We start from the raw sequence: 229,817 nt of genomic DNA, 5'->3' as shown, positions 1-229,817 counted from the left end.
GAGGTAGCTGATGATCTTTTTATTTACTTATTTTTTTCAATTATATTCTCTCTCTTGCTTCAGCCTGAATAATTTCTAATGAATTCAAGTTCACTGAATCTTTCTTCTGTTGTATCAACCTGATGTTAAATGTACCCAGTGAATTTTAAATTTATGTATACATATCTATATCTATATCTATATAGATAGATATACATAGAATAAAATTTAAATAGAATTTCCATTTGGTTTTTTAAAGGTTTCTATTTCCCTTTTGAAACACACATCTCTTCATATATATAACATATATATATATATATATATATATATATATATATATATATTATATGTTTGTGTCAATCTTTTAACATATTTATCATAGTTTTTTTTTAAGTTCTTGTTTGCTAATTCCAATAATGAGTTATCTGTGGATCTGCTTCTATTGACTATCCTTTCTATTGATTATGGGTCATATTTTCTTTTTTCTTCATGTGCATCCTTTTTGTTTGTTTTATTCTTTACATAGTGCAAAAAAGAACAGTGGAGACTAAAGTATAGATTTTGTGTTTGTATTTAGTTTATTTCCAAAAAAAAAAAAAATACAAGTAATTTCCTTTGTCTGGTACTTAAGGTGGGGAACTGATCATTTATAATTCTCATAGAGCTGGATTGAGTTGGTGTTGGGCCACAACTTCAATTAGACTGAGCTTATGTGTGATTGTCTTAGCCCTAATATTCTATATAGCAGTTACCTTTTTGATATTCTCAGCCTTTCATATGGAAGGAGTTGGACTGCAACTTTAGGGTTTTTTTTTAATTTTTGTTTTGTTTTGTGTTTTAGAAAGAGAGAGAGAGAGAGAGAACACAAGTAGGGGAGAGGGGCAGAAAGGGAGAGAGAGAATCTTAAGCAGTCTCCAACTCAGCATGGAGCCCAACATGGGGCTTGATCCCACCACCCTGGGATCATGACCTGAGCTGAAATTGGATTCTCAATTGACTGAGTCACCCAATGACTTTAGGTTTTTTTTGTTGTTGTTGTTGTTTATCTATTTAGGGGTTTTTTTTATGTTTATTTATTTTTGAGAGAGAGAGAGACAGAGAGAGACAAAGCTCCAGTTGGGGAAGGGCAGAGAGAGAGGCAAACAGAATCTGAAGCAGGCTGCAGGCTCTGAGCTGTCAGCACAGACCCCAAGGCAGGGCTCAATCTCACAAACCGTGAGATCATGACCTGAGCTGAAGTTGGACACTTAACCGACTGAGCCACCCAGGTGCAACTTTAGGTATTTTTGATTCACCTTTGGATTAGATTCCATCAGGATATCAGAATCCAAAAGCTCTGAGGAATGCACGGGACTATTTGATTATTCTCTGCTTACCAGCTCCTCTTCCACTACCCCTTTTCAAAATGTGGAGGCAAGATGGGGGATTATTCAGCCAAGTGTTTTTGCATGGGCATTTGCTTTGTACTTCTAGATTCTAATCAATCCTGCTAATCCTCACTTTCATCTAAGGCTTAGCCAGTCCCTCCTCTTTAAGTCTTAATTGATTGCAGGCTTGTTACTCCTGCCCATTCGTGCTTGCCTCCAGATATGAAAGCTGGTGCAACTCTATTCACCTGTAAAGGTCTCCTGTGGGAAATAGGTTTAAGAATTCTCTAGCTTACACCAACGGGTTAATAAGGTTTAGGGCAGAAAACTACAGCAGGGTGAAAGCACCCAAGTCTAGTCATTAAGTAAAATAAATCATAGGGCAGAAAGCCGCCACAAGGCTGGGCAGAAAGCTGCCATAGGGCAGGGCGAAAGAGTCTAAGGTTAGCTAGCAAGAGTGACTATAGGTTGTTATCCTTAAAGCTGCATGCTCCATCAATCTTAAACTTTAGAGATGCAAAAAAACATTACCATCTGGCACCAGTGTATCATTGTGCTTTGTTCACAACATCAGACCCCACTTCCCCCCCACACTCTTTCCTTCTTACACAAACAAGTTAATGGCTACTATCTGATCGTTTTCTTCTGCAAGTTCATCAAATATGTAAGATCTTGAGAGCTCAATAAATATGGAGAGAAACCCCTGTTCGGGGCTCTTAGCCTCTCTCATTTTCATTTTTGCATCCTCTCTCTTGCTGGACAAGAGAGAAATCCAAACTCAAGGTGCGACAGTTTCCTTTCTCTTTAAATTCATTTAATTGAAGCTTATTTCCCCCACTATTTATTAGGTCTATAGAAATGTATGATTATTATTTTATTCAGGTTTTTCTTGTTATTATGAGAGGGAAGAATTTTCATTCTCACATCCTAACGGGAATCAGACTTTAGGATATCTTAAATTTCCTTGATTCTTATCTTTACTCCTCATACCCAACTTCTCTGCAAATTCTGACAGCTACATCAGCAATACGAATTCTGAATCCATCCACTATGCTGTCTCCAGTGATTCTACTGAAGTTAGCATCACTCATGTGCGTTACTGGAGTAGCCTACTAACTCATCTCCATGCTGTATTCTTGATAACCTCTATATTCCATTCTCCAAAGAGAAACCAGAATGCTCATTTAAATGAAAAATCAGATTCTCTTTCTCAAAATCAATCAGTTGTTTTTATTTTATCTGGACTAAAATCCAAATTCCTTATCACCACCCACAGTTCTCTACAACATGTGAATATTGCTTACTTCTTGCATCTCATACCACACTTTTTCTTACTGACCAAACATCCACCCACACTGATTTCCTTACTTTCCTATCACACCCCAAGATCTGTTTTTCTTTTTGCTTCCCACTTACTGGCCTTTGCATTGTTATTACTTGCCAGGAAAGTTCTCACAACTTTTGGCTGTCAGATATGCTCTTCACTGATCCTGTCTGCATTGCATGGTACCCAAATCTGCAAACACATTTCCTGAGATCCCCTTGCCTACTAGGTTTTGGCTAGGTTCCACCAAAGAAAGGCACTACCAGAGGTTAAACAGTAGCAGGAGGGGAGTGATTATGGCATTCCCCTCACCTCTCTGTGAAGAAATATCTTCAGTAGTGATTGCATCTTCTCTGTGGTTCCAGCTCTGCCTGGCAGCTCCTGCCATGGTTATGGTAACACTACCTCCTTTGTATTACTTCCATAGTACTAGGAGTGGATTCCCTTCCTGCTCATCTCTGGGTTGTCTTACCACATCCTTATTTTTTTTTTTTAAGTTTATTTATTCATTTTGAGAGAGAGAGAGAGAGAGAGAGAGAGAGAGAGAGAGAGAGAGAACAAGCAGGGGAAGAGCAGAGAAAGAAGGAGAGGGAGGGTCCCAAGCAGGCCTGTCAGCACGGAGCCTGACTCAGCAGCAGGGCCAATCCCAGAACTGTGAGATCATGACTTGAGTGAAAACAGTGGGATGCTTAACTGACCTAACCACTCAGATGCCCCACCACACCTTGTAGACTTAAGTCTTCCAACACCCATATTAAGTGACTTGTATTTAGCTACCTGTTGTAATTGTTTTGTTTTGGTTTTATTTCTGATGTAATTTGGCTGATGTGTTTAGCTATATGTTATCACTCAATTCTGAGCTCACATAATATCTCTTCAAAAAACTATTCCCTGACAATCCTATGTATAATAGTATCCTAGTAACTCTCATAATATCACCCTTTTTACTTCATTGCCCGTCTTCTCCCAATAGAACACAGACTTTAAGAGAGTACAGACCTCATTAGTCTTATTTAGTTCTGTCTCCCTGTGTCTAGAATGGTGTCTAAAACACAGTAGCACCTCAATAAATATTTGTGGAATAAATGAAAAACAATTTCTAGTACCTTTACAATTTTAAACTTCATGTTTACATTTTAATTCATCTTAAATTTATTTTTGTATGATGTATAGATATAATTTTTGTGTTATATAGCCATTAGCATAAACCCATTTATTAAAAAAGTATTCCTTTGGGGTGCCTGGGTGGCTCAGTCGATTAAGCACCCAACTCTTGATGTCAGCTCAGGTCTTGATCTCAGGGTCCTGATCTCAGGGTTGTGAGTTCAAGCCCTGCATTGGACTCCATGCTGAGTGTGGAGCCTACTTTAAAAAAAAAAAAAAAAAAAGCCCCATATTGAAAAACTATACCTTCTGCCCTGTTTCATACTGTATTACCCTTTATATACTGTATCTTTATATATATTGCGCTTATATGTGTTACTAGACTTTCTAATCTGTTTCATTGTTCAACCCATGAAAGCAATACAATATTTAATATATTGTAATACATTGTAGTAACTGGTGGGCCAAAATCTCCCCTCTTTCTAAAAAAATTGTAGCAAAAATATATCATTTTTATTGATCTAGATGTACTTGAATATAAAATTTAGAGGCCCACAAACATCTTACTGGTGTTTGTTGAAACTGTTTTAAATATATGGATTATTCTGAGGGAAAAATGACTTTATAGTATTGACTCTTCCCATATAGAAAAACAGTATTTCTTGCCATTTTTTTTCAAATCACTTATGTATAGTAGAGCACTTTAGTGAAATTTTAGAATTCTTCTTATATAAATCCTGCATAATTTTTCTTCTTAATATTAACAGCAAATATTTATTGAGCTCTGACCATGTGTCAGGAACTGTTTTAACTACTTTAAATGTATTAATATAATTTAATGTGCATAATCATATAGATATTTACATCTACTACCATTATTCCTAAATAATTTATATTTTTGTTTTTATGTTGAATGGAATGATTTTCTTTTGCATTTTCTAACACTTTATCTCTGTCTGTCTGTCTATCTCTCTCTCCCTATATATATATATATATATATATATATATATATATATATATATACATGAAAGCTATTGATTTTTATAGATATATTTTGTAACTGGGGCATGTCTGGTTTTTTAAAAAAAGAGTTAAAGAAATTACCAGTTTAACATGCACTTGAGAATGCTGCTCTATGATAGATAACATATGATTATGCACATCCACATTCACATAAAAATTTTATTATACTTTATTTAAATATTTGTCATTAATTATATTTAACAATTAGAATTACTACCATCTAAGAAGATCCCATTCTGTGACAAACACTATGCTTGACACTTTATATATATGATCTCTTTGAATCCTTGGCACAACATTCTATAGTAGGAATTATTATACCCATTTTACAGATGAGAAAACTGAGGCTCAGAGAAAATAAATAGTTTCCCCAAGTTCACATATTTTTATTTGCTGCTTTAAATAAATAAACAGTTGTTATAACAACTGTTTTCATTTTTATTTTTTATTTTTATTTACATGTTTATTTTTTAAATATTATTTTATTTTTGAGAAAGAAAGAAACAGTGTGAGTGGAGGAGAGGGGCAGAGGAAGAGAGAGAGAGAGATAAAGAGAGAGAGAGAGAGAGAGAGAAAGAATCCCAAACAGGCTCCACATTCAATGAGGAGCTTGGCAGTGGGGCTCAATCCATGACCTTGGAATCATGACCTGAGCAGAAATCAAGAGTTGGATGCCCAACCAACTGAGCCACTCAGGCATCCTTGTTTACATTTTAAAAAGTGAATTATATAAAAGTATAATTAGATTTTGTAGTAAAAGATGAAAATAAATGAGAAGAGTAAAAAATGGTATAAATTTCAGTAGCACTGCGCTCTTAAATTTTTTATTTTGGAGTGAGGGTCTTTATCTCTTTGTGTAATTTTACTATAGTTTGAGGCATGGAGGTGTGATATTGTCTGATTCTATACCCCTATGAATGTTTTGTTTGATTCTCAAAAAGCTTTAATTTCTCAGTGTAGTGAGAAAAAAAATTTCAAAAGAAAATTATGTATAATAAAGATACCTAGAAGTACTGAACCAAAGAGGGGAAAGACCTGTACTCTGAAACTATAAAACATTGATGAAAGAAATTGAAAATGACACAAAGAAATGGAAATATATTCCATACTCATGGATTGGAAGAACAAATATTATTAAAATGTCCATATTAGCAAGGCAATCTGCAGATTTAATAAATCCCTATCAAAATACCAACCTCATTTTTCACAGAACTAGAACAAAACATCCTGATATTTATATGGAGCCACAAAAGACCCCAAATAGCCAAAGCAACTTTGAAAAAGAAAAACAAAGCTGGAAGTATCACAACTCCAGACTTCAAGTTTTACTAGGAAGCTGTAGTAAACAAAACAGTATGGTGCTGGTACAAAAATAGATAATAGATCAATAGAACCAAATAGGGAGCCCAGAAATAAACCCTCAATTATATGCAATTAATCTTCTACAAAGGAGGAAAGAATATCCAATGGGAAAAAGACAAGCAAATGGTGTTGGGAAAACTAGTCAGCTACATGCAAAAGAATGAAACTGGACCACTTTCTTACACCATACACAAAAATATACTCAAAATAGGTTAAAGACCAGGGTACCTGGGTGGCTCAGTTGGTTCAGCCATGGACTCTTGATTTCGGTTTAGGTCATGATCTCACGGTTTGTGAGTTCAAGCCTGCCATTAGGCTCTTTGCTGTTAGCATGGAAGCTGCTTGGGATTCTCTCTCCCTCCCTCTCTCTCTGTCCCTCCCCCATGTACGCACACTCTTTTCCTCTCTCTCTCTAAATAAATAAATGTTATCTAACTAACTAAATAAATAGGTAAAGACCTAAAACCATAAAAATCAGGAAGAGAGCACAAGCAATAATTTATCTGATATGGGCCACAGAAACATTTTTCTAGGTATGTCTCCTGAGGCAAGGGAAATAGAAGCAAAAATAAATTATTGAGCCCACATCAAAATAAGAAGCTTCTGTACAGTGAAGGAATCAACAAAACTGAAAGGAATCCGGAATGGGAGAAGATATTTGCAAATGACATATCTGATAAAGGGTTAGTATCTAAAATATATAAAGAACTTATAAAACTCAAGATCCAAAAAAAACAAATAATCTAATTTAAAAGTGGGCAGAAGACATGAACAGACATTTCTCCAAAAGAGACATAAAGATGGCCAATAGACACATGAAAAGATGTTCGACATCAGGGAAATGCAAATCAAAACCATGAGATATCACCTCACACCTGTTAGAATGGCTAAAATTTAAAAAAGACAAGAAACAACAAATGTTAGTGAGGCTATTGAGGAAAAGGAACCCTCTTGTACTGTTGGTGGAAATATGAACTGATGCAGCCTCTGTGGAAAACAGTATGAAGATTCTTCAAAAAGTTAAAAATAGAACTACCCTACAATCCAGTAATCACACTACTGGGTATTTACTCAAACAATACAAAAACACTGATTCAAAAAGATATATGCACCTCTACATTTATAGCAACATTACTTACAATAGCCAAATTATGAAAGCAGCCCAAGTGTTCATTGACAGATGCACAAAGAAGATGTGTTATACATCTATAACAGAATATTACTCAACCATAAAAAAGACTGAAATCCTGCCATTTGCAACAACATGGATGGAACTACAGAGTATTATGCTTAGTGAAATAAGTCAGTCAAAGGGAGACAAATACCATATGATTTCACTCATATGTGGAATTTAAGAAAAAAACAAATGAGCAAAGGGTTAAAAGAGAGAGAGAGGCAAATCAAGAAACCCAGACTCTTAACCATAGAGAACAAACTAATGGTTACCAGAGGGGAAGTGGGGTGGGGGTGGGGGGGGAGGGTGTTAAATAGATGATGGGGATTAAAGGATGCACTTGTGATGAGCACCAAGTGATGTATGGAAGTGTTGAATCACTATATTTTACACCTGATACTAATATAACACTGTATGTTAACTATACTGGAATTTAAAATTAAATTTAGTTTTAAACAAGAAAGAAAATTATGTGGATCACTCCCCAGCCCCCAAAGTATTTGCCCTTACTTTTAAGGTCTACTTTAAGCTGCACAAAGGCTTTACTTCAAGCTATCTCATACACTTTACCTTTCTCCTTAATTTATTTTGCTCAATTTGAATTAACTCACTAAAACCATTATCAATGCCACCATTAAGTTCTGCTACTCTCTTGAACCTGTCAACACTCAGACTGAAATTATGACAATGCTGTGAGGTTATTCTGTTTCTGGTACACATTGCTTGGTGTTTCTCTTTCTCTCTCCATCTAATCCAACACTTGTAGAAATTTTCATTTCTTTCTTGCTTATAATGGAATATCTAACTCCCATTTTTCATTGCATGCCAGGCATGTAACTAAAAAAATGTCTTTTTCCTTCTGCTTGGAAATTATAATCTCTTATGATTTACATACCTTTATGATAGTCTCAACTCAAAATTGCCCTTATATTAGAAAGAAGCATAACACTACTAATCGCCAAGGAAATGCAGATCATAACTATAATGAGACATTATCTCAAACCATTAGGGTGGTTATTATATTAAAAAACAGAAAACAAGTATTAGCAACGATGTGGAGAAATTGGAACACTTTTGCACTGTTGGTGGCAATGTAATATGGTATAGCTACTATGGGAAACAGTATGGAGGTTTCTCCTCAGAAAATTAAAAATAATATTACCATATGACCCAGAAATTCCACTTCTGGGTATATACTTACAAGAATCAAAAGCAGGGTCTTGAATAGGTATTTGTGCACCCGTATTCATAGCAGCATTATCCCCAACACTAAAACATGGAAGCACCCCAAGTGCCCATCAACCAATGAATGGATTATCAAAATGTGGCAAACTCACACAAGTAATATTATTCAGTCTTAAGGAAGGAAATTCTGCAATATGCTATAATATGGATGAATCTGGAGGACATAACACTGAGTGAAATAAGCCAGTCACAAAGAGTCAAATACTGTATAATTCCACTTGCATGAAATACCTAAGCAGTCAAAATAAAAAAGACAGAAGGTGTAATTGTGGTTGCCAGGGTCTGGGGAGGAGGGGAGAATGGGCAGTTGTTGTTTAATGGGTATAGAGTTTCAGATTTACAAGATGAAAAGAGTATGGGGTTGGACAGTGGTGATAGCTGCAGAAGAATATGAATGTATTTAAAACCACTGAATTATTACCTTAAAAATGGTTAAGATAAGCAAGCAGAGTGTGGCAGTCGAAGCACACTGGGCCCATAACCTAGAGGTTGATGGATCAAAAAACAGTTAAGATGGTAAATGTTGTTATGTATATTTTAAAACAATAGAAATTAAAAAAAAAAAGAATTAGAGTCCATCAGTATATGACTGAGTTAAAAGTTAAAGTTATTTGACTTTATGTAGATACATAGCAAAGGTTGATTTTACTGAATTCAGGCAGGCCATTTGGTATGAATAGAAAACCTGAATCTAGTCAATGATATTTCCAATATACCTTTGTTGATGTGAGAAATAGTCCATCAATCCAATCAAAAGAGGGATGCAGAGACTCTGAGCACAGTGAAGTGAGACTTTAATCAATGTTCTTGAAAGAGTGGGTGTCTGATGGACAGGCACACTTGAGGGCAGTTACAGTGGACAATTTATCTCCTAGTGTGCAAGTCCCTCTCCTGGTTCCTTATTGGCTGGGTAGTACAGATGTTACAGCCTTACCTGGATGTCGCCTATGCCCATGTAAGGCCAAAAAGTAGTCTGATTGGAACAAATTACATTCCCTGAGGTGATGCAGAGAATTTCAGTCCCTCCTCCCTTTGTTCTTTGGCACAGGCTCATTGGAAATCCTGTGAAAATAAGCCTGCAAAATGGAGAGAGAAAGAAGAACCAGGAAGTGAAGTGTCTAAAGGTTTGGAACTCTATTGTGTGTGTGTGGGGGGGGGGGGGGGGGATCGTATGTATTTCCAATAGGTTGTAAACCTACTGTTAACTAGACAGCACAGCTTTTATTTGGTATTTCTGAAAATGCATCATCTCCTTTACTTCTCACAGTTGAGAAAGAGTTAATAGCCTTCAGCATGATAAATGCTTGTAAAATTTATTAGGTTCAGATAAATAACTTTTAACTCCTTGGTTTTGGAAATTCACACACACATTATTAATAGAGAGAAAGGACAATGCCTATGGTTTTGTAAAATGTTACATTAATGAATCATTATTAGAAAAAAGAATCATTATTTTATTAATTTACTGGCTTTTCATAAAAGCTCCTGAGATCACTCAGACTCCTTCATAATGAAAGAGGTGTTGTGTCCCTCATTCCCACTTGCAAGCGTTGTGCCAAACTAAATGTTAAGAAGAACCGTAAAGAAAAGTTTCACTGCCAAACCACAAACTGCGCTCTGAAAGTGCAAAACAGCAAAGAAGTAAAAAGTCAAACAAAAACAAACAAGCCTGGGGCTCTATGAAGCCAGAATAAACCGCAAACCAAAGAAAAACACTTTCCTTTCCATGGCCTCAGTATCACCATAGTGGAGGAGTGTCGTGAGCAGGGATGTTTGGGTGGAGGCAGCTGCCATCCTGAGGCCTCAACCCCATCATTTCCCCTCTCAGTGGATGCTAAATGAGGACAGAGTATATGCATGGTTTTGAGTGGTCTCTGTTGCCTCTCCTCTCCACATTGGCACCCAGAGAGTCTTCCTGTTGGCTGCAGCGATCTTTGTATTGTCGAGAAAGATCATCCAAAGTAACTAACTCCTCAAGCAACTTTGCCAAATCACATTCATGAGGCACTTGATGCATAACAAGCTTATTATTTTCCAAGTGGGTAGCATTGATTAGGAAAGGAGGAAGAGACTCCATTTGTACCATCAACTTGCCCCTTTTAGACTAATCTCTTAAACATTTTAACAGCAAAATAGGCAGGTATTTACCAAAAAGCTCCTATAAGCACGTGAAATTCCAAATTTTAGCTGCTTAAGAAAAATATATTTAACCACGGGACACTTCCATGAAAATATAAATATTTTGTTTTAATGACTAGTTTGCATCATGGAAAGGAATGAAGTTTGGCATTAAACAGCTTGGGATCATATTCAAAGATCTATAATAAATTTTCCTCTAATGAGAAACAGTTTGTCAACAGCTTAGTAAAGAAGCATTCATTGAAAAAAACACACATCTAGAAAATAAATTTTAAAAAATTCTGATTCATTATTCAGGAAATATAAACTGTTCTTTTAGCTACAGTAGGGTCTGAGTAACTCAAAAAGTAATAGGGACCTAAATGAGATCTCAAGAAACATCACACAGTCTAGAAAACAGGTGGGATATTTCAACTGTAGTCGAGAACAAACTTCCAGGTGTTTGGTGAAATATTTATCAACTATTTAAAACATTTATCAAATATTTCAATCAAATGTTTACCAAATATTTCATACATTCATATCAAATATTTATAAAATATTTTAAACATATTTATCAAACATTTGGCATGCCTACTTGGATTAAAGCACCTTACTCAATCAAATTTATCGTTTTACTGCCCTAATGGTCCAATGTCCATAGTCATATCTTCACTCATCCCTCAAAAGTGATAGATGAGGTCATGGTGGGGCCGGGTCAATGCAAACCCATGTCCAAGGGCAGAGAAGTAACAGAAGTCGTTCCCACTGTTCAGACAAGTGGTCCATTCAATTACATTTGCATATGCACAGCAATATTGTTATTGAAAACTGCTAAATTGCTAGCATTCTATTCTCTTTTGTGGAAAGAAGATAAATAAAAGCCTTGTCTTTCTCTTAAATTGCGGATGGTCTGGCATCAAGTAAATCAAACACATATGAAACAACATGAGGAGAAACTACAGATCAATGTAGAAACAACTGGCAAATAATAGAATGGAAATTCAGGAGGATCATAAATCTTTTTTTTTTTTTTTTTTTTTAATTTTTTTTTTTCAACGTTTTTTATTTATTTTTGGGACAGAGAGAGACAGAGCATGAACGGGGGAGGGGCAGAGAGAGAGGGAGACACAGAATCGGAAACAGGCTCCAGTCTCCGAGCCATCAGCCCAGAGCCTGACGCGGGGCTCGAACTCACAGACCGCGAGATCGTGACCTGGCTGAAGTCGGACGCTTAACCGACTGCGCCACCCAGGCGCCCCGATCATAAATCTTTAGAATGAGAAAATAGATGGTCCAGTTGCTTTATTTTGCAGGAAAGCCAACTGAGACCCAGAAAGGGCCAACATGTAACAGCCAGATCTCAAATTCCTAGAGATACATAAATGGATGCAACAAGGTGGAAGAACAAGTTATTTAAAAAAAATTTTTTTTCGGGGCGCCTGGGTGGCTCAGTTGGCTGAGCATCTGACTTTGGCTCAGGTCATGATCTCACAGTTTGTGAGTTGGAGCCCTGTGTCAGGCTATGTGCTGTTAGCTCAGAGCCTGGAGCCTGCTTCATATTCTGTGTCTTCCTCCCTCTCTCTGCCCCTCCCCCACTCGTGCCATGTCTCTGTCTCTCAAAAATAAATAAACATTAAAAAATTTAAAAAAAATTTTTTTTTAATGTTTATTTATTTTTTAGAGAGAGAAAGAGTGTGAGCAAGGGAGGGGCACAGTGAGAGGGAAACACATAATCTGAAGCCAGCCTTGGGCTCAGAGCCCTACATGGGGCTTGATCTCGCAACTGTGAGATCATGACCTCAGCTGAGGTTGGATGCTTAAATGACTGATCCACCCAGGCGCCCCACGGAGTAACAAGTTATTTTGACAGATAGTGTCACCAGCTAGACCCCAAGACCAGCCCTTTAGCGCCTGGCTGCTTATACCCACTGACCTTTGTCCCACATTTTTCCTTAAACTCTTTTTCTAGTTTATCTCTTAACTCAGGCAAAAGACCCAAAGGGCATAACTTCCGGTGGTGGAAACTGAAACTACTCCTCAAACAATAACAACTGCCCACATGAAGAGCTCTGGTGGCCCAGACCACCCAGACCAATTTGAATTCAACCCCCGACTCATGCCTGTGTGGACCATGGACTGACCAATTTATAATATTAAATTCTTCACCCAAGGAGGAACCTCAGCCTCAGTTACATAATATACTGTGTATGTATAGGCATGTTTCCTTCAGGTGCATGCGTGATCTATGCCCACCCTTACATAAGGTGACAAGGTTTCCCTATCTAAATATTCATCCTAATTCTAAATAAAAGGAACCCATTCACTCTCTCTGAGGGAGTCAGAGCTTTGGAAATCATTGCCTTTGATCTCCTTATTTGCTGCAAATAAAGTTTTCTTTATGGGACAGCTCAACGTACTGTAATTTCTATCTGTGACTCACCAACAAGCAAACTCTTGTTAGTTTGGTTACAGTAACACCAAGAAGTCTTTGGGTAACAGTGAGACCTAAACACATGGTCTACAGGAGGGAGGAGAACAAAGTAGTTAGATGGTCTCTCTAAGAAGTGAACAGGAATTTCACAAACAAAACTTTAATTTTAGAATAGTTTTAGATTTGCAAAATAATTGGGAGGATAGTGCAAAAAGTTCCCACGTACCACATACCCAGCTTTTCCTCTATTATCAATATCCTACATTTGTATTGTGCATTTGTCACAACTAATGAGCCAATATTGACCCATTATTATTAGGGTCCATACTTTACTCAGATTTCTTCAGTTTCATTAAAAAAAAAAAATTCAACTGAGTGAACTCTGAAAATCTTATTGGCTTTATTCAGTGATTTACGAATCAGGCACTGTCCCACCTCGAAGACAGAAAGGAGATCAGAAGAGCTGAACAAAATGGAGACTACTATAGACAGAAGGGGGCAGGGGCAAGGAAGAAGATTACCTCATGTTTCTTTGGGGGTCAAAAATGGTCTGTCAGATGGGTTACCTCACTAGTACTGATCAAGTGATTCCAGATTGACTGCTTACAGGTTACATTCCTGGGAAAGGTTGAAACTGTAATTAGGTCAGATATTAAGTCTTGGTTTGCTGATGTGGGGTTTAGCACAAGCGATTCCATTTTGGGCCTATTGTATCTTTTTTTAAATAACAACTTTTATCTATTATCATTTTTCCTATCCAGGAAACTACATTCCATTTGGTCCTCATGTCTCCTTAGGTTCCTTGGCTGTGAAAATTTCTCAGAGTTTATGTGCTTTTGATGATCTTAACAGTTTTGAGGGATACTTATCAGGTATTCTGTAGAATATCCCTCTGGAGGTTTATCTGACATATTTCTCATGAGTAGACTGGGGTTATGTGTTGGGTGGGGAGGGAAGACCACAGAGACCGTCTTATCACATCATAACAAGGCAACATGCTGTCAACGTGACTTATCATTGTTGATGTTGACTTTGATCACCTGGCTGAGGCCCTGTTTGTCAGGGTTTTCTGCTATTTAATTACTCTTTTTCCTCCTGGATATACGTACTCTTTAAAGAAGTCACCATGTACAACCCACAGTTAAGGATTGGAAAGTGATGCTCCACCTTCACCTACATACATTATGTGGAATTCTGCATGGGAGGGCTGTCTATTCTTTCTCATTTATTTTTCAATTGTTTATTTTTGTTTGTTTGTTTTGAGAGAGAGTGAGAGAGTGAGCATGAGTGGGGGAGGGGCAGAGGGAGAGAGAATCTCATTGGGCTTGATCTCATGACCATGGGATCATAATCTGAGCCATAATCAAGAGTCAGGTGCTTGGGGCACCTGGGTGGCTCTGTTGGTTAAGCATCTGACTTCCGCTCAGGTCGTAATCTCACAGTTTGTGAGTTCAAGCCCCACATCGGCTCTCTGCTGTCAGCACAGAGCCTGCTCAGGATCCTCTGTTCCCTTCTCTCTCTGCCCTTACCCCGTTTGGTGCTCTCTCTCTCAATCTCTCTCAAAAATAAATAAGCATTAAAAAAGAAATGCTTAACAGACTGAGCCACCCAGGTGCCCCCAATTGTTTATTAATATTGGTTTAGATGCATGGATTTTATACTTTGGGTTATAATCTAATACTACTTTATTTGCTTAGTTGCTCAAATTGTTCCAGTGTTGGCCATGGGAGTTCTTTCACTTAGCTATTGTGTCCTTTAAACTGATACTAGAAACCAAGATGTGCATACTATATGTGCTTATTGCTACTGGGCAGTTGTTGCCCCCACGTGACAGAACAAGGAAATATATGTCTGTTTGCTAATATCTAGAAATATTTCTATGTGTAACCATTTGTACCTATATTAAACTAACAAGGACTTCATACTGGTGTCTCCAACTCTAATTCATTATCATATGGATCATTGTAGCTTTTCTCTTTTTCTTATCTGTGACCTCCTATGTCAATGGTGAGAAACCTGTTTACCCCCATATATCATGCATTTACTAAATTGTTCAATATAAGTGTAGCAGTTTCAGAATTGTTAACCCCTACCCCTTGAAAGGAATTAAAAAAAATTTTTTTTAACATTTATTCATTTTTGAGAGACAGAGAGAGACAGAGCATGAGTGGGGAAGGGGCAGGGAAGAGACGCAGAATCTGAAACAGGCTCCAGGCTCTGAGCTGTCAGAACAGAGCCTGACGTGGGGCTCGAACTCACAAACTGCGAGATCCTGACCTGAGCCAAAGTCAGACACTCAACTGACTGCTCCACCCAGGTGCCCCGAAGGAATTTTGAGGTAGAGTAGAGCAACTAGAGAAAGGAGAGAAGGTTGGGAAAGACCCAAAGAGGCCATCAGTATGGTGGAAGTTGTAAGTGGGCAGTAAGGAACCAGAAAAAAATTTCTGGTGACAGAATGCCAGATTTATAAGAGAAAAGAGTTCTTTAACAAATGTGGAGAGTTGTACAATCTCACTTACAAATAGAGATATGTAGAGTTAAGCAATAAGGCCATTGTTATTTATCCCATGGGGAAAAATAAAAAACTTGATAATATCCCAGTATTGTCTGGTGACATGAGGATGCTGTTGGGGAAGTTGTGAACTGATAATCTGTCAGTGCTATCACTTACGGTTTACATGCTCTTTGACCCAGCAATTTCACAGTAATCTACTTTGCTGCCCTGTGTGTAATAGCAACAAACTGGAACTAAATGTCCATCAATAGGAGACTGGTTAAAAAGCCTGTCACATAGTAAATGCTCACTAAATGTTTATTGAATGAATGAATGCATATGCAAATTTATAAAATGAAACCCGTATAGCAGCATATTATATATATATATATATATATATATATATATATATATATACACACACATGCACACCTATATACATGTATATAAAGAGGGCCAAGATAAAATGATGAGTGAAAAAAGCAAATCACAAAATAATCTTATTTATAATAGGAGCCAATTTTTGGAAATAATGTTTGTATATGCATAACAAATTTCTGGGAGGATACATAAAAAACAATTCTGGCTATTTCTGGAGAGTAGAAATGGTAGAGGAGAAAGTGCTAAAGAACTATTTACCTTTGCCTTCATTGTTTGAATTTTTAAATGAGGAGTGTTTATTACATTTACAACAAAAAGAACAAATGATCTCATTTCTAGGTCACTTCCTTTGTGTTTATATGGCAATTTCTGTTGCTATTTAAACTGTTCATGTGAAGGTTTGACAAAGAACAGGTCCACTATTCAATTTTAAGTGGTATTTCTATGATGTAAATGTCCTCCATAACTCCAAACCTTCGTTAAACTTTGACACTCGTTTAAATGCTTTGTGTGTATTTATTTTAGGGAAATCAAAGAAAAAGGGTTATGATTTAATCAACATAGCAAAAGGAACACACCAAAGGAGTGGGTGTAAGAGAGGTTGAGAATCCAATGGAGCGAGAAACTTGGAAATAAGGTGACTAGAAGAAATGTTTGCTTCTGGGGAACACTGAGACATGTAGGAAGCTTCCAGGTTAGATGTATCAGCCATCCTAAAAGGGGTCTTTGTTGGAGCTATATTTTATTTACTTCTGAAAGAAAGAATGAGCCAAGTTGAGACTTAGGTTGCAAATTAAAAACCACATGCTGTGCTTTGGGCCACAGTAGAGATGTGCACCAAGGCTTCTGGGAGCACCCAGGAGTGTGCGGCTGGCACCTCTGTCCATATAGCTAGGAAAACTTCACAAAGGACAAGGTGTCAAGACTGAATCATATAAAGGGAATAAGGAAGTTTGGTAGAAGAAGGGGTGTTAGGGGAACACTTCAGGAATAGGAAAAATCACGTGGTGGTAGACATTAATAGTGCCCACTGACTTCTGGTGACTGTACTTCCTGGCAACCTTGTAGTTAACCAGTGGACCAATTCTGTCCAATGGGCCATGAAAGAAAGTGATGTGTGTCAGTTGCAGACTGAAGCAGTGAAAAGTCCCCGTAGGGCCCTCCAGCTTTCTCTTGTCTTGCTGAGGTTGCCTGGAAGCCGTGTATTGATGTGACAGAGCCACGGGATGTAAGTGGATGGAATTCCTGAGTCCCTACATGGGAAAGAGCTGTCCTGGAGAGCCGAGGAAGACTGAATAAGCAAAAAATATATACTGTAGTATTCATCCACGGATATTGCAGAGTTAAAGTGTGACTGCAGCATAACCCTGATTAATAGACATGTGCTATCTTTCCAGGCTTTGCCTCCTCATTGTATGATACACAGCCAAAGCTGCTTTGTGTGGATCAGACCACTCCTATGGTGTGATCTTTGCTACAGTTTCTGTTGCGTCCAAAGTTCTGTAGGTTCCCACCTATTTTCTAAGTCATATCCTCCAGCCTCCTGTTCATTCTGTGAGCCCCAATATCTCTCCAATAAATCTTCCCCATGTTTGAGATTGCAACAAAGAAATCTGATGGATATGTATATTAAATGTGGTAAAAACAAATTCACTGTATACCAGATTTTATTTACAGCAAGCAGTACTATTTTTCAGTTCCAGTGTAATAATAAAGGTATCGCTTTTGAATTAGTTTGGTTATTTGCTGGTATACCAAATCTCACTTCATCCCATAAGTAGTTTGGAAATAAAATGAAATCTCCTCACTTCATATGGATGTCAGAATGGAGCTCAGTAATTAGGAAGGCTTCTGGAAGATCAGAGGCTTCAACGAAGAGAGAGGTCCCAAATATTTTACAACATGAATATATGTACACCAATGACAGCAAGTACAATGCACGAGGTTGCTGGTAGACCTATTGATTTAGTTGTTAGTGGAGCAGCCAAGTAGGACAACAAACAAAGAAAGTTGCAGAGACACAGAGGTCAAAGGCAAGTGGAGGAGAATTCTTTTCCATGTGGCTTAGGACATAAGTAAGTACTAGGAAACCCAACAGATGGTGCTATTCAAAATCGGGCCTGAAGAAGAGAAATGGCAGGGGAAATAATTACTTGCAATAGCGTTACACTCCACAAAATACTGTCATCTAAGTTATCTGTATTTAATCTTCAAAGTAACCTTATGAGGTATGCATTTATCACGCCATTTTGAAAATGGGGAAGTAAGCCTCAGTCAAGGGAATGTATTCCTTTTTGTCTGGAAGGTCCAAAAAATAGACCCTAGGGCAAAGGCTAAGTCCTTTCTTTTATTAAGGACTGCACTTCTGACAAATAGTAGTATAGGCCCAGAGGAACCAAACAGGAGGAAGAGGAGTCAGTCTGAGATCATGGTTTTTGAGGTGGCACTGCTGAGTGCAGGCATGGTCTGTGGGACAGTCCTAGGAGCTACTGTACAGCTGACTGTAGGAACAGCCAGGGGAAGCAAATATTCACCAGTTCCTGTATCCTGTTGGATGGAACTTTACCTTACAGGGAGTTAACGCCCCATGCTTCCAATGCCCCATGCACTTCTGTGCATGTGTGAGCACTCTTTCCACGCCTCCTTATCAACTGAGAGCCCTGGGCAAGATGCAAGAGGGACAGACAAGGGCAAAGTGCTATAAGGGTGCATCTGCAGGAGCTCAGCTGGAACCATGTGCAGCTGATCCCTGCAGAGGCACCTGGAACCAGAGACAAGCATGTGGAGAAGACCAGAGGTGTCTGGCAGCTATTGAACTGGAGCTGAAGTTTGTTCCTGGTCTTCTGTAATGTGCAGAGAACGGGTGAGTATGCAAAAGTAAAGGAGGTGGCAGCTCAGTTAAATCCTAGGCCATAGATAGCTCAAGAAGGCTTGTTTAGCTCATGAGAATCCCAGGATTAGCTTTGGTATGATGCAGGACTTTCCATTAGTCTTGAAGTCACTGTCCTACAGTCAGAAACTGTATAAATTGTTTACATATATGAGTGCAAAAAAAAAATTTAGCATGAAATAATATACAAAGTTGACTTTCATTCATTTATGATTTGAACAAATACCACTTGCCAAATGTATTAATCATACCTTCTAGACAAAACTACAATGTAGGTACTATGAGTAATGAAAAACTTCAGCAGAAATTGCCTTCATGTTTCCCAGGGATGGGAAAATTGTTTCTAGGTGGGAGTTCCTGATTCCAAACCTCTTATCTGGAAGTAAACGTCCATGGAGGAGAAAAATATTCCTTCTCACTCCTATCTTCTACCCATAGTATAAATAGGGCTCCCACATTAAAAAACACTCTTGATGTAATGTGAGAAGTGGAATCAATATGCCAATGGATGAATCACAAAAATACATGTAGACTGAGGTTTATTTTTGAATTGAATTTCATTGCTATTGCAGATTATTCAATGGATATTGAGTTATTATTAGCAAGTTCTATCAGTTGCCTGGAAAACATCCATCACCAGGCAGAACAGCCACTAACCGGCAGAAATAGATGCTGTGCAGAAGAATCCATTACGTTCTCCCACATCACTGGAGAAAAATGACTATATGGTAATTCATTGCAAAGGCCTGCACTCTACAAGGACTTTATAAATAACAATGTCAGCATATCCATTCATCACATATAGTGGCCAATATGTATTTTTCATGCAATTTTCTAAGAATTAGAATTTACTCAGAAAAATATCTGTCATTTATTTTGGTTGGCATTCTAGTTCATAAGCATGAAAACCAATGACTTAATTTGAATTTACTTGCCCCTCTTACCATCACCTGAAGCATTATTAAATGAAACTAAATGATATGCTCCTCTTCATCTCTAAGTGGAACTTCACATTCAATTTATTTTAAAGCATTTAGCAAAGCAACATCACTTTCGGAAAACACTTAATAATTGCCTGGCAAGTTATTCTCTGATGGCCCAGTATTATTCTTGTCATAGTCAGGAGCATCTTGACGCAGGAAAACCTCAGGGGACTGAATAAGCAACGGCCTCCCTGCTGTAAGGTTGGGCCTGAGGGAAAGAAGCCCAGATTCCTAACTCTCTCCACAAACTGAGACATTAAATTAGCTCAGTCTAGCCATCCTGGCTCTCCATCTGCTCCCGTCTCTCTGCTCCACACAGAGCCTGTCCCTGCAGCATAGAAACAGGCACAGGGAGGCAGATGGGGAGCAGGGCACCAGCTGCAGGTGCATCCTGGGTTTCAGTATTGCCTGCAAACCTGTGCTCAGTGCGACATCCCTGGTTCTACACAGAGGCTGCTTGCACTTCTGCATCCCCAGCCTAGAGGAGATATTAAAAACATGGAAGGGCCAGGACAGCAAGGGCACTGACAAACAGAACAGATGTGCATCACCAGGCTGAACTGGGGCTTCCCAGCTAATGGTCAACCCTGCTCGAACCTGCAACATGCCTCCTTAGCCCTCCATTTGCCTGGCCCCCAGACGACGTTTCTAGGTACAACAGAGTACCAGAACACTTCAGAGGACATAGCCTTGGGAAAGAAATGTGAGAGCAGTGTTCTAATTTGGACAAATAACAAGGTTGGAAGAGCCTCAAGGAAGATGGCAGAAGAAAAAAGAAAGGACAGAGAAAGGAGACAAAAAAGAGACAAGGGGGCATCTGGATGGCTCAGTCAGTTGAGGGGCTGACTCTCGATTTCGACTCAGGTCATGATCCCAGAGCCCGATGCAGGGCTCCACACTGGGCATGGAGCCTACTCTCTCTCTCTCTCTCTCTCTCTCTCTCTCTCTCTCTCTCTCTCCCTCCCTCTCACTTTCTCCCCATCTGCCCCTCTCCTCTGCTCATGCTCTCTCTCTCTCTCAAATAAAATAAAATAAAATAAAATAAAATAAAATAAAATAAAAAAGACAAGGACACACACACACAGCCCACTGACACACACTGGTGGGACAGGCCCTCAGGGGGTCCCAGGATCTGGTTGAGGTCCTGCCAGGTAGCTGGGAGTTGGTCTCTGCCTCCCCTGGCCAGCAGTGACAGGCAGGAAGAGCTGGATTCTTCTGCACATCTGCAGCTGGCAGGCACAGTCTCTGGGAGTGGTCAGGAGGGGTGAAGAGGGGGTAAGACCCCCTCAGAGCATCCAAGGGTGTGCTTCCCATTCCTGACAACATTGTCTTCTGCGAGGGGGTTTTAGCTGGCAATAGCATGTCCCCAGGAGGATTCTGAGGAGAACCGTCACATCCAGCTGGGAGTACGCCACATTATTTCTTCCTCTGTGTAGACTTTTCAGTGTGGAAACGTTTCTGTGTCCTTTGCTTTTAGAGAAACCTAATGCCTTTTTACTTTGCATCTTTTTGTCAATTTTGTGTGTTGTGACACCAATACACATGTTTACACATTTGAAGGTAGATTCCAGAATAATGTAATCTACAGGCCATGACAGTACCCTACTCCATGCCAGAAAACACATTTTCTCCATCATTTCTTATTTCCTCCAGTTGGGAATCAGGCCTACTCACTGCCAGAGCTCTTGACAAAGGTTAGGATAAGATGTTTTCTGGCACTACAACCTTCTTATCACCTGCAGTTTCTTCTGCTGTTTTCCCCTACTTGATCCTGGGAAAGGAGGAGCAGTCTACAGAAAACTAATTAGTTTGGCTGATTAGTGAGGCTTACCCTTGGAGTGTGTACCTGGCAGAAAGCCAACTTCTACATGATTTTTGTTCAGAGGTCAGCAGTGCATGATGATGACTACTGAAAATGGAGCCCTGTGGCTAGTTGATTCACTAAAACAGTGTGATGTAGCCCTTGGCCATTCAGAGTGTGGCCCATGGGTCAGTATCAGTATCACCTGGATGCTCATCCATCCAAAATATAAAAACTTGGCCCCCACCAGACCTACTGAGTCAAAATCTGCATTTTAACAGACCCTCCAGGGTATGTAGATTCAAGTTTGACAAGCTCCTGTGTAGGTGTAAGGCCCTGGGCTTGGACTTGGAATTTTTTTTTAAATATTTTTTTTAATGTTTTATTTTTGAGAGAGAGAGAGACAGACAGACAGACAGACAGAGCTTGAGTGGGAAGGTGCAGAGAGAGAGGGAGACACAGAATCTGAAGCAGGCTCCGGGCTCTGAGCTGTCAGCACAGAGCCTGACCAGGGGCCTGAACCCACGAACCGCAAGATCATGACCTGAGCTGAAGTCAGATACTTAACCAACTGAGCCAACCAGGTGCCCCTAGACTTGGAAAATTTGACTTCTTGTGACAGCCCTAAGTTTTTCCAACTGTGTGGTCTCTGAGGCTAAGCTTCTTTATCCACAAACTGGGGATGATTGTCCTTTCCACTCAATAAAACTGGGGGAAATTAAATTGAATTTTAATTTTAAAAAATTCATAATAAAATAACATAAAAATGAGTTACCTCAAACATGGATTCAATTCCTGTGTTGATCTATTAGCTAGATCTGTGTGTTGTCACAGGCTTAAACAGTTGCCATGCAGACACGAGCCTCAATACCCCCCCAAAACAGGTATGAGAGTGAGCTGGTTTAGTACTACTGAATAGTTGACATATCCAGTGCCAATCTCAGTCTTGAAACTGCATTTGGAAAACCTGCAATGCTAGACTCTGTGTTACTGCCAGCCAACACTGCTCTCCCTACATCTCCTTCCTCCTATTCCCTTCCCTTATTAACCGGGGACAATCTGAAGGACAAGGAGTTAACAAAACAAATACACAGTGGAGATATTATTTTTGAGGTGTTCCTTATATATGTAGAATATTATAGCCATCCCCTCCTCCCACACTGGTCTTTTATACAGGGCACAGTATTTACTGGTGACTTGAAAAACTTGCCTAAAATAGAATATTGAATATAAGTATGAGAAATTTTATTTCAATTTTTTAAAGATTTTTTTTAAGTAATCTCTACAACCAGGGTGGGGCTTGAACTCACAACCCCCAGATCAGAAGTCGCAAGCTCTTCTGACTGAGCCAGCCAGGCACCCCCTGAGTATGAGAAATTTTAAAAGGAAAGCCTGATAGTGTCCTGAAGATGCCATAATCCATGCATGCGGTGTCAGTTACCATATTAATGGTTCTGCATTTGATCTCCTTTAGTTATTGGACTCTTCATGGTTCTATTAATAACTCTACTTTAGAGGTAAGAAAATGAGGTACACAAGCTATGAAGTGACTGGTAAAGTGATTAAACAAAGAGGCCATTAGACTGGGGTAACTCTAACGCCTTGGCAGCCCAAATAAAGAAACCAAAACCAAAGCCTGTGTCAATGTACTCTGATCCGAGAGAATGAAACTTCAGAAAAACCAATCACAGACAGACAACTGGCTTTCTCAAATAGGGCCACCTCTTAAGCTTCAGCCAATCAAATCGTTTCCTTGCTTTGCTTCAGTGTCTTCTCTGTAAAAACCTTTCCCTTGGCTCCTCCTGTGGAGCACTCATACCCCCATTGGCTTGGTGCTGCCACATTTAGATTCATGTACAAACTGCTGAAAATTTTAATGTGCCTCATTTTCTCTTTTAACATGACTCACCAAAGTTCATGTGGCAGGCAACTGTTTAAGCCACGTCAACACCAGGCAGTGCTGATTCCAAACCCTGCATGGTGAACCCAATTTTGCCCTCCAAAGAAAAAAAGGAAATAAGTACTAGTCAGTGGTCTCGACCTTGGTTGCATCTTGGAATCACACTAAGGTCACATAGACTAGGAAAAACTGTTCATGGTTTATTTATCTGACAAAAGCATTATATCCAGAATATACAAAGAATTCTCACAAATGAATAATAAAAAGACAAACAATCTAGTGTCTAAAAATAGTCAAAAGACTTGAACAGATGCTTTACAAAAGTAGACACATGAATGGCCAAAAAGCACATGGAAAGGTGTTCAACATCATTCGTAACAAAAGGATTGAAAATAAGATGACCATGAGATGCCCTTTCACACCCACCAGAGTGGCTACCATCAAAAAGAAAAAAACCAAATGTTGGCAAATATGTAGAGCAACTGAAACTCTCATGTGTAGCCGTTGATTGGGTGTGTAAACTAATACAACCACATCGAAGAGCTTTGGCAAAATGTGGAAATAAAGTAAAAAACACATTTACTCTTCAACCTAGCAATTCTATCTGACATAATGACAGAAATGGACAGAAATGAATGGTTTCCCAAAAAAGACTTCTCCAAGAATGCTCATTGTAGCATCATTCCAGTTATCCAGTATGACTAAAAAACCACCCCAAAGTTAATGGCATACAACCACCATTTTTCATACTCAGAATCTACGGTCAGGACTGAGGAAGGACACAGTAGAGAAGCTTCTTTCTGCCCCACCATGGCCATTTCCAGATGGCTTGTTCACTCATATCTCACCTCTGGGCTGGGATGGTTGAAGTCTGGACTTAGCTGGGACTTTCAGCAACAGTGTCTACAATAGCCTTTTAGCATGGTGAGCTCAGGGTAGTCAGACTTCTTCCACGGCAGCTCAGGGCTCTAAGGCAGGTATTTCCAGAGAACTTCCCAGCTTTGGGGAGTTGCATGGCCTTTTATATTATAGCCTCAGAAATAATGTAAAGTTTATATTAGTCTGCTAGGGTTGCCATAACCCTAGCGTTGCCAAATACCGCAGGCTTAAACAAGAGACATTTATTTTCTCATAGTTCTGGAGGCTGGAAAGTCTAAGATTAAGGGTTGGTGTTTGGTTAGGCCTCTCTTCCTGGCTTGCAGATGGCCACCTTCTCACTGTGTCCTCACATGGCCTTTCTTCTGTGTGTATGCAGGGAGAGAGAACCCTGGCCTCTTTTCCTTTTTTTTTTTTATTTTTTTAAATGTTTATTTATATTTGAGAGAGAGGCAGAGACAGAGAGAGGCAGAGACAGAGTGAGCAGGGGAGGGGCAGAAAGAGAGGGAGACACAGAATCTGAAGCAGGTTCCAGGCTCTGAGCTGTCAGCACAGAGCCTGATGCAGGGCTCAAACTCACGTACCTGTGTGAGAACCATGTGAGATCATGACCTGAGCCACAGTGAGACACTTCACCAACTGAGCTACCCAGGTGCCTCCTCTTTTCCTGTTTTTACAGGGACACCAGCCCTATCAGGTTAGGGTCTTGGTCTTTTGAACTTATTTAACCTTAATTGCTCCCTACAGGCCCCATCTCCAAATTTAGTCATACTGGGGGGTTAGGGTTCAACATAGGACTTTTAGGGCCACAGTTCAGTCCAGAACAGTGTCTTTTACACTATTCCCTACTAGTTGAAGCAGTCACAAGCCTACACAGCTTTAGCAGCAAGAGGTAAGAAGACCATTTTCGATGAAGGAGTGGCAAAAATTTTGTTGCCATGTTTTAAAATCACTACGTAGCCTTACTCATAACAACCCACAACTGTAAACAACAGTAAAATCCAACAGCCTCCAAATGGATAAATTACAATATATTCATATAACCAAATACTAATCAGCAATAAAAAGTAATATACAAGCACATGGATGAATATCAAAAACGTTATTTTGAAGAAGCCAGACCCAGGCAAGTTCTGGCAAAAGTCACCTGTAGTAATAGAAGTCACAAAGTGGTTCCCTATTGGAGGTGGAGGGTGGTCAGAATTCACTGCAAAGGGGCATGTAACTTTCTCTTGCAGTAGAAATGTCTTGTATATTATTTTGGGCAGTGGTTACATAGGTATATACAACTGTGGAAACTCTTTGAACTGAACACCTAAGATATGGACATTTATTGTCATGTGGACTATTTCTCTAATAATAATAATAATAATAATGCTGTTTGGGTGCTACTCCCAGAGATTCTGATTCAATTATTCTGGGGTGTATCCTGGGTAAAAGGAGCTTCAAAAGGTTGCCACATGGGGCGTCTGGGTGGCCCAGTTGGTTAAGTGTCCAACTTTGGCTCAGGTCATTATCTCACAGTTCATGAGCTCAAGCCCCACATTGGGCTCTGTGCTGAGAGCTCAGAGCCTGGAGCCTGCTTTGGATTCTGTCTCCCTCTCTCTCTGCATCTCCCCCACTCACACTCTATCTCTCTCAAAAATAAGTAAACATTAAAAAAAAAAAAAGTTTTGCCATGTGATTCCAATATGAAGCATAGGTTGAGGCCCTCAGCACCAGGCCAAATTCCTTGGTGAGGGAAGAAGCCTATGTGATAATCAAGAACCCTGTGCTTGCTGTGTATATGTGTTCCTACTGCCGCTATAACAAATGACAACAAATTTAGTAGCTTAAAACAACCTGAGTTTACATCTCTTGCTGTTCTTGATGTCAGTAGGCTCAAAATGAGCCTTAAGAGGCTAAAATCTGGGCTATGCTCCTCCTGGAAGCTCCAGAAGGGACATGTCCCTTGCCCCTTGCAGCCTCTAGAGACTGTCCACATTCTTTGGCTTGAATCCTTTTCCCATCACATCACCTTTTCCTGTGACGCTGGTCCTCCTGCATCCCACCCACGTAATCCAGGGTCATCTCTGTCTCCTGACCCTTAACTTAATCACATATGCCCAGTTTCTTTACCATGTGAAGTAACCTATTCATGGGTCCCGGGGATTAAGATGTGGGCATATCTGGGGGGCACTGTTCAAAATGCGATTATTTAGGGGCACTTGGCTGGTTCAGCATGCAGTTCTTGATCTCGGGGTCATGAGTTTGAGTCCACATTGGGGATAGAGATTACTTAAAAATGTTTTTTTTCTTGGAGCACCTGGGTTGCTCAGTCAGTTAAGTGTCCAACTCTTAGTTTCAGCTCGGGTCATGGATCTCAGGGTTTCGTGGGTTTGAGCCCCACGTCAGGCTCTTCCGTGATGACAGTTCAGAGCCTGCTTGGGATTCTCTGTCTCCCCCTCTCTTGCCCCTCTGCCACTCACGCTGTCTCTCTCAAAATAAATGAATAGGGGCACCTGGGTGGCTCAGTCGGTTGAGCGTCCGACTTCGACTCAGGTCACGATCTCATGGTCTGTGGGTTCGAGCCCCGCGCCCGGCTCTGTGCTGACTGCTCAGAGCCTAGAGCCTGCTTCCGACCCTGTGTCTCCCTCTCTCTCTGCCTCTCCCCCCATTCTCACTTCGTCTCACTCTGTCTCTCAAAAATAAATAAATGTAAAAAATAAATAAACTTAAAAAAAATTTTTTTCTTTAAATGCAGTTTTTTCAGATGTCAGAGTGAGAACTAACTCCTCACCTAGAATGTTGGAACCCAAAGGGCTGAGGAACGTCCCACAGCCATCACAAACTACTTTTTCAAAGTGACCTGCAAAAATTTTCCTTTATCTCTCTTTGACTATATAGCATTGCATGGCAGCTGTCCCAGATAAGCAGGCCCTGGGGTAGTGATCGCATTAGCAGAAAACTCAATTTCCTTTCTCAGGTCCCAAGACAACAAGCCCCATTAAGATGTGAGAATGGGAACAAAAGAAGAGTAACTGCCCTCTATTGTGAAGGAAGAAGAAGTGCAAACATGAGTCAAAGTGCAGTGAGGAATATTTGTAGAGGCATATATTCCCGCCTATACTGTGATGGTAGGTTTGTAGAAAGCTGATTTTGAGAACCATGTATGATAGTAGAACCAATTGTGAGACATTGTCTCTCAATCTCTCTCTGTCTTTCTCTGTTTCCTCACAAATATTTTTGAGGGCTTGCCATGTGCCAGGTGACAAATGTTCCAAAAGAAGCTGTTCTTCCTTGCCTGCTTTCATTCTTCCAGTTTCCTCTGGAGGCATGAGCATTCCTAAGACACCACTCTTCTCTGCTGGTGGAGCACTCATAGCTCACTCCTGCCTAGAGGATGAAGACCAGGGTCTCTGTCTGGCACTTGGGGGCACTTGTCCTGCCTATGCAACATTCTCCCCAGCACTCACAAAATGAACTTTGCACTCCAGCAGAACCAACCTAAATAGAGATACTTAACTCTTTTTTTATTTTGTCACTCAAAGTCTTGACACAAAACATCATAAAGGATTCTTCCTGCATGTTTCAGTTGAGGATACTAAGGCTGCTGGATTCTGCCACAGTATCATGTGGCCGTTTCCAGACACCCACAGTGCATGGTGCCTAATCCCTCATCCTGCTCAAGGCCACTACCTCCCACCTGGTCACCCCAGCCATACCAGGCACACCAGACCAATCTCTCCTTGCCCAAACTCCTGAGACCTGTCTATTCTATTTGATCCCCAGTCAAAAGACAAACATCCAGGGGGTCAAACGTGTCATGTTAGGAGAGGGTTGGAGCACTGAAACCTATACATAAAGGCTTGACGAGTCCTAGGAGCTCAGTCAAGAAACTCTTAGAGGGGCACCTGGTGGCTCCGTCGGTTGAGCTTTTGACTCTTGATTTCAGCTCAGGGTATGGTCCCAGGGTCATGGGATCGAGGGTCCTGTACTTTTACTCCTAATTTTACTCTTGTCTTTTTAATATATGATATTAACTATGGTAGGAAGTACAGATCCCAGGGAAGTGACCATGGGAAATTTGTGCTTCCATTATACCTATGATCACAGGCATCCTTGCCCTGAAACACAGACCTTTGCTGGCAGTTCAATCCAACTGCCCTGTGAACCCTTTGAAGGAAAGAGATTGAATCCTTCATCCCAGCCTCAAATTGCTTGCACACTGGGAGATAGAGGCTAGAATAGCAAGGGTTTCTCTCTAAAACCTAACCAGTGTACCAGAAACAGTCTCCATTCTCACGAAGCCTTTGTTGGACCTACATAGGAAGGTGGCCCTCCTGGGCTCTTACCATCTTCCTCTGCCTTTCTTAGTGTGGCTCCTGCCTCTATTGGAGCTGCAAATGCATCACCTTTTCTCTCTTCTTCTGCCCAAATCAGAAAGGAAAATGTGTCCCCCGGCTCTCTGCATCTGGTTTAGATCAGCTCCCCGTTCCAAATGTCAGGAGCAAAGCACCAAAGATCTCTTCTCCATAACCCATTGGAGGGAGATAAGAGGGAGAATGCCACCTTCTCCAGTCCTCAGGAGGGGAACACCACGGAAGGCCACATACCCAGGCTGGTCTCCTTCCCTTCCAAGATCACAGTCTTTTACCCCTGAGGACCGACAACGGTGCTCAGAACCCATCTTCTCATTTCTAGAGGTGCACCTCTTTCTCCATCAAATCTTCCAGTGGAAAAGGACCTCCCTCACCCTCTGCAATCCTCCTTTCACAAGATGATTCTCCATGGGTCTCTCATTTTCTGCATGTCCTTCGAGCAAGGCACTGGCTTCTCTGCCCTGGATTATCTTTTCAAGAAAGTTTGTATGGCACACCTGGGTGGTTCAGTCAGTTAAGCATCTGACTCTTGGTTTCAGCTCAGGTCATGATCTCATGGTTTGTGAATTTGAGCCCCAAGTTGGACTCTGCAGCTGGCAGAGTGGAGCCTGCTAGGGATTCTCTCTCTCTCCCTCTTTCTCTGCTCCTACCCCACTAGCACCATCTGTCTCTCTCAAAATAAATAAATAAACTAAAAAAAAAAAAAAAAAAAAAAAAAAAAGAACATTTGTATAGTGAACAGACCTTCTCCAGAGCAAAGGCCAGTTTGCTTGCACCAGGAGTAGATAGAGTGTCTTCCTCAGGAACAAAAGGGTAGGTGGGTTTGCTGCCCATTACCACATATTCAGAGTCCTTACACTCAGAGGTCCTTCTGAATTGCAATCACTTTAGTGTGCTGGTGTCATCTGGGTTGGTCATGTTGGAGCTCAGGAAAATGGTGCAAACTAATGTGTGCTGGGGTATTTCTTTTGTCATGAGTAGTCCTGCCAGCCTCCACGAGACTGGGACAGCCTCACCTGTTTGCTTGCAAGTAGGGTGAAATCTCAGACCCGTTCCAGGTGTGGACACTTCCTAGTGTTGGATTCAGGGTAAATTGCCCCTCCACCCCAAACCCAGGCCTCTAGCCTATTCTGTCAAGGCCTCTGAGTCCTCAGCACTTCACATTGATTGAGTCAATTAGCACTGAATTTAAGAATGTAAAGATTTCATTTCTAGTTTTATGATATGTTGTCTTCTCTGTTATAGATGCTGGAAAATTTTGGACATTGCAGTTACAAGGCATTCCTAAATTCTATCTACGTAAGATGTTCTAGTGCCACCTACAGGCCACTGTCTAATGAGGAATTCTAGATCACACAAGTGGCCCAGTTCTGCAGTCTGTCCACAATGCCCACAATGGAGGGACCTATGCAAAGCAGAAATGAATCGCACAAATATAATGTGGAGCAAAAGAAGCTAGATAGAAGAAGGATGTATTGTGCCATTTATAGCAAGTGCAAAACCAAGTGAAACTAAGTGTGTCACAGTTTTCCAGAGAAACAGAACAAATAGAATATATATATTACTTAAATTCCTACAATCTCCCTTATACAAAATAATATATAATAATTTATATAAATTAAATCCATATATGTTCAGGGAGATGAGAGGGAGAATGCCAATATTTATATTTAGGGATTTATTTTGAGGAATTGGCTCATGTGATTGTGAGGGCTGGCAAGTCTGAAATCTGTAGGTCATGCTGGCAGGCTGGAAACTCAGGCAGGATTTCTGTGTTACAGTCTTAAGGCAGATTTTCTTCTTTTCCCCTGTGAAATCTCAGTCTTTGATGGTAAGCTTTTCAACTGAATAGATGAGATCCATCTCTATCATCAAGGGTAATTTTTACTTAAAGTCAAGTGATTATAGACATTAATCACATCTACAAAGTACCTTTATGGCAACATCTAGACTGGTATTTGACTGTACAACTAGATACTATAGTCTGGCCACATAAAATTAACCACTACAGTCAATGCCTTGTCAACTTGGTACCTATAATCATTTCCTTAAGCCATAACTATTTTCCAAATAAAGACAGTAACAAGGTCATAATTCTATCTAGCATGATACAACTATCCTGCATGCAACTGAAAAGTGCACCAATCCTTTCCCTGGGAGAGGATGCCAAGTCCTTGAGTGACGTTTACTTTTCTCCTTAAATATTGTGATATAAAAGTCTAAATACTATAATGTAAAGTTAATACATCTTATGTTACATAATAAGGGAATAAGAGGGGAAGAAGACAAAGATATTTTACCACGCACACACACACATACACACACTCACACACATTTGTAACAAAATAAGAAAAAAATATTTATTATAATCACCATCTCCATTTCTGTAACTGATCATGTGGTCATAGTTTTTATTTATAACTACCTTCTTCCACTGCTTATTCTGTATTTCCTTTGCCTTTAGCAAGCGTCTCAGTTGGTCATTATTCTTTACCTGGTGTGGTAACCCAAACCTTCATTCCTGCCATTAGTAGTCCTGCCTGAATTGGGTTGTTGAAATTTTCCATTGATCTAATGGATCTAATGTGATAATACTAAGAGACACCCAAAGGGATCTCCAGTATTCCAGACATGTTCTTCCTTACCTCCACTATAGAAGAGTAGCAGCCCAATTTCCCCTTAGTAGTCATGACCAATCACCCCAGTCAGCATAGTAACCCCTTCTCTGCTGAGTCAGAGACAAGAGGAGCCTACAGTGGCCAGATAATAGTTTTAATTTCCAATTCAATGGAGCCATTTTTGTGTCTGTGTGTGGAAGCACTCCTCCCTTTAAAACTAAGATTTCTAGATTAGAAGGAAATAAGCATTTTGCTAATGAGTCACTAGGCAAAAGCCAGTGGTACCCCTCTCATTCCCACTTCTGGATTCCTGGTTATGGGAAAAACAGCACCATATATTAGATACTGATTCAGAGCAATACAGCCTCCTAGACAACATGCCTCAGCCCTGCAAGGTATTGCTGTCGAGCTCACCACCTAGTCATTCACTGTAACTGAGTCTTCAAAGGCCATTCTACCATTCTATCATGACTACTGCGTCTGGATATTGGATATAGTAAGATCAGCTAATCCCATGAGCATAAGCTTATTGCCACACTTCATTCACTATTAAGTGAATTCCTTGATCAGAAGCAATGCTGTGTGAAGTATCATTATGATGAAGAAGACATTCTGTAAGTTCACAGATGGTAGTTTGGGCAGAAGCACTGCATGCAGGGAAGGCAAATCCATATCCAGAGTGTCTCTTCCAGTGAGAATGAAACACTGACTCTTCCATGATGGAAGTGGTCCATTGTAATCAGTTTATCACTAGATAGTTGGCTGATCACCCAGGGGAATGGTGCCAAACTGGGGGCTCAATGTTGGCCTCAGCTGTTGGCAGATTGGGCATTCAGCAGTGGCTATAGTCAGGTCAACCTTGGTGAGTGGAAATCCACATTGATGAGCCCCTACATAACCTCCATCCTGGCCACCATAGCCATATTCATGAGTCCACTGGGCAATAACAGGTTGGTTGAGACAAGAGGCTAACTGGTGTCCACAGAACATGCCATCCTATCCATAAGAATATTAAAATCCTTCTCTGCTGAGGTCACCCTTTGGTGAACATTCACATGGGACACAAATATCCTCATGATTTATTTTCCCACTCAGAAAGATCTATCCACACATCTCTTCCCTAAGTTTCCTTGTCACCAATTTTCCAATAATGTTCCTTCCAAATCCCTGACCATCAAGTCACAGATTATGAATTGTTATACAATTTTATTTCTGGCCATTTCTCTTTTCAAGCAAAATGAACAACCAGGTGTACTACTGAAATTTCTGCATACTGGGAGGATTTCCCTTCATCACTGCCCTTCAGGGATGTCCCAGAAAGGGGTGGTAGTGCTGTGGCAGTCTGCTTTTGGTTAGTGCCTGCATAATAGGCAAAACCTCTGTGTACATGATCCCAAGTTTTGTCTTCCTCAGTCAACTGGTTATAGGCAACTCTCCATGAGTCCATAGGTGGTAGTTGCAACAGAGAAGGTAGTATAGCAAGAGTGGGAGCCAAGGGCCCTACTCAAATGTAGTAACTTTTTGGGTCACTCAGTAAACAGGCCAGAGTAGCAGACCCAAATAAAGAATACATTGCCTCCAAAGTCCAAAAAGGCCCATTGCATGTTGTATCTCTTTTTTGGTTGTAGGAGGACATGGATGCAACAATGTATCCTTCACCTTATAAGAGAAAACTGCATATGTCTGACGCCACTGGACCCTATAAATTTCTCTAAGGTGCAAGTCCCCTGAATTTTTGTCATATTTATTTCCTATCCTCTGACACAAAATATCTTACCAATAAATCTAGAGTAGTTGCTGCTTCTCACGCACTAGGTCCAATCAACATAATGTCATCAATGTAATAGATGAATGTAGTATCTTATGGGAGAGAGAAGCAATCAAGATCCCTTGTGAACTGAAATTTTCCAAGATAAACATGTTTCCAACATCAGGAATCCTTCCTATGTAAATTTTGGCAAGACAGTTGAAACATAGTGCATATAGGAAATGTAGTTTGGTTAGGAAAATCTCAAAATAAGATATTTGGTTAGTTTTACTGCATTTTAATTGTTATAGCCAATAACTACAGATTATAATGAAGTTACTTTATTTAATTTTTTAATGTTTATTTATTTTTGAGAGAAAGAGATAGAGGGAGAGAGAGAGTGAACAGAGGAGGGGCAGAGAGAGAGGGAGACAAAGAATCTGAAGCAGGCTCCAGGCTCTGAGCTGTCAGCACAGAACCTGACATGGCGCTTGAACTCACCAAATGCGAGATTATGACCTGAGTGGAAGTCGGAGGCTTAACCGACGGAACCACCCAGGTGCCCCATAAAGTTACTTTACTTAAAAAAATATCTGTGGGGGCGCCTAGCTGGCTCAGTTCGTTAAGCCTCGGACTTCCGTTCAGGTAATGATCTCACAGTTTGTGGGTCCGAGCCCTGTCACCTTGATGGTGGCACTAATCTCTGCAATCCCAGGAATACAATATTGCTTTTGGTGTACTATTTCCCTACGTAGAGGCAGTTCTAGTGGCTTCCACTTATACTCCCTCTACTGGTCAGAAAACCTAAGTGAAGATTCTGCCAGTTGTTGAGTATGTCTATCCCAATTATGTATTCCAGAACTGAGGAAATAACCACAGGATGGGTTGGGGGACCCCACTGGACCCACTGTGAGATGAACTTTAGCTAAAACTCCTGTGGTCTACCTGATCTTCATAAGCCCCTACTCTAAATGGTAGACCACAGTGATATTTTGGGTCTCCTGGAATTGGTGTTAGTTCAGAGCTAGTGTTTAGTAATTCCTGAAAAGTCTAATTATTTCCTTTGCCCAACACATAAACACTATGGTCAAAGGCTCTAGGTCCCTGAGCAAGGCTGAGAGAAATAGTAACTGTACATATTTTTGACAGCCTAGCATAGTCCTTCCTCAAGTGGATCTGGCCTCCCCTTTAATTCAAGGGTTTTTGGGTCGGTAAACTGGGTCAAGTCAGGAATTCATTGAAAGATTGTGCCTCTTGGTTTTATGACACAAGTTAGGATTTTTTTGTGCGTGACCTAGGACTCTTCCATTTTTAGAGAACAAGTAAGAATTTGATAGACTGCCTATCTATTCTCTTCCAGAGACACCATGATCAACTAGCCAATCCCATAGGTCTCTGTCAATAAAACTATTCTGATTACTGCTTTGAATTTGTTGTCTGTTGTGGTAACTAATTCCACTTTGTCTTTGGCAATTATTCTGATATCCTAGAATTCAATTATTACCATTGCATTTAAGGATCCCAGTTTAGAGGCAGCAGTTCCTAATCTTCCTTCCTTCCTCTCTCCCTCCCTCCCTCCCATACTCCCTTCCTTCCTTCCTTCCTTTCTTTCTTTATTTTTTGTTTGAATTCCAGTTAGTTAATATACGTGTTATATTAGTTTCAAGTGTACAGTACACTTCCATACACTTCCATACACCACCCAGTGCTCATCACAAGTCACTCCTTAATACGCATCACCTATTTAACCCAACCCTCTGCTCTCCTCCCCTCTGGTAACCATCAGGTTGTTCTCAACAGTTAGGAGTGTGTGTTTCTTGGTTTGCCTCTCTCTTTTTTCCCTTATGATCGTTTGTTTTGTTTTTTAATTTCCACATAAAAGTAAAATCTTATGGTATTTGTCTTTCTCTGACTGACTTATTTTGCTTAGCATAATGCTCTCTAACCTCATCCATGTCATTGCAAATGGCAAGATTTCATTCATTTTGAGCTCTTCCCTTAAGTTGGCTATAGTTGATAATGCTGTTATAAATGCCAGGGTGCATGTATCCCTTTGAATTAGTATTTTTGTATCCTCTGGGTAAATACCTAGTAGTGCAATTGCTGGATCCTAGGGTAGTTCTATTTTTAACTTTTTGAGGAACCTTCATACTGTTTTCCAGAGTGGCTGCACCAGTTTGCATTCCCACCAGCAGTGCAAAAGAGATCCTCTTTCTCTGCATCCTCACCAACATCTGTTGTTGCCTGAGTTGTTAATTTTAGCCATTCTGACTAGTTTGAGGTGGTATCTCATTGTGGTTTTAATTTGATGAGTGATGTTGAGCATTTTTTTTCATGTAACTGTTAGCCATCTGGATGTCTTCTTTGAAGAAGTGTCTATTCATGTCTTTCGCCTATTTCTTCACTGGATTATTTGTTTTTTGGGTGTTGAGTTTGGTAAGTTCTTTACAGATTTTGGATACTAACCCTTTATCTGATATGTCGTTTGCAAATATCTTCTCCCATTATGTCGGTTGCCTTTTAGTTTTGCTGATTGTTTCCTTCGCTGTGCAGAAGATTTTTATTTTGATGAGGTCACAATAGTCCATTTTTGCTTTTGTTTCCCTTGCCTCTGGAGATGTGTTGAGTAAGAAATTGCTGCAGCCCAGGTCAAAGAGGTTTTTGCCTGCTTTCTCCTCTAGGATTTTGATGGCTTCCTGTCTTACATTGAGGTCCTTCATCCATTTTGAGTTTATTTTTGTGTATGGTGTAAGAAAGTGGTCCAGGTTCATTTTTCTGCATGTCGCTGTCCAATTTTTCCAGCACCATTTGCTGAAGGGACTGTCTTTATTCCATTGGATATTCTTTCCTGCTTTGTCAAAGATTAGTTGGCCATACATTTGTGGGCCCATTTCTGAGTTTTCTATTCTGTTCCATTGATCTGAGTGTCTGTTCTTGTGCCAGTACCATATTGTCTTGATGATTACAGCTTTGTAATACATCTTGAAGTCCGGGATTGTGATGCCTCCAGCTTTGGTTTTCTTTTTCAGGATTGTTTTGGCTATTCAGGGTCATTTCTGGTTCCATACAGATTTTAGGATTGTTTGTTCTAGCTCTGTGAAGAATGCTGGTGTTATTTTGATAGGGATTGCATTGAATATGTAGACTGATTTGGATAGTATCAACATTTTAACAATATATATTCTTCCAATCCAAGAGCATGGAATATTTTTCCTTTTTTTGTGTGTATCTTCTTCAATTTCTTTCATAAGCTTTCTATAGTTTTCAGTGTATAGATTTTTCACTTCTTTGGTTAGGTTTATTCCTAGGTATTTTATGGTTTTTGGTGCAGAGGGTAATTTCTTTTACTTTAATTCAAGTGATTACAGATGTTAATCACACCTACAAAATACCTTCACAGCAACATCCAGTGTTTGAACAAACAACTGGGCACCATAACTTAGGCAAGTTGACATATAAAGTTACCCATCACACTAACTTATGCCATTAGAAATGAGGATAGTGGTTACCATTGGGTCAGTGATATAATGCCCAGAAGGGTGCATAAGGAGGGCTTCTGCTGGTCTTGTACTGTTTCTTGATCCAATTATGGTTGCATGGATGTGTTCACTTTGGAAAATTCAGCAAGCTGTTCACTTACAATTATGTGTACATTTTGGAATGTATGTTTTACTTCATTAAAAAAGAGTAAAATGTTAAGAAAAAAAGAAATAAGATAAAAACAATGGAAACAAGAAAAAAAGCATTACATCAATTATGGAGCTTTTTTAATTATAAGAAATTACCAGATGTGGGACACCTGGGTGGCTCAGTCAGTCAAGTGTTGGATTCTTAATTTCGGCTCAGGTCATGATCTCCAGGTCATGAGATCAACCTCCATGTTGGGCTCCATGTGGAGCATGGAGCCTGCTTAAGATTCTTTCCCTCTTTCCTTCTACCAATCATGCTCTGTCTCTCTAAGGAAAATAAAATAAAAACTTAAAAAATTAAAAAAAATTTTTTAATTTAAAAAATTAAGAAATTACCAGATGTAATAAATATCTCAGTGAAATGATTGATTTTTAAAGAAAACTAATGATCAAAATTGACTTGGAAATGTGAAAAATCTAAAGACACAAATAGTTTTTTAAAAATGTAAGGCAATTGGGGAAGATGGCGGCGTAGGAGGACGCGGGGCTCACAGCGCGTCCTGCCGATCACTTAGATTCCACCTACACCTGCCTAAAGAACCCAGAAAACCGCCAGAGGATTAGCAGAAGGGAGTTTCCGGAGTCAAGCGCAGACTAGAGGCCCACGGAAGAGGGTAGGAAGGGCGGCGAGGCGGTGCGCGCTCCACGGACTGGTGGGAGGGAGCCGGGGCGGAGGGGCGGCTCGCCGGCCAAGCAGAGCCCCCGAGTCTGGCTGGCAAAAGCGGAGGGGCCGGATGGACTGTGTTCCGACAGCAAGCGCGACTTAGCGTCTGGGAGGTCATAAGTTAACAGCTCTGCTCGGAAAGCGGGAAGGCTGGAGGACAAAGGGAGGGAGAGCTGCTGAGCCCCCGGACGGCAGAGCTCAGCTTGGCGGGGAACAAAGGCGCCAGCGCCATCTCCCCCGCCCATCCCCCAGCCAAAATCCCAAAGGGAACCAGTTCCTGCCAGGGAACTTGCTCGCTCCGCACAAACACCCAACTCTGTGCTTCTGCGGAGCCAAACCTCCGGCAGCGGATCTGACTCCCTCCCGCTGCCACAGGGCCCCTCCTGAAGTGGATCACCTAAGGAGAAGCGAGCTAAGCCTGCCCCTCCAGCCCCCGTGCACCTTGCCTACCCACCCCAGCTAATACGCCAGATCCCCAGCAACACAAGCCTGGCAGTGTGCAAGTAGCCCAGACGGGACACGCCACCCCACAGTGAATCCCGCCCCTAGGAGAGGGGAAGAGAAGGCACACACCAGTCTGTGGCCCCAGCAGTGGGCTGGGGGCAGACATCGGGTCGGACTGCGGCCCCGCCCACTAACTCCAGTTATACACCACAGCACAGGGGAAGTGCACTGCAGGTCCTCACCACGCCAGGGACTCTCCAAAATGACCAAACGGAAGAATTCCCCTCAGAAGAATCTCCAGGAAATAACAACAGCTAATGAACTGATCAAAAAGGATTTAAATAATATAACAGAAAGTGAATTTAGAATAATAGTCATAAAATTAATCGCTGGGCTTGAAAACAGTATACAGGACAGCAGAGAATCTCTTGCCACAAAGATCGAGGGACTAAGGAACAGTCACGAGGAGTTGAAAAACGCTTTAAACGAATTGCAAAACAAAATGGAATCCACGATGGCTCGGCTTGAAGAGGCAGAGGAGAGAATAGGTGAACTAGAAGATAAAGTTATGGAGAAAGAGGAAGCTGAAAGAAAGAGAGATAAAAAAATCCAGGAGTATGAGGGGAAAATTAGAGAACTAAGTGATACACTAAAAAAAAATAATATACGCATAATTGGTATCCCAGAGGAGGAAGAGAGAGGGAAGGGTGCTGAAGGGGTACTTGAACAAATTATAGCTGAGAACTTCCCTGAACTGGGGAAGGAAAAAGGCATTGAAATCCAAGAGGCACAGAGAACTCCCTTCAGACGTAACTTGAATCGATCTTCTGCACGACATATCATAGTGAAACTGGCAAAATACAAGGATAAAGAGAAAATTCTGAAAGCAGCAAGGAATAAACGTGCCCTCACATAGGTCTCCCTTTGACCTATAAGACTCGTGACTGATCTCTCCTTTGAAACTTGGCAGGCCAGAAAGGCTTGGCACGATATCTACAGTGTGCTAAACAGAAAAAATATGTAGCCGAGAATCCTTTATCCAGCAAGTCTGTCATTTAGAATAGAAGGAGAGATAAAGGTCTTCCCAAACAAACAAAAACTGAAGGAATTTGTCACCACGAAACCAGCCCTACAAGAGATCCTAAGGGGGATCCTGTGAGACAAAGTACCAGAGACATCACTACAAGCATAAAACATACAGACATCACAATGACTCTAAACCCATATCTTTCTATAATAACACTGAATGTAAATGGATTAAATGCGCCAACCAAAAGACATAGGGTATCAGAATGGATAAAAAAACAAGACCCATCTATTTGCTGTCTACAAGAGACTCATTTTAGATCTGAGGACACCTTTAGATTGAGAGTGAGGGGATGGAGAACTATTTATCATGCTCCTGGAAGCCAAAAGAAAGCTGGAGTAGCCATACTTATATCAGACAAACTAGACTTTAAATTAAAGGCCGTAACAAGAGATGAAGAAGGGCATTATATAATAATCACAGGGTCTATCCACCAGGAAGAGCTAACTATTATAAATGTCTATGCGCCAAATACCCGAGCCCCCAGATATATAAAACAATTACTCATAAACATAAGCAACCTTATTGATAAGAATGTGGTCATTGCAGGGGACTTTAACACCCCACTTACAGAAATGGATAGATCATCTAGACACACAGTCAATAAAGAAACAAGGGCCCTGAATGATACATTGGATCAGATGGACTTGACAGATATATTTAGAACTCTGCATCCCAAAGCAACAGAATATACTTTCTTCTCGAGTGCACATGGAACATTCTCCAAGATAGATCATATACTGGGTCACAAAACAGCCCTTCATAAGTTTACAAGAATTGAAATGATACCATGCATACTTTCAGACCACAATGCTATGAAGCTTGAAATCAACCACAGGAAAAAGTCTGGAAAACCTCCAAAAGCATGGAGGTTAAAGAACACCCTACTAACGAATGAGTGGGTCAACCAGGCAATTAGAGAAGAAATTAAAACATATATGGAAACAAACGAAAATGAAAATACAACAATCCAAACGCTTTGGGATGCAGCGAAGGCAGTCCTGAGAGGAAAATACATTGCAATCCAGGCCTATCTCAAGAAACAAGAAAAATCCCAAATACAAAATCTAACAGCACACCTAAAGGAAATAGAAGCAGAACAGCAAAGGCAGCCTAAACCCAGCAGAAGAAGAGAAATAATAAAGATCAGAGCAGAAATAAACAATATAGAATCTAAAAAAACTGTAGAGCAGATCAACGAAACCAAGAGTTGGTTTTTTGAAAAAATAAACAAAATTGACAAACCTCTAGCCAGGCTTCTCAAAAAGAAAAGGGAGATGACCCAAATAGATAAAATCATGAATGAAAATGGAATGATTACAACCAATCCCTCAGAGATACAAACAATTATCAGGGAATACTATGAAAAATTATATGCCAGCAAATTGGACAACCTGGAAGAAATGGACAAATTTCTAAACACCCACACTCTTCCAAAACTCAATCAGGAGGAAATAGAAAGCTTGAACAGACCCATAACCAGCGAAGAAATTGAATCGGTTATCAAAAATCTCCCAACAAATAAGAGTCCAGGACCAGATGGCTTCCCAGGGGAGTTCTACCAGACATTTAAAGCAGAGATAATACCTATCCTTCTCAAGCTATTCCAAGAAATAGAAAGGGAAGGAAAACTTCCAGACTCATTCTATGAAGCCAGTATTACTTTGATTCCTAAACCAGACAGAGACCCAGTAAAAAAAGAGAACTACAGGCCAATATCCCTGATGAATATGGATGCAAAAATTCTTAATAAGATACTAGCAAATCGAATTCAACAGCATATAAAAAGAATTATTCACCATGATCAAGTGGGATTCATTCCTGGGATGCAGGGCTGGTTCAACATTCGCAAATCGATCAACGTGATACATCACATTAACAAAAAAAAAGAGAAGAACCATATGATCCTGTCAATCGATGCAGAAAAGGCCTTTGACAAAATCCAGCACCCTTTCTTAATAAAAACCCTTGAGAAAGTCGGGATAGAAGGAACATACTTAAAGATCATAAAGGCCATTTATGAAAAGCCCACAGCTAACATCATCCTCAACGGGGAAAAACTGAGAGCTTTTTCCCTGAGATCAGGAACACGACAGGGATGCCCACTGTCACCGCTGCTGTTTAATATAGTGCTGGAAGTTCTAGCATCAGCAATCAGACAACAAAAGGAAATCAAAGGCATCAAAATTGGCAAAGATGAAGTCAAGCTTTCGCTTTTTGCAGATGACATGATATTATACATGGAAAATCCGATAGACTCCACCAAAAGTCTGCTAGAACTGATACATGAATTCAGCAAAGTTGCAGGATACAAAATCAACGTGCAGAAATCAGTTGCATTCTTATACACTAACAATGAAGCAACAGAAAGACAAATGAAGAAACTGATCCCATTCACAATTGCACCAAGAAGCATAAAATACCTAGGAATAAATCTAACCAAAGATGTAAAAGATCTGTATGCTGAAAACTATAGAAAGCTTATGCAGGTAATTGAAGAAGATATAAAGAAATGGAAAGACATTCCCTGCTCATGGATTGGAAGAATAAATATTGTCAAAATGTCAATACTACCCAAAGCTATCTACACATTCAATGCAATCCCAATCAAAATTGCACCAGCATTCTTCTCGAAACTAGAACAAGCAATCCTAAAATTCATATGGAACCACAAAAGGCCCCGAATAGCCAAAGTAATTTTGAAGAAGAAGACCAAAGCAGGAGGCATCACAATCCCAGACTTTAGCCTCTACTACAAAGCTGTCATCATCAAGACAGCATGGTATTGGCATAAAAACAGACACATAGACCAATGGAATAGAATAGAAACCCCAGAACTAGACCCACAAACGTATGGCCAACTCATCTTTGACAAAGCAGGAAAGAACATCCAATGGAAAAAAGACAGTCTCTTTAACAAATGGTGCTGGGAGAACTGGACAGCAACATGCAGAAGGTTGAAACTAGACCACTTTCTCACACCATTCACAAAAATAAACTCAAAATGGATAAAGGACCTGAATGTGAGACAGGAAACCATCAAAACCTTAGAGGAGAAAGCAGGAAAAGACCTCTCTGACCTCAGCCGTAGCAATCTCTTACTCGGCACATCCCCAAAGGCAAGGGAATTAAAAGCAAAAGTGAATTACTGGGACCTTATGAAGATAAAAAGCTTCTGCACAGCAAACAACCAACAAAACTAAAAGGCAACCAACGGAATGGGAAAAGATATTTGCAAATGACACATCGGACAAAGGGCTAGTATCCAAAATCTATAAAGAGCTCATCAAACTCCACACCCAAAAAACAAATAACCCAGTGAAGAAATGGGCAGAAAACATGAATAGACACTTCTCTAAAGAAGACATCCGGATGGCCAACAGGCACATGAAAAGATGTTCAACGTCGCTCCTTATCAGGGAAATACAAATCAAAACCACACTCAGATACCACCTCACGCCAGTCAGAGTGGCCAAAATGAAGAAATCAGGAGACTATAGATGCTGGAGAGGATGTGGAGAAACAGGAACCCTCTTGCACTGTTGGTGGGAATGCAAATTGGTGCAGCCGCTCTGGAAAGCAGTGTGGAGGTTCCTCAGAAAATTAAAAATAGACCTACCCTATGACCCAGCAATAGCACTGCTAGGAATTTATCCAAGGGATACAGGAGTACTGATGCATAGGGGCACCTGTACCCCAATGTTTATAGCGGCACTCTCAACAATAGCCAAATTATGGAAAGAGCCTAAATGTCCATCAACTGATGAATGGATAAAGAAATTGTGGTTTATATACACAATGGAATACTATGTGGCAATGAGAAAAAATGAAATATGGCCTTTTGTAGCAACATGGATGGAACTGGAGAGTGTGATGCTAAGTGAAATAAGCCATACAGAGAAAGACAGATACCATATGGTTTCACTCTTATGTGGATCCTGAGAAACATAACAGAAACCCATGGGGGAGGGGAAGGAAAAAAAAAAAAAAAAAAAAAAAAAAAAAAGAGGTTAGAGTGGGAGAGAGCCAAAGCATTAGAGACTGTTAAAAACTGAGAACAAACTGAGGGTTGATGGGGGGTGGGAGGGAGGGCAGGGTGGGAGGGAGGGCAGGGTGGGTGATGGGTATTGAGGAGGGCACCTTTTGGGATGAGCACTGGGTGTTGTATGGAAACCAATTTGACAGTAAATTTCATATATTAAAAAAAAAAAAAAAAAATTTAAGGCAATTGGGGCGCCTGGGTGGCGCAGTCGGTTAAGCGTCCGACTTCAGCCAGGTCACGATCTCGCGGTCTGTGAGTTCGAGCCCCGCGTCGGGCTCTGGGCTGATGGCTCGGAGCCTGGAGCCTGTTTCTCGTTCTGTGTCTCCCTCTCTCTCTGCCCCTCCCCCGTTCGTGCTCTGTCTCTCTCTGTCCCAAAAATAAATAAAAAACGTTGAAAAAAAAATTTTTTTTAAAAAATTTAAGGCAATTAAAATCAACAGCTCCCTCACTACCAAAGGTATCAGGCCTGTACAATTTTGTGAGTGTCATCTATAAGACCTTTGTATAATAGTAATTCCTATGTTACTTTTTAAAAGTTTATTTATTTATATATTTTGAGAAGGGGGAGGTGTGAGCAGGGAGGGGAGGGGCAGAGAGAGAGAATTTCAAGCAGGTTCTGCACTGTCAGCATGGAGCCCAATGCGGGGCTTGAACTCATGAACTGCAAGATCATGACCTGAGCGAAACTAAGAGTCACATGCTTAACTGACTGAACCACCTAGGCATCCCAGTTCCTATGTTATTTAAACTAGTCCAGAGCAGAAAAATATGAAAGCTTCCTTATTGTTGGTTAATACAATTTAGAGACCATAAAAGGACAAGAACACCATGCATGTGTGCATGCAAAGTACACACAAACTATCTGCCTATATTCCTTTTAAATACAGAGTCAAAAATCCTAAATTAAATATTAGTGAATTACCAGCCATGCATTAGAAACATAATGGCTCGGCATTAGGAAATTTATCAATGTACTAATCAGAAAAGATGATAAAACACTAATTCCTAATGAAGATTCCTCAGAAGCTTGAAATAGAAATTCATTCTTTAAAGAAATTCTACCACATTAAGAACAGTTTCATTTACATTAGAAACAAGTTATGTATGACCATAGCTATTATTCAACAGTATGTTAGAATTAGCATTGGATTTATTATCCTATCCTTCTTTCTTTCCATAATACAGGAAACTGAAACCTCTGTTAGTTTCCCCAGACTCTTCACCAACTCTCCCTAGTCAGGTTCTTCCTACTAGAGACACTGGTAGGAGATTGGAATGCGAGAGAAAGGAAGAAGGCTTTTTTTCCTTTTCTGTGGAGGCATCTCAGATGCTTGCAGAAAAGGTACAAGATGGTGGCAAAGGGCAAGGGTGGCTTCCTGCTTAGGAGTGGGATTTTAACGGAAATAGTAGGAGCAGCACCCTGCTCTGGCTCCTGCAGTTGGGGCAGCGGCTCCAGGAACCTCTGCTGTGCAGGGCTTGTGGCCCTCGCTCCTTTGGCTGTGGCTACCGTTCGACACCTGCAGAGTCATCTGGAGAGTTAGCTCCAGGCTTCCTGCCTGTTGTTGATGTTCCAACATCAGCAGCCTGAGGGGCAGTGATGTCAGGCTCTATTTTCTCTTTCACTCTTCCTGCCCTATGGGTGGGATTAGATTCCTGCAGTTATTAATCTCTAGGTAACCACACGTTTTTCCTTTTTGCTCTTAATTTATGCTTCCAATGTATTTATAACCAGTTTTCTGTGTTGAATTCTCTGTTTCAAATAATTTGAATGGATACTGTTTTCGTGATTAAATACTTACTGACACAAAGTATCTATAACTCAATATTTGTAGCTGGTGTGATTTTTTTTTAACCTATATACCCAAGAGATTCAATGTAGAAGCTAAATGAGCTAAGAATGCAATAAGGGATCAAATGCAAAATAAACATACAAAATTTAATAGCTCTCTTATAAACAATATAGATAAAGAGTCTGCCCCCCCCCCCAAAGAGCCCATTCACAACAGTATAAGAAATTGTTAAAAGATTTAATAAACCTAACAAGAAATGCGTACAATTATATGAAGAAAATCTTTAGAACTATAGTGCAGCACATATAATTAAACTTATATGAATGAAGAAATAAAGCATGTCTATGGTGATCTTCACATGTTGGTACATTAGCAGGGGGATGGTTAAATAAACCACAATTCATCCATATTTTGGAATGCATAGGTTACAAGACTGAAGGAATGAACTGGGCCCATGTAGAAAGATATCCAAGACATATTGGATATTTTTTAAAAAGCAAAAATCGGTATAGTATTTGTAAATTTATTTTCAAAAACCCAAACAAACTTTCTCATGCTTGGTACTCATATATGTTTTATGTTCTGTAAATCCATAGAAAATGGGTAACACAGTAATAATCATATTCTTTGGGCAGGGAGATTAGACTGTGGGGTGAAAGGAAACTTTAACTTTTTATTCTATATATTCTTGTATTTTCAAACATTCTTACAGCAAATAGTCTTGATAATTATGTAACTTTAAGAAATGGCCAAGAGTAAGAAGATAAGTCACAAAATGGGAGAAAATATTTGCAAAAGACACATCTGATAAAGGATTGTTATCCAAACATACAAAGAACTTTAAAACTCAGAAATAAAACAAAAACCTGGTAAAAAAGAAGAGGGCAAAAGACTTGAGCAGACACCTCATCAAAGAGGATATCAAATGAACATAAGAAAAGATGCTCCATATCATATGCCATCAGGGAAATGGAAATTAAAAGAATAATGAGATACCACTACACACCTATTAAAATGATGAAATCCAAAACACAACACCAAATACTGGTGACGATGTGGAGTAACAGCAACTCTCACTCATTGCTCGTAGGAACACAAAATAGTACAGCCAGTCTGGAAGACAGTTTGGTGGTTTCTTACAAAACTAAACATACTCTTACCATATGATACCTAAATCACAGTATTTGGTGTATATATACCCAAAGAGTTGAAAATTTATGTCCACACAAAACCTGCACATGGATATTTATAGCAGCTTTATTCATAATTGCCAAAACTTGAAAGCAACCAAGATGTCCTTCAATAGGTGAATGGATTGATAAACTGTGGTACATCCAGACAATGGAATATTATTCAGTACTTCAACTATACTTCCAAAAGAAAAAAGTCATCTATACATCAATTAAAAAATATTATTCAGTGCTAAAAAAAAAAAAAAAAAAAAAAAAAAAAAGAGCTATCAAGCCCTGAAAAGACATGGAAGAATCTTAAATGTACATTACTAAGTGAAAAAAGCTGATCTGAAAAAGCTATATACTTAATGATTTCAACTTTATGACGTTCTGGAAAAGGCAAAAATTTGGTGACAGTTGAAAGATCAGTAGATGTCAGGGTTTGTGGAGAGGGTGGGATGAATTTGCAGAACAGTGAAACTCTTCTGTACAATACTATAATGGTGGGCATATGTCACTATTGCATTTGTCAAAACCCATAGAATGTGTAACACCCAGAGTGAACCCCAAGGTAAACTATGGACTTTGGTTGATAGTGGTGAGTCAACATAGGCTCATCAATTCTAATAATTGTACCACTGGGGGAGGTGGTGGGGGAGACTGTGTGTGGGGAGAGGAGGCATGTATATGAGAACTCTATGTATTTTCTGCTCAATTTTACCATGAACCTAAAACTGGTCTAATAAAAGTCCTGAAAAAGAAAATCCCCTGTACTTCACTTATGCAACTCTCCACCTGGATAATCTTGGCAAATATTGATCTGTTTAAAATGTTTTTTATTTATTTTCAACTTTTATTTATTTTTATTTTTTAATGTTTATTTTTGAGAGGATGCAGGTGCACATGTGCAAGTGGGGGAGGGGCAAGAAAGAGGGGGACAGAGGATCCGAGGTGGGGCAGCAGAAAACTCAATGTGGGGCTTGAACCCATATAATCCGAGATCATGACCTGAACCAAAGTCAGATGCTTAACTGAGTCACCCAGGCGCCCCTGTTTGAAATTTTTTAATTTAAAAAATATTGTTAAAAAGTTTTAGAGCTATTGGTGGCACCTGGCTTAGTTGGAAAAGCATACAACTCTTGATCTCAGGGCTGAGTTTTTTCTACCCATGTTTGGTGTAGAGATTACTTAAACCTTAAGAAAAAAGTTTTAGAGTTTTATAAATTGATTGGACTTTTATAGATAGTAGGTAATTTTTTAAAGAAATGAGTGTTTTCGACCTTAAAGCAGTTACATTTGTTATTAGTAATCATACCTGCAACTCACAGATGTGGAACCTATTAAAGTACCAGTAACATCTCAATTTGTAGTGGGGAAAAAAAGGCAAGTGAAGAAAAATCCAGAAAGGCTAAGTCATTTCTCCACCTGCCTCTGCATGTTTCTGTGCAATCCATCAGGGGACAGCTCGGATTAATTATTTTGAAAACTTTCTAGCTTTCTAATCACACCATGCCCTACATGCTTGTCAATTCTGGCCAGAATCAAAAATATAAACCATTTCTACAGGCTCATTTAAAAACATTTTTTTTTTCTCTTTTCATTCCCCCAACCTAATATTCTGGTTTCCCATCCTAACTTTACCACTAAGCCCTCTGGAATGCCTGATAAACAAAATACCTTAAATCAGTAAACTGAACACAGGTATCCTTTGCTTTTTGAAAGTTGATGTTACACCACTTTGCTTTTACGCAAGACCTACATTAGTACCCGCTTTTGCTAACAGAAAAAAAATCTAAAGTGGTTTTTCACTTTTCAGAAAGCGGTGAAGAGCAAAACTATCAGTGTTAATTTTGCAGCTGGCTGTTTTAGAAGTGGCATTAAAGGTGAGCATCAGTGGCGCTGCCAAGCTCCTTCCCTAGGAATTACACAGCATCTGAGCGTCAAGCAGCCAGACCTGTGAACTGTGCCTGTGAGCATTTGTGCCTTATGCTGACTTGTGTATCCATTAACAAGATGTGTGGTAAGGTATCAGAAAAGCCTATGTCACTTATTGAGTCTGGGAACTCTCAAAAAAAACCTTCCATGTACATTTATGGTAATTGGTTCTTCCCTTCATGCCATTTCAGCTTAGAAAAGGTTTCATTGGAATGCACTATTTTCAGCTAGGCAAGGGAAATTTGCATCCCTCTACTTCCTGGGTTTGACAGAATCTTTGATTTGAGGGCTCTTCTTCACTGGCCTCTTCTCAGGTTTTTTGTTGTTGTTGTTGTTGTTGTTGTTGTTGTTTTTTTTCTCTTGTTTGACTTATTTCTTTATTGGGAACTCTGGCTGCAGGTTCCCCAGTCTTTCAGTTCATTTCGGATCCTGCCATTCATTTTCCTAGATGACTTCAACTTTCTAGTTTCTTCATGAATATACATTCATGAAGAATTTTTTTTTTTTTTTTTTTGAGAGAGAGAGAGAGACAGGCAGAGAAAGAGACAGAATCCTAAGCAAGCTCCAAGTCCAGCCGGAACCCAATGGCCCAACTGTGGGGATCCATCCCACAACCCTGAGATCAGGACCTGAGCCAAAAGCAAGAGTCCAATGCTTACTCCACTGAGCCACCCAGGCTCCCCTCTTTATGAAGAACTTTCTAATTTCTAGTATCTCACTGCCCACATCTTGATTCTTGACACTACCAAGCCTGTTCTACCTGTGAAATCTTTAAACATTTTGACTTCGGATCCTTCCCTTTTCTGTCCCTCACACCTGCTCTTCCACCTCCATAACCCCCCAGTTTTTCCCTGTCAATCCCATTCCCCCGGTCTTTACTTTTCGGCTGAGCCTGTACTCCTCTGGTGACTCTCCACCCTTCATTGCTCCTTAGTTGTCCCAGCAAATTTCCTTTTCTTCTCCACTTCTTCCGAGCACTCAGCCCTTGTTTGAGGGCGGTGGGGAATGACGCTGACCAATACTGACTCAGGGCCCAGGACTGTAGATGGTGTTTCTAATTTTCTTACTTTTCCCAATTATTATACTTCAACAATGAATTCCTTTAATTTTCATTACAGCTAAGGAAAGGCCACTCTCTCCTAAGCCCTTGCCGCGGTTAGACTCTTTCAGGAAACGCAGGCGCAGTCGTCCTCGCCCTGGCCTCGCGGGGCATGACGGGCAAAGGGGTGGGGCACGGCGCTGGGGCGCGGGTGGCTCGCGCTGTGCGCGCCCCGGCGGCGGCGTGGTCCTGGTGGGCTGCGGTCCGCGCGCTGCCGCGGCCGCCCTCTTCGGAGGTGGGAGGGGCAGACGGAGCAGGCGCGGGCCCGGCGGAAGCCATGTTTGTGGCGCGCAGTATTGCGGCGGACCATAAGGATCTCATCCATGATGTCTCTTTCGACTTCCACGGGCGACGAATGGCTACCTGCTCCAGTGACCAGAGCGTCAAGGTGCGCGCGGAGCTTTTGGGTGGGGCCGAGCCCAGAAGGAGGGGGAGTGGGGACTTGCATGACCCGCTGTTAGAGCGGAGGGAACGGCGCGTGGAAAGGGGACTACCTCGGATTTTGAGGCACGCCGCTGGACACGAGGTCTGGAGCCCAAGGAGTGTGGGCGGCTGGGCTGCTCCGCCGTGCTTGCCCCAGTATTGTGGGGTCACAGACGCTCCCCCGCGCTCACTCTGCTCTGCGCTTGCGCGGGGGGGAGGGCGGGCAGGCGTCTTAGCCACGTGCGCGCTCCCGCCAGTGGGGCCCTGGGCATCACGCGGGTTCTAACTCCTGCAGGTTTGGGTCATTGTGGGCGAGAGCTAGAGATTCGGCTTAGTCTTCGAGAAGGGTTTGTCAGACTGCGCGGGTGGGGGAGTACTTGTCCTGTTACCACACCGGTTCAGCCAGAGGCCTTTGCCTCGCCACCTGTAATGCAGTCGGTTCAACGTGTTGTCTCAAGTGCTGTGATGAGCTTGTTGCTCATCTTGAGATTGTTCTCTCCTTGCGTTCATATGGGAAACAAATCCATTTATATCCAGTGAAGTTCTCTACTTGCTATTAAAGAAATGGAGTGCTTGTTTCATAAAGTTCATGTAAATGTCTGCACTACTTTGACCAGAATTTTCTGTGATAAGAGGATGGTCTTTGGGATTTAAGAACTTTAGAGATTATTATAGCGTTAACGACAATAGACTTGCAGATGAAAGCTGGAGTTCGGATTATTTGCATTTTCGACAACTCCAAAATAACTGAAAATCTGAAGGATAGTTTTTATTACTTGCCTTTCACATGAGTCAAGTTTGATACCAGTGATCCCTCAATGATGAATTACAGCTGGTGTTCCCTTTCGAAAAAGTGGTGTCACCAAATACATGGAATAACTATAGCGTTCTAATTCCTAAAAGGTTTAAAATCACTTAATTTTTTTTTTTTTTTTTTTTTTATTGTGGTAAGCTAACCATCTTTAGATCTACATTACAGTTCAGTGGCCTTAAGCATAACATTCATGTTGTGCAGCCGTCACCACTATACATCTCTGGAACTTTTTCATCATTCTAAAGTAAAAACTCTACTCAATAACTCCTTTTTCTACCCTGCCCCAGTCCCTGGTCACTTCTAATACTGTTCCTTTTTTTTTTTTTTTTTTGTTTAATGTTTACTTATTTATTTTGAGAGAGAGAACAAGTGGGAGAGGAGCAGAGAGAGAGAGAGAGAGAGAGAGAGAGAGAATCCCAAGTAGGCTCCATGCTCAGCATAGAACTGGACATGGGGATCGATCTCATGACCCCTGAGAGCATGACTTGGGCCGAAATTAAGAGTCAGAAGCCCAACTGCCTGAGCCACCCAGGTGCCCCTCTAATACTCTTTCTTTATAAATTTGACTATGCTGGGTATCTCATATAAATGTAACCATATAATATTTGCCCTTTTGTGTTTGGTTCATTTCACTTACCATGATGTTTTCAAGGTTCATCCATATTTGTAGTATGTATTGTAATTTCATTAAGATTGAATGATAATTTTGTTGTATGTGTACACATTTTCTTTAGACATTCATCTATCCACCTGTTGTTGAATATTGCAGTAATTAATGTCTGTTAACTGAATAGGTCATAGATTTTTTTTCCTCATCCACTTGTTACTGAATCTCTAAATCTTTCCGTTTGTAGGTTTTGTTTGTTGGAAGTAGTATTGCAATGGAAATCTTCATTACTTTAAGCTTTTTGTGTTTTGAATGATTTCCTTAGCCTAATTCAAGTAGAGAAATTAGTGAATATTTTAAAAGCTTTTGTGAATAATTGGCAGATTGTCTTTTTGAAGGTTATACAATTTTACAGTTAAAGTACTGATTTGATAGGATAATTGTCCATGTCAGGAATTACTAACATTTTTTCTCTAATTTTTAAAATTGTGGTAAGATACACGTAAAATTTACTGTCATAACCATATTTAAGTGTTTATAGTTCAGTGGTATTAAGTACATTCATATCTGTGCAATCATCACCACCATCTATCTACAGAACTTTTTCATTTTGCAAAATTGAAACTTTGTACCCATTAAATTATAACTTCCCATTCTCCCTGTCCTCACACCCTAGCTACTACCCCCATTGTACTTTCTGTCTATGAATTTGACTAGGTACCTCATATAAGTGGAGTCCTACAGTATTTGTCCTTTTTGTGACTGGATTATTTCACTTAGCATAGTGTCTTTGAAGTTTGCACATGTTGGAGCATGTGCTGGAATTTTCTTCCTTTTTAAGGTTGAATATTACATTATATGTATTGTAAATAACACATTTTGCTTAACATTTATCTGTCAGTGGACTTGGGTTGCTCCTATGTTTTTTGCTGTTGTGGATAATTCTGCTATAAATATGGGTATGCACATACCTCTTGGAGAACCTGCTTTCAACTCTTTTGGGTATATACCCAGAAATGGAATTGCTGGATCATGTGGTAATTCTATTTTTAGTTTTTTGAGGAGTTTATCATTTCATTTTTTAAGAGGTTAAAATGTTGTCTTGTTATAATCTATATTTTTTGTTGATAGTAAGATTAAGTATTTTGCTTTTGTTTGTTACATAAACAGTTGGTCCTCATTATTAGCCAATTGTGTATTTGTGAGTTCACCTACTCTTTACAATTTATTTGTGACCCCAAAATCAATATTCTCAGTTATTTGCTTGACATGAGCAGAGTAGCAAAAAATTGGAGTTGCCCGGTGTGCATGTTCCCAACTGAGGTTAAACAGGGTGACACTGCTTTCTATTTTATTTTGTTTTATTTTATTTACTTATTTTAAATTTATATCCAAGTTAGCATGTAGTGTAATAATGAATAATGATTTCAGGAGTAGATTCCAGTGATTCATCCCCTATGTATAACACCCAGTGCTCATCCCAACAAGTGTCTTCCTTAATGCCCCTTACCCATTTAGCCCATCCCCCCTCCCACAATCCCTCCAGCAACCGTGTTTGTTCCCTACATTTAAGAGTCTCTTATGTTTTGATCCCCTCCCTGTTTTTATGTTATTTTTGCTTCCCTTCCCTTCTGTTCATCTTAAATACCTCATATGTGTGAAGTCATATGATAGTTGTCTTTCTCTAATTTCACTTAGCATAATACCCTCTAGCTCCATCCACATAGTTGCAAATGGCAAGACTTCATTCTTTTTGATTTCCGTGTGGTACTCCATTGTGTGTGTGTGTGTGTGTGTGTGTGTGTGTGTGTGTGTGTGTGTATACACCACATCTTCTTTATCCATTCATCCATTGATGGACATTTGGGCTCTTTCCATACTTTGGCTATTGTTGATAACACTGCTGTAAACATTGGGGTGCATGTGCCTCTTTGAAACGGCATACCTGTATCCCTTGGATAAATACCTAGTAGTGTTATTGCTGGGTTGTAGGGTAGTTCCATTTTTTATTTTTGAGTAACCTCCATACTGTTTTCCAGAGTGGCTGCACCAGTTTGCATTCCCACCAGCAGTGCAAAAGAGATCCTCTTTCTTTGCATCCTTGCCAACATCTGATGTTGCCAGAGTTATTCATTTTAGTTATTCTGACTGGTGTGAGGTGGTATCTCATTGTGGTTTTAATTTGTATTTCCCTGATGATGAGCGATATTGAGTTTTTCATGTGTCTGTTAGTCATCTGGATGTCTTCTTTGAAGAAGTGTCTGTTCATGTCTTTTACCCATTTCTTCACTGGATTATTTGTTTTTTGGGTGTTGAGTTTGAGAAGTTCTTTATAAATTTTGGATACTAACCCTTTATCTGATATGTCGTTTGCAAATATCTTCTCCCATTCCGTCAGTTGCCTTTTAGTTTTGCTGATTGTTTCCTTTGCTGTGCAGAAGTTTTTATTTTGATGAGGTCCCAATAGTTCATTTTTGCTTTGGTTTCCCTTGCCTCTGGAGACATGTTGAATAAGAAGTTGCTGCAGTGACACTTTTATTTGGACTCTCATACTGTAAACAAGTCTTTTGTTTTTTTGAAAGAGAGAGAGGGAGAGAGAGAATCCCAAGCAGGCTCTGCACTGTCAGCGCAGAGCCTGATGTAGCACTTGAGCTTGTGAACTATGAGATCATAACCTGAGCCAAAATCCAGAGTTAGGAGGTTAACTGACTGAGCCACCCAGGGGCCCCACAAGTGTCCTTATCATTGTCTATTTTGTGCCACATTTTTCACATTTTTGTTTTTTTGTTGGTGATTTCACTGTCTAAAATTGTCCCCAAGTATATATAGTGCTGAAGGGGTGCCTAGTGATCTTAGGTGCAAGAAGGCTGTAATATGCCCTGCAGAGAAAATATGTGTGTTAGGAAAGTTTCACTCTGCCATGAGTTGCTGCTGGCTCTGATTTCAGTGTTAATGAATCAATAATATCCACTAAAGAAGTGTCTTTAAATAGATACATACATGAAACGAGATTATGTATTGATTAGTTGACAAATATTTCCCCTGAGAGCAGTGGTTTAGTATTTACTGGTTCAGTGTTCACAGCAACATTGTAGAACACAACTACTACGATAACAAGACTTGATTGTAACTGTAGTTGTCTCTGTTACCTATGAGAGCACAGATTCCTTGACCCCCTCCTGCTCAGCCTGGTGCCTGGCACTCTGCAGGTCCTTTTATTTTAATGTTTGTTTATTTAGAGAGAGAAAAAGAGAGAGAGAGCATGAGCAGGGGAGGAACAGAGAGAGGAGAGACAGAATCCCAAGCAGGCTCCTCACAGTCAGTGAAGAGCCAGATGTGGGGCTCGATCTGATGAACCGTGAGATCATGACCTGAGCCAAAATCAAGAGTTGGATGCTTAACTGACCGAGCCACCCAGGCGCCCCCCCCCCGCCCCCCTCTCAGGTTCTTAATAAACATCTGAATGAATGAATGAATGAATGAATGTTTACTTACTGGTTGTATTATTTTGTGAATTTATGTTCATTTCTTTTGCCTTAATACTGATTCACTCTTTATGTTTGTCATGTTTATAGGAATATTTTGCATAAAATATGTCTTATTTTCTTACAGGTCTGGGATAAAAGTGAAAATGGGGATTGGCATTGTACTGCTAGTTGGAAGGTTAGTATTTTTAGTGATTTTAAAAAAAAAAATTGAGATGGTTACTATTTATTTGGTAGCGTCAGTGACTTGCTATTCTTCTGGAGAGAATTATAAAATGTATACTTTTCCTAAAATATTTTGATTTTAACTGCTAAAGTATCAAAAATATACTTCAGAAAATTTGAGAGTAGGAAAACGTACAATTTCATAGCATTCTAACATAACTATTTTTAGTGTTTTAGTATTTATTACTTATCTGTTCTTTTGCATATTTTTAATAGTTGTGATATTTTGTACAATTTCTGTTTTCAGCTTTATTCAGGTAGAATTTTACATACCGCTAGAGTCATCAGTTTTAAATGTGTAGTTCAACGAATTTTAGTAAATTTCTATGTACACTTGCATGGCCCTGAAACTTCCCTTGTGGCTGTTTGGGGTCAATTCCCATTCTGTACCCAGGCCCTAGGCAACCACTGAAGTGTTTTCTGTCTCTGTAGTTTTACTTTTTCTAGACATTTCATATAAATGGAATTCTACAATATGTAGTTATTTGTGTCTAGCTACTTTCCCTTTTCTTTGAGGTTCATTCATGTTGTGAATTCAGTAGTTTGATCCTTCATACACAATACAACGGCGTTTACTACATTCACAATTTTGGTACAACTACCGCCTTTACCCATTTCCAAAACTATCACTCTAAAAAAGAAACCTCCATTTCTTGCCTTTTAATTTAACAACATATTTCATAAATATTTTGGTATGTTTTTAAAGCTTGTTTAAAAACATAAATGTAGCAGTAAAACATGAATATACCAATAAATATACCCTGTTTTTGTTCAACTTGTGATAGCTGGTATAAGTTGTTTCCTTTTTATTGTGATGAACATCTCTTTGTAATCTTTAGTTTTTAGGTAGGTTGTGCTTTACTGGCAATCTAATATTTAACAGAGTCTCACTGGTCTTGTGTATTCTTTAACTAGTAGCTTATATAAATAATAATTAAAAGTGAAACAAAAAAGACCAGACCAAAAAAAGGATAAAAAATAAGAGTGCAAAGTTTACCTTTGAATGACATATTTACCATGTGGAAGTTACACGATTATGAAAGTGTTCTGAGATTATTAAGTGTGAAAGTGTTAGATATACAGAAGCATGAAACAAATTTTATAAACATAATTGGTGGACTGATGCTTGTTGTTATACTGTATTTTTACTGGAAAGAACAAACAAAATTCTGTCCATGTGAAATTCTTTCTTTCTTTCTTTCTTTCTTTCTTTCTTTCTTTCTTTCTTTCAGAGAGAGAGAAAGAAAGAAGTGGGGCTCACCTGGGCTCGTGTTTTACCTGAAGTGGGGCTCAAGCTCACCTGATGTGGGACTTGAACTCATGAACCATGAGATCATGACCTGAGCCAAACAAAGTCAGATGCTTAATGACTGAGCCACCCAGGCCATAGGTTTTTTTTTTTTTTTTTTTTTTTTTTTTTTTTTTTTTAAGTTTATTTATTTATTGTGAGAGAGAGAGAAGAGAGGAGAGGAGAGAGTGGGGGAGGGGTAGAGAGAGAATCTCAGGCAGGCTCCATGCTGTCCTCCCAGCTCGATGTGGGCTTGATCTCATGAACCTCAAGATCCTGACCTGAGCTGAAATTAAGAGTTGGACACTTAAGAGACTGAGCCACCCAGGTGCTCCGATGTGAAATGCTTTGAGACCTTTCTGTTTTTTTCCTTTTGTCAACACGAGTGTTTAAGAATAGTAATTTGACATTTTTCAAATAATAAAGGTAACGCTACTGAGCTTTAAATTATTTTTTCAGAATACAAGGATTTGGGCTTCTCTGTATTTTATCACTCGTTGCCTCACTTCCTAGAATAGTCTACTTGTCTAACCAGGTATCAGAGTCATTTAAGCATTTTACTGCTGTAGTTTCTATATATTGTTAGGCTTTTGAAGCAGACAGTTTTGGTTAGTCTTATTTATTTTATTAGATGGCTGTTTCCTGTAGAGAGAATTTGCAAGTAAAAAAAATGGTGGACTGGTAGATCTTTTTTTTAAAGCTTGATAAGGCTAAACTCTGAAGCAGGTCTCTGTTAGTACTGGAAGAGGTCAACTTTATCCAGCTGGATTTTTCTTTATTAGTAAAATGTTAGAAGGACTTGACTCCAGAAGGGCCATAATCCTAAGTAGAGAATATCTTCTAAAAGTTAAAAATTTTCAGAACTTAATTTTTTATTTAAATGTAAAATTGAATAGCATTCTGCTCTTATTGAAGACATCTGTGTTGTTTCCTCAAGTAAAACTTTGTGTGAAATATGAGTAAAGTCAATTTTTGTTTTTTTTTTTTAAATAATTCCTCAGACACATAGTGGATCTGTGTGGCGTGTGACATGGGCCCATCCTGAATTTGGACAGGTTTTGGCTTCTTGTTCTTTTGACCGAACAGCTGCTGTGTGGGAAGAAATAGTAGGAGAATCAAATGATAAACTGCGAGGACAGAGTCATTGGGTGAGACATTTGTTGGTTTTGGGGGTTTTGGGGAGGAGGGTGCATGATCTCCAAGGAATATCAGTCTTTCCAAGAACACTTCAGGCACTTGATAAGATGTTATCACTCTTCTCTGTGTTTACCAGTTCTATTTTTCCTCTTCCATGTTTTTCTTCTACTTGTTTATTTAATTTTGTCTTGGGCCTGAAGTGGTACTCAGGAACACTCATGGCATTGTTTAATGATAACTTTCATGATAAATCTGCAGTATTTGCATTGTCCTAGAGTGAGTGCACTCTAAAAATCCATTAAAATATTGTTTTTTCTCCTTTGTGGTTACCTTTGCTTTCTTATAAAATATGCTCTTTATCTGGTTCTGCTATTCTCTGCTCTTCCCTGATTGGATGTTTGATTTTAAGAGTCTCATGCTCTACCGACTGAGCTAGCCGGGCATGGATGTTTGATTTTAAATAAGAGTATAATGTGTGTACTAGTCAAGTTCCATGTCTGTAAAGTGAGGGAATTGAAGTAGATTACCTTTAAGACCCATTCCAATGTTTTTTCTTTTTTTCTTTATTTCTTTAATAGATAATTAGGCACAAGGTATAAATGAATGTATACAGTGACAATTTCCTCCCCTTTAGTGACACAGTTGGCTCCCTAGAGTCAACCACTATCATGTTTTTTGTGTATTTTTCTGGATATATTCTCTGCCTTTATAAGGACATAAATAACAGTGTTTCCTTCTCTGTTTACCAGTCCTATCCACCTTCCTCTCAACATTAATGCTTGCATGTTATCAATACTACTCTTTTTTTCTGCTGCGTATTATAAATTGTGGTAGGGTATACGTAACAATATTTATCGTGGTAACTTAAGTGTACAATTCAGTGGCATTAATTGCATTCACAGTGCTGCGTACACATCACCAATATCTGTATATAAACTTAATTTTTCCCAACATAAGTCAGTACCATTGAATAGTACCTCCTCTTTCCATTCCCCAACCCCTGGTAACCTCTGTTCTACTTTCTGTCTCTAGGAATTTGACTGCTCTAGGTACCTCATATAAATGGAATCATAGAATATTTGTCCTTCTGTATCTGGCTTGATTCACTAAGCAGAAGGTCCATCCATATTGTTGCAAAGGTCAATTTCATTCCTGTTATGGCTGAATAACATTCCATTGTGTGTATATGACACATTTGGTGTATCCATTTATCTGTAGATTGATAGTTGGGTTGTTCCTACCTCTTAGCTATTGTAAAAAATGCTGTAACCAAACTCAAGGGATTTGCCACTTGGGGTGCATCAAATTCAACACAACCCAAGAAAGTGTTGAAAGCAAAAACCTGTTTATTATTTGTTACAAGGAGACAAAGAGAAAGCTCCCAAAGCACTGTCTCCTTGTGGAGTTAGGAAGGTTTTATCCAGTGTATTGGGGACAGGGGCAGGGAGCTTGCATAAACACTTGAGTTGCACATGCCTGGGATGTCAACATGCTAGTGTGTACATCAGTGTTCAAAAAATGGTGGAAATCTCCGCCCATAGGAGATCTTAATATAAGGAGCTAAAAGTAGCTTCAGGATAACTTGGGGGCTTCTTTGCTTGTCCTCAGGTCTAGTCCAGCTCACACTGGATCACGTAAGGGGCTATCAGTATCAGGTAAGACACCTAGTTGGGTGTCTCCTTGGTTAGAACTGTTGGTTCCCCAAAACAAAATATATTCCCTGCTTTTGTCCCTTTCTCTCTTCCCTTCTGCTGACAGCTTTCAGCCTTCTTACTTGATTAACTTCTTGTTGAAATTTGTTATGTAGATATTTGTCTGAAGTCTTGCCTTTAATATTTTTGAGTATGTGCCTAAGAGTAGAATTGCTGGCTCATGTGGTAGTTCTGTGTTTTAACTTTTGGAAACTGCTAAATTATTTTCAGAATGACTGTACCATTTTTCACTCCTACCAACAATGCAGGAGTGTTCCAGTTTTTCCACATCCTTGCCAATGTTTGCTATCTTTTTTATTTTTCCATTATAGCTATCCTAGTGGGTGTGAAATGGCATCTCCTTTTTTTTTTTTTTTTAATTTTATTTAATTCCAAGTTAGTTAAGATGTAGTCGAATAATGGTTTCAGGAGTAGAATTTAGTAATTCATCACTTACATGTAGCACCCACTGCTCATCCCCAAAAGTGCTCTCCTTAATGCCCATCACCCATTTAGCCCATCCCCCCATCCACCTCTCCTCCAGCAGCCCTCAGTTTGTTCTATGTATTTAAGAGTCTCTTACATTTGCTTTCTCTGTTTTTATCTTATTTTTCTTCCCTTTCCCTATGTTCATCTGTTTTGTTTATTAAATTCCATTTTTTTTTGCATTTCCCTAATGGTTAATGATGTTGAACACATTTTTATGTGTTAATTGGTTATTTGTATATCTTCTTGCAATGTCTTGATTTATAAGAAATTTATTTTTCATGTATATTTGGTTTTTCTAACTCAGTTCCTGAGTTACAACTCCCAGAACCCTTGGAATTTCCTAAGTGTACAGAGTGATAAAGGTATCTTTTATTATGTTAATGAGGTGACTTTGGGAAAGTGCCTAAGGTTGGGGTCTGGTTGCCAGTGAAGCCAACCTTGTGATTAGAGGGCTAGAACTTTCTGTGTCACCCTCAGCCTCTGGGGAGGTAAGAGAGGCTGGAAGTTGAATCGCTTGCCATTGGCTAATGTGTTAATCAGTCATGTCCTTGTAATGAATGAAATCTCCATAAAAACCCCAGAGAACATGGTTCAGAGAGTTTTGGGGTTGGTGAACTTGTGGAAATGTGGGGAGAGTGGTTAGCCTGGAGAGGGCATAGAAGCTTCTTACCCTTTCCCCATACCTTGCTCTATGCATCTCTCCCATCAGGCTGTTCCTGAGTTCTATCCTTTGATAATAAATTGGTAATCTATTAAGGGAAATGTCTGAGGTTTGAGAGCTGCTTAGGTGTCCGAAGTGGGGGCAGTCTTGCACGATTGAACTCTTAATCTATGGAATCTGATGCTGTTTCTGGGTAGATGGAGTCAGAATTGAGTTGAATTCTTGGACAGCTTTACTGCTGAGAATTGTGTGTGTGTGTTGGGGGGGGTTCTCCCCCAACCCCCGAACTGGAATTGTTACCAGAATTCTTTACTTCTTTAGGGAAATGTCTTTTCAAGTCCTTTGACCATTTAAAACAATTTTTTTTTTTTTCTGTTGAGTGGTAGTTCTTTATATTCTGGATATTAATCCCTTTTCAGATATATGATTTGCAAATATTTTCTCCCATTCTGTGAGTTGCCTTCTCTCTCTCGACAGTCACCTTTGATGTACAAAATGAAGTCCAGTTAATTTTTTTCTTTTGTTTGCTGTGTTTTTGTTTCTTGTGTCATATTCAAGAAATAATTGTCAAGTCCAATGCCATAAAGACTTTCCCCAAAGTTTTATATTAAGAGAATTATAATTTTTAGCTCTTACATTTAGTTCTTTTGTTCATTTTTACTTAAGTTTTGTATATGGTGTAAAGTAAGGGTACAACTTCATTCATTCTCTCCACCCCCCCCCCCCGCCCTTCTTTTTTAAAGTAATCTCTACCCCCAACGTGGGGCTCAAACTCATGACCCTGAGATCAAGAGTCACATGCTATACCAACTGAGCTTTCCAGGCTCCCCCAACTTCATTCTTTTATATGTTAATATCCAGTTTTCCCAGTATCTTTTATTGGAATGACTGCCCCATTGCCCTTTGTAGTGGCCTCTTTTAGACAACAGGCTTACGCAATGGATCGTAAAAAGCAAGGCAGAAGGGCCCACAGTAACCCCCTGGGTGAATATAAACAGGCCCATTAGGCAGCCTACCTCAAAGTGTTCATAGGCCCTAACTAACCAATGGGCCACTTACAACCAGGCACAGTTACCAAAAAAGGGAAAGTTCCATATGTCCCCATACCTCCTTTACCTTCCTCCTTTAAATGCAGCCCCCACCTGCTGCCTCATAGCAGACAGCCTGTGCTTTGCTCTCCTCTCCCTAACTCCCTTGTGTTCTATTCGATAAACTTCTATCTCCTTTGTTCTGCCTCAGGTGAATCCTTTCACTGCCCTTGCCTCCAGCTTCCACGCTTTAGGGTTGCCCCACATTTAGGGGCCCCCATCTGATCAGGAGAGACACCACACCCTTTCCCATTTGAGTGGTCTTGGCATCCTCATTGAAACTCAATTGACCATATATAGAGGGTTTATTTCTGGACTCTATTCTGTCCCATTGCTGTATGGGTTTCCTTAATGGCAATACCATAGTCTTCTAGTTACTCTAGATTTGTAGCTTGCATGCTATAAATTTTTTGAAAAAATTTATTTATTTAAGTAATTTCTATACCCAATGTGGCGCTTGAACTCATGACCCCAAGATTAAGAGTCACACACTCTACCAACTGAGCCAGCCAGGTGCCCCTACAGTTTTTTTTTTTCATTAAAAAATTTTTTTTTTAATGTTTTATTTATTTTTGAGAGAGAGAGAGACAGAGCATGCGCAGGGAAGGGCAGAAAGAGAGAGAGACACAGAATCTGAAGCAGGCTCCAGGCACTGAGCTGTAAGCACAGAGCCCCATGTGGGGCTCTAAACCCATAAACTCTGAGATCATGACCTGAACCGAAGTCAGACACAAAACTGACTGAGACACTCAGGTGTCCTGTTTTAAAATTTGTTTTGAAGTTTATTTTGAGAGACAGAGAGTGGGAGTGAGGGAGGGGGAGAGAGAGTGAGAGAGAGAATCCCAAGCAGGATCCTCACTGTCAGCATGTAGCCGGATGTAGGGCTCGAACTCATGAACTGTGAGATCATGACTTGAGCTGAGAGTCTGATGCTTAACCGACTGAGCCACCCAGGCGCCCCGCCCCTACAATTTTTTTTTTAATGTTAGGAGGGGCTGGTCTTATGTTTGGCCTAGGCCCTCCCTAAGGCAAACAACTGTTTAAGGGGAGGAGAGAAGAGAAATTTATACTAGGGATTTTTCTAGCAGTCAGTCTGAGATGGGTCAGTATCTGTGGTGGGTTGGCTTGAGGAGTAAGTAGTAGCATAGGGTTTTTACTTGAACTTAGTTAAAGATATAGGTTTCCCCTGTTATATGAAAGTAGAGCATTCTTAAGAGAACTTTTCTAAGCTGAAATGGCATAAAGTGGAGAAGCAGTTACCGCTAACTTACATGGAAAAAATTTTGAGCATTCCCAGAACCAAAAAATAACTTCTCTTAGGCTTTTCTGATACCTTAGGATACACTTTGCTAATGGATGCATAACATAAATTGAGATAAAGCACAGATGCTCAAAGACAGTTCAAAGCTATGTCAGTTTGATGGTGAGATACTATGTAGTTCCCAAGGAAGGAGCTGGTGGTGGTGCTATTGTTGAAGCTGAGGGTGCTTCAGGTAGTGGCTTGCAAAACAGATGTTGAAAGCTGTTTTCACTTTTTGCAAAAGCAAAAATGCTCTTCAGATTTCTTTTGGTTAGCGAGAAAAGGTACTAATTAGGTCTTTTGCAAAAGCAAAGTGGCATAACACAAACCTTTGAAGAGCAGGGGATATCTGTATACTCATTTGTATTTAGTTAAACAAATTGTAATACAAGTGTAAATTGTATTTAGTCATTGATCATTCACTATTTCAGCGGTTGTATTGGTATTGGTTATTCAGTGGTGTTTGTATACAAGAGTTTGCAAAGATACAATCTTTGGGGTTTATGTGATATTCTTTTAATATTGAGACTCCTTAAAATGTATTTTAGTAACCATAGACACTAAAGTGCTGATTTCTCCATTTTGTTGATATTGTCTGTCAGAAATCTAGATGTTAGAAAGTAGCTTGTACATACCATATTGGAATTCTGTAATTATCACAATGCCAGCTTTGTACCATTCCCTTGGTCTCTAATAAATGCCTTCTTTTAAAAGTGGATAGTGGTGATCCACACAGGGCTAACTGGCATTTATGCTTGAAAGATGGAAGTTGCAGGTCTTCCATCTTACTGTTAAAAAATCTTAATTCATTTAATTTACTGCTTGCAGCATACTTGGTGAGACAAAGCTACCTATGTGAAAATTTGAACATTTTCTGGTTCAGTGACTGGTCTGCTTAAGGGAGAGTACCTACTTTTAATAAAGTTAGACTTTCTAAGGTCAACTTTTTTCTACCTTAAAGGGAATAATTAAATTTTTTTTTATACATTAAAAAAATTTTGTTTTAATTTTTTTTTTTAATGTTTATTTTTGAGAGACAGAGAGAGAGGGTGTGAGTGGGGAAGGGGCAGAGAGAGAGGGAGACACAGCATCCAAGGCAGACTCCAGGCCCTGGGCTGTTAAGACAAAGCCCAGGGTAGGTCTTGAACCCATGAACCGTGAGATCATGACCTGAGCTGAAGTCAGACGCTTACTGACTGAGTCACCTAGGCATCCCCCCCCCCCCCCAATTTTTTTTAACGTTTATTTATTTTTGAGAGAGAGAGAGAGAGAGACAGAGCGTGAATGGGGGAGGGGCAGAAAGAGAGGGAAACACAGAATTTGAAGCAGGCTCCAGGCTTTGAGTTGTCACCACAGAGTCTGATGCGGGGCTCAGACTCACGAACTGTGAAATCATGACCTGAGTTGAAGTTGGATACTTAACTGGCTGAGCCACACAGGCACCCTGGCAATAATTAATTATAGGTCACTCTTACTGCTGGCTGTGTATGTGGTATTTTGCTGTGGAGGAAATTGAGGCCTAAGTGATTTTTAAATAACTTTTTCAAGGGTTACATACCTAGTAAAATAGTGTGATTTCAGAGTCTATGTTCTTTCCACTGTACGATCCTTTATTTTGTATATAAATAATTTTTTTTTTTCAGGTTAAGAGGACAACCCTAGTGGATAGCAGAACATCCGTTACCGATGTGAAATTTGCTCCTAAGCATATGGGTCTTATGTTAGCAACCTGTTCGGCAGATGGTATAGTAAGAATATATGAGGCACCAGATGTTATGAATCTCAGCCAGTGGTCTCTGCAGCATGAGATTTCATGTAAGCTAAGCTGTAGTTGTATTTCTTGGAACCCTTCAAGGTAAGCTTACACAGAAAACCTGATAATGTAATCCTAGTAAAACAAATTTCATAATTTTTAAACTAAGCATTTGATGGCTTAATTTCCTTAAAATGTTTTTCTTAAGTAGTTATGTTTATTATTAAAAAAAAAAATTGTGTAGAATAAAAATTCTCCCTAATCTACCCTGCACCCTTCATGTCTCTTGTCCCCTATTTTTATTCCACATAAGAAGCCAACCATTGTAAATATTTTGGTGTGTACCTTCTGGCTTTTCCCATGTAAATACACAGAAATATTTAATGTGTGTATAAACATACAAATATATGCCAGTATGCACATATCATGTAAAGGTAGATCCAAAACACACAGATACATATAGACATACATTCTGGTTACTTGAAATTTGCCTTTTTCATTTACAAATACATTGTGTCTGTTTTCCCATGTATTAGTATAATTAATCCTATCTTATTTATTTATTAATTTTTTAAATGTTTATTCACTTTTTATTTTTGAGAGAGTGAGCTAGAGAAAGACAGAGCATGAATGGGGTAGGAGCAGAGAGAGAGGGAGACATGGAATCAGAAGCACACTCCAGGCTCTGAGCTGTCAGCACAGAGCCTGATGTAGGGCTCGAACTCGTGAATTGTGAGATCATGACCTGAGCCAAAATCTGACACTTAACAGACTGAGTCGCCCAGGCACCCCAGTCCTACCTTATTTTTTTAATTGCTGTATAGAGCATGACTCTGACTAGATCATAGTTGGTTTTAATTAAACTATTTTTAAAAATTAAAAGAAAAACGAATCACTTGGTAAAGAAAAAATTTCAAATAATACAGAGGAGTATAAAATGAAAGGTAAAAAGTTCCTCTACCCTCTAAAAATGCTAATAGTTCTGATTTTATTTATTTATTTATTTATTAAGTAGGCCCCATGCTCAGCGTGGGGCTTGAACTCCCAACTCTGAGGTCAAGAGTCGGATGCCCTACTGACTGAGCTACGTGCCCCTAATAGTTCTTATTTTAGATTTTAATTCTGATAGTTGCTATTATATTTTTTTTAATTTTAAAATTTTTTAAAGGATTTTGTTTTTAAGTAATCTCTACACTCAACATGAGGCTCAAACCCCCAATCCTGAGATCAAGAGCTGCTTGCTCAACCAACTGAGCCAGCCAGGTGCCCCAGTTGCTATTATATTTTTAAATGATTTACTTATGCCTTTGATTCTGCTATGTTAGCTTTATACAGTATTTATAGTCACTGTATGAAAGATGAATTTATCATTTAGCACATTTATAAAGCTTTCCACTTCTCAAGGTATGACTAGAGAGAGATCTTTTTTTTTTTTTTTTAATGTTTTATTTTTGAGAGAGAGAGACAGAGTGTGAGCGGGAATGGGGCAGAGAGAGAGGGAGATACAGAATCTGAAGCAGGCTCCAGGCTCTGAGCTGTCAGCAGAGAGCCCTACTCGGGTCTTGAATTCATGAGCTGTGAGATCACGACCTGAGCTGAAGTTGGATGCTTAACTGACTGAGCCATCCAGGTGCCCCTGATAACCTTTTTGTTCTTTTAAGATTTTATTTTTCTACAGCTAGTGTGGGGCTCAAACTTAACAACCCTGAGACCAAGAGTCACATGTTCCACAGACTGAGCCAGCCGGGTGCCCCGATAGAGATCTTATTTGTGGAAATGTTGATGGTTTTTTAATTATGTTTGTAATTATCATAATTTCAAATGATATATATCCATTTTTCTACTGAGCGATTTATCAATTTTTAGATTGTATATGGACTCACATTTTTTTAAAAAGGAAATTAGCTTATTTTGTTTCTACCTCCCATTCACCTTTCTATTTTGTTACATTGCTTATAAAACTGGTAAAATGTACATTTATATTTACATTCTGTAAAAATTTAGTACATATACAAATATTTAAAAATAATTTTTTTTTAATGTTTATTTATTTTTGAGAGAGAGCGTGAGCAAGGGCGGGTGGGGGGGCATGGGGTGCAGAGACAGAGGGAGAGAACACAGAAGTGGGCTCCAGGCTCTATGCTGTTGGCACAGAGCCCTACTCAGGGCTTGAACTCACGAACTGTTGAGATCATGACCTGAGCTGAAGTCGGACGCTTAACTGACAGAGCCACCCAGGCACCCCAACATAAGTATTTGTCTTTCACCACAAGTTGATTCTAAAAGTTAAGTAACAGCCAAATTTACATTATTAGACTGTAAATATTCGTTATAGATGCAAATCTAATCTTTTTCTTGAAAATTATTGTTCATGCAGAATATCTGGTGTTAACTTTTGTTTTTTTTTTCTGATTTTACTTTTTATTTTTAAAAATTTACATCCAAATTAGCATATAGTGCAACAGTGATCTCAGGAGTAGATTCCTTAAGTGCCCCTTACCCATTTAGCCCATCCCCCCTTCCACAAACCCTCCGGTAACCCTCAGTTTGTTCTCCATATTTATGAGTCTTTCCTGTTTTGTCCCCCTCCCTGTTTTTATATTATTTTTGTTTCCCTTTCCTTGTGTTCATTTGTTTTGTCTCTTAAAGTCCTCATATGAGTGAAGTCATATGATTTTTGTCTTTCTCTAATTTCACTTAGCATAATACCCTCCAGTTCCATCCACGTAGTTGCAAATGGTAAGATTTCATTTGTTTTGATTGCCGAGTAATACTCCATTGTATATATATCCCACATCTTCTTTATCCATTCATCCATCGATGGACATTTAGGCTCTTTCCATACTTTGGCTATTGTTGATAGTGCTGCTATAAACATGGGGGTGCATATGTCCCTTCGAAACAGCTCCCCTGTGTCCTGTGGATAAATGCCTAGTAGTGCAATTGCTGGGTTGTAGGGTAGTTCTATTTTTAGTTTTTTGAGGAACCTCCATACTGTTTTCCAGAGTGGCTGCAGCAGCTTGTGGTGTTAACTTCTGATGGATGCTCTGTTTTCTTTCTTGAGTCTTCTGGGTTATACTTGGCTGTCACAATTTTCATATCACATGTTGTCTTTAGATTTTTTTTTTTATTTTGGTGACTGATACACCTCTTAAAGTATATTTTTTTTCATACGGATGGATGGCAAACTTCTTTGAATTCTGACATACCAGAAAACGTCTTAATTTTACCCCATGGTTAATTGTAGTTTGGCTAGTTTTAGAGTTCTAAGTTCAAAATGTAAGAATTTCGAAGATAGTGTCCTTGAGAATCTTTTTAATTTAAGTGTTAATGAGAAGTCTGAGGTCAGTCTAATGCTGGTTCTTTTGTAGGTAGCCTGTTCTTTCTGGAAGTTTTCAGGATTTTTGTCTTAACTACTTTGAGCTCTGTTGCATGTGTATTCTCCTAGTTTGTGGTTTGTCATTTTGACACTGTGATGACTTTTGATGGTAGGAAGTTCTGAATTTTATTGTATTATTATAAATTTTTGAGGCTTCTTTCTTTTGAGAGAGAGCGTAAATGGGAGAGAGGAGCAGAGGGAGAGAAAGAGAATCTTAATCAGGCTCTGCGCTCAGCATGTAGCCTGATGTAGTGCTTTGTCTCAATGACCATGAGATCATGACTTGAGCCGACATCAGGAGTTGAACATTTAACTGACTGAGCCACCCAGAAGCCCCTAGAGAGTTCTGAGTTTTAATGTAACCACGTGTATCAGTCTTTCCTTTATTGTTCTAGTGCTTTTTGTGTTTTACTTGAGGGATTTGTCACCACCTTAAGGTTTTCAAGTGTATTCTGAATGGATTTTGGTTTTGCTTTTCACATTTAGGTCATTATACCTCCTGGAATTGCATTGTGTGATTTGAGGTAGCAGAATTCTAAAATGTATCCAGGATGTTTCTAGGTATTTTTTTACAGTTTTTATTAGGCAAATTTTCATATCTACCAAAAATGATAATACAATGGGCAGACCCTTCACGTATTCATCACCCAGCTGCAATAACTCAAAGCTAGTCTTTTTTTCATCTGTATATGACTTCCCACTGTCCCTCTTCTCCCAATAAAAAACTGGATTATTTTGAAGTAAACCCAGACATATACTATTAGGTGTTGGTCTTTTTTGATTCATCCTGCTTGCCATTTAGTGCTGCCTTTCAAAATGAAGATTCTTGTCGAATTGGAAATTTCTTATGATTTTTAAAAAATTTCCTACGATTCTTTGATAATTTTCTTATGTTGTCTCTGTTCTGCCTTTACGGAACTCATCTTTGAATATTCTTGGATTTACTCTCCCATTTCTTTAAAATGGTTTGGAGATTTACTACTCTGTCATCAAGATCTCCTGCTAGTTCTCTGGGTATCCAGTCGGTTTTTGTTACATGGATATGATATTTCTTTGAGGGTTGTAATTAAAATTTGTGTTTCTTTCTTGAATTACAGTAGGTCTCCTTATTTGCAATAGTTATGTTCTGTAAAGCTCAGTGAACACTGAATGAACCGAACCGTTGCTCCTGTAACCAGAGCACTGTTGCATGTGTATTCTCCTAGTTTGTGGTTTGTCATTTTGACACTGTGATGACTTTTGACGGTAGGAAGTTCTGAATTTTATTTCATTATAAATAATAATAAATTTAGGGTTCTCAAATGGAACAGGTTCAGCCACTGGCTGCTAGTAAATCCAGAGGCAGAGAAATGAGTGGTGATGGAACAACAGAGTAATTTATATTAGTGAGGCCCACACCGGGAAGACAGTGGACTAGTGTCACAAAGGCTGTCTCCAAAATGCTGAAAATACTTCAGGTTTATATAAAGAAAATATGGGATAAAGGTCATTGGGTATGTTTAGCTGTTCAGTAAAGGTCAGGTTAGTCACTGTGTTGAGGTCATTCACTTTGGTCTTGCTGTAGCAGGGCAGCTGTTACTGCCTGAGGGGATAGTTTTGGTTCTCATTATACGATGCTTTTCAGGCTGGGTCTTTTGCCTGAGTTAAGAGATAAGTTGGAAAAAAAAAAAACCAGAAAGTACAGACTGAGGTCCAAATGGAGGCAGTTAAGAGGACAAGTGTGTCTTTCACTCCTTTGAGAGATATAGGATTGGTTTCCCATGAGCCTTTGATCACATTTTTGTCAAGTGATAAATACTTAACCTTGTTTTATGAGTGTTTGTGTTCAAAGATACCTTTTTAAGCATATGTTGCTGGTTTGTTAACATTGAAGTCCGCCAACAGCATTAAAACTCAGGCCTTGGGGCGCCTGGGTGGCTTGGTCGGTTAAGCGTCCGACTTCGGCTCAGGTCATGATCTCGCGGCCCGTGAGTTCGAGCCCCGCATCGGGCTCTGTGCTGACCGCTCCGAGCCTGGAGCCTGTTTCAGATTCTGTGTCTCCCTCTCTCTCTCTGCCCCTCCCCTGTTCATGTTCTGTCTCTCTCTGTCTCAAAAATAAATAAACGTTAAAAAAAAAACTCAGGCCTTAACAAAGCTTATCTAACACAGTATTTCCTCCATGAGGCACATTGTATAGTCTTCTTGCTAAGCATAGAAACTAGACTGCACTTCAGTACTACCCATGGGGGCCATTTTAAGTAGTGAAATCACCAACACAAAGCACAAAAATATGAAAAGCATGGTGGTGAATAGAAGGCAACACTTGTTTTCAGCATGAGAGCTGAAATAAGGAGGCAGAACCTTATCTTGTTCGGTCTCAGTATGGACTGCGTGGGTCAAATGACTCAAATTTTTTGCAGAGCTGCTCTAGGCATGTTTATGGGTGACCACGGAAGTCCCAAATGTTGAATTTGGGGGGGGGGTTACAAACAAATTTTAGTAAGTAGGCCAGTTTATAAATAAAGAACCTGCAAATAATGAGAATCAGCTATATCTACTTTCTCAAAGATCCATTTGTATATCTTGGTCTTTATTTTCATGCTTTTTGTTTTCCTTGTGTGTTAGTCTTTGCTTATCTATTTGTAGTTATGAACAAGAGACTATTATGCCTAGTAGAGAAAACAGGTATTGGTATTTTTCTTCTGCTAGGTGCTCTGTTTTCTTAGTAGGTCACTCTCTTACCTAGGGGTTGGCTGAGTTTCATCTTAGGTGGAGTGTGTTGGCAGGATTTCCTTGTAGGGAGTATAGGCCAAGGGAACTGAGGAAAACAGGCTGGGGTACCCCCAATTGCCAAAGTCAGGAGGACTTGACTTTTGGGATGGAGCACCTTAATGTGTTTTGTTCCTTCTGTTCCTCTCCCTGCCAGTTTTGGAGTGCTGTTTTATTTCAGGGTCTCTTTCCTGTTAAGTTTTGATCATCTCACTTATCCTTCCTCAGACTCTCTTTAGCTAGAGCCCAGTTGGCTGCCAGCTAAGGGGTCTTCTGATTGCAGTTCTTTAAATGAATCATTTCATGATTGTCTCCTTACTCATTCCTGTTCTTTGCATGTATTGAGGAGGGTGGAGTTTGTGGAATTTCTTCCTTACTGATACTGATAGAGCTCTTTTCTTGTCCCCCTTGCATGTCTTCTTTCTTTCTGCTTCCTGTCTTCCTGGAATTCCTTTAAATTTCTTGATTTCTGATGGCACATTGATATCTAGGACTATTATGATGGTGTTATTCTTTCATCATTTCCATGGAATCTTAGGAGGGAGGGGAAGGAGATGTAGGTGATCAATCTACTTTTTTTTTTAATTGCCACATTCTGTTTTCACCTTTATGAAGTTGGCAGATGACAGTGTCAAGGTCAGATGTTAAACAAGGGGTAATGTTCACAGAGATATTACTTAATTTGGGTGAGGGAGGAAAAGGAAATCAATATTGAGGTAATTAGGTATAGAAATGAAGAAAATAATGTAACCTGGAGTTTATTTCACTAGAGTTCATTATCTTATTACTTCTCTTGCCTTTTTAAAAATGAATCTAGAGAAGAGAATGACATGTGGGTAGCATGCTTTCTTGAGGTGTGGTCTTTTTCTACTTTTTCTCCTTTTATCAGGATTTCTTATTTATTTATTTATTTATTTATTTATTTATTTATTTATTTATTTATTTATAAGTTTATTTATTTTGAGAGAAAGGGCCTGTGCGGGGCTCTATCCCACAAACCTTGAGGTCATGACTTGAGCCTACTGAGCCATCTAGGAGTCCCCAGGGTTTCTTCTTTTTGTACAAAGCACTTAAAATCTTTTTGTCATGAATTGGTCACTGTAGGGTTGCTTTTTATTCCATAGTGAATGACCAAATCTTTCAGGAAGAAAAATTCTAAGACCTATTGGCTGTCGCCTTTTTAAAAAAAATTTTTTTGTTTGTTTTTTTGGCTTTTTTTTTTTTTTAATCTACTGAATGCTTGAAACCTTTTCTTTTGGGAAAAGAGCTACTTTTTCTGTCAGCAAGAGGGGCAGGAGGATGGTATTATCTGTCCCCACCTTGAGCATTCTCAAGGACACACCCTCCCAAGGTGTGACTGTGTCAGATACATGGTGGGGATCTAGTCACAGTAGTGGCATGCTTACATGTGGGTTGTAGAGCTACTTGATGCCAGGTTTTTCTAATTCTTTGAATTAGATGTATATTAACTTATGTAAAATAGTTTTTACTCTTCATTTCTAGCTCTCGTGCTCATTCCCCCATGATAGCTGTAGGAAGTGATGACAGTAGTCCAAATGCAATGGCCAAGGTTCAGATTTTTGAATATAATGAAAACACCAGGTTAGTACTATTTGGTCTTAATTATTGTTCTTAATTGCACTTTGATTTTTTAAAATGTTATTTCTTTATTCACTGAATTATGCATCATTCATTACATATTTACTAATTTCATAGGCTATGCCAAGTTCTGTGCCAGGCTACCATAATATAAAATTGAATGGTATAGAGGAAAAGGTGACTGATTTCATAATATGTACTATCTTGCAGAGAAACAAAAAGAGTAAAAAATGGTGATGAATTTTATCAACTGGGAGAATCAGGATGTTAAGGGCTTACTACACCTTGGGAGAGGGGGCCAGGAAGGTTCACTCCAGACAAAACTTACAGGATGAGTGAAAAGTAAAGTGTTAAAGAGGGGAAAACATTCCAAATGGAGAAAACTACATGTGATAAGGTACATGAACAAGAGAAAACCAGTATATTTTTATTGTAGTTGAAATGTAATAGGCAAAAGGGAGTGTGTGAGAAATATGCAAGGCTTATATCTGCACGACCTAGTGTTTTGTGTTTAGATTTTATGGGTGATATGAAGCCATTGAAAGAGTTTTAAGTTGGGGAATAATAGGGTTGGATGGTAGTTAAACTCTTCCATAGGTGTGAAAAGTATTTTAGAGGGCAACATGAGTGGATTCAGTGATTGGGTGCTGTTATAACAGTCTAGGTGGGAGATTATAGTGGCTTTGGCATAGAGTAGTGACAAATGGGGATGGAGAGAAGTGGACAGTGAGAATAATTTAAGAAATGGTATCAATAGAATCTGATGACTAGATTTAGAAGGTGAAGAAAGGGGGATCTGTTGAGATGATTTTCAAGGTTCTGGCTTAATAATTCAATGGGTGGTATGTAATTTCTTAAAATAAGGACATCTGGAAACAGGACACATTTGGGTAGAGTATAGCAGCATGTGAAGTAAAGTCTATTTTGGGTCATGTTGAGATACCTGCAGTACTTCTGAGAGCTGTAAGCTGTGTGTCAGAGGTGTTCTCAGATCTTGTAGGAGAAAAGAGCACCCATCAGTTGATCAGGTAGGCTTCACATGTGCTAGGTAACAAGCACATGGGTCTAAGAGTCAGATACTGGGTAGGGCCAGAAGTGGAAGAGAAGAAAGAACTACAGTTGTCCTCCTTATCCATAGGGGATACATTCTAAGACCCCTAGTAGCTGCCTAAAATCTCTAATAGTACCAAATTCTGTGTCATCTGTGTTTTTTTTCTATACATACATACTTACGATAAAGTTTATAAGTTAGAGTATTAGATTAACAATAGCTAATGATAAAATAGAAGAATTATAACAATACACTGTAATAAAAGTTCTGTGATTGCAGCCTCTCTCTTAAAATATCTTTTTGTGCTGTATTCACTTCCTGTGACCATGAGAGACGATAAAATGTGTATGTGATGAGATGAGATAAAATGCCTATGTGAGTGATGTAGGCATGCTGACCTTCTGACGGTAAATCAGGGGCATCATCTTCTGGATGTAAATTTGATTGTGGGTAACAAACCGTGGAAAGCGAGACTGTGGCTAGTAGGGGGACCAGTATATTTTAATTCCTGTGGGCTCTGAATTTCAGAATGTTACTAGGAGTTTTGAGGGGTTCTTACTCCAGCCCTCTACTTCCCAGATTCTTGATTTCTTCAGAGAGACTGTTTACAACAGTGCTGTCCAGTAGAACTTGCTGCACGGATGCAAATGCCCCGTACTTGTGCTAGCTAATGCAGTGGCCACCAGCCACATGCCACTGTTGAAGCTTGAATGTGGCTACTATAGCTGAAGAACTGCATTTGTTCATTTTTATTAATTTAAATTAAAATAGGCACATGTGGCTAGTGACTGGAGTATTGGCCAGCACAGTTCTAGAATATAGGAACCTTCCTTTAGAACTTTTTGAGGCTTTATAGCCTTGTAAGCTATTAAAGCTATGAACCACATCACTAGCACTTGTTAAAGAGGCTTTATGAAGAGTTAATACTGTTAAAGTGATTTCTTTCAACCTTAGCTGAACAGAATGAATTTGGAGGCATAAATCTAAAACTTTGAATGTGGGACCATTTCTAAAACGTAGGAGAATGAAACTACTTCATAAATAATATTTGAGTAAAGGGATAAATAACTTGCAAGTTAATTCTGAAAGAATATACAGGGCAGATAGAAAGTACCTAAAACTTAAAAGAATTCAGTGATAAAGATAATCCAAAGTTGTGTATAAGTCTCTTAGCAGAATAAATCTAGATTAGGGGCTGGATTCCCTGTATTTGCCCTGTAACAAGGAGCCTGGCAGTGGAACAGTTCCGGGGTTAAGTGGCTCACTTGGTGCAGTGATGACATCAGAGTTTTTGGTATTTTCCTTAGTCATCCTTAGTGTGTTGGTGACAGCTCCCTCTTAGGATCACAAGAGCATTTCCAGGTTTCACATGCAGATACAAAGAAGGGCATTGGCTTTTATGTATCTTTTTGTATGAGGGAGAGAAGAAAAAGTTTTCTCGAAGTACCTTAGCAAGCTTTTTCATTGGGTCCCACTGACCAGAATTGGGTCGCTCACTGTGCTTTAGCTGCAAGGGAGTAGACAGCAAGTGCCAGGCATTTTCTGCATCTAGAATGGCCAGGAAGTGGCATTGGGAAGGTAACTGTGTCTGTGTGTGAGTGTATGTGGGATTGATTTAGGAAGTTACCAGACCTTTTAAGATCAGCCATTTTGGGGATGGTCCTTGTCTGTTTCTTTGAAGTAAGAGTTGTTCAAAGGTTGTTATACAGATTGAACATGTTATGTAGAGGCTATGTGATAGTGGAGTATGTAGCATCCAATTATGAATACCTAACTGAGCTTTCTATAAGTGATAGTAGTAGTAATAGTAATAGTAGTAACAAATAGAAAACATTTGTCGAATTTACCAGCATTGGATATATTTATTTCTATTGGTGAATGAAAATATTAAGACAGACCTAGTCTAGATAATAGTACAAGTGCCTATATTTATACAGGTTATATGGAATTTTCACATACATTATAAAATTTGAATTCTAACAATCACCTTATGAGGAGGGTAGGTAGCTTTTATATTATCACCATTTTACGAATGAAGAAACAGATCAACAAAGTAAAATGACTTGTCTAGGATCCAACACAGGAGTTATGACCAGACAGTAGAAGCAGCAAGGGTGTGGATTAGATTACTCAGGATGATCATGTAGGGGAAGACGAGGTCAAGGAGCCTTGAGGCATGTGCTAGCTTGGAGACATTTGGGGAAAATGTTGGCATGAAAAGAAGGCCAAGCATAGATTTGTTGGGAACACCAGTATATTAGAGGAGGGTAGTGAAAAGGTAAGAGAGGTACCTCTCTCTAACTCCCTCTGTTACATACAGGGTTCTGTGCTTCATTTCTGTCCCTGATATTGAACTTACAATGGAGAAAAACAATAGAAAATTCTTATCTGTTGTCTCCTTCATTATCTTCTCCGTTTGCACATGTAGAAATAGAATTGTAAGGATGAAACAGATTTCAGTATAGTGCCCTTTATTACCATTAGAAGAACTCAGTTCCTCCTGTTACCAAATTCATTTTCCAATTTATACTCAAATACTTAGGAAATTCAATTACCCTTTTCTTGAAAATAGATATTAATGGCTAATAAATCAGCATCTCATTTTTTTTTTTAAGTTTATTTATTTTGAGAGAGAGAGAACGTGGGCAAGCAGGGGAGGGGCAGAGAGAGAGGAGAAATAATCCTAAGCAGGCTCCTCATTATCAGTGCAGAGCCCAATGTGGGGCTCAGTCTCACGAACTGCGAGATCATGACCTGAGCTGAGATTAAGAGCACCTTAACTGACTGAGCCACCCAGGTGCCCCAGCATCTCATTCTAATTAAAGTTTTGTTAAACTGTTCTAAGCTAAACTTACAAAATCAAAGAACAAAACCTGGGGGCTTTATATTAATTTTCCAGGGCTGCCATAACAAATCACTACAAACAAAACAATTTATTCTCACAGTTCTGGAGGCCAGAAATCTAAAGTCAAGGTGTGGTCAGCACCATGCTGCTTCCACAATTCTTCCTTGTTTCTTAAGGCTTCTAGTGGCTTCAGGAGGTCCTTGGTGTCTGGCTGCATAATTCCAATCTCTCCCTGTTTTCACATGGCTTTCTTCTCTGTATCTCCTTTTCTGTCTTTTATAAGGATGGTCCAGGATGATCTTGTCCTGAGATCCTTAGTTGTATACACAAAGACCCTTTTTCTAAATTAGGTCACATTCAGTTTCTGGGGGTTAGGCCTTGGTCATACTATATATATATATACTGCAGAGGTAAACACTGTTTCATTGTGAACAATGTAAAAAACATGTGGATTTTTAAAAATTTTAATTTCTGAAAATTTTAACATAAGTTGTTTTTTTATTAGGAAATATGCAAAAGCTGAAACCCTCATGACAGTCACAGATCCTGTCCATGATATTGCCTTTGCTCCAAACTTGGGAAGGTCTTTCCACATTCTAGCCATAGCAACCAAAGATGTGAGAATTTTTACATTAAAGCCTGTGAGGTGAGGTTTTGAAGCAATTACTGATTTAAAAATGGTCTTAACTCATGATTATTTTCATTTGTGGAAGAGAATGAAGAGGCAACTGTGATCTGAAGAATGGATTCTTTAATGAACATTTTATCTATAAATATATGAGTTTTGGGGATGGGGAATTGAATAAAGATAGGAGATTTATATTTTCTTAATTGCATTTTATTTAGGCTACTACGATGAATTGGATCCTCTGAATATAATTGGTACTGTGTAAATGTTTGAACAAATGCGAGGTGTCAGGTAACTTAGGGACAATTAAATTAGCTCAGAAATTCTTGTGAATAATGTATTCAGGCTTTAATTTTGGAATTGTGAATTTCAGTTCCTTTTTTTCTTCCTTCTCCCCTTCTATTCTTCCCTTCCTACTGCTTTCCTTTTAAAATTAATTGTTATGTATTTTATTCCTCAACTGTGTTTGGGTGAATAAAGCCTCTTTTGTTGTTCCTTTCTTCCATGAAATAATCACTGAATAATTTTTATGTGGTAGGATCATGCCAGGTGCTGGAGAATCAAATGAAAGTGACATGGCCCAGCTCTCAATGAGTTAAGGTGGGGGAGTATGGGAGGGAACGTGGTAGTTTTAGATATGAACATAATTATAAAATAATATGGTAAGTGTATGTATTTTTTTTATTTAGAACCATGTGTGTAAAATCTTTTCTCAGCATTTCTCAGGAAAATCTTTTTATTAATAGGAAAGAACTTACCTCCTCTGGTGGACCAACAAAATTTGAAATCCATATAGTGGCTCAGTTTGATAATCATAATTCCCAGGTCTGGCGAGTGAGTTGGAATATAACAGGAACAGTGTTAGCATCTTCAGGAGATGATGGCTGTGTAAGATTATGGAAAGGTAAGGTTTTAATGAACGGATTGTTGCTCTATGTTGCTACTTAAGAATTTTCATTTAGAAATGTAAACTCGGAAATATTTTGGAAAAAATGATCTTTCTACAGTTATTTTCAAATTAATGTCTTATATTTGTGTTATTTTGAACCTCTATCAGTTTACCTAGTTCATGGCAGTTAATGACACTTGAATTGTGTTTTAAGTTTCCATGTGGATCTCCTTTTAAAACTAAAAGTAATTGTAACAGAATATGCAGTATCTCCAAAAGGTACCGTTTGCTATGTGTGTAACTTGTGTGACTGCTCTACAAACACAGGATAGAGGTATAGACATCTCTTATTAAATAATTGCTCTAGCTAACCAGCCCTTAATAGGAGAAAATCCAGTATCATCTCCACCTCTTCTCTGCAACTCTCGAAAGTTGAAGAATCTTCTGGCCACTGATTCTGAAAGTTTCTTGTAAATGGCATGCTGAGTGAGAATTCGGTCTAGTAACTCGATGCTAGCTGTGGTTGCTGTAGCATGGTCTACATTTTTCCATGGACGTTTATCTACTGGGTGGAGGTGTCCTTGGTCCTTGTCCCACTCTAGTCAGTGGCATCCCATATAACCTATAGCTTAGCTCATGTACCCTGAGTAGTTACTGTTTCTCAAAATGCAATTTGGCTGAGTCTCCCATGGTCAGTTTTAGGCTGTGGCAGAACCGGCCCAGACCTCCCTTTTCCTCAGTATCATTTGCTGTCAAGGGCTTTGCTTCTCTTTCTTGCCCCTGGTCTTTAGTCAGGACCATCCAGCTTCACTCCAGCAGGCTCCCTAACTTGGGTTTCCTGGGCTAAGGGTCTCCAGTGACCTATTTTGTATTAGAAGAATTAGGCCATGTTGGGTTAGCTACTCAAACCCCAAAGGGGTCCGTCTCTGAGGACATTAAGTACCCACATGACTTACACTTGCATAACCAAGAAGACAGCTCCATAACCCTACATATACAAGTAATCGAAATTCATTATCATGAAATGAAAAATTTATTTTGATATTAAAGTTAATGTGGTAGCTTAGAGAATTGTCTCTGTTAATATTTGTCTTGTAAGGAAAGGAAATGGTAGAAACTTTGTTTTTTAAATTAGTAATTTTTCTAAAACTTTAAAAAATAATTGGTAAAATTGAGATACGTATTTCATTTAAAAGATGTCTTTAACATTTATCTTGAGAGATATGTAGTCCTCTTTTGTTTTTTTTCATTGTAGTTTAAGAATTTGAACACAGATTTGTGTCCTTGAACAAAGCTATTAGCCATGTTAATGTATTTGACCATTTTCCTTTCAGCTAATTATATGGACAATTGGAAGTGTACTGGTATTTTGAAAGGTAATGGGAGCCCTGTCACTGGGAATTCTCAGCAGGGAAACTCAAATCCTTCCCTAGGTTCAAATATCCCAAATCTTCAAAATTCATTAAATGGATCTTCTTCTGGCAGGTAGGCTGTTTTTGTGGGAAAACTAGAAATTATCTCCTTTTTAAAATCATTCTGATAGCCAGACTAAAGGTGTGTAATTTCATGGATTTTTAAGATTGAATAAAGAAATTCATACACAATTATAATACTAGAAAAAATTCACTTTGTTAGCTCTGTATTTAGCTTACATAGTCATAATATTTATTAGGTAGATTGTTAAGCCATTAAACAAACTAAATTATATTCTGAAATTTAGTGGTCCGTCAGAAATGTTTATAACTTAAAGATTTTACTTTGCTTCTCAAGTAAGATGAAGAGCAAATCTGGGATAATGCTGAGGATTTTAGTCCTAGATGAGCATTAGTATGTTAGTGGTAGTAGTGTAGCCTTTGAATTAGGTCAAGCTGAAATTTTCAATAAAATACATTAAGCCTTTGTAGATGAGAGTGAGTTAAATGTGTTTTGTGGGTGTTGGGTGTGTGTGTGGGTGTGTTTAAACCTTTAATGGAGATTGTAAGAGAAAATGGTAAATTGTGATTTCTTGATTTTTAGAATTTTTAATATATTTTAGATTCTTGTTTATCTTGACAAACAATGTGATCTGAAGAGTCATCCTTTGTTTTCATATTCAGATTTCAAATATGTGAATTTTTAAGATCAGCTTATTTTAATATGCCTTTGTGAATAATTTGGAATACGATTCAGGAAACTTCAAAGCATGGTCCTTATTAACAAACTGTCCTGTGGTTATTCTGTTGTCATCTTAGAATTCTATTTAAAATTTCTTCAACTATTTTTATAATGTTAAATTTTTATTTAAAAAGTCCTGTTCGATTTTGAGATTTAAGTATTTGCATGTAAACAATTTCAGGTTACCACAGAAGAGATCAGATTATAAAAATGATTTCATGAAACAAAGGATACTACTGTTAATTTAAAAAAAAAAATCTGATTTTTGGTTGCTGCCTGTACTGTGTATATTCTTTTGTAAAGAGCTTTGAAGTTTTGATCTGTATTCTTATTGTGCCAATAACCGTGTGTGTTAGATCTGTGATGCATTTTCCCTTCTCCATTTGTATTATGTCCTTTAACAGAAAGCACAGCTGAGTACCAGCTAACTGGAGTAACTTTGCTGTTTTGCTGCTTGTTGCATGCACACAGGAATGGAAAGCGAGCTCCTTTTCCCCTTCCCCAGCGCCGTTTGACCTCTCCCAAGATACACCAGCAGCCTGCTTACTACTAAACGCAATCCAAAAGGCCTTTAAAAATACCGTGTATATCATTTTTTTTTGTACTAGCCAGTTTATTGACACTATTTGAAACTTTTGAAATATAAATGGAGAGGCTTTTTGTTGAGACATTGTCACCAAAACAATTTTTTGAAATGTTCCCGAAACTAACATGGGTTTAAAATTAAAAGGATTGTTACTATCCTTGTAAGTAGTTGGGAGGAGGGAAAATACCACTTTATTCCATTTGGAGAATATAGGCTTATTTCTTTTGTTTTCTAAAACAGCGAAAATGATGAATTTTTATAATTTTAATTTGAAGATTGAATAAATATTTTTCATAAAGATTGTTTTGAGTGCTAATCTGTTTATTACCTTTTGTAGAATTGGCTTATACGTGATATTATTTAATACAACTCTGTCATTTCTTTGTAATATTTAAAAAATATTAGTAAAGGAGTGAGAGAAGTAGTAGTGAAATGAAAGTAATTTGACTGTACAGTTTGTGGCCAAATTAAACATATGGTATTGCTTCATTTATAATATGGTAGTAAAATGAAAACATCTTTGTAAGTTTTCAATTCATATTCACTAAAGAGCTAAATGTTTCTAATATGTGCTTGTATATTTTTTATGGTGTAATTCCATGGCTTAAGTTTTCCTTCAAGTCAAAATTTGGAAACATACTATAAGAGGAGCAGTTAAAAATTTGCTGAAATTGTGCATGCACATTAACCTCCACATTCCAAGCCTCAGGATTTTAATTTAGTTGGCTGCTTCATTTAGTTCATATTCTTTAGAACTTTGACCTTGATGACAAAGCTCTAAGTCTTTGTTTGCTAATGTGCTTAAGTATTACGGGTAAGTTATAAAATGGCAAAAGAATAACAATAGGACATATTCTTTGAGCTCTTTTACTTATCAAAATTTTGTACTATTTAAAGTTTTTGCAGAAAAGCAGCTAAGTGTTTTCAAAGATTGTATTTCTTCAGAAGTATATTGCAATAGCTGGCCATACTTTGTGAAAGTATATTTGGATTGGTTCTCAGTGTCCTGTATGCACTACAAAACATGTGCCTGCTGCTACTACAAACGAAGCATTGCTTAAAATAAAAAGCTTATTAGATTTGTAAATTTCCAGGATCGCATCAAATATGTTTCTGAAAGATTAGAAAATGTTTTAAATTATAAAATGTCTTTTTTTGTAACATTCATACTGATAATTTTTTTTAACATTTTAAGTTTAACAGATTGTATTTCTTTCTTTCAAGTTTCTATACTTGCTTAAGCAAGCTTGATTTGAGTAAGGGTCTTGATTTTTGCGATTATGTTCTGTTAGTTTTGGCATGAATATACTAAAGCTTTTTTTTTCCAGCATGTGTTTTCTCCTCTTTGGTTCTCTTTGTATTTACTACTTTTCTCTTTTTCTTCTGTTTTTTTTTTCTTTTTTTTTTTTTTTTCTGTTGTTTTTGTTTTGTTTTGGTGTTTTGTTCCTGTCTTCATTGTTTCAGGTATTTCTTTCCCCCTCTGGATTCCCCACGGGCTGGATCGAGATGGTCCAGTTATGCCCAGCTCCTTCCTCCTCCTCCTCCTCCTCCTCTGGTAGAGCACTCTTGCGATGCTGACACTGCCAACCTCCAGTATCCTCACCCTCGCAGACGATCTCTCTCTCGGCCTCTTAATCCCTTACCTGAGAATGAAGGGGTTTAAAACACTGATTTAACACTTAAAGGCCTTATTCAAGTGCTTGTAAATGCTTTCATTCCTGGCTGCTTTTTGTTTTTCTTCATTTTCTTTCAGAAGATTTTTCTAAGTTAGGGTCCGTCTTGCATGTATTACAACCAGAACACAGTGTTTGGAACCTAAATGTGTTTGTGCTTCTGCATCAAAGGAACATTTGCCTCACTGGTTGATAACCTTTGATGAAATGCGATAAGTACAAGTAACGTGAACTATGAGATTTACAGTAGCTGATTTCACTTTCAAAGTGCCTATTCGTTTTATCTTGAACTGTTATGGTGTTAATTTTCTTATGGTTTGTCATTCTGGTTAATGTGAAAGCATATCATAGAGTTCACTTTGCCTTTGAGACATATTAAGAAATGTTTTAAAATTTACAGTCTAATGTTGGATCTGACTAGTTTGTAAAATAAATCATTCCTGTGTATAAAGCAGCAAAACATAATAATGGACTCTGGTTTTTTTTTTTTTTGAAAGGAAATTGCCTTTTACTACTTGGAATTACTGTTTAAAGCTTTTGTAATTATTCTCCAAGTAGATTATTTAATAAAATATATTTTAAAAGATATGAATCTGTTGCCTTATGAAAACAGAATGAACAGCTGGCCCTTGAACAACATGGGTTTGAACTGCACTCATCCACTTATACATAGATTTTTTTCAGTAAATGCAGCATGGTACTATAAATGTAGTTTCTCTTCCTTATGATTTTCTTAATAGCATTTTTTTTCTCTAGCTTACTTTACATGTATAACATACAAAATAGGTGGTAATTGACTGCTTATGTTACTGGTAAAGCTTCTAGTCAACAGTAGGCTATTAAGTAGTCCAAGGTTAGAGTCAGATTTTTGACTGTGGGCACATTGGCACCATCTAACCCCTGAGTTGTTTAAGGGTCAACTATATTCTATTTGTTAGACGGTAAAGCTTATATCTCCTTATACAATGTTGAAAAAAAAATCCAAACAATCAAAAAATTGGAGGTAAGCATGACATTTATTTAAAAAGGTAGGACGTTAGTATGTAGACTAACACCTACAACTGACGGATGTTGACTTCCAATCTAATTGCACATTATTTTATTTTTTTTATTATTTTTTTTCAATATATGAAATTTATTGTCACATTGGTTTCCATACAACACCCAGTGCTCATCCCAAAAGGTGCCCTCCTCAATAGCCATCACCCACCCTCCCCTCCCTCCCACCCCCCATCAACCCTCAGTTTGTTCTCAGTTTTTAAGAGTCTCTTATGCTTTGGCTCTCTCCCACTCTAACCTCTTTTTTTTTTTTTTTCCTTCCCCTCCCCCATGGGTTTCTGTTAAGTTTCTCAGGATCCACATAAGAGTGAAAACATATGGTATCTGTCTTTCTCTGTATGGCTTATTTCACCTAGCATCACACTCTCCAGTTCCATCCACATTGCTACATAGGGCCATATTTCGTTCTTTCTCATCACCATGTAGTACTCCATTGTGTATATAAACCACAATTTCTTTATCCATTCATCAGTTGATGGACATTTAGGCTCTTTCCATAATTTGGCTATTGTTGAGAGTGCTGCTATAAACATTGGGGTACAAGTGCCCCTATGCATCAGTACTCCTGTATCCGTTGGGTAAATTCCTAGCAGTGCTATTGCTGGGTCATAGGGTAGGTCTATTTTTAATTTTCTGAGGAATCTCCACACTGTTTTCCAGAGCGGCTGCACCAATTTGCATTCCCACCAACAGTGCAAGAGGGTTCCCGTTTCTCCACATCCTCTCCAGCATCTATAGTCTCCTGATTTGTTCATTTTGGCCACTCTGACTGGCGTGAGGTGATATCTGAGTGTGGTTTTGATTTGTATTTCCCCGATAAGGAGCGACGTTGAGCATCTTTTCATGTGCCTGTTGGCCATCCGGATGTCTTCTTTAGAGAAGTGTCTATTCATGTTTTCTGCCCATTTGTTCACTGGGTTATTTGTTATTCGGGTGTGGAGTTTGGTGAGCTTTTTATAGATTTTGGATACTAGCCCTTTGTCCGATATGTCATTTGCAAATATCTTTTCCCATTCTGTTGGTTGCCTTTTAGTTTTGTTGGTTGTTTCCTTTGCTGTAATTGCACCTTATTTTAATGCTTTTAAAATTTGAAATCAGAAAGTACTTGACAATAATTATGGTAAAATGATTAAAACTATAGAACTAGTAATGTTTCTTTTGTTCAGTTTTCTCAAGAATTACCAAGTATTTAAGTCTCTTTAGGACTTGAGAAGGTTGTAATTTGAAAAGTATTTCATATGTGTCTCAATCACATATATAATTGTTAAAATCGTATAATTTATAACCTAATTTTCAAAGGCATCTTTCCTATGAGTAGCCTCATACATTTGATGCTTCTTAACCTGCAAAGGATAAAGAACTGATAAGAGATTAATTTTAACTTAAGGAACATTTGAACTTCCTTGTGACTAATCATTAAAATCTTTTGTCTGTCAAGTTAGCATTTTAGCATTCCAACGTATGAAGAAAAGTCTTTTCCAAATCTCAGAGGTCTTCTGTTAAAGGACTTGTTTTAGACTTGTTGGCTTGTTTAGGTTCAAAGCAAGGGGTCTCACTTAAGACTGAATCTAGCTCAGAATTAATAATCGACACCTTTGAGATTTTAATCATTGTAGAGGTGCTTAGGGTTAGAATGGGATAATGAAGTGAGATTATCCAATTTAGTGAATATTGAACATCTTCTCTGTGCAAGAGACTGTGCTATAAAACACTGGGGTATGTAAAAAATAGAGAAGGTATTTACAGAATTTACAGAAGGTAGTGAGGATTCAGTTTCATTATAAATGTTGAAACACAAAGTGATTTATTTGAGCTGGCCAGGTTTGGAAGCAATGTGGGATTTCAACAGATGGGGTAGTTGAAGCAGAGGAGGGTTGGATTTCCAAGGTGATGGCCCAGAGATGAAAGATGACAGGGCTGTGTTCGGGCAACAGGATATTAGTCTGATGTAAGGTTTATTTGGGGGAGCTGGTGGAAGATTAATCTAGAATCAAACTTTGTGGTAACATTGTAGGCGGCTTCAGATATCCGTGGCTGAGGTTTGCCACTTAAAGCAGTTGGTAAAGGGGATCTATGGGAGATGACTGCCTTTTCTTAACCGGGTAGATATCACGTCTCATTCCCTGGGAGGCATTCATCTCTAGCCCGGGACTTCTGCAAGCTCTACCCAATGTCTAAGAAGATTTGAAATTTACTGGGAGTTTTATGCCTCCTTTTCAGTTGGCAAGTAAGTTTGGCTAACACTAATGTTTTTTGAGTGCTTCCATGTGCCAGTGCTCTTCTAGATACTTTATGTGAATTTATTAATCCTTAGAACAAACCTCTGAGGGAAGTGCTCTAATTATCCCCATTTTACAGGTGAAGAAATAGGCAGATTAGAGCTATTTGCCCAAGGCTGCACAGCTAGGAAGTGAGAGCTAGGATTGAGATTTAGGTTATCTGGCATAAGTCTGTGTTCTCTCTCTTGCTTGCAGATACTTTGGATTATAGATCCTTGTCACTAGAGTCCCACTAGGTTGCTGGGTGTTGGGAGAGCTTGATCGCTTGATTTTTATGGAGGAAAAGGACATTTATGGAGTTGGGTACAAGGGGTGTAGGGTAAATGAATAGACATACATTCCAGCAGTTCACCTCCAGTTATGTGATCATGGTGTAGACAGTTCAGCTACTTTGTGAAACAAGGATGGCTCATTACACACTCAAGTAGCATCCTTTCAGCTCTAAAGCTAATAGGTTTATTTTTCAGGATTCAGAAAATTTCCTCCACTTATCTTTGTTCATTGAGTGTGGACAAGGGTAGAATAGGAGTAGTAATTACAGTTTGCAAATGCCAAGGCTTGAAGGTTTCAAGAAAAATGCCAGGAGAATTGCAGAGACATCAATTGAGTTTGACAGGAGGCTAGTTCTGATAAAATAAGTATGGGATAAATGACATTAAGGTGTGAAAGTGGAGGCAGTTTAAAGGTGGGAGAGGCAGAATGGTCTTAAGGTGATAAAACAATCCAGCAACAGGTGAGTTGGTTTTGGTTTTGGGTGGAGAGGGGCAGATTTCTAAAGGTAGAAAAGAACCAGTAGAGAAGGTATACGGGAATGTTAGTTGAGCAGTATTTTAAAGGACGTAGAAAAGTAAAGTGATCAAAGAAACATGTCATTCCCGAACAGGCTAAAATTAGGAGTAAGGATTGTTAAACTCAATTTTGTGTTTTTCATTCTCTACTCCCAAGTGTGCCGGTGCATCTTAAACATTCAGTAACTATTGCATGAATGAAGTTAAAGAGTTAGCTTTGGAAAAGCAGGACTCTTTCTCAGACTATGGAAGAAATTTTGAGGTAAAGGAAAGTGAAAGGCATGAAATCGAATTATCTCTATGGGTTCAGTAAAGTAGTAGTTAAAGCATTGGGCTAAGCAGAAGTCAGTGTGGCCCTAAGGAGAACAGGAAAACGTGGGAATTAGGGAGGAATTTTATCTCCCCTCTTTCCACCCCGGACCATCCTTACTCCGTCACAGAGAGGCGATTAGATGTAGCGAACTATCGTGAAGCTTGGATCCTGAGACATGATTTCGTAATGAAGCTTTATTGCAGTGTATAACATAAGGCAAATCACGACACATTTCAGCGTCTGCCAAGCAGTGATAGAAAAGATCTGCATCTGATCTTGTAAAGACCAAAAGTGACAACAGTACTGAACTCAAGATAGTATTAGCTAATTTGTTCACCAGAAATACTGCTTTGAGTGTAAGGTGATGGTGTTTTGGGGTCCCAGACTCCATACGGTAAGCTTTTTTTTCCCTCCAAGTTGGCCAAGACTCATCGCGTTGCTTTCGCTTCAGCTATAGCGGGAAGGACTTTCGCAACATTCCACTCCTCCGGACCTGCGGCGCGCGGCATCCTCGCTTCAAATTCAGGGACTAGTTGTACTCGCCCAATCACCGGCCTCTTGCTCGCCCCGTCCCTTCTCGCCGTCCAATCCAAGGCCGGCTCTGAGTCCCCGCCCCGTGGCTCGTGCCGCGAACGGACGTAAACCTGAGGGCGCGCTGTACGGCCAGTCCGGGCGGCCTCGGGTGCGGGGGGATATGCGCAGGCGCATTTGCAGTGCCACCGGGACGTCCCCTCCCTCTGGACCTTTCCGGCCAACTCTCGGCTCCCGACCCTGGAGTCGCGGGCTTGGTGAGGAGGGGTCCACTGTGTCTTGACTGTGGTTTGGCAGGGGGCAGATGAATCCACCTTCGGCAGGCATTTTGGTTGCCGAACTGATAGGGCAGTGTCGGTTGGGCCGGGGTAGGGCGCGGGGCTCAGGCTCCGGGCCCGGGACTACGGGGCGCTGGCTGGAGCCCGGCGGTCATGTTCCGTCGGCCCCTTTGCATTCAGCCCCGCCGCCACGCCGAATTCTGCTTAGTGAGTTTAATTGGGCGCCTCCGAGAGATTTGCCTTGAAAGAAACGGGTTTTGATTTTGGGGATCACATTTTTGTGTTCCCCACCTTCCACATGGTGACTTCCAGGGACCAATGCGCTTTGCTCTGGAGTTTCTTGTTGGAAAGTGCCCTTGACTGGAGGTGTTTGCTTCGTGTGTGTCGTGACCGGCGACTCTGTTTCTCCTTTTCATCCAAGACTGACCCACGAAGTAATGTTGTTAAGTAAATGTAGAGGTGTCCGCCAGTGTCACCCGATTTTTCACATTTTGTTTTGGTTTCTGCTAGGCCGCGTTCACATTTACTCCCAGTACCTTTCCTACATTCCTTGATCTGATTTCTGTATGAAGAAAAAAAAAACATGAAAGGAGACAGTGTTTAATATCCCTATACTTTTGATGTCTCTTAATTTCAGAGTCTGTTTAGTAAAACATGAGGTCCTTTTCAAGGCAGTCGTTTGGAGGACAGCTGTTTTTATGAAAGTATCTCCGTTTGCTGTTACCATTTTGAGGTCATTCGACTGGAGTTTTTACTGTTCCAAAAATCAATTTTTTCACCGAATTTCAGTTTTGTGATCAAAGTTTACGGTAAGCTTTGAAAAGTAATATATTAAATGCATACCTGATTACAGATTGTTTCTTAGAACACCAAGAAAAAATGATGAATGTTAGGGAAGCTTGACAGCATATGGTTTTGAATGTTTAAATTATACGTGTAGACTTCCAATTAATGATTTACGTAAATGAATTTTTATGTACCCAGAAATGTAATTAAAGCCATTAAATATTAGTAAACTGAAATGTGATACTCAAATGTGAAATTCCTGCTTTAAGGAAATAGCAAGAGAAATCCCAAAGATAGCTACATAGTTAAGATATAGTAAAAGGAAAAGTAATGTTATGTTGTGTTCACTTTTACGTGATGGAAGAGGGGTGGGTAATGCAATATAGAGGGAATTTAGGGAATTTTTCCTTCTGGGAAAATTTAGGTGTGTAGTATATCCATGGATGGTTTAGAACAGGTGTAATCCTTTCTGGAAACGAGAGACTAGATATTAGATTACATCTCAAGGAATCTTCCCCTGGCTTGTATTACCACTGCTCCCATAGCAAAGCTGTATCCCAGCACTTAACACTGTCATAATTAATAGGGATCATAGTTGATCATAATTGATAGGAACTGTCAGCTCCCTGAGGGGAGCAGCTTCATTTTTGCATTCCCAGTGATAAGTAGAGGGTGTTTCATTGTTTGCATTTGATAATGATTGTTGCATGAATGATCTTTGCTTAGTATCTGAATTTTGTTGGATTTGACTCTAAATAAGGATAAATCCTCAAAGAATTTGGTATATATTTTAATGTGGTTTACATATGTGTAAATGAATGAACAACAGTGATTACAAGGTTGGATGTGGGAAGGCTACTTGGAAGTCTTGTGCAATAGTTTAGATTAAAAGATGATAGGTGGCAGATGTTGGGAATATAGAAGTGGATCTTAGCTCCAGAGATCTATTTGGAGTTAGAAATCTATTTGGAGTTAGAAGCATTGGAGTTTTATAACTAATTGAGAGAACAAGAATAGGGATAATATAGGTAAAATTAAAGATAATAGGAAGAGTGGGTGGAGGAAAGGTAATGAGTTTGGTTTTATATTTGTTAACTTTGCAGCACTTAAGAGCCAGTTAGGGGTAAAGTAGATGTCAAAGAGCTATTTGGAAATAGGAGTTTAGAGCTCAGGATAGAGAGGTCTGGGCTGAAGGTGATTTCAAAATGAGGAAGATGGCATTAGTGCAGAGGAAAAGATTACTCTGGGGCAGACTTGCCTGGCTGTGAATCCTCTGATCCTACTTGTGCTTTGTGGCCTGGAAAATTCTCATAATTCCCTTTCTTGGCTTCAGTTTTTTCAGTAGTAGGAATAATGACTATGTTGCAGATTTGATGCAGGGATTAGAGAAATGTATATAAAGTAGTTGGTGCATTATCTGGTAATAGAGTAGACACTGTATGTCAGCTAGATAGCTAGGGGTTATAGATTATTTCTTTCAACTCATTTTTTGTTCCAGTTCATATTCCTAACTCTGTATAAGTTACTGAGTACATATGGGTGAATGAGATTGACGTGTCCCTAAGAAACTGATATCCTAAAATCAAAGATGTTATCAGTCATTCATTCATAAATATGTGCTAGGCATTATTATAGGTGTTAGGTAAGAGTGATGGACGGATAGGCAAGGTTCATGCTCTCAGGGAAAAATATTTTTAGTGGGGGAAGAAAAATACAAAAATAGTGATGAGTGCTGGAAGAAGTTAAAACAGTTGTGAGAGACTGTGGGGCTACACTTGATTAATGATGAGGGATCACTTCTCTTACAATGGGACATTTAAATTAAGGTGAATGTTAGGAAGGAGCTAGCTTGTGCAAAGATCTAGTGGAGTATTCTAGGCCCCAAGGCAGGGATGAGCTTGGGTGTTATAGCAACAGAGACACCAGTATGTGGTGAGTGAGCCTCAGGACTGGAGGGTGGGGTGGCTCCCTGAAAATTTCGATAGGGGTGTGGTACCTGGTTTGTATTTAATGGTCCCTTTGGTTGCCATGTGGAGACTTAGCTGTAGGGTGGTAAGAATAGAAGTGTGGAGACTGGTTGGGAGCCTTTTCAGTAGAGGAGAGTGGTGATAGCAGACATAGAAACATGTAGAAAGATATAGACCTGTTTTGCCCTCAGGAATGGGCTCCACCAGTGGATGTGTTTTATTTGGCAGCGGTGTTTCTTACCGAATTGAAATGTGTTCAAGTGGGGTCTGTAACTTCTAGTTGACCTCCACTTGGAGTCCTATTGTCTGATAGTATTTGTGCCTAAAAGCATTTGAGTTTGAGTTCCCTACCTAAGGGTCTAAGATGTACATTGCATAACCTAAGCTCTGAGATCGGAATTCTGGGTATCCCTACCATGTAAGAAACAGAGAAAGATGTCAAGTGACATACAGAAGTTGTAATTTGGATTCTTCTAAGACACTTGGCTGTGAAGAGGAGGTGAGAAGGTGGTGGCAGAAAGTACTAATATGGGATGGTTTTGCACATGTGTATAGAAATCAAAAAAAGAAAATAGAAATACTGAAGAAAGGAGAATACTCGGGCATGATCTGTGAGAATGGTGCTTATATAATAGTTGGTGATAAATTTGCTATGAATTGACATAGTATGAAGACATTCGTTCATTCAACAACTTTATTCAGGATCTACTCTAGGCAAGGCACTGCTTTAGATAGAAATTCAGTGGTAAAGTAGGCCAAGTCCTTGCCCTCATGGAGCTTACATTCTAATACGGAGAAAAAACAGTTAAACAGGTAAATTATATAGCATGCTGGATGGTGGTCAGCACCACAGAAAAAAGAAAGGAGGGCAAGACAATTGGCATTGATGAGGAAGATTGGTGAGGAAGACCAGGTAAGGTAAGTGGACTTTTACCCAAAGACTTGAAAGAAGTAAAGGAGCAAAATGTGAGGCCATCTAGGGTTTCATTGTGCTGGGTGGAGGTTAGAGCCAGGGCACAGGCCCTGAGGCTGGAGCCCTGGTGAATTGTTGGGACAGCAGGAAGGTTAGGATGGTGAGGATGGAGTGAGCAAGGGAGAAGAGTGGTAGGAGATGAGATAAGATTATTCAGCCCCTTGTTAGCCATTATAAATATTGATTTTTAGTCTGAATGAGTTGGGAAACCAGTGGAGGGTTTGAGTTAAGGAGTAACAGAATTTGACTTATTTTATATGGATAATTTTAGTGTGTGGGGAATAGACCAGGGGAGGAAGAGTGGAGGTGTGGAGATAGTTGGAAGGCTTTTGTATTATCTGGGCAGGAGGTGGTGGTGGTCTGACCAAGGTGGTGGCAGTGGGAGTAGTGAGAAATGATAGGTTCTGGTTAGGGATTTTTGCTTAGGGATTGCATTTAAGGTGGGGTGTGTGTGTGTGTGTGTGTGTGTGTGTGTGTGTGTGTGTTGGGGGCAGTGGTTAGTAATCCCTAAGATTTCTGATTTGAGCAACAGGAGAATGGAGTTGTAATTTTCTTTCTGGGGAAGCCTCAGAGCAGGCCTTCTTGAGGGGGCTGCAATGAGATGGAATCAAGATTCAGATGTAGGTGCCTTTAAGACTAGACAGTAGGTAGTTGCGTATCTGAGGTTCAGGGGAGAGGCCCGGCTGGAGATATAAATTTCATATTGTATTTAAAACTTTGAAACTGAGGGCAATCACCCAGAGAGGTTGGGTAGGTGGAAGATATCTAGGAGCAAGCCCTGGAGACTTCACTGTGTGGAAGTCCAGGAGATAAGGAGGAATCAGCCAAGGAGAAGGAAAAGCAGCTGGTTAGGTTGGAGAGCCCAGACAGCTATGTCTTGGAAGCCAGTGAAGAAAGTATTTCTATGAGGAAGGAGTACAATCCCATATTGGCAGGTCAAAGAAGACGGGACTGAAAATTGACCATGGGATTATTGGAGCTCGGTGGTGATGTTGACAAGCGTTTTGATGGGGTGAGCCAGTTTGCAGCGGGTTTAGGAAATGGCAAGGGTGAAATCGGATGCCAGTAATGATTCCTTTTGGAGGAGTATGTGGTAAAGGGAGTGCAGATGCAAGTGGTGGCAGCTGCAGGGGGACAATCAGGTATGAGGTAGGGGAAAGCTTTTTTAAAAGATGGGGAACTAACATGCTGGTGGGAACTGACAGAGAATATTTGATGATGTTTAGGAGGAGGTTTTTTAAAAGATGGGGATCTAACAGCATGCTGGTGGGAATCAACAGAATATTTGATGATGTTTAGGAGGCGGGCCAGTTGCTGGAGTGGTTGTCGCTGCATTGGTGATAGGGGTGGGATCAAGTGCAGGTGGTGGAGAGGTGAGCTTCCAACAGGAGCATGGATATTTCACAGTCAGATAAATTTTATACCTCTCTAATGAGTTATGAATGTTTTCTACTTTATAGAGTAGTTAAGTTAGCCCATATCACCTAAAAGCTATACTTTAATGTGTTTGTCATTGGCCCCAGCACAGTCCATCGTTATCTTCTATCTCACCAGTTGTGGTAGCTCTTTGAATATCCTTCCAGGCATTAAGCCCTCTGCCTTCCTCTGCCATAGGCTGCCAGGATCAGTCCTTCCCTGGGCTGCAGAATACATACCATACTTCCTAATACACCATTTAAGGCTTTCAGAGTCTGACTCCATGGTTTCATTCACCATGTTCTTTTGTACACCCATTCCCAAAACACATTGGAGCACTTGGCTATTGCCAACATACACTTAGAGTGGAATTTGGAGTCAGACCTGGGTTTGAATTTTACTAATTGTGCAACCTTGGGTAAATTTAGCTAATTTAGACTCATTGTGTTTTCTTCATTCATAAAATGGGATAAATGAGTTAAGGTAGTAGGTATGCAATAAATCTTAATTCTCTTTACCCATTGCTATTGTTTGTCATCTTTAAAAGCCCCCTCATCTCATACTTTGCCTATAAAAGTTCTGCTAATTCTTCAAGGTATAGGGCTAGTACTCTCGTTTATTGAGGCTTTCCTGATTTAATTTTTTACTGAATTCCTGCACCCCTTACATGATAAATACTCTGAACCATTTTTGAGATTAAATCTCCTGAGTACTGTGATCAGGGTCAAGTAGAACCAGTGGCCAATGTTGGTTGAAGGCTCTCAGTAGTACAGATTCTGTGCTAGTGTTTTCGAGTTAGTCCTTTGTAGACCACTTTCACCATTTTTGCCTTGTCCATGTGCGAGGTATACTTTATTTAACATATTTTTATTTGAATGGACTCCCTTTTTAAACTAACATTTCCTCATCCTTGATAATAATCTCTGAAATCAGGGGCTAGATTTTTCTGGTTCAATTTTTTTCTGTTCCATGTTAGAATCGATACTTAACCAGTAGACATGTAAGTACTCCTGAAATCATCTGTATGCTCCTGCAGGGTGTGTTTTCTTTGCTTCTTTACTAAATAAGTGTGGCAATTGATACTCCTTGTTATAGCAAATATGAGTAAATTAAGCTGTGTTGTATTTTGTTACTATGTTAATTATAAAAAGATAGTTTGACATTTATAGTCTCAGCTAGGAAGTAGCAAAGTACTCTGAGAATTACTTTACCTCCAAATGCTTGCTAATCATATCTCTTCGTGGTGTTCTAAACAAATGATTTTTTCCCTTAAGATTTATCAGCTTTCTAAGATTTATGAGACTTTTAGTCATTTCAAAAAGTTTTATAGTAGTATTTGATTTATAAAAATCTTTTATTATTGCAGTGAGATGGAAGATTTTCGAGGTATAGCTGAAGAGTCCTTTCCAAGCTTTTTAACCAATTCATTACTTGGTAATAGTGAGATTTTGGAAAATGTCACTCTTTCTTCAAATCTTGGCTTACCTGTTGCTGTTTCAACACTTGCTAGAAATAGATCCATGGCTGATAACAGGTAAGAATTGTTTGAAAAGACGATTTTTTGTTAAGGTTTAAAACGCCTGTAATATATTGATACTTCTGTAAAAATGTCTCAGCCATGCTTGAGCTTTTGCTTTATGTATACTATATATACATAAATATATCACATGTGTTTATATCTATTATATATATTCATATATATATAATTGTTATAAAAAATTTATTGTATGTTTCCCTAGACCATTGTGTTCATCACTAGTGGATGGGTGGATTTGGAACTGAGCACCAGGGACCTTTTGGTCTACTAATCCATTTTTCTGTTCATAGTGTTTTGGGTTTATATTAGTTCAGCCTTACTGGTAGCTGGTAATTTGAGTTGTATCTCCATATGTGCTGTGTACAGTTCATCCATCTTATAGGATGTGTAAAGTTTGCCCATGCTTAAATATCTTAACTACTTTCCTTAAACATTTGGAAAGAAGCATTGTCTTTACCTTTGGAATGAAGGGGTTGAGTTAACTCTCTAAAAACTTTAAGCTTTAAGATTTCGGTGACTCTTTTGTTTAGTACAGACAGACCTCATTGTTGATGCACAGATATTCAGAGCTTTTTATATGAGATGATGATTTTGAACACCAGAGGCCCTATTTGTTTTCATCCCCCCTCAGTTGGTTATAGTCATATAGCCCTATGTCATGGTGAATTTTAAATGTGCATAATTTAATTATTAACAAAAACATTTTGTGTGCATATAGGTATTCTGATATCCAGGCATCTTATTTAGCAGAAAGGAGGTTTTCAGTTCCATCGGAGTCATCTCCCAGTAGCCAGAGTGAAGCTGAATCAAGAGAGAAGTTACACCTTAGCTTCCAGGATGATGAGTAAGTTCATACCTTCATTTTGTTTTTTCCGTCCTAAAAGCAGGTCTCATTCTGTGTAAAATGAAAGTGTGCTCTGTCTCTGAGTAAGTCTTTAAGAGTTTTCTTTGTATAATTTTAATCACAAACATTTTTAGTCTTTCCAAACAACTTTTCTCATTCCAAAAGTAATATATGCTCATTAAAAAAAGTAGAAAATACAGAATTATAAGGAAGACAAAAAGTCTATAATCTTACTAACTAGACTGTTTTCTGTGCACCTATACATATGTATATTAAATTGTTTCACACATACAGGATTAAACTGTACATACTATTTTTAACTTTTAAAAATTAATATGCTCTTGTTTCAATTATAATTAATGTATGTATATGTCATGTTAATGGCTGCACCATGTGAGGCATTTAGATTATTGAGATTTTGCTATTATAAATTTACTGAATTTTATTTATACATTTGCACATCTAGTAGGTTATTTTATTCAGATAAATTCCTAGGATTGAAATTGCTGAGTTATTATTTAATTTAAAGACCGTTACAAATCACCACATTGCTCTTTAGAAGATTTGTACCACTTTATACTCCCACTAAAAGATGTACATGAGAATGCCTACTTCTCTGAGCCCTCTCCAACATTTGGTGGTATTATTTTTAATCCTTGATTTTAGAAGTAAAAAAATTTGTACACATGCATAAATGCATAGAAGAAAATCTGGAAGGCTATAAACCAAAATGTAAATGGTAGTTATCTCTTGATGGTGGTATTACAGGCATTCTTAAAGTTTGCTGTGTTTGAATTCATAATGGAGTATTTATGGAATTGAACATACTTTAATGTTTATTCATTACTTATATTTTTGTTGTGAATTGCCTCTTGGTAACATTTGGATATAAGTGCTTTCTATATATTAAAAATGTTAACTCTTTGTATACTTATTCATTCCATGTGTATTTTTGACCAAGTGCCTACTGTGTGTCAGGTACTTCTCTAAGTACTTAGGAAATACCAGTGAACAAAACTGACATTAAACAAAAAGACATTAAAATATACAGTTTTATAGTATATTTGAAGGGAAAAGTACTAGAAAAAAGTAGAACATGATAAGGAGTGTAATTGGGTAGGCTGAAGGGAGTGATCAGTGGCGGTCTCATTGAGGAGGTGTAAGATATGAGCAGAGACTTGAAGGGGGTAATTGGTCATGTAGACATCAGGAGGAAGAGGATTTCAGGTGGAGGCTGCATCAGTGTAAAGGCCCTAAGCTAGGAGCATACCTAGGTTCAGTCAGCAGGAAGGAAGCAGCTGTGGGGTGAGCAAGGGTTTTGAGAGAGATGGAAACCTTTAGAGGGTTTTGTTTTAAAAGGTTCACTCTGGCTACTGTGGGGTGAATACACTGTTTGGACGCAAGTCTGGAAGCAGGAAGACCACTTAGGAGGTTGGATTATCAAGGGCGTGAGGTAGATGAAGAGAAGAGCACCAGGGCCTCATGTCGGGGCACTTCAACGTTAAGGTGGAGAGAGGAGGAATAGACATGAAGACTAATAATTACTGGCCTGAGGTAGGAAGAAAGCAGTATCTCAGAAGTCACATAAAGAACATATGTGAAAGAAGCGAGAGGGGTCCAATTGTGTCCAAAAAACTGAGGACTAGGAAATGACCATTGGAATTAGCATAGGTTAGGTCGTAGGTAGCCCTGTCAGGTGGCTTCGGTGGAAACAGGAGGAGGCACACTAGTGTCAGAGGTTAGTTTTGGAGATGGTATGTTTTGCTGCAAAAGTCAGCCAAAATGCAGGGCTGTGATAGCTGGTGAGTATAGTAGGTCAAGAGAAGTTATTTCTCTTTTCTTTTTTATGGTGGGAGAAGTTATTGCAAGTTTACATGGAGATAGGAATGATCTGGAAAAGGAAAGTCTGATTATATAAAAAGAAAAGAGAATTACCAGAGCAATGCCTTTACATAAATAAGAGTGGACGGGATCTAACATGCCATGGAGGAAATGACGAGAGAGGTAGGACCGTGGATAGTTCCTCTGTATTACAGGTGGGAAAGCAGTATGTGTGGGTACATGTGGTGGTAGGAATTTGAATGTTGTCTTTTCGGTGCTTGGGGTCTCTTAGTGCAGGAGGAGGCATGGTCATCAACATAGGGTAGAGGAGGAGGAGTAGAGAGATGTAAACGGTCACAGGAGTGTGGGAGTGTGAACAGAGAGGGAAATAGTGGGATTGTCAGACAGCATCAGGAGTCCCACCAGGGTCATGGTAATGAATTTAATGTGATTGTGGTGTTTTCCCCAACCACATTCAGCTGCAGGGATGCTGGCAAAGTGTGAGGGGAGAGTTGGGTTTGACTAGGCTTGTAGTTTGATGAAAGCAGTGAAGGATAAGGAAGTTGAGGATGTGTGATGATTGGTTATGAGATTTAGGTTAAGGAAGAGGAAAGGATAGCAGAAGGGTGAGGGAGTGTGAGATGTGGTGGTATGAATGAATTGGGGGCTTGGGTTGTGTCAGAACATTATAGAGTTGAGGTCCTAAGGCAGATGACATGAGGGGTTGTAGGACTCCAGGCCTAGAGACTTCAGCAAAGTTGATCTGGAAGTTGTACCGAGAGGACATGTTGATGGAGACACACATTCCATCTCTACACCCAGTGATTCCAAGGCTGTGGGAGAGATGACAGTTCTCATTTGCCAGTGTTTAGGGCAGGCAGTGTCCTCACAGGACATCCATGTTTTCCCTAAAGCGTGAGGTGAAAGGGGTGTTCACAGGAGGAGTTCAGGAATAACAAGATTTGGCTGATCCAGCACTGTACCTTGAAGGTACAGTAGAAGGGTTTGTTGGGGAGGATTGGTGGGGGAGAATGTGCTTGTGGATCTTTGAATGAAGTTAGCCCCACTGAACTGATGTTGGTGATGAGATAGTGGATATGAGGAGAAGGGAGGAGAGTATCAGTAGTAGCCTCTTGATTCTTTGATGTGGGCCAGGAGATCTGGGAAGTGGTCTTGTTGATCCCTGTTAATGGAAGATAGGAGACCTGGTGAGATGGAGTTCTAGGTACAGTGTACTGGCCTCATTCTAGACTTTCGATGGGTGGAGGTGAGTGCTTTGGGGCTATTCCTTGCCTCCAGTGAGTAGTCTGAAGATCTGGGTTGTTGTCTGAGAGCCAGACTTCTATGTCTGCTGTGATGGTGCTCCACAGGCTGCAGAGCTATGCATTTCACCCATGTGAAGGATGGCTTCTGTGCCTCCTTCTGGGGGAGGGTGGAATTTATGTCTTAAAAATATCTTTATTCTAACTTTGGAATTAATGAATATTTTACCTGAGGATAAGATTTAAAGATGAAAATAACTTTTCATTTGGCAGTCATAATTTTGAGAGCTCTTTTTTCTGGTCTTCCCCCCCCACCCCCCTTTAAGTTTATTTATTTATTTTGAGAGAGAGTGAGAGAGAGAGAGCAGGAGAGGGGCAGAGAGAGATTCCCAAGCAGGCCTCGCGCTGCCAGTGAAGAGTCCAACATGGGGCTTGAACCAACAAGCCATGAGATCATGACCTGAGTGGAAATCCAGAGTCAGACGCTTTGCCCGCTGAGCCACCGAGGTGCCCTAGTCTTCCATTTTTTATAACTCCTTTTTGTGGATGTAATGGCTACTTGAACATTTTCTGAGAATACTAATTGGGATTTTTCAAAGTTCTATAAATTATTCCTTGTCTCTGAGGTTGTTTAGTTTGTTCATCTTTATTTTTATCTCTCAAGCTGCTCCTTCTCCTGAATCTGATTTATGGCTGCCTTCTTGATTGCTAGTATGGGCTAGTGGGTATCCAGGTCTCATTTCCGTTAGGTCTTCGTGCAAGCTAGGCAGTGCTCCTGGCTGGCTTCACTTTGGGGTGAGCAGGCCCCAAAGACTCAGGTGAGTCGTCCGTTTATGCCAGGTGTTTAACACTGCTGTCACCACTATAGTTTCATTCTGCACAGGCGTTTCATATGCCTTGTGTGGAGAAGTGCCATCCTAGGTGTGTGGTGTCATGTTGACACTGTTGTTTTGTTTGGTTGGGGAGCAGGAGTGGAAAACTGCCCAGCACAGGCATCTGGTAGACTTTCAGTCAACCCCTCCCTCCAGACTCCCTCCTGCCCTCCTTCCTCCTTCCTCCTGTAGTCAGGAAACATTTCTGCAGCTCTTCCTGGCAGATTTGTTTTCTGCTTCTGGGCCCTTTTGTTCTTGTTCTGGACCACAGCTTTCTTTCTCCTGCGTACCCCATCTGCTTTTCAGATTCGACAATCTGACGTAAGCTTGGGCTAAGACTGGTGGCTCTCATTCAGATTGCTTTACTTTTATAGATGTTCTTACTGTCGTTTTCATGCACTCCTAGAAGTTACTCTTGCCACTTTTACTTGAAACTTATTTGACTTAATTTGAAGAATTTTAATGGGCAAGTGATAGCCCATTAGTTTTGAGGAAGTAGATTTGGGGGGAGGTGGGTAACTGGCTCTGTTATAAAGTTCTAACGGTCACACTACATGACCCTTGAACTGCATGGGTCTACTTATATGCAGATTATTTTTTATAAATATAGTACTATACGTGTATTTTCTCTTCCTTATAATTTTCTAAATAACATTTTTTTCTCTAGCTTTATTATAAGAATACAATATATAATACATATACAAAGTATGTGTTAATTGACTGTGTATGTTTTTTCTACATCAACAATAGTAAGTAGTTAAGTTTTGGGGGAGGCAAAAGTTAGACACAGATTTTCAACTGTGCAGGAAGTTGGTGCCCCTAACCCTTATCTTGTTTAAGGGCCAAGTGTGTATGCTCTTCTTAGAGTGGGGGCCTTTAAAATATGAAATGAATCTGAATGTCATGACTTCTTTTTTATTTATTTCATGTAACCAACTTGCCTTCCCTACCACCTTTCTATTTTTAATTTTTTTTTAATTCTTGGGAAAATGAGAGCGTGAGCGAGGGAGGGGAAGAGAGATAGGGGGACAGAAGATCTGAAGTGGGCTCTATGCTGACAGCAGAGAGCCTGATGTGGGGCTTGAACTCACCAACTGTGAGATCATGACCTGAGCCAAGGTCAGATGCTTAACCAACTGAGCCTCCCAGGTGCCCCCACCTTTTTTTATTTTTAAAAAGTCACATAGAGATCTTTATTGTCTTTTTTCTCTTTCATATGCTCATTTTATTTATTTGAAATATAATTGACACATAACATTATATTAGGTGTACAATGTAATGATTAGATGTTTGTATGTGTTGTGAAACGATTACCACAATAAGTCTAGTTAATATCTATCACCTTACATAGTTACAGAAAATTTTTTTCTTGTGATGAGGACTTTTAAGATTTACTCTCTTAACAATTCCAGATATGCAATATAGTATTATTACTGATAATCACCATGCTATATGTTATATCTCCGTGACTTATTTTATATCTGGAAGTTTATACCTTTTGACTCCCTTCACCCATTTCTCCTACCCCCAGTCCCCACCTCTGGGATACATTAATCTGTTCTCTGTATCTATGAGCTTAGTTTTCTGTTTTCATTTTTATTTTCTACATATAAATGAGATTATGTGGTATTTGTCTTTCTGTGTCTTAATAACCATAACACCGTTAAAGTCCATCCATGTTGTTACAAATGGCAAGATTTCCTTTTTTATGGCTGAACAATATTCCATTATGTATATATTATCACTTTTTCTTTATTCACCCATGTGTTGATGTACACTTAGGTTGTTTCCATCTTGGCTGTTGTATATAATGCTGCATTGAACATGGGGATGCCATATATCTTTTTGAGTTAGTGTTTTAGTTTTCTTTGGATAAATACCCTGAAAGTGGGATTGCTGAATCATACGGTAGATCTATTTGTAATTTTTGAAGAACCTCTATACTGTTTTCCATATTGGGTGCACCAACTTACATTCCCAGTTTACATTCCTACTACCACTGTACATCTGCACCAATGCCTGTTATTTCTTGTTTTTTTTTTTTTTTTTTAATAATAGTTACTATAACAAGTGTTAGGTGATACCTCATTGTGGTTCTGATTTGCATTTCCCTGATGATTAGTTGATGTTAAACATCTTTTCATGTACCTGTTGGTCATCTGTGTGTCTTCTTTGGAAAATACTTTTTCAGATATGACCATTTTTTAATTGTATTGTTTGGGTTTTTGTTTTTTGTTTTTTGTGTTTTGTGGTTTTTTTTCTGTTGTTTGTTTTTTGTTATTGAGTTGTATGAGTTCTTTATACATTTTGGATATTAACCACTTATCAGATATGATTTGCAGATATTTTCTTCCATTCAGTAGATTGCCTTTTCATTCTGTTGGATTCCTTTGCTCTGCACCCCCACCTCTTTTTCTCTCTTCTATATCTTACAACTTTGTATCCATTTATAGTCTTTTCACCTACCCCTACCCTCTCTTTTACTCAGCTCCTGTTTGGGGTAAAACTTTCCTTTATCTACTTATGAATGCACTTTTGGATTGAACTAATGGTAATGGCTTTCTGTGTATTACAGCCTCAATAAAGAGATGGAACACCTGGGAGGTGAATTAGAGTTGGGAGTTGCGTCAGGCACAGGGGGTTAGCACTTGGAATAGAGAAGAACTATCTTCATTTCATCCATCCTGGCCAGATTATAGCCTGACCCTAAGATATCAGTTTGTCAGATGATGAATTTATTGCATTTAGAGGCCTTTTTCTAAAAAGTTCATTGCTACCCTTCCTCTTGCTGGTGGAAGGCTGTGGTGAATTGCATCGGACCCAAGAAGTTTTGTAGGAGATTGGGAGGAAAAAATTGCCTTTAAGGAAAAATACTGTCATCCATATATAAAACAATAGAAATACAAAGATGGGGACCAAGCCAGTGGCAGGGGCTAAAAGTAATGTAAAGCATTTAGTAATTCAGAGAATCAGTTTTTTGGCAAATATATCAGTATTGTTTAAGTCTGTCTTGTTTTTAGAAAGCTGAGTTTTTCTCTAGATGTGATAGATTCAGAGATATTTGAGAAAGAAAACACCCCCATTTTATAACGTGCAAGGCAGAATAGCAATAAGATGCTATATTTGATTTTGGTAGATTGTGTATCTCTGGACCCCAAATGGTGGTGCAGTCCCCAGGGCACCTACAGTGGAACCAGTAATAGTTTCTGGCTGGTCCTAGAAATTTTTCTTTTCACTGTATCCATTTTTTCATTTTGGGAGATTAAATACATAACTGATTAATGACTATTTTATTGATTTACCCAAGGTAACTAACATTTCATCATCATTCTGTTCCCTAATGAAAAAGTTGTATCTCTAAGAAAAAGAACCATATAGAAAGTCAGCATTTGTCAGATGCTGTTCTCGAAGAGTCTGATTTGCAGAGAAATATAGCAAGAACAGAAGAGGAGCAGGCTAAAACTGCAGAATCCTTTCAGAGCCAAAATCATTTTGATAGGATTTCACCACTGGAACAAGTGCAAGGTACTGAACATTTAGAAATTACTTCTTAACGTATGTATTTCAATTTCCTTTCTCATTTGTCTTATCTTTGGTATTTATCTTAAGCTGTGATACGGAAACTGAAAACACTTATGGCTTGGCGTTGACCTATTAATATTTTTATAGGAAAAGGTCTTTTAATCTCTTAATTATTGTTGCTGATTAAGCTGAAAGCTCCTTTCCTTAGGAAGTCATGCTGTCAGATGGTTGCAGCACCCTTTGTGCAAGACACACTTCACATTTCCTGCTCCAATTAATTAAAAAAAAATTTTTTTAACATTTATTTATTATTGAGAGACAGAGAGAGACAGACTGTGAGCAGGGGAGGGGCAGAGAGAGAGGGACACAGAATCTGAAGCAGGCTCTAGGCTCTGAGCTGTCAGCACAGAGCCCGACGTGGGGCTCGAACTCACGAACTCACGAATCATGACCTGAGCCAAAGTCGGACGCTTAACCGACTGAGCTACCCAGGCGCCCCTGCTCCAATTAATTTATATTTTTACCAGTAGTCATTTTTGTTCCTAAACTTATTTTTATATACATTGGTGAATTATAAATTCTAAAAGATTATTATTTCTTTTTTTTTTTTAATTTTTTTAAATGTTTTTATTTATTTTTGAGACAGAGAGAGGCAGAGCATGAGCAGGGAAGGGGCAGAGAGAGAGGGAGACACAGAATCTGAAGCAGGGTCCAGGCTCTGCGCTGTCAGCACAGAGCCCGACGCGGGGCTCGAACCCACGGACTGTGAGATCATGACCTGAGCCAAAGCCGGACGCTTAACTGACTGAGCCACCCAGGCGCCCCGAAAAGATTATTATTTCTAAGAAAACCAAGTTTAACACTTTGGAGTCATTTGAACAATTGTTTTCAAATTGAATCTGGGAAAGAAACTACAAAAATGTGGGGAAGATTGTAAAATAAATAACTTACAGACTGCTGCTTTCAGATTGCTTTTAAGTACTCTTTGTTCTCTTTCATCAGAGAAATTAAAGCTAGATATTTTAAACTATGTATTGTAGGCTTATGTAGTTAAGATAGCATGTAACTCCAAATGGTTCAGTACGTCAAAGGCCTTGCTTGAGCCTATATTTTACAATTGATGAATGAATGCATTTTTATGTTTGTGTTAAATTCTTTTTTTTTAATGTTTATTTTGTTATTTTTGAGAGGGTAGGGAAGAGGGGCAAAGAGAGGAAGACAGAGGATCCAAAGTGGGCTCTATGCTGGCATCAGAGAGCCTGGTACAGGGCTTGAACTCATGAACCATGAGATCATGACCTGAGTCGAAGTCAGATGTTTAACCAGTTGAGCCTCCCAGATGCCCCTGTTTATGTTAAAAATCTTGAGATGTTTGTATTTCCCTTGATGAAAAGTGTCAAATATTTATGAATGTAGTGAGAATGATATTAACTCCTCATACTCATACTCATAAGCAATAAAAGAGAAAATTAATAAATTGGACTTCATTGAAATTGAAACCTTTTGTGTCTCAAAAGACTTATTAAGACTGTGAAAAGGCAACACAAGGATGGAAGACAATGTTTGCAAATCATATATATGATAAGGGATATATAAATAAGTCTTACAATTCAATAAAAAAATAAACAACCCATACTGTAAAATGGGCAAAGGATTTCGATAGACATTTGTCTAAAGAAGTTGTACAAATGGCCAATAAACACATGAAAAGATGCATAACATCTTAGTCATCAGGTAAATGCAAATCAAAACCACAAGATAATTACTATGCACCTACTAGAATAGCTATAATCAAAAAGTTGGAAACAGCAAGTGTTGGTGAGGATATGGAGAAATTGAAACTCTCCGGAGGAGATCCTTTGCTAGTAGGTATGTAAAATGGTGCAGTTGCTGTGAAAGTAGTTTGACAGTTCTTTAAAACATTAAACATAGCACTACCGTATAAGCCAGCAGTTCCAGTCCTAGGTGTATACCTGAGAGAAATGAAAACATGTCCACGCAAAAGCTTGTACATGAATGTTCATAGCAGCATTAATGACAGTAGCCAAAAAGTAGAAACACCTCAAATCTCCATCAACTGCTGAATGGATAGACAAAATGTAGTGTGTCCATATAGTGAAGGGTTATTGAGCCATAAAAAGCAGTGAAGTATTGATATGTACTGTAACATGGATGAACTTTGAAAACATTAGGCTAAGTGAAGGAAGACAGATACAAAAGGCCACATGTTATAAGAGATTCTGTTCATCCACAGGTACATCTGTAGACACCAAATAGACAAATCGATAGAGACAGAAAGTTGATTAGTGGTTGCCAGGGCCAGGGAAGGGGAGAATGGGGAGTGAGTGCTACTGGTACAGTATTTGTTTCTGGAATGGTAAAAATATTATGGCATTAGAGAGTGCTAATGGTTGCACAGCCTTGTGAATATACTAAAAACTGCTGAATTGTACACTTTAGAAAGGTGATTTCATGGTGTGCAAATTTTATTTCTGTTAAAAAAATCTCCTATACTTATCCCACAATCTAGTATAAGATTTATTCATACTTGCTTTATTTCTTCTGTTTTTTTATTACCTTTTTTCCTGATATTTTAACATTCCAAATGTCATTTTTTTCCTACATATTTTAGTGTGCATCTCTCAAAATACAGATACTTTCTTATATAACCACAATGCTATTAACACTGCTAACAGACTTGACAGTTCTTTTATTATATAGTACTCTAGTCTATATTCATTTGCTAATTTTCCAGGTTGGTTTGCTTGAATTGGTGTCCAAGGAAGATTACCTTATGTTGTGGTATATTTGTTGTTGTGTCTCTTTAGTCAGTGCCTGTTGACTAGATCAGTCACCCTGTAGATTTTCCATATGCTTAGTCATGCTGTCATTTTTCTTGTTTCTCTGTTCCTGTATCCTCTGTAAAGCAAAAGTTTGCTTAAAAGGCTTGATTAGATTCATGCTCAAGTTTTTTTTTGGCATATGTATAATTTTTTATACTTCCCCACCCTGACAGTGTTTTAATTTAACTGATCAAATGATAAGTTCCTATACCATCATTTAAAAGTGCTCTATTCTCCTTAAAGGGAAAAAAATGTTTAGTTCATTAATTTGCTATGTTTAGGAATTGTTGGGTATTTAGTTGATAAAATAATTTGGTCTCAGTTATTTTTGTTTTCTCCAACAGACTCGCCTATTGATTTTTGTTTACAATCATGGATGAATAATAAGGAGAACAAGGTAATCGTTTACCATGTTATCAATTTTTGGAGTGTTACTGGGAGAGTAAAAGTTCCTATTTCACATGTGTAAGTGCTAAATAGTAGTGATATTAGAGGTCTCTTACTTGTAAGTAGTAGAAAGCCATGTTACTCCTTCAAGTAACTAGGAACTGAGTATTGCTGGTCCAGAGCCTCATGTGTTATCAGGATTTCACCTCTGCTCTACTTCACTCCTTGCTGGCTCTCTCTGCAATGATGGCTCTGGGAAGGTAAGGGTTTCTCTCTCTCTCTCTCTCTCTCTCAAGTTTATTCATTTAAATTTTGTTTTATTTTTGAGGCAGGAGGGTGGGAGGGATGGGCAGAGAGAGGGGGACAGAGGATCCGAAGCGGGTTCCACACTGCCAGCAGTGAGTCCAATGTGGGGCTCAAACTCACGAAGCATGAGATTATGACCTGAGCTGAAGTTGGACAGTCAACCAACTGAGCCATCCAAGCACCCCTCACTTTTTTTAAAATGAGCAAGAGCACAGGAGGGGCAGAGAGAGACAGGGACAGAGGATCCAAAGCAGGCTCTGCACTAATAGCAGCAAGTCTAGTGCAGGGCTCAAACTCATGAACCACGAGATCATGACCTGAGCTGAAGTTGGATGCTCAACCAACTGAGCCACACAGGCGCCCCAAGTTTATTTTTGAGAGACAGAGAGAGAGAGAGAGAGAGCGAGCGCACACACATGCACAAGCAGGGGAGAGACAGAGAGAGGGAGAGAGAATCCCAAGCAGGCTCTGCACTGTCAGCACAGAGCCTGATGTAGGGCTCAAACTCATGAACTGTGAGATCTTGACTTGAGCCAAAATCAAGAGTTGGACACTTAGGATCCGTAACCAACTGAGCCACCCAGATTCCACCCCCCCCCCCCGCCCCCCTGCTTCATTCTTAACATTCATGATCAAAAAAGACCATGATCTTTCTTTAAGGGTGAATTAAAAAAGAAAAAGACGAGTTCTAATGAGATCAATTGGGTCATATGTTCTCCTTTTTGTAAATCACTGTGCCAAGGGGTTAGATTGGAATAAAACACTCTGTTGAGCCTGGACTTATGTCCACTTCTGTGTGTGTGTGTATGTGTGTGTGTGTGTGTGTGTGTGTGTGCATGTGCATGCACACACACATATGTATGTACATATGCCTCAGTGTCTATATATATGCACAGAGTGGAGTGTGGCTGACTACCCCACCAGGTCCATGTGATGTAGAAAGAGATGCGCTCCTCAAAGGAAGGGGCACTAAGCAGAGAAACAGTTCCAAGTCCAACATAAATGGTTAGCAGGTATTTCGGGTTTGGAGTCTCATATTTATGAGTTTTTTTTTTTTAATATATAATATAAACAAAAAGTTCTAAAGAGTTACTTCTCTGTGCTATGTACGGGTTGGCAATCTGTGGCTTATTGTCCAAATCCAATCTGCCTGTTTCTGTAGTTTGTTGGAACACAGCCATGCCCATTTGTTTCTGTATTATTTAGGGCTGCTTTGTGCTACAACAGCTGAGTTGAGAAGTTGTGATAGAGACTGTAAGGCTGATAAAACCTGAAATACTTTGCTAGCTGACTCTTTACGGAAAATGTTTGTCAAACCCTGCTCTATATATTTGCTCCTTATATATAAATAACTACTAATAACTTTCAAATTTGAGAGATGCTTTTTTGAGGAAGTTCAGGTGTAGTCAAATTGAAATTAAGTCAGAAAGCATGATTTCCTGAACATTTAGAAGACATGGTTTCTAAAGGGAGAGACCATAACTTTTCTTTTCTTTCTTTTTTTTTTTTTTTTTTAATGTTTCTTTCTTTATTTTTTGAGAGAGAGAGATCGAGAGACACAGAATCTGAAGCAGGCTCCAGGCTCTGGGCTGTCTCAGCACAGAGCCCGACATGGGGCTTGAACTCATGAACTGTGAGATCATGAGCTGAGCCAAAATTGGACACTTAACTGACTGAGCCACTCAGGTGCCCCTATAACTTTTCTTTATGATAGGAAATTTATTATTTTTAGGATTGTTGAAGAATTGACTTCCTAAAAGTATTAGAAATCATTGATGGTAAGAGAAGGACCATAAAACTGGAAAGCAGCAAAACAAGTATAGAAACATAAGATACTTGCTAAAAAGGAGATGATGAAGTGAGAGCAGGAGGAAAATAAATATATTAGAAAATGTAGACCAGAGGGAACTACTAATACATTTGATTTGTGTGTGCGGGGGAGGGAGTGGTGAGAATAAGCTCCTTTTTATTTTTAATTGAAGTGTGGTTGATATACAGTGTTATATTAGTTTCAGGTATACAGCGTAGCAGTTCAACAATTCTGTGCCTATAAATGCTCCCCACCAGAAGTGTAGTTATCCTCTGTCACCATCCAAAGTTATAACAATATTATTGACTGTATTCTCTCTGTGGTACTCGTCATCTCTGTGACATATTTGTTTTATAAGTGGAATTTTGGACTGCTTACTCAACTGTTTCACTCATCCTTCTACTCTCTCCCCTCCAGGAACCACCAGTTTGTTCCTGTGTTTGAGTCTGTTTTTTGTTTGTTCATTTGTGTTGTTTTTAGATTCCACATCTTTAGATTTATATGAGCATAATTCAGCACTGTTCTCTGCAAGTATGCAATTGCACAGAGAGGCCAAGTTTTTATCTTAAAAATTGCTATGCATTTTGCAATCTAATTTTAAAGATGGTATTGTCTGATACATATTTAATATGATTGTGAAATAAAATTGATACTTAGAAGGCAACATCAACTTTTATTCTGGACTTTGAATGCCCTTAGCAAACTGCTGTGTGCCCTTAGGGTTATGTGGTTCTTGGGTTGAGGAACAGAAAAATCTGTGGTTCCAATGTAAGCTGTGGAATCCAAAGCAAGCCTTGTGTTCAAATTCATCTGGGTATTTGTATACTGACTAGAATATTAGGTCCTCGAGCATCGTTCACACAATTTAAGACGTTAAATTTTAACAGTGTCTCATTGGGTGGACCAGGGAAGGAAGGTGGCATGGGGGCAGGAAGAAAGTTATTGATTCATAATAAAACAGCTAGCCCTTATTACCTAAATTGTGAATTACACAGAGTGAGCACATTGGCGGTCTTTTTTGTAACCTTGTGCTGTGGTCTTCAAAGAAATGAGTTTGCTTCTCTTACTTGCATTTTATTTCTTACAGATTGTTGTTCCTCATGCTGGAAAGAAATTTGAAGACAAGAATCCAAACAATGACTTAAGCTACACTAGTTTATTAGAAAATGAGAAACTTATGTCACTGGCAAGCTTGGATGATTCTTCTGGTACTGTAAAGTGACTTGTGTTTTCCTAGTCCTTACCTTGCTGCTCCATGTCTTTCTACTTCTTTGTTTCAGTAGTCATTGCCAGCTTTTTGTTTCTTTGCCTTCTTCTTTATCTCCTCCATACCTATACTCAAATGGTCACTTCTGTTGAGTGATGGGATTTTTCAAAACTTATTTATTATGAATCCTGGTATGATTTACCTCATTCCTCAGTTTACTATCATTAGAGACCAGAGTATAAAGCACTATGTTAAGAAACTGGGGGAACAATGAAATATTTAGCCTCTGCTCTCTGAAAGTTTTGCCAAGTGAGAACAGATGCACAGCCAACCTCTGACTACATCAGATGTGTGTTAACAGTACAAATTGTACAGGAATTGTAGGAGGGTAACAAATTAGTTCTGATATTGAGGAAGGTAGCTGTGAAGCCTTATTAAAAGGGGATGTAGGTGGGGTGCCTGGGTGGCTCAGTCGGTTGAGCATCTGACTTTGGCTTAGGTCATGATCTCACAGTTCGTGAGTTTGAGCCCTGCTTTGGGCTCTGTGCTCACAGAGCTGAGCCTGGAGCCTGCTTTGGATTCTGTCTCCCTCTCTCTCTGCTGCACCCCTGTTCACACTCACTCTCTCTCCCTCTCAAAAATAAATAAACATTAAAAAATCAAAAAAAAGAAAAAAAAGAAAAAGATGCAGGGCGCTTGGGTGGCTCAGTCAGTTGAACGTCTGACTTGCACAGAGCCTGCATTGGATTTTCTGTCTCCCTCTCTTGCTGTCCCTTCCTTGTGCACGTGCATGCATACTCATTCTCTGTCTCAAAATAAAGAAACATTAAAAAAAGTTTTTTAAAAAGGGTGATGCAGTTTTTCCTCTTTCTTGAAAAGACCTGTGATAGGCCTAACATGGATCTGGGAAGAGAAGTATATTTCAGGAAGCTGGAATAGCTTCTTGTAAAGGCCCTAAGGTAGGGGCATTTTAGACCATGTTTGGAGACTAGCCAAACTCTTGTGATTTTGTGTGGCAGGTTTACAGCACTTGTAGGAGGCTAAATTGGGGAACAAACTCAGACAGGTAGGAAGGGACCAAATTATTCATGGCTTTGAAGGTCAGGCTGATGAACTAACTGATTGGGATAAATACAAATTATAAATTAAGGACAGGTTTTGCTGCCACAATTTTTAGATATTTTGGATTATGGAATTGTGAATAAGGAATCATAGATTGAATTTATATAGATCTTTGTTTTAGTAGGCTAGATTTTTATGTATGTATCTATTTATTTTTGATTTTTTCTTTTTCTTCTGTTTCAAGTTTTTATTTAAATTCTAGTTAGTTATCCTATAGTGTAATATTGGTTTCAGGAATAGAATTTAGTGGTTCATCACTAACACCCAGTGCTCATCCCAACAAGTACCCTCCTTAATGCCCATCACCCTAGCCCTTCTCCTCTCCCTCCATCAACGCTTAGTTCTCTATGGGTAAGAGTCTCTTATGGTTTGCTCCCCACTCTTTTTTCCCCCCTCTTCCCCTATGTTCATCTGTTCTGTTTTTTAAATTCCACATATGAATGAAATCATTTAGTATTTGTCTTTCTCTGATAGACTTGTTTCACTTAATATGATAGACTCTAGTTCCATCCACATCATTGTGAATGGCAAGATTTCATTCTTCTTAATGGCTGTGTAATATTCCTGTGTGTGTGAACTGCATCTTCTTTATCCATTCACCTATCCGTAGACACTTTGGCTGCTTCCATAATTTGGTTGTTGCAAATAATGAGGCAATAAACAGGGATGCATGTCTCCCTTTGGATTAGTGTTTTTGTATTTTTTGGGTAAATACCCAGTAGTGTGATTATTGGATCAGAGGGTAGTTCTGTTTTTAGTTTTTTGAGGAACCTGCATACTGTTTTCCACAGTGGCTGCAGTGCAGTTTGCACTGGGTTCTTTTCTCTCTATATCCTTGCCGACACTTGTTGTCTCTTGTGTGTTTGATTTTAGCCATTCTGACAAGTATGAGGTCATATATCTCATTGTGGTTTTGATTTGCATTTACCTGACGATGAATGATGTTGAGCATCTTTTCATGTGTCTGTTGACCATCTGTACGTCTTCTTTATAGAAATGTGTGTTCATGTCTTCTGCCCATTTTTAAAAATTGGATTGTTTTTTTGGTTGTGTATTACTTCTATATATATTTTGGATACCAACCCTTTTTCAGATATTTTGTTGATTGTTTCCTTTGCTGTTCAGAAGCCTTTTATGCTGATGTAGTCTCAATAGTTTATTTTTTATTTTATTTTCCTTGCCTGAGGAGACCACATCTAATAAGTTGTTATGGTCAGTGTCAGAGACATAACCCACCGTGCTCTCTTCTAGGATTTTTATGGTTTCAGGTCTCACATTTAGGACCCTGGTGTAAGAAAGTGGTCCAGTTTCATTGTTTTGCATGTTGCTGTCTAGTTTTCTTAACACCATTTATTGAAGAGACTTGTCTTTTTCCCATTGCATATTCTTGCCGCCTTTGTCGAAGATTAATTGACCATATAATTGTGGGTTTACTTCTGGGCTGTCTGTTCTTTTTTGTTTGCTTGTTTTTTAAGTTCATTTATTTTGAGAGAGAGAGAGCGAGCGAGCACATGAGCAGGGGAGAGGCAGAGAGGGAGAGAGTGAATCCTAAGCAGGCTCCATGCTGTCAGCACAGAGCCCTACATGCTCTAACCCATGAACTGTGAGATCATGAAGAGCTGAAATCAGGAGTTGGACATTTAACTGACTGAGCCACCCAGGTGCCCTCTGCGCTTTCTATTCTGTTCTCTTGATCTATGTGTTTGTTTTTGTGCCAGTACCATACTGTTTTGATTACTATAGCTTTGTTGTGAATCTTGAAACCTGGGATTGTGATACATCCAGTTTTATTGTATTTTTTAAGTAGGCTCCACACCCACTGTGGCCCTTGAACTTATTAGGACTCTGAGATAAAGAGTCATATGCTCTACCAACTAAGACAACCAGGTGCCCCCAGTTTTGTTATTCTTTTTCAAGATTGCTTTTGCTATTGAGGGGCTTTTGTGGTTCCATACAAATTTTAGGACTATTTTTTCTTGTTCTGTGAACAATAACTATTGGTATTTTGATAGGGATTACATTAAATCTGTAGATTGCTTTTGGTAGTATGCACATAGTATTTGTTCTTCTAGTCCATGAGTTTAGAAGATCTTTCCATTTGTGTCTTTAGTTTCTTTCACCAGTGTTTTACAGTTTTGAGAGTGCAAATCTTTCACCTCTTTGGCTAAGTTTATTCCCAGGTATTTTATTATTTTTGGTGCAGTTGTAAATGAGGTTATTAATTTCTCTTTTCGCTACTTCTTTATTAGCGTATAGAAATGCAATTGATTTCTGTATATCAGTTTTGTATTCTGTAGCCTTACTAAATTCATTTATCAGTTCTGATAGTTTTTTGGTGGGGTCTTTAGGGTATTCTACATATGATATCATGTCATCTGCAAATAGTGAAAGTTTTACTTCTTCCTTACCAATTTGGATTCCTTTTATTTCTTTTTGTTGTCCGATTGGTGTGGTTAGGACATCCAGTCATATGTTGAATAAAAGTGGTGAGAGTGGACATTTTGTCTTGTTCCTGACCTTAGAAGCTTTCATTAGTTTTCCCCCACTGAGTATGATGGTTGCTATGAGCTTCTCATATATGGCCTTCATTATGTTGAGGTATGTTCCCTGTAAACCTACATTGTGGAGGGTTTTTATCATAAATGGATACTGTACTTTATCAAATGCTTTTTCTGCATCTATTGAAATGATCATGTGGTTTTTATCCTTTCTTGTTAGTGTGATGTATCATGTTGATTGATTTATGAATATCAAACATCCTTGCATTCCAGGAATAAATTCCACTTGATTGTGGTGAAATATTGTTCTAAATATATTATTGGACCCAGTTTGCTAATATGAGGATTTTTGTGTCTCTGTTCATCAGAGATATTGGCCTGTAGTTCTCTCTCTCTTTTTTTTTTTTTTTTTTTTTATAGTGTCTTTATCTGATTTTGGTATCAGGGTAATGATAGAATGAATTTGGAAACTTTCTTTTTTCTTTTATTTTTTGGAGTAATTTGAGAAGAATAGATACTAACTATTCTTTAAATGTTTGATAGAATTCATAGCTGTCTGGTCCTAGACTTTGGTTGGGAGTTTTTTGATTACTGATTCAATTTCATTGCTGGTAATTGGTATGTTCAATATTTTTATTTTTTCCTCATTTACTTTTGGGAGGTTATATGTTTCTATGAGTTTATCCATTTCTTCTAGGTTGTCCAGTTTGTTGGCATATGACTTTTCATAATACTCTTTTATAATCCCTTATATTTCTGTGGTGTTGGTTGTTATTTTTCCTCTTTCATTCCTGATTTGTTTGAGTCCATTCTCTCTTTTTTTATGAGTCCTGCTAAAGATTTATCAATTTTGTTGATCTTTTCAAAGAACCAGCTCCTGGTTTCATCCATCTGTTCTATTTTTTTAGTTTCTCTTTTATTTATTCCTGCTCTAATCTTTATTACTTCCTTCCTTTTACTGGTTTTTGGGTTTTGCTCTTCTTTTTCTAGCTCCTTTATTTGTAAGGTTAAGTTGTTTATTTGAGATTTTTCATGCTTCTTCAGATAGGTCTGTATTGTTATAAACTTCCTTCTTAGAACAGCTTTTGCTGCATCCCAAAGATTTTGGAGTGTTGTATTCCCATTTTCATTTGTTAGTGTATTTTTGGATTTCTTCTTTGATATCTTTATTGAACCATTCATTGCTTAGTAGCATGTTATTTTTGTTATACATGTTATACATGTTATACATGTTATAACCTCCATGTATTTTTGTTCTTTCCAGATATTTTCTTATGTTTGATTTCTAGTTTCATAGCATGTGGTTAGAAAAGATGCATGGTATAACTTCAGTCTTTTTGAATTTGTTGAGACTTGTTTTGTGGTCTAATATGTAATCTGTTTTGGAGAATGTGTGCTTGCAAAGAATGTGTATTCTGCTGTTTTAGGGTGGAATGTTCCGAATATATCTATTAGATCATCTGGTCCAGTGTATCTTTTAGAGTCACTGTTTCTTTGGTGATTTTCTGTTGGATGATGTGCCCATTGCTGTAAGTGGTGTGTTAAAGTCCCCTACTATTATTGTGTTACTGTTGCTTGCTTCCTGTATGTTTATTTTCAGCTGCTTAATGTATTTGGGTCCTCCCATGGTAGATGCATATATATTTCTAATTGTTATATCTTCTTGTTGGGTTGTCCCCTTTATGTTTACATAGTGTCCTTCTTTTTCTCTTTTTACAGTCTTTGTTTTGTCCCAGGTAAGTATTGCCACCCTGGCTTTCTTTTCACTTCCATTTGCTTAAGAATTGCTTCTTCCCTTCACTTTCAATCTGCATGTTTCTTTAAGTCTGAAATGAGTCTCTTAAAGGCAGCATATAGATGGGTCTTACATTTTTTATCTACTCCATCACTTTTTGTGTCTTTTGGAATGTTTAGTCCATCTACATTCAAAGTAATTATTGATAGGTATGTACTTATTGCCATTTTGTTACTTGTTTTATGTCTGTTTATGTAGTTCTTCTCTGTTCTTTCTCTTGCTGTCTCCTCTCATGGTTTGCTGGCTTTCTTTAGTGATGTATTTGGATTCCTTTCTTTTCATTATTTCAATATCTATTATTGATTTTTGATTTGTGGTTACTATTAGGTTTGTATATAATATTTTCTGCATATAGCAATCTATTATTTTAATAGCCACTTAAGTTTTAACCCATTCTTTACTCCTTTTCCCTCCACATTTTAGGTATATGGTGTCCTGCTTTGCATCCTTTTGTTTTGTGAGTCACTTGACAAATTCTTATAGATACACTTATTTTTACTGCTTTTGTGCTACGTGCTTTTCTTACTCCTATATATAACTCTTTCCACTCAGAGTTACCTTTAACATTTCTCGTAGGGCTGGTTTACTGGTCTTGAGTTCCTTTAAGTTTTGTTTGGGAAACTGTATCTCTCTCTCTCTATTCTAAATGATAGCCTTGTTGGATAGAGTATTCTTGGCTGCACGTGTTTTCCTTTCAGCACACTGAATATATCATGCCAGTCCCTCTGGCCTGCAAAATCCTGCTGAAAAATCTGCTGATAGTTTTATAGGGTTTCTCTTGTATGGAACTGTATGGAACTTGTATGGAACTGTTTTCTTATCTCCTGCTGCTTTTAGAATTGTCTCTTTATCACTGCTTTTTGCCATTTTAGTTGCTCTGTGTCTTGGTGTGGACTTCCTTGAGTTGATTTTGTTGGGGGCTCTCTGTGCCTTCTGGATTTGGATTTCTGTTTTCTTCCCCAGATTCAGGATGTGTTGAGCCATTATGTCTTCAAATAAATTTTCTTCCCCCCTTTCTCTCTCTTTTCCTTCTCTCTCTTCTTTCTCTTCTCCTTCCCTATAATGCAAATGTCATTATGTTTGATGGTGTTGCTGAGTTCTATAAGTCTATTTTCACTTTATTATTATTATTTTTTCTCTCTTAACGTTCAGCTTGTTTTCCATCCCTTTGCCTTCCAGGTTGCTAATTTGTTCCTCTGCTTCACCTAGTCTATTTATTCCATCTAGTGTATTTTAAATTTTAGTTATTGAGTTGTTCATCTCTGAATGGTTCTTTTTTATGTTTTCTGTTTCCTTGTTAAGTGTCTCACTGATGTCCTCCACTCTTTTCCCTAGTCCTTTGTGTATCTTCTTTTTTTAAAGTTTCATTTATTTATTTTGCGAGAGGACAAGAGAAAACACGAGTGTGGGAGGGGCAGAGAGAGAGAATCCCAAGCAGGCTCCATGCTGTTAGTGCAGAGCCTGATGCAGGGCTCAAGCTCACAAACTGTGAGATATATGACCTGAGCTGAAATCAAGAGTTGGTCATTAAACCAACTGAGCCACCCAGATGCCCCTAGTGCATATATTTATGACCATTACTTTAAATTCTCAGTAGGAATATTACTTATCTCCCTTTTGCTTGGGTCTTTGCTGTGATTTCGTCCTGTTCTTTCACTTAGGACATATTACTCTGTCTTGTCATTTCATTTAACTCTCTGTGTCTGTTTCTATGTGGTTCAACAGTCAGCTACATCTCTTGCTCTTGAAAGTAGTGGCCTTATGAAGAAGAGGTCATTAGTGTGTTACAGTGCAGTGTCCCCTGTTCACCAGAACCTGCCACTTAGGGGCATCTCCTGTGTGTGTTGTGTGTATCCTGCTGTTGTGGTCAAGCCACTTTTGCCTTCAGTGCAGTCATCTGCAGAGTTTCTCTTTGTCTGTTTTGGGCGGGGTTTATTCCCCATATTGTAATGGGCCACTCTGCACTGCCTTGGGCTTGAGTTGAGTCAGAATAGGCATTTGCCAGAGCTGTGGTAGCATCAAACTGCAAGGTGCTTTCCCTGTATTGTCCTCTGAGAAGCTTTTGTTGGTGGGTAGGTCTGCAGTCAGATCAGCTGTCTGCCCTCAGCCCACTGTCAGGACCACAATCTGACTGGTGTGTGTGGTTTTCTTTCTCCTTTCCTGGGGCAGGAGTCACTTTGGAGTGGTGCTGGCCCCTATCAGGGCTGCTTGCATACTGCCAGACTTGTGGCACTACTTTGGGTGGGCTCTGGCAAAAGTGTATTGGAAGAGGTGTGTCCACAGGAGAATGCGGGGCGCACTGTTAGCATCTTCACCCCACTGGTCCCCACAGGTGTTTGTGTATTTAAGCTGTGGAGCAGGGAAGGGAAATGGCACCTGTCAGCTCCTTTTTTTTCTGGAGAAGTGTCCCAATGATCCCTGCCTGCCTAGCAAATGCACCGGAATTAGTTCCCACATTTCCCTCCACATACCGTTTCAAACTGCTGCTTCTGTGTTGTGTCTCTGCAGGGCTGTTTGTTGTGCTGTCACTTAAAAGGCAGGGACTCCGTTTCCTCTTGCCCTCCTGACTCTGCTAGAGCAGAGCCTGCTGATTTTTAAAGTTCCAGGTGTTATGCCCTAGTGATTGTTAAGAACCTGTGAAATCCCTCTGCACCCTTGGAGTCCCTCCCTTTTGCAGACTATCCCATGGGTTCATTTAGCTCCTGACCATGTCTCTGCCCTTCCTACCCTCTTTGATGTGGCTTCTTCTCCACATTTAGCTGTGGAGTGTTTGTTACGCCAGTCTTCGGATCCTTTTCTGGGTTATTCACACTGATGTGGGTGTTATCTAGTTGTATCCATGTAACTAGTTGAACTTAGGGTCCTCCTACTCTGCCTTCTTCCTCAGAAGTCTTTATCAACCTTTTTGATTAAATATTATTTATAGTTCAGTCAGTACCTTAAAAAATTTCCTATTTTTTTCCATTTTACCGATAGATGACGATATTGATGATGAAGAGTTTTATGATGAACATTTGGAGGCTTATTTTGAGCAACTGGCTATTCCAGGAATGATATATGAAGACCTAGAAGGACAAGAACGTCCAGAAAAAGATTTTAAATTACCTGCAAATGATCCATTTCAGGTATGTTCCAGTCTTACGGTTTTTCAGAAATTTGACTTTAGGAAACTGTTACGGGTCTCTTTAGATATTACTATAAAACACAAAATTTGGTTTTCTTTGGTTTCTGTTTTTCTGGATAGAAAGTTATGAGAAATACCTTGCCCATCCTTTCCTGCTTCTTACTTTTTCTTCATCTACAGAAAAATGGAAGAATATTACAATGAACATGTATGTGTATTCCCCTTATCCAGATCAACCAGTTGTTAACATTTGGCCATCTTTACATTTTCTTTATCCCTCCATGAATACTTTTTTCCTGTATCATTTGAGAGGCATGTACAGATATTTTGACATGGCACCCCAATACTTTGACATTTATCTCCTGCAAATAAAGATATTTTCCTGCATAATCTCAATTCTGTTATCTAATTTTGATACAGTAATACAAATGGATATATCATCCGTATTCATTTACATTTACCCAGTTGCCTCTAAAATGCCCTTTACTTTTATTGTTTTTGAATCAGGATTTAATCAACGATTACAGTTGCTTTTGGTTGTCATGTTTCTTTAGTATTTTGATTTGTAGTTCTTCCATGTCATTAAAGTTATGTAAAATCTAGGCCTTTTTTGTAAAATGACTCGTAAACTAGGTATGTCTGATTGCTTTTCCTCCTACTGATTAAACATTTTGACAATTCAAATTAAGCATGTTCATTGTGAACAGGTTAAGATTAAACATAAGGATATTGTGTGCTTCTCCTTGTATTACATCAGGAGACATGGGAGTCTCTTTGTCCAACTCTTAGTGATGTTGTGTTTGATAATCTTGGTTAATGTGGTGTTGGCTAGCTGTCTCTGTGTAAGTGCCTTTCTTTGCTCCTTTGTTATCAAGAAATAATCTGGGGATGACACATTGAGGCCCTGTGAGCTTTCTATTCCCCAAGAACCTTTTGCCAACTGGATTTAGTACTATTGCTGAGGCCTCCTAGAAACAATTATTCCTGTGGTGGTTATACTGGTGATGTTTCCAGTTCCTTCTATGTTATTAATTACCTGGCATCCTTTTGTCAAGAAGTCATTCTCTGCTTCTCATCTTTTTCCCCTAAAAAAGTTTTTTTTTAATTAAAAAAATAATACAACTAAGTTATTTGTTAAACAGGCAAATGAAAATGGTAGCTTGAACTATAAATCTCAATCAGAAAATAACAGCTCTCTGACTTCCCATGGCTCACACTCTTCAGGAAATTCTGAAACAATCCACAAAGAGTCTGAAGAAGGCCATGTTGTTTGTGTGCCTGGGATCAGTAAGTATTAAAATACAACTCCATTGTTCTTAAATTGTGTTTGACTTTGCCTTTTTTCCAAGGAATTCATTTCTTTGGTATAGTGTAACCTGTATTAATCATTGCATTCCTTCAGATTTTTAAATAGTCTAAAACTTTCAAAAAAGAGTTTTTAATAATACCTAAGTACATTAGTATTATTAGGAATACTGCAATATGAATTATGGAAAGAGCCTAAATTTCCATCAACTGATGAATGGATAAAGAAGATGTGATTTATATATTCAATGGAATACTACTTGGCAATGAGAAAGAATGAAATCCTGCCATTTGAAGCAATGTGGATAGAACTAGAGAGTATTATGCTAAGTGAAATAAGTCAGTCAGAGAAAGATACCATATGTTTTCATTCATATGTGGAACTTGAGAAACTTAACACCATGGGGGAAGGGAAGGGGAAAAAATAGTTACAAACAGAGAGGGAGGGAGGGAAACCATAAGAGACTTTTAAATACAGAGAACAAACAGGTGGGGGGCGGGGCAGAGGTGGGGGACAGGGGAAAATGAGTGATGGGCATTGAGGAGGGCACTTGGGGTGAGCACTGGGTGTTGTATGTGAGCAATGAATCACGGGAATCTACCCCCAAAACCGAGAGCTATATACACTGTATACACTGAATGCTAGCTAACTTGACAATAAATTATATTAAAAAAAAAAAAGGAAATACTGCAGTATGAAGGGCACCTGGGTGGCTCAGTTGGTTAAGTCTCTGACTCTTAATCTTGGCTCAGGTCATGATCTCATGGTTTGTGAGTTCGAGCCCCGTGTGAGACTCCATGCTGTTCGCGTGGAGCCTGCTTGGGATTCTCTCTCTCTCCCTCTCTCACTGCCCTTCCCCACTCGCATTCACACACGCTCCCTCACTCTCTCAAAATAAATAAATATAAAAAGGTACTGTAGTGTATATTGCTTGCATTGGTTCCTACAAATGAGTGTGTTTTATTCAAACATTTGAGAATTAGAAATGAATTCTCTGTGTGGTAGCAGTTTGTCATTTACTGTTGCCTTCTATTGATGGTTACCTTCTCTTATATGCAAATTGCTATATTTATCATATGATTTCTAAGTCCTGTGATTTGTCATATGGTTGCTAAGTGTTAGGTTTACATGAAATAATTTAAATAGCAAGAAGCAGTTATTATATTAGATTACTGAAACTTTGACCTTGCTCCATTAATTTCTTTTCTTGTTTTTCAGGTAAATTTATAGATACTGGAGATAGTAGAAGGCATGTAGATGGTGTGTTATCATTTTCTTCTAGTACTCAGAGAACTGAGCAAGAGAAAGAAAGGGCAGACAGTTTGAAGGGTATTATGTCACATCATGGCAGAGTAAGTTTATATGCATTTTCTTTAAGTTTTCTACGAAAGGGATAAAAAATCTTTTGTATGGTATCAATTTTTTTCAAAGCAACAACTGTTGACTTCTGGAAAATGTAGAAACAAGTATTAAAAAATTTCCCTGCTTGGGGCACCTGGGTGGCTCAGTTGGTTAAACGCCTGACTTTGGCTCAGATCATGATCTTGTAGTATGTGGGTTTGAGCCCTGCGTCGGGCTCTGTGCTGACAGCTACAGCTCAGAGCCTGGAGCCTGCTTTCCGATTCTATGTCTCCCTTTCTCTCTGACCCTTCCCTGCTAATGCGCTCTCTCTCTCTCTCTCTCTCTCTCAAAAGTAAACAATAAAGAAATTTAAAAAAATTTCCCTACTGATAATGTTTCTGTGTGTGTGTTTGTATGTATCTTTGAGATCACTAAGATTATGTTAAATGTACAATTACATACATTTTCTTAAATTTAAGTATCCATTGACTTGCATTTAGATCACTCATTTGAAAAGTTCTTTAGCTTGGTGTCAAAACAAAAAAGCAAACCATTCATCTTGCTCAAACATATTTGTTTTTCATTTTATTGTTTTCTGTTTGTTAATGGTAACCCATTACTCCTACACTTGAAATTTGGTAGTCATTTCTGGCTCTTAGCAATTCTTTGTCCCCTTTTTAATGTATGCCTCAGGATTGTTTGATGATTTTTAATTTGGAGGGAGTGTGTGTATTGATATATGTAGAGACAGTTATTTATCCTCATAGTAATCCTTTGACTGATTAAGGTGGTAAGTGATAATGGGATTGTTGTTTTTAAAGCTCAGAAAACCTAATTTCTGTCAGTGTGTTCTAAGGACTGTGTCTTAAGGTTTATTGTTTCTTATTTATTCTCTTTACCACTATTCAAATTCAAGATGCTTACTACCTCATGTCTGATTTATTGTGCCATCTATAGTATTTTTACTTTCTTTTATTAAATTAAAAAAATGTTCTTTTATGTTTATTTTGAGAGAGCGAGTGAGTGCACAAGTGGGGGAGGGGCAGAGAATGGGGGAAGAGAGAGAATCCTAAGCAGGCTCCACGCTGTCAGTGCAGGGCCTGAAGTGGGGCTTGATCTCATGACTGTGAGATCGTGACCTGAACTGAAATCAAGAGTTGGATGCTTAACCAATTAAGCCACCCAGGCGCCCTGCCATCTACAGTATTTTTCCCATTCCGTTACATTTGTCAATACCAGGTTAATCTTGTTACAAAGGTTTTTAATGTGTATGATTGTATGCATGTGTACATATGTACATATATATATGTATATATACTACATAAAATATTCTTTGTGTCTCAGTGTTTCAAATTAATAATCCTTAAAATGCTTTATAATCTGGCCCCATGTTAATCTTCTTTTCTCATGTATGTTTCTTCTATACATCTGTTCCTATTTTGTTTTCTCCCTTTCTTCCCTAATCCAGATAATGATCATCTTTCCAGTCTTTTAAGTTTTATTTTTTAAATATTTTTTTAATGTTTGAGAGAGAGAGAGCATGCGTGAGTGAGAGGTGAAGGGGCAGAAAGAGAGGGAGACAGAGAATCTGAAGCAGACTCTGCACACCCAGTGCAGAACCCAACGCAGGGCTCAAACCCATGAACCATGAGATCGTGACTGAGCCAAAGATGGAAGCTTAACAGACTGAGCCACCCAGGAGCCCCAGTCTTTCCAACCTTTTATGAAGTCCTTGGTTACTTTTCAGTAACTCTGGACTACATTTATTTTTCTGAATTCTCATTACAGTGATTGTATTGTACAATGTAGTGCTTTATTGTGTATAGGAACATTTTACTTATGCAGAATTTGCCTCTTCAGCAGCTTCAAGAATTTCTTACTCATCCAAGGAGTTAAGAACAGTTAACTGTACAGTTAAGTACAAACATGATAGAAAGCCCCTTGCCTCAGGTAACCCAGAACAAGTGTTCAGGATCAGTGGGTTTTCCTGCTATGGATGCTTTGTCATATGTATAGTCATCTGACAGTATGGAGTTATGATTCTAATATATCTGGTTAACAGTCCAGCTCTCATCTGATTAGAGGTAGCCAATGAAAAAAGGGAGAGAGCATCTATTCATCTTGATTTTGTCAAAAAGTGATATTTGATAAATTTTACGAGTATGTCTATCCATGCCATTTAATTGTAGGCTAAGGAACTTGTCCTGTTATAGTAAGTATTTCTCTTATTAGCAATTATTTGTCATTAAAAACAATATTTTTAGTTTTAATATTGTTGAATATTCACAAATTTCTTGGCAACAGGTATGGTGCTTGATGTTGTAGGTCATATAAAGATAATCTCCTTTCCTGAAACATAGTAGGAAAGTAAAGGAAATCCATGGATAACTATAAAATAAAGCAAAATCCTGGTTGTTGAATCTCATCATACCTTTGAAGAAAGTCCCCAAGTTCTCATTGAATTACATTCTAAAAGTTTTAAGTTTCAGAGTCTTTCTAAGTAAAAACATAGTTTCTGATACTCTATTTCCAATCCTTCTAAAAAGATTTAATCACTCTTGGTATATAGAACTGCAACTGATTTCTGTATATTGATTTTATATCCTGTGACTTTGCTGAATTCATGTATCAGTTCTAGTAGTTTTTTGGTGGAGTCTTTCCGGTTTTCCATGTAGAATATCAGGTCATCTGCAAAAAGTGAGTTTGACCTCTTTGCCAATTTGGATGCCTTTTATTCCTTTTTTGTCTGATTGCTGAGACTAGGACTTCCAACACTATGTTAAACAACAGTGGTGAGAGTGGACATCCCTGTCGTGTTTCTGATCTCAGGGGGAAGGCTCTCAGTTTTTTCCCATTGAGGCTGATATTAGCTGTGGGCCTTTCATATATGGATTTTATGATGTTAAGGTATGTTCCTTCTATCCCGACTTTCTTGAGGGTTTTTATTAAGAAAGGATGCTGTATTTTCTGCTTTTTCTGTATCTATTGATAGGATCATAGGATCATATGGTTCTTATCCTTCTACTGATGTTAGCTAACTTGGCAATAAATTATATTAAAAAAATAAATATTAAAAAAATATTAAAAAATAAAGGATTTAATCACAAGATAGCCAGATTCTGGTGGAGCATTCAGGTACTATGAATGTGAAGCCCTGAAGTCTTCAGTAGTGGTTTAAGGAGGGTGTTGAATGTAGAGAGATGGTGAGGGCTGGCCTCTGGTCACAGAGAATCCACTGTGGAATGAGCACTTCCATTAAAGCTTTGTTGCTTGGGAGCGCCTGGGTGGCTCAGTTGGTGAAGCATCTGGCTTCAGTTAAGCGTCTGGCTTTGGCTCAGGTTACAATCTCGTGGTTTGTGAGTCCGAGCCCTGCATCCGACTCTGTGCTGACAGCTTGGAGCTTGGAACCTGCTTCTGATTCTGTCTCCCTCTCTCTCTGTCCCTACCCCGCTCACGCTTGCTCTCTCTCTCTCTCTCAAAAATAAATAAACATTAAAAAAAAAAAAAAAACCTTTGTTGCTTGGATGGGGGGAGGGGGAATTCCTGCTTGTGGGTCAGTCATAAAGTGTGTTACATTATTTCATGAGATGTCTTCTTTTTCCCATGTCTTAAGGTCATGCAGTTTGTGTTACCATGAGGTGACCATTTTCTGTCCTTTTGAGGGCAAGATTAGCAGCCCATTTTCCTTAAAGGCATTTAAAGAGCTCATAAATACAAGCTACTATCTTAAGTAAATTTTTTCCCTTTTTGTTGTAATATTGCTGTATATAAGGAATAGACTTTGCCCCCCACTAAAGTATAGCTTGCCCTTGAACAATGTGGGGTTTTAAGGGCACCAACTCCCTGCACAGTAAAAAATACACATGATAACTTTTAAGGTCCCAAAATTTAAGTACTAATAGCTTACTATTGACTGGAAGCCTTACTGATAACATAAAGAGTGATAAACATATTTTGTATGTTACATATGTTATATACTGTATTTTTACAATAAAGGTAGAGAAAAAGTTATTAAGGAAATCATAAGAGAAAATACATTTACAGTTCTGTACTGTTTCAAAAAATCCACATGTAAGTGGTAAAAAAAACTTCTTCAGCTTTTGTTTATCTGGGAATGTCTTAAATTTTTCCTCATTTTTAAAGGACAGTTTTACCAAATGTAAGATTCTTGGTTGACAAGTTTTTTTTCCCCTCCCAGTACTTTGAATGTATCAGCCTATTGCCTTTTGGCCTGAAGGTTTTCTGATGGGAAATTTGCTGGTTATCTTACTGAAGAATCCTTGCATGTGACAAGTAGCTTCTCTTGCAGTTTTCCAGATTCTCTTTTTGACAGTTTGATTATAATGTCTTGGTATGGGTTTCTTCAGATTTATCCTACTCGGAGTTTGTTGAACTTTTTTCAGTGTTTATAATCCTGTCTTTAATCAAATGTCGGAAGTTTTCAGCTATAGTTTCTTGTTTTTCTCTTTCCTGTGCTTTTTTCAGAAAGTGCTGTTGGTCCCCAATGTGTTGATGGTATCCCATGGGTCCCTCAGACTCTGTTTACTTTTTCTGAAGCTTAGTAATTTCAGTTGTCCTATCTTCAGTTGTCCTCTCTACACATCTGCACAACCTCTCTAGTGAATTTTTCACTTTAGTTATTGTACCTTCCAGTTCCAGAATTTCTTTTTGGCTCCTCTGTATTATTATCTTTTTATTGATGTGCATTTTGTGTATAGATCATTTTCTTGTTTGTCCACATCTTCTTTAGCTCTTTGAGCATCTTCAAGACAGTTGTTTCAGTCTAGTCTGACATACAGGTTTTCTCATGCAAGTTCTCTGTTGATTTATTTTTCTCCTCTGAATGAACCATACTTTCCTGTTTATTTGTATGCTGTGTGATCTTTTTTTTGTTTGAAACTGTACATTTGAATCTTATGTGATAATGCTGGAAATCACATACTCTCTTTTCTCTATGGTTTGTTCTTTATTTAATTTTTATACAGTGTGTCTGTACTGGGATCAGTATATAGTGAAAGCTAGAGGTTTTACAGGTCTTTTCTGAGCCTGTATTTTTTCCTGGGCATGTGCAGCAGCTCTCTTAATTTTCTCCATATATGGTTGTTTTTGATAGTCAAAGAAATAGGTAGGACTCCTATAAATATACTGGTGTTCACTTTAGCTGGTGGGGGTTTAATCACTGGTGAGCGGGCTCTGTGCCTGCAGCTCTGCAGTAAGAAGCAGCAGTCTGCCATCAGAACACAGAAACCTGATAATTGGAGACAAAATCCTTATTGTTTATCTGGCTCCAGCAAACCATACTAAAAACAGGGGTTGCACTTCCCACAGTTGTCTGCCTTGGGGTTCAGGGTGGGTAGCCACAATCATTCTAAAGTCTGAAGTTACTGACATTATTTGCAGTTTACCAGCCAAGCTTTTCTCTGGTAGCTGTAATTGTTCAAATAGATTCCAGAATTCCACAATAGTTACTTCATTTTTTTTTCTTCAAAATAGTTACTTCTGAGGTTTTTGCCAGTCCAGTCCAGTCCTTGTCTAGGTGGAAAGACAGATTCCTGGTGCTTTCTCTTCTGCCATCTTTTTTGATGTTACTCTTCGTTCTTTCCTTTCCTTCCTTCCTTCCTTCCTTCCTTCCTTTCTTCTTTCTTTCTTTCAGAGCATGTGCACATGTGCATGCAGGGAAGGTGCAGAGGGAGAGAGAATCTTAAGCAGGCTCCACACATAGTGTGGAGCCTGATGCAGGGCTTGATCTCACGACCTTGAGATCATGACCTGAGCTGGAATCAAGAGACAGATGCTTAACCAACTGAGCCACCTAGTTGCCCCTTTATTTTTTTATTTCTAACTTTATGGGCTTTTATAATCAGTATTTGGTCTGAAAAATCTAACCTTTCTAAATGTTTTGGATAAAGGTATATTTATATGTGTATTTCATGGACATAAGAAAAATGAAAACTAAAAGCTCTTTTTTGAGGAATGTTTAGTTTTAAAAAGCTATTAGGCTATTTAGTGTATTAATCAGTTTCTCTATGATCACTTTTATTTTTATGTAGTAGATGTATCAATTCCAGAAAAGATAAATCAAAGTCTCCAATTTTAATTGAATTTTTTCCTTTATGTACTTCTCTCCAATATTTATTGCATATAAGATTATAGATTTTATAACCTATTATAACCTATTTGATAAGAGTGTACCTTTTTTAGTAATTCTGTCCTTTTATCCTGTTACTGCTTCTAATCTTAAATTGTCCTTTGTATATTAGTATTGATACCTTTGCTTTTTCTATATTTTGTGTATGCTTGTTATCTTTTCCATCCCTTTTACATTTTTCTTTATCGTTTGTTTAGAGAGCTTTTTATATATAGCATGTAGCTAGGTTTACTTTTTTAATGTACTCTGGCGGTCTTTTTTTTTTTTTAATTTTTTTTTTTTTAAGTTTATTTATTTTTGACAGAGACAGAGTGCCAGCATGAGCTGGGGAAGGGCAGAGAGAGAGGGAGACACAGAATCCGAAGCAGGTTCCAGGCTCTGAGCTGTCAGCACAGAGCCCAATGCAGGGCTTGAACTCATGAACCGTGAGATCATGACCTGGGCCGAAGTCGGATGCTTAACCAACTGAGCTACCCAGGTGCCCCAAAACTCTGGTAGTCTATCTTTTAATGAGCTAGTTAATCCTTTAATACTTACTGTAATTATTGATATTCTTGATTTTATTCTTACATTTACTTCATTTAATATTTATTTTATCATTTTCAAAAATTTTATTGCATTATTTATCCCTGCTCTCCCCTTCACTTCTTCCCATCTTTCCTCTTTATACATTTGGCCTTTCTTTGCATTTTCATTGATTCTCAGATCCACATTTTTCATATTTTAACACTTCTGAAATCAATATGTTTCTTACACTTACTAGTATGTCATAGCTTAGTGTTCTCTTTCTTAGTGGCACATACAGTAATGGTAAATCTTTAAATCAATGGTTAGATTCTATGAGGGATGCTGTTTTTCCCTTATTTGGAGGGCATTCATATATTTTTCAGCCATTATTTGAGATGATATCACCACCAGAGTGCTTTGTTGCCTGTTTGTTTCCCTTAGATGCCAATAAGGTAGGACTTTGAAATACTTTAATTACCTCCTTTCAAAACCCCACCTCCTAAGAGAACTTTGGATTGCTTTTACTTTTTCTTTTCTTGTCACATTTCCTAACTCTTAAGTTTTGCTGAGAGAGTTACGCTGTCAAAATATTAACAAAAACCAATTTTGTGTTTAGGTTTGAAAACTGTCAAAGCAGCTGCATTTGTGCTTGTATTGTTTATTATCAGATCACAGCAAGGGAGCTGTTCTGCTGCATAGGGAACTCTGACTTGGAAACAAGTCATTATGAAATAGTGTAGTACCAGGCATGTATGTGAGTTGACAGGGTGGCTGTCTGAGACCCCATGCCGCTGCCCTATTGAGCCCAGGCAGGATTCTGACATAGAGGCTGCCAGTCAAAATCCCACAGCCCAAGAAGCTACCTGGTCCCTGGCTCCGACCCCGTACTTTGGTCAGACTGCCTCTCTTCCCATCCAACCCTCTCTCCCCCCCACCCCAACCTCTCCTCAGAGCCCCACACCCTAGGTGAGTCCTAGGTCCCTTCTCACTTCACACACAATGCCTAGCTGCCACCTTTGCCCTGTTGGCTCCTCAGCCAAGCACAAAAAGGGTTCAGGTGCATTTCATCAGATGGTGCAGTGATTCTGGAGACTATCATTTGGCTGCGTTCCTACTTCAAGACTCTTTTAAGTAGCTTTCCTGAGGGGATAGGTAGTTTCCAACATTCTGACATTTCTTTTTTTTTTTCTTTTTTTAAAATTGAAGTAGAAATACAAGATTATATTGATTTCAGGTGTACAACATAGTGATTTGACAATTATATGTGTCGTGAAATGCTCACCTTATAAGTGTAGTTACCATCTGTCACCATACAAAGTTTTTACAATATTATTGACTGTATTTCCTATGTAGTACTTTTATCCCTGTGACTTATTTAATTACTGGAAGTCTGTATCTCTTATTTTAAAAAAAAAAATTTTTTTTTTCTTGACGTTTTATTTATTTTTGAGACAGGGAGAGACAGAGCATGAACAGGGGAGGGTCAGAGAGAGGGAGACACAGAATCTGAAACAGGCTCCAGGCTCTGAGCTGTCAGCACAGAGCCCGATGTGGGGCTCAAACTTCCAGAACACGAGATCATGACCTGAGCCGAAGTCGGCCGTTCAACCGACTGAGCCACCCAGGCGCCCCAAGGAAGTCTGTATCTCTTAAACCCCTTCACCTTTTTTACCCATCATCCCTCTACCCCTCTGGCAATTACCTGTTTTTTTTCTCTGTATTTATGAGTCTGTTTCTGTTTTGTTTATTCATTTGTTTTGTTTTTTAGACTCCACAAAGAAGTGAAATCATACAGTATTTGTTTTTTTCTGACTTATTTTACTTAGCATAGTGGTCTCTAGGTCCATTCATGTTGTCACAAATGGCAAAATCTTTTCTATAGCTGAGTGATATTCCTGTGTGTGTGTGTGTGTGTGTGTGTGTACTACATGTTCATTATCCATTTATCTATTGATGCACACCTAAGTTGCTTCTGTATCTTGGCTATTGTAAATAATGCTGCAGTAAACATGGAGGGTGCATGTATCTTTTTGAATTAGTATTTTCATTTTCTTTGAATAAATGCCCAACAGTGGGATTACCAGATCATATGGTATTTCTATTTTTAATTTTTTGAGGAACTTCCATACTATTTTCCATAGGGGCTATACCAATTTACATTCGCACCAACAGTGCACAACATCCACATCCTTGCCAACACTTGCTTCTTGTGTTTTATATTTTAGCCATTCTGACAGGTGTGAGGTGATATCTCCTCATGGTTTTGATCTGCATTTCCCTGATAATGAATCATGTTAAGCATCTTTTCATGTGTCTGTGGGCCATTTGTATGTCTTCTTTGTAGAAATATCTGTTCATGTCTTCTTCCCATTTTTCCATTGGATTGTTTGAGATTTTTTGAGTGTTGAGTTTTAGGAGTTCTTATATATTTTGGATATTAACCCCTAATTGGATATATGACTTATTTATATCTTCACCCATTCAGTAGGTTCCCTTTTCATTTTGTTGATTGTTTCCTTCACTGTGCAAAAGCTGTTTAGTGTCATGTAGTTCTAATTGCTTACTTTTCTTTTGATTCCTTTGCCTGAGGAAACAGATCCAGAAGAATATTGTGAAGGCTGATATCTAAGAGATTATTGCTTATGTTTTCCTCTAGATTTTATGGTTTCAGGTACATTTAGGTCTTCAATTCATTTTGAGTTTATTTTTGTATATAGTGAAAGAAAGTGGTCCAGTTTCATTCTTTTGCATGTAGCTGTCCAGTTTTTTCAACACTGTTTATTGAAGAGATTGTTGTTCTCCAATGTATATTCTTTCCTCTTTTGTCATAGATTAATTGACCATATAAGCATGGGCTTATTTGTAGACTCTGTTCTGTTCCACTGATCTCTGTGTCTGTTTTTGTGCCTGTACCATAACTTTTTTTTTTTTTTTTAGAGAACATGTGCATGTGAGCATGAGCAGGGAGGGAGGGGCAGAGGGAGAGAGAGAATCTTAAGCAAGCTCCACACCCAGCACAGAGCCCGAAATGGGGTCAGTCTCATGACTGTGAGATCATGACATGAGCCAAAATCAAGCATCAGATGCTTAACTGACTGAGCTGCCCCTTGTAACTATTTTTTTTTTTTTAGCATTAACTGTTTTGATTACTATAGCTTTGTAGTATAGTTTGAAATCTGGGATGGTGATACCTCCAGCTTTGTTCTTCTGTCTCAACATTGCTTTGGTTATTTGGGGACTTTTATGTTCCATACAAATTTTAGGATTATTTTTTCTAGTTCTGTAAAAAATATTATTGGTATTTTGATAGGTATTGCATTAAATGTGTAAATTGCTTTGAGTAGTATGGACATTTTAACAATATTCTTCCAGTCCATGAATATAGTTTACCTTCTATTTATTTATTTGGATCATCTTTCTTTTCTTTCTTTTTTCTTTTTTTTTTATTTTAGAGAGAAAGTGTGAGTGGGGGAGAAGGGCAGAGGGAAAGAGAGAGAGAGAGAGAGAGACTGAGAGCAAGAGAGAGAGAGAGAGGGAGGGAGAAAATCTTAAGCAGGCTTCATACCGAGCATGGAGCCTGATGCAGGACTTGATCCCATGACTCTGGGATCATGACCCGAACCAAAATCAAGAATTGGACATTCAGCTTACTGAGCTACCTGGCACCCCTCTTTCATTGGTATCTTATAAGTTTTCAAAGTATAGATCTTTCACTTCCTTGCTTAAATTTATTCCTAGATATTTTATTCTTTCTGATGATATTGTAAATAGGATTTTAAAAACTTTCTCTTTCTGCTACTTATCATTATTAGTACTGAAACAGAACCAATTTCTGTATATTAATTTTGTATCCTGCAACTTCACTAAATTTATTAGTTTTAATAGTTTTTGGTGGAATCCTTAGAGCTTTCTATCCATAGTATTATGTCATGTGAAAATAGTGACAGTTTTGTTTCCTTTTCAATCTGGATGCCTTTTGTTCCATTTCTTGTCTGATTACTGGGCTAGGACTTCTAATACTGTGTTGAATAAAAGTGGTAAGAGTGGACATCCTTGTCTTTTTCCTGATCTTTGAGGAAAAGCTTTAAGCTTTTCACTACTGAGTATGATTTAGTTGGGGGTTTATTATATATTATGTTCGAGTATGTTCCCTCTAAACCCACTTTGTTGAGAGTTTTTATCATGAGTAGATATTGAATTATGTCAAATACTTTTTCTGCATCTGTTGAGATAATTGTATGATTTTTATCCTTCATTCTGTTAATGTGGTGTATCATGTTGATTGATTTATGAATATTCAGCCATCCTTGCATACCTGGAATAAATTACATCTGATTGTAATAAATGTGTTGTTGAATTTGGCTTGCTAATATTTTGTTAAGGATTTTTGTATCTATGTTTATCAGGGATATGAGTCTACAGTTTTGGTGTCAGGTTAATGCTGGTTTTGTGGAATGAACTTGGAAGCATTCCTTCTTCTAGTTTTTGAAAGAGTTTGGGAAGAATGGGTGTTAACTCTTCTTTAAGAGAATTTATCAGTGAAGCTATCTAGTCCTAGATATTTGCTTGTGGGGAATTTTTTGATTACTGACTAATTTGTTGCTAGTAATCAGTCTGTTTAGATTTTCTATTTCTTCCTGATTCAGTTGGAAGATGTTTCTAGAAATTAATTCATTTCTTCCAGGTTGTCCAGTTTGTTGGATTATAATTTTTCATAGTATTCTCTTTTTTTTTTTTTTTTTTTTTTTTAATTTTTTTTTTCAACGTTTTTTATTTATTTTTGGGACAGAGAGAGACAGAGCATGAACGGGGGAGGGGCAGAGAGAGAGGGAGACACAGAATCGGAAACAGGCTCCAGGCTCCGAGCCATCAGCCCAGAGCCTGACGCGGGGCTCGAACTCACGGACCGCGAGATCGTGACCTGGCTGAAGTCGGACGCTTAACCGACTGCGCCACCCAGGCGCCCCATCTTATAATCCTTTGTATTTCTGTGGTGTCAGTTGTAACTGCTTTCATTTCTGATTTTATTTATTTGAGTTCTTTCTCTTTTATCTTGATAAGCCTGGCTAAAGGTTTATCAGTTTTCTTTATCTTTTGAGAACCAACTCAGTTTCATTGATACTATCTATTGTTTTTTTTAATTTCTGTTTCATTCTGGTTCTTTTTTACTCTTTGCTAGTATTCTATATGAAAAATAGTTATGTCTTTAAATGGCATTTCTTTGTCGTCTTTTTTTTTCTGTTGTAATATTCATATTTTAAGTATTGTTTTTATAAGCTTTCTATGTTAAAGAGATATTTTGATCCTTATGCATTTTATGTATTTATTTACTCATTTGCCAAACAATAGAAATTTATTTTCTCACATTTCTAGAGAATTCAGAGATTAAGGTTTCAGTGGGGTTGGTTTCTCCTTGTGCTTCTCTCCTTGCCTTATAGATGGACTTTTTCTCCCTGTGTCTTCAAGATGGTCTTCCCTCTCCCAGTCCTTATGCATTTTTAGACTTTTATGTTTGTATTAGTTTCCTAGGGCTGCTGGAACCTTAGCCTGCAACAAGAGAAATGTAGTCTCACATTCTAGAGGCCCAAAATTGGAAATCAGGGTATTGGAAGGGATAAGCTCCCTCCAAAGGCTCCTCTTCTTGCCTCTTCCAGCAGCTAATGGCTCCTGGTTTTCTTTGCTTGTGGCAGCATCACTTGAATATTTGCCTTCCTCTTTACATGGCCTTTCTCTCAGTGTCTCTGTATCCTGCTAAAATCTTTTTTCTCTTATAAGGACACCGCTCACTGGGTTAAAGGCCCATTCTAACTCCAGGATGGTCTTATTTCAAGATCCTTAATTTAACTTAATCTGCAAAGACCCAGATTCCAAATAAGGTTACAATTTACGGGACCTGGGGTTAAGGCTGGGAAATTTTTAACCCAGGAGAGTGTTATACTTAGATGTTATCCACTAAAGACTTTAAAACTATTCATCTCTATTTTCTCCTAGCACTTTTGCATCTAAATGTTTAAGCCGTCTGGAATTTATTTTGATATAAGGTAGGATGTAAGTTTATTTTTTGTAAGACATTTTTGGAAGATCACCCAGTTAGTAAGTGCTGGCAGTAGGATTTAAACCTATGACTTTATTTCAAAGTCAGCATCTTTTCTTTTATGTAGAACTACCTGCTTTTAGTATTTTAACTTCAAAAAACTTGTGAGGTTGTTTTTGTCATCATACATCTCATGACAGAAAAGACTGCTCTTACAGGTTTTATTGGCACTTGAAATTACAGTGGTAGCTGGATTTCTAAAAGTATTGTAGGCATTTGGGCTCTTTTTCAGCAGTTGTTATTCTAGGAAAGAATAAGAAATGCCATTTGGGAAAGTATGTCAGAGAGCATGGTTTTGAGGCGCTGGCTTAATTTGCCTTGTCTGATGCAGTTGTTATTTGGCACCTCATGGGCATCTGTAGTATATGCTATTTTACTCCTGTTAAAAGATATTAGTACACCTGTTTTCAAGGGATGTTACTCATATTAATTTTATGAGTCTGGTCACATTAATGGGCTTGCCATGCTTTTAGAGAGTTTTAGTGGTAATTATAAGAGTTGAAACTGATATTTCTAATGTCCTGTAATATAATGAACATGTTGAGCTCACTTTTGGTATCTGAATCTGTTGATAGACGTTTGCAATGACCACGGCATGAATTTTGGTTTTGGTATATTGCTTAAAATTGGTTCATACGTAGTCTAATAGAATACAGTGAACACTATATAGTCTGATGCTTTACATAATAACCATTTACATCTACTACGTAATTTTTTCCCATAAAGTTTGGAATGAGTCATGAAAAACAAAACTTATGGCTGCTTTGTTATTCATTTTTAAAGGAGAGCGTAAGAGAAGAAGTTCCTGTGAAGACTATCAGGGCTACTAATGCGAAATTTAACCCTGTTTATTTTCATGACACAAATGCCAGTGAAGGTGATTTTGATGTAATGGACCCTTTAAAGCTGGAGGCCAGGTCTCTTCATCAAAATAAGCACTTGGCATCTGGTTCAAAAACAGTTTTACCTATGGATAGATGTTTAGACACGGAGACTCCTAAAGTGTCCATTCAAAAATATACGGACAGAGCATCTTTGAAGCCTGTTAGTGACAATGAAATTAATTCCACTGATACTCTTCAGTCACCAACAAGTGAAAGAAGGACATGTGAATGTTACAAGTCCACTGAAAAGAGTAAAGAGCGTAAGTAGGTTTTATTTTTCTTCAAATTTTTATTTAAATTCTAGTTAGTTAACGTATAGTGTAGTAAGAAGGCTTAAAAAAATAAAGATGTATAAAATGTTTATACAATAGAGTATATTTTCAAGGGGAACTTGCCTAATCTTTCATATTAAAATATTTAAGTGTTTTATGGATTAAAAATTATATCTTTACTTACAGATCTGGTAGACATACACTATTTTAAGTCTTAGTTTTCTTTTTCTTTTTCCCTCATTCTCCATTATAGATTTCTCCTGGGGTTAAGGTCAGCTTTTCCACCATTGGAGGACTCTTGTGGGAATGGATTCTTTTTTTAAACTAGTTTTGGGTAGATTTCAATACTGTTGATACCTAAGATAAGTCAACTAAGTAAAATTATTTCAGAATATTGTATCATTTTGTTGCATATGTCATTGTATATTTTTGGATTTTTTAGAAATAGATCTGCCACAGAGTGTGGTCTATCAAAATGAAGAGGGCAGATGGGTCACTGACCTTGCATATTATACATCTTTTAATAAGGAACAAGTTTTAAATATGGCTCTAACTGATGAGATGAATGAAGACTTCAGATCTGGTTGTAAGTGTATTGATAACCACCTTATTATCCCATTTTCATTGTTTTTAATGGTGTTCTGAGATTACTCTGTATATATTGGTTGGCCACATCAAATCATTTTTGGACTATACATTTGAACCCTGAACAATGTGAGGAATAAGGGGTGCCAGCTCCTTGCGTCATTGAAAATCTGTGTATAACTTTTGACTTTCCAAAATCTTAACTACCAGCAGCCTACTGGTTACCAAAAGCCTTAAGTGATAACATTGTCTATTAACATATATTTTGTGTGTTACATGTATTATATACTGTTTTCTTATAATAAGATAAGCTAGAGAAAAGAAAATGTTAATAAGAAAATCATAAGAGGGCACCTGGGTGGCTCAGTCAGTTGAGCGTCCGACTTCCACTCAGGTCACGATCTCACGGTTCATGAGTTCGAGCCCCACAGTGGGCTAGCTGCTGTTAGCCTGTTAGTGTATAGCCCACTTTGGATCCTCCTTTCCCCTCTCTCTGTCCCTCCCCCACTTGCACGCTCTCAAAAATAAATAAACATTTTCAAAAGATATTTAAAAAAAAGAAAAAAAATCATAAGGAAAACACATTTATAGCACTGTACTTTCTATATTGAAAAAAAAAATCTGTGTGTAAGTGGACCTGTGCAGTTCAAACCTATGTTGTGCAATAGTCAACTGTAATACTGAGCTTTTCAGCTGTTTTTATAGGAACAAAGGCTTGAGTTAGTGCTAACCATTGCAGAATGAGCTGAGCCTTTTCTTTAAGCAAGGACAGTGAGTCAGACTATCATTCTTTTACATCAGTTTAGAACCTTCATATGACAGAGTTGGAAGGGACCTTAGGGTTACATTCTCACTTTTTTTTTTCCTTAAAGATTTTTTTAAGTAATCTCTACACTCAACATGGGGCTTGAACTTTTAACTCCCAGATCAAGAGTCATATGGTCTACCAAGTGAGTCAGCTGGGTGCCCCAGTTTACATTCTCACTTTTTTTATTTTTATTTTTAACGTTATTTGAGAGAGGGAGGGAGAGAGAGACAGGAAGAGAGAGAGAGAGAAAGAGAGAATCCCAAGCAGGCTCCATGCTGTCAGCACAGAGCTTGACTTGGGGTTTGAATTCATAAACCATGAGATCATGACCTAAACTGAAATTGAGAGTCAGATGCTTAACTGACTGAGCCACCCAGGCACCCCTACATTCTCACTTTTAAAATCCTGTCTTGAACAAAAATATTTTGATAAGTGAACAGTTGCAAAATCCATTTTAGAGTAAAACGTAAGAAATGTAGAAATGATGGGAGAAAGGTGACAGAAAAGATAAATCTCAAAGGATGAGAGCATTAGGAATATCAGCTAGGTTTCTTGATTAGCAGAATCTCTGACCATGCAAGGAAAAACCGAGTTAGGTCTGCAGTACATATGACACATGGCATTTTGAGCCTTAGGTTATGGAGATGCTCTGCCACTGAGGCCTCCAGTGCCTGAGCACCTCTAAACCTGCCATGAGGAAAGGCATTCAGTGGCCTGTCAAGCCTGTTCTTATATATTTATTTATCTATCTATCTATCCATCCATCCATCCATCCATACATACATAATACATACTTTAGAGTGTGCATGCATGAGCCCAGGAGAGAGGCAGAGGGAGAGTGAGAGAGAATCCCAAGCAGGCTCCACGCTCAGCACAGAGCCTGACGTAGTGACTTGATCCATGACCCTGGGATCATGACCTGAGCCAAAATCAAGAGTCAGATGCTCAACCAAATGAGTCACCTAGGCTCCCCAAGCCTAGTCTTATTTTTCATAGCCTCAGAACATGCCACAGGAAGAAGTTATTCTAACTGGTGCTTGTACTAAGCTCCTCTTAAACTTCTAATGATGGGAATGGTGGAGATAAATAAGGCATTTTTCCAGCCTTTAAGCAATTGTTCATCAGTCAAGAGGGATAAGACAAGAATGTAAAACAACAGTCAGTATCATAAGAAACACAAACTAAATGGTTTTGGAGTTTAGAGCAGAAAAAACTTTTGTGTGTGAGTGGGTGAGAGGGATTTCATATAGGAGGTGGCTTTTGAGGTAAGAGTTTGAAGAGGTAGATGTTTGAGGGCATGAGATATTCCAAATGGATAGAAAACCTAATGAAAGACAATGAAATGAGGAAGTCTGGGTATGTTTTGAGACTGGCAGATAGTCTAATGTAGCTAGCATTTATGACAAGATATAGGAAGGGGAGAGTAATAAAAGGTGAAGAGGTGAAGCTAGAAAGGTATAAAGTAGGGCCAGGGAGTGGGTTGAGCTTTGACTACCATGTTGGAGTTGAGGCTTGTGTGGTAAGCAGTAGGTAGCCACTGAAGACTTGATTATCCAACTACCTTTGTGAGTCATCTTCTGGTACTGATGGACAGTTGAGTGGGAGATTCCTTAGGATGTTGTAGAAATCTAGGTGTCACAGAATGAAAAGCAAACAGCTGGTGAAAGACCTGGCAATAAAATGGTTAGGATTTGGTGACTGGATTTCAGGAGATAGTAGGAAGGCAAGAAAAGATTGAAGTTTGTGGTCTGAGTTATTTGGGAAAATGGCAATACCATGAACTGAGATGGGAAAATCAGAAGAGATTGTAGAATTTTGGATAATTGTGGTTTGTGGTGGAGATATTCGGTAGTTGGAAGTATAAACCAGGAATTGGAAGTTAAGTTACAGCTAAAGCTTGCTCAATGACATCTTGATTTAGGAAGAACAAGGGGGTACAGACTGGATAGTGGATAGTTGTACAGCATGGAGCCCAGTGTGGGGCTAGAACTCACGAACTATGAGATCATGACCTGAGCCGAAATCAAGAGTTGGAGGCTTCACTGACTGAGCCACCCAGGCGCCCCTAAAATAAATTCTTTAATTCCAAGACATAGAAAAGCATATAAAATATTCTGACATTTGCATCACTTAGAAAGTGAGTGGTCATGGAATTCTCATGTGCAACTGGTGGGAATGTAAAGTGATAGAACCATTTCGGAAACTTGTCTAGCAGGAGCTTTTGGAGGTGAACTTTATGAACTTCATACTTGAGGACCCAGTAATTCTGCACCAGAGTTATATATCCAGTGTACAGGTATATGGTTAACCAAAAGATCTACACTGAAATATTCATAGCAGCATTATATGTTTATCTCCAAATTAGAAACTCCCTAATTCTCATTAATGATAGAATGGATTGTGTTTATTCATACATTGGAGTGCTATGTAGCAATGGGAATAAGTGATGTGTAGCTACTTGCAGCAACATGCATGAATTTCATATGTATGTAGGATGAAATAAGGCAGACTAAGGATACCTGCTATGTAGATCTATTTGTATATATTTTAAATGTACCCTGCCCTGTGGAGTAAGGATAGTAGTTACCCTTGGATGGGCATGTAGTGATGAGAAGGAAGCTCGAGGGGCCTTTTGGGGTGCTAGTAGAGTTCTCTTTCTTCGTCTGGGGTACTGATCTGGCTATACAGTTGTGTTTATTGAGTTGTACACTTATATATACTTTTCATATGTATATTGTGCTTTGGTGAATAGTTTTTAAAAATTAGTGATCAAACTGAGAAAAAATATTTGCTATTCATGTTACAGATTAAGGCCCATTTTCCTAGTAGTAAATAGTTCTAACAAACAATAAGAAAAAGACTAGCTACTCAATGTAGAATTGGGCAAAGGTTGTAAACAAAATTTATGGAAAATGAAATGAAAATGGTTGTTAAATATTCCAAAAAAGTTCACGGAATTTACTCATGGAAAGAAATGCAGAGTAAAACCACTCCGTGATACTATTTTTCAGTTATTTCATTGACAGTGATCTAAAAATTTGGTACTATAACTATGTTGGCAACAGTGTGAAGAAAACAGGTATTATAGTACTTTAATAGGCACAGCATGTAGGTAGAGCAGTATTACAGCATCTAACAAAGTTACAAATGTACATACCAAACAGTTCTTTTGGGAACTTATTCTTCAATTATACTTGCAGAAATGGTATGTGATGTATGTGCAAGGTTATTACTTATACATTGTTTATAATCACAAAAGGTTGGAAGCAATGTGGATGTACAAAACAGGACTAACTAAATAAGGTACATCCATATAAGGAAATACATTGTGGTCATTAAAAAAATGGAAAAGGGCTCTTTAGGTGCTAGTATGGAGTAATCACTAAAATAAATTCTTTTTTTTTTTTAAGTTTATTTATTTTTGAGGGAGCGAGCACGCACGGGGGTACAGAGACAGAGGGGGAGGTGGAATCCCAAGCAGGCTTTATCTACACTGTCAGCACGGAGCCCAGTGTGGGGCTAGAACTCTTGAACTATGAGATCATGACCTGAGCTGAAATCAAGAGTTAGCGCTTAACTGACTGGTGCCCCTAAAATAAATTCTTTAATTCCCAGACATAGAAAAGCACATAAAATATTCTGAAATTTGTGTAAAAAGGTGGAAGAAGGGAGGACACACATATTTGTAAATACATAAAATGGAAAGATTTTTTAAAAAGAAAGAAATGGATTGCAAGAATCCCTAGCTACTTGAACTCAAAAAGCAAATAGAGGGGCGTCTGGGTGGCTCAGTTGGTTAAGCGTCTGACTTCGGCTCAGGTCATGATCTCACGGTTCGTGAGTTCGAGCCCCACATCGGGCTCTGTGCTGACAGCTCAGAGCCTGGAGCCTGTTTTGGATTCTGTGTCTCCCTCTGTCTCTGCCCTTCCCCTGTTAATGCTCTGTCTCTCTCTGTCTCAAAAATAAATAAACGTTAAAAAAAAAAAAAAAAAGCAAATAGATTCAAATCAGGATATCAGGAGCATTTTATCTATTGATTGCTTCTGGAGGTGTGGGATATGGGGTCAGGGATGAGGGGGAGACTTTTCAGTGTTGTATTCCCTTTTATGTCTTTGGTTAACTTCTGAAAACTCTTGTACACATGTGTACCTTTGCATTTTGAACTGTGTGGGTACGTTACTATTAAAGGAAAACTAAAATAAAAGAGATGTTTAACGAAGCCATCCTTGTGGTTCGGGAATAAACAATAATGAGCAGGTTGGAAAGGATAAGTAGCATGGATGGTAAAGAAATGGAGAAAATGATTATGGAAAACTATGGAAAAAAGTTTGATGGAAGGGAAGAAAGGATGAACTGGGTCAGGAAATCAGGGTCAGGGGAGCTGAATGCAGTGGAAGCATTTTTATAAGAAAGAGGAAGGGAATTTTGAAAATGTAAGAGGAGATATAATTCAGAAGAGGAAGGTGGGACCAAGGCGTAATTTCATGTCAGAATCATTTGAAACGAAAATTTATCTACTTAACAAACTTTATTCAGGAAGTTTACTTAAGAGATACGACTCCCTCTGCCCCATTTCTGTCTTACCCCTCTCTGACAGCTCCATGTATCTGATTCACTACATCACTTCAGCTTATGGCCTAGGATTTAAACATGGCCTGAGGCCTGTGATATATGTGCTGCTTCAAATTTTAGCAACTAACGTATTCAGGAGATATTTGAAAGGACTGGTTGAGATTTGGCAAAGAATTGGGCATAGAGTCTTATAAAAAATGAAGTTTTTTCATAATTGCTGACTGATTTGTGATGAGCATTCAAGGTAATGGTACTGTAGATTTTTCTTTAATTGAAGAATCTCTTAAAGTACAGGGAAAAAGTACTTAGGGATATGATAAACAGCTTTTGGAACTGTTTACTTAATGATTTAAAGAACATTCAGTATTTACCTCATTGAAGTAAATTGTTTTTCTGGGTTACCTTCATTAGGCCTGATTTCCTACTTTCCCTTCTTTGGCTGTTACATTTGGTTGACTGATACTTTTATGTTTTAAGGCAATGGTTTTTAACTTATTTGGAGTCATGGGCCCTACAGAGAATCTTCATAGAAAAACTTTTATGTGAAAGATTATATTTTTCATGTGATTTTGAGAGTTTCATGGTTGTCTTCATACCCATTCATAGACTGATAAGTTAAGGATGTGTTTTATAAAAAATGATGGGCTCACAAGGTAAAGGATGAACACTGTCCTAACAAGTAAGGATCTGAGCTATCTCTCATGTTCTTCTTTTCCTGATTGGAAATATTCTCCTGTTTCTATTTTCATTTGGTCTCTCAAGGTATTAATGTTGAACTGTCGGGTTTCCAAAAGGGCAGTTTGGATCTGATTAGCCCCTGATAGATAATGAGAGAGGGGGACATCTCTGTTGTTTGGGCCATGGTGGACACTTCTGGATTGCATGCACCCTTCCCATTTCAGCCATTCTCCTGAAGTACCAGGCAGAGGCCCAGCCTGGGCAGCAGTCAGGCAGAGAGGTTTGAGGGCAGATGTTGGGTGACCACTTATTTCCAACTGTTCAGGCTGTGGGGTTTGCTGGGATGTGGAACTTTCCAGTCTAAAACTGAGACAGTCCTGGGCAAACAGGTGGTTGGGCACCCCAGCCCACCTCTTCACAATAAATTTAGAGAGTGGCTTGACGTCGTGATGGTTCAGATAAAATTTCACAGGTATTCATGGGCAGGTACCTTAAATCAGGTGTGTCAAAATCTTCAAAGGCTAAAGTTAATGTGAATCTTCTACAAATAAAAAGCTTACATTGTAAAGCCCCTTTGGTTAATTAAGTTAGGGCAAGTTAGTAACTGATAAAAACACTAATAGTAGAATGTTCATTACCAAAACTTAGAGAATCACAGACTTACATACTTAATACAGATGCATCAGTTGCATGATGAAAGCTTTCATATACTTTTTTTTCAAATTTATTTCTGTATTTCATCTTCCTAACTAGATAAGTTTTATTTATCTGTTGGTATTTAATTAGGCATTAGTATAATTTAATTATATAAACTGATTCTCTTTTAAGCTGAAGCATTGGATTTGATTGCACAAGATGAAGAGGAATTTAATAAAGAGCATCAATTTATGCAGGTTTGTATTTTATTGGCATTAACCAAAGTTTAAAATATACCTGTATTCTTTCTGGATAGATACATAGTTTTATAGAATTGTATCTTATTTGCTCATGTTTAGACAATTTCTGCTCTTTCCTTCATACCCTCAATTATTAATTGAAAAAGAACTGACATACTAAGTGTTTAATTCACTTAAAATCACCCTAATAGGCTTCAAAGATCTCTCTATAGTTTTTAACCATGTTTTTTTTAAAAAAATTTTTTTTTACATTTGTTTATTTTTGAGAGACAGAGACAGAACACAAGTGGGGGAGGGGCAGAGATAGAAGGAGACACAGAATCCGAAGCAGGCTCCAGGCTCTGAGCTGTCAGCACAGAGCACGATGTGGGGCTTGAACTCATGAACTGTGAGATCATGACCTGAGCTAAAGCTGGATGCTCAACCAACTGAGCCACCCAGGCGCCCCTTAACCATGTTTCAAAATGAAGTAATGCTATGTAAAGAAATTAAGCTGCTTTATTTATTAGCTGCTTGAGCTTGAGGTTTGTCCAAATTTTTAAAAAATTAAAATGCTTAAATTTTCTTAGTTAAATTTTTTTATTTTTGCATGTTAGAAAAACAGAAACCTTGCTGGGGAAATAAAATGAAACAATAACTTTCTCCCTAGGAAGAAAATATAGATGCCCAAAACACTTCAGCTGCACTAGGGGATACGTCTTGGGGAACTTCAATTAATTACAGTTTGTTGAGAAAATCACTTAGCACATCAGATTTGGACAAAGATGATGCCAGTTATTTACGCCTGTCTTTAGGAGAGTTCTTTGCTCAAAGATCTGAAGCTCTTGGTTGCCTTGGTGGTGGTTACAATGTGAAAAGAGTAAGTATGATACGTGCTACAAGTGGTTGAATTCACCAGACCTTATACTTGGAATGGTATGATGGTATTAGCTACAGCATAGTATCTTTACAGCAGGGATAGAATAGGGACATGTTAGGACTGTGGTAGATAGGTTAGGTTTTATAGTCGGTCAGACCCTGACTCCGGTCCTAGTTCTACCTTTTAACTAATTCTGTGACACGGAACAATTTATTTAACTCCTCTATGTCTTAATTTTCTAGTTTTTAAAATCCAGTGCTATTTTATAGGGTTTCATAAGAATTAAGTGTGATGGGACACACAAAGCAGTTAGCACCAAGATTAACTTGGAGTAAGTATTCAATACCTGGTAGTTGATGCTGCTATTGTTACATCATTAGTTGATGGGAAGAAATCGAGGATTGATATTTTCTTTAACCTCTTATCTGAAAACATGTTTTGAAATATAGGAATGTTTTTGTTTAATAAGTGGCAATACATGTAAAAATTTGAAAATGCAACAGTGGTAATTTCTATGAAGGATGCTAAGGAGAAGGAGTTGCTATAGCTGTGGTGGTCAGGGGTGGCCCCTGAGGAGATGTTACTGAGCTGGGACCTAAATGATGGGAAGGAGGCAGCTGCCAAAAGATATGGAGGCAGAGTGTTCCAAGCAAGGGGAGACCCTCTATGTGAAGGCTTGGAAGTAGGAACTAGAAGTGGCCTGTGGAGGATCAGAAAGCACAACAGTGGAGCTAATGTGAATGGGGGAGGGGGGTGGGGTGATTGAATGGTAGAAATTGGGCCAGATCATGTGGGATCCTTGTAGGACTTGGGTGCATCTGAAATGAACTGGGAAGAAGTGCTTAGAAGCAGGGAGCAACTTTGTCATGGTGCCAGCCTCATCTCCATGTGTGAAATGATGCTATTATATATGGAGCCTGGGTGGAGAGGGTCAGTGAACCAAAAAGGAGGAAGAGGCTTAGCACGTGGGAAGAGATACGGTGAAGGCCGGGGTCTAGAATGATAATAGGGACACAAAAAAATCAAGGATTCAAGATTTCTTTTGGAGGTAGAGTCAAAAGGCTTGATAAATTCCGTATAGGGAGTTGGGTTATTGGAAGGAGTGGTTATTAAAACTGGATTTCACTAACAGTATAATTTGAAATAATAGCCATGGTATTAGAACTCAAAGTTGAATTACAGAACTTAAATTTGAAACTGAACTGTGGGTCCTGTCTGTGTAGTGAATTAAAAAATGAAAATAAATGCTTTAGAGAGACAGGATTAACATCCTGCCTGGATCGATTTTTTACATTAGGGGAGAAGTTGAAGAGTTAATGAATTCCTTCTTACTAAATAAAGCACCAGGTCATGGAAAAATAGATCTATCATTTGGAGTTTCTGTTTTCATTTTAGTTATGAAATGTTACTTGCATTCAGGTTGTTGGATCAAGGGAAGAAATTCCCAGGTAAAGATCAGTGGAAAATTGAGTGCATTTAATGAATTTACATTTCAGTTCTATCACGTGAAAGTTCTATAATAAAGACAAGTGGGAATTCCCGGCTCATTAACTGCTAAGAACATACCTAATCTTAACAAAGATTTTCAAGGACGTAGTGTATAAAATAAATATCCTTATACTGTAAGTTCCAGGAAGGCAGGAAATTTTGTCTTTTTTTCTCATTGACATGTCACCCTATGATTAATAGTGCTTGACACAGTAGGTGCTCAATAATAATTACTGAAGGAACGAAATGTCATTTCTAGGTTGTTTGAAGTTGGATTTCTTAATAAGAGCGACTTATTTGACATATTAGTTTTGATGATTGAAGATGGCACTAAGGAAATAAAACTAGACTTTTAAATTTTATCTCTAGTAATTTAAGTTTAAATGAAAAGAACAGAATTATTTTGTTGAATTCATTTAGTTAGGTTACCCATAATAAAATAAAATAGTCTAGAATTTCTCAAAGTAGTTGAAATTAAGGAAATAATTCACATGTTTATTTTGTAGCCATCATTTGGTTATTTTATTAGATCACCAGAGAAGAGAGAACCTGTTGCTCTCTTAAGAAAATCTGATGTATCAAGAAGTAATTTGGAAAAAGAAACGGCTCATGTTAACCATGATGTATTTTCAGGTAATGGATTAAATGAAGGAGTTTTTAGTGACCTTTTTTTTTTTAACCTATAAATTAGTGGTTGTGTGATCATATTCTTTATGAGTGAAAATGTATACATCACCTTGGATTTTGTCACTATTAGTCACAGATTTTATCCTTCTATCACCCCACATTGCCTTTTTTATTTATTTTATTTATTTTGTTTAATGTGTGTTTATTTTTGAGAGACAGAGGCTGGAGAAGAGTAGAGTGAGGGAGACAGAGGATCTGAAGCAGGCTCTGCATTGACAGCAGAGAGCCTGATGCAGGACTCGACCCTACGAACTGCGAGATCATGACCTGAGCCAAAGTCAGACTCTCGATTGACTAAGCCACCCAGGTGCCCCCCCCCGCCACATTGCCATTTTAATCAAAAGTGAAAACAAGTCAGCCAAAACCCACCTAAACCCTTTTGTAAAAAACCCAAAGTAAATAAAATATAATCTGTTCAAATGGGCTAGTTAAATTGGCCTATTAAACTACTGAGTTAAAAAAAAAAAATGGGGGCGCCTGGGTGGCGCAGTCGGTTAAGCGTCCGACTTCAGCCAGGTCACGATCTCACGGTCCGTGAGTTCGAGCCCCGCGTCAGGCTCTGAGCTGATGGCTCGGAGCCTGGAGCCTGTTTCCGATTCTGTGTCTCCCTCTCTCTCTGCCCCTCCCCCGTTCATGCTCTGTCTCTCTCTGTCCCAAAAATAAAAAAACGTTGAAAAAAAAAAAAAAAAGAAAGAAAAAAAAATGAACTACTTAGTTAATGAACTGTAGCTATCATATTCAGGTAGACTTTTGGTTAAAAAGCTGTTTGAGATTTGGGGGTGCTTGGATGGCTCTGTCAGTTAAGTGTCTGACTTCAGCTCAGGTCATGATCTCACGGTTCCTGGGTTCTGGCCACATGTCGGGCTCTGTACCAACAGCTCAGAGCTTGGAGCCTGCTTTGGATTCTGTGTCTCCCTCTCTGCCCCTACCCCACTCACACTCTGTCTCTATCTCCCTCTCTCTCTCTCAAAAATAAATAAACATTAAAAAATTTTTTTTAAAAAGCTATTTGAGATTTGGACTATGATAGTCTCTAAGTATGATTAATATCCATGATATATATTTAAAATCAGACTTTCTTGGTTAACATACAATTATCGAACAGCTACTTTTTGCTAGGGTGGTGCCTGGTGCTAACATCATATAAAATTGTACAAAATACGCTCCAGTCCTTAAAGAGCCTGTCTTCCAATAGAGGAGTTGGGATAAAGAGGCTGTATATATAATTAGTTGATTTTCTATTATTGTAAGGAATACTCATTTTTAAATTCAGCTTATTATATATTTGTGAAATATTTAATTAATTGAAATATTAATTGAGTTTGTCAGTATTTGCAAAGGAGAGATTGAAATCCACGATCTTCAAAGTTTAAAGTTGGCAGAAGCAAATTAACAATGCCCTGGTCCTTTGTCTTAGCGACTATACATTTAAACAGTTTTTGTGAAGATGACTGATGTTGAGGTACAAAGACTTCTTCCTTGGCGGTTAATCATGTTGAGTGGTCCTTATCCCACAGATTATTTTTGTGAGATAGTATATAGATGTAAGTTGAATTATTGTGTATTTTCTACAGGAGACCTAAAAGCACAGCTAAGTGAAGAATCAGTTACACTTCAGGCTGAAGAACTGGAGAGTATTTCACAAGTGGATGAAAGTGATGTGACATTAATGGCCAGTAACAGCAAAATAGAGGTATCTTAAGCATTCCATGGAGGAAAACTAAAACCACATTGTCATAGTTCTTGTGTAAGATCAACATAAGGTCACATGAGAAAAATACATGCAGTACAACATGGTTGGGGTTTTTTGGATTCAGTTTTATTATAAATGTCCTTTGATGTTTAATAGCATTTTAATCAATGTATAATAAATATACATGCTACATACCTACATACCTACTAAACATAATAAACATACATAAATTTGTTTATAAAGCAAACTGAGAGTCAATGAGTTATCACAATTTACACACCTTTGTACATTCCAGATCAAAAAAAAGAACATTGCTAGTAGCCCAGAAACCATTTTTATGCCCCTTCTGAATGCTACTCCTCTTATCTTGACTCTAACACTGTATTAATTTTGCCTGTTTTTGAACTTTATGTACAAGAAATCATATAGCATGTATTCTTTTTCTTTGATTTTTTTTTTCACTTGTGTTTGCTAGATGCAACTATGTTGTTAAGTATTAATAGAAGCTTATTTTCATTACTATATAGTATTCAGTTGCTATGTTCATTAGACATGTCAGACATTTGGGGTCTATCTTATGTCAATATGATACTGTTAAAATACTGTGGCTTTATAAGTTTTGGATAAGTCCTCTCTTCTCTTACTTTTCTTTTAAAAGTATTTTGGCTGTTGGCCCTTTGCATTTCCATATATATTTTAAAATCAGATTGTCACCTTCAGTAGACCAACCAACCAGCAACACTATTGGACTTTTAATTATGGTTGTGTTTTATCTTAGAACAGTCCAATTTACATCTTTATAATATTAAATCTTCTAATTCATGAAAATTATATATTGTTCCACTTAGGTTTTAATTTTTCTCTGTATTTTATGACTTGTATGTGTGTGTGTGCGCAGAGATTTTTGCACATCTTTTGTTAAATTTCTTGCTAACTTATTGAAATAATACTTTTTTTGAAACAAACAATATTTTAATATTATCTTTCTTTTTTTTTTTTTAATATATGAAATTTATTGTCAAATTGGTTTCCATACAACACCCAGTGCTCATCCCAAAAGGTGCCCTCCTCAATACCCATCCCCCACCCTCCCCTCCCTCCCACCCCCCATCAACCCTCAGTTTGTTCTCAGTTTTTAACAGTCTCTTATGCTTTGGCTCTCTTCCACTCTAACCTCTTTTTTTTTTTTTTTCCCTTCCCCTCCCCCATGGGTTTCTGTTAAGTTTCTCAGGATCCACATAAGAGTGAAACCATATGGTATCTGTCTTTCTCTGTATGGCTTATTTTAATATTATCTTTCTTAACTCCATTCTTCCTTTTTGTAGCTAAACAGAAATACATGTTATGTATATATATAATTTTTTTTCTACGTATGCAGTTTTATCATCTAAGAATAACAACAATTTTGTTCCTTTCTGGTTTTGATACCTTCATTTCTTTGACTAGCTAACCTGACTACACCTCAAAATTGTGTTGAAGAGAAGTGCTGATGTTGGGGTTTCCTGACAGGGTGGGAAAGCTCTTCAGTATTTTATTTGTAAATTGGAAATGTGCTGTAGGGTCTTTTTTTTTTTTTTATCATTGATTTTTAAAATTCCCTTCTAATATTTGTCTCCTAGTTTGTTTTTAACTTGTAAAGAGGTTGAATCTTGTCAAATGCTTTTTTGTATCTATCAAGGTAAACATAAGCTTTTTTTTTTTCTGGTAATGTGGTGAATTACATTAAATAGTTTTTTAATATTATACCGTTCTTCTACACTTGGAATAAACTTTACTTGGGTTATGATCCACTGTCTTTTTTATAGATCACTTGGATTTGGTTGGCTAATGGTCTATTTAGAATTTTGCATCTGTGAGAGAATGCCTTTTTGGTTTTGGTATCAAGGTTTTGATGGTCTCATTTTTTCTCTTTTTCCAGAAGAGTGTAAGATTGATGCTATTAGATTTTGGTAGAATACATTGGTGAGATCCTCTGAGTCTGGAGTTTTCATTAATACTTTTTAATTGCTGATTCAATTTCTTTAATAGTTATAAGACTATTCTGATGTTTAAAACTTGTGTCCATTTCTGGGTGCATGGGTGGCTCGAGTTGGTTAAACGTCCAATTCTTTGTTTCAGCTCAGGTCATGATCTCACAGTTTGTGGGTTTGAGCCCTGCTTCGGGCTCCACTATGACAGCTGCTTGGGATTTTTCTCTCCCTCTCTCTGCTCCTCCCTGTTCTCATTCTCTCTCTCTCTCAAAATAAATAAACCTAAGAAAATTGTGTCCATTTTAATAAAATTTAGTTTCCTAGGAGTTTTAACCTTTCATCTAAACTTGAGAGGCACCTGGGTGGCTCAGTCAGTTAAGCGTCCGACTATTGGTTTCAGCTCAGGTCACGATCTCACATTTCTTGAGTTCGAGCCCCACATTGGGCTCCATGCTGATAGTGCTGAATCTGCTTGGGATTCTCTCTCTGTCTCTCTCTCTGCCCCTCCCCTGCTGTCTCTCTCTGTGTCTCTCTCAAAATGAATAAATTAAAAAAAAATTTTTTTAATTAAATAAATAAACTTGAAAATATATCACTCCATAATATCCTCTTGTGATTGTTTAATACGTTAGGTTCTTAAGTGATGTCTTCTTTGTTATATATTGGTTCTTTTGCCTCTCTCTTTTTTCCCTTAGTAATTCTTACCAGATATTTCTTGATTTTATTAACTCACTAATTTTATTCTCTTTCTGTTCATAGTTTTTGGTCTTTGTTTCCTTCCTCATATTCTCTGTGGATTTAATTTGTTGTTTTTTTAACTTCTGGAAATGAATACTTAGCCTAATTTTTCTGCTTTTCCTACATAAACATCTGATGATCTAAATTTCCCTGAAAGCTGGGATTTTGTTGCATCCCATTCTATTTTTTTTATCACGTTTTGATATGTCATACTGTCTTTATTAGTCCGTTTAATGTATTTTCTAATTTCTCTGGTCCACTGGTTTTTTCAAGTGTATCGCTTAGTTTCCAAACATTTGAGGATTTTCCTAATTTTAAAATATTGATTATAGGCCTGGTTGTACAGTAGTCAGAGAAATTTGGGTTTTAGTCCTTTGAAATTTATTGAGACATGTTCAATTTTTGAAAATACTTTCTATGCACATGACAGGAATGCCTGTGGTGTGATCTTTGGTTGCTCTCTTCTGTATATTTTATTTAGGTGAAATTTACAAAATCATGGTGATCAAATGTATCCTTAAAATTATTGTGCTTGTTCTTTCAGTTACTTAGATATTATAAAATCTCACCCTATTATTATGGATTTGTCTGTTATTCATTATGAATCTGGCAGTATTTGCTTGACAAATTTCGAGGCTATGTTTTTAGGTATGTACAAATTAGAATTGTTTCTGGTGAATCGAACCTTCTGTCATTGTGCATGACTGCCTTTGTCTTTAGTTATGCATTATGCTTTAAGCCTAATCTGATATTAATATAGGTAATACCAGCTTTCTTTCTTTAGTGTTTAATTATTTAGTGTTTGCATATTATATCTTTTTTATTTTGCTTTTTAACCTTCTATATCTTCATATTTTAGATGTGTCTCTTAAAAGTACATAGAATTGGGTTTTATTTTTCAACCAGTTTCACAGTCATTCTTTCTTTCTTACATTTAATGGAATTACCAATATATAGGCATTTAATTCTGGTCTTTTTATTCACTTTCATTCTTTTTTTTGGTATATTCTTGTGGATTTTTTAGAAGTACTTTTTATATTACTCCAGTTTCCTCCCTTTATTAAGTTGGTGATTGTATATTCTTTTCCTGTTATTTTAGTAATTACCTAAGAAATTATAACCTGTTTTCTTTGATTACTAATGTTTAATAAAAATTGAAATTTGTTCTTTTTCTTACCTCTTAGTTAACAGGACCAAAAAACACTGTTTATTCCACTTCAGTCTTACAAGTTACTATTGTTTTATATTTTAAATCTCTATATAAACCCTATAAGCCATTTGATGAAGGTTGTGGTGACTGCTGTTATATATAAAACCAATATGCATCTCTGACTTTCCATCTGAGATTTTATTTTGCTTGAAGAATATCCTTATAATTTCTTTTAATAAGGGTCTACTGGTAATGGATTCTGTTTTTATCTCTAAAAAATATCTTTATTTCACCTTTATTCTTAAAGCATATTTTTGTTTAGTATAGACTTCTATGTTAAAAGCAACTTTTAGCAATTTGAATATATTATTTCACATTTCATTCTTATTGCTAACTTTATTAAAGATAATATATCTTACCTCTGCCTTCTTTAAACATTTTTATCTTTGGTTTTTAATCTGTTTTGCTGGGATGTGCTTAGATACCTTTTGTTTTATCCTGTTTGGGGTTTGTAGGCCTTCTTGAATCTTGGGTTGTTGACTTTCATAAGTTTTAGAAAATTTGCAGCCAGTTTATCTTCAAATAAACTTTTTGTTCTATTTCTCTCCTTTTTCTTTTGAGAGTTCAGGTACAGGTATGTTAGACTTTCTCAGAGTATCCCTTTTTCCTGTTCTCTCTGTTCTATTGTGTATTTTCTGTTACTTTCTCTTTTATGGTTCATTCTGAATATTTTTTCAGACTTCTAAGTCTCATTCTTTTTTCACTTAAGTCCAAGTTGTTGTTAAATCTATCTACTGGTTTCTTAATTTGTTATTGTATTTTTCAACTATATAATCTAATGTGTATTTAGTTCTTTATAATTTCTAGTCCTCTGTGTTCTCAATATTGTCTTTTATTTCCTTAAGTATAATTTTAGATCTTATGTTTTAGATTTAGATGTGTTTTAGATTCTGATAACTCCATTTTCTGTATATCCCCCATGGGTCTGTGTCTCTGGGATTTGGGTCACTTTATCTTGGAACATCATGTGTCATTCATTGATGGAGGGGTGTATTTTTACAGGAAAAGTTATTGAAATAATTTGAGGCCATGGGAGTTATAATCTTCTAGACAGGGTTTATGTTTGCTTCTGACATGAATGAGGAATGCTAGCAATCTCAGATCATTTTAGTCTAGTTACTGAGATTGAACTGATTGGAGCCTGGCCCTCAGTCCTTATGAGAACCAGTCTAATTTTGGTTTCCCTTTTCTCTAGGGTGTAGTCATTTGTGGTCTCATACTAAAGCATGGATGTTTTACAGGGCTACACCCTCCCCCTCATTATTGGTCGACAGTGAACTCTTTTTATACCCTCACCACCATAAGAACAGCTTTGCTGAGCTGCTTCTTAAAGTCGTGTCCACAGCCTTTTCTTGAAACAGTAGATCCCCATAGGGAAGAGCGTCCTCATTACTGGCTTCACCTCTCTGGGATTGTTGCTTCTTTTGGATTCTGACCCCATCGTTTTTGTTTCTTTTTTAGCTCTCCAGTGCCTTCTAAGAGAAGCTTCTGGATATGCTCTCCAGTTCTAATTGTTCTCAGCCAGAGTTGGTTTCCATCATTTAGTCTGCCATTATTGGAGATAGAAGTCTTAACTTGCATTTTTGTATTAAATACATCTGTGTTTTTTGCTGTTAGTTCCATTTCCATTGTTTGCCCATGGTTCCTATTTGTGTCTTCTTAATAAGTAATTCCAATGGTTGAATGAAATTGCCAAGAATTATGCTTGGAATCACAATGGCTCAGTGATTTCTCAATCTCAGTATCTTAATTTTTTTGTTTTAAATTACTGTCTGGTTCAGTTTTAACATCTTTTTAGCATCTCTTTAACTCCTGAAGATTTTTTTTTTTTTTTTGGACAATTGATAATCTAATTTTGTGGGTAAACCAGGACTCCGTAAGTAAAGTTGATAGTAGCTGTCTTTTTAAGTTACGGTATTAATTGGTATTACCATTAATTTCTTGTTGCTATTAAATCTTATGTAATGTCTAAAGATTAAATTAATATGTACATGTTCATGGAAAGGAGGTAAATTTATCTGATGTGAATTTTCTCATTTCTAGGACACTTCCTTCATGAGTAGCAAACCCCAAAGATACAAAAGCAAGCCACCTACTGGTGGTGATTCTGTACTTAGGATAAGCACCATTGCTTCAGCCATTGCAGATGCATCAGTGAGTACTGATCCTTCCCAACTTGCTGCCATGATCAAGGCACTTTCAAATAAAACCAGAGAGAAGACTTTACAGGAAGACGATAAACAAAAGGACTATTCCATTGTGTCTCAGTTTGTGCCTAATGATACAGAAAAAAGTAATGGATCCAGCATGTTTGATATGGAGAAATACCTTAAAAAAACAGAAGTTAGTAGGTGTGAAGGTGGGCTGGAAAACTTTTCAAGAGCTGGTGTGTCTGATATTTGGGATTTATCTTTACCAAAAGAACAGACTACACAAGATATCCATACAGTGGACTTAGATGCTGCTAATATAAGGGAACCAGAAAAAAATACAGCATGTACTTTTTATGGTGAAAATGGAGAGCACAAGAATCAAGAATCATTTAGAGCAAGCTCTCCAAATTCAATTCTTACAAATAGAAAAGAGAGTGAAAGTGCAATAGTTGATGTGAAGACATACCCTATTGATAACAAATTACCAGATATTGGCAATCACAAAACAGCCACCTCAGTATGCACTCCAATACCTAATAATTATTCCTTAGTAAAGAACCCCAGAGTAGCATCCGTTTGGATGTCAGAAGAGTGTGAAGAAATACAAAATAATAGAGAAAATCAGAGCCAAAATGAGTATCTTAGCGAAGGAAGCAACAGTGAAAAACATGTGACTTTTGGAAAACATTCCATAATTGCGCCTAAAAATGTTGGTAAGTGTCGAAGTAATTGGTCACATTTCCAAAATTGCACACAAGTGGTGTATTTTGTTGTTGTTCTCATTGGAAAATAACACCTTTCTGGTAGATTTGAAAAATCACTCTCCTGAGCATGGTGAACACAGCTCAGAGGACGACCAGGAAAGCTTCAGACCTTCCTCCTCTCCACTGAGTCATTCTTCTCCTAGTGAAATATCTGGAACAAGTTTATCAGGGTAGGTGCTTACCTTTTGTTTTTCTTTTTCTTTAATAAAAATATATGTTCAGTATAAGAAAATTAGAAAAAGTGTGAAGAAGAAAAATAATCATTTATAGGTTCATTTCTCAGAGGTAAGTATTGTAAATACTTGTGAATTTGTTTCAAGCCATTTTTCTGTGTAAATTCTTATTCACTTATTATGATGATTCTTTGTATATTTAAGAGGAAATTAGTATGGATTGGATTAGGAATGGATTATTTGATGGCTCTGGTGGATAGTGGTAGATACTACAACATTTTACTGTGTTTTGCCAGTTAATTGTATTGTTTGTTTGCCATTTTAATGATACAGAGATGAACAACCTTGCCCTTGATTTTTTTTTTTTTTCTGTGTTTTGACTGATTTCTTAAGGATAGATCTCTAGAAGAGAAATTACCAGGTCAGGAAATTATTAGTGAATTATTTTCTGAATAGGTCTTAAAGACTTGCATTCTCACCATCAGTCATGGTAAGAGTATCCATTTCACTGTTTTCTTATCAGCATTAAAAATTTTTTTTTTTTAGTGTTTATTCATTTTTTGATAGAGCGCGAGTGGGGGAGGGGTAGAGAGAGAGGGAGACACAGAATCCAAAGCAAGCTCCAGGCTCTGAACTGTCAGCACAGAACCTGAGTGGGGCTCGAACTCACAGACCGTGAGATCATGACCTCAGCTGAAGTCAGACGCGCAACCAACTGAGCCACCCAGGTGCCCCTTATTATCAGCATTAAATAGCTTAAAGTTTTGGATATTTTTTTTTTTATCTTGTAGTGTTAATTTGATTTTTTAATACTAATGAGATTGGCAAATAATTTTTCAAGGGTTAGAAGAAGAATCATAGTATTTCATAGGTTTTAACTCAAGCCAATTTAACCATCAAGTTTTAAGAACATTTTGAAATGTAATTTTTTTAGGGGTGCCTGGGTGGCTCAGTTGGGTAAGCATCCAACTTTGGCTCAGGTCACGATCTCACAATTCATGGGTTCGAGCCCTGCATCTAGGCTCTGTACTGACAGGTCAGAGCCTGGAACCTGCTTCGGATTTTGTGTCTCCTTCTCTCTTTGCCCTCCCCTCTGCCGCCCCCACTTGTGCTCTGTCTGTCTGTCTGTCTGTCTGTCTCTCTCAAAACAAATAAACATTTAAAAAAATTTTTTTTAATAAATAAAATGCAATTTTTTTAAAGTGCCATAATTTGCATTATATACATATATAAGTATATGTGTATGTATAATTTTTGAAGAATGTAAATTTACTGCTTTGTGAAATGTATGTATATGTAGTTATGTGTAGATGCACTCCTGTGCCTCTGTATATTTCCCTTCATTACTGTGTTCCTTGTCTGCCTAGTTCCCCAATGCCTTCACCAGGGAGCTGCTGTTATTAGTTTCTTAGGTATCTAGAGTTTCTTTATGCATTCATAACCAAATATGAATATATATTCTTGTTGGCATCACTTTTTATACTCAATATAGGGTCCTTTACACACTCCTCAATGTTTTGCTATACAAGGTTACTTTTGTTATACAAGCCTCGTCTGTATTATAGTCATTTTGTTCATGTGAAATAGATACATGTGAAATAGATATATGTAGGATACATGCCCATAAATGAGATTATTGAATCAAAGAGTATTTGCATTCATGTTCATATTTAAATTAGTACAACCACTCCATAGAGATTGTATTGCTTTAATTTTCCCACCAACAGTTTGAGAGCCTGTTTTCCCACAGCCTCATCAGCAGAATGTTTATAAAACTTTTTGATGGTTGATATTTTGATAGGTGAAAAAAACAGTGTTTCAACATGACTTTAATTCATATGTTTTAGGAGTGATGGTGAGCATCTTTTCCTCTACATATGTGTTTCCATGAATAGATACTTTGTAGATACAAAGTATCTGATAGATACTGTAGATACAAAGTATCTCTTCATGTTTGTTGCTCATTTTTCTGATGATTTTTAGTCTTTTTTGTCTCCAATTGTAGGGGCCTTTGATGGTCCCTCCAATTAGGGGCCCTGTATTAGGGAGATGAATAGCCCTTTGTGATATTAGTTATAGTTCCTAGTCTTAAGAAGTTTTTTATTTCAGGGTGCTTGGGTGGCTCAGGTGGTTAAGCCTCTGACTCTTGGTTTCGGTTCAGGTCATGATCTCACAGTTCATGGGTTCGAGCCCCACATCAGGCTCTGTGCTGACAGCAAGGAGCCTGCTTGGGATTCTCTCTCTCCCTCTCTTTCTGGCCCTCCCACACTCATGCTAAAAAAAAAAAAAAAAAAAAAAAATACTTTTTTAAAAAAAGAAGGTTTTTTTTGTTTTGTTTTGTTTTTTTCACTTTGCTTGCATTTTCTGCCATATAGTAAGTTTACTATTAAATTTATACATTTTGCCTTTTATGGCTTTATGAAAGATCTTTTATATGTTTCTCTATGGAAGGATGTTAATAAACAGCAATTGAAAGATGTTAATAAACAGAAAAACTTGCCTAAACAGTAAAATTATAAAAATTTTCAATATTTAAAAAAATTTTTTTGAGTGTTTATTTACTTAGAGAGAGAGCAAGTAGGGCAGGAACAGAGAGAGGGAGACACAGAATCCGAAGCAGGCTCTGAGCTGTCAGCACAGAGACTGACATGGAGCTCGAACTCACGAGCCCTGAGATCATGACCTGAACCAAAGTTGGACACTCAGCTGACTGAGCCTCCCAGGCACCCCAGAAATTTTCAATATTTTGGAACAGGTTGAAATTGTATCTAATTTCAAAGTTAACTATTAAGTGTTTCTCTAACTGCCATTGAAGTTTTGCATACTCATCTGTAACGGTATGGGTAAGCTAGAGCTTAATATCAGTGGAGGGCTTAATAATTTCCAGTTTCAGTTATTCATATATAAGTTCATCTTGCAATACTTTTTCATATACACAGCCACCTCTTATTTAATGGTTCACATTTACAAAACATTAGAAGTCTCCAGCCCAACCATATTTGAAGGTCATCTGGCCCTGACTTGTCATGATTGATGTCATCCACCGATTTTTCTCCTACATCTCCTCCCTGATATTTGTAAAGTTATCGAGTATTTATCTTTGTATCATTAAATACGCTCTGCTTCTGACACTTGTTTTAACGGCTTTTAAATGATGTTCTTTGAGTTCCAGCTGTGTTAGTTTCCCATAGCTGCCATAACAGTGTCACCAACTGGGTGGTTTAACACAACACAAAGGTATTGTCTCATACTCTGTAGATGGGAATTTCAGGGCCATGTTGTCTCTGAAGCTTTTGGGGGAGGGGGGTGCTTGGCTGGCTCAGCTGGTATAGCGTACAACTCTTCTTATTTTTAGTTTTATTTTTAAAAAAATTTTTTTAATGTTTATTTATTGTTGACACAATGTGAGAGACAGGGAGGGGGGTGCTTGGCTGGCTCAGCTGGTGTAGTGTGCAACTCTTTATTTTGTTTTATTAAAAAAATTTTTTTTTAATGTTTATTTTTGAGACCATGTGAGAGAGTGCAAGCAGCAGAGGGGCAGACAGAGGGAGAAACAGAATCTGAAGTGGGTTCCAGGCTCTGAGCTGTCAGCCCAGAGCCTGATGTGGGGCTTGAACTCACAAACCGTGAGATCGTGACCTGAGCCGAAGACGGACGCTTAACCAGCTGAGCCACTCAGGCGCTCCATATAGTGTGCAACTCTTGATCTCGGGCTTGTGAATTCCAGCCCCACATTGGGTGTAGAGATTACTTAAAAATAAAGAAGTCCTTAAACTGAGGCTTTTAGGGGAGGATCCTTCCTTACCTCTTCCAGCTTAGGGTAGTCCTGGGTGTCCACTGGCTTGTAGATGAATTACTCTAATCTCTGCCTCTGTATTCACATGGCTGTCTTGTGTCTTTTTGTCCAGAGTTCTCTCTTACAAGGACACCATTCACATTGGATTGAGGGCCCAGCCTGCTCCACTATAACCTTATTTTAATTACTTACATCTGTAGTGCCCCCATTTCCAACCAAGGTCACATTCTGAAGTACTGGGTGTTAAGACTTTAACATACATTTTTTGGGGAAACAGCTCAACCCATAATAGTGTTTGTGACCAATGAGACAATTAGAGAATTTATTCTCATGTTCTTTCCCTTTCCACTTTTTTCTTTTTAGGTACGTAGTTTCTCTGTTGGCATTTCATTTACATTTTGATTCATCACTGTATCCTACACTTGTTTAGTTTTTATTCTGTATTTAAATATATTCATTTTTAGCCATTAGGTGTTTCCTCTCTTGACTGAAGTATGTTCTGTGGTAATTTGCTCAGAGGACGGAGGGAACAATACTCCCTAGGCTCTTTTATGTTCCATAGTTAAACCTGTGTCTTTTGTAATGGAAGCATGGTGTGGCTCTGTTTAAAATCTTTGGCTTATGCTTTCCTCCTTAAGATTTTTGTAGGGATTGCTTTACTGTCGATGTAGAATGTAGGAGGGAAATCTGAGTCATCCCAATTCTTTCTGTCTCAGAATTGACTTGATCTTTTTGTAAGCTTATGCCAAAGATGCCTTATCTTTCAAGTCTAGTTTAATTTTAGTAGGCTCTATATCTATGTTGACTCTTTGTGGTTACTTTGTCCCATCACACGGTATACCATTCAGTATGTGGATTCAAGCATTTAAGGAAGGGAAAATTTTTTTGAATTACTTGTTAAAGTACGATCCTGCTCCATCACCTTACTGCCCCCAGGGCTCTAGAGATTCCTGTGTGGGATCTATTTTGCTTGACATCTGCATTTATTTTCTCTTTAATCATTTGTTTAAGAACTTACTATTTTGGAAAAATTATAGATCCACAGGAGGTTACAAAGATACTGTAGAAGGATTCCCATGTCCCCTTCACCAAGTTTCCCCTAGTGGTTACATTTCTTATAATTATAGCATGGTGTCACCACCAGTGAATGTATGGGTAGAATTCAGTGTCATTTTATCACAGGTATGAATTCATGTAACAACCACCACCACAATGAAAGGTACAGAACTTCACCACCACCACCATGATCTGCCTGTTTCTTAATTTCTGTTTCATCTTGTTTGCATTTCACATGTTTGATCTCTGCATTCCTTACAATGTTTTCTGCAATGTCTCTTCCCTCTGTGTACTTTTCCAATTTCATCTTGTTTTCTGTGGTTTTGATATTTTTAAATTGTATGTGAAGGCATTTAATGAAAGCTATCAGTATAAAGACTTACATTTTTTCCTTCATAGTACCCTTGGTCAGACACAAAATGCTGGCTGGACCCACCCAATTTTTCTTGTGCTCCTAAAAAAATATACTTCTCTATTATGTGTAGGAAATATACTTAGGGAGATACTAAAGTTTTTCATGAAGTTGGTATATGTTCAGATATTTTGAATGAGGGTATCATGTTTACCTTTCTAAAGTGATCATGGAATTGGTAAGCTTACGCCACATGGGTAAGCTAGCCAGTTACCTGCACCCTCACCTGTTAGCCTGGGACAAAACAACAGGCCTTAATGAGAAAAGGCCAATTTAGAAGTGGGTGAATGCTCTGAATTAACATTGCTGGGGAAAATGCAAGGAGAGTGATGGTGTGTTGCTGAGTTGCTCAGCATACGTGTTTTGCTGCCATCGCCACCAAAGTAAATACTGGTTGAGATCTCTCGATCAGTCTGTGACATGAAATTAATCCATGAATCATTTTGGGTGCGGTTTAGCCTACTAACAAGCTTATTGTCCAAGTTTTGGCCCACTCCTAACCCAATTTTAGGATTTAACAGTATGCGTTGTTGTATTATATTTTTACTGATATATAATTAACATGTAGTAAAATACACAGATCATAAAGATTTCGGTCAGTGGATTTCTGACACTTACGTACACTTATTTAAATACCCCCTGCCCGCCGGAGTGCCTGAGTGGCTTAGTCGGTTGAGCGTCCAACTCTTGATTTCTGCTCTGGCCATGATCCCAGCGTTGTGGGATCAAGCCCTGTGTCAGATTCCGCGCTGAGCATGGTGCCTGCGTGGGATTCTCTCTCTCTCCCTCTGCCCCTCTCTCTTACTTGTGTGCTCGCTCTAATAAAAATTTAAAAAAAAATAAATACCACCTTCTAAAAGAGATAGCACATTTACATCCCCACCCCCCGCCCCCGCCCCATTAACAATCCTTTACCTTTTTCAAGTCAATTCTCCTCCTCCTTCCCTGGCCCCACCCTAGCATTCACTTTCTGTTCCATATTACCATAGTTTAGTTTTGTCTGTTCTTGCATTTTATTTCAGTGGAATCATACATTTTTCTGTGTCTAGCTTCCTCCGCTTAACATGTTTTTGAGATTGATCCTGTGGTTGCCTGTACCAGTAGCTCCTTGTGCTCATGGCTGCATAGCACTCCATCACATTACTATGACCGTGCCGTGTATCTGTTCCCCTGTTGCACAACATGTGTTTTTGTTCCAGCCTTGTTCCTAGCTCTGTTTTAGGTTCCTACTACAGCCTTCTTCTCTCTTTTTTCCCTCCTCAACTTCAAATGCCTATATCAGTCTCAGTTGATTTTCCTGGGTTATCCTAACCTCTGCATACATAATTCTTTCTTTCTTCGAGTTCTATTTTCTGTTACCTTTGATTGTTGATTGTGTTCCATCTATTCTCCTTCCTTTTGAGAACCCTGGTTTCCCATTAGTGGACACTGTCTTCTCTGGTCATCTATGACTGTTTTCTTTTTCCTAATTTTCATTGTTTTATACATTCACTCTGTATGATGGTGTAGCTGCTCAAGTGTTTACACTCTGCATCGTTGATTTTCTCTAGTATCAATTATGCTTTTTGTTCCTACATAGACTAATTTTGTGTACATTTACTTTTATTGAAGTCATCCTTTTCTATTATGATAAAATGAGTGTGATTTTTTTTTGAGTGGGATATTGTTATTCTTTTTCTCTAGTTTCTGCCATCTTGTATTCCTCTAAGTGTTTTTTTTTTTTTTAAACTCATGGTTTACTATTGGTCAAAATTTTCATCTGTCCAGTGGCAACATTTTTTTGGTGAGTGTACTTTTTCTGATAAGTTTTGCTATTCATTAGCATTCCTGTTAGCTGATCTTCCACCTACTTTCCAGCAGGTTCATAGGACTGATTTAGACCTTCTAATTCCAGAACCACCTTTGTGTCTCCATATGGCTAGCTCCTTGGCAGTTTTGGGATTCCTTTGAAGTTTGACATCTCAACTGAAATTTCTCTCTTTATTTCCATGCATTCTTACAGTTCACTTGTCATTACTTGAAGTAATACACCCAAAGTACATTTGTTCCTTTCCTTTTTTTAATAAGTTTTTAAAAATTTATTTATTTATTTTGAGAGAGAGCACACATGAACAAGTGCGTGAGCAGAGGGGAGACACAGAGAGAGAGAGGGAATCCAAGAAGGCTCCACAATGTCAGCACAGAGCCCCATGCAGGGCTCGAGCTCACAAACCATGATATCATGACGTGAGCTGAAATAAAGAGTTGGACACTTATCTGACTGAGCCACCCAAGCATCCCTCTAATCTTTTTTTTTTTTTAATGTAATGAACATCTTTCTGAGTCAAAGGATAGTACTCAACAGCATGATTTAAAATGGCTGCACAGTGTTTTATTGTGTGTTTGTGCCGTAATTTCTATAGCCTAATTTCTCCTATATGATTAGGATTTCTTGCTTTATTAAAGGATGACATACCCTTTTGACAAAGTCTTTATAAATAGCATTGATTTTTTTTCCTTAGGATTAATTCCTAGGTGTAGAATGTCTGAGTCAAAATGATATGCATTGCTTTTTTTTTGATATGCATTGCTTAATTGCTCAGCCAAAGGTTGTTTCACTTCATATTCCGCTCAGCGGTGGATACCATTTCTTTGCACTTATATATGTGATTCTTTTTTTCATCTGTACTCTTTGAGGGCAGGAATTTTTGAACACTCTGCTCCTTGCTTTATATCAGGTATTCAATAAATGTTTATCAAATAAATGACTAGCATTGTTCTGTGACTGTATATGAAGTTTGTTAATGAAAATGCCACAACCCTTTTTCTTACAATAGTTTACCAAGTACTTTATTCAATAGGGATATGATTTATAATTTTAGATAGTTAAGGTAAAAAAAAAAAAAAGAATCCATGATTGAGTTATTATATATGGCAGCTAGAGCAGAGACTATAGGTTAACAAACTTGTAGGCAAGCAGAAATGGCTTTTTGTCAGTCTAGATAATGTTAAATAAGGGAATGGAAAACTCTAATCATGAGATATTCTCCCTTTTAGGTGTGCTTCAGAGTCTTCTGGTTCAGCAGCTCATCAGAAGCTTCCCTGTGAGAGTGAGTTGTCTCAGTTGGTGTGTCCACAAGCTAGTGTGAGTAGGCTGACTTATGTGTCTGAACAAGAGAGCACCCGTCCCACTCTAGCCTCAGATCATTGCCTTGAGGACTGCAAGGTGGGCAGCATTTCTGTTATTTCTTCATTAAAGCTTATGCTTTAAAGTATTACTGATGTAGGAGTCAGACTGAAATTTAGGCCTATGTAATTTCTGTTGCTGTTTTACCTTTAGGGTGTGTGTGTGTGTGTGTGTGTGTGTGTGTGTGTGTGTGTGTGTGTGTGTGTTTTGATCAAACAGCTACTCATGTTGAGTAGGCACTAGATGTACACAAGTATTTTAGTATCTGCCCTCTAAAAGCTTCTAGTCTGTTGGGGGACACTTACCAGGTATACTGTAATGAAGTACACTGTGATCCACCTAGGTATGCTGTGGGATTCAGAAGGAGGTAACTACAAATCTGACTGGACTTGGTGATGGTTCAACAAAGGTTTATGGGAGGGATAAATAATGTATTGAAACCATATTTTGCAGAATTACTTGGCAGGGAGGAAGCAGACGAATGAGGGAAGATATGGAGTTGTACAATAGAAGGCTGCAGTGAGTCATTCATGGGGATGGGGAGAGGCCAAACCATGAAGAGTCTTGGATGTAAAATTTGGGAGTTTGAAGGCTCTTAAGCAGGACACCGACATGACCTGTATTAATTTTTTAAAAGCTCATTAGAACCAGGAGGATTTGACACCAGACTGCTGTAGTCACTCAGGCAAGAGACGCTGTGGGCTTGGATTAAGCTAGTGGCAGTGACGATAGGAGAGAAGCAGGTAGATCTGAGGGATTTATGTGGGAGAAACTAGATTTTATTATCTGTGTGTGTGTGTGTGTGTGTGTGTGTGTGTGTGTTGTGAATATGATAGTATTCAGTTTTTTAATGAGCTGAATGAATATAACTATTGCTTGCAATACAGTCCTCCTCCACTAACCCATTACTAAATATATCCACTAAAGTTACTATATATATGATGTCATGTCGGGCAAATCCTTGAAAGCTGTCATTTTGATGGTGCTGTTAAATGTTGGGTCTTTATGTACTTAGTATAATACAGGCTGAATTATGGAGTTAGATGGGCTCTCCTCTGCTACTTTCTGAGATAGACTGTAGCTTCCTCTTTCTTCATCTGTAAGGAGAGACAGTGATGTGAAAACAGGGCTTGGCACCAAGAAGTCACCACTGAATACATACTGGCTGTTATTTATTTTTATTGATTTGATTGGTTGATGATATCTGGCAAATAACCTGGTCTTTGTTTATTAATGTCTCTATCTGTTTGGTGTAAGAAAAATTTCCAAACCAAGTGCCAAGAATAGTCAGTGAGGGTTAAGTGCATCTTAACTTGTACGTAAATTCCAGTTGGTTGACCCTGCAGAGGTGTAGATGTCACTCCTATGGTGATGCATTATCATGAAATGAATATATGAACATTAACTGCGGCTGTTACTTCTTATTTAAGAAAACAGAACCACATAATCTTAGACATCAGAAAAGAGTGCTCATAGAAATCAGCATGGAGGTGCCTCGGTGGTTCAGTCTGTTCAGAGTCTGACTCTTGATTTCAGCTCAGGGTGTGATCTTGCAGTTCATGGGATTGAGCCCTGTGTTGGACTCTGCACTGACAGTGCTGAACTGAATATGCTTGGGGATTCTCTCTTCCTCTCTCTCTGCCCCTCCCCAGCTTGTGCATGCACACGCTCTCTCTCTGTCTTTCTCAATAAATAAAAAAGAGATTAGCATCTTCAAGCATAACAGCAGTATAGACAAACAATGGGGTGGGAGAGCCTGTGAGTTACATTGATTATTTCTGAACTCATGTCGATATCACTTGAAAGCTTGGTCACCCCCAACTCCTGTGTTATTAATTTACTTAGATTTTAATTGTACTTTTTATTGTAGTTCCAGGAAAACAATCCCTTAAATTTAACGAAAGTACTTGTCTCTGGTCCTTTATCTGTGTAAATTTGTCAGAGATGTAATTGGTATATATCTCTTTAGTCTCCTCATAATGATTTCTGTGAAACAACTGTACACTTTTCTAACTTTTAATCTTGCATTTCACAGCTGTAAAAAGTTGGCCTTTTTTTTTTCAGAGTTAATGTCATGTAGGTCTTTTTTATTTGAGATTATATCAGCATGGTTTGAATTTGTAACAGTTTGTGGATTATTTAACATTTTATTTGTCACACACAGAGTGATGTCACCAGTGAATTGAGTACCACAATTATTCAAGCCAGTCCAGTTCCATCAGAGGAACAGGCTGTGGAAAAACTGACAGAAAAAGGTTCATTTCAAAGTAGAAGTAAAGGAGCACTATCGTATATTATCCAAAAAGACTCCGATACAGGCAATGTGGCAGAAATGACTTCTCTGAGTAGCAAACCTGAAGATGCAAAACCTTACTTTAGGTTGAGTGAAGATCTTTCCTCCAAGAGTGGAGATCTATCGGAAGCCAGTGCAGTCGGGTTGACCTCTCACCCCACTGAATTGGACCAGATGGGCCTGGCTCTACTGAGCAAGACAGGTCTCGCCCGCCCAGCCATGTCAGCGATGCCACACCTCCCTGTGTCACGTCAGGCTTCTGTGAACGAAAGTGAAAGAGTATCCTCAGAAGATCCGCTAACTGCCAGCAATGCAGTAAGTGGCCAGATTCCTCATCGGATGGCCCCTGGAAACGAGGGCGCCCCTATTCCCAGCACCATGGCTCGTGGCTCTGCTCCTGAGATGCAGAACGTGCCCACTGCACTTCCTACACTCTTGACTCAACATTCTTTTACCACGGCTCCCTTTGCCCAGCACTATTTAGGAACACTGTCTTCAGCTGGAAATGTTGTTTTGCCTCAGTGCCATGCTGGCAGCGCCACTGTCTGTGGATTTTCGGGAAGCTGTCCTTATTCTGCTGTTGCAGGAGAGCATGTTCAGAACTCTGTGGCCATGGGAATTTGTCTAGGGCAAAATACCAGCTCTGGATTGATGGGTACCTCTTCCCTTTATAACCCATATTCTAATGCCTTAAATCAGAATCTTCTAAGTACGGCAAAACCTTTTCCCGTGCAGTCCGTTGGTACAAACTGTGGAATTGAACCATGGGATTCAGGAATGCTGTCAGGATTTGGTAAGATGTTTTTCCTCTGTTACTGCTAATTGTCGCTTGCTGTTATTGAAAAATTGTGTTTTCTCAAACGAGGCCACAAAACTAGTTTGTTTCAGGGAGATACTGGTTGGCCTGAATTTCTCTTAAGTTTTATTCTTTGTTTTCAATTGAAATCACAGACCATGATATATTTCTGTGCAAGGGTCTCCAACATGGCTTTAGAAAAGCATGAACACTTAATGCAGGTGAAACTCCTGATGTCTTTGTCTTCCTGTCTTTCTTGTGCTCTGCACTTGGATTTCTGTAATTGCTTCAACAAGGAACTGTCCAGTTCAGGATTGGCTCTCTGGAGGAGTGAGTCTCCTTCCACTTAAAAAAATTTTTTTTAATGTTTATTTATTTTTGACAGAGAGGGAGACAGAGTGTGAGTGGGGAGGGGCAGAGAGAGAGGGAGACACAGAATCCGAAGAAGGCTTCAGGCTCTGAACTGTCAGCACAGAGCCCCACGTGGGGTTTGAACTCACAAACCACGAGGTCATGACCTGAGCCAAAGTCAGACACCCAACTGACTGAGCTACCCAGGTGCCCCTCCTTCCACTTTTTAAAGTCTTTTGGGGGATAACAGTTGTGGTGAGAGACAGTATCCTTCCACTTTTGTCTGCAGTGGCTGAACTGCTCCTGGATTCTTTTGCTAGAGATGGTCACTCTAAGCAGAGTTGGGTGTTGTGTGTTCCCTGACATCATACACACGGCCACTGGAGTGCTGTCTTTTCTACCCCCCTGTTCTTCTCAAGGAAATTCCAAAGTTACTACATAAGGATAGTGAAAAGATTTGGTCTTATTAAAACTGAGAAGATGTATAAATCTTGAAAGTTCGAGCCCTGTGTTGTTTCTTACTAGGTTAGGTAGTGGCTTATATTTGTGGCAGAAAAAAGGAAGAGATTACTAATAGGCAGTACATTGAAGAGTTGATTCGCTGTAAATTGTGGGTTTGATCAGTTGTACTTGTTCTTCCTGAGCTGGATACAGCAAGCAAAAATTGTTGGCCTGGGCTGAGGCTTATACAATGTCAAGGACTCCTAAAGACCCAGTGCACTTCATCCTGTAGCTCTTAGGTGTAAATAGGTAGTCTTACATAAAAATTTCCATTTAACTAATTGTTCTTTTAATCAGATGTTTGATATCACTTGCATTTGACTACCCTCTATCTTTACCCAGGGAAAGTCAGAGTACCTGAGGAGTTGAAGTTTCCTCATGCTTGCTGTGTTGGCATTGCTTCCCAGACCCACCTTAGTGTACTTAACCCAACTGACCGCTGGCTACAGGTCAGCATTGGGGTTCTCACTGTTAGTGTTAATGGTGAAAAGGTAAGCTTTCTGTGTCTTTCTCCTGTCACTTAGCAATTGCATTTTGATTAATGTTAGATTTCTCCTTTCTCTAGTATTTCCTTTTATACTTGGGAGTCTGTCCTCCCCCACCTTGTATGCCTTCACAGAATCATTGAAATGGTATGTGAAAGAATAACATTGTGTCTTTTTCTTAGCACCTCCTTTTCTTGTAGTACTGCATTGAGAAGTGAAATGTGATTGTGGTTCTCTGTTTCTATCAGTTATTTATTTATCATTATATTTCATTGTTATTTATTCATAAAACCATGCGAATATGCTTTAAGTGCTATTTAAACCACCAAAAACTTGGATTTCTGCTATTTGTTGGTTTTGTTAAATGTGATTGAATATAAGTTACTATCATTTATCAAAAAACAAGTTATTCTTGGGACCTATATCTTCATTCAATAAGTGGAATCTTTTTGACTAATTTATCTGATCATTTTTTTTTTTTTAGAAACATTTTTACTGTTTATTTATTTATTTACTTTTTTGAGAGAGACAGAGTGTGAGTGGGAGAGGGCAGAGAGAGGCAGACACAGAATCTGGAGCAGGCTCTAGGCTCTGAGCTATCTGCCCAGAGCCCGACATGGGGCTCGAACCCGCGAACTGCGAGATCACGACCTGAGCCGAAGTCAGATGCTTAACCGACTGAGCCGCCCAGGCGCCCCTATCTGATCATGTTTTTACATGATCTTTTGAAATACCTGGAAATACAATTTTAACATTAACTCTTAACAGCAAGGGTCTCTCACATGATCAGTTAGAGGTGGTAAAGTACAATACTCTAAATCTCCTTTCATGATTACAATGATGTAGACATGATTGAGCAGGAAAGGTGGGAAATGTGGTCAGCAGCTCCTATTTTGGAATGCCCTGGTTTTGCGACTGACACTTGCAGATGAGCATTGGTGGATGAGTTTACTTTCTCTCTTACCTCCTGGTAAGATTTACCTGGCAAAATAAGATTGTGTCTAGGGGCGCCTGGGTGGCTCAGTCAGTTAAGTGTCTGACTTTGGCTCAGGTCATGATCTCATGATTCGTGGGTTTGAGCCCTGTGTTGGACTCTGTGCTGACAGCTCAGAGCCTGGAGCCTGCTTCTGATTCTGTGTTTCGCTCTCTCTCTGCCCCTCCCCTGCTCATGTGCGCGCTCTCTCTCTCTCTCTCTCTCTCTCAAAAATAAATACACATTGAAAAAAAAAAAAAGATTGTCTCTAGTCTCCCTCTTCCCTTTTCCTAGCCTTTCCCCTCTGATCCTGAGGTTGGATGGAAAGCATGTGATAGCAGGAAAGTGTTAAGGGTGGGAGGTAAGCTTGGAGGCCCTTTTAGGGGCATGTAGGAAGTAGTGTTGCCTCTGGATGCGGGAATAGAAAAGAATGCCCTCATGTATAGTGAGGAGGGAGAGTTTGGAATGAGTCATAATCATGGACTGAGTAGCCTGATCAGGACCTTGGAAGTCAGTCTAATGTCCCTGATCACACAAAAACCAGTCCTGGGTGATGTGCAGGGCACCAGAGTGCTGCCTTTTCCAGGGGCTCTTTCATTGGAAATGAGGGTATAGATAAGCTGTGTTTGCTTTAAAACAGACTAGGGGACACACAGTCAACTTATCTTCATAAGTCTTCATAATTTTGACTAATTGTACTTTATCGATAATGGGTTATAAGGCTTAGATATTTTGAAAGGTAAATTTCTAGATTTGGTAGTTTGAGAAGAAAAGGATCTTAAACTAGTTGATTTCTGATTCTTGATTTTCAATGTGAAACCATTTCTTAACGAACTGTGTGGCACTTTTTTTTAAAGGTGGATCTTTCAGCATATCCTTGTTTAGTTTTCAAGAATAAAGTCATCATGAGACCTCATGCCACAGAAGAGATAAAAGTACTTTTCATACCATCTGATCCTGGGATTTTCAGATGTATATTCAGTGTTGCTTGTTGGCCATTTTCAGCAGATGCTGAGACCATAGCACAAGCAGAAGCCTTGGCAAGCAGAGTCGTTCTCACAGCTGTTGCTGAGATGCCTGTGATTGAGGTAACTACTTGTAAGCAAGTCTTTGTCATGCCTGGCATTTGAATGAAGCCTGTTTAACCCTTAAGAGGTAATATTTGGGAGAAATGAATATGTGGGTAAATATGCCACAAAGTTACTTTCAAGCTACCATTAGTTCTTAATTAGCTTCTTACTTTAGAATTTAAAATTATTTCTGTTGGGGCTCCTGGGTGACTCAGTTGGTTGGGTGTCCAACTTTGGTTCAGGTCATGATCACACAGTTCGTGAGTTCAAGCCCTGTGTTGGGCTCTCTGCTGTCAGCATCTGCTTCAGATCCTCTCTCTCCCTCTCTCTCTGCCCCTCCCCTGCTTTCTTTCCTCTCTCTCACTCTCTCTCTCTCTCAAAAATAAACATTAATGGAGCATCTGGGTGGCTCAGTCGGTGAAGCGTTTGACTCTTGGTTTCGGCTCAGGTTATGAGTTCATGGCTTCGTGGGTTGTAACACTGCATCAGGCTCTGCACTGGCAGTGGGGAGCCTGCTTGGGATTCTATCTTCCCGTCTCTCTGCCCCTCCCCATTTGTGCTGTTTCTGTCTCTCAATATAAATAAATAACTTAAAAAAAAGTAAACATTAAAAAAAATTACTGGGGCACCCGGGTGGCTCAGTCGATTAAGTGTCCAACTTCTGCTTAGATCATGATCTCACGGTTCACGAGTTTGAGCCCTGCGTCAGGCTCTGTGCTGACAGCTCAGAGCCTGGAGCCTGCTTCAGATTCTGTGTCTCCCTCTCTCTCTGTCCCTCCCCTGCTTACATTCTGTCTCTCTTTCCTAAAAATAAACATTTAAAAAAATAAAAAAAAATAATTTCTATTGTTTTACGGAAATTCAGCTCTACTTGCTGGATGTGGGTGTTAGTTTGGGACGTTCTGAAAAGTCACCAGACATATTGGGTTGTTTGTTTTAAAAGCGACTAAGAAATGTAATGAGATCAGTGATTTTCCCTGGTGGTATGTAAACGTTGGATGTTATATATTAACCTTTTAAATACCACTTTAAGAAAGAATACAGGAAGTGGTTACGTAGGGGACATCTTGAATATATGTGTATAGGGAAAATAACTGCCTTATGTTACATGAATGAGTGTTTCAGCTTGGAATAACTTTCAGTAACCACATCACATACGGATTTAAAAAGTGTTTCAATATCAGTTTGGATGCACGTGAAGACTAGGCTTCATGGATGCTGGAAGACAGCTTAGACAGTGTCTCTAGTGATGAAGAAGCCACCAGTGTTGACGATCTTGCCAGTGTTTGAGTACAGTTGTTTTCTGCCTAGAATACTTCTCCCACACACCGCATACTCTCTCACTGTTGGTGGAATGGCAGTCCCCACCTATTCCCTCATCCCTGCATGCCCACCTCCCTTTGCCCACTTTACTTTTCTGCTTAGCATTTTTAGCATTGTCATACTAAATATTTACCTGTTTATTGTCTGATCCTCTTTGCTCCCACTAGAGTGTGAGCTCTGTGGGGGCCAGGACATGTGTCTCTTTTGTTCACTTCCAAAATAGTGCTTGGCATATAGTAAGGGCTCAAGTAATAGTTGTTTGAACTATCAATTCAAATAGAAAGTGGAAATAGCAATATTTCTAAATATATGTGGTTTCTGAAACATTGTATTACATTCGTGTCGACCAAAACCAATGACTATAGTCAGTTAGCTATTTCATCCATATCATTAAAGATTTATGTAGTAAGTCTGGCCAAGGAAGACTTTTTGATCTTGGAGAAATTGGATTGTTACGCATTTTAAAGTACATTTATAGTTTCCAAATGTTTTGGGAATGTTCCAGCAGCCTCTCCCCATTGCATGCCCCATGTTGGAGTCAGAATATGGGTTGGCGAGGGGAAGAAGGAAAGAGATTCTGTAGTTTAGCATGAGTTCAATCTATGTTAATGTTTCTTGTGTGCTTGAAAAGAATGACTCTAATTTCTCTTAGGTGCAGAATTCTTTTACATGTCCTTTAGCTCTACTTTGTTACTGTCTTCTGTATCGTTATTAACATTTCTGTGTGTTTAGTCTTTTTGTCTTTAAGAGAAGTTTTGTGGATTTGTCTGTTTCTCCTTATAATTCTATTGATTTTTGTCTTGGGTATTCTGAGCTCTGTTATGTGTGTTTAGACTCAAGATAATTTTATCTTCTAAGTGAAATTGTTTCTTTTTGAAGTTACAATTCTCTTGCATCTGCATTAGTTTGGAAGTTACACATTTCTGTTCCCTTCTTATTCAAATTGGTTACTGAAGTCTAAAATTAATCAGGAGCCCAAACAACACAAAAAGCTATAGTCATTTTAATGTTGATCTTTTCCTTCCGTCATATCTTTGACTACTATTTTAATCCCAAATGGTTTTAAAACCGTAACATTAAATGTTTTTTAACAGGTTGCTCATGCTATTTTACTTTTTATTTTTATTTTTTTTGCTCATCATTATTTCTTGAATCTTTTGTTTTTACCTTTTTCATGGACTCTATTATCTGTATTTAAAGTGTACTTATTTTATAGTTAATTTCAGATTATTTCTAGTTCTTCAGGTGCTAATTTTTCTGCTAGCTTTGCTAGGTCTCCCTGATTACTTTCTTCATGAGGTTTCTAATTTTTTTTTAATGTTTATATTTATTTTTGAGACAGAGTGAGACAGATGAGTGGGGGAGGGCAGAGAGAGAGGGAGACACAGAATCTGAAGCAGGCTCCAGGCCCTGAGCTGTCAGCACAGAGCCTGATGGAGGGCTCAAACTCATGACTCGGGAGATCATGACCTGACTCAAAGTTGGACGCTCAACTGACTGAGCCACCCAGGCTCCCCAAGGTTTTTAATTTTTTAATTGACTTAAAAAATTCTTTCAATGTGAGCTCACATCATTAAGGCTGCTCTTCGCTGTAGTAATTCCATGTGTCCTGGTTTTTGAGTGTCCATAGAGAGCACTTTGTACAACTGCTTGGGGCATGAAGGGTTGTACTGATTTTCAGCTTGGAGCTTTCATATCTAGTGTGGCATAGGCCTAGAGTTTTACTTTCTTGCAAATGGTCTTCTGACACCCACCCATTGCTGGACAAGCTTCCCTGTTACCTCCTCAGACATATAAACAGGTTTTCTAGTTTCCTTTTCATAAAAGGCACTTCTTTCAATTTCCGCACTTGATGCAGGGAGCTCAGATTCCATTCTAGCCTTGCCCTGCCCACAGCAAGCTCAGGGTCATACTTTCTGTGGTTAGGAGGGTGGTGAAGCTCAACCACCTTGGAAGTGGCTCGATCCCAGACCTTCATGGGCTACCATGGAAGTCAGTTCCCATTTGCCAGTCTGTTTTTGATTTCCCATTATATTTGGCCAGGCTGAAGAAATTTATGTGTGTGTTAAATATTATCCAGCATTTCTACATGTGTGTGTGTGAGAGGTCTGTGTTAAGTTGTTCTTAGGCACACATTTTAAACTTTTGATATGCCTATTTTGGTATCATTTTAAACATTTTTAGTTTTGCCCGAAATTGGACTAAATCTGAAAATTCCAACATATATTTTGAAGGGAAATAGAGTTCATAGTAACTCATTGAAGGGAGGCTTGTATCTTTTATAAAATTGTCAGTTTGTCTTAAGATCTAACAGTCTTTTCAAAGTAGCAACAGCAAACATACTACTTTATTCTGTAGTACATTTGCATACATAGACTACCTCAGAAAATGAATTTAACATTTATTTTTGTAGAAAATAGCAATTGTAAAATGGCCTGGGGATATTTAGGTAGGTTTACATTTAATGCTGACTATTTGTAACTGGAAAAAGCAGTGATATGAATGTAAGCTGTGATATTAATATATGACTTTTTATAAATTAGTCTTTTCTTTCATAATTAGGTAGAAACAGAAAAAAAAGATGTTCTTGATTTTGGTGACTTGACTTATGGAGGCTGGAAAGCTTTGCCATTAAAATTGATAAACAAGACTCATGCCACTGTGCCAATCAGACTTGTTATTAATGCTGTAAGTATTAATGTACAGTAAGAAACTTTACAGAACACATTGATTTGGAATTCTAGGTACCGCTAATATCATTCTTGGTTCATTTTTCTTATGGAAGTAAATTTTTTGGTAACGATTCGGTCAACAAATTTAACATCACATGAACATTGCACTGTTGGCTTTACTGAGACTGATTCTTCTATTTCTGAACAGAATGCCATAGCCTGGCGCTGCTTCACATTTTCCAAGGCACCCATCCATGCTTCTTTGAAAGCAGCTCCGTATGCTGACATGATTGCTCAGCTGGCAGCTCCTTCTGTGGTCAACCACATGATGCCTGCCAGTTATGACGGACAGGTAAGCTGGGTGGATTGAAGGAACTGGCTTCAAATTAAAGAGGGAGTTAAGTTTCCAAACCAATTATCTTTCATTAAGATTTACATCTTAATGCTAAATTAAATTTTATTTTATTTTACAGGATCCGGAATTTCTGATAATTTGGGTTCTTTTCCATAGTCCAAAGAAACGGATCACTTCTTCAGGTATTCATGTTTATGTTTTTGGGGGAATTGCTCTTCTCTGTAGCAAAATAAACTACAAAGTTGAGGCATGTTTCTTCTATCAGTGAATGTGAATACTTTGAGGAATTTGTGAAATATGTTATGTTGTTTTAAAAATGGGGCAGAGAGTGTGCTGTTTTGGCTCAAATCCATGTAATTGTGGTTAACCCCAGCAAGTACCACTGAAAACCTTTTGGGATCTTTTTTGTACACTGATTTTATCACATCTACCAGTTGGATGTTTTCTTTCTTTTTCTCTTTTCTCCTCCACTAATTTCTATTCCTCTTCAAAGAGGAATTCTTCAAAAAATCATTTTGCTGGGGCTCCTGGGTGGTTCAGTTGGTTAAGCATCTGACTCTTGGTTGCAGCTTAGGTCATGATCTCATGGTTTGTGAGTTTAGGCCCCACATCGGGCTCTGCACTGACTGCTTGGGATTCTCTGTCTCTGTCTCTGTCTCTGTCTCTCTCTCTCTCTCAAAATAAATAAACTTAAAAAAAATCATTTTGCTTAGGATTTCTTGGGATCCCTGAGGGCATAGTGTTGGACCACATACAACATTTAGACTTAAATAATTCTCTGGTGTCTGAACTAAAAGAATGAGCTTTTGTAGAGATTTTAGGCTCAGCAGAAGAGTTCTTGGCAAGAGTCGATATAGAAGTTGATAGCCCAAACCCTACCCCAGTCATTAAAAGTATTGGTCTTCAAGCAAGAACAGGAATAGCTAGGATACATGCTCCAAAAGACTTACAGGTACCCTAAATTCTTTTCTTTGCCATGATTTTATGTTCAGGTTGATTTCATTCTAATTGTGACATTATTTAAGATGTTGGTTTTACTCCATTCTCTAGACTATGCACCTGTTTGCCAGTTTGGCTTCCTCAGCAAAGCAGCACTTACCTTTGAAAAATGCAGGGAATATTGATGTTTACTTAGATATCAAGGTAAGAATTTGTGTAAGAGCACTATGACATAGTATTTCCTTAGTCTGTGAGACTCTGAGTATCTTCTGACATTGTGAACATGGCTGAGCTGCCCCAGAGATCAAACAGAGTGCTTAAAATCTGAGGATTATACCAGTAGGAAATAGATGATAGGACACTTTAACATCTGATGTTTTATATGTAAGAACCAAGTTCTAGATTAATTCCTGAAAAATGTGTATGTTATCCTGTGGATAGGTGGAATTGGAGGAGAGTGATCATATATGTAGACATTTCTGAGAGGTGTGGATGAGTAAGAGGGTGTTAGTGATAGGAAATAGGAATGGGAGTTTAACTTCTTTGTGGAAAGAGAAAGTGCCCTTTCCAAGAGAATAAGACAAAGTGGGATAGTGACAGACAAGGCAGAAGGGAAAAATAACCTGTCAGAGTAAATGAAAAATGAGAGTAACTGAGTAAAAGCCACATTTGCATAAGTCAGTATTTAGTTATAATTGTATAAATATTTAGATCCCAGACCAAGGAAGTCACTTTTCAGTGGATCCAGAGAATCTATTCCTTAAACCTGGAGAAGAACATGAAGTTATAGTTACATTTACTCCAAAGGATCCCAAAGCCTGTGAGGAAAGGTAATATAAAATTATTTATAATGACCAGTTTGTACTCTTTTCTGAAAATAGCCACTTATTTAGATGTGCTTCGTTCCACAGTCTGAATGATCTAGGACATGTTTCATCTCATCTGATAGATAGTATAGCTCTGTTTAACTTCTGTTAGCCTCAGATTTTCTTCTTTTTGTGTACTAAAACTCTCCTTTTAAACCAATTGACTAGAAATTAAGAAATGACTATTTTTAAATATATTCTGACAAAAGTAAATAATAAAATGTCAATCTTGATGTTTCTCATTAACTTTCTCTCTCTCTCCAAGGAAACCATCACCAGTTGTTGGTAGTTTAAGATGCTTCCCCCTGCTCCCACACCCCCTCCCCCATTTCTCCAGGCTTATGACTTTTTGGCACCTAAATCATAAGTGAATATTACCTGATAGTGGTCGGAGCATCATTGTCATTAGTATTTGAATTTGCTTGGTAAACAGAGCTTAGAAGCACACACTGCTGAGACACATGTGCCCTGTCCCCTGCCTGGGTTATGGAATGCCTTAGTGTGCTCAGTCTGCTACTGTGACCTTTCAGAGGAGAGCTGGCCTGCACAAATGTGAACACTTGTGCCTGGAACAGCTGCCCCCAACTTCATTGAGTTACCTCTTTCATCTGAGAAGCTTTCCTCAACTGTTCCCAAACTCCTCATAAATAGTAGTCGGTAGTATTCCCGTGACCCCATGAACTTCCCTTGTCCCATTGTGTAGATGGTATTGTGACAGTCTTTCCTTGTCGATATTCCTCTGGAATATAAGCTGTAAGTGTGGGAATGTCATTGTATCCTCAGCACCCAGTTCAGTCTCTTGGACAAAGGAAGCCTGTGGGAAATAGTTGCCAATAGAATTGTGGACATTCAACTTAGATGGTTTTCTTTGTTAGGATCTTGAAAATATTCGTGCAGCCATTTGGACCACAGTATGAAGTGATGTTAAAAGGTGAAGTAGTTTCTTCAGGAAATAAATCTCTAATACCTGGATCTTGCTGCTCAGATGTTCCATCAATTTTGTCCAACAAGCAGTTTCTGGCCTGGGGGGGTGTCCCTCTTGGTAGAATACAGTAAGTATGCATGTAGCAGCTCCTGAGCACAAAGATTCTGCTGTCATCACCTAGCATTGTTTTCCACTCTGATAATTATGACCATGTTAATATTTTTAGAGTTGAATAAAGTTATCCTATGTTCCGTAATCTTCCTATTATGAATTCCGATGTTTTAATTAAAATTTTCACCTCTGGGGCACCTGGGTGGCTTGGTCAGTTGGGCATCTGACTTCGGCCTTGCGGTTTGTAGGTTTGAACCTTGTGTCGGGCTCTGGGCTAACAGCTCAGAGCCTGGAGCCTGCTTCGGATTCTGTGTCTCCTCCTCTCTCTGCTCATGCTCATGCTCTGTCTGTCTGTGTCTTTCAATAATAAATAAACGTTAAAAAAAAAAAAAAGTGTTTTTTTTTTTTAAATTTCACCTCTGCAATCCAAAAAAAATAGGTTTCAATTTTCTTAAGCTCTTTGGTGGATTCTCTGCTGATTATCAGATTTAGGCACTTAAGAGTTTGTTTGTTCCTTCTCTGGAAAGCCCTATGGAAAGGTAGGAAGAAAAAATAATCAGAGACCTTGCATTCTTCAGGAGTTTACAAAGTAGTAGAATATGAATGCTTTGTACCATAAAGAGTAAAAGGGGTCTCTAATAGACCAGATCTGTTCTGTCATGGTTTAATGTGAATTATATCTTGAATCTTATTTTTATGTGCACTTTGATTATACACTATGAATATGAACTTTGAGTTAATTGGCATATAATATATAGTATAGTAATATTTTTCCTTTCATAAGCTTAGCAACATAGCTAAATACTTCTAATTAATAACCTAGGCAATTATTAAAGCTCAGTGTTTCTTCTTCCATATTTTGCATTTTTGTGTTTGACCTAAATGTTTTACCCACACATTTCTATGGTACCTGAGAGATAAGAAACTTCTGGCTGAATCTGTACTATAGGTGTGAAGAATTACTTTTTAAAATTATAGTTTTGTTAGTGCAAAAAAGATCTAATTGAACTTCCTTACTTTATAGAGTTCATACATCTGCTTAACCATCCAAGTAGTCAGTCATATGTACCTTGTCTTGTTGCAAAGGCAGCTTTCAAAAAGATATAGTAAGGTAAAAACTTGAGGGCCGACTGCTGTGGGATGATGAGATATGGTAATCATAAAGGTCATGCCCGAAGGCTCACCTGCAGAAGGCTCACGCTTTGCACTCGCCTTGATGTGGGTCTTATGCTTGGTTCTGACTCTAACCCCATCATCCTGAGATAAGTCACAGTGTTCAGAGGTTAAGAACAAACCAGTTACTGTGTGAGAGAGGATAGCTGTTCCTGCTGTAGACTTTAGACAGATGTTTCTTGCAGGGGTCCTTTCAAAGAGAAATCCATACAGCATGCCAAGTCTCAAAGTAAAACTACTTCATAGTAAATGCTCCCATCAGGATGCTCCCTCTTTGAGGTGCTTCATTCAGGTCTGGATGTGTCACACCTGAAGACCCAGCTGAAGATGTTTTCTGGGTGCTGAGGCAGGTGGTGGCTTGAATGAGACAGCTTAGGCACTTAGAAGAATGGTGGGCTGCATGTTCTTTAGGGAGCTCTCAGTAAAGATTCTCTCAGCTAGACTTTTGAAAAGTCCTGATTGGCAGGGAGTGTGAGGTATTGTGCCCTTTTCAGTAGCTCCTGTGTTGTTGGTTATGTCATCTGGTTTTTGCAGACAGCCGAGATGGAATACACGTTGAAAGGAAGGGCGGAACAAGGGCATGTGCCTGTATGGAAGAATTTTCTGGTTCTATACAGTTGAATCTGAACAGTGTATACCAGACTTTTCCTCAAAACATTAGTGGTCTGCTCCACTACACATACAAATAGTGATTTGAGATTTTGAAGTTCTGTGCCATGGAATGTGGTCAAAATAACATAGCTGTTCAGCTCAGCCATCAATGTCTAAGGTAAAAGGAAGATCACTTTCCAATATGCCCTAGCAATCATAGTCATTATTACAGTGCAGACTCTGGCAAGCGTCAGCTACTGAGTGTTCCTGTTGATACACCGCTTATTCTATAACTGCTCTTTCCTTTAAGACAAAGGCAGAAGAGAGCTCAGTAAGGGCCATCAGCATCCTTGTATTGTTCCTGACAGAATTCCCTGTCTTGTGATAAAATTTGCAACAGATGATTAATAGAGTAGAGATGGCTGCTCTTAAAATCTAGCTGTTCCAGATGCCATAACATCTTGAAATCTTAGAGCTCATCTGAAACAAAATTAATGTGTGTTAAACTTTTTTTTTAATCAGAAATTAGTTAAGTTGAAAATGGGGGTACTATCTTGTGCGTGCTTCAGTGGCATTTTTCCCTGGCCCTCGCCTAAGTGAAAGGCATTCAGGCCGTCCTCCTTTATTTCTTGCTTCACTTCTTCATGGAGATTCATGGAGTGCCTTCTGATCCAACAGATCTAAGTGTAAGCCCCATGCCAGTACAGGGAAGTGACCTGAAAACTGTTCTATCCCTGTTTATGGTTGGTTAGATATCTTAACTCAGCCTGGAGGAGCTCGCCACTTCTGTGAGAAGGACCTTAGTCTGTGGATGCTGTGACACATGATGTCTCGAAGTGGACTTGTTGAAAGCAATAGATCCGTAGGTACCATGCTAATGTATGTACAGTATTTAGCGCAGCGCCTGCCTAGGGAAACGATGGACTTCTGTTTCTGTAGTGCCCTTACTTCCATTGTAGTGTCCTACATAGATGATTTTTCCCACCCCAAATATCTCCTGCTACTCCTTTATAAGGATGTTGCAGCATGGTTAATGATACAGAGGTGTATTGTCTGCTTAGAAAGAGATCATCCTATTTTCTCTCCCTAAGAAATGTCCTAGGAGGCATTCAGAGGCTGTGACCCAGTGGGTGCTAGGAGAGGACCCAGAAACAGAGGGCAAGGGGATCCTGGTGTTCTTTTGATGTGGTACTTGCCTGCTGCCTGCCTTTGTGGAAGAAGGTGCTTGTTGCAAAAGGGAGATTTGAAGTGAGCTCTTCTTCCAGAGGAAAGAGGAAATAATTCATATATAATTTCAGGGAGAGTGTTCTCATTGAGTCATTGATTTTGCCTCAGTTACAGATAGAAATGATAGTTAATAAATTATATTTTCTAAGGGTAAAGTGGTCCAAAGTGGTATTTCATTCCAGATTGATGTTTTTTAATTTTTGAAGTTCTGCATTTTTCCATATATTCATTCATTTATTCTGATTTCTCTCTCATAAGTCTGCACATGTACTTTGGCTATTTGTTTGTTAGGATTTAGTGTTTCTTAATTATTATTTTGTGTGGACTGTATATAATAAAGGTGTTAACCCTTTTTACTTTGTATAGTTCTTTTTTGAAACTAGAAACTGAGCCCCCCTCCCTCTACTTGATTACTACTTGCAAATGATAGCTACATTTCCTTAAAAATAGATAAAAATAAAAGGTTTTAAAGATTTTTGTTGTTGTTGTTAGGTTTTCCCAGTGTTCTTTGAATGCTTTCCTCAGGTCTTAGATTTAAATTTTTAAAATATAGTTATTTATTTATTTTGAGAGAGAGAGCGCGTGCACGTGCATGAGCAGGGGAGGGGCAGAAAGAGAGAGAATCCCAAGCAGGCTCCACACTGTCAGCACAGAGCCTAATGCAGAGCTTGAATTCATGAACCATAACATCATGACCTGAACTGAAATCAGGAGTTGGCTGCTTAACCGCCTGAGCCACCCAGGCATCCCTAAAAATTGTTTTAATGTTTACTTATTTATTTTTAGAGAGATATTGAGCACGCAAGCAGTGGAGGGGCAGAGAGAGAGGGAAAGAGAGAATCCCCCGTTGCACGGGGCTCCATCTCACGAATCATGAGGTCATGACCTGAGCCGAAACCAAGGGTCAGATGCTTAACCAACTGAGCCACCCAAGCGCCCCTGTAGGTCTTGGATTTTAGTCTGAGGTTGAGCTCAGCAGCCTTTCCCCTTCATCCCAAGGTGGACAAGACATAGGCCACAGTTTAAATAATTTAACTGCCAATCTTCAAAATTTGAGTAAAATGGAGATGTACTCATGTGTTCACTGTTCTCCAATGAAGAGAAGATTTGTATATTTTCACAGATTAAAGGATTTTTTTTTAACCACCAGCTAGCTAGTATTCTTAAGTCTCTTCTACTTGCATATTGTAACTTTTTATTTATTTTTATTTTTTTGCATATTGTAACTTTTTAAAAATATGGTTAATTCAATATAGTGTTTAAATAACTAGTTTGTGCAAATGAGGTTCTTAGAGTGAAAAATCCAAGCAATGTGCCTGAGAGTGGTATTGACTTAGAAACTTAATTTGTTATCTGGCTTTTTGTTGTTTTATAAGACAGGTAAGACTTTATATGTATATGCATATGCATATGTATATATACATATATACACCCAGCATATATGTATATGCATATGCATATATATGTATATGTATATATACATATGCATATGTATATATATATACACACACACATACACACATACTATATATATAAATATAGTATAAATAATGAAGTTGGCTAGGCAGCTATAATAGGAGAGCATTTAAACCAAAAACTTGCTCTGACACGGTGAGTCTTGAATGTATGTTTTCAGAAATGGAGGAATGTGTGTTTTCAGGACTGTGGAGACACCTTTGCAGGCTACTAATAAAGTGGCATATGCAATCCAGTCCATCTCTAAACATTGCAGTTAGTTTTAATTGATTTTGTTTTCATGGTTGTAGCAACATCCATGGAGTAAAACCACATTTATAATGTGTTCTTGTTTCTAGGCTTCAGAAGCTAGCTTTAAGAAATAATTGTACATCTACAACCCAGCATCTGCGACTGCTCATTAGAGGACAAGACCAGGACTGCTTTCAGGTTTGTAGTGTGCATGATGCTATTTCATGTTCTTTCAAAGCACTTACATGTGCAGACCATTATGTGTGCTTCATCTTTGAAGCTTTGGTTTGGTGGTAGTTTTGTCTTCTTGCTTTTTTGTATGTGTGATTGTTTTTAAATTGTAGCTTCAGCACACTTTTGGTTCAGAAGAGCGACTGACCAGTAACTGTGAGATTAGAATGCGTCCAAAGGAAGACATTTACATCTCTGTGTTATTTGCTCCTACTCGATTATCTTGTATGTTGGCTAAACTAGAAATTAAACAACTGGGAATTCGATCACAACCAGGCATTAAGTTCACGGTAAGATGATTTTATTGCTTTTTGTCCTCCCATGGAGTTTCTGACATGTTGTAAATATTTGTTTAATATTGGTAATTATATATCCTCTGCTTTTTATAAGTCAAAATAGGGGATTGCCTTGCTTTACAAACAAGTTAGGGAGTAATTATGTACTTTGTACAAGTGTCATGTGATAAAAATAGCTTCCATAGTATTCTATAGGAAACATTCTCTTCTCACACCTTTAAGTTTCATTTCAGTTTGAGAATTTTGAAATGTACCCAGTTTTACAGGAACACATTTTTTTGGTAAATCTGGATCAAACTGTTTAAGATACTGACTTTCCAAGTAAATTGTATTCTTTCAATTCAGCAAAATACCTATTGATACCATTTACTAGATTCTGTTCCAGAACTAGGGCTAAAGACAAGAGCTTTTATTTTATTTATTTGTTTAATTTTCAGTTAGTTTACAGTGCAATATTGATTTTAGGAGTAGAATTCAGTGATTCATCACTTACATACAACACCCAGTGCTCGTCACACCCATTTTGCCCGTTTCCCACCCACCTCCCTCCATCAACCCATAGTTTTTTCTCTATCATTAAGAGTCTCTCGTGTTTTGTTTCCTTCTCTTCTGACAAGAGCTTTTATAGTTTTGTTTCTTCCCAACGTAATTTTTAAAAAGGATTTCAACTCATTTCTTTAGATATATTTAAAGCAGTAAGAGATAAAGGTCGTAAATCATTGAAAAAAGGAGAGGACAGGGTCGTCAGATGAACCCCAAGCTCCATAAAAGTGCACACCTTAAATCTTCACAGTTTTGGCTGTAATCCCACAGTTTGGGGACTAAAACTTTGGTCCATTTTCTATAATCAGAGGGAATGTGATGAGTTGCAAGATTAAAAATACCGAAACTTTTTTTTTAAACAATAGATATTTATGGCAAATTTAGCTTTTTTTTGATGCTGAAACTTGACATATTCTCTGTGGAGCTCTTTACTTGCCCACCACAATTTTGTGGTGGACAAAATTGTTTAAACATGTAAGTGATCGGGCGCCTGGCTGGCTCAGTCAGTAGAGCATGCAACTCCAGATCTCAGGGTTATGAGTTTTAGCCCCATGTTTTCAGGGTAGATTTTATTTAATTTAAAAAAAAAAAAAAAGAGATATAAGTGGTCATCTTTAGGAAAGAACATCCTTATATGTGAGCCCAGGACACAATGCCAAAGTACCACATATCCTGATGATCTGGCTTCAAGTTAGAATCAAATGGTTTGTGGAGAAGACTAAATGGGCTATATCTTTCAGACTATCCTGAACCTATTTCTTTTTTTTTTTTTTTTTTTTTTTTGAGAGAGTGTACGCACTTGCACATGAGTGGGGGAGGGGCAGAATCCCAAGCAGGCTCTGCACTGCCAGTGGGGCTTGAACCCATAAACTGCAAGATCAAGAATTGGACGCTTAACCAATGCGCCACCCAGGTGTCACCTTTTTTAAAAAAAAAAAAGTGTTTATTTATTTTGAGATAGATGGGCAGAAAGAGAGGGAGAGAGAATCCAAAGCGGGCTCTGTGATGCCAGAGCAGAGCCTGCCTTGGGGCTCAAACCCACAAACCATGAGGTCCTGACCTGAGCTGAAATCAAGAGGTGGACACTTAACTGAGTAAACCACCCAGGCACCCCTATCCTGAATATATTTCTATTAGTTTCAGGTTTACTAGCCAAGATGGTAAGGTTATTTTTAAGTAAGAATTTCTGGAGAGCTAGTAATTCCCTGGTGGTTTAGGGCAAGACCATTTGATTTGATAGTCACCAGCAGAAGTTCAAGCTGACCTTCTTGAGACAAAGTAGGATCCTAGTGGGAGTCCTGCCTATGTAGATGCCACTTGTCCTCTCAGAGGTGGGCTGAACAGGGACCAGAAGTGCACAGATATGGCCTTTATCTCACAGGAAGACTTTGCCTACTAGCACTGGTGTACATTTGTAGAGATAAGGAGCCTAGCACAGTGGTGGAAGAGCACTTAACTCTAGTGATGAGAGACTGGGAACAGCCACTGTTCTTCACACTCACCCTGGATCAGTCTCTACTCAACTTGTGCTTCACTCACTTACTGTCCTGGTTTGGTTCTGAGGAGCAAGTGAAATTATGCTTTGTGTACTATATATAGCACAGTGGGACTGCAATAAAAATATATTTATTGCATTCTGAGTATATGCCAGGCATTTCTCTCTCTCTCTCTCTCTCTCTCTCTCTCTCTCTCTCTCTTTTTTAACATTTATTTATTTTTGAAATAGAGAGGGAGACATAGCACGAGCAGGGGGAAGGGCAGAGAGAGAGGGAGACACAGAATCCAAAGCAGGCTCCAGGCTCCAAGCTCTCAGCACAAAGCCTGAGGTGGGGCTCAAACTCCTGGACCACAAGATCATGACCTGAACTGAAGTCGATCACTTAACAGACTGAGCTACCCAGGTGCCCCTGCCAAGCACTACTCTTAATCATCACCACACGAATTACCATACTTTATCTTCAAAACGACTGTCTGTCATACCATTCTTCATTTTACACATACGGAAACAGACCTAGAGAGATACTTGCCATGGTCATATTTCTTACATGGCAGTAAATCATCCAGGATGGGTTCAGATTCAGACTACTGGACTACAAAGCCCATTTTTATCTATTGTGCAGGCTCTAGGTGTGCATACTGCCTCTGTTTTCCAGTCCTGTAGAGCAGCAGTTCTCAACCAGAGGCTGTTTTACCCTCCAGGGGACTCTTGGCAATACTAGACACATTTTTGGTTGTCATTACTGGGGGTGGGAAAAGGGTGCTACTGGCATCTAGTGGGTGGAAGCCAGGGATGCAGCTGAACTCCCTGCAAGGCAAAGGACAGCCCCCACCACAAGGTATGATGTAGTTCAAGACATTGTAGTGCTGAGGTTAAGAAACCCTGCTCTAGAACAGTAGTTTTTCCTCTTGAATCTTTGGATCTGTTAGCATTGGTCAGATATAATTTTATTTCATCATTCTTTTTCTTTACCTTTTACTCAGCAGTTCTTTGTGATTCTTTAGGCTTAGAAAATACAGGAAGAATATTTATATTGAGTGTGTTCAAAAGCTAACTTTTTCCCTGTTTTCTAGTTTTGTATATAAAGTTTACTTGCAAATTTCTGTGGGAAGAGAAATTAGAAACACTTTTGGCTTTTGAAACTACCAAGAGATCACTCTGAGTGAGAAGGGATTTGTTTTGAAACTACCAGGAGTTCACTCTAAATGAGGAGGAATTTGTAGGAGCTTCACATCTGAAGCACTAATCCAGGGGCACCTGGGTGGTTCAGTTGGTTGAGCATCTGATTTTGGCTCAGGTCTTGATCTCACCCTTCATGAGTTTGAGCCCCGCATCAGGCTGTGTGCTGACAGCTCAGAGCCTGGAGCCTGCTTTGGATTCTGTGTCTCCCCCTCTCTCTGCCCCTGCCCCACTCTATCTCTCAAAAAAAAAACAACGACAAAAAACAAAAAACAAAACATTGACAATGCAAGCTGGTGCAGTCAGTCTGGAAAACAGTATGGAGGTTCCTCAGAAAGCTAAAAATAGAACTACCATACGACCCAGCAATTGCACTAGTAGGCATTTATCCATGGGATACAGGTGTGCTGTTTCGAAGGGACACATGCATCCCCATGTTTATAGCAGCACTCTCAACAATAGCCAAAGTATGGAAAGAGCCCAAATGTCCATTGATGGATGAACGGATAAAGATGTGGTATATATATATCCAATGGAGTATTACTTGGCAATCAAAAAGAATGAAATCTTGCCATTTGCAACTACGTGGATGGAACTGGAGGATATTATGCTAAGTGAAATTAGTCAGAGAAAGACAAAAATCATATGACTTCACTCATATGAGGACTTTAAGAGACAAAACAGATGAACATAAGGGAAGGGAAACAAAAATAATATAAAAACAGGGAGGGGGAACAAAACAGAAGAGACTCATAAATATGGAGAACAAACTGAGGGTTACTGGAGGGGTTGTGGGAGGGGGGATGGGCTAAATGGGTAAGGGGCATTAAGGAATCTACTCCTGAAATCATTGTTTCACTATATGCTAACTAATTTGGATGTAAATGTTTTAAAAAATTAAAATGTGAGCTAAAAAAACATTAAAAATTAAAAAAATTAAACACTACTAATCTGTACTCATTTTGGCAAGCCAGTACCAATTGATGAGGTCCCTAAATTTAATTTTTCAAAACGTTATTTTAAGTGCATAATACAACTCAAAATAAGCTATTGATGTTTTCAAGTTTGCAAGGTATTCTTTGGAACGTATTTTATTTTGTTTATTTTCTTATGTTTTTCGAGAGAGAGAGAGAGGAGGGCACAACTGAGCAAGGGGCAGAGAGAGAGAGAGAGAGAATGAGAATCCCAGGATGGGGGGGGGGGAGAGAGAGAGAGAGAGAGAGAGAGAGAGAGAGAAAAAGAAAGAAAGAGAAAGAGAGAGAAAGAGAGAGAGAAAAGCGGGACTCACTCGAAGCAGGGCTTATGCTTACCCGAAGTGGGACTCGAACTCACGAATTGTGAGATCATGACCTCAGCCGAAGTCAGATGCTTAATGACTGAGCGATCCAGGTGCCCTAGAACTATTTTAATAATTGGAAATGATAGGTCATTTTTAAAGGAGTGCATTTTTATAAGGTATGGGAAGTTTGTTTTCTAGCAGCATACCTGTTTTCCTACATTTTTATTTATAGACTTTATTCTGTGAATCCTTATTTCCTGGTAGTGCTAAGCCCTGTGGAAGCAGCCTGGCTTAGAGACAGCACCAGTTGGCACCTAAAGCCTGCCTCCATTCTGCACCCCAGCTACCAGGGGGGTCTGTCCTCTTGAGAATTGTTTGAGTTCTTGGCTTGTTTGGTCCCTTTGGCACACTTCTTTCTCACTCTGGTAGACCAAAGGCTAACAGGATTATAGAACAATAGATTTTTTTCACCAACACATTTCATTTTCAAAATTGAGAATTACTGGGAAGTTGGAAGAATTATATGGTGAGCTTTCACCCTACCACTTAGATTCCACAATTAAATGTTTTGCTATATTTATGTTATCACGTATCTAACCATCCATCAATTCATCTCTTTTTGTAATGCATTTCAAAGTAAATTATAAACATTATGTTCCACCCTAAACACTTGTTTTTTTGTTTTTTGTTTTTTGTTTTTAATGTTACTTTTGACAGAGAGAGACAGGGTGAGCAGGGGAGGGACAGAGAGAGAGAGAGAGAAAGGGAGACACAGAATCCAAAGAAGGGTCCAGACTGTCAGCACAAAGCCTGACATGGGGCTCTAACCCACAAACTGTGAGATCATAACCTGAGCTGAAGTTGGATGCTTAGCCAACTGAGCCACTCAGGTGCTCCCACCCTAGACACTTCTTAAACAAGTTTATTTATACTTATCTTTTATTCCTTTATTATCTAAGCTTGGCTTTTATAACAATGAAATAATTTAGCATATTGGAAGGTAAATAATTTTGCAACTCTTTGTTTTTCTCCTAAGAGAAGTTCTTCAGTATAGTGCGGGGCTGGAAGTGGGGTAACTACCAACCAAAGTACACAAAGAGTAATAATTTTTTTTTAATGTTTATTTATTTATTTTTGAGAGAGAGCATGATCAGGGGAGGGGCAGAGAGAGAGAGGGAGACAGAGAATTTTCACACTGTCAGCACAGAGCCCAACTCAGGGCTTGAACTCCTGAACTAGAGAAATCAAGAGTTGGACACTTAACCGACTGAGCCACCCAGGTGCCCCAAGAATAATAATTTTAATTGTATTCAATTGGTATGGGTTTTCTTTTCTGGCTTTAATTTAATCTTTTTACTTACATAAAAATAATTTTGGATTTATATATTTTCTCCTTTTAGATACCTTTGTCTGGATATGGAGGAACAAGTAATCTTATTTTGGAAGATGTTAAAAAGTTATCTGACAGTTACATGGTAACAGTGAATGACTTAATACCTGGAAAAGAAAGTAGAATTGTTTTTTCTGTTCATAACACTGGCTCTCGGGCAGCTTTTGTTAAAGCAGTAGGTTTTAAGGATTCTCAGAAAAAAATTTTGCTGGATCCTAAAGTATTAAGGATTTTTCCAGATAAATTTGTGCTCAAGGAAAAAACACAAGAAGTAAGTATGAGTCTGTGCACGAAAAATAGGAATTCATTTTTAGGTTAAGTTAATAATTAATGTATTTTATGAAGAAAAATTAATAGTTGAAAGTAATAACGAATGGAAGTACTTACCTTTTCAGAAATGCTATCATATACATCCATGTCTGTTGACTGTTTAGGTTCATATGATAGTTAATTCAGAATGAAATGACTTAAGAAAAATATTTAATATTTACTCCTGATTTGTTTTTCTTGGCATCAGGATGTTACTATAATATATAATCCTTCAGACAGAGAGAACAGTTCTACAACTATAACAGAAATGTCAACTGTATACTTCTTTGGTGGTGATGAAATCTCAAGGCAGCAGTATCGAAGGTAAGTTACTTATCATGTTGGGAACTATTCAGTAGAAATAATGAAGGCTTAAAAATGGTTTGGGACTTGAAATTTATAGAACATGCTCAGCTACTTCTTAGTGAACCGGTAGATGAAAAATCTTTGTAAAATTTGTGTGGCTGACAGTCCACCACATTGTGAGGAAAGAAATGCCTGTATGAAACCCATCTGCTGTGTTTGCAGTGTGCGTTCTTTACTAGGCATACCTATTGTGCCCCTTCTCTTTTATGCAAATAGGCACCTTAGTCTTCGTAACAGGATGCTCTTCCTAATGATGGTACGTCAAGTTTAGAAAAGATTTAAGAACTACTGAAAAAATATATTGTATATAAACACACCTGACTTATTTGTAGTATTTCTAGGAATGTTGTGAATTATTGGAAAGGATCAAGTTGTGTTTAGAAGGGTGTAGGATGTTAAAACACATGCTAGCTTAAAACATGTGCTTCTAGAAAATTTGGTACCTCTAAATATAGTTTAATATACAGAAATGTCAAATTTAGACATTTAGATTTAGATGTGATTTAAACATAGGTAACATTCTTGTATGTTGAATTCAGAATTCTTGTGTTATAAAAATCTGCTTCCTAGCCTAGAGGACTGAATATAAAATAAATGAAGCTCACGATATTTCATCTGTCAGTAGGAAATCATTAGCTCTCAGTGGGGGAGGGGTATATGCATATACCAATATTTCCTTCTTCCAACCCTTTGTGCTCTGCTATGTTCTATTTTGGTATGTAATTTAGGAAATTGTTTTATTATTTTTAATCTGTTGAGGATTATTGGAATGTTAAAAAAGAGATCTGAGGGGCTCCTGGGTGGCTCAATCGGGCGTCCGACTTCGGCTCAGGTCATGACCTTGCAGTCCGTGAGTTAGAGCCCCGCGTCCGGCTCTGTGCTGACAGCTCAGAGCCTGGAGCCTGTTTCAGATTCTGTGTTTCTCTCTCTCTCTGACCCTTCCCCGTTCATGCTCTGTCTCTCTCTGTCTCAAAAATAAATAAATGTTAAAAAAATTAAAAAAAAAAAAGATTTGAGTAATATGTTGCTACATGATGTTAGAATAGACTCAAGATCTCAACTTTGAACCTGGTTTTGTTTGTCAAGTATTTTAGATACAGAAACTGACATTTGGAGAAATTAGATTACTGGGTATTGGTTTTTATTTTTCCCTTTTCTCTACTGGGATATAACAATCAGCATATTGTTTTAGAGCCCCTCTTTGCTGCATGTGTACAGCATATAATTTCTTTTGTTTGTGAACATCACAGTATTACAGAGAAATTTACATTTCAATTCTCTCACCTCAGAGATTCTCTAGAAGAGGCCAGGTAAATATAGTTACATGGTAATTTAAATGTCCCTCTCTCATGTACTTAAATCATGTTCTTGGCCTATTCTTTTGGTTTTTTCTGAGACAGATTTCTAACTATGATCAAATTCTTACAAATAATGAAAATGTAAGACCTGAAGATAATCTAATTTTACTCTTTCTACTGTTACAGTTGGGAGTTCTCATTTTGATGTTAATATTTAACTGAAATTGATGACTACACTTCCATGTATAACTTTTAAGGGAACGTCCAAAACAGATTTTCTTTTAAAAATTACTTATATTAGGATTTAAGATATGAGATCTATATACTAATGAATCATTCATGCTGTTTGTGAGATTTGCCAAATACACTAATGAAAATTGAATTTATGTAAAATAGTTTTTGAGTAAAAATCTCTGTTGGCAGAGCCCTATTGCACAAACCAGGGATTATAGAACAAATACTTCCAGAACATAGTGTGCTGCAGAACATTGATTTTGCTGAAACGTTTCAGGATGAGTTACAAGTAACTGAAGGTAAGAATTTCATCATGACCCAAAAGATTTATCTAGGTCCAGTGATGTAATATAAGGAGAAAGAGTATTAGTTTAGATTGTGGAGTTAGGCTGAGTTTGAGCCACAATTCTGCTGTATGGCTTTCGATGTTACGTAGATTCAGTTTCCTTATTTGTAAAATGAGAGTAATAATATCTATCTTCTCATGCATACAGAATTGTGAAGATGAAATGAGAGAGCTTTGCTATATAAATGTTAGATGTTATGAATAATCTTATGACACCTACTTTATGGGTAGACTTGTAAACAGGAGAATGAATGGTCATTATTAAATCCAGAGTAATTACTATTTAAGATTTAATCATTGGCAAAACTTGAACTCATTTTGAGATTTGTGCCAGCTATGCAGTTTATGGAGGATGTGATGGTGGCAAAATCAATCAATCAATCAATCAATCAATCCAAAATAGACAGCGGTGGAATAGCTCCAACCTAGATATTTAGCTCTATTTGAGCTGAACCATTCAAGCATCTAATAGAGTTTATTACTGATACAAAAAAACATGTCTTGACACATACAAATTATGTGAAAATGGACAGATTTTTACCACAGTGTTGTTTATAATAGCAAGAAGTAACCTAAATGTCCAAGAATAAGGCATCGATTATGTAATAGAAAATGTTGATGCTATTAAAATAATGATATGATTTTATATTAAAGACATGAGAATGTCTTATTATTTTATTTTAAAATAACTTAATTATTTTAAAGTTGCATAATAAGGTCTTATTATGGTAAAAATAATTTAATGTGTCTATATACAGCTTCACAGGTAAAATCGCAGGATTTAGACACCAGATATTACCAGTGGTTATGTTCTGGTAGTAGAATTTCAGGTGGTCATGTTTTTTTCCTTTATTTTTGTTTTCTAGGTTTTATTTTTTTTTTAAAGTTTATTTTGAGAGACAGAGAAAGGAAAAGAGAAGGTGGGTGAGGGGCAAAGAGAGGGAGCCCCATGTTGAGCCCCAACATGGGTCTCAAACTCACAAACTGTGAGATCATGACCTGAGCCGAAATCAAGAATTGGACACTTAACTGACTGAGCCAACCAGGCACTCCTGTTTTCTAGGGTTTTTTTAATGGTAAAGTATATATTGCTTCTAAATTATGAAATGGTAAAAGGATATTTATGCCTATGTAGAGGTGATGCAGAATACTCATCTTTCCAGTAGTTAGGAGTCTAAGTCATCTGCTCAAAGGGAAGGTTGGGATGGATAGTTAAAAATAGTGAAAAGAGGGGCGCCTGGGTGGCTCAGCCAGTTAAGCGCCCAACTTTGGCTCAGGTCATGATCTCACGGTTCGTGAGTTCAATCCCTGCATTGGGCTCTGTGCGGACAGCTCAGGGCCTGGAGCCCGCTTTGGACTCTGTGTCTCCCTCTCTCTCTGCCTCTCCACCGCTCACACTCTGTCTCTCAAAAATAAATAAACATTAAAAAAATTTTTAAAAATAATGAAAAGATTTGAAATGAATCTTGTCAGCAGTGCGTTAAGGGTGCAGAGTATAGAACGAACCTTGGATTTGGAGCTGAAGCAATTCAAGACCATCTCTGCAACTTCATCTCCTCTGAGTTTTACCTTCCTTATCTCTTCATCATAAGAAAGATCCTAATCAGAGAGTTAAACTGAACTGTGCTTTGTAGATGGAAACACTTAGAATGGGGAGGAGTTGATAAGATGGAGAAGATGAGGACCAGAATGGGGAAGGATAGTCCAAGGAGAGGGAGTTGTGTGTACAGAAATTCAAGAAATGTGTTATATTAAGGGTCATGTTGACAAACCCAACCAAGAGCCCATGTAATCTGTCAAGACCACTCATCTAAGATGGGGAAGAGGTAGGACTTCAGGTAGGTGTTTGGGACACCAGAATACTGGGTTCCTTGAGGTGGTGTATTTATTGTCCAGAGGAAGGGAGGAAACAATCCCACTTTGTTTTGTGTTGGTTAGTTTTAGTAGATCACCTATGGGAGTGTTGCAGTTGAACTTTTTATGTGGTTATTTTGAATAACGTTTGTTTGAGTATATTACTATTATAGGTATTTATAATCTTGTTTTGTACAATGTGTGATTTATGGCAAATATTTTCACACTTGATATAAACTTTTGTAGTCCGATATCTTTGGTTATTACAAATTTCAACTTACACTTACTGTGTTCTTTTAAACACTTTTCATTTAAAAAGTGTCATTCTTAATGTCTAATTTAAATGTAGAATCCAGAATACATAATTCCTACTTCAAAGAGTTGCTGTGAAAGCTAACTAGAATAATATGTATGAAGGGATTAAAACGTTACCTGGCCCACAGTCAGCTTGATGCCATATGTAGCTTTAAACACATTCATACTTTAATGCTCATGACAACCCCTGAGATGGATCATAATTTTTTATATTATCCTTGAGGAGACGAAAGCTTGGAGAGGTTAGGTCACCAAATCCAAGGCCAGAGCCTGAGCTGCCTATAATTTCATCCTCGTCAATAGTTGTAAACGTCAAATGTCACCCACCCCAACCTGTTGCTGTAAATGTATAAATTTATCTGTTATATTTTTGTGGTGTGATTATGTGAAGATTCATATATTTCAAATATTATTTTCTATTTCAGTGTATGATCTTCCCCAACGGCCTAATGATATTCAGCTCTTTTATGGAAACATGCGTAAAATTATACTTTCAGTAATTGGAGAATTCAGAGATTCCGTGTCTAGCAGTGAATTCCTTCAGCCTTCTTCCAAAGCTAGCATAGAATCTAAAAGGTAAAACAGAGAAACAAAACATCTCTCATCATATTTCAAGAGAAGTTAATTCACAGTAGAGCTGATCTTTTCTCCATACTTTTTTGCCTCAAAATGTTTATTACATCTTTATATTTTGGTTTAAGTTGAAATAATTTTAAATTTACAGAAAAGTTTAAAAATAGTACATGTTAAACCTGCATTGAGATTCCCTGGTTGCTAACATTTTGCCACATTTACCTTATTATTGTTTATGTGTGTATAGCTTTTTTCTGTACCTTTTAAGAGTAAATTGCAGGCATAATGACCAGTTCATCCGGTTTCCTAAAAACGCAGACCCTCTCCTATATAGCTGTAGTAAACCCATCCAGATTAGGACCTTAGTGTTGTTACAGTACTAACATCTAATCCACAGATTTCATGCAGATTCCCCAGTTCCCCAGTAAAGTTCTTTATAGTTAAATCAAAGAAATAAGCAAAAACCTCCTCTTTTCTTTTCCTCTTTGGTCCAGAATCTAATCTGAGATCACATGTTACATTTAGCCTGTCTCTTTACCTCTTTGAATATAGAATACTTTTTCAGTCTGTCCTTCTCTTTCACGACGGAACGCAGAAGGTTGGATCATCAAATCAGAGCCACAGAATCAAAGATACTACCCAGAACTAAGCTTTAGTAACAATTTTAGATGAGACATGAGGAAATCAGGATTGCTAATTGTGTTTCCTAGGTCCTTCTTGCAACATGAATACTCCACTCTAGTTCACATTTAACATGAGGTCTCTAAGCTGTGCACGTGATACATTACTAACACGAAGGGGTGGCTGTTTCCATCATGGAAGCTCTCTTATTCTTGTGTAATTACATACCTTATGTGATAATTTTTTTCAAACAACTATGTTGAAAAAATTCATAAATTTTTATTTTCTTTACCTTAACCAATTCTAGACAGACCAGGAACATTCTTCATAAGTATTCTATAGAAAAGTAAATTAGTATGATTGCTGGGAGATGTCGTTAGGAAGATTACAAGGGGATTTGACTGAGTCATCTTTCTTTTTTTTTCCTGGGCTTTTCCTGCCTGGTAAAAAGGGGAAAATGGCACAGGCCAGCTGCTAACCCTTTTCTTACCAGTGAGTGACCTTGATGTTTTTGTAGAGCACAGACTAGTTACTTTGTAAAATGTCCCTCACATCACAGATACGATGCTGTTTGTTTCCTCAGCGCATCTCAGGTGCTAAACAATGCTGATTTGTCCCATTACTTGAAATATTTTTATCACTTAGTTAAAATGGTGCCTTCCAGGTTTCTTCATGGTAGTTAGTTAATAAATGTCTTAAAGGAGGATCCTTAGAGATGATGAGTTATCTTATTCCTTTTCAAACTTGTAGTACCCACTGATGATTATTGCTTGAATCATCTTAGTACTGTCTTATTTACCAAATGGTGATTTTCTAATTCTATCTTTTTACATTTACTAATTGTCTTTCCACTATGAGGAAGAGATTTACTTCACCCTCTTTTGTGTACTTACTTATATTTGGGCAGACTGGTGAATTCAGTATAAATTCTTTACTGTCCTCATTCGGTTGCTTAATCTGACTTTCTATTCACCGGCATGATGGTTATTTTAGGTTTGTCTTATGCATTTCCTGTCCCAGCCCTGGGATAGGGGTCCTGGTTCATTTTAGTAGAAAATGGTATTAGAAACTAGGATATGAGTAGTAAGTGTGCTATTGCTTTTCAGGTGTTAGTACTTCTAGGCTCCCTCCATGGACAGAGCTAGGAAATATATGCATTTTATATAAATCCACATGTATCCACATCTGTTTATAAATATGTTGAAATCATGAGTTTACACTGATAACTCCAATACTGAGAATCTGCCTTCATTATCCTCAGTATATTTGAATTTTACTCTATCCTCCTATTTTTAACCAATCTTCTCATCTTCTCCTTGGCACATCATTGCCAACTCATGTTGGCTGAGGGTTCTCTACAAGTCACAGCCACCAACTAATAGCTGACTCAGACCCACCCACCTGGAGCCTCCAGCTCATTTAACCTTGCCCTCTTTTCTCATACTTTTTAAAAGTTTTTATTAGAGTATAATTAACATACAATAATCCTATTCATTTGAGATGTACATCATAGTGATTTGATTTTTTTATACATTGTGAAATGAAATGATCCCACAATAAGTCTAGTTATCATCTGTCACCAAACTTATAATATTATTGACTGTATTTCCTATGCTATATATTCCATCCCCATAATTTATTTTATAAGTGAAAGTTTGTACCTCTTAATCTCCTTCACCTATTTCACTCACCCCTAACCCCTCTCCCTGCCTCCTGTAACCAGCAGTTTGTTTCCTGTGTCTAAGAGTCTGGTTTTTTTGGTCTGTTCATTCATTTTGTTTTTTAGATTCTACATATAGGTGAAGTCATTTAGTATTTGTTTTTCTCTGACTTATTTCACTTAGCATAATACCCTCTAGGTTCATGTTGTCACAAGTGGTTAGATTTCATTCTTTTTTTATGACTAATATTCCACTGGGTATATAAACCACATCTTTATCCATTCATCTGTCATGGACACAGGTTGCTTCTGTATCTTGGCTGTTTTAAATAATGATGCAGTGAACATAAGGATGCATATGTCTCTTCCAGTTGGATTTTCATTTTCTTTGGATGAATATTCAGAGTAGAATTGTTAGATCATATGGTAGCTTTATTTTTAATTTTTTGAGGAACCTCCATACTATTTTCCATTAGGGGCCACACCAGTTTACATTCCCACCAGGAGTGCACATGGGATTCCTTTGCTCTCCATCTTCACTAACATTTATTTGTTGTCTTTGATAATAGTCAGTTTGACAGGTGTGAGGTGATTTCTCATTGTGGTTTTGGTTACATTTCCCTGATGCTTAGTGATGTGGAGCATCTTTTCCTGTGCCTGTTGGTCATCTGTATGTCTTCTTTCGGAAAATGTCTATTCAGGTCCTCTGCCCATTTTTTTGATCAGGCTAGTTATTTTTTTGATACTGAGTTGTGTAAGTTCTTTATATAATTTGGATGGTAACCTCTTATCAGATAAATGATTTGCAAGTATCCTCTCCCTTTCAGTAGGTTGCCTTTTCATTTTGTTTTGATGACTTCCTGTTCAAAAAGCTAGTATCTATCCTTCTCAAATTATTCCAGAAAGCCGAAGAGGAAGGAAGTCTTCTAAACTCTCTTAATGTGACCAGCATTACCCTGATAATGAAACTAGGCAAAAACACCACAGAAAAAGAAAATTACAGGTCATTATCCTTGATGAATACAGATGTAAAAATCCTCAACAAAATAATAGCAAACTGAATTCAACAATATATTAAAAGGGTCCCTATACTTTTAATGATAATTTTTTCTAAAATACGTAATCAAATAATTAAAGATAGTAGTTACATTAAAAATTATTTTGAAATTCACTTAAATTGTGAGAAACAGGTTCTTAGGAAACTAAAAAGCCAAGGATCAGCTTTATAATTTTTAAAAAATTGTTTCTGACTTATTGGCTGGTGCCTCCATTATTTCTCTGGGCAGTAGAGGTCTGATTTCAAAAGGAGCAGGTGAGAGGGCAATGGGTAAGAGGCGAGGAGAGGATTCCCTCTGTCTGCTGAGTGTCTGCTTAAAATAAAGATGTAGCTCTGCTGTATGGTAAAAGAATTTGGGCACTGCCCCGTTGAACTTCAGGTAAATCATGTGCTACTGTGATTACAAAATTTATTCAAGTTACAATTTTTTGTAATCTAAGGCTTATTAGAAAACACTTTTAACACTTAAAAATCTTAAGCCTCATCAGCATTTCTCACCATAGTATTTTGCCTGGAAGACTATGTTTGGTGTTAGCATCATGAAAATAGTTATCACTGTACAGTTATAGATACATTAAGAGTTTTGTTGTTTTGGGGGGCGCCTGGGTGGCTCAGTTGGTTGAGCATTCGACTTCAGCTCAGGTCATAATCTCGCAGTTTGTGGATTTGAGCCCCGCGCTGGACTCTGTGCTGACAGCTCAGAGCCTGAAGTCTGCTTTGGATTCTGTGTCTTCCTCTCTCTCTGCCCCTACCCTGCTCGCATTCTGTCTCTCTCTCTCTCAAAAATAAACATTAAAAAAAAATTTGTTTTTAATGAAAAAAGTTTTGTTGTTTTTAAAAAATTCTTAATATTGGGTAGTTTTCTGGTAAACCTTTTAAGAGACTTCAGATAGCATGCTGAGGTCAAGACAGTAAAGAAATCATTGAGTATTCTAATTAAAGATTAGTATAATAATATTAGACCTATACTGTATTTTTTAAACATTAAGAATACACAGTGAAGAATTTTTATTCCATGAAAGATACACAATATATTACATAATGCACCTTTAGTTTTATCTAAATGGTTTTATTTTTTTTTTAATTTTTTTTTAACATTTAATCATTTTTGAGAGACAGTGTGAGCAGGAGAGGAGCAGAGAGAGAGGGAAACACAGAATCCAAAGCAGGCTCCAGCCTCTGAGCTGTCAGCACAGAACCTGACATGGGGCTTGAATTCACAGACTGCAAGATCATGACCTGAGCTGAAGTCAGACACTTAACTGATTGAACCACCCAGGCACCTCTAAATGTTTTTAGACTTAGGAAGAATTCGTATAAAAAGGTGACACAGTCTGGTTTTTTATCTTTTTTTTTTTTTTTTTTAAAGCAGAACATTATTAGATTTCTTTTTTTTTTTTTTTTTTTGAGAACATTATTATATTTCAATACACAACTTCTATTCAACCAAAAAGTAAAACATCACAGTAAAAATGTTGGTGAGAAAACATGGTATTTCATTTGCAGTGCATGGCAAATGGTTAACATTCTTAGTCATAAGCTTTTATTCATATTTTATTTTTTTCCTCTCCCCCTCTCTGTTTCTTTCTCTCTCTGTAGTGAATCTGACAGTTCTGGGAAACATGGTGGCAATGTTTCTTTGGATGTTTTGCCAGTTAAAGGTCCTCAAGGTTCTCCACTTCTTTCAGAAGCTGTTCTCCCACCTCAAGATAAATCATTCTCAAAGGAAATGTGGGCTGTCCAGCCTGAACACTTGATTTTGATAGCTCCTTCTCCTTGTGAGTATGTCAACAACAACACAACAGCAGTGAGCTCTGGAAACGAGGCCTATACTCATTCTGAGTCTGTGGCTCATCTAGTAATGTTCATGGACTGTATGCAAAGGTGACCAGTGGCTTACACACGTCCTCTTCTACGTAGGTCTCTTTGAGACCTACCTCACGCTCAACCAGAACATTGTCTGGCACAAGGCCATGGTCCTCATTCCAAGCTCCCAATTCCCCATATGGTAGGGCCACTCACCCATGGGCCCTTCATCCTACCACATCCCTTGCCCCAAGGTACTTGGCCTATTTTACTAAGTCTTAACATCGATATAGTTGGTTCAGAGTAGGAAAAAATATGGTACCAATGTATGTGCCCAAGATAAGACCAGGGGGTAACAATTCCAGATGTCCTTTTTTCTCTTTGTTCAGGGTGTTGAACTTTGTTCAGTATCTTTATAGTTTCCAAGAGTAAACAAATGGTCTTCTTTTACCAGGGATTTGAAATTCCTGTAAAGCAAAATAAGATGGTAGACTAATGTATTTAGGATTCATTTTTACCATTTATTAATTTTTTTTTCACTAATGCTAAATGTAAGTTATATCTTACTTATCTGATATAATAGGTGACCTGGCAAAAACTGCATGTTTCCAGATTTTAAATAATTCCATTAGGTTACTGAAATTTGAGTTGTACTGGCCAGCACATTGCCTTACAGTAACACCACAACATGGATTTATCCCACCAGAGTAAGTATGACTTCCTTTTCCTCCAGATTTTATTCAGGTATTAACATGGTGACTTTTTAAGGATCAAATAATACGCCATTTTAACTTATTCATTAGAATTTTGCCATATGCTCCCCGTACTGGGCTCCATTTGGTTTTGTGGGACCACAGTGAACTTCAGGATTCATGCTCTTTAGCAGAATAGAGACCATGTCCATAGCCAGTTATGGTGTACATAGCCTAAAAGGGTCAAGAGGTATGAGTGAGGTGGGAAGGATTTCCTGGAGTGGAAAACATCAGAATGTGTAGATGTGTTACTCTGCCTACCAAATTACAAAGCAAGGGATGCAGTTGGGCATACGATGAGAGGTGGTAGTCCCTAAAGCCCAGAGGGTTCTATCCTTGGTTATCTTAGGTCTGGCTCAATTTATTCTGCTGGTTTTGTCCAAAGGACATTTTACAGACAAAGCTTCCTGATATTTAATATGTCTGAGCCATAACCTAGCTTGCTGTTTTGCACAAAGACTAGTCTAAGACAGAAGGAAGTATTTGGGACCAAATGCTGATGAACAGCTGTCCACTGTGTGCAGCTTAGTTACTGATAGGAGGTAAAGCTGCAGTTCTACAGCTTTTCAGGAACGTTGTCTGGGTCAGCACAGAACATTCACGTCTGAAAGTCACTACCTGTTTGGGGATAGCAACTTTGCAGAAGAGCAGCATGAATTTATTAACTTTTGCAAAGTGATGGAGTATGCATTTTAGGAGAGTTTAGTGACTAGTATTGAGGTATGGTTAGGCATACTCCAGAGAAATATTCCTAGGACCAAAGCAATCAATTAAACATTTACTGATTAATGGTTGGAAAGTTAGGGAAATGAATTGTTCATGAATCACTTTTTCTGTCACCCTGTGTATTTAGCCATTAGGAATGGAAAATAATCTTGCTCTGCCATTTTTGATATGTATGCCAACGTATCCTTTGTAACTGGTCGTTTCTTCTAAGTCACAAATATGATTACATTGTCCACATTTAAAAGTCTTCTTTGACATTCCATAGCTCTTGAAGAGAACAGTGAGCACAAAATTTTAGCAACTGGGTAAATAGCAATATTGTTGGGGCACCTAGGTGGCTCAGTCGGTTAAGCGTCCGACTTCGGCTCAGGTCATGATCTCACGGTTCCTGGGTTCAAGCCCCGCATCAGGCCCTGTGCTGACAGCTCAGAGCCTGGAGCCTACTAAGGATTCTGTGTCTCCCTCTCTCTCTGCCCCCTGCCTGCACTCATGTTCTCTCTCTCTCTTTCTTAAAAATAAATAAAACATTTTTAAAAAATTAAAAAAAAAACCAATATTTATTTCCCATCCCCCCTTTTTCTTCCAGTTTCTTTCCCAGTTATTTAATTCCCTTTATACTGTGACTGTATCATTCTTTATTATGATAAGTTTTATGATAAAGTGCCTCAGAGCTTCTGTATTTTAGTCTTTTGCTCCAGAAGTTTTAATTTTGAATTGCTTTTTAAATGGTATTTCTATGGCCTGGTCTCTTTTCACATGAGTTTTGCCCTTCGGTTCATAGGTTTATGTCACTCAACTTTTTGTGAGCCACGGAGGTGGGGCTGATATAAAATCACATGTGGATGGGATCTTGCCTCTTCTCAGCTCCTTCTTGAGCAACAAGGAAAGAGTTGGTCATTGATGGAACAGTATTGATAACTCTGTGGTTATTGCTATTAAAGTATAGGATGTTCTTGCTTTTCATTATTAAATTCTTTCTTTTTAGGAGTAAGCTACAAATTCTTGTGAGTCCTAATTCCTCCTTATCCACAAAACAGTCAATGTTCCCATGGAGTGGTTTCATTTATATACACTGTGACAGTGGACAGAAGGTACTTTTAGTGTTTTTTAAGCAAATTTTTCCTGTTTTGCAGCTTAAGTGTCATGAGGCTTATTAGCTCTAACATCTCAGAAATGAAATGAAGGGGGCTATTCTTTCAGCTGAACTAGACTTATTCAGACAGAGCACTTAGCACATAGTTTTTCCATTAGCGATCTGAACAGTTCTCCTGAGTGGGGGCAGGAATGGAGAGTGGGGCCTAGAAACCATTACTAATTTGCAAAATCTACTTTGAAAAAGAAGGGAGTTGGGGAAGAGAGGGAGGAGTCAAAGATTCACATCGAGATCTGAATAAACTTTCTCATCCATCAGTGTTTTCCATTTGTTTGGCATTACTTTTCTCCACCGTGATTTAAAAATAGGAATTGTTTCTTTAAAATGATAGCTCCATTTGTGTCTTATCTCCTTTATTTGGCTCATTTCAGAAAATTGTGAAAGTTCAAATTCAAGAAGACTTGACCCAAAAAGAACTCCTCACTCGTTTGGCTTCCAGCCCATTTGGAATCCTTTCCCCAGGAACTGAGCCTTCAGTTTGTCATCTGGTAAAACCAATGACAAAACCACCTTCCACAAAAGTTGAGATAAGAAACAAGACTGTTACTTTTCCTGCAACAGAACCTGGTGAAACTTCAGGTGTGGTTCACAAGTTATGTAATTCAAATGGTCACTGATCTGTTGAGTCTAACACTGTTCTTAGTGAGCCATATTGTAATAACAGGGATAAAATTGTCCTCTATTTCAGGAGAGAGGTGGTCACTGGTAGTCATTTCAATGATGGGCAGGATTTGGGGGAGCTTTAAAATCCTAAAATGTTAAATCTAGGTGTTTAAGAACTATTTATATTCTGGGAGTCTCAGATTCTACCTGGTCAGAACCATCCCTTCTCAGTTCTCACTAGGTCTTTTACTAGACTGCTAATAAGTTAGCAGCTGAAGAAGAGAGGAAAGTGGGTAAAACCTGGTTCTGTCACTCACTAATGTGACTTTGAAGCACTACAGAGGTTAAATAGACTCAGTTTCCCCATATGTAAAATGACCATCATAATTGACTCCTCTCACAGAGGGCTTTGAGTAGTAAATGAAATAATATATGTAAAGCACTTGGCACAATGTTTGTCACCTAGTGGACACTTAGTACTGCTAATATTCTTCAAATGTCCTGAGAACACTGCTTTTGCTCTCCCCTCTCCCCTGCCCGTGATGGCTCAGTCTCAGTGAATGGGATTACATGTGGGACCTGTTGGAAAGGGTTTGGACCTTCTGTCACATGACCCTCCACTCCTTGCCTCTCTAACTGGCTTTGTCTCCTACTCATGCTCAGATTCTACTGCCCATCAAGACTGTCCCCCTCCGACCATCACCCATTGCTTCGCCCGTCTTCCCCACTCGTGTCCTCTGGGAGTTCCAGCAGCTCTGTGGCTTCATTCAGATGTTCAGGCCATTGGCCCTACTACCTTCTCACTCTCCACCACCCCAGCCTCGTCCACTTCTGCTTGAATTCTGTGGTCTGTCACTGCAGTTACTGCCTTAGGAATGTTTTTAACTGCCGTGTGTCCCTCCTTCTGCATTCCTGTCTGGCAAGATCCCAACCCTTGTTAGAGCCAGACTTCTCCCAGCCCTGTGTCTCTACTGTACTAGGCAGCACTTCTGGAGAAACCTGGGGCTGTGTCCACAGATTCATGGTCTCAGCTCTCAGATGCTCCTCAGTACCAGGCTTTCCTACCAGCCCTCCTTGGTGTGTGTCCTTTCCCATTTCTGGCCATCGTTTGACAGTTTCAGCTCTTCTCAGCATCCATCTGCTGCTCCTGCTCTCACTCTTTCTAGCTCTTAACTTTGCCTCACTCTTCACTGCCAATATAAAAGCCATTAGACTAAATGCAAGACTTCTGCTTCCATCCCAGATAAACTCTTCTGCTTGGAAGCCAGGCTCTTCTCAAGGCCTTACTCCACCTCTTCTTTCTCCTGTGTCATCAGTTTCTCCCTTTGTTGATGCCTTTCTGTTGGCACACAGGGCACCCTGCCGTCACATGTTTAAGGAATACCTTCTTTGGCCTCGTCTCCTTGCTGCTCTCCCTGCTTCCTCGGCATCCCTCCCTCATGGTGGGATTGTGCTGTCTGCCTTCCTTTTGTTAGTCTGTAGCAGAGCTGGTGCTGCCATCTTGCCCTGACCCCACTGCTATAGAGGTCACTGAAAAGGGAGCATCTCTTCTATGGGTCTTTTTTTTCAATTAGCAGTAATTGCACTTCTGATAAACTTCATTGGCTATGATACTGCCACTGTGCAAAGCTTATGGGTCTTTGTTAATTTGACCTCTCGACACTGGCGACCACTCCTTCCTTCTTGGACTACATACTTCTTGTGCCTCTCCTGGTCTTCCCTGCCTCACTTGCTCCTTCTCAGGTTCCACTGAGGGCTCTTCTTCCTGGGCCTGCTTATGTTCCCTTCTTTCTCTCTGCTCTCCCTGCACCCTGCTCAGCTTCTATGGGTGGGCATCTCACAAACAGAACTCTTATTTTACCCATGAAACCAGCTTCTCCAGCCTTAACCTGTGTCAGTGAGTGGCACCACTGTCTGCCCATTAAGCCAATTCCCTGGAAGTTGATTGCTTTTCCTCTCTCTCTCCTCATCCAGTCCACTAGCAAGTCCTTTGCAGTCTGTCTTCAGAATGGATCCCCTGTCTGCCCACTGCTTTTCCTCCCACTGCTGTGACTCAGGCCTGATACACACCACCCCATGCATCCTCGCTCAACTGCTGCTGTGGCGCCTTACCAGGACTCCTCATCTACTCTGACTCCCTAGCGGTCTCTCTTTCCCACAGCAGCCAGTAATTCTTTACACATGTAAATCATCTTATTGCTCTCTTGCTTAAGCCCTTCATTATACTTTGATTAAAAACCAAAACAAGACAGGGGCACCTGGGTGGCTCAGTTGGTGAAGCATCTGGCTTCGGCTCAGGTCATGATCTCACAGCTCATGGGTTTGAGCCTCGCGTCAGGCTCTGTGCTAACAGCTCCCAGTCTGGAGCCTGCTTCGGATTCTGTGTCTCCTCTCTCTGCCCCTCCCCTGCTCACGCTCTGTCTCTCTCAAAAATAAATAAACATTAAAAAAAATAAGGTACTTGTAAATCTTGATTTTGTTAGAAAATACTATAAATTCCTGTTGGGTTCCTCTGGGGATCTAATGATTGTATTTTTCCCCCTATGATGAGGTAATTAGTCATTGTTACACATTGTCACAGTAATCTGCTTGTTTACTTACCTCTGCAAGAATTGAGTTGTGATATGTGTGTTCCTTGTAGAAAATTTTCTGGAACTTGAGAATCATGGTAACACAGAAGTGAAGTGGCATCTGTCATCTTTAGCTCCACCTTATGTCAAGGTCAGTAGTAATGGCCTTAAATATATTCATTTTAATGTTTACACTTTATGCAGGGTGTTTTAAAACTGAGTTATGAGCATAGGTTGAGATTATTGTCTTTTTTAGTTCCACTAATTCACTTACTTGATTTTCTCTATAGATGTGGTTAATATATGCCCCATCTTTTTCACAAGGTGGTTTTGAGAGTCAAATTACAGAATGGATGTGAAAATATGGGCTTGCTCATTTAATGAACTACCTTCTACAGTCCTGATTTTTATCTGAAATAACTATTTTGAAAAATATATAAAAGCGTTATTATGAAACATTGTGTGTATGCGCGTGCACATGTGCGTTTTTCTCTCCCTTGTTCTGAGTGCTGTTTTGTGTTTTCAGCGGGTAGGAGCTAGTGCAGGAGACAGAAGTGAATGTTCTGTGTCAGTGTGTGCTAGCTACTGTATACTGCAAATAGTCTCTGCCAGTAGGTTCTGTCTGAATTAAGCATATTGTCATGTGTGTTGTTTACAACACTGTGGCCTTTTTGCCATGTGTTTTGTGTGACAGAAGCAGTTTTGAGCCACAATACCCACAACATACGTGCAAAAGATAGTGCTGGACCTACTGAAAAGAAATAAACAACTAGTTTTGCAGAGGTTATTAAAATGCACATTCAACAGGGTCTTCAGGGTTTTCGAGAAGGCAAATCCTTTGATATTATGCGTGTCATCCTACAGATGACTGTAGCCAGGAAGGAATGGTTGCTGATGGAGGGAGGAGAGGCAGCATGAGGTCTTGTGTGAGCTGAGTTTAGTAGCACTCCTGCTTCTAGGCAGGCTTTGAGCTCTCCTGTGCCCTACAAAACCGGTTTGTGTGTCCTTGGTAACTATAAAGATAACGGTCTCACTCTGAATTGATCTACTGACTTTTATATTTTTTCATTTGATTGCTTAAATGATTGTAGGGAGTCAATGACAGTGGAGATGTCTTTAGAGCTACCTATGCAGCATTCAGATGTTCTCCTATTTCTGGTATACTGGAAAGCCATGGAATTCAAAAGGTGAGTGTTGACATTTTTTTTTACAGCTTTTGGTAAGAAACTGGTGTTGATTGACCAGGAGTGCTTTTGTTTCCACCCAGAGTAGTTCCTTCATCTAGACTAGTGCTGCTAACAGCCAGGTTGCCATAGGAGAAGAGGTCTGCCTCAGTACAAGTCAGTGGAGTGCTTCCTGCAGCAGAGGTCTTGCTTTGTACATAGCTAAACAAAATGCCATACTTAGTGGTAGGATTGATTTACGTTTTGGTATAAGCACTTCATGTGCCTGCAGGCTGCCAGTACTTAGAACACACTTCGAGTAGCTCTAATCTAGGCGATAGTTTTGTCCACTAACCCTATGAGAAACATCTACCACTACTTAAAAACAAGTCAGTGTTCATATCATAGTCAACAATATATCTTCGTGGGTAAATGGTGATGGATCGTTTTAGTACCAAGACCCTCTTTTTATTTTTTTTATGTTTGTGTATTTATTTTTTAGAGAGAGCACAAGCAGGTGAGGGGCAGAGAGAATGGGAGAGAGAGAATCCCAAGCAGGCTCTGTGCTGTCAACACACATGGGGCTCAATCCCACAAACCATGAAAGCATGACCTGAGCCAAAATCAAGAGTCAGATGCTCAACTGACTGAGCCACCCAGGCGCCCCATAGTATCATGACCCTCTTAAGTTCTTTCTTTTTTTCTAAACTTTATTTATTTTTTAGAGAGAGAGAGACAGAGCGCAAGCAGGGGAGTAACAGAGAGAGGAGACCAGAATCCAAAGCAGGCTTCAGGCTCTGAGCTGTCAGCACAGAGCCTGACGTGGGGCTTGAAACCATGAACTGCAAGATCATGACCTGAGCTGAAGTCGGACGCTCAACCAACTGAGCCACCCAGGTGCCCTCATGACCCTCTTAAGCTCTAATTTGTTTGTAGACCTGACATAGTTTCTTCAGATATCTTAGTGACACTAGTCATTCACTTGGCCTCAGTAATACATTTTTTCATGCCAACAGCTGAAACTCAGTTAAACTGTACCATTTATATGACATTGGTCCATTTATTCAGGGAATTAGACTTGTAATCAGTTCTATGCTACAGTTGTAAACTCATTACTGACTATAAAAGAATCTTTGAGCAATGATCATCACAAACTGTGTACTTTAGTAGGTCTGTATAACAGGCTTCTAGAGCCTGGCTTTTTGGGAAGGATCTGCTATTCTACAAGCATAGTTTATTTTACTTCCCAGCCCACGATAGAGGCAAAGCAGCATAATAGGGTACAGACACATTGTTCAACAAAAGTTTAACATTTGGGGCAAAGGTGGTGGGAGGAGGGTTGGAAAGAAGAAAAAAAAAAAGCCAGCAGGAAAGGCATCCCATGTTCATGGATCAGAAGATCTAACATTACTAAAATTGCAGTACTTCCTAAATTGATCTCTAGATTCATTATAATCCAAATTGAAAATCCCAGTTGGTGTTTGGTTTTTTTGTTTGTTTTTTAAAGAAATTGACATGCTAGTCCTAAAATTCATATAGACATGCAAGGGAACCAGCATAATCAAAACAATCTTTTTTTTTTTTTTTAATATAATTTATTGTCAAATTGACTTGCATACAACACCCAGAACAAAGTTGGAGGATTCACACTTTCTACTTTCAAAACCTACAGTAATCAAAACTGTATTGTTGACATAAGGGTAGACATTTAGAATATGTGGAATAGAGTTGAGAGTCCCCAAATATACCCTAATATTTATAGTCAGTTGATTTTTTTCAATAAGGGTACTGAGACAATTCAATAGGGAAAGAGTATTTTCAACAAATGGTGCCCAGACAACAGATACCCACATGCAAATTAAGTTTGACCCTTACTTCACACTGTATCCAGAAAGTAACTTGAAGTACACCATAGACCTAAATGTTAAGAGCTAAAACTATAAAATTCTTGGAAGATAACATAGTAAATATCTATGACCTTGAGTTAAGCCTTGGTTTTTTAGATGTGACACCAATAAAGCACAAGTGATAAAAGAAAAAATAGATGAATTATCAAAATGTAAAACTTGAGTACATCAAAGGATACCATTAAGAAAGTGAAAAGGCAGGGCTCCTGGGTGGCTCAGTTGGTTGGGCAACCGACTTCGGCTCAGTTCTTGATCTCACAGTTTGTGAGTTCAAGCCCCGCATTGGGCTCTGTGCTGACAGCTCAGAGCCTGGAGCCTGCTTCAGATTCTGTGTCTCCCCCTCTCTCTACCCCTCCCCTGCTCACGCTCTGTGTCTTTCTGTCTCTCAACAATAAACATTTTAAAAAATTTTTTAAAAAGCAAAAAGGCATCCCAGATTATGGGAGAAAAATATTTAGAAGTCCTATGTTAACTAAGGGCTTGTATCCAAAATGAGTAAAAAGACTCTTACAACTAGATAATACAAAGACAAATTACCTGTTTAAAAAATGAGTACAAGAACTGAATAGACATTTCTCCAAAAACAGATATGAAAGTGGCCAGTAAATACATGAAAAAATATTTAGAATTACTGTTCATCAGGGAAATGCAAAAACAAAACCACAATGAGATATCACTTCATGCCCCAGGATGACTGATTTCAAAAACCAGACAGTAATAAGTGTTGGCAAAGATACGGAGAAATTAAGACCTTCGTACATTGCTGGTGGGAATGGAAAATGGTTACAGCTGCAATGAAAAATAGTTTGACGGTTCCTCAGTAAAGTAAATGTAGACTTACCCTATGAGCCAGCAACTCCACTTCTGGACATATATCCCAAAACATTGAAAACCAGCATTCAAACAAAGATTTATACACAAATATTCACAGCCAAAAAGGATAGAGGGTGGCTAGAGCCTGGGTGGCTCAGTCGGTTAAGCATCCAACTTCGACCCAAGTCATGAGTTCAAGCTGAGTTCTCACAGTCTATGAGTTCGAGCTCCGCGTCAGGCTCTGTGCTGACAGCTCAGAGCCTGGAGCCTGGTAAGGATTCTGTGTCTCCCTCTCTCTCTGCCCCTCCCTGCTCACACTCTGTCTCTCAAAAATAAACATTAAAAAAAAATTAAAAATGAAAAAAAGGATAGAAATAACCCAAATGTCCATCTACTGATAGGTGGATAAACAAAATGTATGTCCATGCAATGAAATATTACTTGGCAATAAAAGGGAATGAAGCACTGATAATATGCTACCACATGAACCTTGAAAAAACATGCTAAGTGAAACAGTCCAGACACAAAAGGCCACATAGTATATGATTCAGTGCGTGTGGAGTGTGTAAAATAGGTAAATCTGTAGAGATGGAAGGTAAATATGTCCTTGCTGGACATGGGAGTGAGAGAGGGGAGTGGGAAATGACTGCTGACGGTATGGGGATTCTTTTTGGATTGTTGAAAATATTTTAAAATCAGATTGTGGTGGTGGGTGCCCAGTTCTGAAACTATACTAAAAACCCTGACCACACTTGAAGTGGGTGAACTGTATGGTATATGAATTCTGTCTCAATGAAGCTTTGAGAAAGGAAAAACAAGGATGCAGGACTAGATTGTCTCTTGGGAATTTCTCCTTTCACATAGTACCAGACATAGAAATGAAACCTCCATGAAGTCTTTGTTTTTTGCTTACCATACTGCCAGATCACATTTGTTAACTGAATTCCAGGTCTGGGTACTTAATTTATGTTATGGGAGATCTTCTAACATCTCCTGCCTAAGTAAGGCACATCATTCTGGGACCATTTAAGGAAATACTACCAAAAAGCACAACTATTGATGTGTATAATTAGTGATCAAATTAGGGTCACTTAAGAGTTTTAATGTTAAGTTCAGATCCAAAGATACTGATTAGTGATTAACCTAACTAATAGTATTTTTAACACTAAATTCTTTGATAAAGGAAGCACTTAACACTGGTAAACTTTGTAAGATACTACTTTTAAATATTACAGCTTTTTCATCCTGAGCTTTTTATAGGTTGTACTCCTACAGTTCATATGTATAACTTTGAGGTGTGTGGTCAGGGTAACTGGTTCTGGGCATTAGGCCTTTACTGCATGGCCAGCAGAGGGTTCCATAAGCATTGTAATGAAAGACTGGATTGTGTTTCTGGGGTGACCTTCCTCATTTAGGTCTTGTACATGACAGCTCTAGAATTTTTTGATAATGTAAATAACATTTACAGTTTGAGGAATATGTTACATAGAACTCTAAATAAAAATGTATTTTGGATGTGGTATATAGTAACAAGACCACCAAAAGTAGAATTGTTCAAATTCTTTTTCAGTTAGCGGCAAAACTAGCCAGTGCAAAACCGTATACCAATTACAGGTACATGAGATTTACGTCTAAATTTCTTCCCTGGATGTGTTGTTTTGTAGGTCTCCATCATGTTTTTGCCCAGAGATAGAGGAGATTATGCTCAGTTTTGGGATGTTGAGTGTCACCCCCTTAAAGAGCCTCACATGAAACATACCTTGAGGTTTCAACTCTCTGGACAAGTGAGTGTTACACTGAATTTAAGTAAATTATTGTGTGTATATATTAAAAACATTAAGTGAAATTGACATGGAAAACTGTCCTGAAAGTGCAGACTATTTTCCTGGTATTCTAATTTCATTAATTCTGTTGTCTGGCCCTGTAATCTTAATTTTCTTATTTGCCTTGATTGATTGGCATGTTTGAAGTCTGGGTTTGGCTCTATGAAATCTATGTTTGACTTGATTAAGAGCGTGTGTGTGTGTGTGTGTGTGTGTGTGTGTGTGTGTGTGTGTAAAAGAAACTGAACAGTATAAGGTATAGTGTTTGCAATTTAGGGAATTTAAAAATCTTAAGTTTTCTTTGAAAAATTAAGAAGGAAATAGTAGAATTCAAATGGGTAAATTTCCAGATATTTTCCTAGTATTGATTTCTCATCCCCCACCCTGTGATTTTTTTTTTTTTTATACAGAGTGTCAAAACAGAAAATGAGCCTGAAAATTCAGAAATTTCCACAAACTCTCTCATTAAACTAGATAATTTAGTTAAACCCCGGAGACCAGCTGTATCAGAGGCTTCTGCTCTCGTACCTGGGTATGTTGTTTTTGTCATTCTTATGACATATTTTCCAGTACTTTACTGAGATATAATTATATACAGTAAAATGCTCAGTGACCTTACCTATGAGTTTCCATGCATTGCTACCACTCCAGTCAAGACAGAGCATTTCTCTCACCCAGAAAGATCTTACACATCCCTTTGCAGTCAGCCCTGCCCTCACCCCAATATTTGTTCTGTTCTCATTTTTTGGCATAGGTTGGTTTTGTTGAATTTCATACACATACACACCCCTTGAGTCTGGCTTCTTTCACCACACATAATTTTTGGGGATTCATTTGTGTTGTCGAGTATGTCTGTGGTTTGTCCCTTTTCATTGTTGAGTATTGCTTTATGTGAACATATCACAATTTATTCATTTTCATGATGACACTTGGGTAGCTTCTCATTTGGAGCCATTATAAAGGAAGGTGCTATGAACACTATTGTGTGTATTTTTGTGGAGATATTTTTTTAATTTCTTTTGGGTAAAAATACCTGAAAAGTAGAATTGCTGAGTCACATGGTAAGCATGTGTTTAACTTTATTTATATTTTTTAATTTTTTAAATGTTTATTTATTTATTTTTGAGAGAGAGAAAGAGAGTGTGAGCAGGGCAGGGGAGAGACAGGGGGAGAGAGAGAATACCAAGCAGGCTCTGTGCTGACAGCACAGAGCCTGACATGGGGCTCGAACATGTCTGAGCAGAAATCAGGAGCTGGCCACTTAACTGACTGAGCCACCCAGGCACGCTGTTTAAAAGTATGTGTTTAACTTTAAAACAAACTGCCAAATTGTTTTCCTGAAGTGGCCATACCATTTTATGTTCCCAAAAACATTGTACAAAAGCCGATTCTTAAAAACTTTTTAAAATGTGTATTTTATACCAGTAGCTTACACAGTTGTGATGAAAATATTTAAGTTATTTTACCTAATACACATGTTTTTTACAATCCTTAAGTAACTAATATTTAGATCTAACTTTGTTCTGGAGGAAGATGCTTATAAGAAAAATATATGTTGAATACCTACTAAATTTAATATAAATGTGGTCATTTATTTTCTAATAGGAGTAAATAATGTATTTTGTAAGAAATTAGGCTCCTTTGAAGAGTATGTGTTCTTACCACACTCTTTTGATGCTGTTTACTCATCTGCTCATCTCGTAATTACTGAGCACACACCATGTGCCAAGTAGTGGAAGCAAAACTGCCCTTGTCCTTGCCTCCATGGACTTCACTTCCTGGAGGAGGAGGCAGCACATCAACAAATTATCTCACTAACAGGCTTGATTACAACTCGTGGAAAGGACTGGAAGGAAATAAATGGGAAACATGGGAAACATGACACAGGGAGCTTGATGTGTGATACCTGGGAAGAGCCTCCCTGAAATGGGACCTTTAAGTTGAGGAGGATGAATGGAAATGATGGAGGTAAAGAGCATAGGAAAAGTTCCCAGCATTGTGAGGACTGGCTTGTGGGGATCGTTGGCCCTCGAGGAACCAAAGGCAGCACATAGGCCTAGAGCCCAGAGGGAGGGAGAGTATGTGAGGGGAGGCCAGAGGGTGGGTGGGCAGAGGCAGACCACACAGAGCCTTGCATGTCAGATGTTAACTTGGGGGTTTATTTGGGAAGCTGTTGGAAACCACTGAGTGACATGATCAGATTTCAGTATTTATAGAAAAATCCTCTGTCTGTGGTACAGGCTGATTAGGAGGAGGCCAGGGTAGATATGGTAAAACAAGTCAGAAGCTATTATTAACCAGACCAGGATTAAAGTAGTGTCAAGGAAAATGATGAGAAATGGATAGATCTGAGAGGTATATAGGAAGAAAATTTGAAGGACTCAGTGGATGGGTTGAGTAAGGGGGCTTGAGAGAGAAAGAGGGTCAAGGTTGGCTCTCAGAAAAACAAGTGGAGGGTCAGGTTTGAGGAGAAAGATCCCGGGTTTAGTCTGTATTTATGGTGACATATCATTGTGTGGTGATAGGCATGTTGCCCAGAGGCTCAGATCTGGAAGTAATGGGGTCGGGTCGATGGATCACTGAGATGGGATTGCCTACGGAGACTGCAGGAAGAACAGTTAGGGATGTTGAGGGCTAGGCCAACGGGACAGCAGCATTGGCAGTGAGGGAGTGGGCATTAGCCTGCTCAGACTGAGTATGGCATCTAGGTCACTGCCATCAAATGCTGCCAAGAGGCCAGAGCTTGTGTTCCACTCTCAGGGTAGTCTGTCCTGAAAAATGGGGATCATCCCATGGACTGCACTGGGAGTGGTCCAGCTGAAATGGACTAAGGTGAAGGGAACACCTGTGGATGCATTGAGTGTGAGCTGAGCGGGGAGCTAGAGCCCCACCCCCCCTGAGGAGAAAGGGGTACTGTCCTGTCCCACTTAGTGGCTGATCCCGCACCTTATCTGAGTGCTCTGGTGGGCATTTTCTCTTCACACAGACTAGTGAAGTTGCTGTTACAGAACTATTTTCTGAGTTGTGAGAGAAAACACAAATCAACACTTTCAAGATTAATGTATATAGCCTAACTTACTGTGGAATTTATAGGTTAACTTTTCAACATGTTTCCAAAGCAGGCAGCTTGACTTGACTCACCGTGGGGTTTATGCCCCAGAAGATGTATATCAGTTTCTGCCGACTAGGGTCGGGGAATCAAGGACGCTGAAAGTCAACTTGCGAAATAATTCTTTCATTACGCACTCTGTAAGTTGGAAATAGTACTGTGGGCTTTGGGAAAGTGGATATATTCAACTATTTTATAAATATTTTCCTAATAATTTAGAAGCTTGTTTTATAGATTATACTTAAGTTATAATAATGAGTTAATTTTTTAAATGACTCATACTGCATTTGGAAAGATACTCATGGGAAGAATTGAAAATATTTAGCATTTGTTTTCATATTTTCATTTTTAAAGTTTTCTCTCATTTTCTCTTTCTTCTGTACCATTATACCAACATATTTCTGGATAGCATTTACTCTAGTCAGAACTAGGATAAATTCATATTGAAATTCTTTTAAATTTGTTTTCATGTGCAATTACCTAATTTTGTGACTACACTTAAATTTACTAAATACCTTTAAAGAAATGTTTTAAGTATGCTCAAATATCTAACTTGCATAATTTCATAAAGTGTTTCATATTAAATTCCAGCTGAAGTTTTTAAGTCCCAGAGAGCCTTTCTACGTCAAACATTCAAAATATTCTTTGAGGTGAGTTTATTATAAATCAAAATGTTCTCATCCTAGTGCAGGACTTTGTTTTCAGGACTAAAAAGAGCTGAGGAGCCTGCAGGGAAATCATTTCACGACTGCCCATAAGTGTGCTCTACTGTCTAACAACCCAAACTTTGTGCAATGGTTTGGACTTAGCATATGATTCCTGTTATCTGGTATTTTGCCAGCCGCATAAATACATAGAAGCTTAATCATCTTGTGATTAACTTTAGAATAATTCCTGCTTTAAATGTTATTTTCACTGTGCTAAGAATCAAGGAGTTAAATTCTCAATAATTGGGACAAAAACCTTCCCAGATTAACTGGGGAAACTTTTATTATGATATTTTCTAGTTGTCATTCTTCAAATACCCTATATTGTTCTTAAATCCGGGCCTCATTTTCTTGTAATCCTTGCTACTCTTCATTTTCCATATGATATACATTTAGATTGATATCTCAAACCGGTTTAATAGTAGGGTTCTATTGGACTTAACACTGAAGAATAATTTTCTTTTCATCTTTGAATCTTTAAGCTACTTAATCGTAGGTATTTCATTTTAGCATTAGATGATTCCGAAAACACGTTGCATGAAAACTTGGACCACTGTGCCTAGGACTAGTCTAGGACTGCCTCTTCCTGAGGTACTAAGGCCAGCAGTGCCATACTCTGGAAAGTTACACGTATCTCTAGATCCTGAAAAGATAAGACACTGTGTGGGGGAGGCCCTTCTCTCGTCTCCTTCTCTTTCTTTTCCCTCCAAACCTGCTATTCCTGTACTTGAGGTTCTGGCACTCCCTTTGCCTCCCAGGGGACTGACTTAAGGACACAGACTGCAAATTAAACAATGAATGTATCTAGAAAGTTATCATAGGCTTCACGTCTCTAAGCCTAGGTTTCCTGATTTGTGAAATGCAGTGCTCCTGGCAACCTGGGCTCCTTAGGAGGCTGACATAAGCCATCTGTGGGTGTCAGCACCTGGCCCTATGGGAGATGCTCAGCAGGTGGTGACATCTTCAGCAGTACTGACAATGCCCTAATTTCAGCCAGCCTACTGGGGGTGGGGGGGGGCGGTCTGTGAAGACCAGCCCCACATATTTTGATGGAACACCACAGTTGCCTGCATGTCCATGCTTTTCCATTAATCCCTTCAACAGCCACATGGAGGAGAAAGACCTAACTTCATTTATTTGGGTTTTTTTTTAATGTTTATTTATTTTTGAGAGAGGGAGAGACAGACAGACAGAACACAAGCAGGAGAGGGGCAGAGAGGGAGACACAGAATCCGAAGCAGGCTCCAGGCTCTGAGCTGTCGGCACAGAGCCCAATGCGGGGCTCAAGCCCACAGACTGTGAGATCATGACCTGAGCAGAAGTCAGACCCTTAACCGACTGAGCCACCCAGGCGCCCCAGAAAGGCCTAACTTTAAAAAACAAAAAACAAAAAACACTAACAACATTTTCCAGCTTCTCTACTCTTGAGTCCTTGACTCCCAGCAGCCTGTGGACCTCCAGTCAGTGAGGCTTTGCCCTACTGGTTTAAGACAGGTGGTGCTAGACTGTTAACAGTAGATGGACGCTGCTTAAATACATGAGTGAGAAGACCAAGTGAAGTACACCCCAGGTCACAGAAAAACTTCTCTCCTGACTCCTCCACAGGCTAAAATTTTACATAAAGTAAAGCAGAAAAGCTGGTTTCTTTATACATAAGAATGACTTCTTTCAACTTTGCAGAAGCAAAAATTTGCTACAGTAGCTCACTTGAAAATTTTTACACAAAACTGAAATAATGGTGCTTCTTCTTGTAAGTGTTGAGTGCTTTTGTATTTATCCCAAATATTAGACACTTTGACTTTGAACAGGGGCTCATGAAATACAAGTGCTGGGGGAGAGCAGTGATTAGCTTGCTTTGGCAGGTGGAACAGAATCTCTTCTGAGAATCTGAAAAGCAGTTCCCAGCTTTCTTTTAGTGGCGTTTTTGTTCATTAGATGGTTCTTTGTTCTATGATACCATTAGCTCCACCCTTCCAGAGTAATAATGTGACTTTACTCATCTCAAGGGTACATGAGGTAATCAGTGCCTTACTACAAGTATGCACCTCCCCGGGGCAGTTGTGAGGCATGATGGGGCTGCTTTTACACATGAAAGTGCCCCGAGGCCTTTGGGATATGAACTGCAACATAAATAGGCCAGAAGAGCTTCACCCAGAGGTTCCGGGGGTTTTGTCTAATGCAGAGGCGGGGAACATGGATGGGTGTTGGGGATATACCCCCCCTTTTTTTATTTTATTATTTAAAAAAAATTTTTTTTGTGTTTATTTTTGAGATGGGAGGAGACAGAGCGTGAGTGGGGGTGGTGGGCAGAGAGAGAGGGAGACACAGAATCCAAAGCAGGCTCCAGTCTCCGAGCTGTCAGCACAGAGCCCAATGCGGGGCTCGAACCCACGAACCGTGAGATATGACCTGAGCTGAAGTCAGACGCTTAACCGACTGAGCCACCCAGGCGCCCCAGGGATATACCCCCTTAAAGCAATAGATTATAAGGAAGGTAATAGGGACAAGGAAACCCTGATTATCAGTTTTTTTGTAAAGGTCGTTTTGGGGGCTCTAGGTGACCATCTCTATCATATCTCCATAAAAAGAATTCATTCATGTTCCCACTTAGCCCTGAAAAGCGTTCTTCTGTTAACCTATTGTTTTATTCTAGTTTAATCTCTGCTGTGGCATTTTAGTGACATGTTTCCCCTCTCCTGTGCCCACGTCTGCATGCACCCAGCATCCTGGCAGGCTCCTGCTGCTGACCTGCCAGACCCTGCTGTCTCATTCCCGAGGATTTTCTCACAGAAGTCACAGCCAGGGACAGTGCTGTCACTGAGCTGTTGTTACTTCTCACCAGCACACACAGGAACCAAGCAGTTTGTTACTTCGTGATGGTACCTCGGCTGTGCTAATGAGCTGCTTTTTCCTATACAGAGTATTCCTTTTAAATTAAAAGAAAGAAAAGAAAAATGATGGTTTATAGAATTTTCAGGTTCTGTAGATGGGGGCAGGCAGTGGAGGAGGCAGTTTGAGTGCATGTTCACAGCTACTGTGTCCCTCTCTTAAAGCATCTTTACTCTTTGTGTGCCTGTGCCATAACAGTAGCCCTTGCCTGGTACCTGGTAAGGGATTTTGAGCTAGACCTGTCCCCTGGGTTCAGCATACTTTACTGTTACCTTTAACGTTTAAAGTTGTGTGTGTGTGTGTGTGTAGACAGAGATTAAAAGCAGTTTTTAATAATAGTACAAGGTACTATGGTAAATATATCCATGTTACTTGAAGTGTTCTAGAACTATGTTAAATTTTATAGTTCTTTCTAAATTGCATTCAAGTTTATTCAGAGTATCTGTAAGTCTAAAACAGATGATATATGTTTATCATAATACATTTTTAAAACACTTTCTCAGTTGAATATAGAACAGTTCTGTGTTCTATATTAAAATTTGTTAATGATGGGATCTGTCAGATTTATTTCAGGATATTTTATTACTTTTAGCAATTCATAAGTTATAAAGCCTCTTAAGTTGGCAAATTGTACTACATTATTCTGGGTACTGAAATGCTAACATGAAAGAGAAAATGGTAGTTTGTCAGTGCCGGGCACTAGGTACTGTGTTTTTAAATTTGGACATGGGAAATTAGGGTATAATGCATTAGGGGAAAATAACCCAGACTTAAAAATTTTGTGTGTGTGTGTGTGTGTACGTATGCATGTATTTTTAAAATTCTGCATTATCAGTTATATCCAGGAAAAGGGCTTTGAAATACTAAAACTGTTTTCTAAATTTTTAGCCCACTGCAATTATATACCCAAAAGCTAACACTGTACACAGGAAATGTGTTGGAAACAAAAGCATATATCAGTTCCGATTGCTGAACTTTAAGACATGTAGTTTGGAAATGAGACTCAGGGATGAACTACCTTCCCTCTGAGGGAAGTCTGAAAGCTATTAATTTTCACTCAAAACAAGACTAAAAGTCAGTGACATCACATAGGCTTTGATGAACTTTATGTAGTTTCATTCACCATGAGGATAAAGGTGTATTTTAAGCTCTTGGGACCTGGTTTTGTGAACAGAAACCTCCCAACATAATACTTTTAAACACAGGGTACTCATTACCTGCCTCTATACAGCTGACCCTTGAACAGAGCAAGGATTAGGGGTGTCAACCCCCATGTGGTAGAAAATCTGTGTATAACTTTTGACTCCCCCCAAAACTAAATTTATAATAACCCACTGTTGACCAGAAGCCTTACCAATAACATAGTCAATTAACATAACTTTTGTATATTAAATGTATTATGTACTATATTCTTACAATAAAGTAAGCTAGAGAAAAGAAAGTGTTATCAAGAAAATGATAGTACATCAAGCTCTGGCCTCTTGGCAGCATTTGATGGCAGTGACCTAGATGCCATACTCAGTCTGAGCAGGCTCATGCCCACTGCCTCACTGCCAATGCTGCTGTCCCGTGTGTACATCAGTTCAAACCCGTGTTGTTCAATGGTCAAACGTAATCTAAAAATAAATTTTCAAGACAGTTTTTTAATAAAAGTTCACACGAATGCTGGTGGAGCAGAACCTGCACAGCCCTGTTAATGACCGGCACGAGTGGCATGGGTTCATACTCTCCCCAGTTGAGCATGCTGCTGAAGGAGGGTCGGGGGTCCCCTGTTCCTCTGCCCTTTCTTGAGCAGATGGCTACCTGCCTGCGGACAGAACACTTTCACGTGCAATAGAACAGACCTCTTGTTTCCCTTTTCCTATTTTTTTGGATGGCCAGGAATATATATGCAATACTATTTGAATCAGGTTTTAGATTTTCCCCTTCTCTGTGCCAGTTTCTTGTTAAATAATAGCATTAAAGAAATGAGAACCAAATTTAAACCAGACCTAACTCTGCTGAGTTCTTCCATCAAAATCCGACCGCACCCTGCCATGCACGGAGCTGGTTACAGTGGTGGGTGATGCACGTGCTGCTGTAGCACCAGGCCGACGACCTTTCCTTTCTCTTTCCAGAGCCCAGCATTATATCAACATGCCTGTGCAGTTCAGACCAAAGTCGGCAGGCAGATTTGAAGCTTTGCTGGTTATTCAAACAGATGAAGGCAAGAGTGTTGCTATTCGACTCATGGGTGAAGCTCTTGAAAAAATTAACTAGATACATTTGATGCAAAGTAAACTACATAAGTTATATTTTGGTAACTTCATTTTGTTTTTACACTGCAATATTCTTTTGTATATATTTTGTAAGATTGTTTTGATAACTAGATTTTTGTTTGTTTTGAGAAGCTAATACTGAATGAAGACCTGACTAAAATATCATGTATATAGCCCACAGCATTGTACTTAACTTTTTTATAGGGGACAAGAGAGTTCTATTTTTGCATTGATTATGATACTCTGAATAAATATGGTGTATATTTTAATGTGGTATAACCAGAAATAAACTTCCATTTCCATTGAACCTGTCTTTTTTATATCATGTAATACAGAAATCAGAATATTGCTTTATTCTAATTATTTTCAAGCTACTGGGTCTGTTTTGTGGTTTTGTGATTCCCCCCCCCCCCCCCCCCCCCCCCCCCCTTACACAGTTTCCTTTCCTCTAAGAAATCCCTTCTTTGGTCCTTCTTTCTTTTAGCTAACTGCCCAGATTAGAACAGAAGTGTACTTTTAAAGAAATTATTTTTCTCCAGAGTAGCAGAATTCATATTCTGTGCAAATACATTGGAGAGGTTGATGTATTTTAAGATAGCATTTATTGTAATTAAAGCCAGATGGGACAGCTGCTCCAGAACACCGCATAGAAGGTATGCTCCACAAGCAGGTGCCTGTGGGAAGGCAGTGAGTCGCTGAGGGGGCAGAAGAGTCCTCCCTTATGTCATCTTGAGCTGTGAGGTAGAAAAGGTGACACAGATACCTGGTTTTACCCAGGAGGAACATGATTATTAATTGCCTCTCAACCATTACTGTTAAGTCCCTGAGCCCCAGCTAATAGCCTTGATCTTTAGAGCAACAAAATTCCAGATTGTGAGCAATTGTGTAATGGGTAAGGGTGATCACAGTTGGATATTACTGATGGAGTAGAAAGACCGTGGAATGTGCAAGAAGCTGCCTGGATGGCTTAAATCTACAGCAGTTTGGAAGCAGCGATGGTGAGCTGGAGACAGGAAAACATTTCTTCTTTTCTCTTCTACCTTATTTCTCTGGCTTAGACATTTATAAAAACATTTTTCACAAGTTAAACAGTTGTTGCTGTTACTGATACTGTCCTACTCCAGTTTTAGAATTCATACATCAAATGTCGGTGACTTCGTGATTGAGCATGTATTTATTTGACAACATTCAGCCTCAAAAATTTTGAAATGGTGGTGCTGCTTTTTAAAAATATTTGCCCTGGTCTTTCAGTTCCTAAGAATTGTTACATTTCTGTGTAACCATCACTTTGGCTTTTACATTCTACTCAGGAGGTTAAAAAAAAAAAAAAAAAAAGGTTTAGGCAAACAAAAACTTTAAAAGTGACTCTCCTTCCACAGACCATATGCTTTTATGGGTATGCATTTCTTCCTGTTCCTTCCGTGTGTTGGAAACCTGATGCTTGGAATTTGGGGAACAGTTGGATGTGAACCAGTGGTTGACTGCAGCCAGTCATCACTGTAAAGCAACTCCAGTCACTGGCTCCCTTCACTGTGATCTGCAGTGTGGAAGAACATCTAATGGGCAAAGTTACCAACCCCTGATTAGGTTTCCATCTAGAAGCTGGTTCCCCTTCTTTCCCATCCCTTCCCAGATTGATATCTTGAGTCTTAAACTCTTCAGTAAGCTTCAGGCTCAGCTGGACATGTCCACCTGGTTATCAAATAGGCATCTCAAACTTGGATCCACTCCCTGCCTTACATATGTTTCTCTCTAGCTTTCCTCATCTCCATAAATTTCCCCACTTTTCATCCAGTTATTTAGCTAAAACCCTAGGTTTGGGTGTTCTACCCTCATCCCCATTGACTCTACCGAACCTGTCTCACAGAAGTCCTTCAGTCTGTGTCCAGAGGTGGCCACTGTGGCCCGGGCCACCATCCTTTCAAACCGCTGTCCTTGCCCCCTCCCCACACTGCTGCTGGTGCTCCTGCCTCAGGAAGCCCTTCTACACCAGCAGGCAGAGTTACAGTTTGTAAAAAGGTAGACCAGAGCCAAGGCTCCTCTGCTTATACCATAAAACCTTGGTTTGTGAGCAAAATGTGTTTCAGAAACATGCTTGTATTCCAAAGTACTTGTATATCAAAGAGAATTTCCCCATAAGAAAGAATGGAAACTCAGATGATTCATTCCACAACCCAAAAATATTCATATAAAAGTGATTACAATACTGTAATATGATACAAAATAAGAAAATACAAAATGTAAAGAAAAATAAATTAACCTGCATTTACCTTTTTGAAAACCTTTGTGGCTGGTGTGAGGGAGACAAGAGAGGAGGGTTATTGTGTGGGGTGACTTTCACTATCACTAATGGAATCACTGCTATCTATTGGCTCATTGGAATCTTTTTCTTTTCGTGCAACTTTAATAACCTATCCAATGACACTTGCTTTTGTCTCCTTTTGAGGATTTCACAGAAATGTGACATTGCATTGTCATTAAGCAGATTCATTGCTCGCACTGCTACAGCCTTATTTGGGTGGTGCTTTTGTACAAAATTTTGCTCCATTTCCCACATTTTACACATCTCCTGATCTCATTTGCAGTGAGGGATTCCTCCACACTTTTCTCCTCCTTCTCTGCAGATGAGATACAGATGTAGACTTCTTATAAGATCTTGCAATTTTGGCCACTTTGTACTTCTCAATGATTTCCTTCTTTCACCATAATCATCTTCTTCTTATCACCCTTTTCAATATTTTTCTGAATGAGGCCATTGTATACACTTGCATGGATGTTGACTACAGTACAGTATTAATAAACTCATCATACACTGTATTTAATGTAAGTGGCAATAAGGCAGCTGAGGAAAGGGTCTATATCTGCAGGCAGCCTGACTTAGAATGAAGCAAAGCATTCCTAGGCGTACTCTTGTATGGAAAAGCAAAGGACTGTCCATAGGTGCTTTGAAGTGACAAAAAATACACTAGTGCCAGTTATGGGCACCTTCCAACGTTCTGAAAAATCACTGATTTCTGCCAACTGCTGTAGGTTGAGACCGAGCATCTGAGCATGAAAGATCATCACCCACAATCCCACAGCAAGAGAGAGAGAGAAGGACCATTGGCTCAGTTGTGATCATGTGACATTTGGCATCACGTACTACTCGTACTGCAAAACCTCGCTTGTTTTATCAAGTTAAGACTTATTAGAAAGGATTGCTATTTTTGCGGAACACTTGCAGAACAAGTTACTCGCAATCCAAGGTTTCACTGTATGTATAATTACATTACGCGCAGTCTGAGCCCACACTCACTCTCCTGTTGGCCTGGGCGGCTGTTGGTCATTTGGCTTCTGCCTTCTTCTGTGGCCTCAACTGCTGCTCCTCCAACCACTTGCACCAGCTCTGTGGCTGTTGTTTTCTGGCTCAATCACTAGGGCCTTCTCAGTTGCTGGGCCCTTGCCGTGTCAAGCTCTCCCCCAGATCTTGGTATGGCTGTTTCCTCCCCTCCCTTGGGGAGCCTTTCCTGACCACTGTGTCCAAAGGAACCCTGACTATCTCACATCACACTGCTTACTTCCCATTACAACCCTCTCTCTACCTGACCCTTTCTTTCATACTTATTGACTAATTATCTCCCTCTAAAATGTAAGCTGTGTGTGACCACACACCTAGCTGCCCTTCTGACCACTGCATCCCCAGACCTGGTCAGCCCATGTATGTATGATGATCACATTCATTGTTCTGGAAGTTTCTCTGCACATCGTCCTGATCCAAAGGCCCAGCCATGCTTCTCACCAACCCCAGTACACAGCATCCCAGGTTTCCCCAAGATTTCTTACCTAGTTTCTCACCAGTCTCCTGTGGACTGTTCCTCACCATAATAGGTAAATGTTTATTGAGTGCTTCCTATGTGGCAGGTAGTGTCTCAGTGCCTTACATGACTGTCACCCTAAATTCATATCAACTTCATAGCGATGGACCCTTTCTTGGCAGGGAGGCCTGGGGGAGAGAGGATCAGAGGCCTCCCTCCTGCTGCAACCTCCAGGTACCTGTGACCATGTCTGGGGACAGACCAGCAGATCAGCAGCAGGCTCTGGGCTCAGGAGGGCAGGATGGCCTGGTGTGGATGAGCAGGCCAGGGCTGGGATCCGAACCTTGGTGTTTCTGACTTGGGTACCCAGTTGCAGATAATAGGAACTGTTCTGGAAATAGAGAAAATGTAACATTGGTATATGTCTTCTTTTAAAAATTTGATTCCCTTTGTAAAGTGACCCTGAGATCACAGATGAGTGTGTCCCACCTGGGTCACACATCTGACACATGATCCTGCTTCTCAGCCAGCCAAGATATTTAGCAGGCAAGACCCAAAGTTCCGTAGAATTCAGGGATGATTAATGTGCATCATTACTGATTTAATTAGTCCAGAAATGAGACCGGGTAAGAGGGCATTTGTTTTTAGTCTCCAATTAAACTCAGGGATGATTTTATACATAGGATACATATATTTTATGGGACATGGATCTCTGGGTAGAATTAAATTGGGCTATGTCTCACAAATATGAACTTGTTCTCTTTGTTTATTGAGTGGCTTTCCTCCCTTTTCGATTCAGTATTCATTTTCTAAAATTTTATATTTAACACGGGGATTCTTGTTATTCTATAGAGGTTTGATGAAAACCTTGTTCTGAAGTGAAAAGTCTATTTCCCAACATCTTCCACTTAGTGAGAATTAATGCATCATTCCTCTCAAAGACACATCCCCTGGCTGCTGCTCATGCTGGATGCCCAGCCTGGCTCAGATCTACGGGTGTCATGTTGCTGGCCCTCGGATTCCAGCCGCCGGCTCATTGGCCAGCGAGTTTGACAAAGTTTACTTTTCAAATTGTGTGCGAGTTGTATCTTTTTAGGTGGCTAACCAGCTCTTATTAAATTTCAAAATGCCATTGTGATTCCCATAACCACACATGTCCAGCATCCTGCCAGCTCCCCTGTGTGCTGTCATGCTGCTTTACAAACAGTGCTCCTTGTCCCAGACCTTCCTAAATCCTTGAACCCTACAGGACCTTGGTTATGGAAATTATTTGATATTGCTACTTACTCTGTCATTTTAAACAGGCCAATGACATATTAAAGCAGTGAAACTAAACCATTCAAATACTTATTTTAAAGAAATAGCTCACTTGTTTTTGTGTTTTTATACCATTTCCTATAGCTTGGATAAGAGAATGAGCAGATAAAAATGTTCAGAGCTGTAATATTCTAAAAACAGTTGCTTTGTAAATAAGGATTACTTGAGTGATGGGTGTGGTGGGCATTATGGGCAGTTTCTGAGATGGCCCAAAATGATTCCTGTCTCCTTGTGTTCACGGCCTGTGTAATCGTTCCACCTGAGCAATGTGCTTCTAACCTCAACATTGGTGGACGTGTCATTTCTATGATTAGATTACAAAGAGATGTCCGTCTTGCCGATAGACTCCCGCTGGCTTTAATGGAACGAGATGCCATCTGGGGAGGTCTTTGTGGCAAAGCACTGAGGACAGCTCCCAACCAACAACTGGCTAGGAACTGAGGGGCTCAGTCTAGCAGGTCAAAAGGCAGTGAATACTGTGGACCACCATGTAATTGAGCTTGAAAGTGGGTCCTTCCCCAGTTGAGCCTTCAGACAAAACCCTAGTCTCGTCCAACCCTGGGTTGCCAAGCCAGGCCCCCCACTCCCAACCCATAGAAACTGATATCATACATGCTTATTGTTTAAGTCACTAAGTTCCTGGTAATTTGTTACGCAGCAGTAGATAACAAAGTGATGCTTAATGAAAAACTGCTGCCAGTGTAACAAGCTCATATAATCATCCACATTGGTAAATAATTACATGTAATGAATGGAAACAGTCCAACAACTATTGATCTTTCTGTGATTAGAAAGCTCTTTTTTTTTTTTTTTTTTTTGAGTTTATTTATTTTGAGAGTGTGTGTTTGTGAGCGGGGGAGAGGCAGAGAGAGCAGGGGGGAGAGGCAGAGAGAGGAGAGGGAGAGGGAGAAACCCAAGCAAGCTCTGTGCTGTCAGTGCAGAGCCCGATGCGGGGCTCAGTCTGACAAACTGTGAGATCATGACCTGAGCCAAAATTAAGAGTTGGGATGCTTAACTGACTGAACCACCCAGGCGCCCTAGAAAACTCTCTTTTAGTTTCAAATGGACACTCCCCTTTATGCCCAAGCAAAGATCTTGGCATACTGGAACCAAGAATCCTATAAGTTTTCAAATGCACACTAAATGATTATAAGCAGTTAGAGCTTATTGAGCATTTAGGGAAACAGAATGAGAGCCTATGTTAACTTACCTCCAGTTGCCAGAGCGCTGGACTTGTTTGGACAGGAAGGCATGTGGGGTGGGTGGCCCTATGCCTAATGGACCTGAGCAGCACTGGCTTTGAGAGCGTGGCATTGAGGTATAGGAGGAGCTAGGCGGATGAAAGCACAATTGGACGTTTGGTCCTCCTTGGCATTGTTATAAATTTTATTCTTACAGCCAGTGCCTAACCTGAAAAATACGTATAAGCACATGGAAGCGATTGTATTTAATTCTACAAACAGGGTTAGCATACACAGCCTATGGCAACTTTCTTACTATGACTTCAGGTGGGACAGGACACTGCTTGGTTCAAGCAGATTCTCCTTATGTTGTGGCTGATCCATAAAACTGCCCTTGTGTAGGAATCAGTGTGAGGAAATGCAGTATTTTATGCTTTGCCACATGTAAGGCTTGGGCCCTGAGAAGCTTTGAGGCAGGGCCAGAAACACCCTCGTCATCTGAATGGACTCAGCAGGCATCCTCCACATCCGTGCTGTGAGGGGGCAGGACTGCTGGGGAGAGGGGGCAGGCACCAGCGCCACTTGACTGTGGTATAGTTTTGCAGAGGGCACTTCTGTGGACGGAGCACTATGTCCTCAGTCTTGGAAGGTGATGCTCCAGCAGCTTCTTTGGCAACTGTCTTTATTAAAACATCCAGAGGCCAGTTTGTTCTGCTGCTGGGGCCAGGTGTACCTAATCCCTCTGGTCCAGCCTGCTTCCCCCTCACTTGCTTTCCACAGGCAAGGCCACCGGGGGGTGGGCCTCCCAACACCTTCTCTTTCACAGGGACACTTTCTCCACAGGGGGACCTTTCTTACCTGCCTTTCAGGTCCTCAGGGAAGATGGCCCATTGACTAATGGGTAACTGTGTTGAATGATGCTCTGTTGAGTGTCTGTTCCATACATTCAATTGGAAGTGCTATGAGGGCAGGGACCAGGGCTGGTTGGTTTACCTCTGAAGTCTCTGCCTAAAGTAGTGCTGGCTTATGATAGGTTTTTGTATGTTTTGAATGAATGAATGCATCATCACTGAAGTTTCCATGTCTTAATATTTCAAAGGAAATACCAAGAGTATATAAATAATAACATAGGAATGGATGGACCCCTGTTTAATACAATGATTTTTTTTTTTTAAAGTGGGCTCCACACCCAACGTGGGGCTTGAACTCACAAGCCTGAGATCAGGAGTTGCATGCTTACCAACTGAGCCAGCGAGGCGCCCCTAATAGAATGATGTATTCCTATCTCAAGCCACAAGCAAATGTTGCTAATGTAAAAGCACTAGAATCAGGAGCAGGCTACCCTGTTTACACCATAGCTGTCTCATGGTGTGGTCCTGATGGCCTACCTGCTGGCACCTGTGCAGGTGAACAAGGGGAAGAGATGAGATGGATCAGACAGGTGATTAAATTGTTGATGTGTGTTTCCAAGAGATTCCTTTAAAAATTATGAACAATAGGGGCGCATGAGTGGCTCAGTTGGTTAAGCGTCTGACTTCGGCTCAGGTCATGATCTCACAGTTTGTAGGTTCAAGCCCTGCGTCAGGCTCTGTGTTGACAGCTCAGAGCCTGGAGCCTGCTTGGGATTCTGTGTCTCCCTCTCTCTCTGCCCCTCCCCTGTTCACACTCTGTCTCTGTCTCTGTCTCTCTCTCTCTCTCTCTCTCTCTCTCAAAAATAAATAAACATTAAAAAAATTAAAATAAATAAAATAAAAATTATGAACAATAAGCATTCAGTCATGTGACTGGTACAAAATTGATATACAAAAATCCATAGCCTTTCTGTATATAAGAAAATAATAACGGACAGTCAGAATATAATGGAAGGCAAGATGAAATACCTAGGAATAAAAGTATAAAGAAATGTGTAAAATGTACAGGAAGGAGACTTTAAAGTCTCCCTGGAGGACACAGAAGGAAGCTTGAATAGGAGGAGGACATGTGCTCACCACGCCACTGAACAGGAAGCTGTACCATGAATCACACAGGCGGGCCTGGTGGTGACCCCCCAAGACTAATGCTTTGCAACCGCTGTTGGTTGGGGGTTTTCCACAGAGACAGTGAAGGGTCTCAACCCTCCAGCTGCGCTTGGAGCTGGGCCTGCAGCTAACTGTCCAGCTGCCACGTCTTTGCTTTTGCCCCACCCCCTCCTTAGCACACCTCCATCAACCTAGCACCTCCTTTATTTAAAGGGTAAAATCCTACACTTAACATATATCTTTATTAGAATTTTACATGTCCTTTTAATTGCGCTAGAGTTTTGTGAATGTTGCACAATTATTGCCGCTTTTGTTACAAAGTTGATTTTAAGTAGTCACCCCCAATTTTAGCGTGTGAATGGAGGCAGGTTAGGAATACGTATTTTGCATTACAGCGGAAAGACGTTTTGAAGAAAAAGTTCCAGTAGTTAAATCTGTCAATTCTCCCTAAACTGATCTCATTATTTAATGGCTTTCAGTAACAATACCTACAAAGTATTTTTTAGGTGGAAAATTGACTCTAATGTTGATATGGAACAATGTCATGCATAAGTCACCAGGACAGTGCTGAGAAAAGGTAATGAGGGAGGCTGGTCCTGCCAGGTGTCAAAAACAAGGCTCCAACTGTTGGCCTCCTGGCACCGTAGAGAGGTGAGGACACCCCAGCCCTCAGAGACAGCAGAGCAACCTCACCTTCAGCCTCACCCCCAACCCCTGGGCAGGGAAGTCAACTCTGGGCCTTCTCCCCTCCGTACCAGGGCCATGGGCTACTTGTGGTCTGGCTACAGTCTTAATTCAGGACAGGAAGTACTAGGAAGCAACATAGCAACATATGAAGCTCATATTTGATCTCCCATCTGTCAGTGGAAACCTGTGGAAAGAAATTGGTGGTGTGATTCATTGGCCACTTCAAACTATAACAACCTCAATGAAGATAGCCTGGATGAGACTGGTTTATGAAAAAGTAATGAAACAAAATGGATTCTGGAAAGACCCAAATACATATTTAGTATATGGCAAATGTGGCATTTTAGTGGAGAAAACATGGGTTATCCCAAGATATTTTCCAGATGAGTTGTATGTTAAAAATGAAATTATAAAAGTCCCAGAAGAAAATATAGGACAATTTCAGTTCATCTCTTTATTTATTTATTTATTTATTTACTTATTTATTTAGAGACAGCAAGCGAGCAAGGGAGGGGCAGAGAGAGCAAATCCCAAGCAGGCCCTCGCTGTCATCGCAAAGCCCGATGGGGGGCTGGATCTCATGAACTGTGAGATCATGACCTGATCCAAAACCAAGAGTCAGATGGTCAACCAACTGAGCCACCCAAGCACCCCTCAGTTAATTTCAAATTACAAAACAAAAACTCCTATAGGAAGTCCTGTAAGGAAGACTGAGAAATTCAACCACGTACAAATACACACAAATTAAAATTTTCTGGGTAGAAAAAGCATAACCACAGTCAAAAGACAAATGACAAGCTGGGGAGAAATTTACAACACTGTAAAGGGGCTTTAGATGTTAATAAAAAAAAGCAACAATCCATAAGAAAATAGGCAAAAGACATGGGCAGTTAATAGAATGGGAAAACAAATAACTAAAACTTTTTTAAATAAGTGCTTTTAAATGACCTCGGTCTCAGTGGTCTAAACTGACGCATTTGTCTTTCTCACTCATGGGGCAGGGAGACCTGTTCAAATTCCACCTTCTTATTTAACTAGTTGTGTGACCTTGGGCAAATATGACCTGTGCTTCATTTTCCTCACTAGTTCAATTACCATACTAGTATCTATTTCCTAGATTTTTTGTGAAAATGAGTATTTGTAAAGTGCTTAGAATGGTGTCTGACACATAAATGATATAAAGTTGTTTATTTAATTGTAGTATTATATAATTATATATATAATTTTTATTAAAAAAATTTAAGTTTACTTATTTATTATGAGAGGGGGATTGGAGAGAGGCAGAGAGAGGGAGAGAAAGAGAATCCCAAGCAGGCTCTGCACTGTCAGTGTGGAGCCTAATGCAGGGCTTGAACCCATGAACTGTGAGATTATGACCTGAGCCAAAACCAAGAGTTGGATGCTTAACCAACTTAGCCACCCAAGCACCCCTAATTATATATGTATATGTGTGTGTGTGTGTGTGTGTGTGTGTGTGTATAATATTTATTTTTGGGAGAGAGACAAAGTATGAGTGGGGGAGGGGCAGAGAGAGAGGAAGACACAGAATCTGAAGCAGCCTCCAGACTCTGAGCTGTCAGCACAGAGCCCGACGCGGGGCTTGAACCCATGAACTGTGAGATCATGACCTGAGCCGAAGTCGGATGCTTAACCAATTGAGCCACCCAGGCACCCCTATATATATAATTTTTGAAACACCAGTGAATATTCTATATTTGCTCTTTTTTCCCCCGTTTTACTTAAAAGTATACCTTGGAAATCATTCTGTATCAGCACATATAAAACTGCCTCATTCTCATTAATGGCTGCCTGGCATCTTTGTATGGCTGTGCCATTATTTATTTGACAATCTTTATTTGATAGACGTTTTGGCTATTCTAATATTTTTCTATCATGAACAGTGCTACTAAGACTGTCTACATACAGATGTCATTTCCCATATGTTCAAGGATATCTGTAGGATAAAATACTAGGAGTGGGGAATTGCTGGGTCAAAGGGTATGAGCAGTTTTAATTTGGATAGATAGTGCCAAATTGCTCTCCATGGTGGTTGTACAAGCTTTTACTCCTGCCAGAAATGTATGAAGAGCGCCTGTTTCTCTACATCCTTGCCAAGACAGTGTGTTGGCCAACTTTTAGCTTTCCCACTCTAATAGGTGAAAAATGGTGTCTGGTTTAATGAGCACAATGGCTTTGAACACTGGGAGCAGAGCCCACCATGGCAGGTACTGTGGCTGCCCCGCCAGTAGCTATCCCTCACCCACTTCCCACCAGGGCTGACTCCAGCAAAGAAGGCCAAATATGCCAGATTGGCTTGCTCTGCACGCCCTGCAGCTGAGCTCAAAAGCGAGAACCCTGGGGACAGGACCCCTGTCCTTCCTTTTGGGCTCTAGATGCTGTCACATGTGACCTGGAGCAATGGCAGCCATATGTGACCGAATATTGACAAATATATGGATAAGAAGACACTTCTGGGAATGGGCGGGGCAGAGGATGATGCCCTGGGCCACCTAGGCCGCTATGGAGCTGCCAGCCCAGACATCCCATTGTCTTACAACAGTAACAGCCAACACTGAGCTAGGATCCTGCATGGATTACCCTGCTGGTGTGCCGGGAACCCTCCAATGGCAGCACCCTGTAACAGCAGTTGCCTCCAGGCAGAACCACAGAACCTTTGGATAGATAGGGGGAGGGCTTGCCTTTAACCGGACTATTCTAAATTTTCTACCATGTTCAAGTATTAGCAATTTTTGTAATGATTTTTTTAAGGTAAACGTAACAAATGAATTGTTTTAGTAAGAGATTTTTTTTTCCCACCAACATTCAGGAAACTTGACGGAAGGTATCACTTATTAGTTAAGGTGATTAATGCCCAATGAATTGGGCAGCCAAATGTTAACTATCTATAGTAGCCCTTTTCAGAAGGCTTTTGAAGTGACACCTCCCAGTAAAATTCCAGATGGATTCTTTCCCTCTGAAGAACCTGCACTCCAGATCCCCACTATTCTCCTGCGGAGGCTGGAGTCCCTCTCTCGCCCACAGGAGGAGCCAGGGAGCCAGATGCTCCACATCGCCTCTGCTTACGAAATGCTTCAGTTTGGTGTTTACGGCAAGACACTGAGGCTTGCAGAGCTGGGTGTCTTGGTTTCCTCTAGTGGTCACCCTGGAGAGCCTTTGGTGACCTAGACTCCAGGTCTGAGAGATCTGGAAAAGTTTTCTCAGTCATTCTCAACTGCAGGGCTGTTCCCTGACACCTGGCCTGTCTGTGGGAAGTGAAATTTTAACCATGCCTGATACCTTTGTTGACAGTGATTCTGTGTTGCATTCCAAGTTTGGCTGCCTGGTGTTTTTCTGTTCATAAGTTTTACTTATTTGAGAGAGAGAGAGAGAGAGAGAGAGAGAGAGAGAGAGAGAGAGAGAGAGAGAGAGAGAGAGAGAGAGAGAGAGAATGAACATGCACACAAGCGAGGGAAGGGCAGAGAGAAGGAGAGACAGAATCCCAAGCAGGTTCTGCACCATTAGCACAGCAGCCCGATGTGGGGCTCAAACTGTGAGAGCATAACCTGAGCCAAGATAAGAGTTGGACACTTAACTGACTGTGCCACCCAGGTGCCTCTGTTTGTTTGTTTGTTTTTTATTTAAGTACAGTTGATAAGGTTTTCTGTTATTTTAATGTTCATCCTAGATTTAATATCCAGCAGGTTTTACGTGTTTCTGGCTGTTTAAATCTTTGGACATGAGGCACACCTCTATTTTCACAGTGCTGAGGGCAAGAGTGACGGGCAGCTCCCCCAGAGGAATGGCTCTGGCCAGGGTGGTCTCTGGCCAGCGAGGTGAGCCTTGATTTTTAGGGTTGCTGACTCCTTCCCAAGCTGAGCTACCCCCAAAACTGATCAAAGATCAGTTACTAAGAATGTCAGTC

General features: G+C 38.8%; 2 protein-coding genes across 9 annotated transcripts; both read left to right on the top strand.

The window, feature by feature from the left end:
* Positions 1 to 49,285: 49,285 nt before the first annotated feature.
* SEH1L (SEH1 like nucleoporin) lies at positions 49,286 to 82,208 on the top strand. Of its 2 annotated transcripts, none has more exons than XM_060613179.3 (9): positions 49,286 to 49,491; positions 54,560 to 54,610; positions 56,947 to 57,093; positions 63,955 to 64,166; positions 71,695 to 71,793; positions 76,192 to 76,332; positions 77,061 to 77,218; positions 78,538 to 78,688; positions 81,408 to 82,208. In XM_060613179.3, the coding sequence occupies exons 1-9, from the start codon at positions 49,381 to 49,383 to the stop codon at positions 81,604 to 81,606; spliced, it is 1,269 nt and encodes a 422-aa protein (XP_060469162.3). In that variant the 5' UTR covers positions 49,286 to 49,380; the 3' UTR covers positions 81,607 to 82,208. The 2 variants fall into 2 exon arrangements, with proteins under 2 accessions (XP_060469162.3, XP_060469164.1); XM_060613181.3 differs by lacking the exon at positions 81,408 to 82,208 and adding an exon at positions 79,762 to 80,244 and having other exon boundaries at positions 49,287 to 49,491.
* Positions 82,209 to 86,710: 4,502 nt separating this feature from the next.
* CEP192 (centrosomal protein 192) lies at positions 86,711 to 217,205 on the top strand. 7 transcript variants are annotated; one of them, XM_060613175.3, is made up of 46 exons: positions 86,711 to 86,843; positions 87,502 to 87,673; positions 93,373 to 93,540; positions 94,262 to 94,387; positions 101,692 to 101,867; positions 105,052 to 105,104; positions 108,298 to 108,418; positions 116,809 to 116,957; positions 118,099 to 118,243; positions 119,481 to 119,614; positions 133,136 to 133,496; positions 133,951 to 134,094; positions 140,980 to 141,044; positions 141,697 to 141,906; positions 143,901 to 144,027; positions 145,656 to 145,774; positions 151,736 to 152,558; positions 152,653 to 152,779; positions 161,083 to 161,251; positions 163,377 to 164,298; positions 165,496 to 165,644; positions 167,469 to 167,699; positions 171,567 to 171,692; positions 171,885 to 172,028; positions 172,150 to 172,213; positions 172,844 to 172,983; positions 173,082 to 173,174; positions 173,682 to 173,800; positions 174,712 to 174,888; positions 179,678 to 179,768; positions 179,915 to 180,091; positions 185,997 to 186,257; positions 186,504 to 186,619; positions 188,383 to 188,492; positions 191,134 to 191,284; positions 196,219 to 196,397; positions 197,009 to 197,132; positions 198,889 to 198,994; positions 199,428 to 199,635; positions 202,301 to 202,380; positions 203,321 to 203,416; positions 207,777 to 207,896; positions 208,346 to 208,467; positions 211,058 to 211,184; positions 211,636 to 211,694; positions 216,758 to 217,205. In XM_060613175.3, exons 3-46 carry the CDS (start codon positions 93,377 to 93,379, stop codon positions 216,897 to 216,899), a joined length of 7,647 nt encoding a protein of 2,548 aa, XP_060469158.3. In that variant the 5' UTR covers positions 86,711 to 86,843; positions 87,502 to 87,673; positions 93,373 to 93,376; the 3' UTR covers positions 216,900 to 217,205. The 7 variants fall into 7 exon arrangements, 6 of the variants coding, with proteins under 6 accessions (XP_060469158.3, XP_060469156.3, XP_060469159.3 ...); XM_060613173.3 differs by having other exon boundaries at positions 211,055 to 211,184; XM_060613176.3 differs by lacking the exons at positions 211,058 to 211,184; positions 211,636 to 211,694; positions 216,758 to 217,205 and adding an exon at positions 209,757 to 211,037.
* The last annotated feature ends 12,612 nt before the right edge of the window (positions 217,206 to 229,817 follow it).

Source organism: Panthera onca, chromosome D3, assembly GCF_046562875.1.
Source record: "Panthera onca isolate mPanOnc1 chromosome D3, mPanOnc1 haplotype 2, whole genome shotgun sequence".
NCBI lineage: Eukaryota > Metazoa > Chordata > Mammalia > Carnivora > Felidae > Panthera > Panthera onca.
This window is presented reverse-complemented; position numbering and strand designations above follow the sequence as displayed.

Excerpts from the sequence above, each read along its gene's own strand:
- SEH1L (XM_060613179.3), top strand. The coding sequence starts at position 49,381 with ATGTTTGTGGCGCGCAGTATTGCGGCGGACCATAAGGATCTCATCCAT. Across the intron at positions 76,333-77,060 it reads TTTACATTAAAGCCTGTGAG|GAAAGAACTTACCTCCTCTG; the intron begins GTGAGGTTTTGA and ends TTTTATTAATAG. Across the intron at positions 78,689-81,407 it reads AATGGATCTTCTTCTGGCAG|GTATTTCTTTCCCCCTCTGG; the intron begins GTAGGCTGTTTT and ends TCATTGTTTCAG.
- CEP192 (XM_060613173.3), top strand. The coding sequence starts at position 93,377 with ATGGAAGATTTTCGAGGTATAGCTGAAGAGTCCTTTCCAAGCTTTTTA. Across the intron at positions 173,175-173,681 it reads ATGTTTACTTAGATATCAAG|ATCCCAGACCAAGGAAGTCA; the intron begins GTAAGAATTTGT and ends ATAAATATTTAG. Across the intron at positions 207,897-208,345 it reads GGTTTCAACTCTCTGGACAA|AGTGTCAAAACAGAAAATGA; the intron begins GTGAGTGTTACA and ends TTTTTTATACAG.